General features: G+C 42.3%; 8 protein-coding genes and 1 long non-coding RNA gene across 14 annotated transcripts in view; 3 read left to right on the top strand and 6 right to left on the bottom strand.

Annotated features, from left to right (window-relative positions):
- Positions 1-99: 99 nt before the first annotated feature.
- LOC134459046 (uncharacterized) lies at positions 100-1,302 on the bottom strand. The gene is made up of 3 exons (XR_010036754.1): positions 1,138-1,302; positions 974-1,045; positions 100-891 (listed from the first exon to the last, which is right to left on the bottom strand). It is a non-coding gene; the product is annotated as an uncharacterized LOC134459046 (long non-coding RNA).
- A 127,336-nt stretch (positions 1,303-128,638) lies between these two features.
- rln1 (relaxin 1) lies at positions 128,639-131,744 on the bottom strand. Its single transcript, XM_063209751.1, has 4 exons — positions 131,709-131,744; positions 130,384-130,456; positions 129,962-130,135; positions 128,639-128,872 (listed from the first exon to the last, which is right to left on the bottom strand). Exons 1-4 carry the CDS (start codon positions 131,742-131,744, stop codon positions 128,649-128,651), a joined length of 507 nt encoding a protein of 168 aa, XP_063065821.1. The 3' UTR covers positions 128,639-128,648.
- Positions 131,745-150,218: 18,474 nt separating this feature from the next.
- scamp1 (secretory carrier membrane protein 1) lies at positions 150,219-174,274 on the top strand. Its single transcript, XM_063210778.1, has 9 exons — positions 150,219-150,403; positions 154,585-154,662; positions 156,839-156,958; positions 157,901-158,012; positions 158,695-158,823; positions 161,289-161,448; positions 163,004-163,105; positions 169,574-169,691; positions 170,896-174,274. Exons 1-9 carry the CDS (start codon positions 150,347-150,349, stop codon positions 171,034-171,036), a joined length of 1,017 nt encoding a protein of 338 aa, XP_063066848.1. The 5' UTR covers positions 150,219-150,346; the 3' UTR covers positions 171,037-174,274.
- A 499-nt stretch (positions 174,275-174,773) lies between these two features.
- zgc:113208 (uncharacterized protein LOC550591 homolog) lies at positions 174,774-177,251 on the bottom strand. Its single transcript, XM_063210782.1, has one exon. It carries the CDS (start codon positions 177,133-177,135, stop codon positions 176,362-176,364), a length of 774 nt encoding a protein of 257 aa, XP_063066852.1. The 5' UTR covers positions 177,136-177,251; the 3' UTR covers positions 174,774-176,361.
- Positions 177,252-177,358: 107 nt separating this feature from the next.
- Positions 177,359-186,577, top strand: tbca (tubulin cofactor a). Its single transcript, XM_063210783.1, has 4 exons — positions 177,359-177,553; positions 179,074-179,179; positions 180,036-180,122; positions 186,287-186,577. Exons 1-4 carry the CDS (start codon positions 177,375-177,377, stop codon positions 186,365-186,367), a joined length of 453 nt encoding a protein of 150 aa, XP_063066853.1. The 5' UTR covers positions 177,359-177,374; the 3' UTR covers positions 186,368-186,577.
- Positions 186,578-191,299: 4,722 nt separating this feature from the next.
- Positions 191,300-247,897, bottom strand: jak2a (Janus kinase 2a). 2 transcript variants are annotated; one of them, XM_063210760.1, is made up of 24 exons: positions 247,182-247,897; positions 232,458-232,754; positions 230,619-230,742; positions 227,858-227,975; positions 226,715-226,860; positions 218,367-218,724; positions 218,098-218,217; positions 216,472-216,629; positions 216,129-216,240; positions 215,443-215,629; positions 214,999-215,123; positions 214,621-214,755; positions 211,148-211,235; positions 208,963-209,090; positions 208,617-208,755; positions 203,657-203,808; positions 202,992-203,142; positions 202,075-202,208; positions 201,095-201,284; positions 199,799-199,923; positions 197,467-197,639; positions 194,655-194,772; positions 194,230-194,343; positions 191,300-192,976 (listed from the first exon to the last, which is right to left on the bottom strand). In XM_063210760.1, the coding sequence occupies exons 2-24, from the start codon at positions 232,747-232,749 to the stop codon at positions 192,887-192,889; spliced, it is 3,477 nt and encodes a 1,158-aa protein (XP_063066830.1). In that variant the 5' UTR covers positions 232,750-232,754; positions 247,182-247,897; the 3' UTR covers positions 191,300-192,886. The 2 variants fall into 2 exon arrangements, with proteins under 2 accessions (XP_063066830.1, XP_063066831.1); XM_063210761.1 differs by lacking the exons at positions 226,715-226,860; positions 227,858-227,975; positions 230,619-230,742; positions 232,458-232,754; positions 247,182-247,897 and adding an exon at positions 226,669-226,702.
- A 2,054-nt stretch (positions 247,898-249,951) lies between these two features.
- On the bottom strand, positions 249,952-270,303 carry dtwd2 (DTW domain containing 2). Of its 3 annotated transcripts, none has more exons than XM_063210779.1 (6): positions 269,559-270,301; positions 258,501-258,591; positions 258,055-258,149; positions 257,378-257,570; positions 255,605-255,733; positions 249,952-252,893 (listed from the first exon to the last, which is right to left on the bottom strand). In XM_063210779.1, exons 1-6 carry the CDS (start codon positions 269,720-269,722, stop codon positions 252,723-252,725), a joined length of 843 nt encoding a protein of 280 aa, XP_063066849.1. In that variant the 5' UTR covers positions 269,723-270,301; the 3' UTR covers positions 249,952-252,722. The 3 variants fall into 3 exon arrangements, with proteins under 3 accessions (XP_063066849.1, XP_063066851.1, XP_063066850.1); XM_063210780.1 differs by lacking the exon at positions 249,952-252,893 and adding an exon at positions 253,033-253,330 and having other exon boundaries at positions 269,559-270,302; XM_063210781.1 differs by lacking the exon at positions 255,605-255,733 and having other exon boundaries at positions 269,559-270,303.
- A 7,420-nt stretch (positions 270,304-277,723) lies between these two features.
- Positions 277,724-282,562, top strand: si:ch1073-398f15.1 (cardiomyopathy-associated protein 5). The gene is made up of 2 exons (XM_063210773.1): positions 277,724-277,955; positions 278,958-282,562. Exons 1-2 carry the CDS (start codon positions 277,861-277,863, stop codon positions 281,299-281,301), a joined length of 2,439 nt encoding a protein of 812 aa, XP_063066843.1. The 5' UTR covers positions 277,724-277,860; the 3' UTR covers positions 281,302-282,562.
- A 1,660-nt stretch (positions 282,563-284,222) lies between these two features.
- Positions 284,223-288,358, bottom strand: part of rilpl1 (Rab interacting lysosomal protein-like 1) — a 28,146-nt gene continuing 24,010 nt past the window's right edge. For 2 of the 3 annotated variants that reach the window (XM_063210774.1, XM_063210777.1), the window contains one exon: positions 284,223-286,988. In XM_063210774.1, the coding sequence (XP_063066844.1) occupies positions 286,862-286,988 (127 nt within the window). In that variant the 3' untranslated portion in view covers positions 284,223-286,861. The remainder of the gene's footprint in view (positions 286,989-288,358) is intronic. The other variant, XM_063210776.1, reaches the window with a different exon arrangement.

Here is a 288,358-nt window from a genome sequence, read left to right as displayed (position 1 = left end):
TGGGCTCAGTCCAATATAAAAAATAGAATGTGAACCTTTTACAGTATTTGTAGGCACGTCATCTCAATAGACAAAATTGTGCAAATGTGCTAGTTGCACGAGGGGCAGACCAAATAACAAAAATTGCACGGCAAAACAAAGTTAGTAAATCAAATTAAACAAAAAAAACAAACTGCCAAAGGGCAAAATTGGTAATGGCCACCACACACACACACACAAAGCCTGTTAGACACACGTCTTTGGTCTCCCCCTACAGCAAGTATAGGTTCCAAAAGGAGTCTGAGATTTAAGATACGTCTCCCAGTAATACTTCAGTGTTCATACCCTAATCATATACACAAGCTCCGTCTTGGCGGTTACTAAGTAGAAACTTACACGAGCCCCTTCGTCTCGGATGTTAGAGTGAAACTTACACAAACCCCTTCGTCTCGGACGTCAAAGTGAAAGGGTTGCACAGGATGAATCACTCACACAATAGGACAAAACAAAACAAAAGGTTGGGAAAAGAACAGTGATGCCCCCCTTCTCTAATGACACTGCATCAGTGTAGTCGAAGGCACCATCTCCTCCTATGTACATTTAACGAGAAAGTTACCATTAGGCACGGCATTTATAACTCGATTCAACAGGAGTTGTGTATTGTGGAAATGTGGGCGCTCCCACAGGTGCAACCACGACACCACAGCGCGATACCAAAGGCACCACGCCGCCAGTCCCGCCATCGCACCTGCGGAGCACCCCCACTCCCACCCCACACAACTCCCTACACAAGTCAAGTGCTAAGCGTCGAAACTCTTACAGAAAATGCCGGCATTACCTCTGGTTCTCTCGAAGCGGCATGCAAGCAGTCAACCACACAGGACACAAAGTGGAAGAACATCACCAGCGACACTGTGATAGAGTAACACTACATCAGTCACAACAGAGACTACGTTCGCACACACGAGAGAAGCGTACAGAACGCATCTTTTACCTTGAGTTTGCCCAGCTCAGCACACCATCCCAGAACAGCAGCCGACCCCACGCCAGCCGCCGATGGACAGGGCTATAATTAAGTTAAATGGTGTCAGTAACCAACAACTAAGTACATTACAATGCACCAAAAAGAGCAATAAACCAACCGAGAAGGACGCCTACCTTTCCTGTACGGTGGCTCAACCACAAACAGAGGGACAGAGAGAGCGGTGTGCCCACGCTACACTCGACAGCATCAAAAACACGGCGTCTTTGCTAACTAGCTACCACCGCAATGATTTATGCTACACACCTGAAGGAAAGGGGAGTGTCGTTACCCCGTCAGAATAAAAGTTCGGGATAACCACCGGTTAGGCCACACCAATTTAATTTGTTGGTTCTCGGATTCGCCGCTTGTATTTTGTATCAAAATGAAAAAAAAAAAAAAACAGTTTCAATACCCCAAAAAATGAAATCGCTTAAAAAAAACCCGAAGACTGCATGTTTTCATGAACGGAGAGGTGTCTCTTTAGTAGTTGGAGGTCATGTGACGTAGAGAACCAATAAAATCACTCCTTTCAACATGCCGATTACGACTAGCGAATCAGGAAACGCGTTACATTCAAATCAAATGGTTTTACAGACAAACATGCAATGGCAAGTTGAAGCCCCTGTGGGTTAGCAGCAGTAGCAGCGGTGAAACACAGTATGGCTCTTAGTGGAATTAGTGGAGTGGGATAGCAGTTTTAAAAAAGTAATACAACAACTATGGTCCCACTTGGAGGAAGCAACCCCCCGGGTTACCGGTAGCTTAATTTCTCCCCCTTCCTCGTTCACAGGCAGCCCGACGTTTCAGAATAGAATGTTCGACTTCGCTCAACTATCCGAGTTCACATGTGCCAGCGAGTTTTGTGTTCTCAACCAGGCGAGTTTTGCAACGGACGAGAGAGTTACTATCACGGTAGAAACAGCAAAATGACTTGGGGATATTTTAAACACGAGAGAGTCACAATCACGGGGGAAAGCTAAATGGCCACACAAAAACGCATTGCCACACAAAAACGCAGACGCAGCGCACTAGTGCTGTCGTGTCTGTTCGTAGCGCTTGCTAAGATACCACACTCATTATGCAGAGGGAGAGCGCTCAAAAACGGGCAAATAGACAAAACCCAATTCACCTCAGATTCCACTGTAAACATAGGCTAGGCTATTTGTGCCTAATTATTTTAAAAAGTATGACATTTTTAGCAGGGTTTGTTAAAAAAATCCATCCATCCATCCATCTATCTTCATATTGTAACTCTGTACTTGTGCCGTGTGCATAGCCTTATTGCAGAAAAGGCTGGTATGTTGATCTTACTAGTCAAACACATACTGCCTAAAAGGCTACTAATTTGGTCTTTTCTACCAGCCAAACTGCTTGTAGTCAGTTAGTTAGGTAGCCTACTGTCATGTCTTTTATAAAGAGCACATTTGGAAGATAGTCAGCACATGAAATGCTCCAGGTCTTTTAAAATATAGCAACAATAATATAATAATAATAATAATAATAATAATAATAATAATAATAATTATTATTATTATTATTATTATTATTATTATTTATTATTGTTGTTGTTGTTGTTGTTGCTATTATTATTGCTATTGTTATTATTTTAATTATTATTTTTTAAAGCTGAGTGCGTGTGTGTATGGGATGGTGAAAACATTTGGGTGCACATAAATTTTGTGCTGGTGCACCTAAAAAAATGTTTAGGCGCACCAGTGCAACCAACGCAAAAAGTTAGTCTGGAGCCCTGAAGTGCCAAGAAAAAGTCAAGAATCTGAATCAGATTGGACTGTTTGTTTTGTTAAAATTTAATTACTTTAACTTTTTCTGTTACTAGTAGTATTTTGTGCACATTCTGTACTCAAAGAAGAGTGAGATTACATTATTTTTGGTCTTTTATTTTATTGATTTTGGGACTTGTGTTTGTTGGTCACTGTTGTAAGTGGTCTAACATTCTAAAGTTGTACTTTTATAGGCTAGCTTGTAATTCCATTGATATGGTCACAATGCTGTATTTGCTGTCTTGTTCAATGAAGATTGCGGTTTCAGACTGTTGAATCATCTCAGTTTATTCAAACCAGATTAATATAATAATTGCCCTATGAGCTAATTTTGTGCCTGGTCTATTTGGCTGCCTTAATTCCCTTTTACACTGTCCTTCTCCATGTCCAGGTGTTTGCCTGTCTTGCACCTTCCTTTGGAGGTCCATGTGAGGCTGATATACAGGTGGTATAACATAACAGTCCCCTTATTACATCCGTGGCATTACCACACGACTAATTTTTTTTTTTTTTTTTTTTTCGCCCTCTCGCTTCAACTTTTTCCTGAAAAAATCCGAGAACCAACAAATTAAATTGGTGTGGCCTTACCTAAGGACAGATAGGTTTCAATATATTTTCACCGACGCCGGTAAAAAACGCTGCCGTTCCGCGACGCTTTACCGCCTTGGTGTGTAAGACCCGTTACTCCCACAGCTTTCCAACGTGTCTGTTCTGGTTTTATTCATGTTCATTGTTCCTTGACCGTTTGACCGCGCCAGGTTAAACGAAAGTGATTTGACGACATGGTCATCACGGTCACCAGTGCTCGTATCCAGCCATAGCCCAATTTGCGCGAAAGAGATTACTATATCGGCCAGGCACGCACGCAGCATTCACAATGAAGGATGGAAATTACTCCTTTGTTGTGGACAAGGCATTTGCGCATCTCAATTCGGAGGGAAAATGTTGCCTTCTGTATGCGCACAAGTCAAACACCAAAGTGGTCCAGCAGGTGGACCGCTTTAGGAAAAAAAACACATCTTGTTGTAGGAGCCCTACTTGGCGTAATGTAGATGACTGTCATGAAGTGTTAATTATATATTTATGTAGGCCTAGCACATTTTAAAAATGTAGGCCTATTATGCCAGACTAGTCATACATTTTCCCTCCTGTGACCATGCGAGCAGACGCGCAATGAGAACATGGCGTTTCCTACATTCGTATTTATTAGTTTTTTTCCCCCTCACCGACAACTTTGTACATGCATTGTAAAGTGCTGGGACTGATTGCTAGGTTACTTTTTTATTGTATTTTTTTATTGTATTATCCTTTTTGAAAGGAAGTTTGTCGACGTCAGTGAAGTCAGCGCAACATGGATTGGTTCAAAGTGTTCAAAGTTGCGGGAAATCGCGGTGATTGGTTAAAGTTGCGCTCTCGCGCAGAATAGAATTTGCGGGAATTCATTGAAGTTGCGAAAAACGACGCGATCGCAACATCGCGATTTCCTGGAGGGATTGGCTTGTTACAGCACGTGGATTAATGCTTCACATACGTTTTTGAAAACATAATACACTGTAAATGATGCATCTCGCTGTCTGTGCGATGTCAACTGGCCTGGGACAGTTTGGTGGTTTGGCAGTAGGCCTACAGAGAGAGCTAATGTGTCGTCTTCAAGATTAACTTTTATTATGAAAGCAACTGTCTTGAGCCAAACATGTAATGTAAACTGGCGTCTGCGCACCATCCAGTGAGAGAGATTATGTCGCTTAATTTTCAGTTTGTATTTGCGCTGAATTTGACGCTTGAACCAATTGGAAGGGGGGCCACCTCCAGATAGGGGTACTTTGACTGAATTGTCGGTGCGCTCGCTGTTCGGCAATTGACATTTTCACGTTGTCGCTGATGCAAACCTATTGGAAGGGGCCCCCCTCGAGCAAGGGGGTATTCCCTCGCAGCAGAGCCCTTCATACAGAAGACGGTGCCTTACTCAGTCCCACCAGGAAATCGCGGGCATTTTCTCAAAAAATCGCGGTCGGAATTGCCAGATGGTGCAAGAGGATTTCCAGAAAAGCGCGATAAAAGTTGCGCAGTTTCTTACTGTGTTGTTGCGATTTTGTTGCGGCATGAAGTGAAAGGTGCGATTTTTGTTGAGATTTTTAATGTGTTTCCCCACGCTTGAAAGTAAAGGACACTGCCACATTCCAGTCCTCTGGTGTTTTTATATTATTTCCATTTTTATATTATAATTTTGGTCCTTAAGCAAAGCAGGGAAGCGGTCAGCGCGAGTTTTTAACCAGAATGTCGTCGTGAAAAGTTCCATCTCGTTCATGCTGCCATTACCGTAATTTACGACACCCTTCATTAGCCTACAATGCTGTATGGCCGCTTGACTCTGTTTAAAATGTCATTACCGTTTCAAATTGTAAGCATAGTTCTACAATCTTCGTATCATGTCGATATCCATTCCTGACTTAAACAGTGGATACATAATTAACTATTATCACTTATAAGTAGGCGGGCGGAATTAGGCATGTCCACCTGGTTAATGTGAGTCGTCTGCTACACATACCTGCCTTTGTCGGCGTTTAATTTTCAAGCTTGTCAAAAGCAACACAAATAAAACTTTTGAAAGAAGGCATAGGTCTAGGTTTTTTTTGTTTTGTTCTCCCGCGCCGTCAGCCGGCTTTAAATTAACGTCTGATGATCATTCAATGTAACGAGGATGGAGTTCACAGATTTCCTGTTGTGAAGGGTGCTTGCTGAATAATGCTCAGAAATAATATTAATTTTGGTGCTCTTGTGAATATAAAAGACGACTGTTAGATAGATAGATTGTTAGGCTATAACACCACGTCGCCTGCAGAACGGAGGTCTCAGCTGTCAATCAATACAGTCAATCGCGCAAGGAAGAGAGAAGGAGAGACAGAAAGTAGTTTTCCAACTTAGTCCCACAGCTTTCCAACGTGTCTGCTCTGGTTTTATTCATGTTCAGTGTTCCTTGCCCGTTTGACCGCGCCAGGTTAAACGAAAGTGATTTGACACACGGTCACCACGGTCACCAAGTGCTCGTATCCAGCCATAGCCCAATTTGCGCGAAAGAGATTACTATATCGGCCAGGCACGCACGCAGCATTCACAATGAAGGATGGAAATTACTCCTTTGTTGTGGACAAGACATTTGCGCATCTCAATTTGGAGGGAAAATGTTGCCTTCTGTACGCGCACAAGTCAAACACCAAAGTGGTCCAGCAGGTGGACCGCTTTAGAAAAAAAAACACATCTTGTTGTAGGAGCCCTATACTTGGCGTAATGTAGATGACTGTCATGAAGTGTTAATTATATATCTATGTAGGCCTAGCACATTTTAAAAATGTAGGCCTATTGGTTATGCCAGACTAGGCATAGGCCTACATTTTCCCTCCTATGACCATGCGAGCAGACGCGCAATGAGAACATGGCGTTTCCTACATTCGTATTTATTAGTTTTTCCCCCCTCACCTACAACTTTGTACATGCATAGTAAAGTGCTGGGACTGATTGCTAGGTTACTTTTTTATTGTATTTTTTAAATTGTATTATCCTTTTTGAAAGGAAGTTTGGATTGGTTCAAAGTTGCGGGAAATCGCGGTGATTGGTTAAAGTTGCGCTCTCGCACAGAATTCGCGGGAATTCATTGAAGTTGCGAAAAACGCAGTGATCGCAACATCGCGAATTCCTGGAGGGACTGACTATTATGAAGCTATTTAAAATCGTCATTGCTGTTGGGTACATAACCTGTCGTCCTTGGGGGGCCCACCTACTGGGGGGCCCGAGGCAACTGCCTACATTGCTTACCTTAACGCAACGGGCCTGATCGGAAGTGCCCATCTGGTCTGTGGGCCCGTAACTGTTATCAGTTGGCTGGTGATCAAATACTTATTTTGCTCGATGAAATGGAAATAAATTAATATATATTCTAAGTTAATTTCTGGATTTTCTGTTTGATATTCTGTCTCTCCATATTAGAATACATATTATCATAACATTTATTGACTGATCATGTCTTTGTTAGTAGGCAAACCAACAAAATCAGCAAGGCATCAAATACTTATTGGACTCACTGTATGGTGTCTCTCTGTAATTTTCCTCAAAGGAGATGTGAAGAGAAATTAAGATCAAATCACTTTCATTTCAATGCCAATGTAAGCCATTCCGTGACGTGTATTATGGAAAACTAAATCCTATGGCGGCCTAGCTTATGCTTGTGAATGTTGTCTATGGATCTAGGCTACATTTCGATGCAGATGATGGAATGAGACTGAGAGTAGTGAGTTAGGTTTCAAACAGGTTCTTCTCAAAATTTGACCTTCAGAACTACCGGTAATTAATCTAGATTCTAGTTCAGAACAAGCTGGGACGCTTGTTATATGATACTTTGTATCAAACTACAAACTACAGATGTGTTTTTGTTTGTAATAAGATGTTTTTTTATAGAATTATATGTCCCTTTGAAAAGCTGTATACTGCACCAAACTAAGAAGCAGTGTTCCTCTTATGATGCTTGCTTTGGGAGATTATTTATCAAGAATCAGGATAAGAAAAGATGTGTTCAACCAGATTTAATTAATAAATATTAATAAATATGAGGACATTGAGGTACAGTCCTACGCAGTCACTGATGAGAAAAACAAGGCACTCAAGTCTACCTCAATGTCTATCTAAGTTCACCAGTGAGCTGGGGCAGACGTTTTGAAATAAAACTTCCCAAATGCTGTGGTTCTTAAAGGAGAAGTCCAGTTTTTTTAACATTAAGGCCATTTTCTGAGTGGTCTGCAATGTTTTAGAGTCCCCCTCACCGTTTATTTCATGTTTGCTGCAGTCTCTGTTATTTGGCTGATTTGGATTTGATCTCAACCAACTTTAGAATGGCCGTCTATGGGCACCTGCAACTCTGTTCTTAAAATCACCTTTAACATTTGTTTTCAAGAATATGCAACTCACCAAGTGTTCAGCAGTATTCACTGGTGTTCCTTAACAATTTTTGTAGCGAAATATGGCATCTGTCCTATTTCATGTGTGTTTTATGTAGCAATTTGTTAATTAAGTTTCACTTTCACTTTCTTTCACAAAATGGCAAATAAAACATGACAGAAGGCATATTTCACCTTGAAACTTGATAGGGACTGCTAGTGAACACCCCTAACCACTTTGTGAGCTGTAGACTTTCAAAAACAAATGTTTAAGGTGATTTTAAGAACAGAGTTGCAGGTGCTCATAGACGGCCATTCTAAAGCTGGTTGAGATCAAATCCAAATCAGCCAAATAACAGAGACTGCAGCAAACATGAAATAAACGGTGAGGGGGACTCTTAAACATTGCAGACCACTCAGAAAATGGCCTTAATGTTCAAAAAACTGGACTTCTCCTTTAACTTTTTTTCTCAACGCACTCCCTTTCCTGTGCCGAAGACAAGACGCGCACCCCCAACACAAACTTCAGCACATTTATATGTGTAACCGGGGTAACTATGACCCCGGTTGACCTTGGTTGACCTTGTAGCACGACCACGCCACCCCGAAGGGAAAATTGTAAATACCACCAACTGACCACTCTAGTTGGTTTCACCCCTGACACAGAATATGTACACTTAATAGCACACAGGTTCGTACAGTGAATAAAGGCAGCAGAGACAGAATGCTCAAGTTCAAATGGTTGGATATTTATTAATAGCATGGAGTAAAGAGTATACCGGAAGAGGAAGATGAGGCTGGAAGGCAATTTGATTAATGCAAAATATATATTTTTATTACAATTTATTTTTAACATCAATCATTGATATAAACAAGTGTGGTTACTCTCTACTACTTAAAATGACTATGTGTGTGCAATTCAGCTTAGGCTTACTGTGATGTTGAGGCCTATCAACAGGGTGGTCCGACCGCCAGAGAAAAGAGCCCAAGTTAACACCCGAGACCTGTGGTGAAAAATACTCACACTCGCATACACACACACGGTAAGTCGTATCCACACACACTGCAAACGAGGGTGCACTAAGCGCACGGTTAAAGGGTGAACACTACAAACAAGCCCACTAAGCATGCAGTGAACTAAAGACAGTCGGGCTGACAGGGAAAACCCAGAAAACCCCGCACTCCAGTGGACCTGGACCAGACCTGCGATAGGGCAACAACAGCGACCGTTAAAGACCTATCAGAGTGTTGGACAAGGCACATTACAGTTGGTTAAAAACAAAAAGAAAACACAAGTACTCATGAGCGCCACAAGCACACATACCCAAGGGTAAGCTATACAGTCCAAATCTGTTCCCAAGCGCCCCCACACACTAGAAACAGAAGCTACCAGAGCGTTACTCGACGGGGGATGTGCGCATCAGAAACAAAAGAAAACAAACAGAATGTGGACCAGTCATAACCTTAATAATAAACAAAAAGTGGCAAAACAGCAGCGGCACGAAGCGGCACGAGTCTTCCCTATAAAAACAAAGTCATGATTAGACCGAGGCTTCTTTAAGTTAAAATGGTTACTTGCTCTATGATCAGTCTTTATTACCTTGCCTCCGGAATACCAAAACTAAATCAGTTTCGTTCGGTCATCACACCAGGTCGCACCCTCCTGTTAAGGAAGGCCAACAATATTAAAATTAAAACAAGCGACAGAAATAAAAGTAGGCGCAGAGAGAGAGAGAGAGAGACTCAAAACACACCTGAACCCGAATGCTGCTCAGTCGTCAACACGATAGCCCGCAGCGCATACGCAAGGACCTCACCAGCCAGCCACAGATGCCTGCCGGCAACCCACGGCACAGTCAAAAGGAAACGTAGTGAAAGTCAGGCCATACACGACAGGAAAGCAAGCTGCTTTTAAGCAGTCACTGTAATTAAGGTAATTGGCTGAATGCAGGTGCGCTGCGCTGCGGAAATACCGTGCCGACTTCGTAGGCGGGGCACTCGGCTACACATGCACTAATTTTTTAAAAAGTGATTAATTACATTGATTCTTGCTTGAGACATTAATCAATACCTTAATGTCTTAAAATGGGGACCATAACATGTTATAATTTGGTCTTAATTTGACCTAACTATCCTGCCCTGCAAAGGCAAAGGGCAGTAACTCCACATTTGGGGGGAAATTTAGTTTTGACTGAAAATGGTCTTCATTACACCTCCTTTTAGGGATGCCACAAACCGCACTGAAAACCGAAACCGTACAATTCACACACATACCGAACCGAACCGTGCAATCCATCGCAAACCGCAATTCATGTACTGCCCAGAAAAATATGTAAAACAGAGATTCTAGGAGTATCTTATCCAGTCTCTCTGATTAAAACATTTGCGTATAAGACCAAATCAGAGGATGACACAATTAAAATCACACCATTTTTACATTATAAGCCTATACAAACCATATGTAGGATATTTAGTGATAAGTCCGATTCTATTAGCCAGTGCACCATTTATCATGAACTAAAAAAAAGAACCGTAGAGAACCGAAAACCGTGACCTTGACACCGCGATATGAACCAAACTGTGAATTTTGTGAACCGTACCACCCCTACCTCCTTTATCTTGTGACAAAGCATTATGGTCCTGATGGGTCCTGGTTTAGAGATATTGATATGTCAAATTCCCAGTAGCAAAACTATCATACCAAGGCTTTGAGAGTATTTTTCTCAGGTCCAATATTGGTGTAGTTACTGCACTTTGCCTTTGTAGGGCAGTATAATGTTTGTAACCATAATTTTGGCCACAACCTCAACACAAACAAAATTCTGCACACCCCCTAGAATCTCCAGCGCACCCCCAGGGGGTGCCCGCGGCCCCGCACCCCAGGTTAAGAACCACTGCTGTAGTAGGCTACATCTCTCTCATGGATAATAAGAGTAGTGCTGATGCGGACGTGCTAACAGCTGCAGTAACCATTTGTTTTTATGGCCTATAAGCATGCAAATCTCCACCACGGTGAGGTGTGGCCTGTTTTTCAGCAAAACTTCATTATTGTGTGATGTAGTTTTATTGTTGCCCTGTCTCCACAGTACATGTCACCAGCCCGTGCCGTTCAAAGTGCACTCAAACCTATCCAGAGAGAGAGAGAGAGAAGTTTCATGGTAAGTTTCTTAATCTTATCTTACATTTTTACATAGGCTCAAATATGGAGATTTTGGACAAAAATGGACATTTTATTTTGTACACTATGGGATATTGATCAAATGTGTATTGCTTAGACAGTATGTAAGCTGATCAGACCTGCGAGGAAAGAAAATGGGACATTGTCTTTCTATAGTGTTTTACAAAAAAAGTTATCTCTTAAAAAAATGAAATGGTGAAAGACCACCAAAACCAAGCTCTCTCCATTCAACATATTTAAATATACATATCAGTGTCACAGATCACTTACCTGGACGTAGACCATTTAATCACATAATAACATTTTGGGAAGACAAAATTATTTCCGTAGCCTTTTGTGATTGGGAGTAGGTCTGTTTTCCTGTTTTCATACCAAAAAGGTTGAGCCTTTTTCATTAGGAAAACAATACCTGCAATATATAGGCCTACTGTAGGCCGTATGAAATCACGGATCACGGACAGGATTTTAACTACTTTTGCAAAAACGGACAAGCCATTCAGCTCTAGAGATGTCAGGAGCATCTTGGTTAACATAATCACAGTGTACACTTTTTTGGTTTGCATTTTCTTCATGAAGAATACTGACTTGCATAACGTAAATCTGAATCATTTTAAAATTTGGCTAACATTTACATGCTGACCACTGCAACTTAGTTCAGTTGCTTCACTTTTGGAGTACTTTAGTGGAGAACAATTGTGAATAGAGGCACAATGATGGGAGTATGTAGCTGATGCATTAGCCCGGTTTTCTTTTTTGGCCGTACAAGTGCACCTTGGCAAAGTTGTTTTTTGTTGGCCAAAGCTTTTAATTGGCTCTGGTGGTGTTACGAACAATACAGGGGTGCATTTCTGAAAAGAGAAGTTTCTAACTACGGTGGCTACTTTATTGGTTGCAATGCAATTTCCCATTGGCAACTAAAAGTTGCTAACTGGCCAACAACTATGCTTTCGAGAAACGTACAACAGGTTGGATACAGTAACTCCATCCAATAGCACATCTGACTTGAGTGTTATGGTAGTATGCCACTATACGCTACCCTTTGGACCTGAGGTTGTTTGTTTCAAGTTGTTTTGACTTGCATGGTTCCAGTAACACATTTCTGTCAGTAAAAAAACAATACTTAATGTACTGTGAGCTTCTGCTCCTAATCAAGCTCTAGTCTCTAACTGCAAATGGCCTGTTGAACACTCAATGACGTCATAACAACATTGATAGGATATTACCGTGAGTCTTAAGTAACAGATTAATTCCTCCATTACATTTTGGTGATGATAACGTTAAAACAGACACTCTGCGTAATGGGTTACATCAAATGTAATACATTGTTATATCAAATAGATCAAATACTATATATGCATCGGAAATATACTGTAGGCCTATGTGTAAAATGTTAACTACAGCACTAGAAAAATATAGACATAAAAAGTAATACTTAAAATGTTTTTAATGCAACATGCAGAATAGATATTTGCCAAATCCTTCTGATTATTGGACATTTTCTATCACATATTGGATTCATATATTTTTTCCTGATTCTTGTTTTATCCCAGATATTGGACTGAAGCCCTTGCAGACAAAGAGGCAGAGAGGGCTTGTGAACAATGAGTGACAAGAAGAGCATTGGACCAGGGCAAGGGAGGCCAGGCGCATCAGATGCCACATGCAGCAGGTAACTCAAACTCAACAGGAAGTACGCACGAAGGATGTAGGCCTACTTGTCATCATTATTAATCTGTAGTGGTTCTACTGTACCAAATACGTTGGGTGTTCCAATCAGGGCTTGACATTAACTCTTTCGCTCGCCGGCCACTGTGTCTAGTGGTTTTCCTAAGTCACTAGCCATCCAGGTAATCCACCAGACACAGATTTGATTTCCTTTTTTTATCATGACGTTGTACATCTAACGTCAGAAGATGAGGTGCTTAAAGCAAGAAGATGAGTATGTGGGTTTCTACATGGAAATAAAACAAACAAATAGAAACTGAGTAACAGAGCTTTTTCTTGAACTTAAATACAAACAGTTGATACGAAAGGGGCAAAGTGCAGAATATACGCTATTCTGATATGTCACACCATAGAATATGCTAGGTTTTACCTGCCAAATTGGCTAGTGCCACTGAAATTGTTACTAGCCACAGCCAAGTTCTACCAGCATTTGGCCGGTTTGCAGGTGCCAGTGTCAAGCCCTGGTTCCAATCTGTGTTTCAATCTGTCTGTCAGCAAATTTCCATGTTAGGTCTAAAACACATTTTGTTCTCTGAAGCCTATTTTCCAATGTCCTATGCAGTGGTTTAAGTACACACAGAGAAATGGAAGGAGGGTTGGAGTGGGGGAGAACTAGGGCCCGGGCACGTATGACTTAAAGGGCCCCCCGAATAATTAGCGTCGCAGAATCGGCTCACCAGTGGGTCCCATACCCTCGTGGGCCCCTATTTTCAGAAATGTTCAAAAGAAAAACATGAGGGAGTGGGGCCCACCGGGAAATGCCCTCTCTGCCAGATGGCCAGTCCAGCCCTGAATGGAAGTACTTCTCTCTCAACTTGCACAGCAGAATCTTTTTTGCAGAACAATAATACTAGCTATAATACAATGTACACAGCGTAGAACAATAATACTAGCTATAATACAATGTACACAGAGTGGCTTAATTCAGGGGTGGGGAACCTTTTTCATTCGAGGGGCCACTTCAAATTCATCGGAGGGCCGTAAAAGTCCTCCAAGGGCCGTATTATGAACACAAAACCAGGATTTCCCCCTGCACTTTAGGCCTATATAGGGACTGTTTTAAAGGAAGCTGCCTCCAATATACTGTATATATTGAAGGCAGCTACCTTTAAAACAGTCCCAACCTTCTCTAGGACCCCTTAATATACCTTAGTTGTATAGCAAATGCAATTTAAGCGGGCTTGCGGAGCAAGGACCATGCAGAGCAAGGCCCTTGCAGAGCAAGGCCCGATTATAGTAATCTCTAAGTGCTGTTTCTTTTTTATTTATCGTTCTTGTGCAGGGGCAGCAAAAATAGAAAATGGATCTCCTCCTAGGCCTTTCGAGATAGAGACACCGTTCAAACACTAAAACGACCGGCTCGGCTTGGAGATCGCGTAAAGTTATAGGCTTCTCCGTGTCTCTTGTCGTTTTCCCGTTTTTGGCGATTTTGTGAAAGCCTGGGTCCCCATTGAAAACAGTGGTGGAACCTCCATGAACCAAAATGAACTAGAGATTAGAGTGTAGGAGGCTTTTTCGGTCATAAAACACCAACACTTTCACCTAGAAGTTTAGTTGACGCGTTGTTAGCGAGCTCTATGGGATGTCTCCAAATTGTCAAAGTTTCATCTCCCAACTCCCAATACTTTTTAAATGGCAGGTTTGTAAAAAAGAATCCCAGTCTTTCCAAAAGTGCATTTTTCAAGAGATCAGCGCATGTCCCACACGGAGGTCCATTTGTGCCTGAACCATTTAACCTATAAACTTCATTCAAAGACTGTTAGAGAGATCACAAGCATGACTCCGATCTGTGAAAAGGACACGTGCCAACTCCTTTTAGTTTTTTTACAACGATGTTGTAAAGACAAAAAACTCATTCTCATTCTCTCCCCTGTTTACAGCACAATACTAACTGTCTTTCAGTCAATCACAACAGGTGCAGCCAATGAAGGGTTCCATTTCAACTGTCACTGTCTCAAGATTCTATTCTTAACGAGCAGGTGCGAGCAACCATTCTAGAAGTCTATTGTTCAGCTCTTCAATGCAATGTGATATAGTCTTGCTGGACTGTACATAACAGGTAGCTGCTTGGCTTAATGAGAATGCATGCTGATGGATTACAGATATAGAGGTTGAGCGTTCGAACCCCACCCATGCCATGTTGATTTTCAAAATTATATCATATGCAGTGTTCCTTAGCCAAGTTAAAATACCATGTATGTCATTTATTATCAATGACAAATGTGCTGGATTACAGATATGGAGGTTGGGGGTTCGAACCCCAGTCGAAGCCATGTTGATTTTCAAAATTATATCATATGCAGCGTTCCTTGTGTAGTAAGGTGGACCTTTAGGGAATGACCCAAAATAATAATGATCAAGTTGGAATACCTGCAATTACACGACTACGCCACTAGGGGAATTCCGCCCCTAGAAATATTTGTGGACAAAGGCAAACACAGGTTCTGACAGACTGGGACAGAGACGTGGATTTCTTGTTGCAAAAATAAAATGATCTTTCTTTATTTATACAAAACACATTACATATCCACACCGCCAACATAAAATAAAAAAACAGACAAATAGTCTACAGATAGCCTAGACCTAAATGATGGTAGGGTCAGGCTAACAGGGCAGGCTGTCAGTTAAGGACAGAGCTATGTGTTGTTCACCACTCGTGCTCAGAAACAAATGGCCTATGTTTTAGCACACAACACGCACGGTACATACACACACATAGGCGTACTAGCTAAGTCAGTGATTCAATCAGTATGGCTACCCACGCTAAGCAAATGATTCAATCAGTATGGTTACCCACTACACAGGTGAGCATTCACGTCACACGTCTAAGCTACTAATAATACACTAGAGCTCTCTACTACTGGGACCTGCCCTGCGAGCATGAAGTAGGCTACAGAAACAAAATAAAGAGAGTATGGCGGGCGGACAAAATAAAACAAAAACAACAAACAGAATGCTAAAATCACTCTGGGCAAAACAGCGGCAAACAGTACCTATGACCCTCGATGGTACCCTCTGAGGAGTCAAACATTTACATAGATGGTTAGCAGTTGTCCACCATTAGGTAGCTATACATTGTCACAATTACCGTATTAGCCCGAATATAAGACGATCCTGATTATAAGACGACCCCCCATTTTCAGGCTCATGTTTTGGGGAAAAAAGTTTTTTGAAGACTTAATTTTGTTTCACATTTGAAACTTTTCTCAAAATGCAGTTTTTAATTTGTTGGAAAATCTGAGGCTTTTTACAAAGAACAAATTTCACAATATAATTTTCATGGAATTTCCATGATATAAGACCACAGATGGCTACTCATATCCTTTTCCTTTCTTTACTCACTTCACCTGTCAAGCGCCAATAGGCACCGTAACAGGCTACAGCCGTCTGGGCCCGCCTGTTTAAAGTGCAGATGCAACATAGCCTACATTCAGAGTCTGCGCCAGCCAGGCAGGCAACCACTCCAGTAGAGATAGGCAATGTATTGTGCAATGCACAGATTTTGCGAAATGCTTCGTTGACAGCAATATCTAACCAGCAGCCGTCTCGCCAAATCGCCGTTCATTTTATGCATCCAAAGTTTTCCGTTGGACTGTAGAAACCGAACGTGACCACAGGAGAGTTCACAGGGACTTGTACACCCTCATATAGGCATGCATACACAGGTAAGGCAGGCGCCCAGGCAGGCGGGCAGGCAGACAAGACACACAGTCACACCTGTAGGCTATACACAAACGCACGCACACATCTCTGCAGGTAGGCAGACGCATGGCCACATAGGTACACTCAAACACACGCACATCTGCAGGTAGGCAGACGCACGGTCACATAGGTACACTCAAACACACGCACATCTGCAGGTAGGCAGACGCACAGTCACACAGGTAGGCACAAACGTCCGCACATCTGCGGGTAGGCAGACGCACGGTCACAGACACACAACCACGTAGGCCTACCGCTCACATGGTCCCGATAGGCTTACTCAGTAGCTGTACTAAGATCAGCATGCACATACACACACATGCACACATACAATGCAACATGACACAAAAGGGTTGCATGGGCCAGTCCCTCGATTCCGGCAACTCTCTGCCGTCAAGCCCAGAAGACGTCAGTCCTCCTGTCGGTCGCCAAGGGGAGGACTGCCCCCTATTCCCTGACTGGTCTGCAGAAGGGGGCTGTGAAGGAGCAGAGACCCGCCGCCCGTGACAGTTCCTTGCCAGGTGACCCGGTTGCTGGCATCGCCAGCACACGCCCAAGTTTCTCGATCCTGGTTGGGGCCGCTGCATCAGATCCACCCACTGCGATAGGAGGTTAATCTGTTCCCCCTGTCGTCTTGCCATGTCCTTCAATTCCTGCCACTCTTGCCATTCTCCTTCCATGTCCACCGAGGCAGGCACCAATTTGCAGCTCGCAGGGGGAGACAGGACACGGTGGTTCTTCCCTCGCTGCTTCGAGTCCCGCACTTGCTCACCGCTGTTTTGCCCCTATGTGCCCTTCAATTTAATGACTTAATAAACAAAACTAAAGCAAAATAAAAACACGTCTCTGTATGCCAGCTATCTCTGCCGACTATAGGCCAAAATGTAGTGGGCGAGACTGTTACAGGAAGTAGTTCGACTACGCCACCTCCGGGGGTGGAGCCCCCGGAGGAAATGGATTAGGGGTAGTTACAGATACCCCGGACCAACACACAATGTACCCGAACAATAGATTACCAGGCAAACACAGGTTCGTGCACAATGGAGGCAGAGACAGTGGTGACAATTAATAATTCAAATCTTTATTATTCTTTTCAGTATAAAAATATATTTGTCACTCTTCACCGCAGCATGCTGAAAGGAGTGGTGGGCCCCCTGGCCCCCGACACCCCCCCGGGGTCGGGCCGACCAGGCGAACCTACCCCTGTCGACTCAGGGGAGCTATCGAGCGAAGAAGATATCCTTCTTGGGGAGCAGGTGGGCGATGCTGGCTTGGGTGTTCCTCGCCCAGCAGAGCCCCATGCACCCCAGGGTGGCCAGTGTTGGGAAAGTTCATTTTGTACGTGAACTAGTTCAAGTTCAAGTTCACAGCTCTCAGAATGAACTAGTTCGTTCATAGTTCATATTTTTTTCAAAATGAACTAGTTCATTCATAGTTCACAAAATAAATGAACTAGTTCATTTCAGTTCATCCCCCCGCCCCCCAAAATCAAAATTCATTGAAAAAGCCCATATAAATGCTTCACAGATAGCCATTATTTAATGGGTTAATTAGTGTTAACAATGACATTGCTGGATATAACGGTATTTTAGTTGTGCATTAGAGCAGCGGTTTATTATTAGTAGTAATAGAGAGTAGGCCTATAGTCCTTAACTTTGTTTTCTGCAGTGTTGGGAAAGTAAATTTTCTACTAGTTCATTGTTCAGTTCACAGCTCACCCCCCATGTTGAAAAAAGTGTAGGCCTAAAGCCTACATTAGGCCTAGTTTTAACAATGAGATTGTTAGATATTAGTCTACTGTATTTTAGTTTTGCATTAAGAGTGGTTTATCAGTAGGCCTAGTAGTCGTAGTCCTTTAGAGTGTTTGTTGTTTAGACACTGTGTGTGCTGAGCGATTTCACTTCTTTTCTGTTACTGTATGGACTGGACTTAAATCGGGTGTGTGGACTAACGTTTTCCTGCACTGTTGTTCTCTGTCTCATGTACAAAATTTGCCATCCTGCAACATGCCAGCAGGCAGCTTTCTCTTGTTGGTGCTGCGCGCAGCACATTTTAACTTAAATAGTGAAGCGAGAGCACTCCACACTTATTCGCCCAGAAGACAGTCGCTAGAGGCGTTAATCTAAAAAGTCACCGGAAATCAGAAAACTCGCACACTGCTGGCTGGTTGCTGGCCGCTCTGACTTTAAGTAGAGCGATGCCTGCTGTTTGCTTGGTCCCGCCTCTTTGCAGAGACTAAAGACAGTCGGAGAGAATGGTGTCTGACGCTGTCAGAGAGAATGCATACCATACGACATAATATTAGACTCTCTGACATTGTGTTCAGTAGCGGTTTCTGCAGGAATATTAGGCTAATGAAATCTGGTAACTACGGAATGAACGGAATGAAGAACTAATGAATGTTCAAGTTCACGCCCCAGATGAACGCGTTCATAGTTCGTTCATCATCTAGAAAATACTGTCCGTTCAGTTCACGTTAGCTCAAAATATGAACTCGTTCATGAACTTTCGTTCATTGAACGCGTTCGGGTACATCACTGACGGTGGCACCTCAGGAGGAAACGAAGGGCAGCGTCGGACTTCGCAGGCTTCCCCCAGCAGTTCGGCCGCTCAGCTACCCGGTCGTGGCACTAGCAGCAGCGAGGTGCCCCCACGCCGGACTTCCCGGTCTAACGCGGGACAACACTCTAATCCCCATCGGCTGCCTGGTGGGGCGACTCCAAACTTTTGATGGAATTTTGGATCTGGGAGTGGGGGGGAAGGCGTCCCTGCATCGTCGGGCCGACGATTCAACATGTGGGGGGTAGATTGTAGTGGAGCGCTGCTCCTTTAAGGGAAAGTCTGACGCTGCGGCACACGTCACCACGCCGCTCGTAGAGGCTTATGGGAAGTCTCTTCATAAACACTGCCAGTGGCTAGTATTCGGTAAGCCTGCAAAGTCCCCCTTTGCGCGTTTCATCGCCACCGGCGAATGCTGTGGTTGCTTCTCCCCTCGCCGTCGAGAGGAGTGCGGTGTCCAGTTCAGATCTAGGAGATGTGGACCATTTCTTGTCCTCGTGAGTATGTGGACCATTTCTTGTCGCTGTTTATGTGCTAGCCAGCAGCTAGTGGCTAACTTCGCGTCTGCTGTTCTATAGGTTGTGATTCCAACTTGGCGTCTCTTACTTGGCTAGAGTGATCTCTTGCTTCTCCACTGGCAAGGACTTCGGTGGACAATACCAACGGTTACCTTGCGCTTTTCCCGTCTCCTGCACGCCGGTATGTATTATAGTGGGTTAGCTTGTGCCTTTACCCAGCCCTGACTGTTTGTTTTCGTACCATGGTTGCTAACGACGGCCATTATTATGGTTTCAGCGTGTGGTCGCTACTGGCGCCTCGGCCGTGTACCTCTGTATTGGCACTCCGACTGTGAGAATTGCGCATCGGTGCACCCTCATCTCCGGGTAAGGTAACCTCTCGGCAGCAGAATCGTGTGATACAGGGTTTCCGTTAGGAAAAAAATCTGCCGGACAAAGTGGCCGGCCGAGTTTTCATCTTCCGGACATTTTAATAACATTAATATTTCACCGTTCCTAACTAGCTTTCACTTGCATGACCTGCACATGACCGTGCATGAACAACTAAACACCCCCACCAACTCTGTTATATGCCCTAATTCAGACAGACTCATTAGCTCTGCACGCTGAGACTGTCACTCCACGGCAATAGCTTTCGGCACCAACTCTTCAATGCGCTCATGATACACACAGACGCGCACCTCTCTCTCTCTCTCTCTCTCTCTCTCTCTCTCTCTCTCTCTCTCTCTCTCTCTCTCTCCATAGCCTACATAACAAACCAGCCTAAATAACAAACCGGTAGTGGGAAAACAACAATTACAAAGCGATAATTGTATTTCCCCAAACCGTGTAAGCGCACTGCGAACAAGTGAACAATGCAAGTAAACGGGAGTTAATTTAAATATAATGTCAGATCAGCTGGGGAACGGGGGGATCGAGCATCCGAAGCGCAAGCAAGCAGACGGCTCTGTGAAGCATCCCATTTGACGTGCTATTGCTGGAGCCATTCACAAGCCTACACAACACAACTTCTCATTCAAACCTTGATATTTTTCTCTCGAGATGATCGCCTAGGCTACCACACGCACACTCTCGGCAGAAAACAGCACCGAAAGCCATGAAATGCGCTTATGTCCAGGCATTGTCCCATCCGAATCCAAGCTACCATTATCCAACTGTTTTTTTTTTTTGCAATGAACGCCAGTATTCTCACAGCTACCCCGACCAGCAAACTAACAAACTACTACTGCTACGAACAAACTGGCTAAGAGCTGCTTATTGGGATCAATCTCGAGGAAGTCACAGTGAACTTGTGAAACACATGTTTACACAATGGCTGAGACGAAGGGAAATAGAAAGCTAACACAAATGAGCCGGGACCTGAATCTGCGATTATTATGGCAGCAGGCAGGCTAGATAGCTAGCGAGCTGCTAATAGACAAAGTTTGCCTTACCTGAACTGAGTTGTTGAGCGTGTCACTACCTTGTTTCTGAAAGTATTTCCATTTGGGGGCAGCAATAGTCCAACTGATGTGTTGAAAACAAGGCCAGCCATCTTATTTCATTACTGGATTATTACACGGTCACTGTTTGTTTATCACTCTTTTCATGAGAAGCGCTAGCTAGCTGTCAGCTGTCAAGAAGATCTGACGGTGAAATTCGGCTATTCTGATTGGTCGACAGGAATCACATTTTTCTTATTTTCAGCCATGATTGGTTTATCTACATGTCGAGGACGCAGCTGTGTGCGCCCAAGAAGAGAAAATAGATTTTAAATAGACGGGATACGTTGTTATAAATTTCAAACGGACACTTTGACCGGTGAGATTTTTTTTATCGGACATTCAAAAAGTTTACCGGCCAATGACCGGTAATTACCGGACAACGGAATCTCAGGTGTGATAGTGGGTGTCCTGCTAGCTTGGCTAACGCTCTCCTCCTCCCTCGCAGGTTGTATCCGTGTGGCCGTGGTCAGACACACCACGCGTTTAGGTGCACGAGCGGCGACTTTTAGCCCCGGTTGTGTGGTGCCTCTGGAAGCCGGGAACCCGTATCTCGGCTGCTGCTCCGGCCTCGGGAACTTTGGACATTCGTGTGTGCGTGTGCGTTGGCGCGCTCTAGTTCAGTGTGTGTGTGTGTGTGTGTGTGTGTGTGCGTGTGGTACGGCCACTATTAGTCCCTGGGCCAGAAGGCTAACAGGGCTGGACTAACTCTACTTCCCATCTTTTACTTTTGTTTGCTGTGCCCCTCTTCTAACCCTGTGTGCTGATTTTTGACTTAATCCTTTTGTTTATGGTTTTGCTTATGCAGTGTTTTGTTTTCTTTGCTTTATTTGGTTTGCTGTGAATTATTTAATTTCTTTTCTTTTATTAACCCTTTTGAGTTGGTACCAACCTGAACTGTCTAAGATAAGCCCCAGGGGCTACAGTGTCTGTGTCTGTGCAATCCATTTGAGCCATTACGGCTACCCCTAGTGACTACACTGTTTGTGGATCTGTGTGTGTTGTGGCAGAACACCCACCACACTGTAACTGGTTGTGAACAAGAAAGCAGGGGGTAAAGTGTTTATTGATCTGCGGGTGTTGTGGCAGAACACCCACCCCTGTAAGTGAGTGCATATTATTTTTATACACAGAGTGACAAATATATTTTTATAATGAAAAGAATAATAAAGATTTGAATTATTAATTGTCACCACTGTCTCTGCCTCCATTGTGCACGAACCTGTGTTTGCCTGGTAATCTATTGTGCGGGTACATTGAGTGTTGGTCCGGGGTATCTGTAACTACCCCTAATCCATTTCCTCCGGGGGCTCCACCCCCGGGGGTGGCGTAGTCGAACTACTTCCTGTAACGGTCTCGCCCACTACATTTTGGCCAACTTAAAATGCCATGTATGTCATTTAGTATGAATGGCAAATGTGCTGAATTACAGATATGGAGGTTGGGGGTTCGAACCCCAGTCGAAGCCATGTTAATTTTCAAAATTATATCATATGCAGTGTTCCTTGGCCAACTTAAAATGCCATGTATGTCATTTAGTATGAATGGCAAATGTGCTGAATTAGGGATATGGAGGTTGGGGGTTCGAACCCCAGTCGAAGCCATGTTGATTTTCAAAATTATCTCATATGCAGTGTTCCTTGGCCAACTTAAAATAATAATAATAATAATTCATTTTATTTAAAAGCGCCTTTCAAAAAACTCAAGGACACTGTACAGAGAGAGGCAAAATAAAACAAGACAGATAAACAGATTGTAAACAAAAAATAAATATATAGAAAATAAATGAAAAAAAATAAAAAAAATAAAAAATAAAACAAAATACAGTTAAAGAATCATAAAGAATAGGCTAATTGAAATAGATGAGTTTTAAGTCTTGATTTGAACAGGGGTAAAGACTCAATGTTGCGGATGTCAGGGGGAAGCGCATTCCACAGCTGAGGTGCAGAGCAACTGAAAGCTCTGTTCCCCATGGTGCTGAGACGGGCAGAAGGGACAGAGAGGAGAATGGAGGAAGAGGAACGGAGGGGGCGGGAGGGAATAGCAATATGAATAAGATTAGATAGATAAGGAGGGGCAAGATTAGTATGCATGGCAAATGTGCTGAATTACAGATATGGAGGTTGGGGGTTCGAACCCCAGTCGAAGCCATGTTGATTTTCAAAATTATATCATATGCAGTGTTCCTTAGCCAACTTCAAATATCATGTATTGTATGTCATTTAATATCAATGGCAAAGAGGCTGGATTACAGATATGGAGGTTGTGAGTTCGAATCCCGCTCGAAGCCATGTTGATTTTCAAAATTATATCATATGCAGTGTTCCTTAGCCAACTTAAAATACCATGTATGTCATTTAGTATATCCGCAAAACTTAGAGCTACAACACTTTCAAGATGGCTGAATCCAAGATGGCTGAATTGTTTGGCCCATAACTTCTGACTGGGTGGATGGAGTTTTTCCAAGATTTCTTTTAGCTTTGTTTTCTCAATAGTACTTTGTTTCATCTCTGCCCCAAAAGGCAAGCCCGCTTCCAGCATTTTCTGTGAGAATGCAATCTAGTTTCTAACATTATTTTACAAAATATGTCATAAGCTTATTTTATGTGAAGCTGCATAACATTAAAATATAACGGGGGCCGGATAAAACGACCTCAAGGGCCACAAATGGCCCTCGAGACAGAGGNTCCCCACCCCTGGCCTAATTGTATAGCTTACATAGTAATACCTTCAAAGGTATAATATGCTATCATAAAGGATATTTGCACCCTTTTATCAGGGAAAAAAGGCGTCTTGTTATTGGAGTTGTAAGTAGTTTTGTACCCATACCATCACAGCGTAGCCTACCTTAGAAGTGTACATTAGTAGCAGTTGTACCATGTTGAGTAGAATGAAACAGAGTTGATGAATCAAAATGCACAGGTGGACTTGCACTGCAAGCAATTCTTACACCCCTTTTGATAGCATAATACAATAGGCTATAGTATGTTTTGTAACGTAAAAGTAAGGTTTATAAAATCTTATGAAAGTGAAAGTCCACCTGGGAAACTCCAACTCCCACTGTCATTGTGCTGCAGCTCTCCACAGCACACAAATGCACACAACAAAATTGCATTTATGTCTCACCCATACAAGGGGGCTGCCCCCAATAGCGCCTCAAGGATGCAGTGTGGCGGGACGGTACCATGCTCAGGGTACCTCAGTCATGGAGGAGGATGGGGGAGGGCACTGGGTAATTACTCCCCCAACCAACCTGGGAGTTCAGTAGTCAGGAACAGGCAACCTTTCTGACGCCCTAACTGCTTACCTATGACCTGCCTGCCTGACTCACATTTTTTATATGACTCATTACAAAGTTTTCCATCATAAAATCATCGTCAATAAAACAATGTAATTATGTAGCGAAAACCCCTTTTCCATTTCTTGCTGATGACACGAGATGGAAGAGAACGGGCAGAAGATTTTATTTTATTTTATTTTATTTTATTTTGTTTTATTTCTGTTAACAACACATTTTGTTCATGCTTCACTAGCATGGGAAAACATGGAGGACGAACATGGGCGAAATGTGTTGTTCACTGAAATAAAGAGTTGTAAATCTGTAAATCTGTAAGTCTATAACTGTAAGTCCAGCAGTGAGTGATTCATCAACTCGGTTTATGAACTTCAAGTTCATCTTATGACCCCATAAGCACCTGGTCATGAGCATAGGAATGTTATCATTTTAGGTTTATTGAACTTTATTCAGAACAATTAACTTTGAAAATGTTACAATGACCAAAAATGAAAATGAACTCTAATTTTGAATGCGACCAAATGTTATCTGAAAGAGAATGCATTTCAACTCTTTTTTTGAATTTATTTTTTACTTTTTTTATTGAACAAGATGCTTCCAGAAAATATCTCACAAACATGCACCGTTTTCCTGTTTTTCCCCGCGTTTTAACTCGAGTTACATCAACACTGGTATTATTTTTTTTACTGTGAACGGTTCTAAAACACAGTAGACAAACATTCTTCTTGTCTGGCATAGGGGTTCATGGATTCATAATCCGTCCGTGTATAATGTAGGCCTATACCGGTATACTGTAGTGTAGCCTATGTTGTTCTGCATGTTCTGCATGGTGCAACAGAGTTGGTTTAAGGGCAGATTGTTCTGAGAATCGTTGCTTGCATTTCACATTATATGCCAGAGCTTTTCATTTCTTGTGCTCCACTTCAGTTGTAACCCTGGGACCTGTGCCGGTCATGGACCTCCCAAAAGCGGACCAGACTTTTCTAGCTTGCCCAGGAGGGCTCCATTACCAGGCTTTATTATATGGTTGTGACGTCATCGGTCGAATGCTCCATTCATTTCAACGGGGCTCCCCAACGTTCGCACGTCTGTTATTTTTCGATAACGGACGGGTTGGTCTATAACAGACGGCTGTCAATGGCAACAAGACTTTTCACTGCTAAAGCGACTTTTCAACAAGACTCTAATCAGCTGCTGTGATAGACAACACCTGTTGTCCTGGCTACCTGTTGCCTAGGTGTTCCACAACGGCACTGTTTTGTTTTACGCAGCAACAATCTTAACATTAAATAGGCCTAAAGAAATGTCCCCGCCATGTGTGAATCATTTAAGTATATCCATATAATAAGCGGGTTAACTTTCGGCGAGTCGGTCGCTTTGTGGAATAGCAGCACTTCAGAGAGAACAAGACCCCTCCGCTCCGCGTCGGGGTCTAAAGATTCTCTCTGTCGTGCTGCTATTCCACGGTAGCGACCTTCTCGCCGAACGTTAACCCTTACTTATTACGTTCCCTCGAAGATTGTCAAGGAATAGTGAAAGGCCTTCAATTAGCCTGTCAGAAGACCAAACGTAAGTATCACAAGTCACACACAAAAAATGTCAGCGTTAGTTCTGGCCTGCCCATGATAGTTCAGTGCTTGCTACTTCTGAATCACTTCAGATTAGATTAGATTAGATTAGATAGATTAGGTTAAATAAAACTTAATTGTCTGTTACACAACCGACCCTGACTTCAGTTGCTCTGGATCAGCTGCTAATCAACTCACTTCTGATTCGCAACTTCGCAATCTCACATCTGATTGGTCAGTTGCACGCCTTTTCAAATGTTCTCTTTTTGTTCCCAACTCTGGCTACTCGCTTCATCACAACCCACCACCTCCCCAGTTTCACCCTGTCGTGTAGCATGGCATAGGCTACTCTTTGTCACGTTGCTGCTCTGTCCATGTGGTTATTGTTTGCTCTTCTAATTGTAAATTTGTTGAGCATTCCCAATGCTCCTGCTGTCTCTCTGATCTGCTTGTCATGGTAGGCTACTCATGGAAAACCAGGGGACTCCTCTGAACAGAATCTAAATAAAATTCAAAATTTCCCAATAAAGAAATTGCATTCAGAATTTCATGTGTTGGGTTTTGTAACTTTAATGGACCTGACAAAAAAGCAGTTCTCTGACTAAGGCACTCCAAATTAAAATGTCTTTATTAATATGACAGGTCCTACATGGACATATTAAATGTTTTAATATGTCCATGTAGGACCTGTCATATTAATAAAGACATTTTAATTTGGAGTGCCTTAGTCAGAGAATTTATTCTCATTTTTTGATCCTGGAACTACTATACCTTGGACTAAAGAGCACCCAAACCCAAGAAGCCAACAAACTATCTGGATAAGAGCACGCCATACTCCACAAACTAAAAATGCAGTTCTGTCAAGACCACTTTAGTCAAGCTGCAACTTGTGATCTCACCACACTCACTGTCCTAACCACGGCTGTTGAAAGGTTTAGGCATCAGAAATATTGTGCTTCTGGGAAGGCAATGGGAATTGGGAATTGGGAGGGCAATGACTAAAATATGACTAAGACTAAAATAGATTTCCATCATTGTGACTAAGAAGACTAAGACTAAATTTTAAAAAGATGACGAAATTAACACTGGTGTTAAATAAAATAGAGAAAAAGAGAACCAGTGTGTGAAGAAGTTTTATTCTGTACAGTGTGACATGTTAAAAAGAGAAGCAGTGTGCGGAGAAGGTTTATTCTGTACAGTCAATGATATATGCTAAAAAGAGAAGCAGTGTGTGAAGAAGTTCTATTATGTACAGTGTTAAACTATAATGACTAAAAATTGACTAAAATTGTTTCCGTCATTTAGACTAAGACTAAATTGGGAAGGCAATGACTAAAATATGACTAAGACTAAAATTGATTTTCGTCATTGTGACTAAGACTATAAGACTAAATTTTAAAAAGCTGACAAAATGAACACTGCTTCTGGCCCTGCTGTGACTCCAATGGTAGGGCACTGCACTGCTACACTGGCAACCTGAGTTCACATCTGGCTTGGATCTTGAACCTTATCCTTCCCTATCGCGTTCCCTGCTTGTTTCCTTCTCTCACTGCCCTCTCGCCAATGAAGACACAAAAAGCCATAAAAAAATAACTTTAAAAATGGAAGAAATACTGTGCTTCTGTTATTCTTTTCTGATATCAAAATGCGTCCATACAACATTTTATAGTTTTTAAACATCTGAAACAGGTACAGCCGCCACCTGTACGTCATTGGAGAAGATCGGCAAACACCAGCAGGGTGAGGTCATTACATTCATTTTCCATATGCGATCCTAAAAGCTAGCATTCTGAAAGGTTAAAAGTAAAACATGACCAGAAAACAACTGCAGTCAGATATTCCTTTGTGATTTCACACAGACAATTTAATGAGGATATCTTTTTATTGGCCTACATACACATATTGTCACGGAGTGAGCCGTGATGCTTACACCAATCTTACACATAGGCCTACTCACATGTAGCCAGCCATGTGAAGTAGGCGAGGTCCATGATGCGCCGAAATTTTATTATTAATATAAAATATAAATTAAATATGAATTCATAAAATAAATAAATATAGGCTACACAGGCCTATATATAGGGCCCTCCTCTATGAATGTATAGGCCTAATGTGAAATAGTAAATATGTTGTAGTTTTCAGCCAACTCAGCCTATTCCCTTTGAATGGCTATGCTTTGGTATCATGCCTCTTTTATTATAAACAGCATCCTCCCAGTCAGTAAAGCCCTTTGTAAGGAAACTAAAGCTTGACCCTGAAGTTGCACAATAAGCTACATCCTCAGATGGCAAGTTGCTCAGAAACTTAGAAGAACAGTAAGCTAGCAAAACCTCTGTAAATACTTACCTTTATGTTCAGATTGTTACCTTTGTTCTACCTGGAAAAAGAAAACCGGATTGAGGAATTAAATCCAAAAACTTTATTTCCTTGTCTGTGAGTGCTTTTACTACTGGACTGCGCGTCGGGACAAACTTGCCACCATCCTCACTGGCGTTCGATATCATTCGCCATTACAGCTGTTTTCCTCCAAAGATACAGGGATAGCTATCTCTGTAGTGCAAACCACCTATTTTGGAGTAAACTTTTTTCTTCCTAGAGTCGCATCAAACGTTTTGTTTTTATTTAGTTGTTATAGTTCTTCACAAGCGCAGAGGACAAAAGTCAGTCAAAGAGAAAAAGTAGCCTATCCTCCACGCTCCTGAGCCATCTGGAGCCTCTTCAGGTGTGGATATTTTACTGCGATTGACTCTGACGAAGACGTGGCAACGTCGATAGTCTTGGCACTTGTCCAAATTAACAGGAAAATATCCACACCTGAAGATGTTCCGGTGACCTCCTCTGTCAGTGTTTATCACATGCTTTCCAATTTACAATCAATTACCTTTCACGGATTGTCTGGCGGCAAACGCCATACTCAATCACAAGTGCAATTCGAAAAGAATGTGCAAGGCAGCATGGGTACTCCCAGGCTATTTCACGGATATCCTGCTTTTACCTTTATGCAGCAGCTGATGCAGCAGCCGGCCTTCTTAAAATAATGACTCAAATGGCTTTTTAAGACACCATAGCCTACTTGTTACGCATGAGCTTTATGTAGGCTATACAATGGTTGGCTTTCTGTTAGCGGAGATCTCGCAAGCGCGGGCTTTCTGATAGCGGAGATCTCACCAAGCGCGTGCTTAATGGGCGCGTTCGTGGCGGCACATTACTGCTCAGGCTGCACACGCACACTTTGCCATTTCAATGCATTTTTCCAACCAGAAAGCATGGTAATTTTGCGTTGCGCAATGCTCTGTCACGAACGCGACCAAACACTTGCGATGTCGGCTGAGTTGCGTTCTCTCCCACGAGTCGCACCACTTGCGATATTAATCAATCTTGTTTACTCTCAAAAACAGATCACAAAGGCAAAACTAGAACACATAGCACATGGATGTTAACCACAGTTTGCAAAGGACGCTTCACAAAGGTTTATAGATGTTTTTGTGTGTTTCAGTTGGTCATATTTGCCGTTAAAATAATAAGTTTACTTCGGCATTCATTAAGTTACGTGTTGTTTCTTCACAACATTTCCATTCATTCCAAAGAGTTTACAGCTGCTGCCATAGAAACGGGCACACGCAACCAGGACCCCACGTCAAAATAAGAGCATGAAACTCTGCACCCCGACATACCAGCAAATTATACCAACAAACATTCAACTTAGCTTCTCTTTTCATCAGTTTTTTTTAAACTGGGGGCAGAACACTCCCCGTCTGGCATTACTGATGCCAATACTAAACTTAGCTTTTACACTAGGGAGTTTTTTTTTTTTTTTTTTTTTTTTTTTTTTTTAAACCAGTCACTCTAGAGCAGGGGTACTCAATTAAAAGTCCCCGAGAGCCAGTTTTTCAAAATTCCTCCCAATAAAGGGCCGGGCCGGGCCGACACGACCCCCCTCCCCAAAAAAATAAATAAATAAATAAATAAATAAATACATAAATAAATAAAATAGTCCTTTGTAAGCACAATACACACGCACTCACACCCACAGCAGATATTTAGTTTCTAGTGACAGGATGGGAGAACATTTCTCTCATAAAGGGCCTGCATTGTGGGGTGAGGTGCCTGCCTTGCTCTCATTGCCACCCACCATTCAGTATTTTTTTTAAATGACATAAGATTATCTGTTAGCCTATATTTGCAGACTACGTTCATAAAGATTTATTTCTTAGTGAGAAAACCAATAAGCCTGAAGACTTTTCAAACACATGTTGCTTATTATGACTTTGTTTATGCAGCTCTCACATGCATAATGAGAATCAGAAGCAATAATGGACCCAACAAAGAGGACACATAGATAGGAGAACACCAGGTTTTGTCAACAAGAAAATGGCACATTTGATGCCATGTTGATTAAATGCAAAAGCCAATAATAAATTGTCAAGTTGCTCATAACTTTGTTTGCAGTCTTATGAGGGTCTTTGCATTCCAAACGAACTATTTGGGGACTGTTTAAAAGTGTGAAAAGTTTATTAAGCAATTCGTTTTTAATAGGCTACCAATAGTTAGCTGCCAGCAGAGCTCAAACACAGTTTGCCTTCATTTGTGTTAGCAACTAGCTACAGCTACTGCTAAACCAATTCGAAGTCCTAACACACTGTTTGCAATCAAATATGGACCATTACTTTCAAAAACGATGCATAGAGAACTTTGTGAATAATTTATTTACAGGCTCTGATACAGTCCTTCCCTTGTAGTCTACCTCACAACCTCTAATGCCAGCGTCGTAGGTGCTTCTGTTCTGTCCGGAGCCTGCAGTGACTGACACAAAGAGGGAGAGACTGCCTGAGGGGGCGGGGCACGGCACGCTTCTTCATTGCGTCTGTGGCGCGATTTCAAAATAAGAGCCGACAGCGCGATCGGATCAACACATTTTTTTTTTTTTTTTTTTTTTATTTAAATTTTCACAATTATTCGAGAGCCAAAAATAGATGCCCCGCGAGCCACAAATGGCTCGCGAGCCGCTATTTGAGTATGGGGGCTCTAGGAGAAGGTGGTGTCAGAAATGGGCAGCAGGTAAATCTTCCACGTGCCTTGAGATGTCGTCCACCACTTTTCTGCTGCAAGCCGCTGTTCTGGCTGTATTGGAGTGGGTGGGCGTGAAGAGCGGGTGGTGAAAGGTGCCTGGGAGGGCCAGGTAGTAAGGCATGGCAGCGATGGACTGAGAAAAGTCTGCTGCTGCTGCTGCTGCTGCCGCTGCGTTATTATGGCAGCACTGTGGTAGGACAAGGCCACCGGTGACTCTACTGAGCCGCTGCGTTATTATGGTAGCACTGTAGGAGGACATGGCCACCGGTGACTCTACTGACTACCAAGGCAGGTAGCATATACAAAAATGGCCTGGTGAGGTGGCCACCAGGTTACCTGTAGATCTGGGAGGCTGACTCTAGGAAGATGGTGTCTGGGGGGTTGGTGTCTAGGAGGCTGGCTCTAGGAGGTTGGTGTCTGGGAGGCTGGTGTCTGGGAGGCTGGTGTCTGGGTGTCTGGGAGGCTGGTGTCTGGGTGTTTGGTGTCTGGGAGGCTGGTATCTGAGTGTCTGGGAGGCTGGTGTGTCTGGGAGGCTGGTGTCTGGGTGTTTGGTGTCTGGGAGGTTGCCCTGGGAGACTGGTGTCTGGGAGGCTGGTGTCGAGGCTGGTGTCTGGGTGGCTGCCCTGGGAGGCTGGTGTCTGGGAGGCTGGTGTCGAGGCTGGTGTCTGGGTGGCTGCCCTGGGAGGCTGGTGTCTGGGAGGCTGGTGTCTGGGAGGCTGGTGTCGAGGCTGGTGTCTGGGAGGTTGCCCTGGGAGGCTGGTGTCTGGGAGGCTGGTGTCGAGGCTGGTGTCTGGGAGGTTGCCCTGGGAGGCTGGTGTCTGGGAGGCTGGTGTCTGGGAGGCTGGTGTCTGGGAGGCTGGTGTCTGGTTGGCTGGTGTCAAAGCTGGTGTCTGGGAGGCTGGTGTCGAGGCTACTCTGGGAGGCTGGTGTCTGGGAGGCTGGTGTCGAGGCTGCTCTGGGAGGCTGGTGTCGAGGCTGCTCTGGGAGGCTGGTGTCGAGGCTGCTCTGGGAGGCTGTGATGTGTGAGCACAGTGTCCATACCTGTGCTCCCCGCCGTGGCTCAGTCTCTCTTTACAGCAGATGGTGTCGTGGCAAGGAATGAGGTGGGATGGACATCCATCCTGGAGAATGTGAGTTCGGAAGGTTGTCACTTCCAGGGGGGGGCTGGTTGGCCGTGCTTCTGCACCAGGTGGGGCTGAAGACGGAGGTGGTGTCTGAGAGGTCTCGGGATGCATGGCTGAGCAGTGTCTGTCACTCTCACACTCACCACATTTCAGTGCTGCTTGGCAGTCCTTGGCAAGGTGGTTGGGGGCACAGCATCTGTAACAGCGCTTGTGCTCTTTTAGAATGTCCTTCCGTTCATGCAGTGTTTTCATCCTGAATGACCTACAATTTTCTACTGAATGGCTTTTCTTGTGCACAGGGCAGTATTGAGCTGGGTCAGTGTCTGTAGCGCCTGTGATGTCTGTCTCACCGGTGGCGGACATGTCCGTCTTCTGCACAGATATGTACGTCTTCTCGCCTCTGCTGTTGTTCGACACAGTGAAATTTGGGTCATTGCGGGCCTTTGCCTCGCGTTCCATGAAGCCGACGAAGAATGAGAAGGGAGGAAAGGATCCTCTGTGCTGCTCTTTGAAGCGGGAGCCTGTGGTGAGCCACTTTTCCTGCAAGCTAGGAGGCAGCTTCTCTACAATGGGTTTTACCCCACGAGGCGTGTCGAGGTAAGCCAGCCCGGGAAGGTAGCCGTCATTCTTAGCTGCTAGCAGCTCCATAAGAAGGTCACTAAGCTCTCTCAGCTTCACATTGTCTCTGACTGACAGTCGGGGAAAGTTGTCTAGCCTTTCGAACAGTGCATTCTCCATCATTTCTGGTGTACCATAGCATTCTTGCAGTCTCTGCCAGGACAAACAGAGGGCAGCTCTGGGGTTAGTGACATGAACAGCACGAATCCTCTTCACATGTTCCGATGACTCTTTGCCCAGCCACTTCGCAAGGAGGTCTAACTCTTCACTGTATGTAAGCCCCAAGCCCTGTGTTGCATTGAAGAAAGATGACTGCCATGCTCTGAAATTCTCTGCTGAGTCGTCAAATTTAGTAAGGCCCGTGGTCACTAACTCTCTGCGCGCCAGGAACTTGGCAAAGTCGATCATGGGTGGAGAGTCATGGTGAACAGGAGGATGCTGATTGTGTGTGGCGATGGCAGTGTGACTGTGTGGCGGCTTTACCTCTACAGCTTCAGGTGCTGGCTGAAATGAAGGGCTGATCACTGTGTACTGTGTTTCGGGGTGATCTGGAAAAACAGGGGGCTGTGCGCTGATCTGTAGTTGATGTGTCGGTCGTCTGAATTCTCTAACTAGGGGTTTTTTCTCCACAGCTTCAGGTGCTTGCTGAAATGGAGGGCTGTTCATCAGGTACTGGGTTTCATGGTAATGCGGTGAGGCTGGAGACTGTAAGCTGATGAACTGTGGCTCGTGTGCTGGTGGTGTGAATACTCTGAGTGGGGGGTTTACCACAGCTCCAGGTACTGGCTGAAATGGAGAACTGTTCACCAGGTACTGGATTTCGTGGTGACGTGCTGAGGCTGGAGATTGTATGCTGGTGAACTGTGACTCGTGTAATGGTGGTCTGAAGTCTCTGAGTGGGGGCTTCACCTCTACAGCTCCAGGCACTGGCTGAAATGGAGGACTGTTCACCAGGTACCGGGTTTCGTGGTGATGAGGTGAGGCTGGACACTGTATGCTGAAGAAAGTTGGCTCCTGTGCTGGTGGTGTGAAGACTCTGACTGGGGGGTTTACCTCTACAGCTCCAGGTACTGACTGACATGGAGGACTGTTCGACGTGTGTTGCGTTTCATGGTGATGTGGTAAGGCAGAAGACTGTACGCTGACCTGTGACTGGTGTTCCACATACTCTTCAGTGCGCTGCTGGATCGCTTGTCGAGTAACCATACCAGTTAGGCTCTGTACATCTTCATTCTCTATGGCAACAGCTGCTTCCCACACCTCAGCTTCGACCCGCGCTGCCTCTGCATCCCTTTCATACTCCAATGCCTCCAAATCTGCTTCTAATGCTGCCCTTTGTAGATCCAGCTTGGCTCTCTCCTTTTTCAATTCAACCTGTCGCTTGGCGTAAGATGCCTTGGTGAGCGCTGCCTCGGCTGTGGCTCTAGCTTTGGCAGCCTCCATGACAGAAACTCTTGAAGAGGACGAGCGCCTCGAGCTGGCTCTTGAGTGGACCGATGGAGGTGGAGACGAGGGGCGTGACGACGGCATGCTGGAGTTCTAATATTATCCCTTGCTCCTTGCTAGTTGTCTTTTCACTGTTCTGTCCTGATCTGAGTGTTAGCAGTGGAGCGTACACAGACTTGACAGGCAGCTAAACTCGTCTTTCTTCCAAAATGTAGTATTTATTTGGTCGAAAACAACGTGTGAAAAGACATTGCTGCCTTAGAGAGGACATTAGTACTCCGGTACACCGTGTAATGAAGTTACCGGTATTATCTTCGGCATTCATTAAGTTACGTGTTGTTTCTTCACAACATTTCCATTCATTCCAAAGAGTTTACAGCTGCTGCCATAGAAACGGGCACACGCAACCAGGACCCCACGTCAAAATAAGAGCATGAAACTCTGCATTAAGCACCCCGACATACCAGCAAATTATACCAACAAACATTCAACTTAGCTTCTCTTTTCATCAGTTTTTTTAAACTGGGGGCAGAACAATAATAATAAAAAAAACCTCTCACGATAGGCGAGGTCCGGACCTTGCTAGCCTCAAATGTAACTACGGCCATGCTCACACACCCAGTCAGTCACGCAGACACATAGGCATCTATCTGCTAGTGTGAAAGAACAAAGCTTGACCATTAAAACACCTGCTGACTTACTGCAGTGAGCAGCACTTCATACAGTTTTCCATCTTGGTTTACCTGGTTCAAAAAATGAGAATGAATTATCTGACTAAGGCACTTGGTTGACCTGGTTTTAGCATTCCACACTTCACTGTTTGCTTTCATTATCATTTGTTAGAGTGTGCACTTAATCTTTGCATTTTGATCTTTGTTTTGCTTAGTTTATGTTCTGTATTTTTTTTCCAACTTTATTTTAGACACTGTAAATATTTTATAAAAGAAGAAAAAATAAAAAAGCGCTCTTTGAAAAAAAGTTAATTTCTCTTTGAGCACTCCACCGCCATCCACTCCTGCAATAGCCTACAGGTACAGTCCCAGGAAAAAGTTTGTACACCCTTTGAAATTTCTTACATTTCTGTCAAAATTGATCATAAAACATGGTCTGATCTTCCCGGAAATCTCAAGAAGGAACAATCAGAGTCTGCTTTAATTAATTCCACCCAAACATTTACATGTTATCATATTTGTATTGGTCATAAGGCCATAACATTCACAGGAGAGCAGGGCATAAGTAAGTACACCCTTGCATTAAGTAGGTTTTAACCCTCAGTTAGTTGCAATATCATCAACCAGATTTGTCCTGTAGTTGCAGATCAGATTAACAAAATGTTTGTATCTTGCCTCCCTCTTCTTTAGAGAACTGCCTCTCGTCAGCAAGGTTTGTGAGATGTCTGGAGTGCATAGCTTTCTTGACTTCATGCCATATAATATAAAAAGTTTTTTTGTCAGGGCTTTGACTGGGCTATTTCAGAATGTGTATTTCATTATTATGAAGCCATTCTAAAGTAGATTTGCTTCTGAAGTATGGGTTGTTGTCACATTTCAGGACCCATACTCTTGTGTGCTTCAACTGTGTGACAGACTTCCTCACGTTTTTTTCAGTAAAATATCACAATAAACTTCTGAGTTCATTGTTCCATTGATAATAGCAAACTGACAAGGGCCAGAGTTAGCAAGGTAGCCGCATATAATGGTGCTCCAGCCACCATACTCAGAAGAGGAGATGTAACAAAGAATAGCTAAAAATGGGATTCATTCTGCCAATCTAAAATTAATGGGGTTTCTGTCCAAAAAAAATATTGCTGCACCTTTGAGGTTTGCGAAAAAGCATTTGTATGCTTCATAGAATTACTGCAAAATATTCTGTAGACCAACGTTGAAACCAAAGTTGAATTGTTCAGGGGAACACACAATGTCATGTTTGGAGGAGAACTGGAGAACCACACCTTCACCAAAACATCATCTCCACCTTTGAGTATGGTGGTGGGAGCATCATTATATGTGACTACCTTGCTGCCTCAGGCCCTTTTCAGTTTGCTATCATCAGTGGAACAATGAACTCAGAAGTTTATCGAGATATTGTACAGAAAAAAAGTGAGGTAGTCTGTCACACAGTTGAAGCACACAAGAGGATGGGTGCTGAAATGTGACAACAACCCATACTTTAGAAGCAAATCGACTTTAGAATGGCTTCATAATAATGAAATACACATTCTGGAATAGCCCAGTCAAAACCCTGACAAAAACAATTGAGATTATATGGCATGAAGTCAAGAAAGCTATGCACTCCAGACATCCCACAAACCTTGCTGACGAGAGGCAGTTTTCTAAAGAAGAGGGAGACCAGATACATCCAGATTGTTTTGTTAATCTGATCTGCAACTACAGGAAACATCTGGTTGAGGTTATTGCGACTAACTTAGGGTTAAAACCTATTGAATGCAAGGGTGTACTTACTTATGCCTTGCTGTCCTGTGAATGTTTACATCTTATGGCCAATGAAAATATGAAAACTTGTAAATGTTTGGGTTGAATTAGTTAAAGCAGACTCTGGTTGTTCCTTCTTGCGATTTCCGGGAAGATCAGACCATGTTTTATGACCAATTTTGACAGAAAGGTAAGAAATTTCAAAGGGTGTACAAACTTTTTCCTGGGACTGTATATAGGCCTAGGCTACAATCTTAATTAAAATGTAGTCCTTCCAAATACATTGGTTGTTCCAACCAGTCAGTCAGCTAATTAATTGCTCTACTTTGCCTCAAACACAACTTAGTGCATCTCTGAAGTTTGGTTTCCTCTATCTGAGACAGAGGTTAAAGTAATGTATTCATATCTTGTGCTTGTGTACAGATCCCACTGTTATAACCCTGTGGGCTGTGCCTCTCATGGACCTCCCATAAAGGGACCAGACTCCACTTGCTCGTCCAATACGGCATCAAAAGGTTCATCAGAACCAAGCTGTGCCATCATATCATTGAAGAGTGATGACTCAAAAAAGTTAAATCCTGACCTGGCAGATGACCAAAGGTAAGTACCACATGAAGGCATGCTTTTTCTTCCTGATGTTCAAAAGGCATTTCACCACTTTGCACAGAGCTGTTATAACCTTATTGTCACCAAAATTGTAATAACCAAGTCTTACTGGGCGAATAGACCGGCTGCGACAAGATAGGTACGTTTTTATCAAACATTTGCAATTAATTGTCTCGGAAATGAATGAAAATACTATGTTAAAAGGTTTATAAAATCTTGAACACATTATTTTGTAGACATTTAATATAAAGCATTAATAAAACTTACAATAATAAACAATAGTACATTTTTTACTAAGTCTTTATAATGGTTTTGATAATTGCTAGCTTGGAACAAAATGGGACATCAGGACATCACCAGACTAAGAGAGCGGTTGGGTAAAGCCATAGGCTATTATTTAACTCAACGGGAGATGTAAGAGTTCCTTTCCAGAAAGGGTGCGGTATCGCTTGGTAATCACGATTACTTGCCACTGTGTGTATGGCCTACGTTGTGGTTCCATTTTGAGTGACGTTCACTACAACAATATTTAGTTCTTCACACGTCTTTCCTGTATTTTCTCCCTAGAAGTGTGACCAGCTGTGACACAGGATATTCATCAGCATACAGGTATGTTGTCAAAGAAAGCATTATCAAAATGTTAATTTTGAACCCCGTTAGTTTCCCTTAAAGATGGCGAAAAAAAAGTTAAGACAGAAAAAGATTTGGGTTGGTAGATCACCCAGGCTGGAATAAACGCTGGATCCCAAGGGCAACTTGTCTGTATATGCGTGTTAGCACATGCCACCACATTATCAATTGTATCCTTTTCCTTCTAAGTTCATTCTTATTATGTACAAACTATTTAGATGGATAACATACAGTTTTGGTAATGGTAGGCCTAAGTGATTAATTTTGCTAGAAAAATGGTTTGAGTTCATTCTGGCACTTACTACTTACTAATAGCCTAAATAGAAATCTAGGCTTACTGGTCCTTACAAAGGTTATATTGGTAATATAAATCCCTAATACATTTGCAAATATGTGCCTAACAAATGTTTAATTTTGCTTACATGCCTCACAAGTTACTTATACAGGCATTAACGTTGTATGTGTTAGTGCTTATAGATGTAACATTAAAATAAAGTGTTACCGAAACATTCATGTAGGTTTGTGATTTTTGTTTACAGTTGGTCATCTACCCGTAGTGTGCCATTGTGTGATGCTTGCCCAAAAGCTGCGGAGAAGAAATGTGTAACCTGTAGGGATTCCCTCTGTGCTAAGCACGTGGAGAAGCACTACAAAGAAATGCCCACACATCGACTAGAGAACGTTGATAACCAATTACCCAGTCACATGGGTCATGAGGACATTCAGGAGGTAAAAAAAGATTAAGTCTGCTGTTCAGTCTTGTCATCAGACTTCAGAGACTCTGGTGAAGAGTGTTCCTGGTGAAAATGAAGACACTAATGTGATATACCTAACATAAATAATAATGATTGGTTTGTCCCTACAGATCCCAAACAGGAATCTATCAAAACGTTCTGAAAACAGAGGTATTGCATGTTTTTTTTTAATTTGTGTCAACAGTAAACATATTTTTTTATAAACTGCAATATTATTGGCCTGAACAATGAAGCCAAAGCTGAATCTCCTAAGATACAGTACCCCAATACTGTAGCGGGGAAATACTGTAGAGGGGAAATACTCTTCCAGGAGTGCAGTTTTCTTGGGTTTAGTAGCCCTTTAATGCATGCCGTACCATCTTAGGCACGCTGTAATAGTCATTGAAAGGTTAATTACCATAGTACTACACTACTGTGATATAACGCAGGGCCTTTAGTAATACAATTCGGTCATTGCCGTTTTGGAAATCATCTGTCAAAGTTAACAACCCCGGGGCCCGCCCATTCCCCTGTCATCCACCGCTGTGTTACTCTGTGTTACGCTGTGGATTTTTATCAATGGACCTAGTAGCGGGGTTTGGACTGCATTTTGGTGATTTCAATTCAGAATCATCAAAATAGCAATAGACCTACCATCCATCTAAGATAGTTAAGTTCTCTATAAGGGAATTGGAAGAGTGGAAGAGTGCAGGGAGTGTAATATTGTACAAATTTGTATTTGTAGGTATGATTATGTGACTGCTATTGCACAGGTATCTGGTAAGGAGTGAAAGTCACAGCACCATGACAAAAAAAACACTTCCTAGATCCCCTGAAAAGATCCCTTTCATCTATTATGAATGTCATAAGTTAATTTACAAAAAATGGATCAAAAGCTTTATAAGTATGACTGGGTCTGACATTACTTGTTAAGTGCCCTATTTTACAATGGTGTGTAGACTAAAAACCATAGCGTATAAAGTCTTTTCCCTGATGAAACCTTCTCCTGTATGTCAAGGTGTTCCTCCACCGGGACCGATCGAGTTTGATTCAGTGCAACAGGACACCTTGTCATTAAAGTGGCCTGTTCCAAAGGGAGCTCCTGGTTCATTTAGGTTCAAGGTGCAATGGAAAGGAGCTCAGAAGGAGCGCACCCTTACCGTTGGGGGTGGTGGCCTGAGGCTGACAGACCTGACACCAGGAGAGAGGTACCATTTTATGGTGGCCACCGTCGATAAAGACGGTCGCAAGAGCGCATGGATAGATGCATATACACACCAGGGCTTGAAAACGAAATTATTTTTCAAACGTTCCGTTCCGAACGGTTCAGGCAAGTTTCAGTTTAACGTTTTCGTTCCTGCAATCGTTCCCCCACAAAAATATCGTTCCTGAACCGGTTCGGAACGAAAAATAACGTTCGTTCTTAACGTTCCTGCAGTGTTTAACGGCCATATTAAGTCTATTTTCGTGGACTTTATCTTAGAATAGACGTACTCATTATTTCCCTTTGATTTACACAGCTATTCTCAAAAATAATAACACACCCAAAAACACTCAGATGGGCTATCCATCCTGGCAGATTTAACCGGATGCCTATAATTCTTATCAAAAGTAGCCTATGCCAGCCCAGTAGCGGTGGGTGGATGTTGATTAGGGAGGCACAATACAGAATAGCCAGAGAGAGTTCCTAAAAAATCTCTGGAATAGCGCAGGTAAACGTCAGCATAATAAGAGGTGTCGATAGGCATGGATATCAGTTCTTGCCTAGCTCTATTTAATAGGCCATCGATGAGGTTTGCAGCAAGTGAAACGTGTAAGTAAAAGGGACACAGTTTGCTCCACAAAAAAATCCCAAACTGTTTTGAGATGTGCACGATGCAAGGGGTCACTAGTTCTAAAGAAGGGACAGGTTGCATAGTCTGAAACCTCGGATATGCTCTCAGATATCGGCAACCAACCATCCCAGTGCAAGTCCATCACCACAAAACCGGAGACCTTTTGTAGCCTAACAGACAAGCGTCACAAAATAGTAAGAGTTTCCACGTAGTCCATCCCATCAGCCCAGCCCTCTGCACGACAGAAGAGAATAATAACTTCTAAGTCTAGAGACAACAACAAATGCGCTGTCTTTCTCTAGTCCCTGCTTTTTGTCACACGCGACCTACTGTTCGTGATGACAGCCAGGAAATATTGCACAATACTGGGGAAACCATCGAAACATTGAGCGGGCCAGCTAACGTCAGCTGTCCATCTGCCACGAATGACTTTATCCCGCATTGACCACAACAACAGATAAATAAGACGTCCTTGATTACAGCACATAAAACACCAGCTCTCACCTCTCTTCTCTACAACCGACAGTGGGATACGCTGCGCACAACAAAAGCACTTCAGTAACTTTACAACATATTTGCCATAACCGCATTGAACATCGAGGCACTCGGCGGTGCCATAAGCAAAAAGCTAAACATGACTTACCCACCAGTTGCCTCTCGAGAGCACTCGAAGAACACACGCGAATTAGGTTCATCAAATCGCCTATCCAATTCCTTTGCAAATCATAGACTGTGGTCCTGTAGGAATCCCAACACCGATCTCAAGACATGTTCTATTTTGCTCTCCATGGTGTCAATATAAAACTCTGTAGACTGTCCGTGAATGAGACTGAAGAACAGCGCGGGTAAAGTGTCATTTCTCTTACAAAAACTTATTTGATATTGGTGGTCAACAACTTTAGGGCGGGTTTATTAGAGCCAACTTCCAATCACTACGAGAAAGCCAGGAGAACAGAGACAGTTTAGTTCTAGTTTCCTATCAAAATCTCTGAGGAGAAGCATATCCTAAAATTTACCCAGGAAGTTTCTCCATACAATGCGCAGTCGCACTCTGATTGGCCAATGCTCCTCAATATTTTATCAATCGGCGGCAAGAGCTCAGGTGAAGCAAAATGCTGTTTTTTGTTTGTTTGTTTTTTTTTTAATTATTATTAGAAAACAGACAAGTACAGTCAGAGACAAAATGCTGTTGCTGTATGCATGTTTCCCCTCATACAGTAGCCGAACTAAAAGACTGTCGCCATGGTTACTCCTCAAACAAAATCGTGCACTTGTATGAAATATAGAGAACGAAAAAAAAACCCCGTTATTAACCGGTTTGTGGATTTCAGAATAACGTTTTTGTTCCGGAACACTTGAAGACCATTTCGTTTTCGTTTCCGTTTCCGTTCCTTGTAAAATGCCATAAAATTTCGTTCGTTTTCGGTTTTCGTTTTCGTTCCTTGAACCGGTTCGGAGCCCTGACACACACACAGGTATGTAATGCATACATGAGATTTTCTTTCTTCTAAATCATTTAAACAGATCTGGGTTCAAGGTTCTAATGGATTGTTGTAAACCACCATAGCCTATACTCTGGCCTGGAGTGCTGCATAGGCTGTCTAAAAAGGCAAATTCTATCCTTAGAGATATGTCACAGCCAAGCCACAACCTGTTTGAACTGCTGCCATAGATACAGATCTATGAAAACCAAGGCAACTATAGACTGAAGAGTAGTTTTTATCCAGCGGCCATCACTGCACATAGGGCGGAATTCTCCCACCCGCTTAAGTAAAAAAAAGCGCGCAACGGCGCCTCCAAGCTTGCTCAAGCCAGTGAGTAAGCGGGGTTTACGCGCGATTTCATCACTTGCGCACTTTGGGTGGGGCCAGGCCAAAATCAGGGAGTTCCCCATGTTAATCAATCCTAAGCGGATTCTCCCGTCCACTTAAGCGTGTTTGCCTTTACGCGCATCAAAGGGCTGTAGTAAGGTCAAGCGCCACTATGAGGTAAAATGTAATATTGCATTTGATGCTCGCTTGGCTCGCATTTTGAACATGTTACACGGTATGCTTTGTTGATGTTCCTTACCGTCAGCGTGAGTCCAAATCGAAATTCATTCACAGTTCCACATAAACATCCTGCATTAATTGTGACAAAATATGACCAGCTGCCCAGCATGTTCTCATATCGGTGAATTTACAAACAAAAGTAGGGTAATTAATTAATCAGTATGAGGATCATCATGTTGTCTCCACGGACGGTAACCAAAACCAAAAACACCTCGTTGCACCATGCACAAGTGGGCTAAATTGACAAGGCACGTCAGACTAAAGACCGCTGTTCCAGTCGTCCCAACAACCACCCAAAGTATGCCTATTCAAACACAACCTTCACCATTTTTACTATGTTGTAGCCACGACGTTAAGTAAAGGGTTTTTATTGCAACTCCTCCACTTTTGTGATTTATTGGAACTCGTGCATATGTGCACGTAGCCTATTAAACTTTCTGAACTGATACCCGACATACATTTTAAATCACTTTTTGATTTCCGGAATTGTCCAGGCAACACGCCAAACTCAATTTTTAACAAAACGTTTAATCATGTTTATTATTTCAATCAACCTGTTGCGCACCAAAACGCTCAGCTGAGTTCCCGCCAAAGGGACACATCGCGTTTCCATCTCATTACCTCACCTCCAATACTTGCCTTGTGTGTGTGAAAAGGAGCGGAGGTTAGATTTTGAAACGCTTTTGCAAGAGGACTTTTGGCACGTGGTTTTAAATTCAAAGTTAAAGTTCAGTGTTGGATCTCAATGGACTGCCGAGGTTTTCACATGGTTGATCTGAAAATCCATGCTCCATAGTTTCTTTGTAGCCACAACTGATGAACTTGGCTGAGACTCATCCCCCCATTTAGCATATATCACGCCTATGTTGGGCTACGCGATACGCGCAAAATAAGACCGCGTAAAATATGCGCGCGTAAAACCGACTTAAGTGGAGACGGGCGGAATTCTCCCGTCTCCACTTAAGTCGGTTTTACGCGGTCTTATCTTGCGTGTATTCTCCCCTCTGGAACGTCGCCACACCCCTCGCGCTTAACTCAGAAAAACAGTGCGTAGCCCAACATAGGCGTGATATATGCTAAATGGGGGGATGAGTCTCCGCCAAGTTCATCAGTTGTGGCTACAAAGAAACTATGGAGCATGGATTTTCAGATCAACCATGTGAAAACCTCGGCAGTCCATTGAGATCCAATACTGAACTTTAACTTTGAATTTAAAACCACGTGCCAAAACTCCTCTTGCAAAAGACGAGCATGGCAAGGGGTACAAACCATAACAGGCTACAAGCCCAAGAACCATCTGATGGCAGTAGACAATGAGCTTGATATGGCTAATAATTTAAATGATTTTTATTGTAGGTTTGATGCACATGATTTTAAATTAGAGCAGCACTTGATTACCTCAGAGGTTAAAGGTATGGACTGTGCAAGTATGGACATCTCTGTTGAGGATGTCAAACTGTCTTTCAGACGATCAAACCCACGCAAAGCTACTGGGCCGGATGGTGTCAGTAACAGGACTTTGAAAATGTGTGCAGAGGAGCTGGCGCAGCCCTTTCAAAAACTTTTCCAGTGGTCCATAGACACTGGTGTGGTCCCCAGTCTGTGGAAACAATCACTGATAGTCCCAGTGCCTAAAAACAACAGACCTAAAGAACTCAATGACCTGCGCCCTGTCGCACTCACATCCACTGTTATGAAATGCTTCGAAAAAATCGTGCTAAACCAACTTCTCTCTGAAGTGTCACATTTACTAGACCCCTACCAGTTTGCTTACCGGGCCAAGAGGGGGGTGGAAGATGCTCTTCTTACCCTGACGAACAATGTGCTCGAGCATCTTGAACAGCCAAAGAGTCTGGTCAAAATTGTATACATTGATTTTAGCAGTGCTTTTAACACAATTCAACCTCATTTGATGGTGAGAAAGTTATTGGACTTAGGTGTCAACCCCAGACTGATATTATGGATTAATGATTTTTTAACTGAACGTAGCCAACAAGTAAGATTTAACTCTCACATCTCCTCACTGAAAACTATTAACACTGGAGCACCACAAGGTTGCGTTATTTCACCAATTTTATACACATTGTACACTAATGACTGCCAGACATCCTCCTCAGCTCACACCTTTTTTAAATATGCGGACGACACAGCACTGGTGGGCTTTTTACATCCAAACACTTTTTCTGTTGAATGTTTTGAAAGGGAGGTTGATGGTTTTATCAGGTGGTGCACAGACAATTTTTTACAAGTGAATGTTAAAAAGACAAAAGAAATGGTGATAGATTTTAGCAAAAAGCCAATGTCCATCTCCCCATCTAAGATCAACGGTGAACAGATAGAGAGGGTTGCATCATATAAGTACCTAGGGATTGAGATGGACGACAGAATGTCTTTTAATCAATGTGCACAAAACAAATGTAAGAAGTTGCAACAGAGAATGTTCTTTTTAAGGAAGCTCAAAGATTTTAAACTAGACCGCAGTATTCTTCAATTATTTTACCAATCACTTTTACAAAGTATTTTATCATTTGGACTTATCTGTGTCTATGGCAATATGTATGTGCAGGACCAAAAAAAATTGCAGCGCATCATCAAATCGGCCAGCAGAGTGATTGGTGTTGACCAGACATCTGCAGTTGAGTTGTACAATGAGCTTATTTTAAGAAAGATGGACCAAATTTTAACTGACCCTACACATCCCCTCTACCCAAAGTTTTTAAAGAGTACTAGGTTAAATGACAGACTCCTGCAAAGAACAATCAGGACAGTAAGATACCAAAAGTCATTTGTACCCACAGCGATCAGTCTATATAACAGCAAGCCCAAAGCAACTTCAGCACTTTAGTTCGCTCATCTGGCTTAATTTATTTAATGCATTTTATCTATTTTTACACAGCACTGGTTCTACTTCTATTGTTTTTACTTATTGTTATTGTTATTTCATTTTACATCAAATGCTCTTATCCCTTATTTATTTTAATGTGGTATGTCCAGCGTCTACTGTCTATGTGTTGTAGTATGTCCTGAGGAGATGTGAAATGTTGACCACTTGAGTTTCCCCCTGAGGGATAATAAAGTTTACCTTGACCTTGACCTTGACCTTGTTTCAAAATCCAACCTCCGCTCCTTTTCACAAACACAAGGCAAGTAATTGGAGGTGAGATAACGAGATGGAAACGCGATGTGTCCCTTTGGCGGGAACTCAGCTGAGCGTTTTGGTTCGCAACAGGTTGATTGAAATAATAAACATGATTAAACAAAAAGTGATCAAAAAGTGATTTAAAATGCTGATCATTCCCACAGTTAAACAAACACATAGTAGGCCTATTTGCTGACTTTTAAAAGTGTTTCTCCGCTTCTCTGTACAGTAACGTTAAAATAATTGGAAATATGTGGATCTCAGCTGTTCGTCAGCATATTACACTTAGACTACATGCATGCTGAAGAATGAACAAGGAAATCGGTCGTCATGAAAAAACGGAGACTTTATATTTTGTCGCAGACATGGACATCACTTGGACATGGGCATGCAATGCCAAGCCAGGACTTAAACGCGCAGCTGATGGGGTGTAATGATATATAGGCCTACCTTTTACGTTTAGCTGTAATGACATTCAGGAAATATTTTCTGCCTTACAAAAACAGATAGGACAACAAGTAGCCTACCTCAGTATGTGGTGGTTTTGTATGTCGGGCATCAGTTCAGAAAGTTTAATAGGTTACATGCACATATGCACGAGTTCACATTAAAACGCAAAAGTGGAGGAGTTGAAATAAAAAACCCTTTACTTAACGTCGTGGCTAGTAAAAATGGTGAAGGTTGTTTTTGAATAGGCATACTTTGGGTGTCTGTTAGGACGACTGGAACAGCGGTCTTTAGTCTGACGTGCCTTGTCAATTTAGCCTACTTGTGCATGGTGCAACTAGGTGTTTTTGGTTTTGGTTACCGTCTGTGGAGACAACATGATGATCCTCATACTGATTAATTAATTACCTGCTTTTGTTTGTAAGTTCACCGCTATGAGCTCTGGGCAGCTGGTCATATTTCGTCACAATTAATGTAGGACGTTTATGTGGAACTGTGAATGAATTTCGATTTGGACTCACGCGGACGGTAAGGAACATCAACAAAGCATACCGTGTAACATGTTCAAAATGCGAGCCAAGCGAGCATCAAATGCAATATTACATTTTACCTCATAGTGGCGCTTGACCTTACTACAGCCCTTTGATGCGCGTAAAGGCAAACACGAGAATCCGCTTAGGATTGATTAACATGGGGAACTCCCTGATTTTGACCTGGCCCCACCCAAAGTGCGCAAGTGATGAAATCGCGCGTAAGCCCCGTTTACTCACGGGCTTGAGTAAGCTCGGAGGCGCTGTTGCGCACTTTTTTTGACTTAAGCGGGTGGGAGAATTCCGCCCTTAATGCGCTACCAAAAATAGTTTACAAAAATAGGCCTATCTACTTAATAATATATTTTTAATTATTTTAAATTGTTTTAAATTATTTAACCGGTTAATGTTCACCAGCCGTGGGCGGTATACAGCCTGACCGGTGGTTACAAATCAATTTTTTCAAAGAGATTTCTCCACCACACCACCATGAATTCTCGAGAGACACTTGCTATGGGTAATCAGGGCACACTAGACACTCCAATCTGCCATCCTCCACTACCACTGCACAGGGCTGAGCTGATACCAACCAGTCTGCCCAGATGCCACATTCCATGGGCACTAAGCATCAGTAGGCACCCCGACAGTACCAGGCGCATGCAGTTGGGGTTTCCAGCTGCATGTGTAACACCCAGCTGCCGCTTACAACTGAGGGCCAGTGATTACAACCGCCCGCAGTCTCAATTAACAATCAATGCACCCCACCCGTGGGATGAAACCCCGTCGACGGGTTCCAATTAACAATCAATCAGCCCCGCGCCCGGGATGAGCACCATCCCCGGGTTGCAATTAACAATCAATGAGCCCCGCGCCCGGGTTGGTGCAACATCCAATCAGCATGCAGTTCTGTACTGCACAGGTGCAGCTTGTTATTGAAGCTGAAGTGTAAAAGTGTACATGCTGCCCAATATTCGCCATATTTTGGGCGTTTTTCCGTGGAACAAGTCGACGTATTTCTGCATAATGTTACAAAATCCTTGGAAAAGAATATGCAACACGGCTGAGGCGAGCGCTGAACCAACAGTATCCAGTGACGGGGACGAAACAGACGATGAATGGGAACCTGACAGCAACCAAACAGAGACAACGCTTTTGAATTCATCCCTGGAGGAAGACGAAGGCTCTTCGTAAGTACCATGGACAGCGCTTCTGTGTATTACTGAGTGTTTTTTTTAGTCAGACCGGGCCAAGAGCTCTTCGGTCAGGGTAACATGTTTTGAAAGTCTCTGTGCATTGTTTCCTATGACATAGATGAATACATACCCCCAGCAAAGAAGATGGGGGGCAGAGGGGTAGGCTTCCTGGACGTGGCAGAGGAAGAGGAAGAAAGGGTAGAGGCAGAGGTGCAGGCAGAGGGATAGGACGAGGAGTCGGACGACCGCCAGGAGGAAGGGGGAGAGACTTGCCGCAAACTGAGGATGGACGTGGATGGCAGGACACAGAGGTACAAGATATAATTCCACAACAACCAGTGTTTAGACCAACTCGTACTCCTGGTCCGCAAGTTATTACTGGGTGAAATTATTCCATATTGGATCTCTTTCGCCTATTCATCTCCGATGCAGTTTTACAAAAGGTCCTCAGTAACACAAACAAATTTGGGAGACGGAGGCATGCACATCTTTGGGAAGAACTGACCATGGCAGACATGTACAGCTATCTATCTCTGATCATTTACATGGGTCTTGTTCACACCCCAGACTACTGGAGAAGGGCAGAAATATATAGCTTTCTGTGGGCTGGGTCAACCATGTCTGGCCGTAAATTCAGACGAATCTCCACCAATATCCATCTGTCTGACCCTGATGATGACGTGCTGAATGCAGTTCGAAGAGTTTGACTGCCTTCAGAAGATTAAACCCCTGTACACTGATATCCGGCAAAGCTGCATTTCCAACTTCCAGCCAGGCCAGGCCATTGATGAACGAATGGTTGCCTCCCGTGCCAGGATAGGAATCCAGCAATACTGCAAAGATAAGCCATCAAAATGGGGGTTCAAATTGTTTGTGCTAGCAGACTCACAATCTGGGTACACCTGGGACTTCATTGTTTATGAGGGGGAAAACCAAGCAGGATCTGGAAAAGGGTTGAGCTTTGACGTAGTGATGGAGTTAGTGTCCTCTCCAGTTTTGGGGACTGGCTACAAGCTATTTGTGGACAATTTTTATACAAGCCCAATGCTGTTCCAGCAACTGCTGGATGAGAACAAGATATGGGCATGCGGTACCATTCGCAAACACAGAATCGGGTTCCCAAAAGACACAACAATGCAATTAACAATCCCCAACCAAAGGGGTACGATACGTTGGATACGGGAGGGAAGTCTGCTGTTCGTACAATGGAAAGACACTCGTCTAGTTCGGATGTGTTCCAGCATTCATCAAGCCCACAGCGAAGGCAGCACGATACAGCGCAGGGTGAAGACAGATGGCATATGGAATGTGGAAAAATTGCATTGGCAAATTGCATTTGACAAATTGCACAAGGCATTGTAGCCAAATAAAAAAGTAAAAAAAAATGTAACCTTGAGTGCCTCAGCATCTGTCATCCTGGACCAAGTTTGAGAGCCCCTACACTGATGAGCACCAAGGAAAAAAGGTGAAGACCCAGAAGCACTCCAATTACCTGCTTGTGCTTCATAAGAATGGCGTTGACTGGTCTGACAGTTTAATTGGTTATTACCAGGTTCTTCACAAGACGAGGAGGTGGTACAGATCTTTTTTTTTACCATTTTATTGACATTGCCATAGTGAACGCATTCATCCTCCACAAATACATGATGGAAAGCAGGGGTGGAAAGCCCTTATGTCAGAAAGCCTTCCGTGATAAACTAATTCTGGAGCTCCGGCGCGCTGGACATGGTGAAATTGTCCTCTCTCCTCCGTGAGCGCCACCACCACCAGCGCCACCACCTGATGCCTTGCATATGCCCACACTTCGGGGAAGATGGCACAGGAGGACGGCGACAGTGCGTGAATTGTAGACAGAAGACGCCACGTCTATGCACCACATGCAACGTTGCCCTGTGCATGGTACCCACGAGGAACTGCTACAAGTCCTGGCATATGAAAGGCCAGGCAAATAGGGCGGAATTCTCCCGTCTCCACTTAAGTCGGTTTTACGCGCGCATATTTTACGCGGTCTTATCTTACGCGTATTCTCCCCTCTGGAACCTCGCCACACCCCTCGCGCTTAACTCAGAAAAACAGCGCGTAGCCCAACATAGGCGTGATATATGCTAAATGGGGGGATGAGTCTCCGCCAAGTTCATCAGTTGTGGCTACAAAGAAACTATGGAGCATGGATTTTCAGATCAACCATGTGAAAACCTCGGCAGTCCATTGAGATCCAACACTGAACTTTAACTTTGAATTTAAAACCACGTGCCAAAAGTCCTCTTGCAAAAGCGTTTCAAAATCTAACCTCCGCTCCTTTTCACAAGCACAAGGCAAGTATTGAAGGTGAGATAATGAGATGGAAACGCGATGTGTCCCTTTGGCGGGAACTCAGCTGGGCGTTTTGGTGCGCAACAGGTTGATTGAAATAATAAACATGATTAAACGTTTTGGAGTTTGGCGTGTTGCCTGGACAATTCCGGAAATAAAAAAGTGATTTAAAATGCTGATCATTCCCACAGTTATACAAACACATAGTAGGCCTGTTTGCTGACTTTTAAAAGTGTTTCTCCGCTTCTCTGTACAGCAACGTGACATTAAAATAATTGGAAATATGTGGATCTCAGCTGTCCGTCAGCATATTACACTTAGGCTACATGCATGCTGAAGAATGAACAAGGAAATCGATCGTCATGAAAAAACGGAGACTTTATATTCTGACGCAGACATGGGAATTAATTGGACATGGGCATGCAATGCCAAACGCGCAGCTGATGGGGTGTAATACAGACCAGAAGCGAAATGCCAAAGACATGCTCTGATATGTAGGCCTACCTTTTTACGTTTAGCTGTAATGACATTCAGGAAATATTTTCTGCCTTACAAAAACAGATAGGACAACCTGTAGCCTACCTCAGTATGTAGTGGTTTTGTATGTCAGGCATCAGTTCAGAAAGTTTAATAGGTTACATGCGCATATGCACGAGTTCCAATAAATCACAAAAGTGGAGGTGTTGAAATAAAAATCCTTTACTTAACGTCGTGGCTACAACATAGTAAAAATGGTGACGGTTGTTTTTGAATAGGCATACTTTGGGTGGCTGTGAGGACGACTGGAACAGCGGTCTTTAGTCTGACGTGCCTTGTCAATTTAGCCTACTTGTGCATGGTGCAACCTGCAACGAGGTGTTTTTGGTTTTGGTTACCGTCCGTGGAGACAACATGATTATCCTCATACTGATTAATGAATTACTTGCTTTTGTTTGTAAGTTAACCCATATGAGAACATGCTCTCGGCAGCTGGTCATATTTTGTCACAATTAATGTAGGATGTTTATGTGGAACTGTGAATGAATTTCGATTTGGACTCACGCTGACGGTAAGGAACATCAACAAAGCATAGCCTACCGTGTAACATGTTCAAAATGCGAGCCAAGCGAGCATCAAATGCAATATTACATTTTACCTCATAGTGGCGCTTGACCTTACTACAGCCCTTTGATGCGCGTAAAGGCAAGCGCGCGTAAGTGCACGGGAGAATACGCTTAGGATTCATTTACATGCGAAACTCCCTGATTTTGGCCTGGCCCCACCCAAAGTGCGCAAGTGATGAAATCGCGCGTAAGCCCCGCTTACTCACTGGCTTGAGTAAGCTCGGAGGCGCTGTTGCGCACTTTTTTTGACTTAAGCGGGTGGGAGAATTCCGCCCTTAGGGAATAAGGTGAGTACATTGACCTCCATGAGGGGGGAGGGGGTGTAGTCTCTGGGCTGTAGTCATTTCTGATCGAAAAAGAAAAAAAACAAAAATCTCACGTGTCCACAGGGTGCCCCAGCGAAAAGCACATTGCCTGGGCTTGAAGAGCCACAACACCTCAAACAATAAGCACAATAGCTCCAGCTATGATGACCGCCACAGCCAGGACCGGGTATTTGAGGACCGTCAGCCCGAAATTGTGTGCTATAGATCGGCCTTGTGATGTGACTGGTCTCGGTAGGATGCGAGACATCCACATTTTTCCTGTTTTTATGTGTTTTCAGTGGATCCTTTGTGCTGGATTTTTAATAAGACTTGAGGCAAGGTTTTTTCGGGAGAACTGCTTTCACAGTGACATTTATTTGTATTAACATTCATTTTCTCCTTTTTTTTCAAGAAATGTTGTGTTTTATTCCAAGTAGATTTGTAACAAAACATAAGGGTGCTCTTTTGACTATATAGTGACAAACTCCAGAGTCGTAGCTTTCAAACAAGAGCACGGGTGTTAGTGTAGCACAAACAGGGATATGACTGCAACCCCTGGCGTAAAAGAAGCCAAAAATGTATAAAATGTGTGTGACGGTTAAGTGGTTAAATGCATTTATTTATTTGCTTCAGTCAACAAGCAATGCCCAATTTCGATACGAGATACCGTGAGAAATAAAATTCTATTCTATTCTATTCTATTCTATTCTATTCTATTCTATTCTATTCTTTCTTTTCTATTCTTTCTTTTCTATTCTATATATAAATAAACTAATATTTGCTGGTCTGACCAGAGTTTGTTTTGCACCCAAAGATCTCTATGATTGGTGATTAAAAATGTTGGATTTACATGAAAAGGTTCGAACTATTCATGTGTGAAAAGTCATGTACATTTCCGAGTCAGGATGAATATTTAGAAATTGATGGTGGTAGTTATTTTTTTATTTTTTATTTTTTTAGTAGCATGAATTAGTAGCATGATTTCTGGATAAAAACTAAAGAGTAGACACTTGACAATAAAGGAGTTTGCTGGAGTGAAAGGCATTTTTGGATGATTGGGATGACATTGTAAGACATGAAATTAGCAATACTGTATTTTAGGGATCACAGGTTGGCCACCAATTAACTTATTGTTTGTGTTAGTGACTTGTAAAGCACACAGAATGTCAAAACCATTATTTTCAGATGTATTGTTCATTAAAATTAGCCTAGTTAATTATTGTATTTACTTAGTATCAATAAATTGGTAAGTCTTAATACAGCTTTAAAATGTCCCATGGTCAAGGACCCTTATGCTTGCTAGTTAGGAGTAATTTGTCTTTTGTCCCTTGCTATGTATTACTTAGCTGAAATTGAGGCTTACTCTTATTAATCAAACACTCAAAAACTGCATGTGTATGGATAACCTTAAAGTTATTACTACTTTTTACTACATTTATACTAACCTTTGGAAAATGTGAACATCTGGCTCCCCCATGGACCCAAGTAACTCAGCTATACTCAGAAGGTAACTATATTAGCACAAGTGGCTAAAGAATATTTGTTCTCTTGTACAGAGGTCCCTACCCCTAAGAATGTGAAAGTGGAACAAAAGCAACAGGCAGCCGATGTGACGTGGACCACACCAGCTGGAGTGGGCCAGGACGTGACTTACCACCTTGAGATCTTCAGAAACGATCAACGTGTAGATATTACAGACATAAAGCTCTGTAGTTACACCATCAAAAATTTGCAACCTCCAGCACATTATAAGATCCAGGTCTCCACTGTATGGCGCAACAACCGTCAGAGCAAAGCTGTCTCTAAAACCTTCAGCGCAGGTATTGTTCACTTTTATTATTATTTTTTTTTTTTAGCATTGTTTAATCAGGGAATCAAATCACATTGAGATAAATATCTCTTTTGCAAGTATCCTTGGACAAGGTTAGACAATATAACTATTATCGTTGTTTTATACATCCCTCACAGACCAAGCCGATGGTTGTGAAAAATACTGTGTCACGACACATGTAAGGGGGCCTTGGCTGGATTCTGCCAGGATATAGGGGGCCTCAACGTGGTAAAGTTTGGGAACCCCTGAGATAGACTATTTGAAAGTCAAGTGTTCAGCTCCATTTAGCCTATGAATGGCAAATGGCATAAGATCTCACTCTCTTTGGATGCTTTGAAGAGATATGACCCACTGAAGTTTTAGTGTTACACATTTATGTTTTCATTTGTTCTGACCTCATGGCAGGTGTAGCGAAGGAGAGTTTCCCAGCCGTGACTTGAACCCAGACCTTCTGGGGTGGTAAAGTGGGGATCTGAGCCAGGGTCATTGGTGTGACAGTCAGAACACACCCACAACCCTAGTGATGGTCACTCCATACTAGATGTGATATTCAGAATTTTGCCGTGGCCCATCCTTTGGTACCACCAATGACAATCAATGGGTGCCACTGTCTTGGTCCGGTAACCGATTGTGGTGGCGTTACACTGCCTAAACATGATGGCGATCTGACTTGAGCCATTTCTTCTAATACAAATTGTCATTGAGGCATCCAGTGATCATATCGATGATCTAAAATGATATGAAAATCTTCATGACTGATGTCTTCCCTTCCCTCATGCAGAGATCCCACATCCACAGAATCTCCAGGTGAATTCAAAGCTACATAAAGCCTGTGTGAAGTGGACCAAGCCAGCTGGCCTGGATAATGTGGCTTACCTGCTTGAGATTTTCAAAGATGGGGAACTTGTCGATTCCTTACATAAAGAGTTCTGCAGTCACACTGTTAACTTGCGACCTCCAGCAGATTACAAAATCTGTGTTTCCACTGTTGTCAATGGAGGTCAAAGTAAACCAGTCTACAAAACCTTCAGAACAGGTAGGCCTATAAATTGTGTTAAATAGGCCTACATTTATAAATCTGTATAACGTGCACAGCATAGTCAGCAGTCTTTTTCAACATGTAGCTCAAACCGCCAGACACTTGCAAACACATGCATAATATTGCGTGTTGTTGTGAAACTCATACATTTGGCACCGTAGGCCTATGGCAGCCTCCAGAGCTGGTGTAGGAATGTGGGAATGTGTATGTCGTGTATGTATTTGAAAGCACTTTGAGTCAACTGTACAGTTGTGCAATTGTGCTATAGAAAAACATGTTGTTGTATTTGTTGTTTGATGTTGAAATTCACCTTTGGTGTTCCTGTCAGTGCTTTTTCTATAAGTGACCATCAGAATCTATGATTATTGTCAGATCAAGGAAGTTTATTTCTGAAACGCTGTCCATCTTATTACCACGCCCACTCACCCCTCCCATTTCGGTGTTTATCATGCTACCACAGGATTTCCGGTTTGCTAGTTCCTGTTAGGCTGCCCATATAGTGCTTCTGCCCAACTCATTGCTTGTCAGCTCCTGGACTGTCCTGAAGTAAGGGTAGAATGAGTTGCTGTAGCAGTGGTTTGAAAAAAAGTCAACATCATGATCCACTTTTTCATAGGTATTTAAAAGGACACTGTGTGAGATTTTTAGTTGTTTATTTCCAGAATTCATGCTGCCCATTCACTAATGTTACCTTTTTCATGAATACTTACCACCACCATCAAATTCATACAGTAAGTATTCATTATGACTGGAAAAATTGCACTTTTCATACATGAAAAGGGGGATCTTCTCCATGGTCCGCCATTTTGAATTTCCAAAAATAGCCATTTTTAGCTGCAAAAATGACTCTACTTGGACCATACTAGAAAATATTTGTTTATTACTTAGTAAACTTTCATGTAAAGATCAAATTTGGCAATAGGCAGCCCAGTTTCAATGAGCAGCATAGTTGCAGTACCTTTTTTGACCATTTCCTGCACAATGTCCCTTTAAATAAACATTCACACTGGAAAATGTAGACTTTGATTTAAATGGGCTATGTGGCTCTCTGGCTACATCAACAGAATGTGTAGGCCCATCAACTGCTACTTATCAATTATGACTCTTAGTCTAGAGAGAAGGGGCATGTGAATATTTATTTTACTATAGTGTGTCCCAGAATCTCCAACTACCATTCACAAGGACTCTATTGACTGGGCCTTCATCACCTATTTTTAGGATAGTCAAAATGTGCTTACTTGAGTGTCTGAGGTCCTGTTCCAAACAGCAGAGAAAGTACTACAACATTTGACAGATGCTGTCTAATCTGTATTATCCCATGACTGTTTAATGGCAACACATGACATGTTTGACTCGGATGCGCCGAAACATGAGTCACTTTGTGCACCAAAATAAAAAACCTCTAAAAAAGTTCTGTGCTCCCTGGGTATAGTCGCTGTGAAGTAGCCCAGTTTGTCTTAACATATGATATCCATCACAAAATGGTCAAAGTTGGAGGTACATTTCATATCATAACATCAACTGTCTCTAGTTATGCTGTTGCTTACCAAACTCTACCCCCATGCAGAGGTCCAGGCTCCACAGAATGTCCAGGTGAACACAAAACTACTTGCAGCCACTGTGAAGTGGACCAAACCAGCTGGAGTTGACAATGCGACTTACCTGATTGAGATCTACAAAGACAAGGAACTCCTCGACACCATTAATAAAGAGCAATGCAGTCACACTGTTAACTTTCTACCTCCAGCAAATTACAAGATCAATGTTTCCACTATATCAAACGGAGTTCAGAGCACACCAGTTTCCAAAACCTTTAAGACAGGTACAAACTGTGTTCGCTACATTCACAAGTCTACTTTGCATGCACAGACCAAAGCAGCATTTGTTGAATAAGTCCTTAGCTATTGTACATTCCTACATCCTTTTTGCAGTGTACATCCAATGCCCAGTATACCACACCTGCTCTCTCCCCCACTTTATAGAACACAGACAACCAGAGGTGAAAGAAGTGCGCACCATAATCAAATTCACAGCAGATCATGAGCTCCCCTATCCATTTTTACATAGGAGAGCACTCACTTTTTTTTGCAAAAGGATGTATTTTAAATGATGTTGAGTGAAGAGTAAATTGAAACGATTATCTAAGCTGTACACTGACTTTTCATTGTATCAATGTGAAGTTTCCCTACTGTTGTCCCATGAAAAGTAATACTTACAAATCTGGAGAAATGTGAGGGTTTACTCCTGTGGTACACTGTAGCTCAAGGAAGGTGCAAAAAGAGTTAGGAACTATGCATTTTGGAAGCACAACCCAGAGTAGATTTTGCAGCCCAAGATGTTTAGACCTATAATGACAACACATACAGCCATGTTTGACCTCAGAGGTGGGGGAAAGCAACAGCAGGAGTTGCATAACCCACCTGCAGACATATACAACATCAACTGTCTGTAGTTATGATCTTATTGCTAAATGCCAATTAAACTTTTCCCTCATGCAGAGATCCCACCTCCACAGAGTGTCCAGGTGACTACCAAACTACTTTCTGCCACTGTGAAGTGGACCAAACCAGCTATTCTGGACCATGCATCTTACCAGCTTGAGATCTTCAGAAACGAAGAACTCTTGGACACTATTGATACAGGCCTCTTGGAATACACTTTCTCTGAACTGCCATATCGATCAGACTACAAAATAAAGATCTGCACTGTAAACAATGGCTATGAAAGTGCACCAGTTTGCCAAACTTTTGGAACAGGTAATATATTGCTCACTACATTAAATCACTACAGTGGCCATAACATAGATTTCTGGTTGTTAAGTAGACCAAGCTATCCATTGTCTCCTCTTTGGTAATCTACACTTGAGTCAGACTTACATCTCGGTACGAGATTTGAAAGTTGATGATAGGCTAATCAGCAAATATACCAAGGCTTCCCATAGAATGTTGTTGCCGGTATCCAGAGCACAAACATTTGAGGAGAATTCTATAAAGGCCAAGAATGTACACTCAGTATAAACGCCTTATCCTGAACCAGGATGAGCATCATATTTGCAGGATATTGAACTGCATATAAACACGCTCACTGAAACAGTAGGATGAAATGCTCTGGTGGTCACATAGAAATGAATTTAATGGGCCCTGGACCACTCACCACTGAAAAACTGGAGAGAAAGAAGAAAAGAAAACTCTGGATTAGCTCAATTGTCATTTCCCTACACATACCAGGGTTTAACATTCTGGTTACATTGGCCATTCAGTGAGCAAAGGAGGGAGGGTGGTGAATTATGAGCCATTTCATAGGGGAAGATAAAACATCATGATCATGTTAGTGACTGGGTAAAATAAGGTCAAGTTTTGGCAAAGGACGCGCTCAACTTCTTGGAGAAAAACGAATGTAATTGGGTGCGCGATAAAAGATATCAACTTAAGGAAGAAAAATCGGCACTCACAAACTGCGTCTCATTATTTATTTATATTACCACCTTGTCCAAAAGCAAACGCGTTTCGGCAAGCTTGATAGACGAAACACGTTTGCTTTTGGACATGGTGGTAATATAAATATAAAATCAGGTCAAAACATTTCAAACGTCAGCAGCGTTCAGTCACCCCTCCCACCAGCAGTCAGTGCTCCAGACCGTCTATGCCAGTGGTTCTCAACTGGAACAGTCTTGGGACCCACAATTTTCCACTCTCATTCGGTCGCGACCAAATTTTTTTTAGCGTTCAAGTCAATTCAATGCAAATGTAACCAAGACTTGAATAACTGGTTGCGCGCTATCTATGACGACAGATGACACGGAGTTCACTAGCATATCAACATAAAAGTTGTAAATTGGTGCAGGAAAAGGTTTTTTTTTTTTTTTTTTTTGAATTATGTTATTTTTTTACACCAAGGCTCCGCGACCCACCCATGACCCCTCCGCGACCCACGTTTGGGTCCCGACCCACCAGTTGAGAAACACTGCTCTATGCGAAAGATGTGAATAGTAAGACAGGGCTATGTACTACAGGATATCATTAGATTGTCATTCAAGTAGTAGATGCAATTGATTTGCTGTTATGTATACTCTATCAATGTTTTCAGAGATTCCAGCCCCAGAGGGCCTGACTGTGAAGGTCAGTGATGATGCAGGCCGATCTGCTACCTTAACGTGGAAGATTTCTCCTAAGCTCAAGCAGACTCAACACAGCTTCCAGGTCTCATGCCAGAGTGCAATTCCTGGTGCTCCGTCTAACTCCCTCACCACCCCAACATGTGGCCTAACCATTGCAGGTCTGAAAACAGGAACTCTGTATAATGTAAAGGTCTACACAGTTCTTGAGAATGGAGAAAAGAGCCTGCCAGCTTCTGACATGATCAAAGCAGGTAAAAATGGATTTATCACAATTTCTACATACTTCTTTAATCATTCTTTGTAAAATTCTCAATGTTTACCCAGATTTGCCTCCACGCTATATAGGGTTTGCCACATCTGAGTATAAAATTCATTTGGCAACTCTATTTTTTTAATTAGTTTTAAAAAATCAGGCACCAAATAACTGTGTAAGCTGCAGCAACCGTCACTTAAGTTAAAAGCCCTGGCTCCTAGGCAACCATTGCTGCTCTGCCAAAGTTCAATGTACTGTTTTCCATACAACCCTGTGTACCGGCGCTGATGTCTACGGATGTCAGCTGACAATCCATGCTCTGCTGTGATGAAACTGACCATTAATTGTTTATAACACGTCTGTGCCAGTGTGCGGAGGTAACCAAAACTGTAGGACCCGATAGTGTCCTGCAGTGCTGAACGGAGACCCTTGCTGTGGCCCTCACATAGGCTACACTGTAGCCTAGTGGGTCAAAACCATTTCTATGTGGCCTGTGGCCTGTTCTACAGTGAGGAGAATAAGTATTTGATCCCTTGCTGATTTTGTTGGTTTGCCCACTAATAAAGACATGATCATTCTATAATATTAATGATAAAATGTATTCTAATATAGAGAGACAGAATATCAAAAAGAAAATCCAGAAAATGACTTTGAAGAATATATTTTAATTGATTTGTATTCCATTGAGGAAAATAAGTATTTGACCCCTCTAGTCAAAGAAGACAAAATGACTTGGTGGCAAAGCCATTGTTTTCTCATACAGAGGTCAGATGTTTCTTTCAGTTAATGACAATGTTTGTGGATATATTAGAAAGGATTTTTGTCCGCTTTTCTTTGCAGATCATCTCTAAATCACTTAAGTTGTATGACTGTACCTTGCCAAATGGGAGCTTCTGTTCCCTTCACAGGATTAGTATAGGGTTAATGTTTGGAAACTGTCTAGGTCACTTCATGACCTTAATATGCTTCTGCTTGAGCTACTCCTTCGTTGCTTGGGCTGTATGTTATGGATTATTATCATATTGGGAGGCCAATCCATGACCCACCTTCAGTCTAGTGGTGGTGGGAAAGAGGTTGGCATGCAGCATTGTACGTTTACATGTCTCCTTCCATCCATTTCTTGACGATGTGAAGTTGTCCTGTGTCTTGGCCAGACAAACAACCTCAAAACATAATGTTACCACTTTAATTTATGATGTTGGAGAAGGTGTTGTTCTTGGGATCATAGGCAGCATTTCTCTTCCTCCAAACACATTGAGTTGAGTTAATGCCAAACAGTTTGATTTTGGTGTCATCTGATTACAGCACCTCCCAATCATATCCTAATCCAGTTTGATGTTCATTGGCAAACCTCAGGTGAGCCTGAACAGGTTCCTTCTGAAGCCGGGGTACCATACATGCACTGCAAGATTTTAATCCGCTGTGGTATCAAGTGTTTCCAATAGTTTTCTTAGTGATTGAGGTCCCAGCTGCCTTGAGATGATTTCCTAGCTCCTCCCATACAGTTTTAAGGTGTTTTATCTCCTTTTTTCTGGTTATTAAATTCCCACTAGGTCAAATCTTGTATGGAACCAGAGACAGGCCTAAGATTGATGATTGATGATCATTTTGTATGTCCTAAAATTGGGAAGAAATCCACCAACAGTTTGCTCTTTAATATCCAGGAGCCCATTTCAGCCTTGTTGAGTTCTAAAATCTTGTCCCTGACATCCTTTGACAGCTTTTTGGTCTGTCCCATGTTGGCGAGTTTGGTTTGATTGATTGACTGATTCTATGGACTGATTCTGCAGATTCAATGTGTCTTTTGTGCAGGTTACTATTAACAGGTGTGTTCAATTCAGATAACAAGTTGATTGGAAGTGCCATTTGATCTGCGGGATCAGAACTGTTAATGGTTGGCAGGGGATCAAATACTTATTTCCCTCAATTAAATATAAATCAATTATTATATATTCTTTAGAGTTAATTTCTGGATTTTCTTTTTGATATTCTGTCTCTCCATATTAGAATACATATTATCATTAACATTAAAGACTGATCATGTCTTTATTAGTGGGCAAACCAACAAAATCAGCAAGGGATCAAATACTTATTCTCCTCACTGTATGTGGTTGACTGGATTACTAGAGGATACATGTATGGTGTACTGCCTAATTCAGACTTTCTTAGTTGGTTTCCCCCTTAATTTTCCTGCAAAGTTTGTGTAAATGCTTTGGGGTTCTATCTTGTTACTCAAAAGACAAACCAAGAGTCATGACCACAACGTGTCTGATTTCATGTGGAATGATCCTATAATTCCCTGCTCGGATTTGATCATTTCACAAGGATAACAAACTAAAAGCTGACATTTTAACTTACACATCTTCTCATCTACCTATATGGCTGACTAAATATATAGCCTACATTTACATAGCAGCACGTTCCTAAAAAGGATACCTTGGTGAAAGAAATGGCCGTGATGTAGCTATATTGTATATTGATGTATTGTATATTGATGTTGTGGGATTTTTCTTATGAATGTCAGACAGGCACTCTTTGTCCGGTGAATTTCTGCAGATATTTTATTACTGTTCCACATTGGAACAGGAGACGTCTTCTGCGAGGGACAACACTGTGTTCATGGTACCCCTAGCAGGAAAGGCCCACCAGCCTGTAGCATCGTTTAGTCTTTTATAGCCCTTGGCCCAACCAGCCCAGAGCCTTCTCATATGCTAATCAGCTCAATCACACCTCAGCTGATAGGCCCTCACACTCGAGCACAGTTTACCCAATACTTAACACAACTGGAACTATATATATATACAGTCACATACATATACCTCTATATTCCTGCATATACATGTACATATAAGAATCTACATAAGAATCATATAAGAATAAAAATTTAACCACAGTGTATCTGTGATGTATTGTGATGCGCTTTGTTCTCAGGCATCCTGAAGATTGTGCTGCTGGGTTCGTGTGGAGTTGGTAAAAGTGCATCAGGAAACACCATCCTGGGGAGCGACGTGTTTAAATCAGAGCTCAGTGGTATCCCTGTGACCTTGGAGTGTCAGAGGAAAGATGGAGAGGTGGATGGGAGAAACATCTGTGTCATTGACACTCCAGGCTTGTTTAATGCACAGTTCAGGGGTGACAATTCAGTTAAAAAGCAAATTTTACGGTCCATTCCTCAGTCACTTGTGGGGCCACACGTGTTTCTGTTGACTATCACAGACAAAGTGAAACTAGAAGAGCAGAAAATTGTACAGTCTATCCAGGAAATATTCGGCAAGGAATCAGTGATGTTCACAATCGTGCTTATCACTCATGGTGACAGTTTGGAGGAAAAAGGACAAAGTGTTGAAGCATTTCTTAGGAATAGCAATAAACATAGGGACATAGTAGCTCAGTGTGGTAAGAAATATCACGTGTTTAACAATGAGAACAGAGAGAATCGCTCTCAAGTCAAAGAGCTAATCAAGAAGATAGACAAGATGGTGGCAAAGAATCGAGACACTAAATGAAAACAACCTAGTTAGTCCAATTAGTGGTGATTGCATAAATGGCAATTCTCAAAATTCTACTCCCTTATGTCTCTCCCATTCAAAGAAAGACATAGACAAGACTGATATCGATAAGACAGACACTAAAGTGCAAGACAGGACCAATTAGGCTACATTCCAACAGGTAATAAGTCATTAAAAAAGATCTGAAGTAATTAATAACAACTGAAGCTTACAACATTTGAAACAAAATAGGCCTACATTAAAAAAAATAGCAGGAAGATAAGTGTAATGTATAATGATATTCACAAAGTATGCATACATTTCTGACAGAAAATAGTTCTTAGAATTTAGTTTATTGTATGCTTGCCCTCTCTCTCTCTCTCTCTCTCTCTCTCTCTCTCTCTCTCTCTCTCTCTCTCTCTCTCTCTCTCTCTCTCTCTCTCTCTCTCTTTCGATATGCTTATTTGCGGGTCATTGTATAAGAAGGGGTAGCCTACATTTCAGTTAAGGCAACATTTTTTTTTCTTCAATAAATAATCTAGATGTTTCCATGGTAGAAGTGTCCAAACACACATATTGCCAATATTAAATTACTTAAAAAATATGTTAATGATAATGAACATGTGCTTGTTTATTTTGCAAACCATAATGCAGACAAATGTTATTTCATCTTAAACATAAGCCTATAAAAATGCTACACGTTTGAAATACACTTGTTTGAAAGTGCTTAAATCCATTAACAAGCATTTTAAGACAAAGCCATACTCTGTCATAGTACATGTGTCATATAACAACTGTCACAGCTGATGAGTAACACAGTTGATGGACATTTTAGAGTATTGTACTCAGGTTTCACCACAAGACCTTACTCAATTCATATTTTAATAAGCTTTATCTGCATGCTTGTAAATATAATTTCTAAATCAGGTTCTTATAAATATGTTGACAACACAGTTGAAGCAAAGATTCTTTAATTCTAATGAACGTCTCTGGTTGAAGGACAATTAACCCTACATAGACCATACAAAAGTATTGATTAAAATATTGAAGAGGTGAACTCAAAACTTACCAAAAAGTCTTCATATTTCCATCTAAAGAGGAAAATGTCATTTTATGATGTTGGTCATGACTTAGGACCAAACCACTGCTGATTTCTGGAGGGGGTTTTAGTGGATAACACACTTGACTGTTTTCTGGGAAACACACTCAATTCCGAATGTAATGTTAATATGAAAAACGGGCTTTAAACACTTGTGTCATTTTAAAATAACTACTAAATATTTGTAAATATTTTATACAATTGCTTTTATATTTTAATATGAAGACTAAGTTTGACATGTACAAAATAGGACAGCATAAACATGTACAAACCCCAACTCCAGTGAAGTTGGGACGTTTGGTAAACAGTGAATAAAATCAAAATGCTGTCATTTTCAAAACATTCAATCTATTCATTAGATGGAGAATAGTGAAAAGACAACATATTAAGTGTTAAAACCGAGAAAAAATATTGTTTTGGGGGACATATGTACTAATTTCTAATTTGATAAATGCAACACGTCTCAAATAAGTTGGGACGGGGATCAGTGAAATTTAGTAAACATCCAAATAAGATAAAACGACAAAGAAGAACATTTCAAAATGAATTGTACTGACGGACAAATAAGTGTCCATCATCACAGAGAGGCTGAGTCACTCAGAATTAAAGATGCAAAGGAAATAATTACCATAGTGATTACATACATTTTTGAATTCCCTTTGATTTACCACGATTGAGTGTATATAAGACATATTTTTGTTATTAAAATCATTGTATAGGTTCATGACATCATGAAATATATATTGGCTGTAGTCTCACTCTAGCACTCCAGGAATTAGAGCTATTGAAAATTGACCATATTAAGAATGCTTAATGTGTGCAAATGATACAAGGGTGTAACATTCTCCTAAGCACCTGAGCTCACTTGAAATAGACCCAGAAGACATGGGAAACTGTCCTTTGCATACGGAAGTCAGTAGAAGTTGTAGAATTCCATTCTTTTTGACAATAATAGAGCATTGCACATTCTGTGCTACAGTGAAAATGGACCATGCAACTTGTGTTAGTGCTAACTTCAAAAGTCAGCATCCATGATGGCATGAGGGTGCAATAGTGCATTGGTAAAGATGTTCTCACTCATCTGTAGAGTTAAATACAGTGCTGAATGGTATAAATGGGTTTTAAACAGCATGAAAAGCCACTCATGCATTATATTTTGAAGGGAGATATTCGATTACTGCCACATAGTAGGGTCAAATTGCATTCTCTACTATGTTTTAACAGTTTGGCTCCCTCATAAGGACCAGCAGGTGATAAAATGGCAAGCTTTTGGTCAAGACACACTGTAAGCACTACAGAAAGGAAAACATTGCAAAACATGACAAGGAATACACCCACCATTTAAGCTGGTGAAATCATGTCCAAGATAGGAATTACCACTGTTTTTTTATACAAAATCATGTCATAGGTTAATGTATTTAACTGTTAAGTTTTGTCTTTTGTTTTGTTTTTAGTCTTCCTGGACATTTGCTGCCTTTTTATTGTCCCCATCCCAACTCTTTTGAGACGTGTTGCATTTATCAAATTAGAAATGAGTACATATCGCCAATCAACCATCACACTACTATTGAAGAAAGGTAAAGATCCACTTGAAGCCTCATCCTATAGACCTATCAGTCTGATTAACTGTGATGGTAAAATATTTTCTAAGGCCCTTGCATATCGCCTTGAGCGTATCCTTCCCTGTGTCATCTCAGATGACCAAACCGGCTTCATTCAAGACCGGCAGACTTATTTTAATCTGAGACGATTGTTCAATATAATCTACACTAAACCTAATACCTCATCTCCGGAAGCAGTCATATCACTCGATGCTAGGAATGCTTTTGACAGAATATCATTAGAATACCTTTTCTATACCCTGAAACAGTTTGGATTTGGTCCCCAATTCATAAGATTAATTAAACTTATATACACCAGCCCTATAGCCTCAGTTCGTACAAACTCTATGTCCTCTCAATATTTTCCCCTTCAGAGAGGGACCAAACAAGGGGACCCGCTCAGTCCATTACTTTTCGTTCTTGCAATAGAACCCCTATCTATTGCTTTACGCAACAGCTCAAGCATAGAAGGCATTACAAGAGGCGGCTTAATACATACTGTCTCATTATTTGCGGATGACTTATTATTATATGTAACTAACCCCATTTCTACCATACCAGAAGTTCTTAATGTCTTTGCGGATTTTGGTGATATATCAGGATACAAACTCAACCACGGAAAAAGTGAATATTTTCCTATCACGTCCAATGCCAGGACAATCCCCAATTTACCATTTAAACTTTCACTAGATTCAATCACATACTTAGGTGTAAAGGTCACCAAATCATACTTTGACCTATTTAAAAACAACTTCACTCCTTTGTTAGAACAATCTAAAAAAGATATTAAGCGGTGGTCAAACTTACCTTTATCCCTTATTGGGAGGGTAAATTCTGTTAAGATGAATATGGTGCCTAAATATCTTTATTTATTTCAAGCCATACCTATATTCATACCACAATCATTTTTCAGATCATTTAACCAGATGATTTCTTCCTTTATTTGGAATAATAAAGCTGCCCGCATCAGGAAATAATTCATGGAACGACCTAAAATGGAAGGTGGGCTCTCCCTCCCAAACCTCCGCTCATACTACTGGGCTGCAAATCTTAATGCTATCTCCCTATGGCTAAGGGATTGGGGTGATACTGCACCAGCGTGGCTCCTAATTGAAAGGTCAACAAGCAAACCATATTCACTTCCCGCCCTACTTTGTGCATCTTTGCCACATCTTGTGAAAAATATCAAAGGGAACATAGTTGTTACACAATCTCTACGTATTCTGAAACAATTTAAGACAAGCTTAGGTATTCAGCAGATCTCCATACATTCACCTATAATCAATAACCATCTTTTCCAGCCATCTCTACTGGATAAGGGCTTTCGAACTTGGTATGAAAGGGTATACATTGCATTGGTGACCTGTACATTGATAATACATTTGCCAGCTTTGAACAACTGTCTCAGAAATTTAATCTGAACAATACTCATTTCTTCCGCTACTTACAAATTAGGGATTTTGTACGCAAAAAAATCACAGTCTTTCCTGACAGTCCCCCTCTCTCATGCCTAGATTCTTTGTTGAAAGGTAATTTTCTTAATAAAGGTAGGGTTTCTATGTTTTATGCAAATATAATGTCTACATATAGTCCTTCTGTCTCACATATTCGAGAACAATGGGAAAACGATATGGGGGTCTCACTTTCTGATGAGGAATGGGAAATGGCCCTCACGAGGGTTCATTCTTCATCTATATGTTCCAGACATGCCTTGATACAGTTTAAAGTTTTACATCGATTGCATTTCTCTAAAGCTAAGATAGCAAGAATATTCCCTAATAAAAGCCCCATATGTGATAGATGTAAACAAACGACAGCAACATTGTACCATATGTTCTGGTCTTGTTCAAAACTTGATAATTTTTGGTCATCCTTATTTGATACCATGTCTCAAATATATGGTGTTGATATTCAGCCTTCTCCTTTAATTGCAATCCTTGGCATAATACCAGAATCTGACCAGGGTAGTTTCCCAGCCTACCTGCAGAGGGCGTTTGCCTTCTCCTCTTTGCTGGCTAGAAGGCTCATTCTTTTCAAGTGGAAAGACACAACTCCTCCAATACACAACCACTGGATAAGGGACATGATGCAGAGCCTTAAACTGGAAAAAATAAGAGGCACACTAAATGGCTCCCTCCAGTCGTTTCAGAAAACATGGGACCCTTTCATCAGATACGTGGACTCATTGCCCGGTCTGGACATTTGAAATAACAATCTTTCCTGTTTTATGTATGTACAATGAATGCACTTTTACTTGGTTTTTGTTTTTGTTTGTCTTTTGTTTCTGTTTTTGTGTCTTTGTTTCCAGTTTCTGTTGTATTAATGAGAAAATGTTAATAAATAAACAATTTAAAAAAAAAAAAAAGAAATGAGTACATATGTCCCCCAAAACAATATTTTTTCTCGGTTTTAACACTTAATATGTTGTCTTTTCACTATTCTCCATCTAATGAATAGATTGAATGTTTTAAAAATGATAGCATTTTGATTTTATTCACTTTTCACCAAATATCCCAACTTCACCGGAGTTGGGGTTTGTAAAAAACAACAACAATAACAACAACAACAACAACAACAAAACAACAGTAATATATTGAAAAATTATGTTGACTCTTTGTATTATACACAAGATAAATGTGGGCTGATGTACAAAAGATCATTGGTTGAAGTTAAAAGTTAGTGGAATTGACAAATAAAGCACATGGACTTGAAATACCCTTAATTATAGAATGTACATTTTCCAAACTAAAAAGCTTAAAAAATTTTTTTTTTTTAAATCAAAGCACATGGACTTGAAATTTACGCTAATTATAAAATAGCTCTTGTCAATTTTTCAAACTAAAAAAAAAAATTAATCCAAAGAGATGCTATGGGCGGGACTAGGGAAATTATGTTCTGGAAGAGCTTAGCAATAATAATGTAGAGGTTAACTGAATGATACAATAAAGAAGTTTGTTCATGGAAAAAAAAAAATTCAGAGTTTATAAAAACACGCTATGAATTTAGCTAGGACTTTTGATGCATAGACCTTGTGTGTGTGTGTGTGTGTGTGTGTGTGTGTGCGTGCGTGCGTGCGTGCGTGCGTGCGTGCGTGCGTGCGTGCGTGCGTGCGTGCGTGCGTGCGTGCGTGCGTGCGTGCGTGTGTGTGTTTTCCTCAGAGGAAATGCAATCTAGTTTTATGATCATACTTGAACTGTACTGTATTTCTTATCTGTCTGAACTTTCAAATGTAATTAAACACGTACACATTTTCAAGAATTAAAATATCAAATTATGCACTGAACTGCTTCCTTGTTTCTGTCAGTTGTGTTCCAATTCAAGTGAGAAGGACTTCAAATCACTTTAATTTCCATGCCAATAAGTCATTCCATGACGTGTGAAAAACAAAATCCTACGCCGACCTTATGCTTGTGAATGTTGCTATAGATGTGGGCTACATTTCGATGCAGATGATGGAATGAGACTGAGTAGACCAGTGGGTTAGGTTTCAAACAGGTTCTTCTGAAAATTGGACCTTCAGAACTAATTAATCTACATTCTAGTTCCTTCACTGCTGTGTCGGAGCAAGTTAGGGAGCTTGTTATAGGATACAGTGTATCAAACTACAAATGTGTTTTTGTTTGTAATACGATGCTTAGAATTATATGTCCCTTTGAAAAGCTGTATACTGCACCAAACTAAGAAGCAGTGTTCCTCTTATGATGCTTGCTTTGGGAGATTATTTATCAAGAATCAGGATAAGAAAAGATGTGTTCATCATCAAAATCATAACCGTAACATGTTACTTATGCAGGCGTATTAATAAATATGAGGACATTGAGGTACAGTCCTACGCAGTCACTGATGAGAAAACAAATGTCACTCAAGTCTAAAGTTCACCAGTGAGCTGGGGCTGAAAATGTAAAATAAATCTTCCCAAACGCCGTCGTACAAGACTATCATGGATACTTTTAAGAGCAGTCCTGATGCGGACGTGTTAACAGCTGCAATAACCATTTCTTTTAATGGCCTACAGCGTACAAATCTCCATCATGGTGGGGTGTGGCTGTTTTTGTCAGCGAACTACATCTTCATTAATGTGTGATGTAACTTAATTGTTGCCCTCTGTTCCTTTGATATGACCAGTCTGTGCAGTCCAAAGTGCACTCAAATCTATCAGAGGGAGCAGGAACGACGTTTCATGGTAAGTTTCTGCTTTCTCTTCTCTTAAATTTTACAAAAATGTATATTGACTATTGCTTAAATATAAGGTGATGAGACCTGCGAGGACATATTTCTATACAGTACTTTATTTTATTTTTTTTAAAAAAGAAAATCATTGTGTTCTCTCTAAAAAAAAATTAATAAAATGGGGGAAGACCACCAAAAGCGGTCCCTCTCTGGTGAACATATTTATGCATATCAATGTCACAGGGTTACTGTCATATACGTTTTGGGAAGTAGTTGGGAGGTCTATTTTCACACCGAAAATGTTGAGGATTTTTCAGTAGTAAAACAATAACTGCAATATGTATGTACTATAAAAATAAATATTAAGTTTGACCCGTGACTTTGCTCCAGATTTTGATTTTTGGAGTTTGACACCCCTGCATTAGTCGGTATTCTTTTTGTAGTGAAACACAATTGAGATTGATTGGAGGCATTAGGTGCCGACAGCCCGGAGTACAGGCCATGGCCGTAGAAGTGCGCCTTGGTAGAGTTTCTTTTTATTCATTCATTGGCATGATGATGTTACGACCTTTGATATCAGACCTTTTGTAAATATGTGGACTGTGAATAGGATCCCAAATGAATTTACATTCCCCAATCTTTCATGGCTATTCCTATTTGAAGATAGTTGTGTCATATACAGAAAGTTGAAGGATTTTCCTACTAAGTTTTTTTCCTAAATGTTTCTTTTTTTTGGTAATATTTTGTAATGTCAGTCACTTATTCATTTGGCTCTAGTCACACCACAGGCTTACATCCTGGACCTGTAAGGGTTAAGTCAACTCCACCCCATCCGGCAGGTAGTGATAGATAATGTGTCAAGCCTTGTGTTTGTTAGTAAATCTGAGGAAGACTGCAAGGTCGAAACGTCATCATGCCATTGAATGAATCAAAAGGAGAAATAATAACTTTAAGAGGAAAACATCCAAAGGAGTGTGCAGACTTTTTTTCAAAAGAAGTCACTTTTTTGTGAAGCACCAGGCATTGTGCGCAAAGGAAGCCACATGAGTTTTTTTGTAGGCCTGGGGTTTTGATTGGCTCTGGTGTTACCACTTACAATACACTTATAAAGCCACTGATCTTTGCCTCCATGGAAACTTATATCTAATCATGCTGATTGTTAATATTATAGGCTATAATTATGTATTTATATATATATATATATATATATATATATATATATATATATATATATATATATATATATATATATATATATATAAAGTTTTCTGATTACTCAGGGTGAATTAAATAAATGAAATAGATAACAGATAATAAGTCAAGAGTCCAGGAATCTACAGTCTCTGGTAATGGCTTAGAAAATCATGTCATATATCAGAGTTGTTAGTCTTCGTAGAAAATATTCACATAATTTAATCAGAGATGGCATTATACTGTAAATTTGCTGTTACCAGAATGGTAATGACCAAGTCATAATGCATTACTAAAGGCCCTGGGTTATTTCATAGTATTGTAGTACTGTGGGAGTTAACTTTTCAAAGTCTATTACAGTGTGTCACTGGAGGTACAGCATGCATTAAGGGGATATGTGTGGAGTTGAATGAATGAATGGAGTTTTCAATATCCACGTTCAATCTAAGCTTGAAAGCTCTTTAATGACTTGGTAAAGAAAAACATGGCCGGGCACCATCTTTTCAGTTTATTCAGTTAATTGCAAGTGCTAATTTCAGTTCATATCAGTTAACTGCAAAAATGATCATATATTACATTACATTATAATACATATGCTACTTAATTGAAGCTCTAACAGTTTGTTTTTACGCCCCTCAACCGAGTTGTATAACTCCTGTGGGTAGGTTTATAATTTCTTACACTGACAACCATTTCAGCTGAATCATTTGGGGATGCCTACAAACTGGTTTCTACAAAGGAAAACACAGGAAAGACAAATGCAATTTGGTGCTGAAAATTTAGCCTGGCTCTATGCTCCATTGGCCTCTATGGCAAGAAGATATTATTTGTGTGCAGACACAGCCTTCCTGTGCCTGCAGTGTACAGTAGTAGTCTACCGTACAAGCGTGAGCAAAATAAATTCAAACATGGCTACACGCCCACAGAATTGCAGGAAGAACTTATTTGAATGTATTTGAACTTGACCTTGTGAACTACAGTAGTGGTGGCACTCCCATCAAATAGTGCATGTCACTTTACTTTTATGGCTGGTAATGTGCCAACATATGCTATCCTTTGAGGTTGTTTGTTTCAAGTTGTTTTGACTTGCATGTCTCAGTAAGGAACAACAGATGTATGATACTGAGTATGCTCAAGCTTTAACTCAAATCAAATACTATATGCAGATATTTTCCAAATGCTACTGAATATTGACTGCTTTATCGCAACTGCTTTCATAACATTTTAAGGAAATCTTGGGTGTGTAGAGATAACTTTTTTCTTTCTTTTTGTTCTTTTTGTTTGATCCCAGGTGGACCAAAGCCCTTGCTGACGAAACAGCAGAAAGGGCTTCTGTGTAATGAGTTCCGCTAAGGAGAGGGACATTGGACCGGGGCAAGAGCTGGCAGTTGCAGCAGACAAACTCCTCAGGTAGGCTAACTCAAACTCACCAGAAAATAATGTGCAGCAATGGACATCCCAGCATACATAGCAGTCAGACATAACTTGTTTGAAATCTAACACAGTGAAAAACAAAGTTTCTCAAAGGGCCATGGGCTGCCACTGAGAGAAACCTAAAAGTTCCTCACACTCCCCTCTTACAGGTTCCCCGGAGAGGCTTTATATCTGGGGTTCTTGAGTTTGTTTCTCTGTGGAACTTTCAAAAGAACCTCAGGGCTTTCAAATCTCTTCGAGACTTGGTCTGAGAGCATAAAAATTTCCCAAACAGCATTTCCCAAATGGCCTCCCTTGGTCTGCTAATGATTTTTTGCTTCCCAACAAAGTGGGAGGAGTTCCCGTATTTGCGGGAACTCAGCCAGAACTTCCATTAAGGGCGTTCTTGACGGCGTCATTTCGACGAGGTTGAAAATTTGGCAGCGAGCATGCTCAGTGTGTCCGCGTGAAGCATCATGGTTAGAATTTGCCGTTCACGACGCAGTTGAAGGGAGTGACCTCTGCGCGGCAGTCGTGTCACATGGCGTTGAACCATCGCGGGAACAAAAGTTTTGTCAAGCAGCTACGCAGTAGCAGAAACCTACTGCGCTGGGCAGAAGACCTCCTCCATGATGTGAGGAATCTGCCGTGATTGGTGTTCATAGCTCATGTGATTCATGTGTGTGTAGTTGAACGTGCTTCATTTTCTACATGCTGAAATGCATTTCATGCTCAAATGCAGCATACTTAGAGTGGCATCATCGATATGTATGGTCGCACAACCCACTTACAACAGTAAAAAAGAGAAACAAACCACCCTGTCGTCACATGCTCCATCTTCGCCACGTTAGGAGTGTATGCCGTAGGTTACAAAACCAGTACTATTCTATGGGCCGCCTGCTTGACGGTTAGAGTAGTGGTTGCGCGCCTGACTTCCATTCGTGAGGTCCCCGGTTCGAAACTGCACCGAAACACAGGTCTTTAGTTGCTGATGGTTAATGTGGAAACAGACCCGTTGCGAGGGACTTATCTTGTCCTTTATGTATGAGAGTGCACGAAACAGAGTGGCCTTTGTGGTTGGCGCGCCATGGTAAAGCTACATATTGAACACCTGGGTTCAATCCTCGCAGGATGGGTTGGCGCTGTTAAGTAATTTTAAAACGGTCCTATCTGAATGACGACTTTGGTCCCAAAACACAAAATGAATAGCCTAAAGTGAGCACTAATTAACTGAATTATTACATGGAAGTGAAGCCAAATCATCACAAATTTAACTAAGAGTTGTACCATGATTCACCAAGTGGTAACCTGTGTCTCTACCTCAAGACCATCTGATTTCTCTTCGAGAGGCAGAGAGTCTCGGATTTCACAAGCATGTGCCGACATTGGTAAGCGCGTCATGGAATTAGTGCCATGATGATTTAATTCCATGAGAGGGCACCCTGGTACACCCGCTGTCAAAAAAGGTAGATCCACCACAGACCTATATGTCCACCTTCTTTGACGCTGTTGAAATCTCGTCGTCCTGATGTGTCCATCTTGATTGCGACGCAGTTATCCCCTCCTTTTTATGACCAAGCAAATCACGTTTTGATCAAATCTTTTGCTGCGTAGTTGCAAACGAGCCTATTGACTCTTGACCTGGGCCTCGTTTCCGAAACTTAACGCTACGTGCTACTTAAGTTCACACGTAACACCATCGTAGAGCTCACGGAACGTTTCCCAAAGCCAACGTAGCGAAGAACCATCGCAGGTTGACACGAGTGGTCTAGAGTAGTCTTAACGCGCTAAGATTGATCGTAGCGGCATGGCACAGTGGAGACACCCACAGGATATGAAGGGAAAAGAAGAAAACTGCGCAGAAGATTGCTGTTTTAAGACGCGAGAGGCATGGCACAGTGGAGACACCCATAGGAAAAGAGGAAACTTGCGCTTCAAGTTGATGTTTTAAGACGGGAGTGTAGCCTAAATATCATGGCAGCACAGTTGACACTGCAACGCAAATAAGAAGGTAACATTAATTGTGGATGTGTAGGCCTATAAAATAAAAGTAATGTGTTTGGAAATATTTTACAGGTAGTAAAATAGTTCGACTGTGTTTGATAAACCTGGGCATAATTAAACTGTGATCAATCATAATTTGTGTGGGTGCTTCATGAACAAGAACAAGGCAAAATGAATAAGGGGCTTCGGCAACCAGAGACAAGAGTGTTGATGTCGGAAGGCCACTTCCGAAACTGTATTTATTTTATATTTTTTGAAGAAAAATGGTCAGCGAGTTGTTGCACCCTCTTTCATTTTCAAGTAGCCTAAGAAAGGGAAGGCGACGCCGAAAATACATGATAGTTGTAGGCGAAGGGTAAGCTATGACAAAAATTAAAAAGGCAGCGATGGGGATTCGTGTAGATTTTTTGTTTTAATAACAGCAGACTGCCGTGCAAAAATGTCCTCACAGTTGTGTGTACGTCTTGAGCGCGCGGTACTTTGCGCACCGCTCACCACATGTACCAAGCTCCTCTCCCTATTCCGACTCTAGTAGGCTAAGCAATAACAAAAAGGCAGTGAGGGGATGTGTCAATTTTGATGGACATTGTTTTTCATAACAGCATGCTGACGTGCTCCCGACAGTTGTCAATTCTTGAACGCCTTGTAACTTTGCGCATCCCAATTTGGAACTCCAATAGGCCTAGGCCTACTTGTCTTCTTAAATATTAAGCTGCAGTAGCCAAGTGCACGCGCTTTATCTGGGTCTTAACGGCGTAGCTCATTATTACCGTCAGTTGGGAGTTTTGCATGATTTCATTGTGTGTGTGCATTTTATGTCATTTGCCAACAATAACTCCTGTCGATAGTTGCAAACTGCTACAAATGTAGTCCCACCCTTATAGAAAACAACTTTTGATACTGACACACGCCTTACATTTTGTAAATGGTTTAGCAGCAGATGACGGCACAGTTCACTCCGAGTACACTTCAGCACCACATATGTGGACAGCGATCCTTAAAGGGACACTGTGTGAGAGTTTTAGTTGTTTATTTCCAGAATTCATGCTGCCCATTCACTCATGTTACCTTTTTCATGAATACTTACCACCACCACCAAATTCTAAGTATTCATTATGACTGGAAAAAATGTATTTTTCATACATGAAAAGGCGGATCTTCTCCATGGTCGGCCATTTTGAATTTCCAAAAATAGTCAATTTTAGCTGCAAAAAATGACTACTTGGACCATACTAGAAAATATTTGTTTATTACTTAGTAAACTTTCATGTAAAAATTAAATTTGGCAATAGACAGCCCAGTTTTAATGAGCAGCCTAGTTGCAGTACCTTTTTTGACCATTTCCTGCACAGTGTCCCTTTAAGAGCGACGCTACGAATGATCTTAGAGGCTGTGCACGCGCGTTCATGTACGAGTGTCTTTGGGAAACAGTCGTAGGAAATCTAAGAACATTCGTAGGATCACTGGTTAACGACACACGTAAGGCTAAGAACCATCGTTATCGGGAAACGAGGCCCTGACTGGTAGCAACGCTGAAGCTGTTGCATCACTAGGAGGGCACGGCCTGGCTATTTTTAAGGGCCTATCCACTTTATTAAGTCTCGCCAATTTCAACTTTGTTTCATGCTCTCACATAGGCCTACTCTCACAGAATTTTCGGTCTGCTAGGTCCTGTTAAGATGCCCATAACCCTTCTGAATGATTTAGCACTAGCAACTGCTACCAAAAATAGTAATGATCCTGCCCTTGTAACCGTGGACAATATGGTGGATATATTATTTAAGGAACTTTTAATTGGTACACTGTAGTAGAACTATTTATTATTGTGTGTGTTCCACTAAAGATCTCATGGCTGTAACCCTGAGACCTGTTGCACTCATGGACATCCCAAGAAGGGTCCATCAAAAGGCTACTTTACAGTCCCTCGCTCATTCATGCCAAAAGGTTATTCAATTGACCTACCAGAAGACCAAAGGTAAGTCAACAACAAGATTGAATTGTAGAAGTCACTGCTAAAGCATCGATTCTGATGCCTCTTATCTGCCTGTAATTGTTTTTGCCATTCTAAACCTAGTAAACCACTTTGTCTCAGATCCACTAGTCTTGTAGGGTGACTTCAGGTAATTTGAACCATCAGGTAAATTGAGCCAATTAAGGTTTTGGGGTTCTAGCCCCTCTGGAAATGAGAGCCAATGACTACAAAGTATGGGAATTTGTTGCCACAACAGATCATGACATGTAACGGGAGATTTTATTGGATTTCGGTTAATATGGTGGGCGTGATACTTCTTCCAATGAAGGCTGCACCAGAAAGTTGCATGAAATTTAGCATGGCACGCTAAAGTTAGCCAAATTATTACAAGTATGATAACTGACATACACTAGTAGATATACACATAAAAACAAAGTATGTTTTCTGTCTTGATGGCATGCACCAGAATAATGTTTGTTAGTGTGGTATATTATCATCCTTTTTGGAAAAAAAAAGTATGTTTATGGTATACCATGATGGGATAGGATAGGATGAACACTGTCCAGAGACATGTAACTGTACATAATTGTGTTTTAGCATTAAAAGGATCAATGAATTATTGACTTTTTCTCTTTTTTTATAACCGGCTCAATTTACCAGATAAGGTGGCTCAATTTAGCTGAAGCGGCTCCTTCCAAAAAAGTAGCAACAGAAAGAGTTTCAAGACTTGTTGGGCCTAAACAATCATGTCTTATAATATAATTCCAACACAAAATGATGAAATATAGTAGCTATTAATTAGGCCTATATATACACTTTGAAAATGCATAGATGCTATTTTATTTTCCCAAGCGATTTACCAAAAAGCTGCTCAAATTTCCTGAAGTCACCCTATTGGTCTCGCCGTCTCAGATAGAGATTTTCAGCCAATATCAATGACACAAAAACATTATTATTTAGCCTCCTCAAATACAACCTTTCAAATGTAACCAAATAGACTACATGTATTTGGTGTGATCTGATTTTGTTTTGGTCTCGGCCTTTGATCTCTTTAGGTGGTTTAGGCGGTCTTGACTACAAGTCCATCACATAGGCCTATGTCTATTCCTAATTTCTGCCTTATGCAATAACAATCAATTAATCAACATAACTTACTGGTACTCAAGCCTAAATGAACAGATTTATTCTCACAAGATTTCCATTCATTTTCACAAACTTTATGTGACTAACTTTTGATATTGTTATGTGATAGGCCTACTGTATATAACTGCATTGTCCTCTTCACATGTATCTTTCCTCCATGCCTGGCTACCATGGTCTACCCAATCCCAGTAGTGGAAGTGGTGTCTCATCTTCGTCAGGCTCAAGGTACGTTATCAAAGAACAAAAATAGCCTACAATGTCATGTGGTCAAAAAACAGATGGGGAACAAGGAAATAATTATTGATTGAACATCTACACATTGGGTAATTACATTTTAATTTGGCTAATTTAAAGAAACTCACTCATATAGAAACTTTTTTGATGCATGTCTTGAAATTATATTGTGGCCTAATAATCAAGGAGTTTTTGCTGCTGTTTACAGTATGTCTGCAATGTGCTATAGCTGTTAACCCCTTCCTCTCCTTGAATTCTTGTTTATGCATCTGTAGCTCTCACAAACGTTCCACGAGAAAACAAAACTCTCCTGTACCCAGTTCGCCCAAAACTGAAGAGACTGATGGTCAGTCAGGAGTGCCCACTCACAGGTCAGTCAGGAGTGATGACTCAACAGACAAGCATAAAGGCACAAACAATTAGGCTATTATTTCATTTTATGTCTGGTTACCTGGGTTTGGACTGGAGTCATGTGGTCTGGTCATCACTACGATGAAAGAGAATGGTTTTGAGCATGGTTGGCCTAATGATGGCAATATTAGATACTGTATACTGTATAAGAAATGTGTCTCCATCAATTGTCAAAGATGTCAGCAATGTGTACAAAAATAATGTGACCAATCAGGTTCACATTTTAGAGGACTGTGTTTCATCAGTTAAAATAATATCATGTTTCCACACAATAGTTTTGATTTTGGGCTCCTCCACCTCTTCTTAAAGTGATACTGTCCCATTTTTGGAAATAGGCCTATTTTACACCTCCCCTTGAGTTATATAATAGGGTTTTACCTTTCTCCTGTACTTTCAACCGTTCTCTGGGTATGGCAGTGCTAGCAGTTAACATTGAGTCCTATGAGACCAGCTCGTGGCTAACTGGTCTCATAGGACTCAATGTTAACTGTTAGCTTGGAGGGGAAATGTGCACTGCCATAACTAGAAAACGGTTGGAAGTACAGGTGAACGGTAAAAGCCTATTGTTTAACTCAAGGGGAGGTGTAAAATAAGCTCATTTCAAAAAATGGGACAGTACATAGGCCTAATGACTGATTCTTCCATGCTTTTTTCTGCCTTTGCACATTCTACTGTTCGATACGCACAGGATAAATATTACCTATGGACCATTGGTCATTTGTAATTACCCTCGCACCTCTGTTCTTGTTTTGTGGCGCATTCGGATGAGATAAACTTCTGTAGCCTAATTTACTCAATTTACAGTCATTATGACCGGATTTGACGTAATTTAACAACTTCCTGGTTCGTGTCGTTGAGTTGTTAGAGTTCTTTATGGAGTTGTTTTTGCTCAATGTAAGCCTACATGGCATAGGCTACTAGGCCCACCACTTGCGTTTAATAAAACTTAACACAAAACTTAATAAAACTTTCACCAGTATCCTCCATTATTCACTCCAGGAAAAGTCAAGAGCAATGCACATGCACATGCACAGTCAATAACTAGTCTGGCTCTTGTTTTCTGTGGAGTGATTGCAGCGACAGGATCTTGTCGCCCAACGTTCCCCAGAAAACAGCCAATAAGCAAATAAGCGCCCCACATGAGGGAAAAAGGGGGAGGGCGCTCGTGACGATGACATAAACGTCTGCGCTAATGGCTCTGGTCTGCTATGTTGTTGAGTAATTGTCGGCGATTGGATGAGAGCATCATTTAAAAACCATAACTGAGTGCAAACTTCCCGCTTCCTGCAATCGCGTCAGATCAAACAACCTCCAGACCATGAATATGAAATGATATGGTAGTATTATGGGACGGTCCAGGCTAGGGAATGACGGCCATAGCATTCAAAAACCAGCCTTTCTTAAACCATCGATATTGCTTGTAACAGTGCTACGCAACACCCGCAAAACCTTCATGACTTTCATACACATTGCAACTTAGTACTGGAATAATTATTACCACTTTAAGACAATTGCGGCGAAAATAAATACATTTGTGTGCTGTTGTGGCTTGCCAGCAATTTTTAAAGGCATTCGAAATGCATTTGGGGAAATCTGTCGTAGCCCTCCATTTGGAGTGTGGTGTCGGAAAATCTCTGTTTGGAGAGGTAGAAAGCCCTTCCCCTTACCCCTACCCATCTGTCTTACCGTGAATTGGGACAACACTACCCTTACACGTGAAAGTGCAAAACAGATAAGGTAAGGGGAAAGGCGTAGGACTAAGGGGTGAAATGGGGTTAAGCCTTACTCACCAGACATAACAGCCCATTCATTTTCAAACCTCACTTGTTCTCTGATGCTTGGCTTTATTATGTCTGAAAGTTAAATTAATTTGTTAACGCTAATTACTGTATTATTTCTTGTTGTGCTTCACTACAGCTCCCACTGCTGTAACCCTGGCTCCTGTTGCTCTCATGGACCTCCCACAAGGGGACCAGACTCTGACTCTAATTACTCATCTGTAAGAAGTAATGCATCGGTGGCCTCACGCACATCCATTAGGAGTGGCAAGTCTTTATTCAGCCTGCCGGAAGAAGAAACGTAAGCACTAGTTGATCATCTTGGTTTAGGTGGTCTTGACTTCAAGTCTATCATAGACATATCTTAAAATCTTATGTCACTAGTTGGGTGGGTTCAGATTTCGTTTCTTTTTGTGTGTGCCAATGTCTGTAACAGTTCCTTGGACACTAAACACAAGGCAACATTGCAGGTGAAGCAGAATAGCAGTGTCTTCTGCACAGCTTACACTGCCACCGTGCTTGTGTTCCATCTGTGCCGTATCTGTAAAGTATTATATGATATGAAAGACCAGGATCTCCCTGTGACTAGTGTTTTAAACACGTTCCATTGTACACATAGTTTTACTAACTCTTAGGAGCATGGTTGGCAGGCTTGGTATGACTGGCAGTAGCAGCCTGTTCCCCTAGACACCACAACACCTGGAAGGTGGGATTGTCAGAGTCTGGTACCCATATTTGGGTCAAAATTGGCTTCATTCGGCTCTGATAAAGTTTATTGGTGATGTCATGGATGTTTGGTCCATTTGTATATGGTCAGAGCACACATACAACCCTAGTGATGGGTCATTGCCCATCTCACTGCCCTCCACAGACCTGTATACTTCACACATTCAGTGTCCCACAGTGAACCATGCCAATGGTCCTCTGAATCTCCTGACCATGTACAGTACATGTATTATTTTTATGTGTAGCTCTCATGGAAGTTCTGTGAGGAATCCTGACTTCCCTGCGCCCAGCTCGTCCAGATCCACAGGGAGTGGGGCTTTGCCCTCTCATGTGTCTCTGAAGAGTGATGACTCAATGAAACACAGACCACTTCAGTTTCCAGGACGACAAAGGTAAGCAGTTAAATAGAGGAACAAACAATGGGCACTATACATATCCAGATATCAGTATGGCAAACCCTTTCACGTACTGTGCAAATTACCAAATCAATGAGGTGGACTTAACATTTTTTCTTACCCCAAAACAAATTCCAAATTTTGACAGAGATACTCACTGTAGTGGTCACCATGAGTAAAAGGAGTAAAAGTACTCAATGGACTTGAAAGCACAGATCAGGGGAGACAAAGGCGGCAAACAATTCAACCTGAAGCGCTCTATCAGGCAGAGCGACCAACCGAAGCTCATGTTTAGAAAAATGTAAATATTCCATGCCACCAGCATATTTTTCGCTTAAAGGACCAGTTCAGTCAATTTCAATATGCAGTTGTAATGCTCACACTTGACTTATCAGTAGGCCTACCTGAGATTTTTTCTTCTTCTTCAGCCTTTTCCGAGATCCTGGTCATTGTAATGGGGGCAGCGCTTTGTTTACATTTCAAAAAAACATTTTTATTTATTCCCAAAAACATCCAAAAGGTTATACAACATCAGCAGACAACTAGCAAACAGCAGTACCTTTTGGGAAAATATTTGGAGTAGGCCTATGGTATTTTAAAAAAATATAAACAAACGCTGCCCCCATTAGAATAGCTCATATCTCTGAAAGGGCTGAGCCGAAAAAATGTGGCATCACCGGATACTGACAAGTCAAGGGTAGCGTGAGCAATACGGATCCATTGACTTTCACTAGCTTAGCAACATATTCCCTCTATTAACCTGTCTTAAAGCAAGACAACGCTTAATATGAAAAATAAGACACGTTACCACCTTTATAAACCCTGGCCAACGATTTTAACTGTATTAAGCCACAAAATAGTGGCATACCCCTTTAACCCTAAACCTAACCCTAACCTTAAATCGCTTGTTTGAAATGTTTGATTACCATGTGACGCACCACGTGAGTACCGAGAAGGCGTCAAACTAGTGGGTCCCATCTGATGGTGCCCTCAAATATCACTGTTACGCCCACAAATGCAGTCAACTGCCAAGGGAGGAAATAAAGCAATTTTTTGTTTCGATCCACACTTCATGACTCGATGTCCAGTTAGCTCACTGGAAGGACAGCTGCCTTCCCTGTTTCGAACGTACCAATAGTGTGGCCAGCATTACTTCACTGTTGTAGTTTCTGACTCTGCCAATCTCATGTGCCCATTACAACTGATTCACATTCATAAACACAGGATGAGATGGTGTCACTATCTATTGTGCCATTTGATGTTGAGTCACATGAGTTTCCTTGATGGTAAGTGGCGCGTGGGGGTTGTATTTTGGACACATCGTCAGTAGTGTTCCTTTTAAATCAGGGGGTGAGGGGGTGTCTAGTGCTTATCGACACTAGACACCCTCATCAAAGGTGGCCAGCTATGGGGTGATCAAGTCCGAGCTTGTGTCCCATGCCAAATTACAAGTCCAAGGGACTATATACAGCAGAGGTGTCCACTCCCCTGAGTCAGGCTTGGAACTGAACGCATACCTTGGTCCCTCACCTCCTGGGTGAGAGAAAGGGTGTTGGGTGTGTGACAAGTTAATGAGTGGGCCCAGATGTTTTTTGAGCCAAGCAGGGGTCCTTCCGCATTACCCACTGGCTGCTTCTTTTGGCTGCTTCAGACAAGGATTTAATTGTCTGTTGCAGTGACTGTCCTTGGATACCAAGGTCTTTTAAAAGCCTGATGGTAGAGGCGACCACAAAACCTCTGCATCCTACGTCCACTCGATACACTTGCACATTCCATCCTCGTTGTTGTGCATCTGCAGCTAGCTGTAGCTCTGTGTAGCACAGCTTCTTGCATACATAGGCTTCTTCTGTTGACCCCTCCTATGGGACTGTGAGCTCAATGATGTTGACAGTTTTGAGTCAGAGCTGTCTAATAGAGTTGTGTCAACCGGGGACCAGGAAGTTGCTGGTGATGTGATTCTCGTAGATTAAAATATTTTTAGACCACAACTTTCTGTTCTCTGGAGACTAACACAGAACCATTACATACCAAACGAAGATTAAGTACAAACGAATTACATTTTCCCCATACCACATTTTCTGTGTTCTACGGCCACCTCCTGGAACTAACTAACTACTTGGAGTTGGCTGTGGTGGATCCTTGCCAGGCCGTCACATAGCTGTTTCATGACGGTCTTCCCCATCTGTTTATCAGATAGTTCCGCGGTGTACTGCCTCCCCAGGCTTCTGATGGGTTGCTCGGCAAGAAGTGGCATCTTTTCCCCTCCGACAAGAAAGGTGGTAGTTCTATACATGTATTCTTTTTATGTGTAGATCTCATGGAAGTTCTGTGAGGAATCCTGACTCCCCTGCGCCCAGCTCGTCCAGATCCACAGGAAGTGGGGCTTCACCCTCTCATGTGTCTCTGAAGAGTGATGACTCAATGAAACACAGACCACTTCAGTTTCCAGGACGACAAAGGTAAGAAGTTAAATGGAAAAAACAAACAATATGAAAATGGGCACTACATCCAGATATCAATATGACAAATCCTTTCATACAAATTACTAAATCACTGAGGTGGACTTATTCAATATTATTAGTGAACGATGGTCCTCTGAATCTCCTGACCTTGTATCATTTTTATGTGTAGATCTCATGGAAGTTCTGTGAGGAATCCTGACTCCCCTGCGTCCAGCTTGTCCAGATCCACAGGGAGTGGGGCTTTGCCCACTGTACACAGACTAGTTCACTTAGCAGCAGACCAAGGGCAAGCTCCATTTGTTTTCTGTTGCACTCCATTGTGCTCTTTTACAAATGGGTGCATTAGTAAAATAATTAATTTTATTTTTTAACATTAAAGTGGGGTGGGGGGTGTTGGAAGGCCTATGATGAGGTCAAGGGGGCTTTGGCAGGCTTATTATCAAGAGTCATCCCAAAAGTTGGGAACCACTGATTTTGAAGATACTTCACACATGCAGGTATCCACCAGTATCCATAGGTTTGGATTATACGTAGATCCATGAATTCAAATTCAAACTCAATTATTTCTAAGTATATTTATGTACTCTGATTATAACAGTCTTACTTATCCCTTAGTTTACCTTTTTATCTTCTTTTACCAATTTATCTTCTAAAATGTTTCGCAACTAACTCATGTCACTGTTACCATCATGTTCTAATATGTATGATTCATATTTTCCTCCTTACGTGTACTTCATATATCTTTCCTCCATGTCTGGCTGCCATGGTCTACCCAACTCCAGTAGTGAAAGTGGTTACTCATCTTCCTCAGCCTCAAGGTACGTTATCAAAGAACAAAAATACAATTTCATATGGTCAAAAACAATTGGAAAGAGAAAAGGACTTTGTTTGTATTTTTTCTTAGGGACTCATCCACAGTTTAGAGAGGATGGCCCATTGGTCTATGTATAATATAGACAGTGAAGTCAAACAGGATAGACATATTCTGTATTTTTAATTGCACTACATTACATTTAGCTGACGCTTTTATCCAGAGCGACTTTCATTTACTCTTCCTCAGGGTATGGGGCACCTAAGTCTCCACCCCTTCCGGGCGGCTTGTGGGGCTGGGAATGCAAAAACTTTTGACTGGGCTGTAATGGACTGATCAAAGCTATTTTCCGATCCACCTCGCATTTCCCCGTCGATCACACATATGCTGTGCCTCAGAATTAATAACAACCAATGGTGTGCTTGTTGACTTCACTTGGCAAGCGATTTTTGAGTTGTGTGTGTGCAAAAATATGTAATTATTTGGACTACACAACAGACGTCGCATGTCCGACATGCAGCCACTTAAGCCACGGTGCAGCGGTAGGGTTGGCTGTGCCTCGGTTCACGTCAGATATGCGAGGCGCACGTGTAGTCTCTAACACAGTTTTGCACAACAGCTACATTAACGCTTCTTGCGTGTCAAAAATGAGTGGTCTTACGACGCAAATCCAAACCTTTCAAATTCACTGCCATCATATGTGAAATCCGGAGCACATGCCAAATGGGATGAGGATTTAGCTTGACTCGCTCCATTAACTCCCATTCAAAATGTTGAGAGCTCCAGCCCCACGGATCGGAAGTAGAAGGGCGTGACTTAGGTGCCCCATTGGTTACAGTCCCTGGAGCAGTGTGGGGTTAAGTGCCTTGCTTCAAAGGCACTTCAGCCATGGATGGAGGTGTAGGGAGAGGTCAGGTGGGATTCGAACCTCAACCGCCCGATTGAAAGACCAACTACCTAACCGACTGCATGTTTGCCAGAGATACGTACGTTTATGGAGACTCAGCCCCTGGGAGTATCTCTGGCAAACATGCTATAGTAATTAAAAATACAGTATACATCTAACCTGTTCGACTCCACTGTCTATATTAAAAATGAACCAATGGGCCACCCTGTCTAAACTGTGGATGAGTCCCTAGGAAAAAATAAACACGTAAACAAACAAAGCGATAGTCATTGGAGAAAGTCAGGTAAGACAGTATTAGTGTAGGACAGTATTAGTGTGTTGTTTTATATGAAGCAAAATCAGTAGCCTTCAGTACATGTGATTTTAAAATTCTTAAAAGCTGAAATAGGTACAGATAGAAAAGTAGATTAAGAAATCAGACAGACAGACAGACGGGCAGACAGGCAGATAACATGTTTATTTATTTATTTATAGCACACCATCTGCGTATAAACAGTGTGATGTCTGCTCAGGCCTAGCAGAGAAGAGATGTCTAACCTGTAGAGCTTCCTTCTGTGAGACTCATGTGGAGGACCACTACACCTCCCCAGAATATTCAAGACATCAGCTACAGGACCTTGGCAATTACAACTTCTGCCAAGAGCATGGAAGGAAACTTTTGTTCTACTGCAAGGATGATTATACATACATTTGTGCCCAGTGCGTATGTAAGGGTCACAAAGGACACGATTTCTATGATGAGGTAAAAAAAAAAAAAGAAAAAAAAGAAATTCAGTCTATATAATATTAATGATGATGATGATGTTGATGATGATGATGCTGTTTTCTCCCAGAATCCAAAAAGGATTTCATCAAAATCTTCTAAGAAAGAAGGTAGGCCAACAGCATCTTCATGCCTATTGTCTGTCAGTGCATTGTTATGGATATGGACATGATTAGTTTTCTAATCAGGATGAATGCAAGCTGCCATATACTATGCCAAAAATGGACATTGTAGAGACACAGTACTCTTATGTTCAATCACAGGCGGTCCAGGCAATTGCCCGGGCCGGCACCCATGAGGGCATGTGAAACGGCATTGTGAAACTCCGCCCCCGATGATATTTTGAAAATGCCCAATTAGCACCATTAATGTCATTACTATGCTATTACAAGGCTAGTCAATAACAACACAGTATTAACGTTTTTCGTTTGCATTTCCCCCCCCCCAATTTTGCGATCTGTTTTCGTGATGGCGGGGCCGCAGTAGGAGTGCCAGTCAGCACTACACTATTCAGTATATCATGTACATAATACATTAAACATAATGGAACAGTGTAGACTTGAATGGCACAATAAAGGACAATACCGTCTATATACAGTAAGATAAATGGATTGGATGGCATTCTTGCTTACAGTTTTGTGAAGGCTAGACACTAATATCTCAAGTTGTTCTCAGTGTCTCAAGGTGTTCCTCCACCCGGAGAGATCCAGTTTTCCTCAGTGCAGCCAAACTCTATATCATTATCCTGGTCTGCTCCAAAGGATGCAACTGGTCCATTTAGGTACAAGGTGAAATGGGAAGGAGGTCAGAAGGAGAGCACCTTCACAGTCACAGGTTTGGGTCTGAAGGTGGCGGAACTTACCCCAGGAGTAGTGTACCATTTCAGGGTGGCCACTGTGGACAAAAATGGCCAACTGAGCACATGGGTGGAGGCATCTACTCACACAGGTAGGGTATATATGTACTTCTATTTACCTGCTATTTATATGGAAAATAATAATGTATTTTAGAATCAATTTACAATTTTTCACAGGGATCTCTTGAAGAATTAAGTAATTCAGTTTAAGAGTCCCAGCCCCTACTGTAGTAGGTAGAATTGCATTCTAATTAAATGAATAGCTGCTATAGGTCAGTCAAAACAACAAGATAATTATGAAGTCTTTTGCGTGATTGAATGATTCAGATTCAGATTCAGAAACCTTTATTAATCCCATCAGTGAGCAATTAAGTTTGCAGTTCCAGTCTCCATCAATCAACAATAAATAGTATAAATAAATAAAAAAGGTTAGAAAAATATAGAAATACAAGACCTAAAGAAAATGAAAGACATGCACATCTAAAACACACATAGAGTCAAACACCTGTCAGTGCTGAACAGCGCTCAGTAAATATTAACAGCAGCCATTCAGGGTGTGCTTATGTTTGTGGACATTCGATGGTATTCAGAGTAGAGCAGAGTAGAGTAACTTTATTGATCCCTGGTATTTGTGATATTTGTGTCAAATTGAAGTGTAGGGCATGTATGCTTTAGTCAACTATACCAAAGGAGTGTGAAGACTCAATACCACCCACCATGTCCTCACCAAAAGACTATACATCCATAGCATTGCAGAGAGTTACTTCTGAGTTAGTGTGCTACTACCTTGCCCCTACCCGTTTTGTTTGTTTCCAGTTGCCCTGCAGCCCTGGGATTTGCAAATGTGCACAACTCCTGTCTTAATGGGGCTTGCAAGTGAATTTAAACTCACTTCTGCAATATTTTCACTGAAACAAAATATTGAAATATAGGTAATAATAAGGAATAATTCTGCTTTTCCCCAATATAGAGGTCCCTCCTCCACAGAATCTCCAGTTGTTTCAAAAATTACTAACAGCTAGTTTGAAGTGGACCAAGCCAGCTGGAATGGATCGTTTGACCTACCAGGTGGAGATATTCAGAGATGAGGAGTGTGTAGAAACCAAGCCTACAGATCACTGTAGTTACACGTTCACTGGTCTGCAATCTCCAGCAAAGTACACGGTCAATGTCTCTGCTGTCTCAAACAACAACTGTAAAAGCAAACCAATCTCCAAAACCTTCAGAGCAGGTAAACTATTGTTATGTATGAAGAGCTCTTTTCCAAAACGCTATATAAACCATTTTTGACTTTTTGCATTTTAATATTGGAATTGACTGTTAAGATGTCCTATCATCTATGTGTGCATTTTTGCCAGTCAAATATTTTGGGAACATACTTTAAAACCTCTATAAAAATGCATTTTGCAATGCATTTCAATGGAATGCCCAATACAAAAATGTCAATTTCCCAACATTCTATAAAATGGATATATCTCATTTTGGAAAAGAGCTCTTAATATATCTTCATTTAATATGAATTTCATGTTGAGATTGAATGAAGAATTATGTGACACTACTCATGCATAGTGGTAATTATAAAATACAAATAAAACGTTTATGATGGCAAAGTATTGTAAAATTGTCCAGAATCATGATACTGTACAACTGCCTTTAGGAGTGGTAATGACGTCATGACCATTAAGTACAAGATAATCTCATACTTTATGGTAATGATGCCCTTTCCACCCCTAAAGCCAGTTGTAGTCATTCAGTATTTCACGCTGGTTAAAATCCTTTGACACGAAACACCATTGTTTGGGAGGTGATTGCTGAGTGAACCAGGTTGCAGGTTCATGTGTTACATTACATTGCACATTACATTACATTGCATTTGGCAGACGCTTTATAACCAAAGCGTCTTACAAACAAGGACAAAATCATAGCCAACAGCACTAGCAGATACAGAGTACACAGGAAATATACAGAACAACAAGTGCAGATACAAAGAAGGGTTAGTTCGTTTTTTTGTGTGTTGTTGTTGTAAAGTAGAGTACACACACACACACACACACGTATGCACACACACACCCATACACCTCATGTCAAGAGTCTGGCTAGGGCAGCTAAAGCATTAGTCTAGTAGTCACGAAAGAGGGGAGTCTTTACTTGATTCTTGAAGGCTGCAAGAGATGCTCAGTCTTGCTGCTTCTGGGAGATCATTCCATCACTTGGGAACAACAACAGCGAACAGTCTTGACTGGGTGTACCTAGAACGGGACACACTGTGGGCTGAACTAGTTGTTGTGTAGAATATTGGGTCAACACAGGTCTGATTTTGTGCATGTTGGACATCTGGAATCAACAGGTCCGGGTGACTGAGTTGAGTTGGAGCATGACAGCTCCATCCTGAGATTGATGTTGTGACCGAGTGACTCTTTAGCTGGGATCACCAGGAGCTCAGTCTTGAACAAGTTCAGCTGTAGGTGGTGGTCCTTCATCCAAGTTGACCAGTCGGTTAGGCATGCAGAGATGCATGCCAAAACCGTGGTGTCCTCTGGGTGGAACATCTGGGTGTCATCAGCATAGCAGTGGTAGGAAAAACCATGTGTTTGAATGACACGTCCCAGGGAGGAGGTGTACATTGCAAACGCAAGGGGCCCCAGCACTGATCCTTGGGGTACGCCTGAAGAGAGGGTGTGAGTCGTAGTTTCCCTTGCCATGCCACATTGAAGGTGCGTCCAGAGAGGTAGGAGTTGAACCATGAGTGGACAACGCCTGTGATTCCCATGGTTATGAGTATCCTCAGTAGTATCTTGTGGTTGACTGTGTCAAATGCTGCAGACAGGTCTAGTAGGAAGAGGACCGAGGATAGTCCTTCGTGTCTGCCTTGGCCACGAGTGTGTTATTGAGTGAAAGTGAAACATACTCATTGTAAAGTGGCAGTATAGTCACTGTAATTGCAGTCCATTTATCATTTAGTATATTCTGTCATTCATTTCCTTCACAAAAACATGATCAGATCAGATTTTGTGTTACCATGATATTAAACTGCACTCTTCCCCAATATAGAAATCCCTTCTCCACAGAATCTCCTGGTGGATGCGAAACTATTAACAGCCAATTTGAAGTGGACCAAGCCAGTTGGAGTGGACCGTGTGACTTACCTGGTGGAGATATCCAGAGATGAGGGAACTGAACAATCCATTAATACGCATCAATGCAATTACACAATTGACCTGCAACCTCCAGCAGATTACGTGATCAGTGTTTCCACGGTATTGAGCAATGGCTCTCAAAGCGCACCAATCACTAAGTCCTTTAGGACAGGTAAAATATTCACTTCAGTTATACATCTGCAGTTCATACATGTATAGATACACTTCATACAGAAAATGTAGCACTTTATTTGACACCCCCTTCATAAGACTGACATTGTCATAACTATGACGCACTGTCACAGGTAGGGGGTGCACGTTTCCAGGCAACACCCCCGTTTGATACCAAATACCCCGAGGAACAAACTGTACACCACAGACACACCAGGACAACCAAATGAGTTCACAAGTTATATTTTATTAATTAAATAGCCTATATCTAAAAGTCTTTTGGAGGCCAGGAAGAGAGTCTAAAAGTTCAGTTACCACCTGCATGGGCCCACCGCACAGTTCTCAGTCCATGACTCGGTGTGGGGTAGACAGGCCAGCAGCAGCCCAAGGTCAGAGTGGCTGCATTCGGGTTTGAAGGCCGCAGCGACCAGGTGTGAGAAACTGAAACACTTATCTTGCCGGGGGCGGGCGTCCTTGTCCCCCTTCACATCCGTCGAGGCAGATCCACCTGATGCTCTAGTCACGGACCTTGTCCTGACAGCATGCCGTCCGCTTCTTCCGTAGACCACTGGGCCGCCTGGAGCCCAATCCATAGCATCGTCGTGTGTACCGTTCGTCTCATCACTCTGGTCCTGCTCGGATACCGGCTACAGGCATCCCCCTCCAACTGCTGCATCTCGGCTGGCCATCTCTCGTGGGCCCGCTCTCCCCCTCTCGCCGCAGCAATCTTCTCCCCAGCCGTGCTCTCTTGGTCTTCATGCAACCCTGTATAAATTACATTTCCCAACCCTAGTGCACTAATCACCCTCCCGCCAGACACCTGTAGTTAATTACAATTAATCAAGCAATCATTGGCAACCGTCCCTGGCAACTACTCAAGCCAGCCTCTTGCAGGGGGTGTTCACTCACGGAACTAGCTACTAGCCACAACTGGCTAACCCTAATCCAACCTAAGTGCAAAATGAATGGGTGTCAATGGAGTTTTCTACTATTATAATTTTTGTGATTTTTTATAATTTTTTGCCCTGAAATATTAATATCCAGTTCGAAGCTAGAAATAATAAGACCTCATTTGAGTAGCGTTTCGATTATTTTGCGCCACTAGATTATTATATACTGGGTCACAAAGCTCAATTTTTATGAGGCCAAACCCATAAACATTAGCGGGATGCTAGCGAGTACAGGTCGAAATCTTCTTCCCTGCTGTAAAACTACACACCTGAAAGATTTGTCAATACAGCCTATTGTTAAACACCAGCCATAGTGCTTACCAGGAATGTTTTGTTGATGAGATTTGTGACTGGAAATTGCAGTAGCAATGTATTTAGCATGTGGGCTCCCCTTTCCATTCCATACATTTTCCCACATGAAAGACTTACCAACGCTCGCCAACTAGTGGACACTCCATAGGAACTGCAGTATGCATGCAAAGCTAACTGGCTACAATGGGAACCAATCAGTGTGAATCTTCTCCCTGTGTTCTAAGTTCTCTGCCTCTTGTTTACATTTTTCTTCTTTTTTCCCCAAGTGTCCGACACTAAATGCCACCCCAAAGAAACAGTTGCCTGCATTTTGGTTCCCCCTCCAAATTAATAAAGTCACCCCTGTGACACGCACTACTTGTCATGGACATTAATGAATGTCATTGACTGCTGTCAATAATTGTCAGTAAATTATGTCACATTTTATTGTCAACCTGACATTGTTTGGGATGTCTTTATTATGACAACTTGATATTTGGGAAGGTGACAAAGGCTGCCCATGCCTGTGTCATGACCCTTTGACCACTAACTGCGAAGGGCCTACAATACAGTGTGTCATGACAATGTGACATTTACCAGCATGAACTGCAGGTGATGTTTGCTTTGGCCATGGCACAAAATCCTTCTTGATAATTAATGACAGCAGTCATTGACATCCATTAACCTTCATGGTCAGTGTTATGTCACAGTCATGACAATGTCATGTCAGTCATAGGAAGGGGTGTCAAGAAAAGTCTTACCAAAGGGTTGAAGCCTGACTATATTGCTCATTGAATTTCTCTTATAGAAATGGTGACATTGGTTTGTCATATTCATTATGTAAAGTGCATGGCCTCATCAACATAAAGTCATGGCACATTGCACAGTCCAACCTTCAGATCAGTGGTTCTCAATGTGGGCTCAATAGGAAGGGGTACTCAGTTGCAATTGAGGTACATTAGTCTGTCAGTCCTTTTGCTGTCGGTTCACTTTTTGTCTAAAAATGGTGTTATGTGTGAATGTACTTAAGTCCTTTTGGGAAACGCAGCCCCAAATGTTGACATCACTTTGCAGCAGATTATGTTTAACCCATTGATGCCTGATGTTGCGTTACGCAACATTGGCCCTGGCGCCTGGAGCTGCATTACGCAATATTCAGGCTCGTGAGATTTGAGACAACTTTATTAAAAATCTTTGTTTGTTTGTGATGAATGAACACATTCTAATGAAAGATGAGGGTCTTAGCGTTTAAATGCCTTCTTATTGCATGTTTTTATGTGCTTCAGAAGCTGAGATATTTAGGTTTTTATAGGCTGAGGGCAGCTTTTCTTAAAAAGGGCTCAGGCATTCAGCACTCTTTTTGCAGGTTAGGCGTCAATGGGTTAATGTATTTATTCTTTGCAGAGTTATTAAATAATATATTTTTACAATTTCCTCATGCAGAGGTCCCTCCACCAGAGAATCTCCAGGTGGAGTCGAAAATACTAACAGCCAGATGTGTTATTCACGTTAACAGCCAGTTGACGTGGATCAAACCAGCTACAGTGGACAGTGCGACTTACCTGTTGGAGATATTCAGAGATGGGGAATTTATAGACTCCATTAATACGCATCACTGCAATTACACCATGTCAGATCTGCAACTTTCAGAAGATTACAAAGTCAATGTGTCTACAGTATTGACAGATAATGACTGCCAAAGTGATCCAGTCAGTATTTCCTTTAGGACAGGTAAAATATTATTCAGTACATGTATTATAAGTCTGTATTTCATGCAGCATTCATACTGCATTTAACACAAAATTAGCTGAATACACTATTTTGCTATTGCATGAATTATATTATGAAAAGGATTGCAATCGTGCTGCCTGTTCACCATGTACAGTTTACTGAACAACATTGTTTGAATCCCTTTGGAGACATTTGAAGAACTATAAAAATCAAGTTTAGCTAATTAAAAGAAAATTTAAGTGGTGCTCTGTAGATTTTTTTCCCCGTAGAATTTTGTGTCAAAGAAACCCAGAGCACTGACTAATCAGATAACACCAAAATGTTTGTGTGCTGATTTATTGCTTTCTATTTAATGTCAGTCAATAAATCTACGTCTCCAAATTATATTCCATTGCAACCATTTGGATGCATGTATACATATTGGCTTTGTTGGTTTAGGAACATCAAAGAAAGCCATGATGATTAACTACTCCAGGACTATTCAGGATTAGAGAATAAGATAAGGCCACAACTATTTGTCTTGGATTAACTGCAAACTGTCCACGCAGTGCACCATAAAGGTAATTTACTGTGTAGTGGCACCAAGGAAGTGTTGCAAATGTAGAAATGGTTGCCATATAATCAACAAGCTCAACGTCCCAAAAACATGATCCTGATGATCATACAGTAGCACTACCATTACTGAACTCCCCTCTTCCCCATTGTAGAGATCCCTCCTCCACAGGATTTCCAGGTGGATATGAGATACATTGCAGCCGACTTGAGATGGGCCAAGCCAGCTGGAGTGGATAATGCAACTTACCGACTTGAAGTCTACAGAAATGAGGAACATGATCATGCCACTGACATAGAACAACCCAATTATACAATCACTGACCTGCGACCCCAAGAGATTATCAAGATCAAGGTCTCCACTCTTTTGAACAATGGCTATCAAAGCGAACCAGTCAGCCAAACATTTCAGATAGGTACATTTTTTGTTCAAACATTTCTGCTTGCCATGCTGAAATAAACTCAAGGTTTATACCATACAAACTGATATGAACTGATATGCTGCCGACGTTAGCTATGTCCATGTAGATTACCATTCATCCGGGTCATGATATGGTAAACTGTAAGCAGCTGGATTTCATTTTGGAATTGAAACACAGTTCCCATTTCCGGATCACTTTTTCTCTTTTTCTAGCCTGATGTTTTTGTACCCTTGATGAAATAAGTTCAGGAGTTTACAGCATAGGTCCTTTGACATTAAAGCAGTATTATTGTCCACAAATCTTTCATAGTCTCCATAAACTGTCATTAAGTCGTCCTTACAAATTGATGAAATACTCATTCATTACTTTTCGTTGCTGACAATATAAACAATATATTTTTTCAGTTGATAGAGAATAGCTTGATTTGTGTTAATTCTTACTTTTAGTAATTTTAACTTGATTATGCTATGTTTAAGTATACAATACAAATGGAATATTTGTAAGAAGTTTTTGTTTACCGGATTTTTTGTCATGATAACCATCTCAAACGTTCCAGAGATCCCAACCCCAAAGGATCTGACTGTGAAGGCCAATGATGTATCTGCCAGCTTAAGTTGGCAGGTGCCTCATAACCTTCAGCGGGTTCCACACGGCTTCCTGATCTCATACCAGAGCGCAGAGACTGAGCCTCTGCATCTCTCCACTGAGGCAGGCAGTGTAGACATCACAGGCCTGAAACCAGGCACTCATTACACTGTCATGGTCTACACTGTACTTGGAGATGACATAAAAAGCCAGCCAGCTATTGAGCTCATCAGAACAGGTAGAATGGCATTTGTCATTATTATTTCTTGAATTTGTTTGACTAAGGATAGTTTCACATATAGTCCCCTTCAAGTGAGCCAAACGCAGTCCTCTTTAAGTGGAACAAAACATTAAGCAATAGCAAAAGAACCTACTTCAAAATTCAACATCTCACGTTCCTCCTACCCAACTTGAAGCAAAGTAGGCAACAACTAATAGAAAAAAATGAAGACAGCACAGAGTGCTTTGTTTTCACAATGCACAGATTAGATCGACCTGTATCATGTGGTGTATCTGTGATGTACTGTACATTGTGCCTTGTTTCACAGGAAGTCTCTGTATTGTGCTGCTGGGGCCTTGTGGAGTTGGAAAAAGTGCAACGGGAAACACCATCCTGGGGAGAGACGTGTTTAAATCAGAGATGAGTCCTATCCCTGTGACTTTGGACTGTCAGAAGGAAGATGCAGAGATGGATGGGAGAAATGTCTGTGTCATTGACACTCCAGGCCTGTTTAATACAAATTTTAAGGGCGGTGACCATTTTTTGAAAAAGGAAATTTTAAGGTGTATCTCTGAGTCAGCTGTTGGTCCGCATGTGTTTTTGTTGAATATTACAGACACAGTCACAGTAGAAGATCAAAAACTGATGCGGTCTGTTCAAGACATCTTTGGCAAGGAATCAATTAGATACACTATGGTGCTGATCACACATGGAGATAATTTGGAGGAGAAGGGACAAAGTGTTGAGGCATTTCTTAAGAATAGCAGTAAACATAGAGACATAGTAGCTCTGTGTCAAAATAAATATCATGTGCTTAATAATGACAACAAAGACAATCGTGCTCAAATCACAGAGCTCGTGCAAAAAATAGACTCGATAGCGGCAAAGAATGGAGGTGCCTATATCAGGAAGGAAGATGATAGAAGACAATCCACCAAATCAAATAGCTCCAAGTAAAAGCAAAAACGCTAATTTTGTCTAGAAATGTTGCCTAGAAATGTCTAGATCAGAGGTTTTCAAAGTGGGGGTCAGGGACCCCTGGGGAGCAGTGAAGGGGTGCTAGAGGGTTGGAAAAAATCAAATAACAATTTAATAATTAATGCACACAGAAATAAACAAAAGTAATCTAAACAACATTTCCATTAGTTAAGAACTGCATTATAATAATCTATTGCATCTCTGAACATGTTATTTTATATATCCCAATGGGGCACTGACACACAGACAAATAGACTATGGTTGTGAAAGGGGGTGCACAGAAAAACATAGCGTGGTACAACCCATGTAAGGGGGGCCTTGGCTGGAATCTACCGGTATATGGGGGGCCTTGCTAAAGTTGGGGAACGCCTGGTCTAGATTACTATTGATTGTTTCAAAGATAATCAAAGTTAGATCTATGGAATACATCTATGATGAAATAACAGAAAAGGTTGAATCTTAACACGAGTGCCAGCACTATTTTCAGAAATGAATGTTGACATAGAATATCGGCATTCTAAAACATTTTTTGGCGTTTTTGTAGTCACAGCATATTACCATATGTAATAGGGCCACTGAAAAATGTTAGGCCTATGGCTCGTTTGAAAGTGCGATTTTAATCTCTTAACATATTTTTTTTACCATTTATGAGTCAACGTATGGGAGTAAAAAACATACCGGTAGCCTATTTTATCTGCCATGGCATTCAATGTGTTAAATGTTCATATGAATCACAATGTTACTTGATGTATTTGATGTGTACCTTTCCTGGCAAATTTACACAAACATGGCAAATAAAGGATACCCCCAACAAAAACAAAAAAAGCCCCAAACTAACAAACAAACAAGCAAAAACAAGTAACTAGAGCAGCTGGTTCACCAAAAGTGATTGATTAGTGTGAAGATGTGAAATGTGCAGATCACTGTTAGACTAACATTCTTGGTATGGATTGTATTTAGTTGAATATGCTCATGTATATTGCCTAACTTTCTTTATTTGTGTTGCCATTGTAACGGAGGCTAACTAGCAGAGTGTGGCGTGGAACGTTATTAAACCTTCCTCCCAAAGCTTCATACTATCGGTAGCACTGAGCTATTGGACTGGCCCTTTAGTTCAGCAGTATTGTACAATGCCCATACCCCTACCTGTTCCCATACCTGAACCAATGAGTTGACAAGAAGGTGGCGAGTTTGAGACCCTGAGGGGTTGGACTGTGCGGGAACTCCTCATTTTCACCATGGATTGTATTTAGTTGTACGTACATTACTTCATGTATTGTATATTTGCCTAACCTTCTTTATTTGTGTTGGCCTTACTTTCAGTCTCAACTTTTGAATGTATTTGCAGACATGTTTGTTGTTTTGAAATCCTAGTACAGTAATCTGTAATAATGTCCGTTCTATAGAACATTATTTCCCCTGTATTAGCCTATGTCGTGTAGGTACATATTGTCCCTTATTTCCGCCCCCCACTGTTGTAGGTCATATAGGCTACGTGTCGAGCCTTCTCATGCATTGTAGAGCCAATCTGGTTGTTTATGACCTCCAATAAAACCTATGGTTACACAAAAACAAATGCAATCTGTATGTCTAGATCATTTAACAACTTTTGTTCTACGCATCCATTTTTTACATTACATCCATCACATAAACTGCAATGTAGGACTGAGACTATTCTGTAGAGATATACCTGGTACTGTCCCTATACATTACCGAAATGTAAAGCGTTAAGTTTAATATATCAGCTTCTTTCAAAACATTTTGTGTCCAGAAAAGAGGCATGCAGTATTATGAGCTCGCTGAGCAGGGCCGGATTATGATGACCTGGGACCCCTAGGCTACACAGTAAAAAAAGAACTGTTGTTTTTACGGTAAATTGCCGGCAGCAGTGGTTGCCAAAGCCTACCTTTAAATAAATTACGGTATATTTCTTTTTTACATTTTACGGTGAAATTATGGCAACAGTAGTTGCCGAAGCCTACCGTTAAATAAATAACGGTATTATTATTTTTTACATTTTACGGTAAAATTATGGCAGCAGTGGTTGCCAAAACGTACCGTTAAATAAATTACGGTAAAAAATGATATGATATTTTTACGGTGAAGTAATGGTAGTAGTAGATATCAAAACTATACCTTTAAATTATGGTAAAAGTTTCCCCTCATGTACGGCAATAAAATGTGTTCACATTTTAAAACGCTGTGATTTTTGCAGTATTTTACCGTTTGAAAAAAGTATTGTACTGTTAAAAGGGAGGGGGGGTATGGGACTAAGTGAATGTGTGTGTGTGGGTATGACTGTGTGTGTCTGCGTGAGGGGGGCTAATAAGGTGAGTGAAGGTGTGTCTGTGTGTGTGTGTGTGGGGGGGGGGGGGGATTGGACGGATTATATTCAGGTGAGTCCAATTATAGAGTTACAATTAGACAACCGATTGGACTGATTATACTCAGGTGAGTCCAATTATAGAGCTGCAATCACAGACAACTGATTGGACTGATTCTACTCACTGTAGTCCGATAAACATCAACCTAATTAGATACCTAAATAAATGCCCAATTAACAGATTGTCTAGTGCTGGCAGGTGGACCAGTCTAGTATCATCAATGAAGGGTATGCAAATGCATTCCTTATTAAAAAAAGGCCTGAAAATAATAATAAGGAAAATGAAGGCCATAGCTATCAGGGCAAGCAAGCTAACAAACAAGCTAGTTAGCAAGCCATACAGCCACCCTTACAACATGACCTGCTAGCCGGGCCGGCCAGTCTGCCAGCTAGCTAGCTTGCAACCAGTGAGAAGTACAATGCAACAGTCCCGGTTTAAATACATGTTCAAGTGAACCATGTGACCATAGTGATGAGGCATTTGGCAGGTGCAGGCAGTAAGTTAATCATTGCATGACAGCCCTTAGCACTCAGGTGAGGTCAGGAATTGATTGACAGATTGATTTGGATGGGGTAGAATGACAGTTTCTAAGAGACTGAATCAAGGGTAGAGTTTTTCAAATTATGCTAGCCTATAGGTATATTTTACACATTAAATGAGGCTAAACTGTAGGCTGTTACCGGAGAAATATATAAGTTACAGTGAATTACTGCAAAATGTGCAAACTGTTGCCATTTGCAGTCCTTAACTGTTGCACAGTTTATTCAGTTGCCAGCTTCACTGTTGTCAAATCTACAACGTGGAGGCACCTGGAGCCAAGCAGACAGGCAGTAAGGTTTACTGTGTCAATTTGCCTCTCAATCGAAAACTGTGATGGCAAAGCCTCAAAGTCCAATAAGGGAAAAAATGATTACCGTGGAGAATTTTGCGCTGGATGAACTAGAACACATGCAGAGGGTTGTACTCTAAGTTAATACTCATTGATGGCTACTAATCAAATAGCGTGTTGACATCAGACTCTGCCTGTTACAACCAGCCTATCAGTGGTTTGACAAGTTACACCTGGAGAAAATGCAATCACAAGAGATCTATTGGACAAAAAGAGGAATCAAAAAGCCTAACACGACCAGAAAGAGCACCTACTTTTAGTAGTATACACAATGTGTAGAAAGGTAGCTAGGTTCGAACCTAACCCTGATGAAGACCTGGTGAGGTCGAAACATGTCGGCTTTTTAATGTAACCCCAGCCCAGTACCATTAAAGGCTTTTTAATGTAACTTCCCGTTTGGACACCTTATTTTGGAGTGCCTGGATGAACTCATCTCTCTACATGAACTGATCCCCGATATCCAAGAGCACCCAACAAACCCAAATGAACAGACTGAAGACCGCTTGAGCTTCCAGCCACCTGTGTGCCTTTAGAGTTCTTTGTCTCTTGGTTCACAATTTGGTTCACTTACGGAGGATTGAGTTTGGTTCACTTATAGGGGACTCAACAAAAATGGCTGCTCATGTTGCCAAAACATTCGACATTTGGGGAGACATGGTTTTCATAACTCTCTGGGGAGTTAAACATTAACTCTCTAGCTCTCTTAACTCAACACCTCCGATCCAGAGGAGTCAAATAACGCTGTGTAGTCTTGCTGCAACTCTTGATGTTTAGATTTTTGCTGAACACCAGTCTAACTCTGATCAATCTAACTCTGACAAATTTGCTTTGGACATATGACACCAGTGAAAAATAAAGTCATGTACCGTTTCTTGACTACTTCATCTTCACTTAATGGTATTTTCCAATATTTTCTTTTCAGTGAACAGTTCAGTATTTTCTACATATGACACCTGTCAAAAATAAAGTCATGTTGCGCTTTTTGACTTAATAGTAGCTTGCCGTATTTAGTACAGAGAGAAACTGTTTTACATTTTACTGTTGCAATTTGACATTTTTTTGCCGTAATTTCAACGGCCATTTTTTACAGTATACAGCAGAGCCGTATATAGAGAGAGTCTGGCCAACTCGAATCATGGACGCCATTTTCGCTCCCCACGGTGAGGATTCTACAGTGTAACCCTATGGGCAGCATACCGTCAAAATCGCTGGATTTAAAATACAAATAAGGCTTCATAGACCATCAAACTTGGGTTGTTTGAAGATCCCAACATATGAAAACAAACGTTAACAAGTTCGTTCGTATAGAAGGGGTTTGCTTAAAAGAGGGTTTTGTCAGCATAGTTTTGATGTGCTCAGCAGTGCATTCAAGCGTTACTTCCGTGTTGTTGTTGCCTAGGTAGAGCCAACGTCAAAGTCGATATTTAAGTAATGTACAGAAATAATATTCACAACGATGGTCAAGTTCATGTACAGGGACCCTGGTGATACTTGCGCCAAAGTTTCACGTTGTGTCGAGATTTAGTAGTTTAAAAATAACGATGTGCTCAGCAGTGCATAATCGCGATTGCAGACAGTAGAACTGTAGGATGAGTCTGGATGCTCGTAGGTTGAGTCTGGATATTCATAGTATGAGACTGGACGTGAGTTTAAATCGCAGGGGGAAAGGACCTTATTAGCGCGACAGAAATAATAACTTGGTGGGCAAAGTTATGTTTTCACAGTATAGCATACTTACAGGTGGCAATTAAGATTTCATTTAACATTAACATTTCAAGTTATGACAGAAACCTAACTTCATTCGTTTTCAAAGTGTGGACAGGAGTTTTTGAGAGCATGCCATCATCATGACTATTTCTTTCAAAAGTAATTGTTGACAAAAGTCGAAGGGGGAAAAATATGTTTACCTCATACAATACGGAGAAACCTGCTGCTTTCCGGTTATTAATTCTGACCTTTATATTCCATAAAGGGGAGTTTATATCCGTGTCCCAAATCTTCCGTTTCTGTCACGAGTTAGACGATGCTGTTTTTTTCTCCTGGCCCGGCCCTGCACTACAGCCATATGCACAACAGTTTGTCATAATAATAATGTAATAATATTATAGTGAAGCGTTATTCTTTATATCTGATAATGCTCATTAATGGGAGCGTGGGGAACGAAAATGGCGTCCATAAAATATGTGACCAGCTTAGATCCAATCAAAATAGCGGGATAGCTCGAACGTTCGAACCCATAGTTGGCCAGACTCTCTCTATATACGGCTCTGGGCTACAGGTGGCTGTGGGGCTCCCTAGAGGGCAAACTTTGCTACAAATTTAAATAGACAATGTCACAATTTTGAGTTAGGAATTAAGGATAACATGTCTACCAACTGTATTTAACATAAAAAATGAAATTTTCCATATTACATCTTTTCACAATTCCTGCTATTTTTCATTTTTGACCAATCAGGGGGCCACTGGTAGGTGGGGGGCCTAGGCTGCAGCCTGTGCGCTAATCCGGCCCTGAGGCTGAGATAGGACTATGTTTTTTCCATCTTCTCCAAGTTATTGATGTACATGCCTACTGAAATCTTTCTTTGGACAGCGGGCCAAGGCCTACAGACATGTTTTATTCTGGATGTAATAGGATGAAGAACAGCTTCTTCCCCAAAGCTTCTTCCCCCACTTATTGTACTTGTACCAGTTACAATGTAGATATGTATAAGGAAGAAATTAGTGCTGTGGTTAATGAAAAAAAATCAGTTCTAAGCTATTCAGTTAAGCTATCAAAACCTGAAAAATATATCAAAATCTGCTTGACTAGATTAGGCCTACTTTGTGTGTGTATCTATGGATCTGGTACAGCCGTATAGGTGCAGTCCACTTTAGCTATTGAAAAAAAAAACAGTTTGACCCCAGCAAGCTTCCGTAGTCACAAGGCAAAGCGCTCTGTCATATGCATGTTGCCAGTTTTTACCCACCTAGATTTTCAGTTTAGAACCTAGCGTCTTTAAGGTTTCTGAAACGTCAGTGTTGTGTTTACCCCCCGCGGATGTAATCTTACTAGCCACTTGGATTGATGGTGAGTGCATGTTCGTAAGAAAGATTTAAGATCTACCAGATTGGCTGGTGATGAAAAAAGTTAATTTATAGCCCTGCTGCCACTGAACACTTTGCTGTATTCAAGCCGAGCACAGCTCTAAGACCTATATCTTTGCAATGTACTGTAACAGAAACAAGATACTCCTTACACCTGGTACAACAGGAGCCAGTAGCCACCATGCTGCGATGGATCCTAGGTGGACGCGAAGCACAAGGTGTAGTGGAGGTAGGTTTTCTCACAAAACACTCTTTTCCCTCTTTTTATGTTTGACTTTGTCTATTGTCTTTGTTGCACAACTTGTTTTCAAACCCAATATACATACCGGTAACATATTGTCCATGCTTGATTTAGTATGTCATGATCTGTGGACTAATTTGGTACTTCCCTGTGTCTTGCAGAAGAGCTCTATTCAGTTCAGTGGGGAGGAACAGCCCCAGAACTGCTACACGGAACTGCAGGTCCTCAAAGGGCACTTTGACATCGTGAGATATCTGGTTCAAATAGATGATGTCAGGTGAGTGAAGTTATATTAATACTCCGTGGAATAATTGTGAATAATGACTCTCACCATGGTTTGCAGATGCCCGCAAACAATTTAGAAATGGCTTTGAAACCTTTTCCAGACTGAGACATGTCAAGTATTTTTTATTATGAACTGCTCATGAATGTTGATGGATCGCAGTGTGATGTCATGACTTTGATATGACAAACAGGTTCTATTAAAATTATCTCTTCATTTGAAAGGTCTGGTAGCAGCCAGACTTGGGCAGCTGTGAAATATAACTCGGTTGTCAAAAATAATATGATTATTAATGGAAATATGCTGGATATTCACATCACTTCTTCTCAGATTTGCATCCGCTGGAGACGATGACCTGGTGTTGGTCTGGAATGTGGAGGTGAGCTTTCAAAATGTAAAAAAAAGGCAAAAAAAAAAAAAAAATAGCACAATAAAAATGAATCCCCATACAAATAATTGGCATCACATCAGAGGTGTCCTCTGGGAAAACAAAGAACACCCAAGACTGTAGTCTAGTTAGGGTAAGGTTTCACGTTAAAGGATTGCCACCTAGTATAGTGAGTCTGTTGAAAATTACACGTTACCTTCTCTCTGATTTTGCATACGTGCATGCTCTCTCTCTCTCAATCCATCTATCTGTGTGTGTGTCTGTGCGTGTGTGTGTGTGTCTGTGCGTGTGTGTGTGTGTATGTGTGTGTGTGTGTGTGTGTGTCTGTGCGTGTGTGTGTGTGTATGTGTGTGTGTGTGTATGTATGTGCGCGCTCTTGCGTGTGTGTGTGTGTGTTGGTGTGTGTGTGTGTCTGTCTGTCTGTCTGTGTCTGTCTGTCTTGATGTGTGTGTGTGTATGTGTGTATCTCTTCTCTTGATGTGTGTATGTGTGTGTCTCTTATCTTGATGTGTGTATGTGTGTGTGCGTATACGTATGTGTGTATCTCTTCTCTTGATGTGTGTGTGTGTGCGTATACGTATGTGTGTATCTCTTCTCTTGATGTGTGTGTGTGCGTATACGTATGTGTGTATCTCTTCTCTTGATGTGTGTGTGTGTGTGTGTGTGTGTGTGTGTATCTCTTCTCTTGATGTGTGTATGTGTGCGTATACCGTATACGTATGTGTGTGTCTCTTATCTTGATGTGCTTGTGTCCTCCCTCTAGTCTGGAGAGCGTCTGCATGAGTTGCGTGGCCACACTCAGCAGATCACAGCCCTGGTGGTCTACACCATCACCCAGAAGAACCTGGTACACACCTTCCTCATCTCCGCCTCCTCCGACCGATCTGTCACCGTATCCTTTCACCATCACACGCACGCACCTTCACCTCCACCCACTGTAGTGATGGGGAAAATTGATTCATTAGTTACTATCAAACTAAATGAGCTTTTTTCATCAGCAACCAAATGGCTAGTCGGTGGATGTTAATGTCGCACTCACTAATGGGTCAAAATTGCTTGTAAGTCTGTCTTTTCTACCAGCCAAACAGAAATTTCACCAGCATTTGGCCGGTGTTCATTTTGAGCCCTGGTTACAATCCAGTGCCACGTTTTCCAAATGACCTTGTTTTATCTGTCCAGGGCAGCCAGGTGATTGGCTGGTTGAATGATCACCTGGTAGAATTGGACAGGTGAAAAAAAGTAATTTGGAAAATGTGGCACAAGATTGTAACTACTGAATCCATTTGCCCATCACTGACCAACTGTGATAAACTTAAAGGGACACTGTGTGAGATTTTTAGTTGTTTATTTCCAGAATCCATGCTGCCCATTCACTAATGTTACCTTTTTCATGAATATTGCACTTTTCATACATGAAAAGGGGGATCTTCTCCATGGTCCACCATTTTGAATTTCCAAAAATAGCCATTTTTAGCGGCAAAAAGGACTATACTTGGACCATACTAGAAAATATTTGTTTATTACTTAACAAACATTCGTGTAAATATCAAATTTGGCAATAGGGAGCCTAGTTTCAATGAGCAGCATAGTTGCAGTACCTTTTTTGACCATTTCCTGCACAGTGTCCCTTTAATGTTAATTGAGGCATTTATAGTACTGTATGTACATGTAAATGCCATAAGCTTGACAAGTGTATTACGTGTTTTAAAGGGACACTGTGTGAGATTTTTAGTTGTTTATTTCCAGAATTCATGCTGCCCATTCACTATTGTTACCTTTTTCATGAATACTTACCACCACCATCAAATTCTACATATTCATTATGACTGGAAAAATTGCACTTTTTGTACATGAAAAGGGGAATCTTCTCCATGGTCCGCCATTTTGAATTTCCAGAAATAGCCATTTTTATCTGCAAAAATGACTGTACTTGGACCATGCTAGAAAATATTTGTTTATTACTTAGTAAACTTTCATGTAAAGATCAAATTTGGCCATAGGCAGCCCAGTTTCAATGAGCAGCATAGTTGCAGTACCTTTTTTGACCATTTCCTGCACAGTGTACCTTTTATATGGGCCTGTAACAACTCTTTTGCCAAGACAACTGAATGTCACCCCCTGGTAGTACTTTCTAAAACCTCAAAGTAGGTCTCTCCGCTTGAACCTCATGTTCTTCTTAAAGGGACACTGTGCACTGTGTATTTTGTATTTATTATGACAGGACAGTGAAGAGAGAGGGAGGGAGGGGGACCCTCCCTTTCTCTTCACTGTCCTGTCATAATAAGAGAGAGGGAGGGTCCCCCTCCCTCTCTCTTCACGGTCCTGTCATAATATGGCGATATGGGATGGAGATATGGCAATATGGGATATGGAGAAATTTTGGAAAATGACCCAGGCCACCAGATTTGATCTTGGGACTAGAGCATGACACGGGAGTGGATTTTCACTCCCGTCCCATCCCGGTCCCAGAAAAAAAATCCCATCCCGTCCCGTCCCGGAGTGGAGTAAAAGAAACAAATCCCATCCCGTCCCGTCCTGAAAAGAATGTCTCCCAATCCTGCCCACTCCCACTCAAAATCAACCCCACTCCCGTTTCGTCAAAAACGAGGCTTTTTTGTTCGTTTTTTAAAGACAAAATACGCAGCATTCCCGCACCTGTTCATTTTTATTCCCGCTCCTGCCCGCTCCCATTCATCTTTATTCCCGCTCCTGCCCGTTCCCGTTCATTTTTAAAATTTTGACTCCCATCCCGCGGGAATCCCGCAGGACCCGCGGGACCCACGGGAATTCCTGAAAAATGTCATCCTCTACTTGGGACCATGGGCAACGCTTCCATACACAGTCAGGAAAAGGCTATTAGTAGTGTTGCGTCGAGCGGTGCCTTGGCACGGCTCGCTTGATTGACAGCTGTCTGCTCCGTTCCTCGCTGCGCTGAGGTGCGTGGTGCGGGAGCAGGTGAACCCCATCAAGGTGCTGATTGCCCGTAATGAGCGGGGTTTCTGAACAAAAGACATGCCGAGTTGGCGTTTGGCCAGTCGGCAAAAGAAGCAGCAAGGCAGTGGTTGCAGTAAGAATGCGCAAAGTTCACAAATATATCTTCACAGCACAAAGGGCAATGAGGACTTAAGAGGCTACCGGTAAGCTTCATGGACACTGGTTTATTTACAAATGCATCGCTGCGCTCGCAGCTTCTATCTGTCTCGTTACCTGTGGGGTTTATGAAATCACTGCTGTCGGCAGACGCTGTGGGAAACGGGTTTCAGGTTTCATGTTACAGACGTGCGTTATATTTTATGTTGCGTTACTTTAATTTGCTTCCTTTGTTATTGATGTGCAGGACAACGTGCAGTAGGCCTATGTAAAAAACAAATGGCCTTGGTTAAACGTAAACAGTTTTGATTCAGTCGAGTGCTTGGTTAGTAGCATCTCGACTTGACTGATAATTAATGGCCTGGAATGCCTAACTTTCTGGTCAAAATATACTTACCTTTTACAGTGGTTGAAATGTATTTAAAATGGTTGGAAAATACTTGCCTTTATACTCACCTTTGTCAACTAGCCTATGTGCCGTTCACCTGTTGGGAAAAATCATGCATTTATCTGTAGCCTACTGTGTAACAGTCTAAATAATGACTTAGACCGAAGCTCTTATTTAATTACTTTTATTTTGTGTTTTTGTTTGAAAGGTTTTTCACCTACTGTTGTAGGCTACTGTCTCCACTGTGAATCAAATAAAAAGCCAAGGAGTGGAATCCTGTGTTCGTTCAGTCATTCCATTTCAAGCGTGGAAACTCTTGTGCGCTGTTAGACTTGACAAGTAGGCTACACTGTGCCACAGCAGCCACACACAACTAACTTGAATTCGTTTCTAAAAGAATAATAATAATAATAATAATAATAATAATATCGCTCTCAAAGGTCAACTATGAGCTATTTCTGGCCAAAGGAAAGGGGACAGGAGTTATTGGACAAAGGCTAGTGACCATCTTGTATTAACCAAAGACTTCAGTTCGTACACTTTTACCACTGCACTTATGAGTAGGAGTATGTTTCTATCATGTTTGCACACTGAGGTTGGCTGGGTGTGTTTTCGTCTCATCCTGTCTACAGCTCCTCCACCAGGTGGGGCTGCTGTCCCATAGCATCTAGAGGGCCAGTTCTACCTGAGCCCCAGCTGAGCACAGGCCCTCACAAAGGGACCTCAATTTTGTCCTGACTGCTAGCAGCAGCCAGAATGGATGTTGGTGTAGGTCTCCCGGTCAATGAGGCTCTGGGAGAGGAGCTGGTCTGTGATGGGCATCACTTCTGTGGCCCTCTGGATGAGCTCCAGCTTTTTTTGTGATCATCATTTTTCATTTCATCAAGAACATTTGACAGTACAAACAGAGGTCAGCTTTCTGCTGATATACAAGTGACACAGTGTGCTGATAGTCGCGCCATATTAAAAAAAATAAAGTAAAATGCATTCCCCAAGAAGTAAGTTAGTTAAGTGAAACCCAAATTAAGACAGGCCTCCTCTTCTCCAGAAAGGCAGCTGCCATTAGGCCAGAGAGAGTAGATAAGAGAGAGGTTCCATTGGCCCATTGTTTCCGGGTTCTATTATTGCAAGGGGGAGGGGGAGGAAATCCTCCTTTAGGCAGACCTGAGTACTGTTCTATTCATTAGGCTCGGTCGCAACCACGCAGCAAAAAAATGATCAAAACTTGATTTGCTTGGTCTTAAAAAGGAGGGGATAACTGCGTCGCAACCAAGCTGGACACATCAGGACGACGAGATTTCAACAGCGGCAAAGAAGGTGGATCTATAGGTCTGTGGGTGGATCTACCTTTTTTGACAGCGGGTGTACCGGGGCGCCCTCTCGTGGAATTAAATCATCATGGCGCTAATTCCATGACGCGCTTACCAATGTCGGCACATGCTTGTGAAATCCGAGACTCTCTCTGCCTCTCAAAGAGAAATCAGATGGTCTTGAGGTAGAGACACAGGTTACCACTCGGTGAATCATGGTACAACTCTTAGTTAAATTTGTGATGATTTGGCTTCACTTCCATGTAATAATTCAGTTAATTAGTGCTCACTTTAGGCTATTCATTTTGTGTTTTGGGACCAAAGTCGTCATTCAGATAGGACCGTTTTAAAATTACTTAACAGCGCCAACCCATCCTGCGAGGATTGAACCCAGGTGTTCAATATGTAGCTTTACCATGGCGCGCCAACCACAAAGGCCACTCTGTTTCGTGCACTCTCATACATAAAGGACGAGATAAGTCGCTCGCAACGGGTCTGTTTCCACATTAACCATCAGCAACTAAAGACTTCCCGTGTTTCGGTGCAGTTTCGAACCGGCGACCTCACGAATGGAAGTCAGGCGCGCAACCACTACTCCAACCGTCGAGCAGGCGGCCCACAGAATAGTACTGTTTTTGTAACCTACGGCATATACTCCAAACGTGGCGAAGATGGAGCATGTGACGACAGGGTGGTTTGTTTCTCTTTTTTACTGTTGTAAGTGGGTTGTGCGACCATACATGTGGATTATACCACTCTGAGTATGCTGCATTTGAGCATGAAATGCATTTCAGCATGTAGAAAATGAAGCACGTTCAACTACACACACATGAATCACATGAGCTATGAACACCAATCACGGCAGATTCCTCACATCATGGAGGAGGTCTTCTGCCCAGCGCAGTAGGTTTTTGTTACTGCGTGGCTGCTTGACAAAACTTTTGTTCCCGCGATGGTTCAACGCCATGTGTCACGACTGCCAAGCAGAGGTCACTCCCTTCAACTGCGTCGTGAACGGCAATTCTAACCAGGATGCTTCACGCGGACACAGTGAGCATGCTCGCTGCCTAGCAAATTTTCAACCTCGTCAAAAATACGCCATCATGAACGCCCTTAATGCTAGGAGTATTATGACACGCCCCTTTAGGCAGACCTGAACCTGGTCATGTTAGGTACCCATAGCAACCTATTACGTTGGCATATCTCTCTCCCTCTATAGGGCCGTCATCCAATACATTCAGTTTCATGGAGACCCAATTCTGCCCCCCCCATCTCCCTGGGCCTGGGACAACTGACCCCTTTGTCCCCCTCTGTTGGCTCCCCTGACTGTAGTTACAATAAACTTTATTTTAGTGACTAAACTTAAAGCCTACTGTTGGTCACACTAAAGTCATAACTTATGACATCTGCTGGCGGAATGCTATTGTTGTACATATTGAGATGCGGCATCTGCAGAAATGATTGAGTAAGTCAATAGGCCTACGCCATCTAAAGCATGAACTCCGAAGACAAACTTATACCTCAGGATAAATCGTATAACTGTTGTAAGCGTATTCAAGGGTGCTGAATCCAAATCTGCTGCATACCAGGCTCAATAACATCCCATAATGCCCCAGACATGAAAAATCTAATCTGACTGCCAACAGACAAATCTCCTACCATCAGTTCAACATAGAGCAGGAAGCCTCATATTGGCAGGGTTGCTAGACATTAAAAAAATATATAATTATGGGGCTTTTACACTGTGCTCTTCTTTGGTGCTCTTCTTTGATGCTCCTCCTTAAATTGGAACACAACTGACAGAAACAAGGAAACAGATTTAATGTTTTTATTCTTGAAAATTTGTACATTTGAAAGTTCAGACAGAAAAGAGTACAGTACAGTTCAAGGGTGGTCATAAACTAGATTGCATTTCCTTTGAGAATATGCTTGCCTTTTATGCACACAGACTCAACAAACACACACACAGACACACGCACACACGCACACACACACACACACACACACAGACACACGCACACACGCACACACACACACACACACATATGTCTGCTAAAACACACCAATGGAAAGAGGCCAAATCTCAAGTAATTTGACCAAATGTACAATGAAAGTGATAATAATTGCACATTGCACAAGTAAGAGCAGAGTGTGAAGGTTCAATTAACTGGGTAAGAGCAGTTTTGCAATGCAGTATTCGCAATATTGCAATGCACACAACATTATAGGTAATGTTGACCTACCACCAAGCAGGACAAACCATATCCAACAGGATTAATTGTGGACACAAGAGGTGTGAAAGGGATGTTTAGGTGCTAACCTGGGGGTCGTTTCTCGACAGTGCCTTTGCTAACGACTTTAGCCATTTTGTTCGTTCTTAAGACCAACGTTGTAACCAAGGTCTTGAGTTGGTCTTAAGTTGTTCTTAAGTTGTTCTTAAGTTGTTCTTAAGTTGGTCTTGCGTCTAAAGACCAACTGAAGACCAACTTAAGACCAACTTAAGACCAACTCAAGAGCAACTTACGACCAACTCAAGACCAACTTAAGACGGTTAGCAAAGACAAGAATCGAGAAACGGACCCCTGAACAGGGGGTCGTTTCTCGACAGTGCCTTTGCTAACGACTTTAGCCATTTTGTTCGTTCTTAAGACCAACGTTGTAACCAAGGTCTTGAGTTGGTCTTAAGTTGTTCTTAAGTTGTTCTTAAGTTGTTCTTAAGTTGGTCTTGCGTCTAAAGACCAACTGAAGACCAACTTAAGACCAACTTAAGACCAACTCAAGAGCAACTTACGACCAACTCAAGACCAACTTAAGACGGTTAGCAAAGACAAGAATCGAGAAACGGACCCCTGGACTGTATCCAAAAGACATAAAAGCACAGCTGTCCAAATCATGGTAGAATTAAATGTGCACCTCAACTCTCCTGTTTCCACCAGAACGTTCCATCGAGAGCTCCACAGGGTCAATATACACGGCCGGTCACCCAAACATCAGGTTCAGAACCCCAGTATTCAATATGGCGTTTACCATGAATTAGTCATCCATATGGCAACGGTAACGGTAACTTTCCACTCTGGAACATATTCTCAAAAAATATTGTACTCAAAACATGCAAGGCCCATACAATAATAATAATTGCATATAATCCAACAAAAAAAATGTCGGATTCATTCGAAAGCATTCCCATAGTCCTTTAGTCACTCTGTCCAGCTACATAGGCCTACTCATAGGCCCTACTGCACTAATACCTCTGGTTGAGATAGACCAAAGGGCGGCCGAGATATGAGCTAACTTTCTGTTTTTCCTTGTCTTCATGCATTGTCAATGGGGAAATAAATGGGCCCATGTAATGACATAATAGAGGTACCCCTAGGAAAAATAAAAGCGCTCTTTTCTCGATCGAGCCTTTTGGCTATAAAGCAATAGGCAAAAAACAACAACAAAAAACTATAAGATTTAAATTATAAGAACCATTTTTATGACATAATACTTTTATAGAGTTCGCAAGTGGGTGATGTCACATTGTATGCAGTGGATTAGCATTTCAAACGCATCCGGTTTGTAAAGACAAATCCCTATTGCGAATAACATATCAAAATCACGCTGTACAAAAATATAAAACAGACATTAGGCTACCGACCGACATTTCTTCCCCATTAACAAAAGATACAGCACAGCCACATGGATAGCCCATGTTTATTAGACAAGAAATAAAAAATATAATATGATAACGCTTGGGAACCATCATGGCGGTAAATGCTAGCAAGAAAAACTACATGCGTCCGGGTGACTTGCAAACTCTATTAATACCTGTATAACTCAGGAATAATTCACAGTAGCACTGACATTGAATGACACAGAATTGACACAGCAACTTTTTAAATAGCAAAGTGAACGTGAAAGCCCAGCTGGGAAACTCCAACTCCCATTGTCATTGTGACACAACACTCCACAGCACACAAGTGTTCACTGCACATTGCACACAACAAAATTACATTTATGCCTCACCCGTGCAAGGGGGCAGCCCTCAATGGTGCCCCAAGGGAGCAGTGCAGCAGGACGGCACCATGCTCAGAGTACCTCAGTCATGGAGGAGGATGGGGGTGAGCACTGGTTAATTACTCCCCCAAACATCCTGGCGGGTCGGGAGTTGAACCAGCAACCTTTGAGCTACTAGTCTGACGCCTTAACCGCTTACCCATGACTGCTCAGTATACATTATACTTCTCTTCTTGTCTTAGCTTAGATTTTTTTCTGCACATTAAATGTTTCAATTGTTAACGGTTTCAGCTGCTATTTATATTCTTTATATCTTCTTTCTTGTTACAATGTTAGGCCTATTGGTACTGCTCTGCCCTTTAATGTGTGTCTTGTTAATGTCAGTGTATGTCTATGTCTTTGTGTGAGACAGAGAGACAGATAAGGCAGAGGAGTTTAGCCATACCTCCAGTGCCACGCTGTAATAGACATTGAAAAGTTAACAGTACTACAATAATATGACATAACACAGGGCCTATAGTAATGCACAACGACTTGGTCATTGCATTTCTAGTAACAGCAAAGTTTTAACGCCGTGTGTTAAAAGGTTAGAGTTTGGCACAATCACAATTTAGTGACTTCATTCTCTGATTCTCGATTCTTTGCCACCATCTTGTCTATCTTCTTGATTAGCTCTGTGACTTGACAGCGATTCTCCCTGTTCTCATTGTTAAACACGTGATATTTCTGACCACACAGAGCTACTATCTCTTTATGTTTACAGCTATCCATGAGCAATGCCTCAACACTTTGTCCCTTTTCCTCCAAACTGTCTCCATGAGTGATAAGCACGATTGTGGACATCACTGATTCTTTGCCAAATATGTCTTGGATACACTGTACGATTTGCTGCTCTTCTTCTTTCACTTTGTCTGTGATAGTCAACAGAAACACGTGTGGCCCCACAAGTGACTGAGGAATGGACCGTAAAATTTGCTTTTTAACTGAACTGTCAACCTTGAACTGTGTATTAAACAAGCCTGGAGTGTCAATGACACAGATGTTTCTCCCATCCACTTCTCCATCTTTCCTCTGACAGTCCGAAGTCACGGGATTACCACTGAGCTCTGATTTGAACACGTCCCTCCCCAGGATGGTGTTTCCTGATGCACTTTTTCCGACTCCACATGATCCCAGCAGCACAATCTTCAGGTTCCCTGAGAACAAAGCGCATCACAATCAGTGAGAGTGTATATAATCGATGATCACAATACATCACAGATGCAACATACAGTGTGTGGCAATTTCACCCTTTTACCAAAGTCTCCTGGTTAGGAACATGCTGCTACAGTATGCATATAGGCTGTACATTTAGTGAGCCACAAAGAGGATGTGCAGGTTAAAATGACAGCTTTTATTTATTTATTTTTTTAAATGAAAACTTTGTGAAACTGATAAATCAGACACATTGTTTGCCTTTTGAGTGACGAACCCCAAAACCGCATTTCCGTGAACTTGGTACCATTAAGGGAGAAACCAACTAAGAAAGTCTTAATTAGGTGGGTAATTGCATACATATCCTCTATTATTCCAGTCAATTTTGGTTACATAGAAATGGTTTTGACGAATTACACAAATAGCGTGGAATCCAACAACCAACAACATATAAATTGTGATATATTGAAATATTAACACCCTCTGAGGAGAACCGTCACATTATAGCCTACAGTAGGCCTAGTGGTGTGGATCGGCACTGCCCTCACGATCCGATTCGATCACGATTCGGGAGGTAGTAGATCCAATTTGATTCGATTCTATTAGATCCAATCCGATCCGATTCAATTCTACAATGCATTGCAATGCATTGCATTTCTACTGAACGCAAAGCAAATGTTTAATCAGCCATGATGAGGCAATACAAGAAGTCAGATACTGAGCAACAATTTATTGGCTGTTTTCTGTATCAGTCTTGCAATGTTTTGAAGTGCTTTTATTTGCTCCCGAAATATTCATGGAAGTAATTGAAACTTAAAAAAATTGCCGGATCGATTCTGGAACTTGCCGGATCGATTCTGGATCGTCCATGCCCCGCATCGATCATTGTTGACACCACTATTATACAGTATATAGGCACATGTATGTAACTAGACTGCATTCCTGGGCTTGCACATAAGGCTGGGCGATATGGAAAAAAACCGATATCACGATATGGATTATTTCATATCACAATAACGATATATATCACGATATAGCACAATTACATACGCTTTTAGTTATTCTCTTTATTCTATTTTTTCATGTCGCAAAACAACCTATCTTTAAAATTGATCTTTTTATTCTTATTTTTACAGTTACATTAACTTATAGTGTGTATTGTGACAACATCAAATGTAAATAAATGATATTCAATTGTATAAAATTGATAAAATTACTATCACGGTAAACGTTATAGGAGAAAGGTCACGGTATACACTTTTATATCACGATAACGATATATATCATCATATTGCCCAGCCCTACTTGCACATGATGTGAAGCCATGTGAAAAGAGTCATGGGATGGGTGAGATACCCGCAACCCTCAGATGTCCAGGTTCAACTAAACACACGTGAATTATAATGCATTTATTTTTTTATTATTATTTTATTATTATTATTATTATTATTATTATTATTTTTACCTTATGTTTTATCTTAATGTTTTAAATGTTCTTTGACTCTAATTTATTTCCTTCTTTCTTCCCTGTTTCCTTTCTTTTTGCATTTGTTAATTTTGTGAAGCACATTGAGTTGCACCTGTGTATGAAATGCGCTATACAAATAAACTTGCCTTGCCTTGCCTTGCCTATACAAACTACTTAAAACTTCGGGAATCTCTTTGACTCTGACCGTTGTAAATTTAACTTGGCAACTCTGAGGCCCACATTTGCATTTTCTGCAATATAGATGAGAACTAAAGATGAGTCATTACAAAGACACATACCGGTAGGTGGATTAAAAGTATGTAGAATTTGTGATAAATCCATTTTTATCTGCTTTGATGATGTCAGAAGCTGGCAGGCTCTTTTCTCCATTCTGGAGAACAGTGTAGACCTGTACATTATACAGAGTTCCCGGTTTTAGGCCCATGATGACTGTACCACATGACATAGTGGTGAGGGACATACACAGAGAACCAGGAACGGCACTCTGGCATGAGACCTGGAAGCTGTGTGGAGTCTGCTTCAGCTTGCGAGAAACCTTCCACGTTAAGGTAGCAGACTCATCACTGACCTTCACAGTCAGATCCTTTGGGGGTGGAATCCCTGAAAATATTAAGAGGGTTTTCATAACAGCAAATGCATTTCATCTTGCAGCATTAAGATTTGATAACACCTTTCAGGTAACTGCCCCAGAATGTTAAACCCTGGCTCTCACAGGGCTGCTACCCTGGCAACCCCGGTTAGATTCCGGCGTGGGTGATTTGTCAATCCTTCCCCATCTCTCTCTCCCTGATCGTTTCCTGTCTCTCTCAACTATCCTGTCACAAAATCATAAACGGCCAAAATAAACTCTGGCATAATGTGTAGGGAAATTAAAATTGAGCTCATCCAGAATCTTCTTAACCTTTTTGACGTTGAGATCCATTTTTTCCAGTACTGAGTAGTCAAATATTACCCATATCTTAATCTCTTCTATATTCCCGTACATTTTAGGTAGCCTATCCTAGTTTTTCAGTGTACTAGCAATCATTGACAGAACAAAAATAGTGGATCAAAAATAGGATAAAACTCTAAAACTTTACAACTAACACTAGCTCAAAAGCATAGCTTACCAAAGAGCTTAGTCAATGAATATCTTGGTCTATCTAACAAATAGAAAACTCGGACTAAAGCCTAGCTACATGATCACTACTACAATGATTTAATGTAGTGAGCAACATTTGTACCTGTTCCAAATGTTTGGCAGACTGGTGTGCTTTCGTAGCCATTGTTTAATACAGTGGAGATCTTTATTTTGTAGTCTGGTTGACATGCAGGCAGTTCAGACAGGGTGTAACCCAAGAGGCGTGTATTAATGGTATCTATTAGTTCTTCATTTCTGTAGATCTCAAGCCGGTAAGATGCATTGTCCAGGCCGGCTGGTTTGGTCCACTTCACATTGGCTGTAAGTTTCGTATTCACCTGGATATTCTGTGGAGGCGGGATATCTGTATGAGGGAAACGTTTATTTGGCATAAGATCATGTTACAGACAGTCTTCAGGAGCAGGCACCTGCTAACCGGCCAAATGCTGGTAAAACATGGCTGTGGCTAGTAACAATTCTAGTCTCATTAGCCACTTTGACTGATATAGCTTATTTTTGGTATGACAAATCTTAGTAGTTGCATCAATTGTTTGTATTAAAATGCAAGAATATTCTAAAGAAAAAACTGACAACAAAACAGAGGCCGTAGTAGAAAGGCTGAATGGCTAGTAGTGACTTGGGAAAACCACTAGCCACAGAGGCCAGTGAGTAAAAATGTTAACGTCAAGCCCTGGTCTGCAGGTGGGTCATGCAACTCCTGCTGTTGCTTCCCCCACCTCTGAGGTCAAGCATGGCTGTATAGATGGGTTGTCATTATAGGTCTAGACATCTGGGGTTGCAAAACCTACTCTGGGGTACGTTTCTCGAAAGAGTCGTTGTTGGCCAGTTAGTAACTTGGGTAGTTGCCAATGGGAAATTGCATTGCAACCAATAAAGTAGCTACCGTCGTTAGCAACTTCTCTTTTGAGAAATGCACCCCTGGGTTGTGTTTCCCACATGCATAGTTCCTAATCAGGGCAGACCCGGGACCAAACATCTGGTGGGGCATTTTCAGCCAAGACCGGTCTGCCAGGCATTGAGAGAGACAATGAAGTCATTGACAAACATTTTTAGTCATCTAATATGAGCACCGGGCAAATGCCCTGTATGCCATATGGCCAATCCAGCCATGTTCCTAACTCTGTTTGCACTTTACTTAGGCTGTGCAGTAGTGGTGCGGATCGGCGCTGCCCTCACGATCCGATTCGATCACGATTCGGGAGGTAGCGATTCGATTCGATTCTATGCGATCCGATCTGATCCGACTCAATTCTACAATGCATTGCAATGCATTACATTTCTACTGAAAGCAAAGCAAATGCTTAATCAGTCATGATGAGGCAATACAAGTAGTCAGATACTGAGCAACAATTTATTGGCTGTTTTCTGTATCAATCTGTCTCAGTCTGTATCAGTCTTGCAATGTTTTGAAGTGTTTTTATTTAATTTAACATTCATTTGCTCCCGAAATATCCATGGAAGTAATTGAAACTTAAAAAAATTGCCAGATCGATTCTGGAACTTGCCGGATCGATTCTGGATCGTCCATGCCCCACATCGATTCGGATCGCCAAATTGATCATTGTTGACACCCCTACTGTGCAGTGTTTCATAGGAGTACACCCCTCACATTTCTGCAAACTTGCAAGTAGGCCCTATGTCTTTTCATGGGACAACATTAAAGAAACCTAACCCTGACAGAATGAAAAGCAGTCAGAGTACAGCTTAGATAATTTTACTTTAGATTTTAGGCCTTTTTTGTTTGCAGGTACATATGAAAAAAAAATACATTTCATAAATATTTAGTATTTCAGTATTTCATAAATACTGTAGGTCAATAAAAGTCCATGTCCTACCTGTGCGAGTAAATGTCTCCACCCATGCGCTCTGTTGATCATTTTTGTCCACCGTTGCCACCCTGAAATGGTACATTTCTCCTGGGGTTAGTTCTCGCACCTCCAGACCCAAACCTGTGACTGTCAAGGTGCTCTCCTTCTGACCTCCTCTCCACGTCACCTTGAATCTGAGTGGATCAGGAGGAGCGTCCTTTGGAGAACTCCAGGATAATGTAACAGTGTCTGGCAGCACTGAGACGAGCTGAATCTGTCCAGGTGGAGGAACACCTTCAGGCACTAGAGAAGATGTCATATTTTTAAAAAGATGAACCGAGAGAGAGGAGAAGATAAAATAGCTTCAAGACATTATATTATCCTCAAAATGATGCATGGTTCCTTCTGTAGTCCAGTAGACGTCCATTTTCGAGCTAGCCCACGTCAGGGGGCGTGGTGTCATTTTGGGTCATGTGACTGCACGCACCATTAGTGAATGCAAAGTATAAACTCATTTGCAGCAGGTATAACAAAGCCTTAAATGTGACGAAATTGAAGATTTTTCAACCTCCCCGTCAATGTAATAATTAAAGGGGTATGCCACTATTTTGGGGCTTAATACAGTTAAAATAGTTGGCCATGGTTTATAAAGGTGGTAAAGTGTCTTATTTTTCATGTAAGCATGTCGCTAAGCTAGTGAAAGTCAATGGATCCGTGACACGGATCCATTGACTTTCACTAGCTTAGCGACATATTCCCTCTTTTAACTTGTCTTAAAGCAAGACAACGCTTAACATGAAAAATAAGACACTTAACCACCTTTATAAACCCCAGCCAACGATTTTAACTGTATTAAGCCCCAAAATAGTGGCATACCCCTTTAAATGATAACTTAATTAAATTGAAAACTAAATATTACATTGCCAATTATGTTGGCAGGAAATTATTACGTTGGCTGGGTTATTACATCTGAACTGTGTTTTTTTATTACCTTGGCAGGGCTATTGCTGCATTTGTCGGTGTTACGACACACAACTGTACAAACATTTATATAGGCTATTTATCCCTTACAGTGTATGCATTAGAGAGAAACATGCAGTAGGCCTACCTTTGTTTTTAGAACGTTTTGATGAAATTCTCGCAGGTTTCTGTATATGAATAGAATGAATAAAGATTATAGAATATAATCAGTCATTATTATTCATTACCATAAATCATTATTGTCATTAACAGTGGCAATAGAGCCTCTTTGAAATATTCATACAAATAGTACAAACCTTAAATATATATATATATATCTGTCAGTCAGCAAAGAACAGCAACAGCAGTACATATGCTATACATTATATGCTTTATGTGTAACAAAAGGGCTAAATGGATTAAAAAAGTCGAGGCCTTCATCTCTTTTTCTTACAGTACCTCCTCCGTGACATCATGTTGTCTGTGACTCTCAAGCAAGCACTGGATACATATATGAGTACAATCGTCATTGCAGTAGAACAACATTTTCTTTTGATGCTGTTGGCAGAAGGTGTAATGACCAAGATCTTGTAGCTGATGTCTTGCATAGTCTGGAGTACTGTAGTGTTCCTCAACATGGCTTGCACAGAAGGAATCTCCACAAGTCACACATCTCTTCTCAGCTAAATCTGAGCAGACATCACACAGTGACAACTCCGATAGCACACTGCAAAGAAATAAATACAGTTATGTTAGTTATGTCTGCCCGTCTGCTCATCTGTCTCTCTGCTTTTCGATCTACACCCATATCTGTACGGTATGTATGTTTAAGCAGTGGTGTAGTATACTTTTTTATGGTGGGTATACTGTATATTTGAGCATTTATTGAAGTGGGTATACTGTATATATTTGTGTTATTCAAAATAATGGATCAATCCATTTTAAGTGGGAACACTGAAATCCCTGAAATGTTCTACGTAGACACCACTGTGTTTAAGTAGTAAAACACACCCTTGAAACCCTTTTTGGAGCTGAACACATGTTTTGTTAAAAACGAAAGTTTGGGAGAAGCGTATTGAAATTTGGCATGCCTAATTACCACCTGCATTCTGTTCTCCGCTCAACGGTCAATCGTCTGAATTCAGTGCGAAAGATACAGTGAGGAGAATAAGTATTTGATCCCTTGCTGATTTTGTTGGTTTGCCCACTAATAAAGACATGATCAGTCTTGAATGTTAATGATAAAATGTATTATAATATGGAGAGACAGAATATCAAAAAGAAAATCCAGAAATTAATTCTAAAGAATATATATTAATTGATTTATATTTCATTGAGGGAAATAAGTATTTGATCCCCTGCCAACCATTAAGAGTTCTGATCCTGCAGATCAAATGGCACTTCCAATCAACTTGTTATCTGAAATTAGCACACCTGTTAATAGTAACCTGCACAAAAGACACATTGAATTTGCAGAATCAGTCCATAGTATCAGTCAATCAATCAAACTAAACTCGCCATCATGGGAAAGACCAAAAATCTGTCAAAGGATGTCAGGGACAAGATTTTAGAACTCAACAAGGCTGAAATGGGCACCTGGATATTAAGGAGCAAACTGTTTGTGCATGTCTTCCAAATTTTAGGACATACAAAATGATGATCAATCATCAATCTTAGGCCTGTCTGTGGTTTCATACAAGATTTGACCTTGTGGGGATTCAATAACCAGAAAAACAGAGATACAGCACCCTAAAAGCAGGCAGGCTGCTGGGACCTCAGTCACTAAGAAAACTATTGGAAACACTTAATACCACTCCGGATTAAAATCCTGCAGTGCATGTATGGTACCCCTGCTTCAGAAGGAACCTGTTCAGGCTCACCTGAGGTTTGCCAATGAACATCAAACTGGATTAGGATATGATTGGGAGGTGCTGGAATCAGATGACACCAAACATTAAAACAACTCGATGCGTTTTGAGGAAGATAAATGCTGCCTATGATCCCAAGAACAACACCTTCTCCAACATCATACATGAAAGTGGTAACATTATATTTTGAGGTTGTTTGTCTGGCCAAGACACAGGACAACTTCACATCGTCAAAAAATGGAAGGAGGGAGACATGTAAACGTACAATGCTGCATGCCAACCTCTTTCCCACCACCACTAGACTGAAGGTGGGTCATGGATTGGCCTCCTAATATGATAATAATCCATAACATGTAGCTCAAGCAGAAGCACATTAAGGTCATGAAGTGGCCTAGACAGTTTCCAAACATTAACCCTACAATAATCCTGTGGAGGGAACAGAAGCTCCCATTTGCCAAGATACAGTCATACAACTTAAATGATTTAGAGATAATCTGCAAAGAAAAGTGGACAGAAATCCCTTCTAATACATCCACAAACATTGTCATTAACTGAAAGAAACATGTGACCTCTGTACAAGAAAACCAGGGCTTTGCCACCAAGTATTTTGTCTTCTTTGACTAGAGGGGTCAAATACTTATTTTCCTCAATGGAATACAAATCAATTAAAATATATTCTTCAAAGTTATTTTCTGGATTTTCTTTTTTTATTCTGTCTCTCCATATTAGAATACATTTTATCATTAATATTATAGACTGATCATGTCTTTATTCGTGGACAAACCAACAAAATCAGCAAGGGATTAAATACTTATTCTCCTCACTGTAGGCACGTCTATTTAACCAGCTGCCTCTCATTCTCTGCTCTGCCGTCGGTGGAATGTCAGCACACTAAAATTTGGAACACCATACAGCATTTATTCTCCGCTCACCTGTCTCCAGTCATAAATTGTCTTTCTCGCTCACACCCACCACCTCCCCTTTCGCCTCCCTTACTCTGCTGTTCTATAGATTCGTCAAGCGTTTTGTCCCTTCCTCTCAGTTCACCTCACTCCATTGCTCTCTAACCATCATCCACCAGGTGGTGTCCGCTCGGAGCTCGCACATATCTGTGGGCGTAGATACTGCCCGAGCTCTCAGTGGCACCCGTACTCCCTAGCTCGAGAATATTTACTGCATAGCCATTTCTCCACCGTGGCAGTACTTCAGCACCATGGCCAGCGACCTTGCCCAATACACCATGTAATCTCTGAACTTCTTGAGTAGGCCTACAGTGGTTCGCGCGGACCCCGTGATACACTTTGATGATAGGTGCACCATGTGGACAGCCGCTCTCCTGCGAGAGCGGCATGATCACGAGAAGTCCGAACGAAGATGCATGCATACATGCTTAATCCAAATTTAAGAGTGTGAACTAATGAAATATGCATTGGCAAGGCATTGGGGCAAAACTGCAACGCTTTTCACACATGGAAATTCTTTATAAGGAATTGCGACCCCAAATTTCACTCTTTGTACAACTTTTTTTATGCATACAAGCCGAAATGAGGCCCCAGGGGGGGAAATCAGTTATTAAATGAGGCACATAGTGTGTAGTCTGTGTATAATTATTTGCTATTTTTTTCCAATTGGTTTTAATCAGGCAAAATTGTATGTTTTGTTTGATAACATACCTTAAACCTGTAGACGAGTATCCACTTTCACTACTGGAGTTAGGCAGGGCAGCCATACATGGAGGACAGATGCATGTAGAAAAAATAGAACACATCACATAACATTAATAGCCTAACAATACTGATAGTTGCAAATAAAATGTGTGAAAAGCAAGGGAAATCTGATGGAATATTTAACAGGGATGATTAAGATTATCAGATTTTACACATTTATTGTGCAAAGCAGACATACATTAAAGGACAAGACCTCTTTTGCAATCAGCACTCATTTGTAAAATACAGTTTTCCATCACTTGTTGGAGCGCTCCCGAAGATGATGGATTTGGTGATATCGTGATATCCATGAAGCGCCATTCATCTGGGCAAGTAAATGCAGGCCATAATAAACACGATGGCAGCACTGTCACGGATTGAAACTCACAAAACATTGTTTTCTAATCTCCACATATAGTCCGGATGTTTCAAACCAAAAACATTTACTACACATTGTTAGTGATAAACCGAATTATAGTAAATAGTGAAAAATAACATCTTGCCCAGAAGATGGATATCGCCCAATATCACCAAATCCAATATCTTTGGAAGCGTTCAAAATGACGCAAAACTGTTGTCCTTTAAGATAGCCTTGTTTTACATTCAACCATACATTCATGGTCACATTATAATCACATTATAACTGATGAAGTGTCCTATGTGAGGAGACACAATGCCTTCAAAGTCCAAAAAGAAGTCCATGTGATGTCTATTACTTAACTCTTTTGAGTAGGTCTGTTCTTTTGGTCCTTACACTGCACTGTGTAATATACTTAGTAATTTATTTCCAGAATTCATGCTGCCCATTAACAAATGTAACCTTTTTCATGAATACTTACCACAATCATCAAATTCTCTTCATTATGACTATGAAAATATCACCTTTCATACCTGAAAAGGGGATGTTCTCCAGAAATAGACATGTTTAGCTGCACACTTTACTGTACTAATATTAGTTCATTATCTAGTAAGTATGCATGAAAAGATTAAATTTGGCAGTGGCAGCACAGTAGCAGCATAGTTGCAATACCTACTCTGGCCACCATCCTACACAGTGCCCCTTTAATCTATCTACTCCTTACCCTGCAAATTTAATTGGCGTTTCAGCACTCTTCAAGGAAATGTGAGTGGGCAAAGCACTACTCCCCGTGGACCTGGAGAAGCTGGGTGCAAGGGGTTCTTGTTTCCTCCTGGAATACCGATGAGAGCTACGGATACAAGGGTTACAGGAGAGGGAGCATCAGTGAAACACAAGACATGTACAGATATTGAACTTTCATTTTCTACCACTGCTAGTGCATACATAAGATATAGCCTACTATAGTGCAGTGGTTCCTAAACTGGGGGCCAGGACCTCTAGGCCAGGGGGACACAGGGGGGTCGCAGACAGAACAGATTTTTCATAAACACAGGAGGAAAACGTAGGTCGATAGTTAACATAAATTAGTATACACGCTTACAAGACCATAACATATTTTAGGACTTTTACAAGTATAAAATTGGAATTTAGCAATATTAACATAGTTGCTGTAATCTAATGCAGCCATTTCAAAACACCATGCTTCTAGATTGTGGTTGCGCTGCCTGGAAAAAGCTTCCGCTCAATTATCCAACTAAGGACTGCGCTGCGGGAGGTGATTTGATTTCACCTGATGGTGGCGTATCTTAATGCTTACCCATGATCCTCTGCAAAGTCATCTGACTTTTCACCACCCTTCAAGGACGCATCAGTGGGCAAAGCACTTGTCCCCGGTCCAAGACGCTGCTCCTGAGGGAAACTCATTGTTCAGGATCCCTTTCCCCTCTTAGTCTACTGTACAGGGTCAAAAGAACAAAATTGAAGAATAATATAGCATAGGCCTATAGGCTATGGCCTAGTTAGTATATATAATACCGTATAGTGTATATGAGGAGGTGTGTCCAAACTTTTGCCCTATACTGTACTGTATACGTGTATATGTATATATATAGCCTTTTTTTTCAATTACCCTTTAAAGGAGAAAACTTGTTTCATATATCATATCCTTGGTTTCACATAATATCATTGTGTTCTGCTCCCCCTATAAGTTGTGTGTCATAGTTTGTGCCTGCAAAAAATTGCCCAGCAAGTCATTTCATCACCGAATATCTTCGCCGGAGCTCCGAATGACATACAACTAACATGGGTGAGCAGAACATGATGTTATAATGTGAAATCAAGGGCCCAATGTAAAAAAAATGTCTTCTCCTTTAAATGTCTGTTTATTTCTAGTCTCTTATTTCTAGTTCTTTGTTGTTCCTTGGGCTCACAAGAGATATCTATCTCAAAGTGAATTTGTCTCCTTGGTTAATCAAAGGTAGACTAATAAAATTTATAGTATCAATTTAATGCAAGTCATAGTTTGATCATATGGAGCAACAGCCTCTTGATTGACCTACTGTACCTACAGTATCACATCATATCACCCCGTGTTATCAGAAGATAATTATCTTCCATTGCAAGATCCATCTAATCTTACATTAATATGACTGTTATTATTATATGACATGCTGATATTAGTCAACATAGTTAATAAAATAGGCAAGCCAATCCTCATCAAGACCCCTTTTAAAATTCTGCTGAGGTGCATTTTTGTATCGCTAGGCATTCATCTATTATAATAGAGTATACTCTATTAGTTTTAGACTGTTGTTCTTCACTAGATCACTCTCTCAGGCAACTTTTCTAAATTTAGTGTCACCCAGTGAAAAAGGTTTTCAACAAATCAAAATGCTAACTCTAGACTTGGCTTGCCCATCACCAGTGGCTTGCCCATTTTTTTCTTTCCAAAATTGGCTATTCATGTGTTATGGATAGCCCTCACAAACATGTAAATAATACAGGGAAAGTTGATTATAAAGTATACAGCTAGCTTTAGACTAATGAAAAAGGTATGAAAACCAATCAGAAAAGATTATGAAAATAACCTTGTCTACCCAAAACGTAATGTTTACATGGTCTATTTCTATGGTTACCTGTGCAATGATACGCCAATATTCCCTGGTTTAAAATACATGCTGATTCGCACAATTACACAGTATATATACGGTTTAAAAGAGTATTACTGTTTAAGCAGAAACTTACTTTGAAATGCCTTTCTCTCTCCCTCTCTCTGGATAGCTCTGAGTACACTTTGGACTGTACAGGATTGTGATATCATAATGTTTAGAACAGAGATGGACTGGCATCTGGCACAGCGTGCATTTCCCGGTGGGTCCGCACTCTTGTGGGCCCCTGTTTTTTTTTTTTTTAACATCTCTGAAGATAGGGGCCCACAAGGGTGCGGGGCCCACTGGTGAGTCAGTTCTGCATCGCTAATTATGGGGGGCCCCTTTAATCCAAAAGTGTCCGGGCCCTATTTCTCCCCCAGTCCAGCCCTGTTTATCAATAGAGAGCAACAATAAAACTGAGGGCTATATTGCCACACAAAAGCATAGTGCAATAACTACGCCAACATTGAAACTGAGAAAAAAACCTTTCAAAACCCTATTAGGTTGGATATTGTAGTTACTGCAAAAAGTCGTGTATCTAAAACAGGACACATTTGGACTTTGAAGACAATATTCAATCTAAACTCAATTTTGACAAAATTTGTAGTTACTGCACTCTGCCTTTGTTGGGCAGTGTAGTTCACTGGAGAAAATATTGTGCCACTCGTACAGGGCTACACCATGCGCACCAAATTATTTTATGGCTGTTCACACATTACTATCTTCAATGGTTTTAACATTTGATTGATGTATGTGTATTTTGCTATTGCTTGTTAAGAGATAGGCCTAACACCCTGGGTGGCAGGGGAGTGTTAAATTTAAGTAGATACAGCAGAAGTACTACAGCAGAAGCCTCCACAAAGTACAAACCCCAACTCCGATGAAGTTGGGACGTTTGGTAAACAGTGAATAAAATCAAAATGCTATCATTTTCAAAACATTCAATCTATTCATTAGATGGAGAATAGTGAAAAGACAACATATTAAGTGTTAAAACCGAGAAAAAATATTGTTTTGGGGGACATAATGTACTCATTTCTAATTTGATAAATCCAACACGTCTCAAAAGAGTTGGGACGGGGACAATAAATGGCAGCAAATGTCGAGGAAGACTAAAAACAAAACAAAAGACAACAGTTAACAGTTAAATACATTAACCGATGAGATGATTTTATATAAAAAACAGTGTTAATTCCTATCTTGGAAATTATTTCACCAGCTTAAATGGTGGGTGTATTCCTTGTCATGTTTTGCAATGTTTTCCTTTCTGTAGTGCTTACAGTGTGACAGGTCTTGACCAAAAACCCACCATTTTATCACCTGCTGGTCCTTATGATGGAGCCAAACTGTTAAAACATAGTAGAGAATGCAATTTGACCTTACTATGTGGCAGTAATCGAAGATCTCCCTTCAAAATACAATGCATGAGTGGCTTTTCATGCTGCTTAAAACCCATTTATACCATTCAGCACTGTATTTAACTCTACAGATGAGTGAGAACATCTTAACCAATGCACTACTGCACCCGCACGCCATCATGGAGGCTGACTTTTGAAGCTAGCACTAACACAAGTTGGATGGTCCATTTTCACTGTACCACAGGATGTGCAATGCTCTATTATTGTCAAAAAGAATAGACTTCTACAACTTCTGCTGACTTCTGTAAGCAAAGGACAGTTTCCCATGTCTTCTGGGTCTATTTCAAGTGAGCTCAGGTGCTTAGGAGAATGTTACACCCCTGTCTCATTTTCATGCATTAAGCATTCTTAATATGGTCAATTTTCAATAGCTCTAATTCCTGGAGTGCTAGAGTGAGACTACAGCCAATATATATTTCATGATGTCATGAACCTATACAATGATTTCATTAACAAAAATATGTCTTATATACACTCAATCGTGGTAAATCAAAGGGAATTCAAAAATGTATGTAATAACTATGGTAATTATTCCCTTTGCATCTTTAATTCTGAGTGACTCAGCCTCTCTGTGATGATCTTATACAAACCCCAACTCCGATGAAGTTGGGACGTTTGGTAAACAGTGAATAAAATCAAAATGCTATCATTTTCAAAACATTCAATCTATTCATTAGATGGAGAATAGTGAAAAGACAACATATTTAAAACCGAGAAAAAATATTGTTTTGGGGGACATATGTACTCATTTCTAATTTGATAAATCCAACACGTCTCAAAAGAGTTGGGACGGGGATCAGTGAAATTTAGTAAACATCCAAAAAAGATAAAACAACAAAGAAGAACATTTCAAAATGAATTGTACTGACGGACAATATAGGTGTCCAGGTATAAGATCATCAAAGAGAGGCTGAGTCACTCAGAATTAAAGATGCAAAGGGAATAATTACCATAGTTATTACATACATTTTTGAATTCCCTTTGATTTACCACGATTGAGTGTATATAAGACACATTTTTGTTAATGAAATCATTGTATAGGTTCATGACATCATGAAATATATATTGGCTGTAGTCTCACTCTAATTCCTGGAGTGCTAGAGCTATTGAAAATTGACCATATTAAGAATGCTTAATGCATGAAAATGATACAGGGGTTTAACATTCTCCTAAGCACCTGAGCTCACTTGAAATAGACCCGGAAGACATGGGAAACTGTCCTTTGCTCACAGACGTCAGCAGAAGTTGTAGAAGTCCATTCTTTTTGACAATAATAGAGCATTGCACATCCTGTGCTACAGTGAAAATGGACCATCCAACTTGTGTTAGTGCTAGCTTCAAAAGTCAGCCTCCATGATGGCATGCGGATGCAGTAGTGCATTGGTTAAGATGTTCTCACTCATCTGTAGAGTTAACTACAGTGCTGAATGGTATAAATGGGTTTTAAACAGCATGAAAAGCCACTCATGCATTATATTTTGAAGGGAGATCTTTGATTACTGCCACATAGTAAGGTCAAATTGCATTCTCTACTATGTTTTAACAGTTTAACTCCATCATAAGGACCAGCAGGTGATAAAATGGCGGACTTTTGGTCAAGGCCTGTCACGCTGTAAGCACTCCAGAAAGGAAAGCATTGCAAAACATGACAAGGAATACACCCATCACTTCAGCTGGTGAAAATCATGTCCAAGATGGGAATTAACACTGTTTTTATATAAAATCATCTCATCGGTTAATGTATTTAACTGTTAAGTGTTGTCTTTTGTTTTGTTTTTAGTCTTCCTCGACATTTGCTGCCATTTATTGTCCCCGTCCCAACTCTTTTGAGACGTGTTGGATTTATCAAATTAGAAATGAGTACATATGTCCCCCAAAACAATATTTTTTCTCGGTTTTAACACTTAATATGTTGTCTATTCACTATTCTCCATCTAATGAATAGATTGAATGTTTTGAAAATGATAGCATTTTGATTTTATGCACTGTTTACCAAACGTCCCAACTTCATCGGAGTTGGGGTTTGTAGATCTGAAACGTCGGCCAATGGCAGGTGTGCCAAGGTAGACGAAAAAGAAATAAAGGAGCCAATCAGGATTGCCGTGCACATCTTATCATTGATGTGACGGAGAGAGACGACTGTTTCCTTCAGACAATGGCTACTCGCATTACCTTAAACTGTGTTACTGGATCTACCACATGTTCATTCTTTACTTTGTGTGTTCAGTCTATTTTTCAAGATTCAAGATGAGGTACAGCAGAAAACAAAGGCTATATATTTACAAAAGTGACGCCAAAATATTGTAGTTAGGTTTCTAGTTTCTTTAGCCTAATTAGTTTAAATTGTAAGTCTGTGGTTCTGATCATCTACCAAGCATTAACATGAAAACACAAATCTGTATCCTTATGTGCAAGTCATTTAATGTAATCATCTTCATATGACACAGAGAAAAAAAAAGAACAAACGAGCCTCGTGTCTGAGCTCAGTAAGGGCACACATGCAAATACAGTCGACGAGAGACGAGAGGAAAGCAGCTTCATGTCCAGTTATATTGAAGAAATCACGTTCCCCTCCTGGTCTTCATGTTGTTCTTACACATTTTTAAAGTGATACTGTCCCATTTTTGGAAATAGGCACATATTACACCTCCCCTTGAGTTAAATAATTGAGTTGTACCTTTCTCTTGTACTTTCAACCGTTCTCTGAGAATGGCAGTGCAAATTTTACCTCCATGCTAGCAGTTAACATTGAGTCCTATGAGACCAGCTGGCGGCTAACTGATCTCATATGACTCAATGTTAACTGCTAGCTTGGAGGTAAAATTTGCACTTCTGTACTCAGAGAACGGCAGGAGCAGGAGAAAGGTAAAACTCAATTATTGAACTAAAGGGGAGGTGTAATATGAGCTTATTTCCAAAAATGGGACAGTATCACTCATAAGCTAAACTCCACATCCTGGGCTCTGACTTTTTATTATTACGAATCAGCAGAAGCGTCCGATGTCATTTTTGGTGCAGCCTTCATTGCAGCAGATGCCAGCCAGGCCGTGAGCGAACGTCCTCTTCCTCCTCTCGAAGTGGAGCTTGGAGATGTAAGAGTCCAGATCAAGACCCGCTGAAGACAGATCCACCTCCGGCTCACCGCTCGAACCAGCTGCCGGCCTGTCACGGGACTCAACATCAGATCGCTTCTGGTCATCATGCGTCTCTATATGCAAGGGAAATAAAAACACAGTTTAAAGAGCAATGTCTTATTTGTGCTTTACTGCTTTTTGTTTGGTCTGTTGGCATGCTTGGCTGGATGAGCATGCTTATATTCCGGTCTCACATTTAGACTGGTTCTCACATCAGGCTATGCTTATATGGCATATTTTTCAGTAATGGCATACAATGGCAAAATAATAAAACAAACACTGAATTAAAAGCAAATAGTTGGTTGAAGGGAACAAAGGCATTTTTATGAGGAAACGATTTGTAACCATTATAATTTTCATAATGTGTATCAGAAACAAAGGGAAACAAAGCGTCCATAAAAGGAACACTTCATCTTAGTCTGGCACAGTAACGTATAAAAAGCATCTTATTACAAACAAAAACACGTCTTTATTTTGTAGTTTGATACAAAGTATCCTATAACAAGCATTCTAGCTTGTTATGACAGTGCAGTAGTGAGGGAACTAGAATTAAGATGAATTAGTTGTGAATGTCAAAAGTTGAAAAGAACCTGTTTGAAACCTAACCCACTAGTCTACTCTCAGTTTTATCCCATCATCTGCATCAAAATGTACATCCATAGACAACATTCACCTTGTCTACAAGCATAAGGTCAGCATAGGATTTAAAGTCACTGCATGGAAATGAAGTGATTTGATCTTCATTTCCCTTCACATCTCCTTTGATGAAAATTACAGAAACACATGATGTGTGACTCATTTATATATTAGCCACACATTACATTTAACAAAAACATGAATGTTCCCTCACACAACACAACACTTGACAATGCAGACCCTTTTACGTAAGGTGGCTAAATGCAATAATAACCACAAAAATGCTCAGATATTATTTTTAGCAGATGTGGAACTATACTTTCCTGCCACTGGTATGGTAAATTATAGCTTTGGAGTGCATGCATGCTATTTCATGAACATTGTGATAGCAGTCACCGATGGCGATGCATTTTTACGCACCATTTTACGCATTTGGCCACTTTGGCAAATAGTGGCGGGAAACCACTCCGTGGATAAGCAGAATAAACAACAGCAATAAAAACAGTTCTTCCGCATAGCCTACTTACCCCTGTTTCTGTTTAGAAGCAGATCAAGGTCCAAGACCCTCTTCCAGCGGGACCCGCCACACGTAAAGATGACGGCTCGGATGAACTCCCTTCCACATAACCTCACACCATAGTCTTTGGAGAGCACCCCCTTGTTGGAGCTATCAGCACTCACCACAACAGCCACAAACACAACTAGAAGGATGATAGGGAGATGCGCAGTCATGTTCCCGTTGCATATTTTCATATTGCGAAGGAAAGTGAAGAGGTTTCCGCGTCGGTGTCACTTTTGCCGCGAAGTGGAATTTCGTTTGCACTTTGCAGGTGCTTTGGCGCGGAATGAAGTCTGGTGTCTTTTTAAATCGCTAGTTTCGTGTCCTCGTGCTCACTAGTTCACGTCACTCTGTTTTCATCCACCCCCGCTCATCAGGTGATTAACTGACCGAAACGGTGTAATATTGACGTAGGAATAGTGTCGTATTGAACACATCTATTCTCGAGTCGTTCTTTAATGTTCTGTGATTGCAGCAGCATTTGCAAGAAAAAAGGGGAAAACCTTTTGGACTTTTTACATGTTTTGGCATGGCAAGGAGAGGTTTGAAGCCTGTTGCAAATACTTCTAACAACAAAACCACAGATGTAATTGATTTCACATTTAAACCTGTTTGTTTCTCAGCAAAGAAATGGTTCCATTTAAATCTTAAATTACATAATTCCACTCTTGGTCTCTAATATTTTTAAAATTTTAATTTGCACCCAAAGCTGTAGGCTGAGATAATTTTGGAGCGGACATCATAATTATCATGAGCACTTAAGTGTCTGATTGTATGATACACTCTTCACTATGGTTATTTAAATGTAAAAAAATAAATGATAATAAATCTCCTGTGCATTACTCTTTCTACTGTGTGTGTGTGTGTGTGTGTGTGTGTGTGTGTGTGTGTGTGTGTGTGTGTGTGTGTGTGTGTGTGTGTGTGTGTGTGTGTGTGTGTGTGTGTGATATTTTGTATAGGATGCGTAATGTAATGTTTGGGTGTGTGTATAGTGATACCTGATGAACAGCCAGCAATGTTTCCTTTTATGGTCACAGTGTCTTTGAACAGGAAACTGACCCCCCCTCCTCAGTGACATGCATTAAGCGTAATCACCGTGGTGGTGTTGACAATATATAACATCTTGCCATTAAGAAGGTCACTGCTCCACCTTGGGCCACAAGTGACTCAGCCTGGCGTGCTGCTATGGCTGCCACTGCACCAACTCAATCCACTGGCCGCCTTCCAGAACTTTCCGCGCTTCGCTTGGCGTCACAAATGATAGCTGTTCACACTCACACGACTTGTGCCGTCCGCTTGACTACTATTACACAGGTCAGAGGATGTGCATGTGCATCTGAGGAGAACACATTATATGCATGCTCAGGGCCACGGGCCCCCTTTCTCCCTGGGCCTGGCACAACTGACCCTTTTGTCCCCCCCCCTGTCGGCTTCCATGTGCGTGGCTGATCAATATACTATGCATTGCATCACATGTTGTATACTATGCATTGCATCACATGTCAGTATACTATGCATTGCATCACATGTCCGTCACTAGCTGTTGACAGCTGCAGTTATTGTCCTCTGCGATAATTGCAATGATTCAGAGAGGATGTATATGGTTGCTAGCCTGGTTCTCGCGCAGACCCTTGGTGCTTCGTGCATCTTCGTTACACTTCGTGATATCCATCTGCGTGAGAACCAGGTTACCCTTGAGCAAGGCACCTACCCCACACTGCTACAGGGACTGTAACCAATACCCTGTACATTTCTGTAAGTCGCTTTGGATAAAAGCGCCAGCAAAGTACTGTATAATGTAATGAAAATAGTATGCATTACAAGGTAATGTAATGTGATGTAATGTAAAGAATGCCTCTTTCCATTGGGGTATTTTCTATGTCCACTGACATTTACACTTTGTGTCCATACAACCAACCTGATCAAGTTGAAGTTAAGTCAATATCCAATCCATCTCCATTTCTTTTTTCTTGTTCAACAGTAGCCTACTGTTATACTGAACTCATCGGTATCAACACACCAGCACATGGATTTCCCTCAATAGCACAAATAAATGGGTAACATTTATAGGACGCATTGTTAAGCATGAGTAACCTTAGGTACTATCAGGGCTGGCCTGGTAATCTGGCATACGGGGCTTTTTCCTGGTGGGCCGACAGTCCTCAGGGGCCGATGCTGTTGTTTCGTTGTTGTTTAAAGGGACACTGTGTGAGATTTTCAGTTGTTTATTTCCAGAATTCATGCTACCCATTCACTAATGTGACCTTTTTCACGAATACTTACACCACCATAAAATTCTAAGTATTCATTATGACTGAAAAAATTACACTTTTCTTACATGAAAAGGGGGATCTTCTCCATGGTCCGCCATTTTGAATTTCCAGAAATAGCCATTTTTAGTTGCAAAAATGACTGTACTTGGACCATACTAGAAAATATTAGTTTATAACTTTGGAAACTTTCATGAAAAGTTCAAATTTGGCAATAGGCAGCCCATTTTCAATTCGCAGCATAGTTGCAGTACCCTTTTTGACCATTTCCTACACAGTGTCCCTTTAATAGGTAATAGACTACTACGCCAATCATTCTATTGCAGAAGACATTGGGGCTGTGTCAAGGGATGGTCTGTGCCAAAACCGGCTGTTTTTGGGTCTCAGTTCAATGTTGTTAAATCAAGAGTTGTAGTTTAAAAACTCCCGCACACTGATCATTTCGCTGTTCTTTCTTTAATAAACGACGTTTCGGTACTAGACCTTCATCAGGCATTAATTAAACGTCGTTTATTACAGAAAGAACAGCGAAATGGTCAGTGTGCGGGAGTTTTTTTAAACTATTGCTGAGTGACCCATGGTGCCATCTCCGATGCACCTGCCAGCTGAGGTGTGCGAAAAAAGCCGAAGTTTAAATCAAGAGTTGGAAATCCAGTCAGCATGCTCCTCAAGTGATGTCACTAGCATCCTGAATTTGATGTTTGTAGTTTGATGAAGCGTATCATCATGAAGAGTAGGCGTCAGGCGGCGGGTCAGAAGGTCAGATTTATCGCACTTAGTGATCGATGAGCGGCCAAGGCTTGACCAAAGAAAAATCCATGTTGTTAATTACTTAATTTAAAGTGTCAAGTACGATCAAAGATCAATTTTACTATTGCAGGTTAACTTCAAAAGTGGAGGTGAGAGAGACTGTTGCTTAATTATTGTAACAGTTCTTAACTGGGTGCTGAATCCCACATCAAACAAATGAATGAAGCGAAGAACAGCACTCTTCAGATTTTGTCCTAAATCCGAAGAGTTTTGCAGGTTAAGACAGCTTATTTTTCGCCAGACTATGACCAAATTTGAAACAAACACTGATTGCCTAATAGTGCACAACATGTGACAAAACAATAGCATGATTAAACTTCTATACCAGTGTACAAACAACGTCACTCCAATAATTCAGGAGCAAACCAAAATCAAAGATAAAAAAAAGACTTTGAGCAAGACATGCAACCCTGCCCAATGTTACCCTCACATGGGGCTTAAGCCAGAGGTGAAAATCCATGAGAGGGGCAGAGGGTGGATGACTATGACGTAGCGATGAGTGGACGAATGTGGTTGGAGACAAAGTGCACTTGATGACTTATGAAAAAGAAACGGAATGCAGGAATAATGGAACTAAATTGCCTCACTTAAGAAGAAAAAAATATCTACCTCAAGAGCTAAAGGAGGGTTAAAACGAAAAGTGAATGAATGAATGAAGCGCAAACATGCATTGAGTACCACTCTGTTGTTGGATCTCAAGTGGTTCACTTCACTTCAGTCTTGTTCAGGCGTATGGCGTATTAATTACGCACTGAAACATAGTGCCTGAAGTGCAAAAGTGCACTATCTGAGACACTGCATGTGTCTGATTTCTTCTTATTAACAGTCGGCTTTAACATTTAACCTCTGAACCCTATTATTATTTGCTGGGCTTCTATTGTTAGCAGGGTTGGACTGGGGGAGAAAAAGGGCCCGGGTACTTTTGACTTAAAGGGCCCCCCCTCATAATTAGCGGTGCATAGCTGACTCACCGGTGGGCCCCGCACACTCTTGGGTCCCTATTTTCAGAAATGTTTTTTTAAAAAAAATGCCCGCTATGCCAGATGGTAATGGTGGGGTGGCGTCCGTGCCAATGCCTTATCCTGAGCGAATTGCTCGGTGCGTAATTCCAAGAGCAGTAAAATGAAAAGGAAGAAAGGAGTCGCACACTGGAGCTGAATGCAAAATCAAAAACTGTATTAAACAAAGCCGAAAAAAGTAAATAAAACCGACAGACAAGGGACAAACATTTCGGGTCTAGCCCATCATCAGTGTTCCCATTTCACGCTATAATAAATGATATAAGTCTGCAACACTGTTAATGCTCCCAGTGATTTATTTGCAAATAAATCACTGGGAGCATTAACAGTGTTGCGGACTTCTATCATTTATTTCAGTTACTCTTTTTTGTCCAGCACCTGTACCACTGATGTGCGCGCATTCTCCACCTTCCCATTTCACGCTATGTCAGATGGCCAGTCCAGCTCTGATGGTTAGTCAACCTTCCACCTCCATTAGCATGTCTGTACTGCATCCGCTCCCCTCCTGAATGTCATCTCTTTCACTGTGGAACAGGAAATGACACGTAAATCCCACCAAAATAAAAACAGACCCTGACAGGTTAAGGCAAGGCAAGGCAAGGCATATTTATTTATTCATTTGTATTGCACATTAAATACAAAGAGGCAATTCAATGTGCTTCAGTTCGCAGCAATGAAAACAATGAGATAAAAAATGTTAAAAACAAGACACAATTAATATTAAAATAATAAATGAATATTAAAACATTTTAGAATATTAAAAAAAACATTGAAAACAGTAAAATCAAAGAAGAATTTAAATCAGTAAGTATAAAAAAACATTAAGACATTAAGACCAAGGGTAAATATTACAAATTCAAGGATTGACATTAAAAGGCATCTGTAAACAACTTTGTTTTAAGACTAAGGATTTAAAACTATCGATGGAGGGTGCATTTTTATGTATTCTGGAAGCTGGTTCCACAGTCTTGCGGGCCGGCATAGCAGTTGAAGGCGGCCTCTCCATTCCTAGTTTTCACCCTTTACTTGGAATTACCAGTATGTTCTTGTCAATTGATCTCAGTGACCTGGCTGGTGCAAATAGCTGAAACATGTCAAGTAGGTCGCTAGGACCCATTAAGTGACACACACACACACACACACACACACACACACACACACACACACACACACACACACACACACACACACACACACACACACACACACACACACACACACACACAGGTTTTTGTCCAGAGCCAGTCCCTTGTGTACTCGTCTCCCCCACCCAGTGCTGTCCCCACATGGTCTTTTACCAACAACAACATCCATCTCCATAACCTGGAGACTAACATCGTTTTAGCAATACTTTTTTGCAGGGCAGGTTTGGGGGAGAAATAGGGCCACGGCACTTTTGGCTTAAAGGGGCCCCTCATAATTAGCGGCGCGGAACTGACTCACCGGTGGTCAATTTTGTCTTTTTTTTTTTTTTTTTTTTACATTTCTGAAAATAGGGGCCCACGAGGGTGTGGGGCCCACCGGGAAGCGCCCACTATGCCAGATGGCCGGTCCAGCCCTGACAACAGTCGTCTCTATAACCTTGAGACTAACATCCTGTTAGCAATACTTTTCTGTTAGGAGCAGCAGAAACCAGAACCTGCTTCTACCTCCTTCCTGATATGCCGTTATTGGGCGATTAAGACTAGTAAAGTGTCGCCATGACGAACACCATTCAGTAAAAACAGTCACAGTAATGGCTGCAGCCAGCAGGCTCTCGCCACTCGCCCACGCTCAAGGTCAAAGGTCAAAGTGCCTGAGTAGGCTCTCTCTCGGAGGTGGTGGATCTGGGAGGATGTTGGTCTGATAAGCATCAGGCCATGGTGCAGTGGCCATTTGGCATACAGGGCATTTGCCCGGTGGACTGTGGATGGTTTTGGCCTGCCTGGCCCTCCCCTCAGTGACATCTGTCCTCAAGTCACTATTCTCTAGTCAGACAGTCAGATTTAATAGCGCAGAGCCTATGTTATAACTAACTGTCACCAAAAGTGTAATAGCTATGTCTTAATCTGTTACTTAAGGCTCTCTGTAGTGTCATAGCAATGTTGTTATGATGTAGTTGAGTATTTTCAGTAAATAGTGAATAGGCCCGACGGCGACCCCATCTGCACTATTACACTAAGAGGCTTCATACATCATTTTGGCTTCATGGTCAAAATACCTCATATGGTCACAATAGCTCATATAGGACGATTATGGTAAAAATAACTCCTATTTAGACGATTAAAATGTTGTCACAGGCAGAGGTGCATCTCGCCACCAGGCAAGACAGGCAGCCGCTTGGGGCACCCAAGTCCCTACTAGATAGTGAAACACAGCCCACACTTTACCACAGCAGTGGCGATTTTGGTACAAATGTTCATTATTTTTGCATTTTTGCATGGGGCCCCATCTGACCCCTAGAATCGCCTCTGGTCACAGGCTTCATTGTCTCTCCCAATGCCTGATGGACTTGCCTGGTTTACACCAGACCTAATCACAAGTGTAGAGAGGGTGTCAGACTTCCGTTTCCTGGGAGTTCACATCAGCGAGGACCTGACCTGGGGTGTCAACACCACTGGGCTTGTGAAGAAGGCACAGCAAAGACTTTATTTCCTAAGAATACTTAGGAAAAACAACATCTGTCAGAAGCTGCTTGTGTCCTTCTACCGCTGCTCAGTGGAGAGCATATTGACATATTGTCTTTGTGTGTGGTTCCCAGGCTGCACTGTGGCACAGAGGAAAGAGCTCCAGGGGGTCATAAAGGCTGCAGAGAACATTATTGGCTGCCCTCTTCCATCTTTGGAGGGCCTACACAGCACCCGCTGCCTAAAAAAGGCCAAGTGCATTCTGAGAGACACATCCCACCCAGGTCACAGTCTTTTTGAATTGCTGCCATCGGGCAGGAGATTCAGGTCCATTAAGACAAGGACAAACAGACTGAAAAACAGTTTCTATGCAGCGGCCATCACAGAACTGAATTTTGCATCAAAAGCATAGTTTTTATATACATACCATTCTTTTTATTCCATTTTTTTATTTCATTTTTATTCTTATTTTTTATTTATTTTTGCTTCAACAAGGAATGCACAATTTCGTTGTGCTTGTCACAATGACAAATAAAAGATATTGTATTGTATTGTATTGTATTAGGTCTGGGGAGTTGCCTATTGTAAATTCCGTAGGGGGCAGAATACTTGGCTATTATGACACACTGCCCTGCTCTCTGATTGGGCAGAGAAACTGTTAAGGTCGGAATGCTTGGCCATTATGACACAGGGCCCATGATCTTGGACGTTATGAGTCATCCTCGCCAGACTTTCTTTCAAATGGAAACGATTGTGTAGAACTAAAGGCAGTATGGGAGTTCCCAGGCTCACAGGGACCAGTCTTGGCTGAAAATGCCCGTCCTGATTTTCGTCCCCAGTGCAGCCCTGCATGAGGCGGTAGGCTATAGCATCATTCCCATCAGCCGTAATTTAGACAAGCACAAAACGACTTATGAGGTGCAGTGTAGTTGCAGTTGAGCGCCTCCGTCGATATATTGGTGGTAACTAATGATGTCAACACACCACAGTTACTTTTCAGAAGCGAATCAGAGGGAGAGGGCTGTCTTGTGTTGTGGTATGCTGTTGTGTTGAGGTGTTGAGGTGTTGTGTTGTGTTGTGTTGTGTTGTGCTGTGCTGTGCTGTGCTGTGCTGTGCTGTGCTGTGCTGTGCTGTGCTGTGCTGTGCTGTGTTGTGTTGTGTTGTGTTGTGTTGTGTTGTGTTGTGTTGTGTTGTGTTGTGTTGTGTTGTGCTGTGCTGTGCTGTGCTGTGCTGTGCTGTGCTGTGCTGTGCTGTGCTGTGTTGTGTTGTGCTGTGGTATGCTGTTGTGCTGTGCTGTGCTGTGCTGTGCTGTGCTGTGCTGTGCTGTGCTGTGCTGTGCTGTGCTGTGCTGTGCTGTGTTGTGTTGTGTTGTGTTGTGTTGTGTTGTGTTGTGTTGTGAGGTTTGCTGTGTTGACTGGGGTTGTCTTGTGCTGTGCTGTGTTGTGTTGTGTTGTGTTGTGTTGAGATGTGTTGTGTTGTGTTGTGTTGTGTTGTGTTGCATGTGGAATTAAATAGAGATACCATGGCATTTGCAAAAACACAATAGAAACGTCATTGTTACCTCTAAGAACAAAACCTGGAAAGGGATACAAAAATGAATGGATGGTAAAATGTATTTTTTTAATTTAACAGGGCATATCTTAGTGCCACCTGACTGCTAAGGAACATACTGTACCCCTCCACTTTATTAACCCAAATAAAATCAAGAGATGGATGTTCCCCTACTTGCACCAAAGATGGTCTAATGGCGAAAAGAATAGTGACTTTCTTTAAAATCCATTTATTGTAATTGAAGTGTAATGCTTCAGCGATGTGGATTACTTGCATTTCAAATGTCATTCTAGTGAAACTTCCCGCAGGTGCAAATTGGTAAGTGTGTTATAAAGCACCAAAGCAATCCAAGGGAGGGCTTACAGAGAACAGAAAATGCAATTGCACGGTATTGCTACAAAAGATAAAGACAACATCAACCAAAGGGGCAAAATCTGTTCAAATGAAAATCACATCCAATTTAAAACGAAAAACATAAGCATGACAGCAAGTGGCAGACATGCATTGCATTACAATGTATTACACTTAGCTGACACTTTTATCCAAAGAGACTCACAGATAGAGATATACAAGTAGTTACAGGGTATTGGTTCCAGTCCCTGAAACAGTGTGGGTTTAGGTGCCTTGTTCAAGGGCACTTTAGCCATGGATGGAGGAAGAGAGTAGAGGGTGGGATTTGAACCTGCCACCCTGTGATCTACAGTCCAACCCCCTAACCATTACACCACAGCTCTGAAAGGTTACATGTTCAAGCCTCCAGTGTCTGAGAGTGTCTCCCAAAACAATAAGGCATGAATGCATGATTTAAAAAAAAACGTCTCTATTTTTGTGACAGGCAGTTGGAGAGTGACAGGAAGCAAGTTGGGAGAGAGAGAGACGGGGAAGTCTGTGCAAATGACCTGGGTCGGAATCGAACCGGGTCGCCGGTGCAGCAGTTCAGTGCCGAGCTGATTGAGCCGTGGCTCGGCCGAATGCATGATTTCTATGCTTATATTAACCACAGGGGAGTATGCCAAGGACATGGTTACTACCACGTCAAGGTCAACATAACCTGTATTACTACTTAACCATGGTCTTGGCATATTCCCCAAGAATAAGGCATGGTTGTATGATTTCCATTCTTATTATTAGACACAGGTGTACTGGGGTGGATATAGCCCTTTTAGGGCGAAATATTAACATGGGGACCGTTTTTGTGCTCTTACCACGACTGGTGTGACAGCTGGGACCCACTCTGAAGTACAGATTTGGTTGGGGACCTAGGCTAGGTTTGCCTAATGGAGAGTCCACCTCCACACAGTCTACTTTGCGAGCCTTCAAAACTGTGACAAAGAACACGAACTGGCAACATAGCGACATCTTGTGGTGGAAAAGGGAAAGAACATGCACAAAAGGCCCACATCCTCATAAATTAATATGTAGTCAAGTCAAGTCAAGTCAAGTCAAGTTTATTGTCAATTTCTTTACATGCACTGGTCATACAAAGAATTTGAAATTGCGTTTCTTGCTCTCCCATGCAGACATAGACTAATCTAGGTAAGGACATAGACAGTATAGACATAGACAGTACTCATACATGGACATAGACAGTATGGACGTAGACATTGCTCATACAGACATTTAAAGTGCAAGACTGGACAACAGAAGACTTGTAGAGAACATACATTAAGAGGAGGTATTTTGTTGTTCTTTTTTCTAAAAGTCCTTTATAGCGTTCTGACATAGTAATAGTAGCATTTGAAGAAATAAATAATTAAAAAAAGGTTTTTATTTTTTTATTATGTAGTGACTATGTTGTCTGCCCAGGGTCTATTCAATGTTGTATTCTCAACTAGAATTTGTGATAGCATTTGAAAGCACCCTGCATAGGCACAGGACACATCTGTCAACCTGTGTGACACCCAGGACTGTCTAGCTCCCCCCTTGAGTCATCACTGTGTCTTAAAAAATTATTGAGCCAGGGTCAGGGTCATCTCTATATAGGAAAATAAATTAAACCCCCATATATAATTATTGGCTAATTAAATTATGTAGATTGAACATTTCTCCATGCAATTGCGTCTCAAGACATTCTTGTTTTTTTTATTGTTCTTCCAAAAATTAGTCAATGAAAGTCAAACAAATAGCATCACAGTCTGAACAGCGGGCTTTTGAAATCTGGAAAATAATTTTCAATAATTTTCAAATCTGTGTAGGGGTGTGAGACAAGACGCATATACACACGTGAGTGAGTTGTTAGCAAACCAGTTCATGGGTGCGTGACCTCGGAGGCAGTCTGCTGACGAGCATCAACGAGGATAAGCAACTGCAGGGGTTGCAAGGTCCGACTGCAGTCGCATTCATCCCGCGATAGTTTGACACCATGTGACATGTCACCTGGTCAGCGCAACATGATTGAAAATTGGTAAGTTGGACAGGAAATCTAACCATCATGCAACATGTTAAGCCAGAATGCATTGCTGTCTGCATGCACATGTAGCCGTTGCGGTATCTCGTACGCACCTAGTTTCTGATGCGCACGAGGAAGTTCCTGGTGGTCAAGAGAAAGTTGGTGTTGGTGCGCAGGAGAAAGTTTTTAGTGGCCACAAGAACCCCTCAGGTTTTCTTTACTCTCACATGCCATTTTAAGGGCTTTGTAGAAACCATTGACAACAGTATATCCATTTTAAGCAGCTCTCTCTGGTGTTAAGAATCAAAACTACACTCTGAGAAGTAGGCCTACTCTGTAAGGAACTGTGTCAGGAACACATTTTGTTCCAATTGTCAGAAGTGTCATATGTGTGTAAGTTAGGGTGATAATATTGTAGCGCCGAGCGGTAGCCACTTCAAAAAGGATGTCGGAGGCAGCAGATACAATGTAGTGTTGTCTTTAATCCCTGCCCTTTTACAGTGTAAAACGGGCAAAAGGAGGTGTCCCCCAGGAAAACAACAAACACTCTACCTAAATAATAAATAAACTCGCACTCACACTCGTACACGTCTACACTCAAATTAGTGCCCCTTATCAATACCCATCCTATCTAATTCCTTAATTATTCCCGCCCGGACACCTCCCCCCAATCAAAACCCACCCCAAAAACTGATTGGCACACACACAATTCTAGAAGACACACGAGGGAGTGGGGAACAACATTCACGCGCACAGATAGACACACATTCACCATTCACACATACAGATAGACAGAGAGGGAATCCTATGGGGAAACACACACACACAGTCCACTCAAGGGGCTCGGCGCTACAATATTGTAATAATGGCAGTCATGGGTAAGCGGTTAGGGCGTCAGACTTGTACCTGGGTCATTCCATGTCAATTCACACGCCTTCCCCACATGACCCTCTCCGATTTACCCGATATCTCACACTTTTGATGCCAATTGAAAGAATACCAAGTATTAGCACCCTACGTCCAACGGTTGCGGAGATGAAGCCCTCCAAAGTTGGGGTGCCATGCCCACTTTTCAAGCATGTGAATTGCATATAAAATTTACAAGCAGATTTTGACACCCCTGGTTTTAGTTTGAAGGAAGATACAGACCTAAAAATCACCATGGCCCCTCAATATGAACCTGTCTACCAGATGATGTACTTACAAATAGCATGCCCTGATTATTTTTGGCTATATTAAAGTGTAACTTGCAGGTTAAACACCACTAAAACTCATTTTAAGAACCTCAATACATACATTTAGATGTGATATATGTCAAAATATCGAATTATTGCATAAACAACATTTTCAGAAAACTTTGTCAAAAATAACGGCGGCTTCTTTTAAACAAACATTTAGAATCCGACGTAGATAGAGGGAGTCGCCGCGTTCTACAGACATACTAAGCACTGCAGAGAATAGGCCAGATTATAATATTGTAACACCTTTCCAGACCTATAGGCTAAATTTCAACAAGTTAAATGGCCTTAAACAGTGGCAGTATCCACCAGATACCGTCTGAACCATTTTATTATTTAAAATAATAATATTTTTTTGTAGGTTTCCTCCATGTCAATGCGCTGCAGCAGCGCCATGAGGGTGTACCAGACCGTTATTAGGCTACCGTATTTCTTCGATTTGTAACCGGGCTCCTAATAGTAGCCGGCCTCGTTTTGTAACCGGGTGTTGTGAAAAATCGGAAAAATAGACACCGGCCCCGTATAGTAGCCGGTCTGGTTTAGTAACCGGTGCGTTTTAAATTACTCATTTTGCACAACGTGTTAAAGTTAGAAAAAAATCGGAACGTGTGTAGGCGATGCCTACTTTAATAGCCTAAATTGTAACATTTAAATGCCTCCTCTCCAAGCGGCACAATCGAAACTTAAGGTGCTTGCAAATTTGCCTGGTAGCCTATCCAACAAGACAAGCCATGTGACATTAAACATAGCCGTCGTCTTGCGGAGAGTTGGACGAGTTGGCGTGTGTGTATGAGAGAGAGAGAGAGAGAGAGAGAGAGAGAGAGAGAGAGAGAGAGAGAGAGAGAGAGACGTGCTTCCCGAAAGCGCTTTGCAGAAAGGGAAAGGTGATGTCTCCAAATATTAGGCCTACACAAAATACCTCTTAGTAAAGTAGACATAAGTGAAGTATTTTGCTTAATAGCAAAGCCGACTCGATTGGTTCATATTGCTCAGAATAGACCTCATACCGAAGTCCACGTTTTAATGGAGTTGCATGCGCGAGGTTGCAACTGTTGCGACTGTGCTAGATCACGCCGAACAGGTGCTTATACTGGAGGCTCTTGCGCAAACAGTTAAGTCAGTGCATACCCGCCAATGATGAAGCAGGTTTCTTTATTAGTTTTAAGAAAACAGCCTTCCCGGCGCACAGGGTGCAGACATTTTAAAAAGCTGGTGCCATCTCTGACTGGCCAAGATGAAATCGTCTGCACGCTTCGAGATTATAGCCTACATCGCATATGAGATGATTATGAGATGACATTGCATGTCCCACCACTATCACGAGACATTGTCTTTAGACGTTGACGGGCAGCGGGAGACATGCATCCACATTGCCCCGGTGAAGGAGAATGGTCATTTTTGCGCACAGCATCAAACAGAATTGCATCAAACTGCTGTTGCATCAAACTGCTCTGACATTCGTGAGCCGCGAAAGATGCGTATCTATTTGAAATTAAATAATCACAGGAGACTATGAGTCTTGCCTGTCCAAATAACAGAAACGCTGGCAGTTTGGATTGATATAACTTTGCGCCAAATATTAGCCTTCACGGCCATGAATGATGTTCCCTCATGTGTGCCAAATTGGGTCGTAGCAATGTTTTAACTATATGCAGTAGGCCTACCCTACACTCACGAGAGATGACCAGGATTTGAAACAGGTTTGATTCTTGCGGCGATTGCTGATAGCCAGCTGGTCCAGCGGTGGATTGCGTGTCGTAACCATAGGCCTACACAAAACCAGGCGAGACTCGCTCTTGCAGACAACATTGCTCTGCGAGAAAGATCATCCCTTTCTTCCTGGCGATTCATCTCCTTTGTCATCGTCCCTCTTTTCCTGTTAGTAATTTGGACCTGGCATGTTTATCCCCGTAATTTGTAAAACCGGCACTCAAACGTGCGCGCAGCACTTTACAAAGACGCAGGTATCCTCTCTATCAAAGGAACGCTTTCTCCGCGTGTGGTGTGCTAGATTTTCCGTATCCTCATGGATTGGCAAGACCTGTTGGGAGACTTCAATTCAATTCAATTTACTCCCGATTTTGTAGAGATATTATGCTATTCATCAAAATGTCAGGACCACATCAACGTTAGTTTGGCAAATGTAGCCTAACGTTGGCATGCTGATGCAAGGTCGACGGTGAAACAATGACGCAGGAAAATAATAATCGATCTACTTCCCCAATAGCCTACTGAAAATGCCCAGCATAAGCATGTCCAACGTGTTTTACACATTCAAATAGGCCTACTCCCACTAAAGACATCTCCCAAACTCAACGACCAGTGCTGCCAGTGCACATTTCGCCCCTAGCACCACACACGTGGACAGCTCGCAATGCAAAAATAGGTAGGCTATATAGGTAATATTTGTGCTGCCATTTTTGTTTCAGTTTTGTAACGAGGATTATAGCAGCTGAAGACTTGATTTCTTCTAGCCTACGGGAATGTTTTTTTAGTTTGGTATAATTACGGACAATGCAAATAACTGTTTTTTGTGACATGCGGACATTTTTGGAGGGAATATAATCGAAAGTCCCGCCGCCTGGTTTATTGTTTTGTGACGTGCATGTGGATGAGCTTTATTGAAGTTTCATGTAATAGGCCTACTGAGCAGTGAACTGAAATTGAAAATAGACTATATGCCATTTTTACAACATGGCATTTTTCTCGGGTGCTATGAGTTATTGTTTTGCACCGAGTAGGAAACGTTTGACGCAATGCCACTCACAGTGAGTGACCATATTATTTCTCATCATTGTCGGCAAAGGGTAGGGCCTTCAACCATAGCCTATTATATAGTTTGGTCTTTTTGTAGCCTGTAAGCCAACCCCCTCGTGAAACTGTAACGCGCTTCACATAGGAGTAGTGCCGCGGTTTCAGCACCATGGACAGAGGGTGCATAGGCGGCGGGCATGTCGTTACTCCCCGGCAAATGCCGTTTTTGGGAAAAATATTAAAGTAGTCTTTTTTAAAACACAATGCACAAACACAGTAATAGACCATTTTCAATAGCCCACATACAATATAACTGCCCACTTTTCCCAGCCTCTCTACTAGAACCAAAATGGTTGGTAAGCCTACATCCACAAGCGAGAGCTGAGCCAGAACTTTAGTTGGACTCCCTCTATCTACGTCATAGAGGCTCTGCCAGTGAGGAGCCCAATACTTCAGAAGTAGCTGTAAAATGATACATTTTCATAAAAATATTGCAGTTTGGCTTTGTTATAGACTGTGAATTTCACATTTATGTTTCAAAACACCTCTCCTGACAACATCCAGTTTATATTTAGTTATACATTTAACCTAAACGTTACCCTTTAAGCCTTAAAAATGAATTTGTGAAAACCGTGAGGAAGTGTCTTGCCATTTTGGGGTTCCAGATCTTGGAAACTATGTATGTTTTGGGAGTTATAATTGATTTTCCATCATATTTGGGAACTGTACAGTGTATTCCAAAAAAATTAGGGCGCTCAGACTTTTAATGATGGAATAGGAGGGACTCAAAAACAGCTTTTGGACAAAATGACCTTACGGTACCCTCTACTTCAGGCCTCAAATTAACCATGTGGGCACTTGATGACTGGAACGCCCTTTTAACCCCATGTACAGTAGCACTGTATCAAACATTCAAGCTTGGAAAAACTTTGTTTTTCAAAGTTCTTCATATTAATCTTGGCCTTCAAAGTACATGTTTTTGTCTATGTCTTATCACAGTGTCTGTTTTGTCTGCTGCCATCTGCTGGTCAAAGAACGTAACAACAGCGCAATGTAAGAAAACAAAAGGGGCTGAAAAATCTTGCCCATAATTTACCAATAAAGTAGCCTAGAAATCTAGACGCCCCTAGGGGTTAAGCTCGCTAGGCTACCAATAAAGCACTTTAATTCTACAGTATATTGAAAATTAATTATGATTTTAACAAGCTCTATGCAGAATGCTCAATCATGATTACATTTCTACCAGGACACACCCACCCCAATGTCTGGTAGAAATGTAGTGCAGGGTTGAGGCCATCTTGGGACTGGCATCATGATTGAGTATTAAGCAGTCACACTTAGGAAATTATTTAAACTAGAAATATTCATCATGCTTGTTAAAATCATAATTAATATATAGGGTGAACTAAGGTAATTTGGGACATCAGCCAAAGTGGGACAAATAAGGTTTTGGGTTGTTTTCTTTCTAAATATTAGCAGCCAATCACAAAATGGGATGTAATATTGTTACTGCAACTGTCATGTATAAGGAACAATAATTGTATTTGGTGTTAAGTATCATAAAAGAAATGAGCAAAGGTTTGAAGTGACAGTGGATCCAACACTTGTCAGTTTAGCTAGCTGACATGTCGATTATGCTATCAGATCATAAGGATATTATGGCTGAATTAGTGATTATATGGTACAAAATATGATTGAAATATATGTTGTTTTACTAAAGGTTTAACTCAATATCAAAACATTTACACATTTGTCTTTACTTTATTAAGGAGACATACTTTTAGTAAGTATAGTGGAGTGAGCTAATTTGGGACAATATTTTAAGCTAAAATGGGACAGTTTTCTCATAGCAACAGAATGGGCTTCTGTTAGCTGTTAGCATAACATATTAGCACGCCATAGGCCTGTATTGTAATATGCATCCCACATGCTAATGGCCATGGCCACAGTCACACATGCCATACTCCTTCAATATTCTCTTGAAATGAAAATGTTTCAGGGATGTTATATCATTTTTTAAATAGTTAAGATCCTAGTCTACTGTTAACAAGAGAAAAACGATATTATTCTTCAGTTTGTGCAAAAATAATGATAATCAAACAGACTGTCCCATTTTACATTAAAGGGTGTCCCAAATTGCCATAGCATTTTCTCACAACGAAGTTGGTGTCTCACTGTCTTTAAATGTTAATATATTATAAAATATCATACTTCAAAAACTAATTCCTACATGGAAATGTACCCAAGACCCATATGAAGACATACAATTACTAAATGTTGGTGTATTTTAAACTTAAAGTGGGTTTTTTTTGCGATCTACCAAAAGTGTCCCAATTTACCATAGTTCACCCTAGCAATATAGGGTAGAATGCCCTAAAGTGGGACGATGCCTAATGTGGGACACCTTAAGGTTTAAGGGGTGTAGCTTTGCCCCAAGTTGGTAAATATTTACAAAACTATAACCAAATAAAAGCCCTATCATCCTGTTATCATAATATCATGATTTAGTAAATGTATAGTAATACTCCAGGGAGGGGTTACAATTAAGAAGAAGGACCCTGGGTGAAGTCCGTCAAATGGCAAATTACATAGCATTTGGCCAAATTTGTCTTTAAGGTATAAATCAATTCCAATCAAAACAACATTGTCAATTTTTTGATAAATATGTTGGGTAGGTATATGTTCATCAGAAAATAATGTGTGGTGTATATAAAATAATGTCATATTTTATTTTTAAACCATATTATTAGTGTCCCACTTTAGGATAGGTGCGTCCTAAAGTGGGACACAAGATTTTCCTAATGTGGGACAGTTGTAAAAGTAGTAATTTAATAAGTCAAACAATTACTATTAAGTCAAACACCATGTCCACATAAGAAAATGGATATTTACATCTATATCAAAGGTGTATTTCAGTCTTTCTGGCCTAATCTACTGGAGCACAGCTATCAACACAACATTTGGGTCCAAAAACCGGAAGTCCTTTCCTCAAATAGAGCTGCCATGTTGAAGTGACCAATTATGTGCAATGGGTTCAAACAGTCTCAGTCATATTTACCAATAAAAGAAAGTAAAATTAATTCATAAAACATGCTCTAAATGTGTAGCTGATATGTCTTAAAGAGTGGCAGATCTCATTTTGAATTAATATTTTACACAAACATGTTTTAGATACCTTTTAATATACACTGTCCCACATTAGGAAACCGATTGTCCCACTTTAGGGATAACCATGGTTTTTGACCATCTTACATTAATATCCAAATTATTCAAATTAGAAACACTTAACATGTTTTTAAAGGTTTTATTTGATTAGAGCACAACTATAGGATGAAAGGGGTGTAATTTGTTTGTATTGAAATGTTGTCATTAAATTTTAATAAACCACCAAAGTTGAAGTGACAAAAATTGTCCCACATTAGGGCATTCTACCCTACTGTATAATTACATTGCTTTATTGGTCAATTATGGCCAAGATTTCCCAGCCCCTTTTGTCTTCTTACATTACGCTGTTGTTACTTTTTTAGACCAGCTGATGGCAGCAGACAAAACAGACACTGTGATAAGATATAGAGAAAAATGTATACCTTGAAGGCCAAGATTAATATGAAGAACTTGAATGTTTGATACAGGGCTACTGTACATGGGGTTAAAAGGGCGTTCCAGTCATCAAGTGCCCACATGGTTAATTTGAGGCCTGAAGTAGAGGGTACCGTAAGGTCATTTTGTCTCAAAGCTGTTTTTGAGTCCCTCCTATTTTATCTTTTAAAGTCTGAGCGCCCTAATTTTTTTGGAATACACTGTACAGTTCCCAAATATGATGGAAAATCAATTATAACTCCCAAAGCATACATAGTGTCCAAGTTCTGGAACCCCAAAATGGCAAGACTCTTCATCACGCTTTTCACAAATTCAGTTTTAAGGCTTAATATAGCCAAAAATAATCAAGGCATACCATTTGTAAGTACATCATCTGGTAGACGGGGTCATATTGAGGGGCCATGGTGATTTTTAGGCCTGTACCTTCCTTGAAACTAAAACCAGAGGTGTCAAAATCTGCTTGTAAATTTTGTATGCAATTCACAGGCTAGAAAAGTGGGCATGGCACCCCAACTTTGGAGGGCTTCATCTCTGCAACCGTTGGACGTAGGGTGCTAATACTTGGTATTCTTTCAATTGACATCAAAAGGTACCTGTATGTGAGATATCGGGTAAATTGGAGACGGTCATGTGGGGAGATTCTAGGGAATCATGTGAATTGACATGGAATAACCCACCTCAAACATTACCGGTTCGACTCCCGACCCGCAAGGTTGGTGGTGGGGCGGGGATTAACCAGTGCTCTCCCCCATCCTCCTCCATGACTGAAGTACCCTGAGCATGATGCCGTAGCGCCGCACTGCTCCCTTGGGGCGCTGTTGAGGGCTGCCCCCTTGCACGGGTGAGGCATAAACGCAATTTCGTTGTGTGCAGTGTTCACTTGAGTGCTGTGTCACAATGATAATGGGAGTTGGAGTTTCCCAATTGGGCTTTAAAGATTAAAGGTAATGAGGGATACATGAAAAACTGTATTGTGTGATATTCAAGTCACATTCCTGGTTTGTGATCTGTTGCTTTCCTGTCCTGGCAGTTGGGCAGGGTGGAGGATAGGCGTTGAGCAGGGTCGGGGAACCTTTTCCCTTCAAAGGGCCACTTCAAATGCTATAAAGCCCTCCAAGGGCCGTACTATGAACACAAACATCAGACCCCACCTTAACTACGTCCCCTGAAATACCACTTGTATTGCACATGTAATTTCTAAGACTGCTTTACAAAACATATTTCACATTTCATGTGAAAGTGCATAACATTGAAATTATATCAGGGGCCGGATAAGACAGCTTCAGGGCCCTCGAGACAAAGTTTCCCCACCCATGGCATAGAGGGACAAACAACACTCTTCAAACAGGCCTCACATGAAAACATCAAGCAATAGATTACACACACACACACACACACACACACACACACACACACACACACACACACACACACACACACACACACACACACACACACACACACACACACACACACACTTCAATAAATGGTACAATCATGACCTACCGGAAAACCCAAAACAGGCCTAGGCCTACCACAAAATAAATAAATAAATATTTGTAATTATAAAATTTAATTTATATTGTATTAGTAATTATATTTAATTTCAGTTTATTATAATGAAACAAATACATATAAATAACAACTAAACCAAATAACAACTGAAACAAATAAATAAGCCTAGTGTGATTAGGCCCTCTAGCCCACAGTAAATTAATAGACCTACCCCCAGTGGTTCAAGCAAGGCAGTGTTTTGAAAAAGGATATTTTCAGCGTGAGCTTCGACAGATGATGTTGTCTAAAGGAAAACTATTGCAAGTATTAACAGATATGTTTAAGTAGTGCGTTTCATTGTATCCACGAGTCGATACACATGAACTGTTTATGGTCGCACAATTTCTAGTAGTCGTAGCCTAGGATGAAAAAGCTTGCAGATGATTCGATGAGGTGTATGATCCAAGCCAAACATCACTTCCGATCCTGCCATTTTGCAGAGAAGCCGAGAGAAACCTGAAGCTTACCACCAGTTTTGGTGTAAGGTGAACGAGAAGGCTGTGTGCTGTCAGCCGAAAGGCTAGCTCGAAAACTTAACTCAGTAGTTAACGTTTAGGTGAGGATGTCGGATTTTGACAGCAACCCATTTGCGGACCCCGACTTCAGCAACCCCTTTCAGGTGAGTTTCGGAAATTCTGGCCACGGTGGATGGGCTGCCTCCCTCTGTAACGTTAGCTATCGTAGGCTACGGTTGTTAGCCGACTAGCGGGTCTGATTGGAGTCAGCTGCGTTTGTCAAAGTACGTCAATGACAACTAGTTGGTGCCAGGACAGTTTTGGTCTTGGTTTATGTCAAATTCATTTTCCAATGTCAGGCTGGCCTGAGCTAGGTTGCTCTTGACGCCATGACTTCATTTCCAGGGGACCGTCGCTACGCATCGTTTGGAATGTTAACAAGCAGCTGGCTGTCAGACATCTAAACATCTGATAGTTGTCAGATAGCTAACCTTGCCCTGCTTTGTTATTCGATGTTAGTCCTTCACGGCTTCTTTTGACTATCTCTTATGCAAATAGTACGTTTATAGCCACTGTGAAATGAACCATTTTTGGAAACGATATGACAGGAAAGCTGTCTTAATGCGATAGCCTCAAACAGGACAAGTTGTGCAAGTGATGCAAATGTCATGGAATCGAGACAATAGGCTATTCTCAAAGCCGTGTCCATGTTAGAAATGTTGTGGATTGTTTTTGATGGGCCGAATGTATTAATGTCTTTCATTATAATACAAACAGGCACTGGTTTATTCTGGTGGTAATTCGACTAGCCAGTGGTCCGCTTAGCCCCGCAATGTAAACGGGTTTCCGGTGTCGCTGGCTGCTGCTGCTGGTGAAATCGGTTCCGTTATTTTAGCAACAATCATGCTTCCGGCAATTGCGGAAACTTATGGGATTATTTGAAGAATAAAAGTGCAATGTCCATTAAAAGGAGAGTGAGCCTTAACACAAATATGCATCGCTTCTTTGCCAAGAAACCTAGCCTCGTGTTGTTGTAACTATATTAACTTGTTGGCATCAGAGTCCAAGCTTCCCTGAGTCGCTGCACAGAACAGCATTATTCTGGTTTGTGTCTGTGTGCTTTGTTAGTCTTTGATAGTCTATCAGATTTTGTCTCAGCCATTTGCAAAACTGCAAGCGAAATGTTCACACACATTCTGCACGTGGTGGAAAGGTGTAAAAAAGATGCTCAATGCATCAAAAATGTATTAAGGCTGGCTGCATGAATTGAAGACACCTGCAAACCTCACTCGAGCTGTGGTACACTGTGGTACCCTGGACGATTTTAGGGGTGGAACGGAAGCAATCTTGACAAGTGTCTCGTGTGACTCACCATCTTTTGCACTCCACACCATCGACATTCTCTTCAATACGCAAGATGTCATGAAGAAATCAATAACTTGTCATTTGTACTGTAGCCCCATCTAGTGAGAAATGAAGTATCAAAGTGGCACCTCGCCTTCAAGCATCAGTGTGGATAGTGTAGTGTGTTTACATATGTTGACTTGTATGATCTATAATCTACCCATCCCATTGAGGGGATGAATTATGTATAGTCATGAGGAAAATCTGATCATTTTAGACGAATCCAACAGCATCTCCTCATGTATAGTGTCCTATGAAGAATACAGCATTTCACAAATCAGGTTTTTATTACTTGCTGTTGTGAAGAAAAGTGGTGTTCGACTGACATCTAATCAGGGTGTAGTGTATGGTTTGGACTCTGGGAGACTCAACAGGTTTGAACATTATTAGTCATTTTCAGATCAGTGACCGCTCCTTTCCGGGTGATGGCTGGTTCTTCATTACATTACATTTAGCTGACGCTTGTATACAAAGCTACAGTTACAGGGTATTGGTTACAGGCCCTGGAGCAGTGTGGGGTTAGGTGCCTTGCTCAAGGGCACCTCAACCATGGAGTGTGGTAGGGAGTAGACACTAGGAGTGCGTTGCAATATGCGACCTTGCCTCCTCCACTTGCTTCTCGTCATGATGACATCACTGACAACAGCATTATATTTCAATATCTTGCAAAAGCTCAATTGTAGAGTCCCTTTTCTCATTTGCAATTGGGATGGTGAATGAAAAACAGTCCCTCAAAAGTTGTTGTGGCTAGGCTGACAGCTGGGAAACTTTATCGTTTTCTCCACGGAGGAGGGGCCAGGAGGCGGGACGAGGAGACAAGTGCAAGTGGAGGAGGCAAGGTCGCATATTAAAACGCACTCTAGGTGGGATTCGAACCTGAAACCCTCTGATCTAGACCATCCCCTTAACCACTAGTTTACGGCCGGCTCCCCTATCATCCTGTTAAGTTTTCTCACTCTGTCAATATCAACCCCAAATACATCAGGCATTTTCACCAAGTAAGGCCTAATTGAACATAATTTGTCCATTTTCAGAAATGACTGCCTCAGAGTATAGTTTTCCTTCCCTCGCTACTTAATCTGGAGGTGATTCCTGATTACATTACATTGTTATTAATGTAATGTAATGTAATAATAATGTAATTCCTGGTCCCAGTGTAGGCTACAGTTGTTACGCTACATTTGTCAATAATAGCAGGCAGCACTAATGACAGCTGACTAACAAGAGTAACTTACTGCTATTAACTGTAACCCGACAGTTCAGGCACATCAGATTGTCTGTCCGTGGCTGTGGGTCAAAGACGTGCAAAATGGCATTGTCATTCAGTGTAACGGATGCCTTCTGCTGACTGTAACTGTAAAAAGCATGACTCTTATTGTTACAAGGAATTCATGAAAGCCTCGGCTGTCATCCATTCACTTGAAACAAGTTAAAAATCATGTTTTTTTGCAATTACAGTCGGCGGAAGGTGTCTGTAACACTGAATGACAAAGACGTCTTTGACCCCTATATCTAGTTGACCAGATACAGTGAAACATGTTGTCCTGCTGCTCCTTGATCTGATTGATATGATGTCATTGGGAGGCCTTGACCATATCAAATCAACTGCACGTGGCTACTGTTAGTGAGTGAGGCATTCTGGGTTTGAAAGTGATCATAGACCAGTGTTTCTCAAACTTTTTCAGACCGAGGACCACTTTGTCTCCCCAAACCTGTTCAGGGAACATCTGTAAACTGAATTGATAGTTGACGGGTGCCGATTTGACACTGCTGATGCAGATCACTTACAATTTATTCACATTTATTTATTGTGGTGAAAATAAGACTTCAGCCATGTTAAGCTTTGTAATTATATGTCACAAATATAGCCTACAGTGTCTGGAAAAGTAGAAATCCCCTCGCGGACCACCTGAGCTCCGAAGGCGGACCACACTTTGAGAATCACTGTCATAGACGGATAAGAAACGGTGTCAGACATTCCTGACAGTTCCAAGGGTATGTGTCACATGACCTTAAAAAAAAACAAGAATTCTGCTGCCGCAAGAGGCTGGTGAGGAATATCTGACAGCCGGGTGTAAATTGGTTTCTCACAGTTGCATCAAACAGGCTCATGCATGACTCGCGCATACTGATGTGACGTCCTGACGTCCTGACGTCCTGATTGGTTTAAGGCTCATTGCTCTGCTCAGGTCTGTTGTCCAACTTAACGTTAACTCCCACCACTGCAGAGGTCTCGGTGCATCACACACACACACACACACACACACACACACACACACACACACACACACACACACACACACACACACACACACACACACACACCGTAGCACATGACTGATGTTTTATCTGTGATGAAGAATGCACAAGCAGAACGTCAGCTGTGTCGTTGGATGAAGTAAGATTAGATTTGGGTTCAGTTTCATGGCTTTGTATTTTGTAAAAGTTGCCCCTGCATGAATGTAATCTAGGGTGTTCTTGTGAATAGGCAACCATAAGTCAAACTTTCCTGTTAAAGCAGGTTTTTTGACTGTGTTGTGGATTTTGTAGGGGTTTGTATGAAGAACCAAATGGGTTTACATGACTTAAAAATGTATCTTCAATTAACTCCACCAAAGGCACTGGGGCCACCCTACTGTGCTATCAGCCTCCCGCAACATAAGCAGCGGGGCGTACATCAGCACTGTGGGGGTGTTGACAGGGAGCGAGGCGGTGACCAATTAGAGAGAGAGAGAGAGAGAGAGAGAGAGAGAGAGAGAGAGAGCAGGAGAGAGAGACGCACAGAGCGGCAGAGAGAGAAATAGAGAAAGAGAGAGAGAAGAGAGAGAGAGACGAAGAGGAGAGAGAGAGAGAGAGAGAGAGAGAGTCCAGTTATGTAAAAACAAACTAATTGCCTGCATTGCTTTCATACATGGCTCTTCATCATCGTTCCCCTCTACAGGATCCCTCGGTGACACAAGTAACGCGAAATGCTCCTCCCGGCCTGGAAGAGTATAACCCATTTACAGAAGCCAAGCCGGTGAGCCTACACCACATCACATTTGTCTATAGTCGAATGCTTAAATGTTCTGTCGTGTGTTTGACTGCTTTGACTGCTTGTTCTGTTGTTGTTTGGCTGCTCTGCTTGTGTTTGTTGTGTTTGTGCATGTGTTGAATGCTTGTGTTGTGTTTAGGGATGCAAATTATCGATTAATTCATTAATCATTAGTTGATAGCCTTATCGATCGACTTACGATTAATTGATAAGCGGCATTTCCCCCCGAAATCTCAATGTTTCTCAGGAAAAAAAATTACTAAATCTAAAAATCTTAATTAAAAATTGAGATAAAATGCCACATTTAAATTAATTCTATTTTAATTCTTTAATCCAAAGGTGATTTAAATATTCCCACTATTCATACCCCTCTTCACACACACTCTTCACATGCCCATTGCACCTGGGTCTCTTGTCAGTTGAATTGTCGATTAATTGCGATTATTTTTTTTAAAATCGATTAATGCATTGATCGATTAAAGTTGATTAATCGATTAATCATTTGCATCCCTAGTTGTGTTGTTTATATTTAATGATTGTGTAGTGTGATTGTGTTGTTTGATTGTGGGGTGAATGCTTGTGCTGTGTCTTTGCTTGTGCTGTCAACTGGCCGCTTGCTGAATGTGTGGGTTGTGTCGGTGTTGAATGTTTGTGCTGTTTGCCTGTTGAATGGTGTGGTGTTTATGTGCATGCTTTTGTCTCGTTTGTTTTTTTTTAATTGATTTTGCTCCGATTGTGTGTTTTATCGCATTTATTTAAACGCTGAATGTTTGTATTGTTTGTTGTGACTACGCGCCTTTGTGTGCAGTGTGTTGAATGCTTGTCTTGTCTTGTGTGTGTGTGTGTGTGTGTGTGTGTGTGTGTGTGTGTGTGTGTGTGTGTGTGCGTGCGTGTGTGTGTGTGTGTGTGTGTTTTGACTGCTTTTGTTGTGTTTGAGTATATTGACTGCTAGTCTCCCCAGACAGCCTCCCTTTTTGGGTGTTGGACAATAAAATGTGAATCAAATCTTAATTTAATCTAATCTCACACAATCGATGTCTCAGACTTTAGTTAAGTGGACTAAACTGGTTTTGTGCGGCTGGCAGGTGTTTTCTGTGGTTTGAGAAAAGGGACTTTTGTTTACCAAAGGGACTATGTTTACCAATCATGTGGCTATACTGTATACATAGTTTTTTATCACCCAGTGAGCAGACAGAACATCTTCTGATTGGCTGAGCAAGAATAGAATACTTGTTTGGAATGCTGACAATATTTAAGTGAAAACCCTGTAGAAATCATGCGGATGACACCCTCATCATTCCAAACGAAGATTCTATGCGCGACTAAGTTTTATGCTTGCGACGGAGGCGCATTTAAATTGGCCGCTGGATTCTGGTGCAGTTGGCTTGGCAGTTGGCACACCTCCGTGGCCGCTATCCCGTAGCCTTCTTAAGACAGTTTAACGTATGTAGGCCTATTTTTAAATGGCTATTCATACATGGAAGATGAAAGAAAGCAGTTATGATCCTACATGGAGGAATTAAAGTTGAGTTGAACTAGAGTTTAAAAACCTTTTTGTGTACTAGTAGTAGTTGTAGGCAAAGCAATGTCTCCCATGCTACATTATGGAGGAAGGATGATGATGTGAAAGATGAGTTTAGCAGCCTTGTGTGTGGTCGTTGTAGAGACTCCAAAGAAGACGCGCACTGTGTCGAAACGTCAGTCATTATGTTTGCACCACAATAAAATTACTAAAAAGTATCTGAGTGCTCCAGTCATCCCTGGCCTAGTCTTTCTGAAGTGGACCAGTTTACTCTCCATTATCTACCGTCCTGGACCCCGTTTCTTGACAATGTCGTTGCTAACCAGTTAGCAACTTTATAAGTTGCCCATGGGAAATTGCATTGCAACCAAGTAAGTTGCTAACTCAGTTAGCAACGTTGCTGTCGAGAAATGCACCCCTGGACTGGAAGCACCAAGAAGGTTAGAGAGCGCAAGTGACTTCCCTTTTCCTTGAGTTTAACAGCCTTGTTGTGTTGTGTGTGTGTGTGTGTGTGTGTGTGTGTGTGTGTGTGTGTGTGTGTGTGTGTGTGTGTGTGTGTGTGTGTGTGTGTGTGTGTGTGTGTGTGTGTGTGTGTGTGTGTGTGTGTGTGTGTGTGTGTGGGTGGTTGTTGTGTTGTAGGGTCCACCGGGTGCTCTGAACAAAGCAGTGTCCCCCACCACCCCCAACACGCAGCCCGCCATCATGAAGCCCACCGAGGAACCCCCCACCTACTCCCAAGCCCAGCAGCAGCAGACACAGGTACGTACACACACACACACACACACACACACACACACACACACACACACACACACACACACACACACACACACACACACACACACACACACACACACACACACACGCACACGCACGCACGCACACACGCACACACACACACACACACACACAGACACAGGTACACACATACACACAGAGACACACACGCACACACACGCAGACACACACACACAGGTACACAGTATGATATGATATGAGATATGATATTATATTGTATTCTAGGAGCAGGTGCGTGCCCAGGCTATATTACATTATATTATTGTATAGTATACTGTAGTATATTATATTATATTATATTATACTATACTATATTATATTATATTATGATATTAACATATTATATTATTATGGTATATTCTAGGAGCCCAGGCTATATTGTATTGTATTATATATTAATATTAGTATTATGTTGTATTGTGTTGTATTCTAATGTATTGTATTGTACTGTATTGTATTGTATGTTATACTGTAGGAGCAGGTGTGTGCCCAGGCTATAATATATTATATATTATGTAATTTATGTCCTATAGGAGCAGGTGCGTGCCCAGGCTATATTGTATTATAATATATTACATATTATATTATTATATTATATTATATATTATGTTATCTTATATCCTATAGGAGCAGGTGCGTGCCCAGGCTATATTGTATTATAATATATTACATATTATCTTATTATATTATATTATATATTATGTTATCTTATATCCTATAGGAGCAGGTGCGTGCCAAGGCTATATTGTATTATAATATATTACATATTATATTATTATATTATATATTATGTAATTTATGTCCTATAGGAGCAGGTGCGTGCCCAGGCTATATTGTATTATAATATATTACATATTATATTATTATATTATATTATATATTATGTTATCTTATATCCTATAGGAGCAGGTGCGTGCCCAGGCTGACCTGCTAAGGAGGCAGGAGGAGCTGGAGAGGAAGGCAGCCGAGCTGGACAGGAGGGAGAGGGAGATGCAGTCCCTTAGCGCCTCCGGAGGTACTGTACGCCACGCACACACACACACACACACACGCACACACGCACACACGCACACAGACACACACACAGACAGACAGACAGACACAGACAGTATGCTTACATATCCAAGAAATGCAGACCCTTTTTTTATTTTTTTATTTTTATTTTTTTGCAACTGTTGAGCCAGCAGGCTGTGGTGTCATGGCCGCCATGCGTGGAGTTTTCCCTGGGTACATTAAGACAAGTACACAAAGACAAGTATGACAACACAATAAAGTAATCAACATAAGTACAAATGACAAAAAAATTAGATAATAGAATAATTCTTGTTTAATTTATTTTCATTTTAAGAGGTGGAAGGCGCCCAGGAGAACAGTCTTTATGGTTTGGGGTTGGTAGAAAAAACTAAGGAGCTGTTGTAGAATCTTAACTCATTCAGAAAAATAGATAGAAGAGGCTTGATTTTGCTGTATTTACATTTGTGTATTTAGCTAGTCATTGTAACAAGTACAACAAAATTGAAAATTCCTTGTTGAATGCATCTACAATTAAACTCTAGGATGTGTCAGCTCTCACAGTAAAGGACATTATATTCTATTATGTTCTATTCTATTCTGTTCTGTTGTGTTCTAACTAAACATCTCCAGCCTCAGACAATGTTCTAATAGTAATTTCCTTCCTTTCCCCTCTCTACTCCCAGGAAGGAAAAACAATTGGCCGCCCCTCCCCGAGAAGTTTCCCGTGGGCCCGTGCTTCTACCACGACATCACCGTGGACATTCCAGTGGAGTTCCAGAAGACCGTCAAGATCATGTACTACTTATGGATGTGTGAGTCTCAGACGCACGCGCACACACACACACACACACACACACACACACACACACACACACACACACACACACACACACACACACACACACACACACACACACACACACACACACACACACACACACACACACACACACGCGCACACGCACACGCACACACACACACTTGGATTCAACAAGCACAAAGCATTACATTATTACATTACATTACATTACATTTAGCAGACGCTTTTGGGCATTCAAGCAAGTACAGAGTGAGGGGTCAGTACAGAGCACAGCAGTATATGAGTAATGCAGAACAGATAGAGGGGCAGACCAATCAAATTAAGTATAATGCAGGTTAGTTAGGGCCCATAATTAGAGGTGAGTAGAGTTACCGGTCCTAATGTTAGAGAGACTGGATTATACTCTTATGCCGTGCACAGACCAGGGGTGAATTTCTCGAAACCAAAGTTGCTTACTACATTAGCTACTTCGTTGCTTTCAATGCATTTTCCCATTGGCAACTACCGAAGTTGCTAACAGGCTAACAACTTCCCTTTTGAGAAACTCACCCCAGGAGCGAACGGAGCGAACGAAGCGACGGAAGTCATTATTTCTCTATGGAGGGCACGCGACCTGCGCTACCAAAGCGAATTCGCCAGGAGCGAAGCTTCTTGAGCGACCAGAGCAAATATTGACGATTAAACTCAATCTAATCGTAGGCGAATTCGCTCTGACGCTGTTCGGCGAAAACCAATCGGAACGTTCATATCTCCGAATGTCCCAGGCTGTCAAACCAGAGACGTTATGTGATTAGCTGAATGTAACATGTCAACGCTGCGTCTGGAGCGAGTACAGCGAATTCAAGGCGAAACTTCTTCTGCTACCCACGCTACCAGGCAGCGTAGTTCGCTCTTGTTCTGGACACGGCATTAGAATCCCTGGTTATGCAGGGAGGGGAAGCTCTCTCAAAGCAATCCATACAGGACAACACTAGGACAAACACTGCCAGACAACATGATGTCAAAAGGATGATTGCAGACACACACACATACACGCACAGACACACACAACAGGCATGGGGCGAACGAACCATATGCATCATCCGGGTGGAAATAAGATCCCTCCTCATCCCCGCGGGGCTCTTTCAGATGGCCTCATGAATTATAGATGGAGTCAGATGTCGCCTTCAGTGTTTGCTGCCGTTGTCGCTGTAGCCAAGAGCACGAAGAGCACGCACGTAAACACGGGACCATGGAGGGGGGAGTGGGGGGTGGGTGCCCGGGGCTCAGTGGCAGCCCGCCCCTCAGGCCCCCCTCTGGGGGGGAGAGAAGAAACCACTCGCCCGCCCCCCATGTGAGAAAAGTGGGACATCCATCCAGCACCATATAGAAGAGATGGCTTCTCTAGTCTAGGAATGATGCCACTTGGCATACTTAAAGTTAGCCATGAAGCAGTGGCCTTATTTGTCAGTGTGTGCATGATGCCAATGTACAGCATTTCAGTTTCACTTACATATCCACGAAATGCAGTCCCTTAGTGCCTAGAATATCCCCAATATCTTTTTATTTATCATTGTGCAAACTTGAGGATCCCTTGTTCATTGAAGCAATAAATAATTAAAATATAAGGAGGCCCACACAGACTTTTCATGCCTCTACAATCAGTTATTATATAAGTGCTACTATACCATTTGAATGCATCTACAATTAATAAAGATGACTTTTAATGTCAGTATATAGAAGTGATGGCTTCTCTAGTCTAGGAATGATGCCACTTGGCATACTTAAAGTTAGCCATGAAGCAGTGGCCTTATTTGTCAGTGTGTGTGTAGTGTACCAATGTACAGCATTTCTGTAATTGTGAACCAGTATGGTACCAATGTACAGTATTTCTGTAATTGTGGACCAGTATGGTACCAATGTACAGCATTTCTGTGAGGATTCTCATTTATTCTGGTCATCATAGGCAACAGAGTTCAGTAGGCATGGCAACTGGACTTCTGTGCAGGTTGAAAATGCCTGCCCATGTGCTAGACTTTGTCAGTTCCAATTCTGATGTGGGAATCAGAAGTATTTATGTCGGTAGAGGACTTGTTTGGCTATCTCCTTTGTTACATGGTCAGGAAGGGCTTATGCGCAGATGTGATTTGGCCTGAGAGACATTAACGATGTCCAGCAACTTGTAGAAATATCAGAACACAGTGGATTGTTGTTCTAAACACTGTCTCCTAAGTACAAAGCAGCATTGATGTGAATGACTTGATTGAATACATTGATTTCCAACCCTTTTTTATTGTGCGTCCTCTTCCTCCTCCTCTCATCCTCTTCCTTCTCCTCCTCCACTCCTGTCCTCCTCTCATCCTCTTCCTTCTCCTCCTCCGCTTCCTCTTCCTCCTCCGCTTCCTCGTCGTCCTCCTCCTCCTCCTCTTCCTCCTCTTCTTCCTCCTCTTCCTCCTCCTCCTCTTCCTCCTACTGCAGTCCACACAGGAACTCTGTTTGCCAACATCTTTGGCTGCCTGTCCTGGTTCATCGTGGACACTGCGCGGGGGGTGGATTTTGGTCTGGCCATGCTCTGGTTCCTGCTCTTCACGCCCTGCTCCTTCGTCTGCTGGTATAGACCTCTCTATGGAGCCTTCAGGTGAGGGGACACCGCACAACAGGGGTTATTCCAACAACATGCTTTTTATTCATTTTGTATTTTATTTACTTTTTACTTTACTTACACCTACCACCCAACTTAAAGCATAGACCACGAACAAGTGCTCTCCGGTCATTTAAAGCCTGGGCCATCTTTTTCAGTTGTCCCCATGTATGCACAACAGGAGATTATTCCAAGAACATGCTTTTTATTAACTCAACACAGAGTTCCCTGTGTACAACCACTGTCCAGGTGCTGGTGATGTGCAGTCAGAGTAGTCTAAGTACAGGGAGGAAAAATCACCGTACACAGCACGGCACACTGGTCTTCTCTGCTGTTTTACTGGTCTTCGTTTCACTGTTGCTTCACTCATTGTTCACCAAACAAACTATCAGCAAAGAAGACCAGTGACAGATGCTTTTAAAAAAAATAATAATTTTGTATTGTATTTATTTTACATTTTATTTATTCTATTTAAAAAAAAACTGTCTGTACCTGATGGATAACACCTTAGCTCAGTGTGCAGCTAGCTCTCCGTAACCTGTTTGCTGATTAGTAGTTGGATGGCTTGTAGTGATCCCTAGAAGCACGCCATGCAAATCCACAAACTGAAGCGCCAGAACAGTCTCTGCTGAGCTCATGGCATTTCATGGCCTACATTTTATTTAATGACTAGGCCTTTATTAACACTGTTTTGGAGTAGACGTTGTAACTGAATTTGTATTATTATTATTTTTTAAGTTATAGTGCCTTTCTAAATAAAAAAAATCTAAGTGCTGTTCTAGTGTTCAAGGAGAATGAAGTCAGCATGCAGTTGTGTTGCTCTCTCTGGACTTCTCAGTACCTGGGCTAAAAGGGGCATGGCTTTCTTAACATAGTGTCCAAGTATCATTCTGAAAGTTATGCAGACAGCTTGCAACAGAGCAGTAACCAGGATCTCTGGAAAGGCATTGCAAAACAAATGGTGCGTCTTTGTGTACGTCAAGGGTAGTGTGAGCTAACCAGCTAGATGTCGAAATGGCTGGAAGTCTCCTTTAAGCTGTTGTTTGCCGAACGCCCACGGCATTAATGTGTTTGTTCTGAAACGACACCTCCCTCCTCTTATTACCCAAGCAGAGGAGGCAAAGCTTCCAGGAGGAGCTGTTAATGTTAGCGTATGTGCAACATAATTTGCCAACATGTGAATGTATCGTTGCCAAATTTTGCAGTATGGATTTTCACTCTCGTCCCATCCGGGTCCCAGAAAAAAAATCCCATCCCGGGCTGGAGTAAAAGAAAAGAGTCCCATCCTGTCCCATCTTGTAAGAATGTCTCCAAATCCTGCCCACTCCCACTCAAAATCATTCATTTTCGTCATTTTTATTCCCGCTCCTGCCAGCTCCCATTCATCTTTACTCCCGCCCGATCCCGTTCATCTTTAACATATTGACTCCCATCCCGCGGGAATCCTGCGGGACCCACGGGACCCACAGGAATTCCCGAAAAATGTCATCCTCTAGTCATAAACAATGTATTGACCCTAATGCTTGTGTGTTGTTTTTCTCCCTCTGCTCAGGAGTGACAGCTCGTTCCGCTTCTTCGTCTTCTTCTTCGTCTACATCTGCCAGTTTGGAGTTCACGTGCTGCAGGCCATTGGCATCACTGGCTGGGGGGCTAGGTAGGAGACACGCACACACGCCCACGCGCATGCACGCACGCACGCGCGCACACACACGCACGCGCACACACACACACACACACACACACACACACACACACAGGCACACACACACACACACACACACACACACACACACATTTAGAGGCACAGCTGTTGATTTTGTAAATAAATGGTATTCACAATACTGTACTTCTAGCATATGGGTGGCATGCAAACACCAAGGCGAGCGCCAGTGTGCTTTTGTGACTATCCCCATTTTTACCTGTGGACGCCTCAATTAGGTCCACATGAATAACAAGCCAAAACTGGCCTTAAGAAAGTAGCTTCTGTCCTGTGATGCCTATTACAGACACGTGGCACCACAAGAATGCTAGTGTTGAGACTTGGCAGGACCCGTGTAGTCAGGCCGTGGCCTTCTAGTGACAACACTTTCAGCATAGCTTCTAGTCAGGCCAGGAGCAATACAAATGTCATTTCTGAGCTCCGGAAAAATTGGGAACTCCTCCCACTTTGTTGGGAAGCATAAAACAAGTAGCAAACCAAAGGAGGCGGGTCAACCATGCATTTTAGGAAATGTTAATTGTTATGCTCTTGGTCAGACCAAGTCTCGAAGAGATTTGAACGTTGATAATAATCAGGCTAGTACCCATCAGAGGTGTGACCAAGTCACTAATGTGCAAGTCACAAGTAAGTCTCGAGTCTTTCCACTCAAGTCCGAGTCAAGTCACAAGTCAAGACACATCTGACCAAGTCAAGTCCAAGTCCAAGTCGTACCCCAGCCAAGTCAAGTCCAAGTCCAAGTCTCATTTTTTTTCAAGTCCTTAACAAGTCACAAAGGGATTTTCTATTTGCAATCACAATTTCGATCATACATTCATTAGTATAATAATGAGACCTGAGTTAAATGATGACAATTACTAAAACAGTTGCTGAGAAATCAGTCTAAACCAAACTACTGCTTGTGCTGTGTATGTAAAATGACATTTAATTTCATATTCTTTTCACATAAAAATACATTTCATGTGAATTTGTACTTAAACAAAGGAGCAACCATATGCCAAATATTTACTGTCCAGTGGGCAAATAGTCCTGTTTGCAAGAATGTGTGCGTATGTGTGTGTTTCCGTTCCATCATCTGATGGCATAAACCTATTCCACTACTCCACCCTGGTCTTGGTGGTGGGCCGGTCATATCTAGTCAAGGTTGTAAGTTATACAGACTCCAGCATCATAACGCTAAGTACAGGACTATGGTTAACATTTTCACTAGGAGCACAGGCAGGGCCGCTGACAGCTTTGGCTGGAAGGTTTTGTCAAGACATTAGGGGGGCATATTACACTTCCGACCTGAAAACGCGGATTCACACTTTCAGCGTACTATGTTTGAATTTACCCACAAAGGCCAAGGGTGAAAGTAGTAGCCTATTCATGTCTTACAGGTGCTACCCCCGCCCCCACCCCCTCTCTTTACTGTAGTGTAACACTCGACTAATGTAAACATTTTGGTTTGGCTTTAAAAGACGCCATTTTCCCTAAGGTACCATATTAAGCTCACCATTCTCATCAAGATATGACATACAGCAGGGGTAATCAATTTCTTTAAAAAAAAAAAATTGAGCCCAGTGTGTGCGTGCGTGCGTGCGTGCGTGTGTGTGTGTGTGTGTGTGTGCGTATGGGGGGTGGGGCTACACATGTGAGACAGGATGATGAGTTAACAGCAAAGCTCAGCAGGCAGCCCTGTCTCAGCTGGTCCATGATGTTCACTTCATCCCATTATCTGTGAACCAAAAAGCTGAGCATTGACAGTGTCATAACTGTGAACCCACCAATGAACACATGCATGGTGCAGCACTAGGCTATTCTGCTGTAGGCTACGTGCCAACAGTATTTAGCCTATTAGACACTTGTCCATATGGGCTAAGAAATGAGGACAAAGTAGGCCTAGTTAGTTGGATTAAATTCCTGGTAAAGTAATGATGAATTTCCTGAATTCCCCCCTGGGCACCAATAAAGTTACTCTACTACTCTACTCTACTCTACTATTGTTGAAGCTGATATCGACATTGTCGCTTTCCCCATCACCAACCATTTTTACTGCGTCACAGTCCAAGTTAACTAGAACTTTGTTTGCACAGTCATTAATCCACGTCTTGTTAATTATAGTAGGCTACTAGACTATTCGCCAGCACGCTGTCAAATAAACATGGCGTTAGCGTTGCAGAATGTCAGTTATGTCAACGAGGCAACCTTGTTCTGCGCTTCTACAGTGTAGGAAGAAGGAAGGTGTGTAATGCCCTATCCAACATTTCGCTTTCATTTTTCCCGAACGAATATGCGCCTCGCGCCATGCTCTTGTCTCCGTGTTCTCCCCAATCGCCCTCTCCTCCCCCACAAAGGCACTTGTATGCTGTTCGTGCCTCTTCAAAAAGATTAAGTTCACTGTCCAGGTCATAGATTGTAGCCAAACAAAGTTCTGCTTCTATGTTTCCTAATTTTTGTTAATTTGGTGACAGGGTTACATCCCAGTTCTCCAGTGCTGGCGTCGTGTAGCTCTAACGTGTCATTTCCAAGCAGCGGTAATTGCGACTCCACACACTCCCCCAAAATACCAAACAAAGCATGTAGTTCGAACTGTGAGAAACATAAGATAAAGCGGTGTCGACACCACGACAAGGTTCGCGCGCGCAAGGATTGGGCTGGGAGCAGCACGCGAGAGAGAACATGCTTTTTATCCACGGGAGCCGACCCATGCCCATGTCTTGCGCTGCTCAGCAGTACTGCCGTGCAATACTAGAACGCAGTAACTCAAAATGGTCGAAAAAAAAATTATATCGGAAATCGGTTCTAAACTACCTCATTTGTCTTGTGTCCAAAAATGGTGGTCCAACACCGTCCCGTTTTGGAGAAAACTCATTTTGAAAGTGCAAAAATGACCCAAAAAAGGTTAAACAAAAACGCAGTAAATCGGCGAGTTACTGCTGCACGTTCCAATGGGACTGGTTTGGGAGTAGACAGTAATACAAGCTAAGAACGCAGTAACTCCTGCAGTAACTCCATTTTGTGGCAGTAATACCAGCCAAGAACGCAGTAACTCTGTTTTTTGTGGCAAAAAGACACATAAATGTTGTTTTTTTGGGGGTTTTTTTGTGTGCATTAAATTTCTATCCTAAACAAGCATTACCAGGAAGTGTCACCACCAATTTACCGACAACACAGTTGCCGCGCCATATGGAAAACTTTGAAGCCTTTTTTCTCAGTTTGCCGTTTTCAGAGTTACTGCGTTCTAAGATTGTAGGGCAGCAGTAGCTTGCAACCTCTACCTCGCATTACATTTAAATTTCACGATAGGCTGCATTAAAGATTGCGTTTGAACTGATGTGGCTGACATGGTAGTGTGTCAAGGCTGAGTTTTAAAACTTTCAAGGAACACGTATGGCATTATCTTACCATTTGACACATGGGACACTGCTACTCTGGTTTCAGCTGGCTGAGGCGGTATTCCAGGAATCAAAGATAGCCCTGATGTCCTTAGAAATGTTTCGATTCAAGTCATCGAACAACAAGCAGTGAGGTTCGGGGCGCATAGCTTGTTTATAGCCCTCAAGCGCAAGCTTCGCGGGAAGCATTGTTGCTTGCGCTTAGTTTCTTCAAAGTTTTTCCAATAGCCATGAAGTATTCCTCATCTCGCGCCTTGATCAATTATTTGACAATTTTGGTCGTTTGTCTTGTCTCTTTGCAAGACTGTCATGAATAGGCTATAGGCTAAAATATTTCCCTTTCCATTCCCCCAGCATCTAAAGTAGGCAACCGGTGGAGCTCTTTTGATGGATGCAAGACCAAGTGTTCTCTGCTCGTCTATTTTCGATTGCATGCTGGAAGACTAAGACATGTATAAACGTGTCTTTTGTATTGATTCTAATACTCAACCGATGGTGGCTGGTCAATGCAAATAATGTTACCGAGAGGTTACTCTTTCTAGACTGAGAAGCGCGAGCTTAACATGCATTTTCAGCGCGTGGAGTTGTGGTCGTGAAATAGCCCTGGGATATCAAGCCATAGTCTACGGACACATCCTGGGTTGGGGGAAACTTAAAAGCAGGCCATATTCGTAACGTTTACCTCGCCACATATCCATCATAACGTGGTTTTGTCCGCGATGGTGGAAATTATTCGCAAGGCTGCACTTCACTTTGGACTGACTCGCAAGCATAGTGTGTGGGAGCGGAACATAGCCTACTGTAACAGCCTTCGGGGGCTGAAGGCAAGCGCATTCATAAAAGAGAGGGAAAGCAAAACGGATAGGCGTACTCTTTTATAAAACAACAATATAGCCTATTAAGTCCTGTGGTTCGGTTATGTCAGCAGTGTGTGTTTTTTTTATTTCAACTGCTTAAATATCCTATGTTCAACAATCAATGTCCATCACCATTTAGCTAAATATTTAGACAGCTTGGTTCTCACTGAATTTCTGTCGTAAGCAAGGGGCGAGAGAGCGAGAGCTTCACGTGTGTAGCCTACAGACGCGTGTTGCACATCACGCCCCACCACACACACTTCCTACAACACTGATAGAAAATAGCCTATTTGTTGATCACACTGCAAACTTCCATAGTCTACCCTGTTAAGAATGCAAAAGGAGTTGGGGCAGAGAGGGAGATAAATTAACTTCCGCGATGGTTTAAAATGTAGGCTGTGTTTGTTCTGGAGACTCGCAAATGGTGTTTCACTGTTGCCGCTGGTCGCTGCGTCCGGGCCAGCCGCGTCCGGCCGCATCTGGCCGCCGCCAATGGCATAGCACCGCTTAGGACAATGACGTGATTCAAACAAAGAATGTGGGCGGGCTGTTACATTCTGAAAACAAGGGTTGGACTTGGACTTTTTTTTTAGACCCAACATGGCAAGTCACGCCAAGTCATTGAAAGTTACAACTGTCAAGTCCAAGTCGAGTCCCGAGTCAAAGGCGTGCAAGTCGAGTCGAGTCGCAAGTCCTTTCTGATCTTGAAATTTCAAGTCGCAAGTCTTCACACCGCTGACTCGAGTCAGACTCGAGTCCAAGTCACTGGACTCGAGTCCACATGTCTGGTACCCATGCACCCATGTGTAGAAAGCAAGGCGCCAACCAACCAAATCTCACACCAGCTGGATGAATAGTCCGAGATTTTGGTGTGGACCTGGCACACAGGACAATCTTTTGCATTTGTATATGGACAAAATGTCTTACTCTACACTGCTCTTGAGCATGACACGGGAGTGGATTTTCACTCCTGTCCCATCCCGGTCCCAGAAAGAAAATTCCATCCCGTCCCATCACGGACTGGAGTAAAAGAAACAAATCCCATCCCGTCCACTCCTGAAAAGAATGTTTCCCAATCCTTTCCACTCCCACTCAAAATCAATCCCACTCCTGTTTCGTCAAAAAACGAGGCTTTTTTAAATGAAAAAATCATAATCTATTTTTGGCATTCCCGCCCCCGTTCATTTTTAATCCTGCTCCTGCCCGCTCCCATTCGTCTTTATTCCCGCTCCTGCCCGCTCCTGTTCGTCTTTAAAATTTTGACTCCCATCCAGCGGGAATCCCACGGGACCCACAGGAATTCCTGAAAAATGCCATCCTCTACACTGCACAATACAGCACTGGCCTACAGAGGCAAAGTGTAGTAACTACACATTTAGTCAAAAAAATTGGGTTTAGTAGAGTGAAAATCTCTGCTAAGTATTCTATGTTATCCAGGCTTCACCCTCCTAGCGACACCTTAAGCGTTGCTTATTGTCAGCCCACGAGCAATGTAAACACTGTTTATGATCTCCGGAAAAACCCGGGTACTCCACCCGCTTTTGCAGGAAGCAATCAACTTTCAGCAGCTCCAACAGCCTTGGGTAGAGGCGTGTTCAAGGCAGTGACATGGTTTAAGCAGAGATGTTCTATTGGGACTAAGCAAATGTTTGGTTTAAACTTCGGCACAGCCTTTTCTGTCCTCCAGTAGCAAACCGAGGGAGGCGGGTCAATCATGCAATTTGGGAAACGTTAATGGTTATGCTTGAGGTCAGACCAAGTCTCGGAGAAATTAGAAAGTCGCTGATAATCAGACTATTTTATGCTTCTATGTTGTAGTGGCTGGATGTCCGTTAATTATGCTATGTTCCTATGCTAAGTATGCTATGTTTCTGTGTTAAGTACGCTATGTTTCTATGCTAAGTATGCTATGTTTCTGTGTTAAGTACGCTATGTTTCTATGCTAAGCTTGCTATGTTTCTATGCTAACTATGCTATGTTTCTATGCTAAGTATGCTATTTTTCTATGCTAAGTATACTATTTTTCTATGCTAAGTATGCTATGTTTCTATGCTAAGTATGTTATGATTCTATTCTAAGTATGCTATTTCTATGCTAAGCATGCTATGTTTCTATGCTAAGTATGCTATGTCTCTATGCTAAGTATGCTATGTTTCTGTGCTGTGGTGTAGTGGCTGGATCTCGGCCCTGACTGGCCTGAATAAGAGCATTCCTGTGGGCATCATCATGATCCTCATCGCAGCCCTCTTCACCGCCTCCGCTGTCATCTCCCTCATCATGTTCAAGAAGGTAAGGAACCTCTCCTTTTCTTTCCTTTCTCTTTTCTTTTCTTTTCTTTTCTTTTGGCGAGTTCTTTTTGTTTTTCTCTTCGTGCATGAACAATGTAAGATCTGTCAACACACGTAAGCTGCTGAAATGCAGATTTGTTTTATTTGTTCCGTTACTTATTAACTCTTATTTATTTAATTTTCTTTTTTCATTTGTCTCCGTTTATGTTAACACTGTTTATTGAAAGAACAAAAAAAACAAAAAAACAAAACAGCTGCAAGTTGAAACTAAGGTGCCCAGAAGGAAAGTATGTTGTTGTCAAAATAACTTGCAATTAAGTAATAATAAAAAAAGAAGGTAAGGAACAAGCGTGGGGACTAGGGTTGGCAACTGTCAATGACAAAAATATGGGACGCATTTACACGGGGGTCTGCCCTAGCTTCTTCTGTGAGGCGGGGGAGACACAAGTGTCTGCTACTGTAATGCAAGAGGAAAGGGGACTCGGCTCAACAGGCACTCTTTGTCACTTCACAGGCATGACCTGGTCTGCCCTTACTGGCTTGTAGAACACCATTTATTTACCAAGGAGGAGTGTGCTGTTGTCTTACCAGAAACACAGAGTCCTTTTATTTGAGTAAAAAACCCTGAGCAAATTCACAGCCCATGAAGGAAGTCCGCTTGCTGCAGGCTAGACAAATACCAGGATGAGCTGGTTTAGAAAAGCCTCAAACAGACGGCTGTAGTAGGTTGTGGTATTTTCACAGCAAGGGCAGTGCTACTTATTGCACTCAATGTAATATCTTTTAAGGCAGCTGATACATTTGCCCCCCTCTCTCTTAATCTGATAAAATTCAGCTAAGGAAGTTTAGAAGAGTTCCCATCTTTTTGTAGTTTGATTTGAATAAGTGACAGCTCCGCAGAGAAAGCAAAGCAGAGTAGAGTAGAATAAAGAAGGCAGGAAAGAAGGAAATGAATATGTCTCACAGCAAATATGTAATGTAATACTGTACATATTGCACAGGCCTTGTGGGTGCAGGTGCAGGTGCAGGTGCAGGTGCATGGCCTGTATGCCCATTAGATGTGTTGCACAAATGCAACGCTGTGCACGACCTTGCGTGTAACCTCTGTGTGTGCGTGTGTGTGTGTGTGTGTGTGTGTGTGCGTGCGTGCGTGTGTGTGCGTGTGTGTGCGTGTGTGTGTGTGTGTGCGTGTATGTGTCTTGCAGGTGCACGGCCTGTACCGCACCACCGGGGCGAGTTTCGAGAAGGCGCAGCAGGAGTTTGCGACGGGGGTGATGGCCAACAAGACCGTCCAGACGGCCGCCGCCAACGCCGCGTCCGGGGCCGCCCGCGCATCCTTCCAGTGAAACCAGCTGGCCGACCTGCCGGTCAGCCGGACGTCCAGCTGCCTGCCCATCTGAGTAGTGTGTCCCCTCTCTCTCTCTACTACAATCTCCTCCTCTCCTCCCCTCTCCTCTCCACGCTCCGATCCTAGTCCTCCTCCTCATCTTCCAAATGATTGTACCCATCAAAGGCCGGCACCTTTTCAGACCCATGTTCACGCCCATCAACTCAGCAGCGAATAAGAGTACGCGAGTAAGAGTACCCAAGCCTTCCGTACCGTGCGCCTTCAGTAGGCTACTACATATCAAGGCAGGACCTCTCTCTCTGCCCTGCCCTGCTCCTTTTCACACACGCTCAGCCACCTTACCCAGGCCTTATCCTCTCCTCTCCTCACCTCTCCTCTCCTCAACCCTGTAAAATGTATGTGTGCGTGAAGTGAATGCATGCGTAAATGCACTGAAGCAAGAAATCGACAGAACCTTTCTTTTGGCTTTCTGTATGACTGAGTTGGTCCTCTCCTTTCTCTGCCTTCTCTTCCCAGACCCCCTCCACATCCTCCGCACCCCCTCAAGTCAATGAATGAAGTGATGTCTGTTTCCACAGACAGACAGCAACACACTATACAGTGCAGGGGCCTATACTACAAAGCTGGTTCAGGAGTAAACCAGGTTAAGTTGAGAGGTAAATCATCTAATAGAAGAGCCTGGAGTCCTCCAGATGATTTGCCTCTTAACTTATCCCGGTTTACTCCTGAACCAGCTTTGTAGTATAGACCCCACGAGCTCAAACAGAATGTTTGTTATCATCGGTTATGATGAAGGTTGTGAAACCTTTTTGAAGGTTACTTACATTTTACACCTACCCCCCCAACCCACCCCCCTCCACCAAAAAAACCTGAAGTGTATTATTTTATTGCAATGTCCCTTCACCCTTCACCTTACCCCCCCAGCCCCGCTTGTCCGATTCCTGGAATGAGAACACTTGAGAAAGAAAATCACATCAAGAGAACAAGAAATATGATTCATCCCGTAAAAATCACACTCCCTGTTGTCAGGGATATACGTAACGTACACTCCACACTTGCATGACCGATAACGATGGACGTCAGCCTTCAAGTTCTTGCATTTGAGGAGTTTAGCCTAAAACGTAAAGCGTAAAACTTAAAGATTAAAGATGAAACACTTTAAGGTTGCTTTTGATTCCTATCTGCAGGCCATGCCGTTCTTTTCCACTGTAACGAGTCGAAAGAAACGAAAAGATGTTTTAGTTGTTTGCCATTGAACTGCTTTTCTCTTGTAGGGCAAGACTCAGTATTGATGAACAAAATGTTTGTGGCATACGTGTATGTGTGCGTGTGCGTGTGCGTGCGTGCGTGCGCTCATTGCTGAGTCGAGAGATGTTATAACCGTGTTGGGTTGGTCCTCACTCACTAATGGGTAGAAAATGAGACTTTGTGCTTTCCCTCATTTTCAAAACACATTATTATTGTTCTTCAACCAGATTGTGTTCTTTCTTCCTTTGTCTTTTTTTTCTTTCGTTCTTTTTTTTACCAGCCAGAGCTGATAGTTTAGTTGTTTTCCTATCTCTGCATTTTATTTTATTTTTTAAGTGAAATTTCAAAGGCATCAGTTTTCATCCTAGCTGACCAGTCAGGTTGTACGTATCTCAAGTCACTTCCATCTCATTAGAAGAGCTGTTGGAGGGTGATTGAAAAGAAGAACAACTGCTTCTGGTTCTTTCCTCAGAGCTAGGCGTCTTTACTAAGAGCTGTGCGCTTGTGTTGGCCATTTGATGAGTGGTGGTCATCGTTCAATCCAGGGATCTAAATTAACACCAGCCAACCGAACAAATGCTGGTGACATGCTTCAGTTTGGCTGGTAGAAAAGACCAACTTACTTACCACTTTGACCCCTTAGTTGAGTGTGTGTTTGGCTTGTAAAATTAACATCTAAAAACGATTTTGACGGGAAAAGTTAATTTAGAGCCCTGGTCCTATCCCCTTCCTCTTAGGCACTCTGTTGCAATCTTAGAGGAGTCAGACTCCAGACTGCTAAAGCACTGCTGCCGAAAGACGCTGACATTTCACCTCTTCATCATCATCATCATCATCACACAGAATCTTTTCCTCTTATTGTCTCCGACTAGCTCTGACTATAATTATTATAGTTTGTGCGTGCGTGTGTGTATGTGTGCGTGTGTCTCTTTGCATCTGGTGTGAGTGCAGAGATGAGCTGTGTGTGTGTGTGTGTGTGTGTGTGTGTGTGTGTGTGTGTGTGTGTGTGTGTGTGTGTGTGTGTGTGTGTGTGTGTGTGTGTGTGTGTGTGTGTGTGTGTGTGTGTGTGTGTGTGTGTGTGCGTGTTGATCTACAGTGAGTTCTTTTATAAATAAATTTCCACCAATTGCACCTGTATATGTTTCTACTGTTTTTTCTTTGTTGATTTTGTTTTTTGAAACTGCTTTTTTTCCTTCCTTCCTTTCTTCCTTCCTTTGCTAAGAATCACCAGAAAATCAAGACAACTGGCTGATGCCATGATGATGATCCTGTTTAACTGTGTTGCGATGCAATGAGTCGTTGCACATTAGCTTGTGCATTTTAATCAGTGGATACAAAGTAATGGTTATGTGGTTGAAACACTGAGAAGACGCTGAGGTGTAACCAGTGATGGGCAACCCGGATCCAGCAGCCAGAAATCCACTGCCACATGTTCCAAAAGACTTCCAAGGGGTGTTTCTCAAAGTGAAGTGTTCTTGCCTTGCTAAGTGCGAGTAACGCCCATGTTTTGCACGAGTATCCAATTATCAATTACTCTTAGAACTAGTTATTGGATACTTCTTAGTGAAATCTGTAAAAAAAAGGGGGTGTTAGCAAGGCTAGAACACTTCACTTGGAGAAATGCCCTTGGTTTTCTCTGTCCAATAAGGGCATCTGGGCAGGTAAAACCTGGTCATTTGGAATATGTGGAACTGGATTTCTGGCTTCTGAATGCAGGTGGCCCATCACTGGGGCTAACTTTCAGCTGGTCCTGTAATATTTCATGACTGTGGAGTCTGAAGTTATTTAAAATACATAAAAAAAGAAAAACCAACAAAAAAACAAATAAGGAATGTTTGTATATTTTGTAAAATTGTTGGCTGATTACCTGTCGTCCTGATCTGAGCTGTACTGTATAAGATGCACTCTTGTCTCATTCAGTTGCATGTTAAGTAGTTTGAGTTTTGTATATTTATTGTATTAACACAAAATAAAACTTAAAGTACACATCTTTGTGATGTCTCTCTTGGCAATGTTACAAGTATGTTGTTACTTGTCTGTTGCGTTGTCTAAATAGTTGTACAAAACAAAATACAAAAATATACAATACAATATAACGCTGTATCTTCAAGTAGCAATTGAGCTTCATCACCTCTAGTAGACTACTGTTGGGACTTGCTCAGTTGTTTTGCACTAAATTAAGCCAATGGTTGTAAATTGTGGAGGTAATGTGGGCAGCATTTGGACAGCCATGATCTAGTGGTTAGGGATTTTTTCTTTCAATCTGGGGGTTGTAGATCCAGATCCCACCTCATATCCATCCATGGCTGAAGTGCCCTTAAAGGGACACGGTGCAGGAAATGGTCAAAAAAGGTACTGCAACTATGCTGCTCATTGAAACTGGGCTGCCTATTGCCAAATTTGATCTTTACATGAAAGTTTACTAAGTAATAAACACATATTTTCTAGTATGGTCCAAGAACAGACATTTTTGCAGCTAAAAATGGCTATTTTTGGAAATTCAAAATGGCGGATCATGGAGAAGATCTCCCTTTTCATGTATGAAAAGTGAAATTTTTCCAGTCATAACTAATGAATATTTAGAATTTGATGCTGGTGGTAAGTATTCATGAAAAAGGTAACATTAGTGAATGGGCAGCATGAATTCTGGAAATAAACAACTAAAAATCTCACACAGTGTCCCTTTAAGCAAGGCACCTAATCCCACATTATTCCAGGGACCAACATGAAAAATAATAGCTGATGATTTTTATCCAAAACAACTTGGTTAAGTCAAGTAAGTGTAATTAAGTTGAAATGTTAACCCCACACTTATTCTTCGATGTGTGTTTTACCATACCAAATATCCCAGTTCTAGATCATAGCCTTAATTAAAATATGGTTGTTATGAATTGGACAACCAGGCCACAATTGTGTGTTCTTTAACATTAGGCTAATTAACATTTAATTGGTTATAATAATTGACATTTTGTATGCTGCTTGGAATGATTTGATTCTTTTCATTCTCATATAGTAGTAGGCCTATATTTAGTAATCAAATAATCTTATTATGACTACATAATAGTAGTCAATAATACATTGTTATTGGACACACTGAAACAGAGAGTAAAATCACCTGTGGTGTAACAGTGCACAGTTCTGTTCTCCCAAGAACAACATTTTTGTAGTCGCAAATTGTATTTTATTATAAACAGATAAACTTAAGGAGGAGAAAATAGAAACCATAAAATGTGTGTACAGTAATCCTGATACATGTGCCCCTGTAGCACAGAGGTTCCCAGAAGGGTACTGCACTGCAGGAGGGATTCCCAGATTGACGCTCCCAACTCAGGACGCTCCCATTTCATCTCGCTCCCACTAGCCAGACTATCGGTACCACCGCCATATGACGGAGCCAGTTATCTTGTTGATGTTAGTTTTTTGTTTCTAACCCTAACCTTAACCCTAAACCTAACCCTAAACCTAACCCTAAACCTAACCCTAACCCTAAATTGCTTGTATGTGGCAGTATATGATAATACGTGAAATATAATCGGGTGGGACCGCACGTCCGGGAGTGATGGAAACACCTGGGACCGCACGTCCGGGAGCGATCTCAGTTGGGAGTCTCCATCCGCTTACCGCAGGAGGATAGAAGGCATAAGAGACTGTATAAAACCTTGAAAATGCTTTCATGATATAACCAAACCATTTTTGGAAATAGGCACCTGCACCTCCCCTTTAGCCAACCAAACTGAATTGAATCAAATCAAGGGAAGGTGCAAAATCAGCTCACCAAGACATTCTGAAATAAATACAAAATATTCTCAAGTCTGACGGGAGTGGCAGCATTGTGTCCCAACTCCCAAGGCAACATACAAGGCAGCTGAGTGAGCAATAGCCCGCTCCATAGTTTAAAAAAAACATTACTTAACATTACAATACATAATAACAACAGCTTAATGCATGAACTCTCCACCCTCTCACGTTTGGACCTCTCCCATTCCCTGAAAACCCCACTTTGCCCACATCAAATGATAAAAGCCACCGTTTGGACCAGGCCAATATTCCAGGAATTTCTTGTTTTCCTCAATCATTACTTCGGCTTGACTCTCTTCGCCCCCTCTTTGTAGTCCTCTGGGGTGAGTCTGTAGCCCCAATGCTGCAGCGTCTGCCTCACCACGGGGGACACGGTGGGGTTGTCGTACCCGCACCCCGACCTCACTACCTTGGTGATGAGGTTGTTCCTCCAGCGGCCCCTCACCCCTGCACACTTCGCCCATCGGCTGATCTGCCGCTCGTCGTCCTTTGTGCGACGACCCTGGTAGAACCTGCAGTACCACTGGAACCAGCCGTATGGGTCCTGGGTCACAATCCACCCACTGGTCTCCCACATCTCCAGGCTACCTCCACACTTCACCTTGTACGTGTTCACAGCCTCCCTGTAGGTTGGCGAGGCCACCTGTGTCTTGATGTTTAATCCTTCAAGCCAGTCCTCTGGAAGCTCATTCCAAACATCTTTATAGTTCTGTTTTGTTACGCTGGAGTAGATTGGCCGGAAGTATGTGCCACCGAAACTGCCTGCTTGCAGCACCTCCTTTGGAGTCATGTTGGGCCTGAAGTCTGGACAGTCCTTAAACACCAACTGCCCTTTATCATTTTTCTTCACTTCAGATGTGGTCTTCGATTTGCTTTCCTCCGTTGACGAATGAGCTCGTTTCTTTGTGGTTTTCCCCGCTTCTTCTTTAATTTTCTCTTTCTCTGGGCGTGTGGAAAGCTTCGCTTTTTTGGCTTTGCTGTTCGCAGCTCCCTCCTCGTGCCCAGACTTTGTGCGTTCACTGCCATGCTTTCTCTTTAAAGTTTTATCCATTTTGAAGAAGTAAATGTCCTAAAACGCTCTTTTAAATCAGCTTGTCCACTTCAAAATATGCAATCCACGTCCGAGACGGTAGTCCTCCACATGCAATCCGATTGTTGAGTAACCAGCAAGGCGGCACTTTGTTTGATAACATCAGACTGTTTGGTAACAAGCCGTGAAGCCAGCAGCGACACATGAATCAAGCTTCCGAGTTTCAGAGTACGTCATTTCCTCTGAAAGACAATTCGCATATGCGCAGTCTGAAGATCCGTTTGCTAGGCTTGCACAGAAATTCATCTCACAGATATCACCTGTGCTTGGACTTCATTCATTTACACGCATTTGTTGTCAGGAGGGTTAAGAAAAACGTCTTTATCATGGCTGACCCAAGAATACGTCAAATCAAAATCAAGACAGGAGTCGTGAAGAGGTAAGAACCTGCTTTTGTCTACAGTAACTGGCTAAGCTAACGCCCCAGAAAGAAGGATGACATGCACATGATCATTTCCATAACATGTTCTTTTGCAACCATCAATGTTGTCAGCGTTGTCAACTTTCACAAATTCACGCTGTCATCTAACGCTGTAGTTTGACAACACATTATACTTGTTTGTATCGTTAATAACAGTAACAGGCCTTTATCATTGCGGGTTTAGGCTACCCTGACTCATCTCGCTAGGCCAGCCTGATGTTTTATTTAGCAAAACAATGAATTGCAGTTTTGGGGCGGTGCATTTATTGCGCAGCCCTGGAAAACTCCCAGCTATTGCGCGCTCGATTTGTAATCTTGTATAGCAAATGAGGCCATTAAATTGACGTTCTTTCTAGGGCGATGGTGGCTAAAGAAAAGGAAAACATAGCACGCACGTTCCTTATTCGGAATGTGGGTTATCTCAAAAGTGGTTGTTAAACACCGCATCATATTTTTCCTCACCAAGTTGGTATTGTATATTAAATTTAAAAGTTTAAAATGAGGCGATGAGGTGGTAGGAGTTTGTATGACAGACTTAGTTGTTTTCCATCCACAGCTTGCAAGCTCAAAACACTCAAAAGAACCTACCGCAAACTTGATACAACTAGTGCAGAGTCAGCTGATTGAAACACAAGTACACATGTCTACTGGTTACTCAGATAGGTTACCTTGGTTGGAAGGAAACTGTACTTCTTTTTTTGAATGAGGTCATTAAATTGGCGTTCTTTCTAGGGCGATGGTGGCTAAAGAAAAGGAAAACCTAGCACGCACGTTCCTTTTTCGGAATGTGGGTTATTAATCTCAAAAGTGGTTGCGAAGAACAACCGTGTTTTTAACGCCACATCATATCTTTTCTCACCAAGTTGGTATTGTATATTACATTGAGTTTAAATGAGGTGATGAAGTGGAAGGAGCTTGTATGACAGACTTAGTTGTTTTCCATCCACAGCTCAACTCACACGCATTTAACTAATATTGGAGTAAAAACATTAAATTACATCACACAGCATTTAGCAGACACTTTTGACCAAAGCGACTTACAAGGATGACATTCAAGCAAGTAGGCTACAGAGTGTGGGGTCAGTAGGCTACAGTAGGCCTACAGAGTACAGCAGTATAATGTAGAACAGACAGATAGAGTAAACGTAATGGAGGACCTATGACATATAGAGCAGCGTGTTTAATCAGTAGTGCATTTGACCACCATAACCCTGCACCCCAATCGTACTAAACCACCCTGTCTTATCAATCCTCCTCGGTACACTTTGCTTTGCATTAGCAGGTGTAGTCCCAGCAGGTGCACATGCAGGGCCGCTGACAGCTTTCACTGGGGCCGGGACAAAGTCATTTGAAAGGGCCTCCCAGCTCAATAGATACAATGCAACGAGGACCCAATTTTGGACCCCCTCTCTCCCTGGGCCCTGGAGAACTGCCCCCTTTGGTTAAGTTTAATGTATTGACTTCTCTGGTGTTGACAGGCTGGCCAAAGAGGAAGTGTTGTACATAAAGGAGGCCAAGCAACAGGAGGAGAAGATTGAGCGCTTGAAGGCAGAAGCAGGAGATGAATACGTCATCAAGAAACAGGTATGACGCCTGGAGCCCCCTGGTGGAGCAGAGCTACACACACTACCATCTGGTAGTGCTGCCATTAACATACTCTTCTCGAGAAAATAAACGGAGCGTTTATTGCTTAAATATCAACGGCAGCTCGCATTGATGAGTCACAGGACGGATTATAGACTATATTGACTCTTTAGAGATGAACAGAAAACGTTTTTGAGGAATTTGTTGATGGTGAGTTGCAATAAATGCACCCTTTATTTTCGGACTAGAGAAGAGCATGTTAACAGCAGTGCTACCAGACGGTAGTTTGTGTACACACACACGCACCGTCGGTGAGAACCAGGCTACGACGCCTGTGTCTTCTAATATAACACTTCTTTAAAAACAGGTATGACACCTGTGTCTTCTAATATAACACCTCTACATGTACGACACCTGTGTCTTCTAATATAACACTTCTTTTGTCTTCAATTTGTAGTAGATTTCTTTTGTTGTTGACTTTGGTAGTTCACTTCTGTAGTTGACTTCTCTGCACAACTTAAGCTTAATTTGTTGTGAGATTTGATGTCATTTAGCAATGTTTTGTCATGTACTTGGTGCTTTGTGCTTTCCCAAAAAATAGATGATTTATATAGATAATATGTATGAATTGGGTGTGAAAAGAAGGGGAAAAGATGGGGTTTGAAGAATGTGTTATTATTAGGTAATATATGACATGTCGTTTGATACAAGTCATTGGTGGTGTTGAGCGAGCTTATCCTGACGTGTGTGTGTGTGTGTGTGTGTGTGTGTGTGTGTGTGTGTGTGTGTGTGTGTGTGCGCGCGCCTGCATCTGTGTGCGTGCATGTGTGTGTGTGTCCTCTGCTCTGCTCCTCAGGTGGAGGTGCTGCAGGAGTCGCGTATGATGATTCCAGACTGCCGTCGTCGTCTCAACGTGGCGCACGCCGACCTGATGCAGATCCTGGTGAGGCCACACAGCTCAACTATTTACACACACACACACACACACAGGGTTCGTACGGTCATGAAAAACCTGGAAAAGTTATGGAATTTGAAAATTCAAATTTCCAGGCCTGGAAAAGTTATGGAAAACGTATTTTTGGTCAAAAGTTTTGGAAAAGTCATGGAAATCCATCCAGTGTTTCATCAATTATCTTCATGAAGTTGATGCCACGGCGTAATAAAATCTAAATGTCCGAGTTCTCGTGGAAATGTTGTCTAGTGCAGGCTGCGTCTGCCTAACCATGTGTTGCCAAATTGAGTGGGTTTCAAATAACGCATGTTGTAATGGCTCCAGGCGGGTTTCAAGCGTTTTTGGCGCTAGAAATCAGTCACACCTGGCAACCCGCCTCGTAACGCGCCGCGCGAGCTAGATGTAGTGTGTGCGTGGTGGTGAGAGGTGATCATAGCTCTAATCCTAGAAAAGAAATGTGGTTCTGTACGATATTACAGCATGTCGCGAAGTGTTACTTCAACAATGCGCGGCTTAACTTTCTGAAAAGATGATCAACAATGGCTGGAGAGGACGAAAGTTGTGATGTGTCCGTCCGATATGGGCGAAGCAGCGGCACTTGTTAGCCACCTGAAGGGCAAGATACAGCAGGCGGTTACCTCCTCAGCTACTAACAGGTTAGCAGTTAAACGCGTTTTAAAATATTTAGCGGTTCCACTGAAACGTAGCTAATGCCAAAAGGAAACAATCCTAAGACCTGTTTGGTCTTGGTTTAATTTGCCAGATAGGGCACCAAGCGAACCTTTATGCTTTCGGTAAGCCCCGAGATTTTGATATTGATAAGCAATGCACATGCTGCCTGCGAGTGAACTTGTCCAGTGTGCTGAAAGATTACATGAAATCCGTACAGTAGTCTATGTGCAGCTGACCGCGAGCCAAACGATTAGGCTACCAATGTCTGCATGACGCGCCTGTTTTGAAATACGGTATAAACGGCAGCGTGACTAGAGTTTGAAAAAGTCATCTGTGGCTTTGTTTTCAAATCGGTCAGATCGTTGTAACACAAATAGGCGAGTGCATTTATGACTTAACCCCAAAAAAATTCTAACAAAAGGTTTCTCAGTGGTTTACAGTACTATCAGATGTACTTAACAACATACTAAAAATCTGCCAAAATCTGACTTCAGGAAAGGCCTCATTTTCAAGATGGCCGCCGCCGGGCCCTGAAATTGACTCAGGCTTTAAAATTGCATTAAAATGACCAGGCATAGTGGTGTTTGATGCATGTTTCAACCTTGTAATGTTGTAATTAGACTATGTCCTTGATATATATATGGTTATTAGTGCAGTTTGCTGTTAAAAAATCAATTTACAACTGTATGGTACTGTAATATTAGACAAATTTGGCCTAGCGGTTAGGCTTAATAGTGCTAACCTCTTCTTTGTGTGCATTTTAGTTTTTTTTTCCAATTATGATTATGTTTTACATTAATATACATGTTTTGCATGTGCATGTTTTAAAATGTATTTGTTTATTTTATTTTGACAGTAATGATCAATGGTAAAAAGCAAGGAATCCATACGAAGGATTCAAAATTTCACTTTTCACTGCCTCCCGTGTAGACAAGACATGACAAACATTAAAAGTGCATGATATTATAACATCTATGTGCACAGGCACAACCAAAAATACATCTTAACTTATCTTAACCTATCTTAACCTAAGTACACAGCCACAACACACAAAATACCAAAACATTACAGTAACTATAAATAAATGAATCAAATTACACATATGCGTACGGTAGTCAGATCAGGTATTAGTACCAGTAAAAAACAAGAGATTGTGAGCACAAGACAGTTTATTATGTATTTGTTTAGCACAACAGGTATACATAGTACAGTTGTATGTGGGAAAAGTCTTTTCTGGGGGGTCTGAGAGCAATTGTTCTTCTGAAAGATGCAAATTTTTCCGGCAGCCTGTTGGGTGCAGAGAAGAACTCAGCATCCTAAAGCCTGGCTCAAACTACACGACTATCGCGCCGATTCTCGGCTGAAAACCCCTCTTACGACAATCGCTGGAACGTTACTCCCCAGGACCATCGCAAGCGATTGTCGGGGAAGATTTCCTCGTCGTGAGCGACGTTCTGAGATAGAACTTTGGCAGCTCAAAGAGTCGCCGATCGCAAGTCGTAGAAATCAAACAGTGTTTGATATTTGCGACTGGAAATAGAACGTCGGGCATTGTCTCGGTGGCTGCGAGCAGCGACAAGATTGACAGTTGCGATTCTCTTCTAGTGTGCGGTGCACCCCGACGCCAACATCGGACACACAATCGCTAGTCGTGTAGTTTGAGCCTGGCTTTACAGTCTGTTTGAGACTATGGTGGTGCCAGAAGAGAAGCTTGTTGAGTGGCTTGCATCACTATTGTGATTACTTTGTGGGTGGTGTATCCAAACCCATTCAATATGGTTGTGACGAAGGGGAGTAGAGTTGCCCAGCCGAGAATCGAAACTGGACCCTCTGGGGTAATAAACTGGGGCCCTGACCACTACACCAAAGAGCCAGGCTCGTTGGTGTGACAGTCAGAACACACCCACAACTCTAGTGATGGTAACTCCATCACACTGCCTTCCCCTTCAGGAAGCGCACTCGTGCACTTCACACACTTCATGGTGTCCCTCACGCAACTGCCCGTCATAATTCCCCCATCCAGTGTGCCCCATCATCAGTGCTTCACCCATCACTGGGGTCCCTCACCACGGGGTTACCAATCCTGGGTGTCCCTCACTTGGAATTACGGCTCACACACAATGCGTACGCTTCTGATGGCATCACACCATCCCACTTCTGACACCATTTGTAGCGAAGGGGAGTAGAGTTGCCCAGCCTAGAACCAAACCCAGACCTTCTGGGCTTGTAAACGGGGGGCCTGACCGCTACACCAAAGAGCCAATCTCGTTGGTGTGACAGTCAGAACACACCCACAACCCTAGTGATGGTCACTCCATCACAATAGTAGCCAAGCATTAGTAGCCAAGTGGGATCAAGTACAGTTTCCTAAATGGGCGAGAATTCCCTTTTAACTCCATTCATTCTCCTTGTCTCCTAAAGGGGCATAGTACAGGTACACAAATGTGGTCTTAGAAATGTGGTGATGATGGTAAAGCACTTGCCTCGATTGTTCAGGAAGTTGAGACACTTCTTGACATGCAGTGTTGGTCCAGAATAGGTCATCATTGATGTCCAAACCGAGCCAGGCCATGCCCTGCTGATGACGCAACACCTTCAGCCTTGCTTCTAGTCAGGCCAAGTGCAATACAAATATAATTTCTGAGCTCCGGAAAAAACGGCACTCCTCCCACTTTGTTGGGAAGCATGCAACCATTAGCAAACCAAGGGGGTGGGTCGACCATGCCGTTTGGGAAATGTTGATTGTTATGCTCTTGGTCAGACCAAGTCTTGAAGAGATTTGAAAGTCAATGATAATCAGGCCAAACCCACATCTCATCTTTGTGCTGCTCAAATGGTCTGCCTCTTTCCTGTAGTGTGCCTTGTCCCTCTTGATCGTCTGTGAACTTAACAAGAGTGGAGTGGTACTGTAGGTTGACGTCCAGTCATTTATTAGCAGGGTGAAAAGCAGAAGGCTGAGCATGATTGTGCAAGCTGTGACTCATTCTTGACAAGGTGGTGCTCCTGCCCTGCCTGTATCCCAGGGCAAGCAAGGGGCATGGACCAGGTGGGAGTACTGCATTCAAAGGGTAATTTATTGGTTGGACATCTTGCAAGGCCACTCCACTTGCGCCGTTTGGATAGCTACAGCAGCTCCTTTTACTTTGTGATCTCGGGCTCCATCAACTCTAAAACCTGCCGGGCCTTCTCTTGCTTGTATCCAAGTCCTACAGACTTAACTGGAAGATGAAGCAGATTCTTGCCAAATAGTTATACATGCCTTGGTAGCATCATAGCTTGAGTGCCTTTCACTGGGAGAATGACATAACTAGCAATTCAAGGTACTTCATAATGATGGCCACAGGTCACATTCATTTCAGCAGGATGGGGAATTCTCGGGCATCATGTTTAGCCAGCTACTATGATTTAGCCTGTTACTATGATGCTGCCCAATATTTCAAGATCAAGTCAATCTGGTCAAACTGCTCATATCTGTGCTATTTCAGCGCTGCCCAAATTTTGGAAACTCAATGCACTTTGCTTGACACACACCATTAAGAATATGGCTCACACTTCAGCTTGGCCAGAGTCGCGATGGAAGTCATGGATGAATTTCCTGTTTAATGTTTATTATATTTGAATGCAAAAAATAACACATTTTGTTCCAAATTCAAATTCTTCAGCACGACTGAAGAGTCCAGAGTTTAATATTATTGGGATCAGTATGATGTGGATAATTCTAAGTTAATTCCCAAAATATTATTTTAATTTACTTGGTCAAAACGAACATGAACCACCACTTTTCCTGGTCATTTCAAGGTCTTTATAAGGTCATCGGGCCTACATACAGTATAAATAAATATATATAATAAATAAATAAAATGTAAAAACATACATATATTTAAAGTAAAGTGAAAATAATCACAAACAAAGGGGATAGCAGTACTTAGCTTACATACAGTATGCCAGAGCAGATTTGGCTAATATCACAGTAGGCTGCCATCAATCAAAACAAAATCAAAATGCATTTATAACCATTCATAATATCAGGGAAATATTCCAGTAACATTACATGGTGAAAAAAAAACATATCAAACACCTCTATTCCTGGTCATTTCAATGTTATTTTATGTCCACATTCATCTCTTGTCTATCCATACAGGAAGCAGTGAAAAGTTAAATTTTGAATCCTTCGTATGGATTCCTTGCTTTTTACCATTGATCATCACTGACAAAATAAAATAAATAAATACATTTTAAAACATGCCCATGCAACACATGTATATTAATGTAAAACATAATCATAATTGGGAAAAAAAAACTAAAATGCACACAAGGAAGAGGTTAGCAGTATTTGGCCTAACCGCTAGGCCAAATTTGTGTAATATTACAATACCATACAGTTGTAAATTGATATTTTAACAGCAAACTGCACTAATAACCATTTATATATCACGAACATAGTCTAATGACAACATTACAAGGTTGAAACATGCATCAAACACCACTATTCCTGGTCATTTCAATGCAATTTTAAGGCCAGAGTCAATTTAAGGGCCCGGCGGCGGCCATCTTGAAAATGAGGCCTTTCCTGAAGTCAGATTTTGGCAGATTTTTAGTATGTTGTTAAGTACATCTGATAGTACTGTAAACCACTGAGAAACCTTTTGTTAGAATTTTTTTGGGGTTAGGTGTATTTTTCTCATAAATGCACTCGCCTAAAAATGAAACTCACCCAAGCATCTCCTTGAGTGGGCGTCAGACTAGAACTATGCCACGAACAGTGCAGTCTCTCTTTTTTTTTTGCTCCAGCAACGACCACAACATTATCATTCTTACAGGAGCTTTGGACTGTTGTGCTTAGGCAGGTGTAGTAGGCAGGCCTATGATTTCTTACTTGGGCAGGATGAGCATTTATCCATCTCCATAGAGAGCATGTTGATACAAATGTGTCTTCATGATGATTTCACGACCTAATTTGCTATAGGCTGGCCTAGGCCTATTCATTTTCATTTCTGACTGTACATTAGACAAGCGAATTATATAACAATGGTGAATAATAGCAGAATTAATGTAATACAACATGAAGTATAATGGTTGCTTATAGCTTGTAGTAAAAGATAACCTATAGTATGAATATGTTTATTTTTTACATATTTGTAATATAGGCTATGTAATATATATAATATAATATGCCATAGTCTATAGTATAAATATATACAGTAATTACATATTTATAATATAGGCTACGTAATATAGCTTGTAATATAGCCTAATACGCCCCCACCCCCCGCGCGCGATTGGTCATTGGTTTTTCGGTCCTGGAAATTCAGAAAAAGGTTTTGGAAAAGTCATGGAAAAAAATTGGTGAAAAAGTGTATGAACCCTGCACACACACACACACACACACACACACACACACACACACACACACACACACACACACACGCAGGGCTCACACTCTTACACACTCTTAAGACCAATTTACCATTTCCCTCCCACAGGAAAACGAAGCAGATCTCGCAGAAACGGAAGAATACAAAGAAGCTCAGACCATGCTGGACTCTGTGAAGATGGAAGCATGATTCTCCCACTACAGCCACCTTAAAATGTCCCACTTTGAAGCTTGTGTTGATCCCGAGACTAATCTTAATTTGTAATAAGTATCTTATCAGCTATATTTACAATTTATTTTATACATTTTGCACATCAAAATGTTTAGCATTTTGTTGTGATCTTTCTGCCTACTGTGTTCACCTTGACCAATGTTCTAAATAAAATCTTTTGTTTTTGTATAGTTGGCTTTTGCTTGTCTTGATGTCTTTCTGTCCCCTTGAGATTGCTGCTTAACACCTGGGCCGAATTAACGCACAGGCTAGATATGGCTGCAGCCTGGGGCCCCACCTACCAGGGGGCCCCACAGGCTAGGCATGGCTGCAGCCTAGGGCCCCCACAGGCTAGGCATGGCTGCAGGCCAGGGCCCCCCACCTGCCAGGGGGCCTTGATTGGCAAAAAACGTGAAAAATTGCAGAATTGTGACAAGATGCAATATTGAAAATTAATCTGTTGTGTTGAGTACCGTTGGTAGAGATGTTATCCTTAGTTTCTAGCTCATAATTATGACACTGTCTATTGCAAATCTGTTGCAAAATTTGGCTTCCAGGCGGTCCCACAGCAACCTCTCAGCGAGGGGCCCCAGGCCATCATAGGCCTACTCTGGCCCTGCTGAACAACCTCTTTCCAATCTTGTGTTATTTCACTCTGTTGAGTATGGTGGTTACACAGTGTTTAAATATCTAATTTAGAATAGCATGGCAAATCTGAGATTAATCACATTATTACATTAATAAATATCCAAAAGTAAATGTAATGTCCAGGGCCGGATTAATGCACAGGCTAGACATGGCTGCAGCCTAGGGCCCCTACCTACCAGGGGCCCCCTGATTGGTCAAAATGTATCTCTCATGTTGAGTAGCGTTGGTGGACATGTTATCCTTAATTCCTAGCACGTCATTATGACTGTCTATGCAAATTTGTTGTGAAATTTGCTTTCTGGGGGCCCCACAGCAGCCTGTAGCCTAGGGGCCCCAGGCCATCTTAATCAGGCCCTGGTAATGTCACCATATGAGATGTAGCCATTTGTATCCTGGCTGTTGTTTTTTCTCTCTCCTCTTTCAGAATGACTCACTTAGGTCTCCTACTGGAAGCTTAGAGTATAACATGTAGGCCATTTACGACCAGTGAGGCCGTCTTAACCGTTGGGTCTGTTGTAAAGGTGACCCCCTTCAATATAGGCTTTAAGTGCGTTACAATATGCGACCTTGCCTCCTTCACTTGTGCTTGTCTCCTCGTCCCGCCTCCTGGCCCCTCCTCCATGGAGAAAACGATAAAGTTTCCCAGCTGTCAGCCTAGCCACAACAACTTTTGAGGGACTGTTTTTCATTCACCATCCCAAATGAGAAAAAGACTCTACAATTGAGCTTTTGTAAGATATTGAAATATGATGCGGTTTTCAGTGATGTCATCATGACATATTACTTCCTGGTACGAGGAGACAAGCACAAATGTAGGAGGCAAGGTCGCATATTGTAACGCACTCATAGGCTTTAAGTGCAAGTGGAAATCCTGGTTTGTGTTCATAGTACGGCCCTTAGGGGACTTTGGGGAAATTCGAATGAAAAAAGTTCCCCACCCCTGACATAAAAGAGCTTGGATGTCATATGGTGCAGTCATGATGAGAATGATGAAATATTGGTCAAAGACAAATGTGACGCATGCAAGAAGCAGTGTGTCAGCTCATCAGTCATGAGCTTACATCTGCATGCATGTGATGAAAAGATAATATGTGGCTGTGGCGTGTTAGACTACCACAGTAACGTATGTACATGGGAAATCCCAAGCTGCTTTGCACTGCTCACTCGTTCCGATCTGAAAGACAGCAAGGAGTCTGTCCACAGCAAGGGTACCAGATCATGGTCCCTGTCTCTCCAATCAGAGAGCAGGGAGGCGTGGAAAGGTGATGACTGCAGTTTATTTGAATAGATACAACTGACACGATTGACTATGGGCAAAGTATGCCAAATGATACACATTCGCAACGCCCAATAAACAACCGTTGTATCACCCCCCCCCCTACGGGATTTGCAGTAGACAGGTCACCAGACCTTATCTCACTTGTGATTAAGTCTGGTGGTAACCAGGCAATGTAGAACAGGCCTTGGTGAATGACAAGTTTTCATTTTAGCAGCTTTGACAGGATGTGGTGTTCAGCATCTTAGCAGCTTTGATGCATTTCGTACTGAAGGTGTATAAGTAGTGGACACACATTTCAGTAAAACAAAACAACCATTTAAGACTTGTTACGGTGGATTGTGTTGAGACTAGCGTCAACCTGTTTGGAATTATTAGATATTCATATGATTACCCTATAATTCCACCAATATTTCTACAGGGCTTTGTTGATCAACTGAACACCATATGTGACGGAGGTCATCTTGCACCTGTTCACCCCCCTCGGGGATCGAACGTGCGACCTCGTCAACTACAACGGTTCGGATTGGGAGACACAGTACGATACCGCTGGGCCAAGAGACTAGTCTCTCGGCCCAACGGCACGAGACTGTATGAAGCTATCGGAGGGAGGTTTACCAACGTTCCACGCCAACTCTGTGCTAGTTAGCCTCCGTTACACTCTCCCCCTTAAACCTCACTCCCATCCCGGGTCATACGGCACCACTGTGACGGAGGTCATCTTGCACCTGTTCACCCCCCTCGGGGATCGAACGCACGACCTCGTCAACTACACGGTTCGGCAATGGGAGACACAGTACGATACCGCTGGGCCAAGAGACTAGTCTCTCGGCCCAACGGCACGAGACTGTATGAGGCTATCGGAGGGAGGTTTTACCAACGTTCCACGCCAACTCTGTGCTAGTTAGCCTCCGTTACACATATGTGTTTACAAGTAGGTTATCATTCAATTTCTCCAAAAAAGGAAAAGAAAAAGCCATTCGGCTGACCCGGGTTCGATTCCCCGCCCGGGTCCTTTGTCAACCCCTCCCAGTCTATCTCCCCATTCGCTTCCTGTCCACCTCTCACACTGTCCTACCATTAATAAAGTTGTAAAAGACCAAAAAATAATAATCTTAAATCCGAAAAAAAGAAAGAAAAAAGGATAGCACACTCCTTTGGCTTTTTTCTTTTTCTTCTACGTCATTGGCATGATGACGTTTGATCTTTCTGGAAAAAAAAATCCAAAGGAGTGTGCAAACCTTTTTCAAAGAAGTCCAACAGGTGGACAAAAGATGCGTCCGTCTGTGCACTGCCACCTTGGCGACACAGGACCGAATGATCATTTGGAGAAAGCGTTTCAGATGGACAGACCGACAGCCGGACATACCCTCTTATAGAGATGCAAGAACGCATCTAAAAACACAATTGTTTTTGTTCGGCACCAAGCACAGCTAAAAGTGTATCATTCAGTTCCTAACACATCACTGACACTGATCACATGATATAATTATCCAGGCAGCAATTTAATGAAGCAATATAGAAGCAGCCCAATGTCGTCCATCTCCATTTGGTCTTGTGTTGATGACATTTCCACCTGCTCATAGGACAACATTATATGCCTCAAAATAACATAACATACATAATTATAGACCATAGTCAAAATATGACGCTTCATTCAATGAAAAATATCTCTCTTTTTTTTTGCAAATAAAAAAATATATCGTTTGCTCAGTCCTAAGTCATATATCATATCAAAGTCCTTATGTCCTCATATCTTTGTCTCTCTCTTGTTGTCCATTCGCTCGTCTGTGTGAGTCCAAGAGAAGGTTTTTGCTGATCAGAGTGAGAGCCAATCAGCAGTTCAGCTGTGACAGAGGAAGACACACACCAGCACACCGTGGGTGCACTCCAATATGCAGACTGCCGTCCTCCACTTGTGCTTGTGGCCTCGCATTTTGCTGACGCCCACGTAGAAAACAAAGTTTCCCCACTGTCAGCCTAGCCAAAACAATTTTCGGGGGATTCATTTTCATTCACCGTCCCAATTACAAATTAGGAAATGACATTAGAATCGTGCTTTTGCAAGATGTTGAATTCATTTTCTGTCATCGTCGGTGACGTCATCATGACGTCACAAGCAGGCAAGTGAGGATGGAAGTCCGCATTTTGGAATCCACCCCATGTCTTCTCTCCAATATCCTAACTCCCGCCCTCCACCTGCACTGTACTTGTGGCATCTTGCTTCGCCCTGCTTCCACGGACAAAACAAACACTTTTTGCTGGTGTCAGACTGGGACTACAGGTATTCCCCATTCAACTTCCCGATTGCAAATTATGAGGATGACATTTGAACTGAGATTTGCAAGATATTGAAATAAACTTCTGTCCTCAATAGGCTCGTTCGTGACGACGCAGTAAGATTTTTGCTAGGCAGTGGGCATGCGCACTTTGCCAGTTTGATGCATTGTGGTTAGACAATTCTAACCAGAATGCATCAAACTGGCAAAGTGCGCATGCCCACTGCCTAGCAAAAATCGTATTGCTTCGTCACGAACGAGCCTATTGAAATAAACTACTGTCGTCAATGGCGTCTTGTGATGTCATCACAAGGCCACACAAGCCCAAGACAGGAGGGGAGGTAAGGTATCGTAAAGAACTCTGAGGGTGCAATCCAAACTGCTTCCTCCCATCCTGTTGCCTCGCTGCCGTTGCCATTGCCCCGCCGCCGTGGACAAAGCGATGGCTGCGTTCGTGATGGTGCATTGCTGTTTTTGCTGTGCGGCGCGCATGCACACTTTGCCGTTTCAATGCATTGTGGTTAGAATTAGCATGTGTGCTACACAGCAAAGCTGCAAAGCAAAACCAGCAATGCGCCATCACAAATGCGTCCATTGGAGTTTACCATAATGGGCTCGGTCGTGACGATGCAGTAAGAGTTTTGCTAGGCAGCGGGTATGCGCACTTTGCCAGTTTGATGCATTCTGGTTAGAATTTTCTAACCACAATGCATCAAACTGGCAAAGTGCGCATGCCCACTGCCTAGCAAAAATCTTACTGCGTCGTCACGAACGAGCCTACTAATACTCCCGTGGTTGGGCAGAGGGCAAGTTTACAGAGGAGAGCTACACAAAGGGTGAATTCCAATACGTGGAACTCCCGTCCTCGGTCTGTACTTGTGTCCTCGCGTTTCGCTGACGCCCCCGCCTCCGTGGAGAAAACAATAGAGTTTCCCTGCTGTCAGCCAAGCCACAACTAACTTTTGGGGGACTATTCGTCAACTCACCATAATGTTTACAAATTGAGCTTTTGCGAGATATTGAAGAAATACAATTGATTCTGTCGTCGTGATGTCGTCAAAAGGCCACAATAAGGAGGAAAGTGAGCAAGGGAGGACGGGAGTCCGCATATTAGAGAGAACACAACCTCTCAGCATAGATATGCATAAGAACACCAGACACAGTCTCAAATGTACAAACATACGTATACACATAATATAAACACTAAGAAATGTGTGTGTGTGTGTGTGTCTCCTCTTGTCCACTCTGCAGAGTTTAAAAAAAATATATTCTTCTCTTCAGTATTTCGGCACAGCTTTTTTGGCGTTCACAGTCAGATAGAAAAAGAAAATAAAAAGTGACTTTTCTTTTATCCAGGCTCCACTTCATGATAGAGTGTGTGTGTGTGTGTGTGTGTGTGTGTGTGTGTGTGTGTGTGTGTGTGTGTGTGTGTGTGTGTGTGTGTGTGTGTGTGTGATTATTATCATTTTTCTTTGTTGTCATTAATATGGAGGGGTCCTTTCCTGGCACATAAAAGGCCTTATATCTTGAGGTCGATGATTACATAGTATATCGCATTACTGTATTTGAAATGGGGCACATTACACCTGGTGAGCAAACAAACACTTTAAAAAAATAACCCCTCGCTCTCTCTCGTGGCACTTTTCACCACAGCAACTGGTATTCAACTCTTGAGGAAGAATACAAGGCACATTATAACAGGCTGGGTGATGGCAGACACAAACAGAGAGACAGGCAGCCAGATAGCCAGACAAGCGGGCTGAAGAAAACAGAGAAACAATGCACAACACTGAGGTCTCTTTCTGTTCCGATGCAATGGATATACACTGCACTGCATCGCATCGCATCTGATTGCATTTCACTGCATTGCACTGCATTGTGCTGTGCTCCCTGCCTTCTTCATTTATTTCACCTGCACTGAAGTCTTTCCGTTTAAACCAAAACCCCATTCCTTACGGGAGCCTACAGGTCTGATTGAGGAACGGGCCTTTTCCGTTTGGTGCAGCTGATGCAATGACAATCCAATTGAGACAGTCCCAACAATCCGAGACAACATGGACGCTGCCTTCTTTACAGCAGTGCCCCACAGCCAAGACCGAGCCGCTCAGTTCTCCTCCTCCTCATATGCTGTGCACTGCTCAGGCCTCCCCTCCTCCTCCTCATATGCTGTGCACTGCTCAGGCCGCCTCCTCCTCCTCCTCCTCCTCTTCTCCTCAGATGCGGTCCACCGCTGAGGCCTCCTCCTCTCCTCTTCTCCTCCTCATACGCTGCTCAGTCCTCCTCGTCCTCTCCTCCTCAAATGCCGTCCACCGCCTGGCTGAGGTCCTTGAAGGAGGGGCGTTGGGACGGGTCGTTCCTCCAGCACTGGCCCATCAGATCCTGGATCTGCAAAGGAGCAGAAGGGAGGGGGAGAAAACTCAGTGAAGACAAGAGTAGCACTCGACTTATTTTCTCCTAAAAGGAGGGAGTCCAAGGCACTCTTCTCATCCAAAAATGACACATGTTGGTGTCTTCCCTGATCAGGCTTTTAAAATCAATAATAGCCATGTTTGAGTAAAGGGTTTTTTAAAAATATACTTTTTGGACACAAAGAGTGCCTTGGACTCCCTTCTTTTTAGAAGGCAATGTTTTTCCTCAGCACTTGAGAGTTCTTCACTTCAGTCTACTTTTTTTGTTTGGTCAATATTTTATTCATTTATTTTTAATGTCGGGAAATGTTACTACGTACATAGTATACATGGTCCATTAGGACAATTGTACTTCTAAAAGGTAGTTAAAATGTACCATCTCAATTCATCAATATGTTAAGACCCAAAGCGACCAGAGCATTAATGTATTTGTCCGTAGGGCTCATAAGGAATGCCACACATTCCCGCATCCATGAGACCTCTGGAAGTTGATTTTTGGCATCTAATTCAATGGCGATACATGTATTAATGCTCTTTTGATCCTGTTTGAATTGTGTCAGGGGCTTCACATATGTAGTTTCTGATATTTTAATATAATCTTTCGGGAACTCCATCTATTCTCAACCGTAAGACTCCAAAGGTCTCCTAACCACAGGTCTCCTATAGGGGCGTTCACCTGACATCATGTGGATCCAGGAAATCAATGCAGGGGCATGAAGTATCTTCCTCTACCAGACAATTCTTTGATAGGGCCAAACAGAGCCAATTGGTTACCAGTGAAGTGGAGTAGTTTGGCCAGAGCCAGCGCCATGTAACGAGCTAAATCAATCCAGAGCCAGCAGCATGTAACAAGCTAAACCAATCCAATCAGTCCCATCGCATGACATGAGTGGACAAACTACAGCAGAGGGACGCTAGCTTTTTCGGTGACTTGTGTTCTTTGGCCACTTTTGGCCTGAATGCAATGTACCGTTTGAACATTGACATGTAATGCAAAAAAGTTTATTTTGTTTCAGACATGTAAAAGTTTTTCATCTTTTACTTGACATGTTTCGACGGTGAAACTTCCGAATACAGAAGTCTCATTGCAAAAACATGTCAGGTAAAAGATAAAAAACTTTTACATGTCTGAAACAAAAGAAACTTGAAGATTTGATAAGAGATCATGAACTTTTGGGCCTGAATGCACCCGGTTAGAACATTGCCATGTCATGCAGTTGAGCTCCTCACCTCTAGGGGGCAGCCTAGTGGTGCGGGCAGCCTGTATCCCTTCTTCAGCAGCTCGATGAGGTGGTAGACGATCATCTGGCCCTGCTTATCACTGCCCATCTGCTCCATGAACACCTGCGGACCAGACCAACGCAGCACAGCGCATCAGCAGGAGGAAGGAAGGAAGGATTTCATTTTCAAAAATACTTTAAAAATAATAATAAAAAATAATTCATGTCTGGATTACCGGTACGTTTCATCAGAAGCTATATAACTGCAACTGTAATATCATACTACGGTACTAGTGTTGTAATTACATCTGTAACACTTCTACTAGTGTTGTAATCACATCTGTAACAGCACTTCTAGTGTTGTAATTACATCTGTAACAGTACGTCTACTTCTCCTTTATACAACTCTGCCTATGTCAAATTAAAGTCACTTACAGCAGGAGGGCTGCAGTTCTTGTCGCTGTAGGTGAAGAGCTCATACAGCACGACTCCAAAGCTCCACACGTCAGAGGCCACCGAGAACTTGCTCTCAGTCAGGGACTCGGGAGCATACCTGCAACACAAACCACACAACACAAGACGTCACTCAGTATACCTACAACACAACACAACAGTTACTCAGTCAGAGAATCCGGAGTTCATTTGTTTCAGCGATTGCAGCTTTTAGCTAATTGCAACTTTTCAACAGTATTCTACCTGCATTTATAGCTCAGCATGGGCATTCACTGCATCATTGGCACATTCTCCATAATAAACAAAACAGAAAAGGCTGATCCGCAGGGGTGTATCCAGCTTTTAAAAAGTGGGGGGGTTCTGAGATCAAATATAGCCCCAAATCCCCCCCACGCCCCGCGCACAAATTTCAGCATGCCTAGTTCCATATACTCTATTTGTACAGAAACAAATTGCAAGTATACCCATACTTATATGTATATGCATCACAGTATCTTGTTGTATGTATCGCACATAAGATTCAACAACCCAAACTCTCTGGAACGCAATCAGTATCCATGACTATAAAATTCTCAGCTGGGCTTTCCTTGCACCAAGCTTTGATCCATTAAGTAAACTCTCTCTCTCTCTCTCTCTCTCTCTCTCTCTCTCTCTCTCTCTCGCTCTCGCTCTCGCTCTCTCTCTCTCTCTCTCTCTCGCTCTCTCTCTCTCACACACACACTCACACACACACACTGGAAATTGGAAATTAACTTGTCAACCCAAGAGTCAAATCTGCCCATAAAATCAATCAACCCCTCAACAAGCCGATTCATATTTATCTGTTTCATCCATTCGAATGCTTTAGTGAATTTTACCATATGCCTACTGGTTTGCTATACAGATACTTAAATACTAGGCCTAGTGATGGTTGTTGTAAACTGTGGTATTAAATTAAGGCTATAATACGCATGCAGGCAACACAGTGTCAACTTGCAACTTGGCTGAAAAATATGAACCTCTCTGCACTAGCAGTTTGAAAATTATTATTGATAAAAGAGCAGATGCACTGCTACAGTAGCCTATTTTTAATATGGAAATGATACACAGCACACCGGGAAAATGTCTCATCAATAAACAAAATTGTAGGCAAAACATGATTGCGAGAATACAGCATGACCAGCCTTGGTCAGTTTGCAAGCTCCAGGCTTGCCTGAATAATGTGTGCGGAGATCAGTTTGTCACTCACTCAACTCTAGAACTAGTCTCATGGCTGGGCAGACAGGCGTGGTGTCTCCTCTCCACGATATGTATAAGAGCTCACATCGCAAGTAGGCTACTATTCGCAAACAGGCTCTGAGTCTGAGCTGAGCACAATCTCAAATTCAACCGCTAAAACACACACGTAGGCCTACAGATGACACTCCATTAAATATGTAGCATAGCAGCACACTCCACAGCACAAGAAGCTTGCAACCAAACTGCGTTGCCTCGAATACGTGGACGTAAACATAACAAAAATAGTTACGCAACTCAGACACTAGCAACAAATGAGCAACAACAAAATGAATGAAGGTTGTTTCCTTTAAATTTACCACAGTCATACAGACAACCTCTTATCATATTCACCAGAAGTTTACATGAGCTGAAACTGCCTCTTGCATGATGTTGAAAAGTAAAGTTTGTTAGCAATCAGACGGTGAACCCAGATTAATGTAATGCTGCTCATAGAAAGCCATAATAGATAGCTTGCGGTAAGCTAAAGATGAAATGACATCATACGCAAGTAGCTCACCGGTAGTCTAAAAGTAGGCTATGTTTTTTGCTCGGCGCGCGGGCATGATTGAGGAGGGGAAAAGATCCTACCTGAGTTCTAGCTTCTATCCATCCTTTTCTTGGCGTCTCATTCGGCGAGAGTACAAACTATTGCACTTTAAAGACATTAAATTAAAGTTCGGGCTATTTTCTGCCATCACCAATGTCATGCATGTTGGTAGGCTATATTCTGCTGGGAGCTGTCTTTCTTTGCTAGTCGCTTGTGAATGATCCCTTGCTGACTAGACTAGCAACTTGCGAGCTATAATTCTGATCGATTGTATAATTTTTTTTCTCACAGTGAGTGGGGGAGGGGTGCCAACAAAATATTTGTAACTCGGTGCAACTGAACAGCTCGTCACTCATCGAAGCAGATAGAATTTTCATGACCCGCTATCAGACTGCCTTCTTTTTTCAAATAGAGGGGGGGATGTATGTGACAGGTCAATTTGCGTCTATTAACGGCTGAAAATGCTTCCCTCATCATGACAGGCAATGAACTTTTGCTAATATAAAACAGTCTGTTATTAAATCCTTTCAGTGATACTTCATTGAGGGCGTCTGCGTGCAGCATAGACCTTGGGTCTGCAGCAGCACCATGAAAACCTGTGACCACGCACTCTGTCAGCACTGCCTCCAGCACGCTCTGCAGGCTGATCAAACAGCTGTAGTTATATTCGCGCAACTAGAGTAAAATAGAGTGATGCAACGAAAGCAAACATTTTTCATTTCCCTACTTTGACAGGCGAACATATAATATTTCATTTCAAATGGCTATTTTAGTGATGTTTAGTTTCACAAAAGTGAGGGGGATGGAATGGCCTTCCACTGAAAGTGGGGGGGATGCAACGTACTCATCCCCCCCGTCGGATACACCCCTGCTGCTCCGCCATTGTGCTCAGCTATAATCTGGCACATTTACATGTGTATGTTCATTAATGTGCAATGTCCTGAAAAGTAACGTAACGTAAAGTAAAGTAAAGTAGAATAAAGTACTGACCAGAATATGGGGCTCTCCCCTGGCTCCTTGACAGTGTAGTATTCTTTATCCTGAGGCAGCACCTTGGTGAGGCCGAAGTCTCCGATCTTCACCCGGACCTCGCTCTCCACCAGGATGTTGCGCGTGGCCAGGTCTCGATGGATGTAGCGCCTCGTAGCCAGGTAGTCCATTCCCTGCAGATTACATTACATTAAATTACATTTAACTTACAAGGAGGACAAGCAGGCAAGTACAGAGAGTGAGGGGTCAGTACAGAGCACAGCAGTATACAAGTAATGTAGAACAGACAGAGAGCAGAAGAATAGTGGAGGACCTATGAAATGTAGTGCAGGTTAGTACCCATGATTAGAAGAGAAGAGTTAAGTAGAGTAGAGGACAGAAGAGTAGTGTATAGTAGATAAGAGTAGAGTAGAGTAGAGTAGAGGACAGAAGAGTAGTGTATAGTACAGTACAGTAGAGTAGTTTATAGTAGAGTAGAGCACAGTAGAGTATAATAGAGTAGAGTAGAGCCCATGAAATGTGGTGCAGGTTAGTACCCATGATTAGAGGTGAGTAGAGTTAGTTATATTATGCAGAGAAACTCTCTCAGGAGAGATGAGTCTTCACTGTGGATGGGGAGTACATGAGAGATGTTGTAATGACCAGTCCTTGTTATCACTACAAGGATAGTTGCAGCAATGGCCTAGTCTAGTGGTTAAGGACATGGAGTTTAGATCAGAGGGTTGCAAGATCGAATCCCACCCTTACCACTCCCACCACACTCCATGGCTGACGTACCCTTGAGCAAGGCACCTAACCCCATACTGCTCCAGGGACTGTAATGTCGCATTGGATAAAAAGTTGTGAAGCATGTTGTACCTTGTAGATCTGGGAGAGAAGGGTAGTAATATTCTAATAACAAGATAATAATACTATGATAATAATTGTTAAATGTGTGTATAGTGCTGTGCAGTACCTTGCAGATCTGGGAAGAGTAGTAATATTCTAATCATAATACCATCATTATAGTTGTCTGATTATAATAATTATTCTACTAATAAGATAATAATAGCTGTGTGTAGTGCAGTACCTTGCAGATCTGATAGAGGGGGGTAGTGATATTCTAATAATAAGATAATGATAATATCTTATTATATGGTGTGACGTCATCGGTCGAATGCTCCATTCATTTCAACGGGGCTCCCCAACGTTCGCACGTCTGTTATGTAAGGGTTAACGTTCGGCGAGAAGGTCGCTACCGTGGAATAGCAGCACGACAGAGAGAATCTTTAGACCCCGACGCGGAGCGCTGCTATTCCACAAAGCGACCGACTCGCCGAAAGTTAACCCGCTTATTATATGGATATACTTAAATGTTTCACACATGGCGGGGACATTTCTTTAGGCCTATTTAATGTGAAGTCTATTATAGTTTTTAATGTCAAAAGATTGTTGCTGCGCAAAACAAAAGTGCCGTTGTGGAACACCGCTAACAGCTAGGTAGCCAGGACAACAGGTGTTGTCTATCACAACAGCAGATTAGAGTCTTGTTGAAAAGTCGCTTTAGCAGTGAAAAGTCTTGTTGCCATTGACAGCGGTCTGTTATAGACCAACCCGTCCGTTATCGAAAAATAACAGACGTGCGAACGTTGGGGAGCCCCGTTGAAATGAATGGAGCATTCGACCGATGACGTCACAACCATATAATAATTTTCGATAACGGACGGGTTGGTCTATAACAGACCGCTGTCAATGGCAACAAGACTTTTCACTGCTAAAGCGACTTTTCAACAAGACTCTAATCAGCTGCTGTGATAGACAACACCTGTTGTCCTGGCTACCTAGCTGTTGCCTAGCGGTGTTCCACAACGTTTTGTTTTGCGCAGCAACAATCTTTTGACATTAAAAACTATAATAGACTTAACATTAAATAGGCCTAAAGAAATGTCCCCGCCATGTGTGAATCATTTAAGTATATCCATATACAGACCTGCAAACTCGTCAAAGAAAAAAAGGTGACAGTGTACAGCGGGGGTTCTATTTCTATTCACGTGAATGACCTAATTTGCCGGGAAAAAGGTGACTGTCACCAAAAGGTGACGAGTTTGCAGGTATGCATATAATAAGCGGGTTAACTTTCGGCTCCGCGTCGGGGTCTAAAGATTCTCTCTGTCGTGCTGCTATTCCACGGTAGCGACCTTCTCGCCGAACGTTAACCCTTACATAATAACATGACAATAGTTGTGCAGTGTGCAGTACCTTGCAGATCGGGTAGAGGGGGGTAGTGATATTCTAATAATAAGATAATGATAATATCATAATAACATGATACTAGTTGTGCAGTGTGCAGTACCTTGCAGATCTGTGAGGAGTACAGCAGCAGCTTCTTGTGGTCGAAGTGCTCCTTGTTCTTCATGAGGTAATCCCTCAGGCTGCCGTAAGGCAAGTACTCCATCACCAGGCGCAGGTTACGCCGACCTACACACACACACACGCACGCGCACGCGCACACACACACACACACACACACACACACACACACACACACACACACACACACACACACACACACACACACACACACACGCACACACACACACACGCGCGCGCACGCGCACGCGCACACACACACACGCAGGCGCACACACACACACACGTGCACACACACACGTGCACACACACACGTGCACACACACACGTGCACACACACACGTGCACACACACACGTGCACACACACACACACACACACACACACACACACACACACACACACACACACACACACACACACACGCACACACACGCACGCGCACACACACGCGCGCACACACACACACACACACACACACACACGTGCACACACACACGTGCACACACACGCACACAGATGCACGCGCACACATACACGCACGCACACACGGATGTTTGTCAAAACAACACAGTTCAGTGCCTACCTGAACATTTACAGTCATAACAATGTTTACCCCTGCCCTGTCACACCTTTGACTCTTCCTCCCCAGAGTGCAAGCAGTCGATGCAACAAGACTACCTGGTATTCATCACATCCTCTGAGGTCAATCAAGTCAGATTTTCTTATGGTTGGTTTAAGGTTGTGATGGCGAAAACATCACATCCCAAGTGTAGAGACATGTTAATTAAGCCAAAATGAACCCTGTCTGTAGTGATATGATTATTTACATTATCGCAAACGTAACTATTCCAGGACAACATAGCTGTGCAACTGTAAACATAAATAAAGACAGAAATCAGAAGTAATGTACGCAACAGCTTTCGTTCTCACACACACCCATAGCACATATTGCGTTGTTTTTATTGTGAAATACAAATAAAGAGGAACTTGGCATTATCCTTGTCAGCAGTTTTGGTTTTTACTGAAAACACCCTCATGCAACAACACAGACATGGGAAGGACTGAGGTGACTACAGAGTGCATTTGGAAACAGAAGCCTAATCACTTTCAAGATGACCAACATAGTCATAGTCCCCTGTAGACTTGCTCCTTAACAGTCAATGGTCAATATTATGTTTTACTGAGATAGCTAAATATAAAATACAATATATAACAGAATATTATACCTGCTTTTCTCCATTTAATGTGCCCCCCTCTGTCCTAGGTGAAAGACTGACCTGCGCTGTAGCAGACGCCCTTGTACTTGACAATGTTCTCGTGCTGCAGGGACTTGAGGATCTCGATCTCGCGCTCGAAGTCCCTCATGTGCTCGGCGCTGCTGTGCTGTAGCTTCTTCACGGCCACCACCTCCCCCGTGTTATCCTGCAGCGGGTCGTAACGACACTTCTCCACGCTGCCAAAGTTGCCCTGGTGGAGGTGACCAGACATTACATAATATTATAAACCAGTCATTACATCGCATTATACTTATAAATGGGGCAGTGGTTGCTCAGGTGGTAGAGGAGCCTGTTCGGCAACCAAAGAGTTGCAGGTTCGAGCCCCGCTCTGCCTCTCGGCACTTCTCCAAGCTGCCAAAGGTGCCCTGGTGGAGGTGACCAGACATTACATCGGTTTATAAAGCGGCTAGCGGCTACCACCTCCCCTGTGTTGTGCACAAGATGACCAGTCGTTACATCACATCACATTACATTGCATTACACTCACTCAAATCAGCTTAAGGCGGACCTCCGGGACATTTGAAGTCCCATTGCTAAAGGTAGTCAAATAAGGACAGTAGCCAAATATTGGTGCAAATCGGCGCTCCCTGTGCGAAGATTGCACTGTTTGCGCTGCCTGTCATGCCAATTAAGTAATGTCTAAGTAGAATTGAAATTAAATTAAATGAATATCATCTAGTTCTAATCAAACTGAATCCAATCCAATCTAAGTGGGAGTGATAAAACCATTTTGTGAGAGGTGAGAGGTGGTTGTCAGAGGTGGCACCTGGCCGTGCCCTGGCTGAAACGGTAGGGCACAGCACTGCTACGTCGGTGACCCGGGTTCGATTCCGGCCCGGGTCCTTTACCGAACCTTCCCCATCTCTATCTCTCTCTCTCCCACTTTCTTCCTGTCTCTCTCGACTGTCCTTTCACAAAAATAAAGGCCCAAAAAGCCCCCAAAAAATATAAAAAAGAAAAAAAAGAAAGAGGGTTGGCACCTTTCCAAGCTGCTGCAGGAAGATGAGGTGTCTCTCCTCGAACTGGGCCGGCTCCTGGCTCTCGAAGGTGCCGGGGAAACCCAGGCCGCGACTCCGGGCCGGAACCATGTCACTCTCCATCAGAAGCTCATAGTCTACAGGGGACACAGAGGGAAAGAGAAGATTTGATAATATATCGTAGTTCACAGAGACACAGAGAAACAGTTTGCACATTTTCTCATTTGAACCCCGGACATTTGGTGCCGTACGGCTGTTGAGGTGTAGAGGGTTACTGATGGGTTACTGACCTGGTGTTGAGGTGTAGAGGGTTACTGACCTGGTGTTGAGGTGTAATGGGTTACTGACCTGGTGTGAAGAGGCTGTTGAGGTGTAATGGGTTACTGACCTGGTGTTGAGGTGTAATGGGTTACTGACCTGGTGTGAAGAGGCTGTTGAGGTGTAATGGGTTACTGACCTGGTGTTGAGGTGTAGAGGGTTACTGACCTGGTGTTGAGGTGTAGAGGGTTACTGACCTGGTGTTGAGGTGTAATGGGTTACTGACCTGGTGTGAAGAGGCTGTTGAGGTGTAATGGGTTACTGACCTGGTGTTGAGGTGTAGAGGGTTACTGATGGGTTACTGACCTGGTGTTGAGGTGTAGAGGGTTACTGACCTGGTGTTGAGGTGTAATGGGTCTAATGGGTTACTGACCTGGTGTTGGAGTCTAATGGGTTACTGACCTGGTGTGAAGAGGCTGTTGAGGTCTAGAGGGTTACTAATGGGCTACTGACCTGTTGTTGAGGTGTAGTGGGTTACTGACCTGGGGTGAAGAGGCTGTTGAGGTGTAATGGGTTACTGACCTGGTGTTGGAATCTAATGGGTTACTGACCTGGCGTGAAGAGGCTGTTGAGGTCTAGAGGGTTACTAATGGGTTACTGACCTGGGGTGAAGAGGCTGTTGAGGTCCCGGATGACGGCTCTGAAGGCGGGCCGGTGCAGCGGCTCATAGTCCATGCAGCTGTTGATGAGGTTGGCCAACTCCGTCCACTTGGGGGCCGGCAGCTGGTGGCGGTCTTCATAGAAGAGATTTTTCTAAAATAAAATAATAAATCAAGAGTGTTCAATTCAAGAGTTTCAGTCGAGCATTGTGAAATTCTGTCAGACAGTTCAGACACTAATGAATCCCAAAAGCATCTTTACAAAAAAAATAAAAAAAATAAAAATAAAATAAAAAAGAAAGGAACACATAAATAAACAAAAAGCTGGGTTGCATGTTGCCTAATGTGTGTCACCTTGACTATGTAAATGGTGCTGAGGGGGGTGTCGCACCCCCCCCACTGTAGATCATTGTTGTCATACTGCGCTATATATAAATACATGTTGCGTTGTATTGTGTTGTGTTGTACTGTATTGCCTGATGTGTGTCACCTTGACTATTTCCATGGTGCTGAGTGGTGGACCCCCCCCCCGCAGATCTCCCAGAGCGTGGTTCCGTAGCTCCACACACACACACACACACACACACACACACACACACACACACACACACACACACACACACACACACACACACACACACACACACACACACACACACTTGTGTCACCTTGACTATGTCCATGGTGCTGAGCGGTCTCTCTCCCCCGCTGCAGATCTCCCAGAGCGTGGTTCCGTAGCTCCACTTGTCCGTGGCCAGGCTCAGGTTACGCACGCTCTCGATGCACTCCGGAGGAACCCACGGAATCCTCTCCAGCAACACTGGAATCAGAACACACGCACACGCACAGACACATACATACACAAATAGGGGTTATCCATGTATGTGACAAGCCATTCGTATAACTTTAAGGCAAAGCAATACTGTTTTCTGAAGCACTGATTAACTTTATCACCTCAAATTAGAGACTTTGATTTTTTATATTTTTTTATTTTTAAAAAAATCACAGTTCTTAGTTTCGGCAGGGCCTACTTGTGGCCTTTTTTGCTTGTGGCTTGTGACACATGCACAGACACATACAGACATACTGTATAAGCTGTGCTAGGGTTCCCACTAGAGCAGGGGTGGGCAATTATTTTGGCCCAAGGGCCGCATTGGGTTTAGAAAGTTGACCAAAGGGCCGGATGTAGTAGGCAACTTGCCCGTGCCAATAATAAAAAATGGTGTACGCCAACATAATTAACCATTGTCAGTTATACCATTCCTACTGATTGTATCTAGATGTAGACTTAGTAATCTTAGGTTTCCAAGACCCTTGTTTTAGGTAGCCAATATAAGAATGAATGACCATATGAATATGCATTTTTTTTCTTGGAAAGTCTCTGAGGGCCGCATGAAATGGCTGAGCGGGCCGCATGTGGCCCCCGGGCCTGAGTTTGCCCACGTCTGCCCTAGAGCAACGTGTCACTATTTCCCAATGTCAAGTGTTCTAGCCCTGGTAGTGCATGAAATGATTGGATACTCTTTGGTGAACTACGCTGAGTATCCAATCACTAATCTAGGTGTTTCACGCACTACACAGGCTTGACCCAGAACACTTGACATTGGGAAGTGGTGATGTATCCCTTGGAAAGGTGACGGAAGGCAATTGCTACGCCATAACAACCTTAATTGGCTCATAATTGGCTCCTAATTGGCTCATCAGCTCTGCCAATCAGCAAGTGCATATTGAACGCTTTGACCTGTTCCAAACTCCTGCCATGTAGGTAATGGCATTGCACTTCACCATGCCTCCAGTATTGACCATAGAAGAAGGAAGTGACTCTGCTCATAGCCATACCATACTACGCTCTTATGACGTCAGTAAGCCATCTTCTCTAAAGCATCTTTGATATACAGACTAGGGATGCAAACGATTAATCGTTTAATCGACTTTAATCGATCAATGCATTAATCGATTAAAAAACATTCATCGCAATTAATCGCCAATTCAACTGACAAGAGACCCAGGTGAAATGGGCATGAGAAGAGTGTGCATGAAAAGGGGTGTGAATAATGGGAATATTTAAATCACCCTTGGATTAAAGAATTTAAATGGAATTCATTTAACACATTGACTACCAGCGGTGTTTTCAGAATCATGTCGTAGACTCCCAGCGTTCTAAACCATTTTTAGGTGTTTTTTGTAGTCATAGCATATTATGTGATAGGGCCACCGAAACATGCTATGGCTCATTTGAAAGGTGAGCCTTTCACCTCTTAGTGCGTGAAAACCGCATGTCTCTACGTGCTTTTATTGCCAAGCTATCGTGAGTTAAACCAAGGCCGGTATCTGCCCAAATCACCATGGAATGGAGATATCGAGGCTTTTGTCAATCATGCGCCGTTTCAGAATCTGGCGCTTCTTCTTCTTGTTATGAAATGAATCTTGCGCTTTTTCACGGAGACCAATATATACTAGACACATCTCTCCTGCTCTGCCACATCCCCCTCCAAATGTATCAACCAACCAAGTGCATTTTCGCCGGAAGTACGTTTCAGTTCCTTGTGTACAGTCTGTTCCTGCACAACTAATCTTTGCAGACACCACACGAAACGGGTCGTAGTCACACCACCACACGCAGTAGGCAAAATATATTCAAAAACACGTCACTAAAGGCATCTAGTCCAACGTCAACAACAAAATCCGTTAATCGGATGCATTAATGTCTCCGATCCTGTGGGGAAACAGCAGTGCTGTGCGATGCATGCGTGCTACTGTTTACATAGCAATGCTAGCTTCACCGACAGTAGCAGCGAGCTGATCCTGTTCACTACGGCGTCAATTTCATCATGGGGGTAATAAAAGAACAAAATGAAGAATCCAACTTATCTGGTTGCCAATCAAATCCGAGGTAAGGGTAATAATCCAATCACAGTTCACAATGAGTAGGGCAGTAGGATCTGGCCAAGGTTTGCATTATTCCCCAGGTGTGTTCAGTCGAAGTGAAAGTGTTGTACTAATTATTTTGTGAAGCATATTACAAAGCGCCATAGAGTAGACGCTGACTGTAGCCTACTGTAGCACTAAGGAAACAACATACAAGCACGATCCTTGTGTTTATAAAGATGACAGCATCGCAGACACTTGTGTAGGCTACACAGAGAGGGGAAAGGGCGCAACAGTGACGTAACCGACGCAGACCAACAGTTCCATACAGTAGGCTACAGTTATGAAAAATATTGTTGGGTTGGCGCCGATCCAGGAATTGTGATTAAAATGTCCAGATTATGACACAAACTTTTGACTGTCATCTATGTCTGTTCTACTTATCACAGAGCTCCCAAAATCACAGACAATAAGCATTTAAGTGTCTAGTTATGAAATATGCAATAAAAACTCAAAAACGGGTTTTCCAGTTTTGGGAGCCAACGCATGGGAAGTAAAAACGGGTTTTCCAGTGGTTTGGGAGTCAATGTGTTAAATGTAGCATTTTATCTCAGTTTTTTATGTACTGTACATTTTTAGATTTAGTAGTTTTTTGTCGAGAAACATGGAGATTTCAACAGAAAAACGCTGGCTATCCCTTGCGCATGGTCATTGGTCAGTGGGTGCGATTGATACAATTTCTGTACTCCGCAAAATCCGGAAACTCTGCGAAAATGTGCCGAAAGAGGATATCCGGTTGTCAGTGTTCAGTTTGTGGCCAAATTAACTGCAGCTGTTGGTCAGCAGTAATTGCTAGGGGTAATTAAGGACAGCTGACAAACATTCACGCTGTCCTATGACCTGTTCCACACTCCGACCCTCGCGGAAGTGGCATTGCATGCATCCCTGATGCTTCCAATACTGACCGTATTCCGTACTCCCCTGGCCATCATTTCGTACTACGCTGTTATGACGTCAGTAAGCCCTCCTGTCTCTACTCTTGGTGTATCCCTTGGAAAGGTGACGAAAGGCAATTACTACCCCGTAACAACCTTAATTGGCTGAGGCTCCTAATTGGCTAATCAGCTCCACCAATCAGCAAGTGCACCTGAAGGCTGTTGAGCAGCATTGAGCTAAATGGAGAGTGGAGATGCCAGAGTAGGGAGCAAAGAAACTCAACACAGAAGAACAATCTCTAGGGAGGAAATGCATTGGCCACGGTGTAGTACGGGGGCGTTGCCTGAGGACACGAGTGGATGGAAAATTAACTCCCTTGCGCATGGTCTTTGGTCAGTGGGTGCGATGGATACAATTTCCGTACTCCGCAAAATCCGGAAACTCAGCGAAAATGTGCTGAAAGAGGATATCCAGTTGTCAGTGTTCAGCTGACAAACATTCACCGTGTCCTATGACCTGTTCCACACTCCGACCCTCCCGGAAGTGGCATTGCATGCTTCCCTGATGCTTCCAATACTGAGCGTAGAAGAAGAATAACATTTCTGTACTCCCCTGGCCATCATTTCGTACTACGCTGTTATGACATCAGTAAGCCCTCCTGTCTCTACACTTGGTGTATCCCTTGGAAAGGTGACGAAAGGCAATTACTACCCCGTAACGACCTTAATTGGCTGAGGCTCCTAATTGGCTAATCAGCTCCACCAATCAGCAAGTGCACCTGAAGGCTGTTGAGCAGCACTGAGCTAAATGGAGAGTGGAGATGCCAGAGTAGGGAGAGTTTGTTCACTTAGTTTGTTTTGATTAGAGGGAGGTAGATATTCCTGTTCACACTCCAGATCCAGAGGTGACGGTAATACACCAACAAAGCTGGTTTGCCAACCGTCATTAAAACACAAGAAGAAGAAGAAGAAGAAGAAGAAGGAGAAGGAGAAGAAGAAGAAGAAGAAGAAGAAGAAGAAGAAGAAGAAGAAGAAGAAGAAGAAGAAGAAGAAGAAGAAGAAGAAGAAGAAGAAGAAGAAGAAGAAGAAGAAGAAGAAAGCCAGCAGAGTAAGGAGCTCTGCACTGCTGCTGGAGAAAGACATTTTTACTTTGTGTTTTTATTTGTCTGACCAGCAGAAATGCTAAAGAGTGGTGGATCGTGAAACGCTTTAGTACTACAGTATACCATTATGACAACGCACGGGGCATTTAGTAATACATTACGACTTGGTCATTGCCATTCTGGTAACCTTATTTATAACAGGGGTAGTGTTTTAAAGGGGTATGCCACTATTTTGGGGCTTAATACAGTTAAAATCGTTGGCCAGGGTTTATAAAAGTGGTCAAGTGTCTTATTTTTCATGTTAAGCGTTCTCTTGCTTTAAGACAAGTTAAAAGAGGGAGTATGTCGCTAAGCCTCAAAATAGTGGCATACCCCTTTAAGGCAGTGATTCTCAAACCTTTTCAGACCGGGGACCACTTTGTCCCCCTAAACATGTTCAGGGACCACCTGTCAACTGAATTGACAGTTGACAGGTGCTAATTCGACACTGTTAATTTTGATGCAGATCACTTGCAGGGGCCTTTTTATTCACATTTACAAGCCTGTCTCATTGTGGTAAAAATATGACTTCAGACATGTTTGGCTTTGTAATAATGTTACAAATCCTTCTACTAGCTTGTCGTGGAAAAGTAGAAACTCCCCTGCGGACCACCTCTGCTCTGTCACGGACCACACTTTAAGAATCACTGCTTTAAGGGGTTTTAATTGAGTGAGTGTCTCACCGTCTTTGGGCAGCACGGTGATGCTGATGCCGGGGTCGCTCAGCTTGATGAAGGGAGGGTTCCCAGCCTTCCTGTCCTCCTCTCTGATCAGCAGCACGTTCTTACCACACACGTTACCGTGGACAAGGCCCTTCCCCTCCTGAAATGGCAACAGAAACGTGTTAAGCAACATCTCTCTCCAGGCAGTGTGTGTGTGTGCATGCAGGTGCAACATGTCTCACCAGGTTGTGTGTGTGTGTGTGTGTGTGTGTGTGTGTGTGTGTGTGTGTGTGTGTGTGTGTGTGTGTGTGTGTGTGTGTGTGTGTGTGTGTGTGTGTGTGTGTGTGTGTGTGTGTGTGTGCCTCACCAGGTAGTGCATGGCCCAGGCTAGTTGCTTGGAGACCTCCAGTTTCCAGGCGATGTTGATGGTGTTGCGGTTCTTCTTCAGGTACATGTCCAGAGACCCAAACTTCACAAACTCCTGAACCATGATGTCTGAGGAACACAAGACAGAGGAGCACATTTACACCAAACTCCTGAACCATGATGTCTGAGGAACACAAGACAGAGGAGCACATTATAAACTCCTGAACCATAATGTCTGAGGAACACAAGACAGAGGAGCACATTTACACCAAACTCCTGAACCATGATGTCTGAGGAACACCAATGGGCAGAGGAGCACATTTACACCACATAAGAATATAGACATGGAGAGATACAGAGCATTTGATTTCATAAACAGCTGTTCAAAACCAGATCCATTACCAGTGGACGTGGGTGTCCATATAGCAGGGGATCCCAACCTTTTTCAACTTGGGGCCCACTCGAAATTGTCAAAAATGTTCGGGGCCCACCTCTGACCCAACTAAGAATAAAACTCAAATAAATCAACAGTAGCAGACACCAAAATATGATTATTGTTTTTTGAAAATGATTTCAAGGCCCACTTGGAATACCTTCAGGGCCCACCAGTGGGCCCCGGCCCATAAGTTGGGAACCACTGCCATATAGGATACACTCACTTTCATAAACAAATACAGCTGCCAAAAGATGCAAGTATGAGTATACTACAGTAAGTGTACAGCCCTTTATTTTCACTGCATAGCCTGTCGACCAGACAAGCACTCTGTGTGTGTGTGTGTGTGTGGTGTGTGTGGTGTGTGGTGTGTGGTGTGTGTGGTGTGTGGTGTGTGGTGTGTGGGGTGTGGTGTGTGTGGTGTGTGTGGTGTGTGGTGTGTGTGTGTGTGTGTGTGTGTGTGTGTGTGTGTGTGTGTTAATGCGTGTATGTGTGTATGAATTTTAAAGAGCTATGTTTAGGGTAATATCACCAAATTGAAGTGGAAAAAAAGTAGGTGGATAAGGACGTTATGCAGGTTTACCATTTTGGGAGTTTTTACCAATTGTAAGAATTCTCAAAAAACAAACAAACAATTGCATCATAGCCTTTTTTAAAATACATTTTTCCACACAAATTCTATAGTATTTATCAGTGTTTATCTGTATATTCATACTAGGATTAACCAATATTAAGTCTAAGACAACATAACCAATATCTTTTAAATAATGTTAAAAAAAACATGTTTGCATAATAGCATTACCCCCACTGTATAGAAAGAGTTACTTCTGTATGTACCGTGTGTACGCATTGTCTACATAAATATGCATGTAGGCACTTATTAAATATTAGTCTTCATGTCAGTGACCATGTTGTACTGCATGGCTGGTCAACCAGACAAATGTGGAAGTCAGTGGGCCCTTCTCAAAACCTAGGACAGTGTCCTTCCAAGTGTATCAGCCTAATTAGTCACACCCAGTGATTGGAGAGAGTATCCAATCACTGGGTGTGACTAATTAGGCTGATACACTTGGAAGGACACTGTCCTAGGTTTTGAGAAGGGCCCAGTGAGATGTCTTCATGCAAATCAGTGTGTACATATGCAGAACTAACAGGAGCAGCGTTGCCAGATTGGGCGGTTATCCGCCAAATTGGATAGCTTGGCATGGCCGTCTGAGGATAAAAATGGAGTGCGTTACAATATGCGGCCTTGTGTACAATATCCTCCACTTGTGCTTGTCTCCTAGTACCAGGAAGTAATATGTCATGATGACATCACTGACAACAGCATTATATTTTAATATCTTGCAAAAGCTCAATTGTAAAGTCTTTTTCTCATTTGCAATTGGGATGGTGAATGAAAAACAGTCCCTCAAAAGTTGTTGTGGCTAGGCTGACAGCTGGGAAACTTTATCATTTTCTCCACGGAGGAGGGGCCAGGAGGCGGGACGAGGAGACAAGCACAAGTGGAGGAGGCAAGGTCGTATATTGTAATGCACTCATGGTCAAAAACGGCCATTGGGCGGGTTTTCCTGCAGTTTTATGGCCATAGAAATCATTGGGCGGTTTTTAGGGCCTCCAGGTGATTCTTGAGCACCATTTGGGCTGGAAATGGTCGGACAAATCTGGCAACGTTGCACAGAAGTACAGTATTATGTATGGAAGTATGGAAGTATGCACACATGTATGCAAATCAATGTCAGCACAAACTCACTCTCGTCTGTGCAGACGCAGACGCCGTAGTTGAGCAGCAAGTGCTTATGGGATAGCTGGCTCATCATACTGGCCGCCTCGAAAAACGACTACGGAGACAAAACGGCATCAAATTAGGGCAGGGACAATCACATTACAATTACAATACAAATACAATACAATACCAATATGATACAAGATGTATTTATATAGCACAGTATCACAACTATGAAGTATAGCGCTTTCAAAATGCACATTCACACATATAGCACATACACATTATTCACATTCCGACATTCACACACCAGCTCTGGAGGTTGACATTTGCGGCAAATTGTCCGGGGTTCACGTGAGAAAGTACACACGCACGCACACACACAAACACAAAAGTCCTAAAAAAGATACTCTGGAAGCAATCGTAACATAGCCTAATTTCATAACATCAACACCTAGTTTACTAGCGGAGAGAGACTGTGTGTAGTTCTACTTATTTACAATCACATAATGCTAAACACTGTACATTGTAGGGATGCAAATTATCGATTAATTCATTAATCATTAGTTGATAGCCTTATCGATCGACTTACGATTAATTGATAAGCGGCGTTTTCCCCCCGAAATCTCAATGTTTCTCAAAAAAACTACTAAATCTAAAAAAAATGTATTAAAAATTGAGATAAAATACCACATTTAAATGAATTCTTTAATCCAAAGGTGATTTAAATATTCCCACTATTCACACCCCTCTTCACACACACTCTTCACAAGACCATTTCGCCTATGTCTCTTGTCAGTTGAATTGTCGATTAATTGCGATTAATGTTTTTTAATCGATTAACGCATTGATCGATTTAAGTCGATTAATCGATTTATCGTTTGCATCCCTAGTACATGGGCGTGAAGATTTGTCCCACTGAGTAGCAAACACTTATTATGGTGTCAAGATCCTTTTTCATCTGCTATTAATAGCCTGTAAGTTTCATCTTGTGTTCATGTTTCCCATCTCTCACTTTCAATTTCCTAGCAACACACAATAAGACAATGCATGTCTGTAACTTTGGTTTTGCATTTTGAAACTTTGCTTGGTCACTGTGCATCATGCATCACTATATTCAGGGCTCTAAATTAACACACGCCAACACGCCAAACAGGGGTGAAAATTCATTTTGGCTAGTAGAAAAAAATACCTACCCGCCAATTTGGCTAGTAGTTCCCGAGTACAGTAAATTATGAACGGTAAACCGCTGCTCTGACCAACGTTAGACGGCGAGATTTCCTACATTACCCATGGACACTAGCGTCACGACGTAGCCTCCCACAGTGGGCTTTCCAGTGCAGCGAGCGGCAACTCCATGCTGTTGCGCGCGCCAGGATTGAAAACATTCTGTCAGCTAAGCTGCGCTCACACTATTCTGACAGGCAGCTCTCCTCTTATGCTCTCGTCGCTTTCGCTACAACCGTTTTAACGTCACTACTGCTATATGAACATTGCTGTAACAGGCTGCATTTTTGAAGCAGCGAGGTCCTGGCCGTTTCAATAACAGGAGTTACGCAGATTATGCATAGAGCTACTTCTGCTCTGTAGACTGTGTTTTGTGCGAGTGATGAGAATGTGGCGGGGGTTAGCGCAAGGTTCTGTGCGTTGGTGAATGTAGTAGTAATTGTAACCGTAATAATAGTGACCTTAAAAAATGAGTGGCTGTGGAACGAAATCGCGACAAGGGCAGAGGAGGAGAGCTGACTGTCAGAGTAGTGTGACCGTAGCTGTCAGTTCAGTTGTCTTCTGAAATGTTCCGAGTCCTGGCGCAACTAAGTTGGAAAGCCCACGCCATCGGAAAGAAAAAAAAAACAACCAACGACGAAGCTGTCGAAGTAACAACGGAAGCGAATATTCCCGAGATATTATTTAGGCCTACTTTTAGTTAAACTAGGCTTCTTGTCATTTTGTTGCGCATGGTAGAGAAGAGCTCCTCCTCTCTCCTCTCATCTCTTCTCCTTCCTTGGGGTGTGCGTAGGCCTATGTGAGGTTTTGTAGTGTTAAGCTGTGTGCTTGGTTACTGTATGTTAAAGGTCTGTTATGTGCAGAGGTGGAAGAAGTACTGAAGTTGTGTACTTAAGTAAAAGTAGAAGTACCCTGCGAAAAAATTACTCAAGTGAAAGTAAAAGTTGTTTCCCAAAAACGTACTTAAGTAAAAGTCCCAAGTACTAACTTTTAAATGTACTTTTCAGTACAAAAGTAAAAGTAGGCCTACTCACGCAATGGCTGTCTTTCTCCATGTCTACCTACTTGATCCAATAGGAAAAAGTGTCTGCAACGGTTTTCGGTTCTATTTGAACATGACTATGGTGTCCTGTTAATGTTTTTAAAAGTATATTTTCTGTCTGGGTGTCAATTTGGAAGAGGGGCTTGGTCCCGCCTCCCTGCCCGCAGCTGAGGCTACTGAAATATCCACGAAACACAACAGGAAAACCTAGGATAAATGTAACTAGTAACAAAGTCTTCTCCTAGAAATGTAAGGAGTAGAAAGTACAAGTAATTGTCAAAAAATGTAATTGAGTCTGCATTTTTATTTTTACTCAAGTAAGTACAAATTCCAGAAAAAACTACTTAAGTACAGTAACGAAGTAAAAATACTTAGTTACGTTCCACCTCTGGTTATGTGAGTGGCTTGTGTGATGTGATTCAGCTGTTTTCAGAGGAATTGAACAAAAACTAATCAAATTGATTATGCCTAAGTAATGAAAGTAAAAAATAAAGCAGAAGTTAAAAAATAATGAAAAAAATATATAGCCTATAATATGCTTATTATGTAGGCATATAGTAGCTTATGCAGGCCTATGGTGTATCTGTGTGTAGAAATAGTTGAACAAAATGACCACAACTAGCCTAAAGCATAGTTTATTTTGGCGAGATAAAAAAAAATGGCTTGTTGAACTTCTGTTTGGCTGGTAAGAAAAAATGTCCACTAGCCAAATTGGCTGGTGGTGGAAAAAGTTAATTTAGAGCCCTGACTATATTACATGTGCATCTTGATCTAATCTTTCTCTTCCATGCTGGGCTTGCTACCTCTAGGCTATGGAGATGGGGCAGCTCAGGATATGGAGATGGGGCACCTCAGGCTATGGAGATGGGGCACCTCAGGCTATGGAGATGGGGCACCTCAGGCTATGGAGATGGGGCACCTCAGGCTATGGAGATGGGGCAGCTCTGAGTACATGGCTGATGCATATGCATTTTAGTGCCCTTACACTCTGTTTATCTCCATCTCTGTCTGTAACTCTCTCTCTCTCTCTCTCTCTCTCTCTCTCTCTCTAGTTCTCTCTCTCTCTCTCTCACCTCTGAGTAGTTGTGTGAGCGATGTGTCTTCTCCAGTATCTTCATGATGACCTCCATCTCTCTCTCTCTCTCTCTCTCTCTCTCTCTCTCTATCTCTATCTCTCTCTACCCCCCCTCACCTCTGAGTAGTTGCGATGTATCTTCCCCCCCTCTCTCACCTCTGAGTAGTTGCGATGTGTCTTCTCCAGTATTTTCATGATGACTTCCATCTCGTGCACCTCTCCGTAGTCTCCGAGCTCCTTGCGCGTGCCGCGGAATATCTTGGTGAACGTTCCTTGGCCCAGGCTCTCGTTCTAGAATGAGAAAGACATGTTAACCTTTAAACATTTACTGTCACAACAGTGTGACTGGAATGTTCGGACAGTGGAAGTTCTGTAGAATTGTGAGTGCCATATAAAACAATTTGGAATTTTAGAATATGGCATTGTTATAGAATACATTCTATACACGAAAATATTCTCAAGTCCAAAAGTGGGTCCCCGGAGAAAAAGTTTGGGATATAATGCGTTGTAGGATGAAGAAAGCGTTAGACTCACAATTTCCAGGTCCTCCTTGCGTATCTTGTGGAAGACCATTTGGCTGATGCTGTGCTTGGCGAGCGAGGGCGAGAGAGGCATGGCCAGCCCCTGGTTACTCCTGCACACCAGCAGGTTGGTTTTGTCTGGAGATGAAGGAGGGAAATCACATCAGTTGAAAGACACTGAGAAACATTGACTTTGTCTTGTTGTTTTCCGAACTGTTGTTGGGTTGGTACTGAAAGATCATCGCTGAAGACTAGAAATGAGCTTGATTTTCAAACAAGACATGTAATGGATGCTTAATTAACTTATTCACAGTAAACATAATTTGTATGTGGTAATTTTCAGGGAAGCTGGGCAGTGACTCGCTCATCTTCAGTATAGGCAGGTCATCAGATGGAAACCATGCAATCGTCATCTGACTCTATTAAAGAAAGCCCTTTGGCCAGGTAGATTAGGTACCTTGGCTCCTGGGCGGGCAGCACTTGTTGAGCTGGAATATGAGTCCGTCTGAGCGCAGCGCCTCCTTCTGGTAGTGGTGGAGTAGCTCCCGCAGGCTCCCGAAGCTCCGCTTGGCTCCGCTCAGGTTGAACTCGCCCGACGCCAGCCGCACGATCTGGCAGTGCTTATACTCCACCATGCCCTCGTACTGGGAGCACGCACGCACACACAGGCATACACACGCACGTGCACACACAAAGTGCACACACCGTGCACACACATAAAATGCACACAACACGCGCGCACACACACACACACACACACACACACACACACACACACACACACACACACACACACACACACACACACACACACAAGATGCACACAACACACACACACACCGAAAAATACTTTCATAAAAGAGATAATAGATGGCATTCTTTATGCATGTTTACTTAAGCAATAAGCCGCGCTTAGAATCGTTGTTTGGAAGGGTGTGTGTTTACATCCGATTTACAACGGCTATCAGTCAATCAAAATCAAGATCCAGATCGCAGTGTTAGATCTAACCATTAACCTTCAGTAGTCTACACCTCCAGGCATAAAGCATTGACACACACGTGCACGCGCACACGCACACGCACGCGCGCGCCCTGGGGGGTTATTGAGCCCCCGTTGAGAAACACTAGGCTGAGATGACCCACCCCCACAATGAAGGAGAGGAAGAACTTGTTGTAGTCCTTGGGGCTGCAGCGCAGGATGTACAGGCCCTTATGGTTACCACAGCGACGCAGTCTGTTGATGGCACAGTCCATTCTAACAAACAAGAGAGAGGGGGACATTTATTATGTATATTATATATATATATATACACACACACACAGCATATTTATATAAGGATATATCCTTAAGGATCCTTATATTTATATAAGGAAGGAAAAGATTTAGCAACAACCAGACAAAGGAGGCAAGTTAATTGGTATGAAACTCGTATAACAATTCTTAGCATAATAATAACCATTACTGTAATAACCAAATTGTACTCACGAGATAGGCCCATGGCAATAGCTCTGAATGGCCTCCAGTAGCCTAGGGGGCGCCACCTCTTTACACAGGTAGTGGCTGGCGTCCGTCACCAACCTGTAGTAGCCGTCTATGAGCGACACGAACGACAAGGCCTCTTCTAGCGACTTAAACTCCAGCTCCTGAAAGTCAAGGATGCACATACACACACACGCACAAAACACACACATAACTTAAAGGCCTTAGCACAGCACAGTTCAGAAAGCTAAGGGATGTATCTGACTAGCACAGAATAGAACAGAATAGAATAGAATAGAATAGAGTAGAATAGAATAGAATATTTTAGAATATGCAAGCAGGAAATTTGTCCTTGTTCTCACTATTTAAAAACATAAATGGACATTCATGCCATTGCTCAGAACAATAGCACTGGACCACAGTAGACTACATGTGAGATGGGAAAGCAAAGAAAGTGGATCTACCAAGGAGCGACACTCAATACAACGCCCCATTGCAACACTCTGCCCCATGATTTTCGTAGCCTCGCAAGCCATCCTACATACTTCCGCCAAAGGATTGGCTCCACTATTAAGTCTGGCCGTCCTTCTCTGTGGAGTGCCTGGAGCAGTAGAATTTTGACCGCAACGCAACCCCCCCCCCCCCCCCCCCCAGAAAACAGCCAATAATCGAATACGCCCCCCACGTGGGGGCAAAAGGGGGAGGGCACTCGTGACAATGACGTACACATCTGCGCCAGAGCCATTGGTCTGCGCTATGTTGTTGTTGAGTAACTACCAGCGATTGGGTGAGAGGTGTCCAATAATTTCAAACCATAACTGAGTGCAAACTTCCTGCTTCCTACAATCGCTTCAGAGCAAACAAATGCCAGACCATAAATACGAAATTAAATGGTAGTATTATGGGATGGTCAGGACCAGGCTATGATTTTCGGCCGCGGCCGCCATTCTGGAATGAATATCGGACAAATTACATTAGAATGCATTGGGAATGTGTACAGGATTTCTACATAATACGGTAAAACTACATCGATATAACTATCTGAAACTTTCAGTTATGAATGCTTATACCATCTCATGTGTTTTTTTCAACACAATCAGTGCAGAACATGAATATCTATAAGGCTAAAGTTGCCAAAGTAGCTAGCCATATTGTGCTAACGTTAGCATTAGATCCGCGGTCTTTCCTATGGCCAAAGAAAGTTGCTATGGCTACTGGTCATAACACAGTGGCGTACGTGATTCCAGAATGGCGGATTTGACTCAAAACTGCCTCAAAACGCCCTCTATTGACTGTTTCCCATAAAATACATGAGTGTCGCTTCTTGTGAGATCCACTTTCTTTGGGGAAAAGAAGCAGCTAGCTAAGGGGAGTCATGAATACATTCACACAGATGAAATCTGAAAGTTAAGTCTGAAACACCAAGCTCCCGTTTATTTCTTATTTTAATGTGACGTTTCGGGCAGCATGCGATTCATGCGATTTTGCTAGTCCTGCACCCAATCTTCTTGAGTGTGCGTGTTTTTCTTTTTTTTACATTCACACAGATGTCAAACAGATGAAAAACTTAACTTAATACAACAAAGGATATATATATTTTTTAAAAATGCTAATTTGACATAAATTTCCTACCAGAGTCTGGTTGTCCTGGCGGTTTATGGTTACAATACAGCTTTCATTTGAGCCGTCTTTGCTGGCTTGCTTGACACTGATGTCTATGACACCAGGGAAATCACAGTACGTCTGAAATTCCTGAAAAGACAGAAACAAAATAAGGATTATGAGATATTCCCTGGGAATAAACACACACACACACACACACACACACACACACACACACACACACACACACGCCGCCTTAACTATAAACGTGACCTCCAAAGTGTCCCAAGATAACCTACTTCCTCGTCGTCCTTGTCCTCCTGCGTCGTTGTCGTCGTCGCCGCGTCCTCCTTGCCGTTGGCGTTAGCGTCGTCACTCGTCGATGCCGCCCGGTGCCACCGGATGCCGTGATTGGAGGAGACGAGGATGGTGACGTGGCCGGCGGCGTGCTGCCGCACGTGGAAGCGCTCGGCGAAGGCGGCCGGCTGCAGACTCTCCAGGTTCACCAGGTACTTGAGCTTCAGCTCCCGCGACGCCGCCTTGCACTCGCTAAACTGCTGGATGAAGCGCTTGAAGCGGTAGCGGATGCGTTTGCGCGTCACAAAGTGGTAGTCCTGGATGTGGGCACGCATGTCCTTAGGCAGAAAGGACTTGTAACTGTTGGGGCGGATAAGGAATAAGGAATTAGTTTAGGGATGGGATATCGGTATCGGTGTATCGGTATCGGGTTCAGATATCAACATATATCAACAAGATCGGATCGGAATTTTCCCAAAATATCTGAATTTTCCTGATACAGACATTGAGTCAGGTGCAATGTTAATTTGAAATCATAACACTTGCATATTAGTTTTCAGGATGGGATTGTTACTTTTTGCTTATTAATTGGTTTCCTGTTCTTCTGACTCCCTTTTCTGACCAAATAGTCTGCTTAGGCCTACCACAAGTTGAAACCCATGCATATACGTATGTGATTTTGGTATTGGATCGGAGTAGTATGGGTATCGGCAGATATCCAAATTTAGATATCGGGATCGGATCGGAAGTGAAAAAATGTGTATCGGTGCATCCCTAAATTAGTTATTAGACTATATAGTCGTATCTGCTACATTCACATACTACATTAACTGGGTACGGAGTGGTAGTCCTGGATGCGCACCACGCATGTCCTTGGACAGGGAGGACTTGTAACTGTTGGGGCGGATAAAGAATAAGGAATTGGTTATTAGACTAAACTTATATTATCGTATCGGTTACATCAGTGTTTCTCAAAGTGGGACGGAAGCCCCCCTAGGGGGGCGCAGAGGTATTGGAGGGGTATTGGATGGGAGGTATTGGAGGGGGTGAAGTCAAAAGGTTATTCTTTTTTAATACTTTTCTGCTTTGCCATTAAGTCAACACATTCACTTTACAATCACAATACATTCATTAATTTATTCACTAATATTTAGAGAACATCATTGGTCATACACGTGTATATTAGGCTCTAATAAACTTTACGAAGGCCTATTTATTTGTATTTTCGTAACCATTTTGCTCAAGGGGGGCGCAGACAGACACCCTTCCTCTGAAGGGGGGAATGGCACGAAAAGTTTGAGAAACACTGTGTTACCGTAACGGTAACACTTTATTTTAGGGATACATCTATTAGCACTAATACATACAATATTAATGCCTGTGTAAGTAACTTGTAAGGCATGTACTAAGCAAAATAAGACAGTTGTTAGACATTTATTCGTAAATGTCTTGTTCATGCACAATAAGGGATTTATTACCAATATAACCTTAGTAAGGACCTAGTAGACCTAGATTTCTATTTATGAGTAAGCAGTAAGGGCCAGAATACAATGTGTATAAGCTCCTAGTACACTGTGTGAACAAACCCTGAACAGTGTGAAAACAGATGTGGAATAAGGGTCCCTATTCTAAAGTGAAGCATTGCTCAGCCCAGATGGCTTGGGCCCCGCACTCCCTAGAGCCCCCACCCTACCCAGCGCCCCATGCCCCCCGCCAGCAAATGTAAGAATTCTTTTGTTTAGCATTAGTCTAATTAGATGTGTAGAATTTACTTATTCCTCTCAGTGTTGTATTAAGTGATAGGAAGCATTATATAGCAAGGATTAGACGTACACTTCTCAGCGACGGTGGGGTGGTGAGATGTCATTTTGCAGTGCAGTGCATGATGGGTACGCCCTTAGTCAGAAATGCAATGCATGGCCAATGCAGCAATGATAATATTTCTGTTGTTACGTACATGGCGAATTGTTTGGATAGCAACTAAATTGCATGAGCGAGGGGAGGAGCTAAGGACGTAGCTAGGCTCAGAGCTGGGTCTGTTGGCCTAGATTGCGTACCCATCATGCACTGCACTTCTTGAAGCTAATGTTCTCAAACATTAACTTAATTATCACAAAAGAATAGTTTAGTTTCGCTTAAAAACTATTATTCCAATGTTCTGCATTTATTTATTTATTTTTACAATTAAAACGCAGTGTTACATAAAACAACTGCATCTCACCAACCCACCGCCATTGACAAGTGTATGTTCAATCCTTGTTATATAAAGGCTCCTGTTACCTTACCTACATTGGTTTGAACAAGAGAAAACTGGATGACTCAGCTGACTACATATTAATTACCTGATATACCCTTACACTTTGCTGATCAGGGGGGGGGGCTAAGTAGTGCGGGCCTGGGTGGGGTGGGGGCCCTAGGTAATGAGGGGGACTTTGGTAGTGCGGGGGCCCTAAGCCATCTGGGCTGAGCAATGCATCACTTTAGAATAGGGACCCTTATTCCGCATCTGTTTTCACACTGTTCAGGGTTTGTTCACACAGTGTGTCGGGAGCTTATACACATTGTATTCTGCCATTTATTACTTACTAATAAATAGAAATACAGGCTTACTGGTCCTTACTAAGGTTATATTAGTAATAAATCCCTAATTGGGCATGAACAAGACATTTGTGAATACATGCTTAACAACTGTCTTATTTTGCTTAGTACGTGCCTTACAAGTTACTTACACAGGCATTAATATTGTATATATTAGTGCTAATAGATGTATCCCTAAAATAAAGTGTTACCACATTAACATACAAACCCCAACACCGATGAAGTTGGGACGTTTGGTAAACAGTGAATAAAATCAAAATGCTATCATTTTCAAAACATTCAATCTATTCATTAGATGGAGAATAGTGAAAAGACAACATATTAAGTGTTAAAACCGAGAAAAAATATTGTTTTGGGGGACATATGTACTCATTTCTAATTTGATAAATCCAACACGTTTCAAAAGAGTTGGGACGGGGATCAGTGAAATTTAGTAAACATCCAAATAAGATAAAACAACAAAGAAGAACATTTCAAAATTAATTATACTGACGGACAATATACGTGTCGAGGTATAAGATCATCACAGAGAGGCTGAGTCACTCAGAATTAAAGATGCAAAGGGAATAATTACCATAGTTATTACATACATTTTTGAATTCCCTTTGATTTACCACGATTGAGTGTATATAAGACATATTTTTGTTAATAAAATCATTGTATAGGTTCATGACATCATGAAATATATATTGGCTGTAGTCTCACTCTAATTCCTGGAGTGCTAGAGCTATTGAAAATTGACCATATTAAGAATGCTTAATGCGTGCAAATGATACAGGGGTGTAACATTCTCCTAAGCACCTGAGCTCACTTGAAATAGACCCAGAAGACATGGGAAACTGTCCTTTGCTTACAGAAGTCAGCAGAAGTTGTAGAAGTCCATTCTTTTTGACAATAATAGAGCATGGCACATCCTGTGCTACAGTGAAAATGGACCATCCAACTTGTGTTAGTGCTAGCTTCAAAAGTCAGCCTCCATGATGGCATGCGGGTGCAGTAGTGCATTGGTTAAGATGTTCTCACTCATCTGTAGAGTTAAATACAGTGCTGAATGGTATAAATGGGTTTTAAACAGCATGAAAAGCCACTCATGCATTATATTTTGAAGGGAGATCTTCGATTACTGCCACATAGTAAGGTCAAATTGCATTCTCTACTATGTTTTAACAGTATGGCTCCATCATAAGGACCAGCAGGTGATAAAATGGTGGGTTTTTGATCAAGACCTGTCACACTGTAAGCACTACAGAAAGGAAAACATTGCAAAACATGACAAGGAATACACCCACCATTTAGCTGGTGAAATCATGTCCAAGATAGGAATTAACACTGTTTTTTGTATAAAATCATCTCATCGGTTAATGTATTTAACTGTTAAGTGTTGTCTTTTGTTTTGTTTTTAGTCTTCCTCGACATTTGCTGCCATTTATTGTCCCCGTCCCAACTCTTTTGAAACGTGTTGGATTTATCAAATTAGAAATGAGTACATATGTCCCCCAAAACAATATTTTTTCTCGGTTTTAACACTTAATATGTTGTCTTTTCACTATTCTCCATCTAATGAATAGATTGAATGTTTTGAAAATGATAGCATTTTGATTTTATTCACTGTTTACCAAACGTCCCAACTTCATCGGAGTTGGGGTTTGTACTACATTAACTGGGTACAGAGGGGTTGTCTGGATGCGCACCACGCATGTCCTTGGGCAGGGAGGAGTTGTAACTGTTGGGACAGGGGATAAGGAATTAGTTACACCAGGGCTGGGAAATCTATTAGGGATGCACCGATACCGATACTCGTACTCGTCAAACACTTGCCGATACCAGCTACGAGTACTACTATTACTCAAAACAATGCAAAATATCGTCATGTTCTTTGGACTTGAAAGCAGATTGAAAAAAAGAGCCACTTCATACATTTAATAACTTTTAAATCTACATGGAAATGGACAATAAAAATATCACAGGTGGGAAAAAACAAGGCCATGCATTTATTTTCATTGTATTTTGGTGGTAAAAGGTATCGGTATCGGTACTCGGTATAGGCAAGTACACACATTAATGTACTCGTACTTGTATCGGTTTTCAAAAAAGTGGTATCGGTGCATCCCTAGAATCTATGTCTCTCGAGGGCCGTTTACACACCATGGGTCTTTCAAGGTCTTTCATGGTCATTTAAGGTCTTTCATGGGTCTTTCAAGGTATTACATAAAATCATGGTTTGTGTTCATAGTATGGCCTTTGGAGGACTTCATAAAATTTGGAGTGGCCCTCGAATGAAAGAGCCCTTTCCCACCCCTGAGTGACACTATGAAATGGGAAATGAAGGAATTGGATACGTAATTGTAGGGTGGAAGTTCAGGCGTGTTTACAAATACAGAACATTGATATGCATTTATCCGTAACCGTTAAATATTAGCAAGTAAGATGGGGACAGCGATGGGGAGCAGGGTGTCAAGCAGCACTGATGATGACATTTTTATCGTTGGTGCACTCTAAAATGTCTCGAACTTGAAATAAACACACATACACAGTAGTAGGAGCCGCTTATTCTCCTGCCTTCCATGCACATACCATGGGTGTTTCAAGGTCTTTCAAGGTCATTTAAGGATTTTCATGGGTCTTTCAATGCATTACTGTGTTGTTGACAATGCACATACCATGGGTCTTTCAAGGTCTTTCAAGGTCATTTAAGGTCTTTCATGGGTCCTTCAAGGCATTGCTGTGTTGTTGACAATCACTGTTGGGAAAGTTACTCAAAAACTGTAATGCACTACTTATTACATGTTACTGTCATTTAAAAGTAATGCCTTACATTACAACATTACTTTTTTTTTTAAAGTAAGGCATTACACTACTTTTGCATTACTTTTAGTTACTTCAGCCAAAATGACTGGAAATAATGATTTGGCAATCTACAGTGCAAATCTATGAGGTGGCATGACTTTCACCTGCCATCCACAAGTCGTTTTGGAAGCCTGCAGACTGAAAACCAACATTTTCAGGAATTGCGTCTTACCCACATACAGTGCCTAAGAAAAATAAAAGTTTGTTTCCGGTTGGTTGTCAGGTTTGGTCATCGTCCGGTCTGATTTTTTTCATTTTTTTTCAATTTTTTTTTCAATTTCTTTTTTTTTTATGTCCGACCCCCCAACCCCCCACATGCGCCGGATTTTGTCATAAACGTTGTTGAACAATGCCAAGGACGATAGTGGAGTTGAGACTTGATAAGTACAGCTGAAGCTACAATGAAATATAAGCATTAATGAGCCAAGAGGCCTATAAATATTTTATTTCAAATTGATTTATTTCAATTTTAGTGATGTTTAGTTGAACAAAAGTGAGGGGGGTGCAACGTACTCTTCCCCCCCGTCGGATAGCCTACCCTGCCGTGTCCCTGTCTCGTGCGAATGGGATGCATCCCCTCCTTTCCTGACTAATTTGGTGGTGCTATGGCACCTCTTCAAATTGTCAAATTGTTTGTAGGCTACTGTTTTTCGACGTGGAAAGCAGTTTGGGTTTCAAGTACAGTGTGCATTTAACTTAAATGTTCATGGCGTCCTTATTTTCAATGGAGTCAAAGTAGTGGGCATATACCCATCTTGAAAACGAGCAAACTGGATCGGTCATCCTTTGTCAGCCTGCCATTTCGAGACACGAAGCGTGAAAGAGGAAGCAATGTTCTGCGTGAAACTTTAAAATCTCTGCGCGGACGTAGGCTATCATAGGCAATAGCTGATCTCACGGTGATCCGTGAACATTGTATAAAGAAAACAAAATACCCACACAAAATTTAGGTGAAAAAAATGCATTGTAATGTGCAAGTTACTTGCATTGTAACGAGGACATAATACCGATTTTTTCCCCCTGTAATCAGTTACATTACTGCGTTACTCAAAAAGGTAATGCATTACAGTAATTAGTTACTTTTGTAACGAGTTACTCCCAACACTGTTGACAATGACGTATATAGTACAGCAACCTGTAGCCTAGGGGCCCCTGGCCATCTTAATCCGGCCCTGTGGGGTCACACAGCAACCTGTAGCCTAGGGGCCCCTGGCCATCTTAATCCGGGTCGCATACTAACTATGCGCCAATGGAGACTGCCCAGACAATGACCTCGCAATGACCTTGCGTGGGGCAATCAAGGTCATGCAGCAGTACCAAATTAGTGACTGAATTTTTCCCTCTTTCCAAAAGATCAGTGTATTTTGGGCTGCGGTGCAGGGGTTCCAGTCCATTTCCAGACTACTTTACGTATGTACATCACACCCTGAAAGTATTTCCTCCGAGAGTATAATCTGGCTTAGGCCAGACTACAACAGGGATTATTAGGGTTCACTTGGAGTCCTTCTGGAGTTCACTTGGCTATGGTTGTTCTTATGTATATGTGTCTATGTACTGTATTTTAATTTTGTTTTACCTGTCCAGGGACTGCAGATGGAAATTAGTTACATAATTGTAGCTATAATCTGGCACAAGCCATCTTTTTACCTCTGTAAACAATGTCTTTTGTGCATGGTCCCTGCTGAACTAAACAAAATAAACTAAACTAAACTTGGCCTTCTAACACTTCCAAAGAGGTGGAAAAGAGGTAATGGACATAAACACCAAATGATTTTAAAAAAGCAGAAAACTATACAGAACACAGAGTGCAGTATAGAGATTTCAATGGTGACCGTGGCTTTATACATGCAGGTTGCAAAAACCAGGAAGTCCAGGGGCCTATGTTAAGAAGCTGGTTCAGGAGTAAACCAGGTTACGGTAAGAGGTAATTCATCTAATAGAAGAGCCAACATGTTCTTCCCTGACCATGAGTTTGTTTACCAGTACACTCTGCGAACCGACTCGGACCTGGGATATGACGTGTTTAGACATGGTTATGTCACATTTTGTTTAGACTTCAAGCCAGAAACTGTACATTGTTAATTGTGTTGTTCCGTCATCAGTACCTGTTAGATGCATGATGTTCAATATGTCTAACAGTTAAATAAATAATTAAAGTTTCTTTTGTTTTGACGAAACACGTCAGGTAAATGATAAAACGTTAACGGACATAAACAGCAAAGGATAAAAACGTCGGTCTGGCAAAATGTTACTTCAAAATAAAACAGGGACCAGAGTGTACACCATTTTCTTCCATTTTGCCACTCTGTTCCGTCATCACTGCCCTGCAAAACAAGAACGCAGTAACTCGAAAATGGTCAAAATTGAGTTTAGATCGGAAATGGGCATTAAACTACCTCATTTGTCTTGTGTCAAAAAACTGTGGTCCAACATTGTCCCGTTTTAAAGAAAAATCATGTTGAAAGTGCAAAAATTATGTTACGTTGTACAAAACAAAAACGCAGGAAGTCGGTGAGTAACTGCTGCTCTTTTCAATGGGAATGGTTTGGGAATAGACAGTAATACTAGCCAAGAACGCAGTAACTCCTGCAGTAACTCCATTTTGTGGCAGTAATACCAGCCAAGAACGCAGTAACTCAGTTTTTTGTGGCAAAAAGACTCATAAATGTTGTTTTTTTTCGGGGGGGTTTTGTGTGCATTTAATTTCTATCCCAAAAAAAGTATTACAAGGAAGTGTCACCACCACTTCACAGACAACGCAGTTGTCAGGCCATATAGGAAACTTTGAAGCCTTTTTTCTCAGTTTGCCAAAATCTGAGTTACTGCGTTCTTGTTTTGTAGGGCAGATCAGTACAGTACCTGTTGTCGTTGTAGATGTCGACGGGAGACTGTCCCTTCTCCTTACCTGTTGTCGTTATAGATGTCAACGGGAGACTGTCCCTTCTCCTTGGCGAGTCGCATCATGTCCAGCACGGCCATCCCCAAACACTCCTCCTGGGCCTCGTGGCTCACCGGCACGCTCAGCCAGCCGTTCAGGAAATCACTCCTCCACTGGGGAACACGGAAAATAGTATCATATTAATAACATAAAGTACACCACAAGTAAACCACATAAAGTAAGGTAGTGGTGTGCACATTCAAGATGCAGGTGCAGGACACAAAAGTCAGACAGTATGTACAGATGAAGTTGAATGTCCGCACACTTTTTCTTTTCTATTTCTTTCCACCAAGTGAATGTTTTCGAGCTACACTCAACAGCGTTAAGCTTGAAAACCGTCACTAGTGTCACTAAGCGCTGTTCAGTGTAGCTCGAAAACGGTCACGGTCACTAAACCCTGTTTAGTGTAGCTCGAAAACGTTCACTTGGTGAAAAGAAATAAAAAAGCAAAACGGGAGCAAGTGTGCGGACATTCAACTTTATATTAATATTGCATACAGGACTGAGATTGTCCAACATCACATTGTGTGTGAGATGTAATACTTGCACATGTGCGTTATTGGTTCTACATCATAGCACATATGACATTATAGCACGTATGACTGCTTGGTGCAACAAGGTAATCAAAAACAATTGCCCACTTATTTGACTGCTGTAGGCTGGCAGGCAAAAAAGTTAAGTAGACAAGCACATTTGCTAGCTTTACTTCTAAATCTCTGACATAATCTGCTCTATTTCAACTCTCTTATGTGATCTAAAGCCTTTGGGAATAATTTTAAGGAGGTTTTCTTTTTTTCAAATCAATATATTTTTTAAGGATTTTCAGTTTTGGACTGTTTATACATAATATTTTGGAGTATTTATAGATACTATTTTGGTAATATCTAGGACAAGATAATCTACTTATGAACCACAAATAGCAAACCAAAAAAGTATTCACATTTGCAGAGTTTACTTGTGAGTGTGACGCTTCGTTCTATTGACCTTCTTCAAGAATGGTTGAATTGTTTGAAGAAGGTCAACAGACCGAAACATTGCAAGTAAACTCTGCAACTCTGCTACAGTGCGCGGGAGCTTTCTTGTCCACATAGAGTCTGACAGACAACTCACCTGAGCGAACAGGTACGCCATGACTGTGTCGTCTAAGACGGGCGTCTCGGAGCCTTTGGTAACGCCGTATCGATGGGCACTTCCAGGGCCGCTACTGTGCCAACCAGGAAAATAAAACCTGCAACACAGAGGGGCACAGTACAGTGTTCATAAAGGCAGTTCATACAGATCCATAAAAACAAAACCTGCACCAGAGGAAAGCAACACAAAGGGACACAGTGTTCACAGACACACGCGCACACACACAGACACACACTACACAGTTTTTATCCAACAGGCATTACTTCATTAGATACAGATTCTACCAAAGTATAGCTTGACACCTACAGTACAGTATGAATGTGGAAGTGTATGGCTGTGTTATGTGTGGGCGTGTGTGTGAAATTTCAGAGTTGTATGTACTTGGCTATTTGTATTTGAGTAGCGGTGTGTGTGTGTGTGGTGGGTGTGAAGTGGGTGGACAGCAACACATGTTGCTATGGTCACCACTGGACACCAACACCAGTGGCTATCTGGTGTTTCCCTCTTCAAACTCCTCTATTCATTGAGTTGCACTGGCTACCGCTCTCTACTCGGGTCAAGCACAAGGCCTTGACCCTTGCCTAAAAAAACATCTCAGGAATGGTATGGTAAAGTCAGTGGTACTGGAAATGCAGTGGGACTTCAGATATTCAACATAAATATATTTGTAAATTAGAAGTGCACTCAGAGAGTGCAGACCTCTGCCAAGGAAGCTGTTTGATAGAACATTTGACTATGTTACACCCACCCTAAAGTCTTTCTGCCTTTTTTGTGGAGTTAGAAACTGGAATGTCAAAATTTGGCCTATCCCACAATGGTGAAGAATCTTTTTTTAAACTCCTGGATCCGGATCGTGATCTGGATCGTCACCAGAATTTAATAATTTGTTCCTTTTGTCATGTCCAACAACTCCACACAATTCACGAAAATCCATTCATACATTTTTTAATTATCCTGCAGATGGACAGACAGACAGACAGACAGACAGACAGACAGACAGACAGACAGACAGACAAACGCAACCGAAAACAAAACCTCCTTGGTAATAATCGTCTTACATAAGATTAGTCTGTAAACGATCATAACATAGCCACATAGCCTCATAACATCCGAATCACCTACTGGCGCAGGAAAACTGTAATTCAACTAAACCGAAAGGATTTATAGAATATTTGATAATTGTTTGTCAATTCTGTCCTACAAAGTAGTCTAAGCATGTTTCTATGAACCCATTGGCCCTTCCAATCACTTCCCCATGTTGGAATGATATGGAAAGGAGGTCTCGTTTGCTTTTGTGAATAGTCAAATGCCAGTTACTAATCGCTATTGCACACCCTCCTATTGCACCTCCTCCCTGAACTCTAACCATCTAACTCTACACACAGTGGGGTGCAAGCGACTCTCATCCTGCATGATCTCCGCTAAAGCTAGATTTATGCTTCGGACACAGAGCCTCTGCGTCCGTCCGTCTTCTGTCTGTGCGAGTCCACGCCCCCCTCGCAGAGCCTCTGCACCCGTCGTCGAGTGCCTCGGAAAAAATCTAACTATCCGTCGGACGGACGCGGAGGGCGCAGACAAAAATGCGCTATGATTGGTCGTCTCGCTACTTCCTTGTTCTGTTGTTGTGGCAGCGCAATGCCAGTAGTTTGCGAGAGCAGAGCTGTATTCTGTTAAAAACTATATTAATGCCTTGTGTGTAAATGTGTGCAAATACACGAAGCTACAAGCTAAGTAACAAACAATGCATCAGTTGAACACTTGTGGCACAATGCCTGCGGTTTTACTACCGTAGCTTCCTCCACCGAATGTAAACACACGTCGGCAGAATCAACTGTCTTTACATGCTTGTATTTTCTGCTCGTGAAAACAGACTGGGTATGTCAAATAATGATACCAGTGCTAGTAAAAGGGAAGTCACTTGCGCTCGAACCTTCTTGGTGCGTCCAGCTGTGTGCGTCTTCTTCACAGTCAAACCATACTGACATGTCAGTATGGTTTGACTCTGAAGAAGACGCACACAGCGTCGAAACGTCAGTCATTATGTTTTCACCACAATAAAATACTAAAAAGTATCTGAGTGCTCCAGTCATCCCTTGCCTAGTCTTTCCAAAGTGGACCAGTTTACTCTACAATGATACCAGTGCATTGCCTTTGCAATTTGTGTGAAAATACCTAACCGGGATAGAAAGCAACATGGCTTAATAATGACCGCAGTGCTTAAAATGTACTAGGCCCTAGTGAAAGTAATCACGCAATATCAAATGTGGCTCGCAACGAGACCTCGGACCTCGCAGAACTCGCAGATGCATGAATACAATGTTGGTTCATGGCCACTCCCACGCGACTTTTGACGAGCGCAGTTGCAGAAGTCTAATCTGACCTTTAGAGAGCATCCCGGGACCGAGAACAGCTACCATATGCCAAAAATGCTTTACTGTGTACATCAAGCACTTAGAGGGCGAACTAACGAGATGGTTATTGACCGTATAAATGAAAGACTTAAGTGAGGTGGTCAAGCACTGGCTATTGGCCACTTTCTTATCTTTCTTTCTTTTTTCCCTGTCTTCTTTGCTTTTTTGGCGTGATCAATACATGTAAGATTTTGATTTTATTTTTACTTTCATTTTCTCCAGACAACTTCTCGATGAAACGAGAAGAGATCAGAAGAAAACTATGCTTTGTGAACAAACTTGCAATAAAAAAAGCAAAAGTCTTTAGGCCATTAAGGCGAGTCTGCTACCTTATCCTGAAGAGAAGCTTCTCGGAGGCGGAGTCGTCCATCTTGAAGACGTGATTGGGGGGGAACCACAGCCTGTCCCGCTCCCTCATCAGGCCAAACAGGTTGCAGTACATGGGGTTCACACCTGAGGAGAGACAGTAGACATTACATTAGGGGGGGGGGCACATGAACATCACATACCTACATATAGAGTTGTACAAAGTAGAAACACTCCTACTGATGCAATTACCTCACCAATACACAACGTTACATAGTTCATTATACACCAGTTACTCCACTATACCAAATGCGGTAGTTACGCCTCTGCCACTGTTTTTACTGCATTCAGACAGCAGAGGACAGAGACAATGGAGACAAGACACTAGTGGGAGAGAGATGGGAGATGGGGACGCCTTGGGAAGTGACCAAGGCAGGATTTGAACCGGGGTTCCCCCGAGCAATTGCAAGATAAAAGTGAAAAAGTCTGCTGCAACAAAAAAATTTTTTGCTCCCACTTTATTTTTTTACATAACGTTTCAGGGTTTTTATACCCAAAACGTTACATAAAAAATATAAAAAAGTGGGAGCAAAAAAAAATCCCAAATGAAGCTGACTTTTTCACTTTTATCATGATTCCATTTGCAAACAACTCTGCCAGGCTCTTGGAATATCCTTCGTCAGGACAGCTGCAATAAAATATTAATATGACAGTGATTGTAGAGCAGATATGAAACACTAAAAGAAAAACATAATGCTTAAGTCCATTTAAGGCAACACTGTGCAACATATTTCAAAGTTAATGAATCATCTTCCTTTGGTTGGTAAGCAGCTGGTAAAATGATTCATTGCTGAATAAATGTGTGAAAGTTCTTTGTCTGCCGAGTTAGAATTTCCAGAAATATGCAATTTTAGCTGCAAAACTTACCGTCCTTTGGTCATACTAGTAAATATTATTTATTAATATTCATGAAATGATCAAATTTGGCAATAAGCGGCACAGTTTCAATGAGCAGCAATAGCTACGCTGGCCACAATCTTACACGCTGCACCTTTAAGGCAACACTGTGCAACATTTTTCAAAGTAAATGAATCATCTTCCTTAAAGTTGGTAAGCAGCTGGTAAAATGACTCATTGCTGGACAGATGTGTGAATGTTCTTTCTCTGGCGAGTTAGTGTGTTGGGGAAAAACCCACACATGCAAACAGGTCTGTGCCAGGTCAGGGGTGGATTTCTCGAAACCAAAGTTGCTTACTACATTAGCTACTTTGTTGTTTTCAATGCATTTTCCCATTGGCAACTACCGAAGTTGCTAACAGGCTAACAACGTCTCTTTTGAGAAATGCACCCCAGAGCTGAGAAGTCTTGTCTAGAGTAAGAAACATTCAACAGTGAAGACAGAAGAAAACCAACCAAAATGTTGCACATCGTCGCTCAAAAGCAGCAGTGCAAACGCACACACACGCACGCACGGACACAGCTTTAGCCAGACAAAGTCATCTGAAAGGTCCCCCCCCCCCACTCAATACATGCAATGTATGGGGAGCCCCCCCCCCATCAGCTTAAGAGTACGCACAGACACACACACACACACACACACACAGACATAGACACACACAGACACATACACACGCACACAGACGCGCGCACACACAGACGCGCACACACACAGACGCGCACACAGACACGCACACACACGCACAGACACGCACAGACACGCACAGACACGCACAGACACGTACAGACGCGCACACACACGCACAGACGCGCACACACACACAGACGCGCACACACACACACAGACGCGCGCACACACACACAAAGACACACAGACACAATCTACATGTAGGTATGCCACGCACCACACTCCTTGGCGGCGCTGATGCAGATCTCCTCGGCGACGTGTTGCCCGGCGGGGAAGGTGATGGCGACGTTCTCGCAGCCCGTGCGCTCCTGGTGGTACAGGTGCACGCGCAGGGCCGGCAGGGCTGGCAGCGCCGTCGCCGTCGCTGTGGTGCCGCTACTGATGCTGACGCTGCTGCTGGTGCTGATGCTGCGCTGCTTAGCCGCCGGCACGTCGCCGTTCTGGTGAGGAGGAAGAGTAGGCATCTCCATGGCAGCAGTCAAGGCGACACAGCCCATGGGTAAACACATTCAACCTGGAGGAGGGGAGGGGGAGGGGGAGGGAGGTAACAGAAAGCACAAATCAACAAATAAGTTACTGTAATCATTACTTTACATTATTAAATTACATTACACTTAGCATTCGTTACAGTCCCTGGAAAAATGTGGAGTTAGGTGCCTTGCTCAAGGCTTTGATATAGATTTCTTAGATGTTTACCTGGAGGAGGGGAGGGGGAGGGAGGCGGAGGGGGTGGGAGGTAACAGAAAGTCAACAAATGAGTTACTAATAATCAATACATTACATTATTACATTAAACTTAGCCGACGCTTTCTATCCAAAGTCTATCCGACTTTTTATTGATTATTATTTACATTGCAGTGTTTCCCATACATTGAGGAAACTATGGCGGCCCGCCATAGTTTAAATTTGGCCGCCATAGTTTAAGAAAATGTAAAAAAAAAAAAAAAAAAAAAAAATTTTTTTTTTTTTTAAAAAAAAAAAAAAAAAAAAAAACGATATCCGTTTTTGTTAAAAACTATTTGAATTACGATTTTGAATTTCCTTCGCATTTTCCTCCTGGAGTAAATACATCCTATAGACTCTGTATTGGTTAGATAAGTAGGAAGTGACCGTAAGGGTATTACAGTTGATTCATGTGTGCACACGTGTAACATCGGGTGAGTAAACATGTGCGCAACGATGCGTTATGACACGCCGTATGCGAGGATCTTCGTCCAAATCGCTAGTCGCCAGCATCATCGCTAACTGCGTTTACATCGCGTGCCGCGTGTAAGGGAAATGTTAGTTGTTGACATGTATGGAATTCACTTCAATTTGTGCTGTTTCTTGCTTCAGTTGTGGACAAAACGATTGGCCAAACTCACAATAAGAAAGCCTTTGCTGTGCTACTGTCCCAGAGAGCTGAAAAAAAAAACCTTCATAGAAGAAGTCACACTTAACAGGGGTGTTAACCAATCCAATGAGTTCTCTCATTGCTCTCTCTCTCTCTCTCTCTCTCTCTCTCTCTCTCTCTCTCTCTCTCTCTCTCTCTCTCTCATAGTAGCCTACTATTTACCCATAACAAATCCTCAATTTCTCACCCCTTTTTAATTTCTACCCTATACCACTCAACCCATCATAATGCTTCATCATATTTTAGAAATAGGGCCTATGTGCCTTTTATACCAAATGTTTATCATTTTGAAATTGTTTCAGTTGTTTATGACTTGTGTATGACTGAAATTATCTCTGCATATCAGTGCTGCATTGCTTTGTAAAGATAGGCTATTCAACACACTTTAAAAACACACTGAAAAGATACGGCCATAGTAGCCTACTGAAAACATTTTGTTCATAATAATGGTGATTAATAAATGGTGGTCTTAATTTTCATACTGACATCCTTGAATTTGACTTGGTAGATCACGGCAGACCATCAACTTCAAAAGTAGATCTTGGTTAAAAAAAGGTTGGGCAACCCCTGCTATAGAGAGAAAACCACAAGTGCTTGAAACACAGGGATCAAAAGCCTAGTCAAGTTGTTGTAGTTTACTTGGGTTTGGGAGCAATATTAAAAAAAAACCTTCAGAGAAGGGACAGTTGGGATGAGTTACTAACACTCCCTAGGCTTTGTTTTACAGTTGTAATGAGTTTGGTGACAGACCTTCATTGACACAGCAGAGGAGACATCGGGCTGCATATAGAAATTAATGTGTAATGAATGTGAATATAGACATAAATGTGTAATATGTTGTTCAGCACTTTTAATGGGAGGAATTTGGAAAAAACACTGGCCCTGTGACCAGCACCCCCTCATGTAGAATGTGTACGCCTACAGATATTGTGTGGGGGAAAAAGGCATAGCCTACCCTCTAAGACCCTTTTTGGTCTATGCGTTAACAAATTTCACAGTGCTCTTAAATTCTTATCTCTGCTCCTATTTTGTTTTTATTATTGTTTCCCAGACCCCTGCATGAGGGACGAATGAAAACTGTGTTGTAAACAGAAATTATTCACTGAAATTATTCACTGTACTGCATTTTTTGACAATGACAATGTACTACTATTATACAAGTCATGGGTAAAATCTTATGTAGCCTTATTTCTCAAAATATAAATGGCTGAAATATAGGCCCAGGCCTACAGTTTCTCCATGCGCCAATGTCATACTGTAGTCATTGTTTTGCCGTTTTGCATTTACGCTGCAAGAATTACCTAAACCCCCCCCCCACCCCCCCCCCCCCCCCCCCCCCCCCCCCCCCCCCCCAAAAAAAAAGGCTCGTGTGAGAAGACACCCCCCCCCCCCCCCCCCCCCCCCCCCCCCCCCCCCCCGACAAAATAAACCCCGGCTGCCCCCATAGTTTCCAAAATTTCTGTGGGAAACACTGCATTGCTGGTCTGTAATATTGTACATAAAAGCCCTCCCTTATGGTGCCCAACTTATATCTGTGCTGCTGTGCCATATTTCTTTACAAACACGTTCCTCTCCAAGCCATACAGCTGTATTGTGCTGTGCCAGAATTAGTAACTGCACGGCAGTCTTCTGTTTTGTTTTGAAGCACTTTGTCCAACTTACTTACAGTAAGTTTTTTTTTAATGGCAGTCCAGTCTGTGCCAGATTTTGTATCTGCACAAGTCTTTGTTTTGAGTGGCTCCGACTTCCTTTAACTCTCCACTGCTCTGCTCTGCTCTGCTCTACTTCCTCCATGCACGCTCCTCTCCTCTCCTCTCCTCTCCTCTCCTCTCCTCTCCTCTACTTCCTCCATGCACGCTCCTTCTCCTCTCCTCTCCTCTGCTCTACTTTCTCCATGCACGCTCCCTCTCCTCTCCTCTCCTCTCCTCTCCTCTCCTCTCCTCTCCTCTCCTCTCCTCTCCTCTCCTCTACTTCATCCATGCACGCTCCCTGGCCTCTTCCACATGAGGCGCTACAGCAGTGTTTCTCAACGGGGGCTCTACAGCCCCCCAGGGGGCGTTGGGCAGCCATCAGGGGGGCGTTGAGAAGACAGATACAGCTGAGAGGGGACAGTGCTTAGTTGCCATTGGGGGGCATTAGTCCATTTCATTTTTGAACACTAAGGAGGGAGGGCGTTGGCTGGCTTATGATGAGGTAAAGGGGTCATTGGCAGGTTTATGATGAGGTCAAGGGGGCGTTTGTTCAAAAAAGGTTTGGGAACCACGGCGCAACAGAGAGACAGCCATTAGGCCAGCACTGAGGAAATGTCTTCAAGACCCCCCCCAAAAACAAATAGACGGTGGGGTTGCTTGAGCAACATACCTCATTTGACTTCTACAACACAACACGCTGCAAGTGAGGACGGAGGATTCAGTCACACACACATATCCTGCAGAAACGTTGTACGCAGCCAGTGCACAGCCACACACATGTGCAGAGCACAGGATTGTTTTGACAAAAAAATAGAGGCCGGGGTTGCTTGAGCAACATACCTCATTTGACTTTTACAGCACAACACCCTGGATGATTCACACACGTCCTGCAGAAAAGTTGTACGCAGCGCACAGCCACACACATGTGCAGGATTGTTTTGACAAAAACATGTTGTGTTGTGTGCACCAATAAGCTTAGCGCACTCTGTGTCCCGTCCCCACTGATGGACATTTTCTAATTTCAGAGCGAGTGAGCGGGCAGCGTATCATCTAGGCAGGCGGGCGGGCAGCGTATCATCTAGGCAGGCGGGCGGGCAGCAGTGTTGCCAGATTGGGCGGGTGCCCGCGCAATTGGCCTACTTAGGATGAGCATCTGCGGGTAAAAATCGGAAAAATTGGCCATTTGACGTTTTTTTCAGCCGTTTTGGCCCCATAGAAGTCAATGTAATTTGTTGAATTTGGGCGGAATTTAGCGCAATTTCGGCAGTTTTTGAGAAGCTTTTGGGCGGAATTTGGTCAGACACATCTGGCAACACTGGCGGGCAGCGTATCATCTAGGCAGGCGAGCGGGCAGCGTATCTAGGCAGGCGAGCCTATCTGGCACCCGCGGGGCGGCCGGGGACGCTGTTATCACCATCACCAGAACACTCGCTAAACGCCTGCACAGGGCTCTGCAAAGATATCTCTGGTGGCAACTGAAAACACTAAACAACACACTGACACACTGACACACACACAATACACACTGTACACAGCATCACAAAGAAAAGGCGCTAATACACACACAAACACACACACTTACACTTTCGCCGCCAAGCCACATTTTCACAAATATCCCTTCTGCCAAATTAGGCTTTTTACAGTTTCATTAACCATCCAATGGTCAATTAAATATAATACTCAAATAAATATTACAGCTAATGACAATGTTTGAGCCCACAGGCATCATACAAACACAAAAAGCCTTCACACTGAGAAAACCTCACTCATTCAGAAGGCATACACCCTGAATCACAGTATCTCAGCAATGACTCCAACACCAAAGAAGTAGAAACGCAGGCTAGCTTTGGGGGAAATGACTCGTTTGCAATTCATTTGATGCTATTTTTGCCAGACAGTTTTTCACACTATAATCAATCAGACAGTCTGTGATATTCAAAGAGGCTATGGCGCTGGAAAACAACATACTGCAAGAACTCCTAATGTGACGCTGTATTACACAGAAGGAAATACAGCAAGAGAAAGGTGGACGAATTCTTCTTGGTCTCTGTCACCCCAATCCATTTCTTTGTGTGCTTTCCATGTTTAACCGGATCACGCCGCACTCTCGATTAAAAGGTGCCAAACATAAACAAAAACTGTAAAATTGAAAGGAAAATGTCTGCACACTTACATTTTTAATAATAGGCCAAGCTTTCAGTCTACAGACCTTCCTCATGGCTTCCTTTGTGTGCTTTCCAAAAACTGCTGTACATTGTCAGGTTGGTTAAACCGGTGGTTTTCAAAGTGGGGGTCGCGAGAGGGTGCTGGGGGGGGGCACAGCAAGTTAGAAGGGAAAGTATAGCGAAGCAAAATAACTAATAAGGTGTACAGTAGTAGACTATGGTTGTGAAAGGAACTGCAGTGCACAGAAAAAATAGAGCGACATGACCCATGTTAAGGGGGGCCTTGGCCGGTGTATGGAGGGCCATGATGTCATGGTTAAAGGGACACTGTGTGAGATTTTTTTGTTGTTTATTTCCAGAATTCATGCTGTCCATTCACTAATGTTACCTTTTTCACTAATACTTACCACCAGCATCAAATTCTAAGTATTCATTATGACTGGAAAAATTGCACTTTTCATACAGGAAAAGGGGGATCTTCTCCATGGTCCGCCATTTTGAATTTCCAAAAATAGCCATTTTTAGCTGCAAAAATGACTGTACTTGGACCATACTAGAACATATTTGTTTATTACTTAGTAAACTTTCATGTAAAGATCAAATTTGGCAATAGGCAGCCAAGTTTCAATGAGCAGCATAGTTGCAGTACCTTTTTTTACCATTTCCTGCACAGTGTCCCTTTAAGTTTTGGGAACCCCTGGGTTAAACTCTATGCCAGTGAGGAACAAAAATGATTTGCAGAAAATATTCAGCACACACATACAATCCTAACAGCACAGTCCTATGTTCTTCTGAAGAGCTGTTTTGATGACATGCTGCAGGCTTCCTTGTTGACATGGGTCCTCTACCACAGAAGTGGCCTACAACTACAAGGGCTCTCGCGCAACACAATATCTGTGTAGTACTCCTACCAAGCAACTAAGGCTGGGTATTGCCAACCACCTCGCAATACGATACACATCCGGATACAGGGGTCACTCACGATACGTATCGCGATACATGTGCATCCCAATACGGTGATCCGAATCACAATATTTTAGTCCTACATCTTTTTTATTTATTTATTTTGTTTTCTGTTTTTTTAGAAAACATTTTTAAGAAAACAGACAAATGTATGTCCAAATATTACTTGTTTTTATAGAGCAACAGCTAAACTTACACTGTAGTGAACGTAAAACACGGCCTTCACAAAACTGTAGGCCTTCTGTTCATGATGTGATACAAATCACGAATGCCAGTTTTTGTGAAGTACTGAAAAGTCCATTTATTTTATCAAATAAAATATTGATACTGACTGCTGTAATATGATATGTGTATCGCGAAGAGGCCCGTGGCGATGTATCCATATTTTGAACACACCCCTACAAGCGAGATCTCCCGTCACCTGGACTCGCCTTATGTGGATTCATTTGTGACTTCTCCTCAGCGTGGGCAAGCTAATAGTCATAGTCATAGTGATAGTTTACAGAGGCTAAGCTTTGACGTGATTGACGTGGTCAAGTTTTCTCATCCTGGGATAAGGTACAATGTCTATGTCAACAAATGTTTACACCATGCACCAGCCCAATGCTTTTTCACAGGGTGACAGTGGCTTCAGGCCAGCAGGTAGAAGAGTTGCCGCCGGGCAACCAAATGGGTGGTAGAAGATTCTAGAGCTCTAGAATATTTGATGGCAGGTCGGTCCTATTAAGAAGGTAGAAAATGTGCGCACATCAGTGGTACAGGTGCTGGACAAAATAAAGTAACTGAAGTAAATGATAGAAGTCTGCAACACTGTTAACAGTGTTGCAGACTTCTATCATTTAGGTCGGTCCTCTTCCCACTTCTCGCTGGGTCGAAAGGTACAGTACTTGAGCAAACAAGCATCCATCCTGCTATCGGGGCAAAGAGGTTGGATATATAATAAAGAGGAATCGAAACATGCCCACTCAATGCAAAAGTGTGTGCTCAAAATTTGGTCTCCTAAGGGGGCGTCGTCCCTCCTTCTTCTCTTTTCGTGGTGTTTGCACAAGACGTGCGCTACCACCATCTACAGCACTAAGGGAACTCCATTTCTTCTCTACCTCAAGACTCTGAAGGTCTCCTAATTGAAGGTCTCCTAAAGGGGCGTTCACCCCACGTAAGGTGGATACCGGAAAAGAACCCGCCTGCCTTATCTCACTCTCATATACGATTCTCTGGTCGGGGTGCTCAATGGTGCATTTTGCATGGCAGCTTTCGAAACTGGTGTGTGAATGTAGCTGAGACACGATTGTGTGAAACAGTGATCGATATTGCAATTATCCTGATGTGGGACTCCTCACAGTACTCATTAGGGTTGTAACGATATTGTATCGAACCGAGAAATCGTGATACACAGAGTCACAATACTGTATCGTGATACAAGGAGGCAATATCGTGATACATCCTTTCAAAGTTTTGTCCAGAAAACTATCACATGATATGAATTATACAACAGTTAGATCCGGTCGAATTATTTAACAATTTCTGATTGGACAAGAGGCGTTCTACACGTCACTAGGAGTGAGGGTATCCTCCAACACTCTATGAATGACTCTTCACATCTAATAATCACTCCGCGACCAAAGATACAAAGTAACCGTTACACCAACATTCCATTCCATCATTCCACAAAATACATACATAAACAAGCGAGAAGTAATCGAGGAAGTAGACAGGTAGCCTGGAGAAGAAAAAAAGAATAGCTATGGACGAGTTTATCATTAATTTCGATCTGAAGTATGAATCAGATGAGGAGGAGAGGGAGGAAAGGGCAAACATGGAGGTTACGCCGAACATCGCAACAAGAGCTGTCAAATTAACCCAGCAAGAATTGGACTCCATAGAAAAGAGCCGACACGAAGGGAATACCGTTAAACAAACTTCGTGGGCAGTGAAGTGCTTTACAAGTTGGCTGCAAGAGCGCAAGTATACAGCGGATCTCAAAACAATATCAGGCCATATGAATTAGGCCATATGCTTAGAGAATTTTATGGTTCGATAAGAACAGTGAAAGGGGAAATGTATGGCATTAGCAGCTATGCTGGGCTGCGGGCAGGGCTCAATCGCCATCTCAACGAGCCTCCCCTTAGCCGCAATATTAATATAATGCTGGACACTGAGTTCGCAGCGGCTAATAATGTGTTCAAAGGTGTCCTCAAACAAATCAGGAGAGCTGGAAGAGACAAAACGACACATCACCCACCCATCTCAAATGAAGACCTTCTCATACTGAAAACCAGCACAGCCCTGCAGCCAAGCAACCCTAAAAGTTTATTACAGAAGGTGTGGTTTGATATCCAGCTACATTTCGGGCGAAGAGGCTGCGAGGGCAATAGGCAGCTGAAACCTGACTCATTTACGCTGGCAAGAGACGAAAATGGCTGCCAGTACTAGGCCTACACCATGACGTTTAATGAAGAAACGAAAAATCACAAAAATCCGATGGAGAGGACCAGAGAGAACAACAGAGGAGCAATGTATGAGGAGCCCGGTAATCCCCTCTGCCCAGTGGCCTCCCTCACGAAATACCTGCAGAAGATCCCGGCAGATGGGAAAGCGCTTTACCTTCATCCTAGGCGGCATGTATCTCCCACAGACGATGTTTGGTACACCACTGTCCCAGTTGGGATAAATCAACTGAGCCAGATGCTCCCACGTTTGAGTTTGGATGCCGGGACGAAGGTGCGCTACACCAACCACAGCTTAAGAGCCACGGCCATCCAGAAGCTGTCAGACGCAGGACTCGCGGCAAGGGAGATCATGGCAGTGAGTGGGCATAGGTAAGCGCAACATCATCCAGATTAGGCACCCATTACACAACTATTTATTAATTAATTTTGTTTGTTTGTTTAATGTCTTGCTATGGCATATGTTTTTTCTTGTAGGTCAGAGAGCTCTCTTGTGAGCTATTGGCGCCCCTCTATGGAGAGCAGGAAGCGGTGGAGCCATGTACTTGGAGACCATCACCAAACTGGAGACCATCAGCAAATAACGTCAGCAAAATTAGATCAGCAGCAGCAATCCACCTGTTTCACCCGACCACCTGTTTCAGACTGCCAGCCAGGGCCCTTTCTCAGCGGCTGCACAATTGCAGGGAACGTTCAGATCAACGTCTACAAATAGGCAGGCAGCGCCGTGGTGCGCGTTGCGCAGCAACCAAAGACAATAACTGGAACTATTTTTCGGAGCGGAGGAACAAGCAAATACACAATCAAATAAAATAATGAATATAATTTAACATCACTGTCAATGAACTAATTGTGTTGGCAAAGGAGCTATTGTATAAAAGCAATATAACACTCCTGGTCGTGAGGTTGTTCTGGGACACCCTCACGGGTGTAATTACCTACGGCACTCAGCCTGCGGCTTCGTGCCTGCGGCGAATCACACCCGTGAGGGTGTCCCAGAACAACCTCACTCCCACTCGTGTCATATTGCTTAAGTGATTGATTGTGCTTCCAAGCTTAAAATCATCATCATTATTATATCTCAACTTTTTGAAATCATTAGTAGCCTCTTATAACCTATTCTACCTACAATCTACCATAGTTTTATTCATAATTTTATTTTAGAACATTGGCTAATGTGAAATCGTGGGTGTATCGAACTGTAGGTAAGAAATCGTTATTCAAACCGAATCGTGAGTTGAGTGTATCGTTACAGCCCTAGTACTCATCATACCATGAATCCTGTTCCAGCGGACTCTTTATGTAAAAATATATATGTTTGGGTGTTTTATTAGTTTGTTTATGATGGGACACTAGTGAGAGATTGGACAGGAAACGAGTGGGGAGATAGAGATGGGGAAGGTTCGGCAAATGCCCCAGGCCGGAATCGAACCCAGGTCGCCGGTGTAGTAAGGTAGTGCCCAACCAGTAGAGCCACGGTGGGGCCAAAACATTTTTCAGTGGACTCTGGGGAAGATGCGCATCTATCTGCGCCACACCAACTTGCATTTTTTTTTAACATTTGCCTGACAGGGTGCACCAGGTTATCCTTTCCAGAAGAACTGTTCCGTTGTTTTTAAGTTACCTTTCGGGTTGCATTTGGGCATTGATTTATTCGATGTAATTATTTGTATAATCTCACTGCATCTGTTCAGCCTCAAATGAGGTCTCTGTGCACTACAAACAATACCATGGGGGCGGCGGTCTGTCCCCATGCCAACACATTTGGGTCAAAGACGTCCAACATGACACTGTCCTTCAGTGCTAACAGATGCTTTTGCTTACTGTAACTGTGAAAAACATGAAATTTCAAAACAATTTTTTGAAAAGTATCCCTTGCACTGAAGGACATGTTGGACGTCTTTGACCCATTTGCGTGGACTATGGAGTTTGTAGGGGTAAGCTCGAGCTGCAGCAGTGGAATAAGTGAAAGCAAAGTGAAAGCCCACCTGGGAAACTCCAACTCCCATTGTCATTGTGACACAGCACTCCACAGCACACAAGTGTTCACTGCACACTGCACACAACGAAATTGCATTTATGCCTCACCCGTGCAATGGCGCCCCAAGGGAGCAGTGTGGCAGGACGGTACCATGCTCAGAGTACCTCAGTCATGGAGGAAGATGAGGGAGATCACTGGTTAATTACTCCCCCTACCAACCTGGTAGGTCGGGAGTCGAACCAGCAACCTTAGGGCTACAAGTCTGACGCCCTAGCCGCTTACCCATGACTGCCCTTAAGCCTAGAGGTGTTCCTTCGCACTGTCCACCACTTAGGGCTCGAACCTGCTACCTTCTATAATGCGCTTCAGTATGGGCATGGGAGGCATAGCACGATACCGCTGAGCTGAAGGACCAGTCCGATAAGCTCTGCGCTACTGATACTGTATGAGGCTTCGGGAGGGAGGTTTACTAATGTTCCACGCCACACTCTGCTAGTTGGCCTCTGTTACACTGGCTTGGCTGTACCACACACTCAACCTAGTTTCATTTGCTCTGAGGGTCTGGAATGGTCAAATTCAAGAAATTATGAAACTGAAAGTACGTGTGACGCATGGTGACGCATGGTCAGGCTAGAATGGGCCTACTTTCCTTCCTTGCATGTTTTAGGTTATTGTGTTCTTGGCTCATCTACACTGTACAATATTACAGCCAGGTAAACATAATTTACAAGTTAACTTACAAACTTAAGGCAGCAGGGCAAATTACCTTTTTACGTTGAAATGGCTTGCAATGTTTAACTGTGTGCAAATCTACGGTAGTTAATTACAAGAGATATGAACATAAACACAATATCAAACCACCAGCATTGCAGATTTCACTTCTGCCAATCCTCATAGGGGGCATTTAAAGCAATGGTCACAATCCAAAACAGTTCATTAAGCATTAGAAGACACTAAAGGGCTTGAAGCACTCAGGAGACTGTGTAAACAATGTTACTCAGATGCTCATCTGTACCGGGTGAGGTGCAAGTCCAAATTAAGCTGCTTTTTTTTTAAAGTTTATTAAGCATGTTAGTATGTCTTTGCTTGTTGCATATCTAAGATTTGCACACTGCTTCTCATCTCAAATACTTACTTTATTTAAAAAAGTAAAGGGCTGGAGGGCTGTGGCGTTCAAGTGGTAAAACTGGTGGTGGTTTGAAGGTGCTCTTTGGCCGAGACGTAGAAAATATCAAAAAAAGGCAGGACGCCAAGGCACTCTTCTTAGATAAAACCGCTTTATTAACAAGGCTAGTTCGTGTTTGAACTTAAATAATTAAAAATACTGCCACTGCCAACAAAAAGGAAGGCCCTGTAGCGAGCCGAAACATGTTGGCAGTGGCAGTATTTTTAATTATTTAAGTTCAAACATGAACTAGCCTTGTTAATAAAGCGGTTTTATCTAAGAAGAGTGCCTTGGCGCCCTGCCTTTTTTCCCTTAATTTATTTAATTCCCTCAAAGACCTTCTTCAGTCCTTGCCCTTGGCCTTCTTGACACCTGCTGAAGTTGGATGTGCAATGTACGCCCTTCACTAGACCAGGACCACATTAAAGGGGTATGCCACTATTTTGGGGCTTATTACAGTTAAAATCGTTGGCTGGGGTTTATAAAGGTGATAAAGTGTCTTATTTGTCTGTCTTGCTTTAAGACAAGTTAAAAGAGGGAATATGTCGCTAAGCTAGCGAAAGTCAATGTATCCGTGTAGCCTTGTAGCATGCTACGTGGATACATTGACTTTCACTAGCTTAGCGACATATTCCCTCTTTTAACTTGTCTTAAAGCAAGACAACGCTTAACATGAAAAATAAGACACTTTACCACCTTTATAAACCCTGCCCAACGATTTTAAAGCGATCCTATGCAACTTTGACATAAACACATAGATATAAACAACTTTATAGCGGCCTCTAGTGGTTCTGCCGAAAATGTGCATTGAACTAAATTAGACAGACATTGGCTTCGAGATTATGTGCGAATTAAATTTCGTCGTCTTCTGTAATTAACCAGATTCCCTTCCTTGCATTCAGTTCTCTCCACTTCTAAGGGGCTTTATCATATGTGAGATTCCCCCCCTTGCTTATGAGTGCTGCTTCGTAATTCACTCCACACAACTGCAATCATGTTTGCACTTCCCTCAGATGGATATTATTTGATCCACTTGTTCTCGGCAGATATCCCCGTCTTTATTTCACATTTCCAGTAACTATATAGTACCTGTAGCCTACATTAGAAGAACGAGGAAACAAACGGCTATTTTGTTGTCATAATGATTTCGAAGTCGAGGTGACAAGACGCGGTTTTATCTCCTGTGGTGTTGAAAGTGAAAGTGGACATCCATATGCCGACTAGAGATCACGTTTCGTCTCCTCTTGATCGGCAACAACATATATTTTTAGCCTCGCTCGACTGATTGTGTCCTTTGGCATCAAATAAAATGTGCGACATCAGATTTCAACTCGTATACAATTGTGTATCTTTGTAAACTAAACGAGGTGGCGTGGGTTTTGAGAATGCTAATGCATACATCCCAGTGTAGTGAATTAATGATAAAATCCCCATCTTTTGGCGTTCGGCTATCTCCGGTTTGAAGCCCTTTTCCAATGTACACACAAGCTATTTATTTGGCTGTCCAAACCTTTCATCTCAATTATCTCGTGATTTATTTGCAGTCCCATTCGTTGTTTTCACTGCATGCCAGCGTGATATTTTACTATCAGCTAGCCAGTAGCCAGTAGCCAGCTTTCAGCAAGCTGCTGCCTTATGTAGACCTCCTTGGCTGCTGCTTAGCAAACGAAGGAATAGGTCTCGCTCCGCTCATACAGCATAGAAATCTAGACGCCCCTAGCGGCCACAAATTGCACAACAACAAAAGGCGCGGCGCCGCCAGGCAAAACTGCAAGTGCTGTTTCGGAGCAGGAGCACTAGGCGGTGATGGAAATATTGCCATTTTCCCCATCACGGGTCAGTCAAGCAAAATCTTGAGTACCAAGCCATGTCATGACTATGAAAAAGTTGCATAGTGTCTCTTTAACTGTAATAAGCCCCAAAATAGAGGCATACCACTTTAAGACACTGTGGTGGTGCCCCTTTATGAACAATATGTCTAAAGTTTGTGTCAAGTACAGTAGTAGTGACCCCTAAGTGGCTGTGAATGGTTGGTGCCCCTGCCCTGAGCACTGTGCCACTGGCCCTTATGGATAATCCGACCCTGCAACTACAACTGCACTGTCTTCTTGGGTTGCCAATTTCATGCTTCGTGGGCTATTTCAACGGTCAGCTGTAACTAGTGTGGAACCTGGAGATTGGGGAATTTCCACCCTGTACAACCTGAGCCAGCAAAACAGCTTCAGTACTTCTGCTGTGCTGTGTGTAGGAGGTGGGGTACACAATGAGTTTGTCAGCAACTAATGCAGAATGCAATAGCACTTATAAGAACCATACAGGGCCACACTACTTAAGTTAGAAGTACTGTATATTGGACGACTGCAAGTCACTTTTGGGCTTGAGGTCAACTATCAATCTTTAATTTTCATAAAACTAAAATGTCAACCCAAGTTGATGGTACAGTAAATGCAATCACTGATTTGCGGCCAGGTTTTCTGACTGTAAACAGTGCAATAGACACATCAAGAAGGCAAATGAACATTTCTGTGTTGACATCAGATCACGATAGCAGGTGTGGTTTCCGTCCTGGCCTGTTAGGGTGCACTGACTCACATCTCACATTCAGTGGAAGTTTTAGAACGCAGTGGGCAGTAGCCTGCATAATAGTTGGGGCATATCTTCATCATTTTCTACACGCAAATGAGGGAGAAAAGCTTCGCATAAACCTAGGCATGCCACTCACCCAGTCCGTGTCCAAAGTTGTCAATGGCAAAGAGACATTGAGGTTCCGATTAAATTTAGTACCAACATTGACAACACTGACTTTTGGCAAAGTTTGATGTAGATGCAGTAGTTATTTGACCAGATAGTCTGAAAACTAGTTCTACACCTCTAGCTGTTGCATGATCCTTGCTTTGCACCAGAAGCACTGCCCTTTAACGTTTGAGGCAGCAGAATAGCAAAGGTAAATACAGTATACAGTTACACAGTTTTTATACTAACAAACCAACCATATAGTATATTGCACAACATACACAAAGCCCCAAAAAATGAGACAACTAGCAATTAACGGCGGTTTTCATTGGTGAGTGACAGGAGCCATGATCTATGCCTCGCCTGTGGCGTTGTGGCAAGATAAGTTAGCAAAGTGACTTACTTCTACTGCCTCTTGGATCCTTGGGCGTGAACTCCAGTGACACGTAAATCCGATAATAGGGAACGATATCACATTAACAGTGGATTATTCGTAATGTTTCCAACATCCTGCATCCTTTAGTGCATGCCACATGAGTCGTAATAACCGTGTTGTTATTATTTAACACATTATTCAGCCCGTTAGCTACAGCGACTTAGCTAGCTGTCCAATTAGCTAACGCGAATGACGCAAAATAACTTACATGATCCGTTTAGCTGTCTAAATAACTAGTTCTACTCGTGTACTTGTGGAATAGTTGTCCATCGATTGCTGAAACGACTGACTAAAATTACCTCCCTGAGGTATGTCTGTAGTTTAGCGTTGATCCGTTAACTAACATGACAAACATGTCAACTAACGTCCATCCGTGCTGTTCAGAAAGTGTCATCTGTCTCTCTGCAAAACAATCGTTAGCTGGCCTCACAAGGAGGAAGAAAACAACTGGCTAGCGAGCAGCAGCACACATTACTGTCACGTGCGACCACAGGCCTCAAAGACGGATGACATTTGTGGAGTGACAACTGTTGTAACCTAGTCAATAAACCTCGCCAACTTTCGCTTGTGGCTGCCGTGGATTTCCAAGCTAACTAGGTAGCATGTCTAAAGACAGAAGCGCAACATGGGCTAGGATCTAGTTATTGCTAACGTTAGCTACGTAATTTAGCCCACAGGCAGGTGAACACAGCGGAGATGTAAGGGGGCGGGGACTTCGGCAAAAGAAGTTTTAACCCTGACAGCTCAAATGGTGAAGCAGTTGATGAACGCTCAACATTATGAATTCATATGGAAACAGATCCCATTAAATCTATTGAATCACACATCCACCACCCCCAAGACCTAATAAATGTGACCAAACCCCTTAAAAAATAAAAAATAAAAACAGGACCCTGGAGTGCATTCCATGGTTAATTGCCTATCACTGGAAATATTGAACAATAGTTCAGTTCTATGTAGCCTATGTCACATGGCCAGGACTGTTTACTTCCTGCAGAGCGTCTCTCTCTCTCTCTGTGCTTCCTGTTTCTCACAGAGGCCCCATCAAAGGCAAAAGTCACATTTGACCATTCTCTTATCGGCCTAACATTGCCACAAAAATGTCACAAATATGAAATGTTTAAGCCTACATTATGCATGAATTTGTTATCAATTACTTAATGAAAAGTAAGAAAGTTCATACTTTTCAGTTTTACAATATTTTGGTCAGCAGCACCCTAAAAAGAAGAAAAATCTATTTGAGTGAAGCCTGCTCCAACTTTTCTGAACTCAATTACTGCAATGATGGTCACAGCATATCTAGTATGTGTTAATTGGATATTAATAGCTGAAATTTACTTTCAAAGTTGCCAAGAAAGCCCCTGATGTGCGCTAAACCAGAGACTTTTTTTCTATGACAGAGGTGGGCAAACTCAGGCCCGGGGGCCACACACGGCCCACACACTCTGAGCAGTTTTATCTGGCCTGCGAGTCACAAGAATGGCAACTTTTAAATATAAAATGATACTGTCACCCAACAATCTTACAGTAAAATGGTTACACAAGACAGGAGTCTAGCAGACTTGAGATGAACCAAGTCCATACGTAGCAGGGTGCATCTAAATACATTTCATTACAATGTGAAAGAAATACAGTAGTCAGTCAATAGTGTACTCACTGCTTTTTTTTGTCTAGACATGAGTTCAGCAGTTCAACTGGTAGGTGCCCTTTTTGTCGTGTTTTCCTTTTACCTTTTTTTCCACCAAAGAAAGATTGACCCTTTAATGAACACAGACAGGGCAGATTTTCACAAGACAAAAGTTTTGTCGCCTATCGAACATAATGTGAAAATGAGCAGATAAGTCACTTCAAAACACTTCAAATACGCAGATCGGGTGTCATACTTAATCACTGATTCACTCACACCTCTCCAGAAAATCAACTTTGGCCTTAGGTGTATGTTTAGGGTCATTGTAATCATGGAAAGCAACACAATGAAAATCAATGGAGTTCAATAAGAGATGGTGACATATTTGCTATTTGTAGAGCAATACATTTTTAACTTCATGATGTAATCAATGATAAAAGCCCTCACACACCAGCAGCATGCATGCAGCTCCACATAAGAGCTGTATCCCTCCCATGTTTGACTTTAGGCATGTATTTTTTTTCCAAATTCTTCACCTTTAACACCAAAGAAGTCTCTCCTACTGTCCTGTCTCAAAAAAGCCAGCCAAGAGTATGCCAGGCCTAATTCTGACAAAAATGAAGGCTAATGGGACTCATACTCTGAAGTCAAGATCCCAAGATCAACCATTTTAGAACTGAGAGCATCAAAACTATATGGTGTTGGAGATGAAGAATATGAAAAAAGAGAAATGGTGCATAAAGTGAAACATGGTACGGATACTGCTGTTATGAGGAGCTGCATGCATGCTGCAGTTGTTTGAGGGCTTTTATCGTTGATTAAATCATGAAGTTAAACATGTATTGCTCTACGAATAGCAAATATGTCACCATCTTTCATTGAACTCCATTGATTTTCATTGTGTTGCTTTCCATGATTACAATGACCCTAAACATACACCTAAGGCCAAAGTTGATTTTCTGGAGAGGTGAGAGTGATTCTGTGATTAAGTATGACACCCGATCTGTGTTTTGAAGTGACTTATCTGCTCATTTTCACATTATGTTCGATAGGCGACAAAGCTTTTGTCTTGTGAAAATCTGCCCTGTCTGTGTTCAATAAAGGGTCATTCTCTCTTTGGTGCATGAAATTTATTTTTGTACATACATTTTCATTCGGGAGGGTTATAGCTTTCATATGAGTGACTTCTGAAGCCAAGTGATTAATTGAATGTCAGGTTATTAGCTGTTATTCCAAACAGATGGATAGGCGACAACTCTTTTGGAGACGGGTGTATGTTACAGATCCTGACTGGAAGCTGGTCATTTTATCATCTGGTTACTATGATGGAGCCACACTGTTGGAACATAGTAGAGAAATACAATGCATGGGTGACTGTTTAGGCTGAGGAAAAACCCAGATATATCATTCAGCATTCATTCATTCCACATGAGTAAGAAGACCTTAACCAAGGCACTACTGCACCCCCATGCCATCATACAGTACATGACATCTTTCCAACTGACCATTGAATTGAGTTGAATGATTCATCTGTGATGCCTGGAGGGGGCAAATCAGAGGGCAGTTTGTGTGTCATCTGAGTCCATTTTTTGAATAAGCGCCCACTTGACATCATTATAAGCCTGCCACCGCCTCACAGCATTTTATTGCCCTCTCCCAACTTTTGAGTTTTGTTGCGTGGCTCAAATTTCAAATGAGCACACCATCGCCCTCAAAACAAATGGTTTGTATTGTGATGGGTTGACTTTGCACAATTCACCATCTTATAATTTAATATTTTGAAAATTTCAGTATTTGTTTTTTATTCACAAAATGCCAAGTGTCCCCCCCCCCCCAACAATGGTTGTAGGTCAGTGAATTCACTAAAAATATCTTTGGTTGATGGGTAATAAAAAATCTCTTTAATACTTACATGTACAATGGTGCTTGGTTTTTCAGAACAGCAACACAGTGACAGAATGGCAACCTCTAATCCTAAGAACAACATAGTTATAATACAAGGCTAAATTGGTTGTTATCATGGCCAATATAGTACATAGCACTAGAGATGCACCGGATCCAAGATCCGGTTCCGGATCCGGCAGGATAATAGGGTTTTTCACAGGATCCGGATCCGGTTCCAGGATCCAGGATCCGGTAGCCGAGGCTTTTCAGTCAAAATAGTTTGAGACAACGTGATAAAAAGGGCCCACGTGTGTGAGTAGGCTATGTGTTTCAACCCTTTCGTAGGATCCGGTATCCGATTCCGGATCCGGCAGGATCTTAAGCAGTGGATCCGGTATCCGGCAGGATCCTAAAAATCAGGATCCGGTGCATCTCTACATAGCACTACAGCCCCTCTCTTCTTTTGATTCCTAAAGTACAAGAATATGTGCCTGAGTGTAATGATGTGCCTATTTATTGCCAATTTATTTCCCACCTGTTTTAGTTTCGCTGCGTATTACAGTAATTAATATTCCTCTAAAGCACACCCTACTGCTGTGGTACAAATAGATAATTACACATTTGTACTATCTTCGTGTCAACCAGCTATTTTTGAGAGGTGCAGGCCATATCGCAAACCATTATTGCTCAAATTTGTCATTCATGACGAAAACATTACAAAAATTAAAATACCCTTTTAAAAACATTAGTGTCATATGAAGGAAAAAAAACACAATAGGTTCTGAAATAACACTAATGATAAATAAATAAAAAATAAAACAACATAATTATGTCCTTCAATATTTCTGGACCTAAACATGCATTTGAAGCTCTGTGAATGAACTGGAGGTACTAGGTGTCTTTTCCTATTCCCTGAGTGCATCTTAATATGCGAGCTTGCCTCCTCCACTTGCCTCCTCCACTTGCTTCTCGTCATGATGACATCACTGACAACAGCATTATATTTCAATATCTTGCAAAAGCTCTTTTTCTCATTTGCAATTGGGATGGTGAATGAAAAACAGTCCCTCAAAAGTTGTTGTGGCTAGGCTGACAGCTGGGAAACTGTATCGTTTTCTCCACGGAGGAGGGGCCAGGAGGCGGGACGAGGAGACAAGCGCAAGTGGAGGAGGCAAGGTCGCATATTAAGACGCACTCCCTGTGTCTACTTTATTACTACTTCCCTGTTGCTCTTAGTACAGTATTACATTCTTTAAAACTCTCGGAATTCATGTAGAAGTGATTTCTCACAAATCTTAAGGAGTTGAAAAGCAAATGTTTTCAAGCTGAATGGTCTGCACAGCAGCTCTACATCGACACATTTGAATAGAATTCCATTCCTTATATCTCCGTCACTCACAATGATGACAGAACATCAGTTCTTTTCGCAGATCTCCAAGGTGTAGAATTCTGCAGATCCAAATTTAGTCGCATAAATAGAGGTATAGTAAATCCAGTATTGTTGTCTGTATTCCTAATGTTCCTTGGTTTATTTTAACAGTGCAATCAGACTAACGTTTCGACATGCGTCTTCATTCGAGTCCTCTGGAGGACTCTCATGTCGAAATGTTAGTCTGACTGCACTGTTAAAATAAACTGCAGAAAAAAAGACATCCGTGTGGTGTGGCACTAGATTCTTTTTCCTTTCCATTTATGATCTAGTCCTGCGCTGGATTCCACTTGATTGTTATTTCAGAAGCGCAGACTGCGTATTTCCTTTGTATTCCAATGTCCCATCGCTCCACTCTTCACAACTGTTTTTTTTTTTTTTATATATACACCTCAGCTGGCAGGTGCGTCGGAGATGGCCCAAGGGTCACTCAGCACACAGATGTTTACCGGATGAAGGTCTAGGATCGAAACGTTGTATATTAAAGAAAACAACGAAGTGTGCAGGTGAGAAAGCGTTTCTTCAAATTGTCTGCTGAGTGTTCCCATCGCTCCAGAATAGTATTTGCTCAGATGTTCTGGTTGGTGATGAGCTTCTGTATCCTCTTGATCTTGCGCTTGTTTTTGGGTAGCGGCTTGTCGTAGAGGCCGGACTTCAGGAGGTGCTCCTTGCTGTGGTGGACCTGGGCACCATGCTGCAGCTGGAAGGAGCAGAGGGCCTGAAGAGGCTTCAGGAGAACCTGGAGGAGGACCAGGAGGAGGAGGAGGAGGAGGAGGAGGAGGACACAATAACATTATTAAGACCTAAAGGTGCTGCAGCAGGAGAGGCTTCAGGAGAACCTGGAGGAGGACCAGGAGGAGGAGGACCAGGAGGAGGAGGAGGAGGACACAATAACATTATTAAGACCTAAAGGTGCTGCCGCTGGAAGGAGCAGAGGGCCTGGAGGAGGAGGAGGACACAATAACATTATTAAGACCTAAAGGTGCTGCAGCTGGAGAGGCTTCAGGAGAACCTGGAGGAGGACCAGGAGGAGGACACAATAACATTATTAAGACCTAAAGGTGCTGCAGCTGCAGAGGGTTCAGGAGGACCAGGAGGAGGACACAATAACATTATTAAGACCTAAAGGTGCTGCTGCTGGAAGGAGCAGAGGGCCTGAAGAGGCTTCAGGAGAACCTGGGGGAGGAGGAGGACACACACAGACAATTGCTACGTTTACATGATGACAGTTTTAATTCCGAATTAATAATCCAGGATTACATTGTTACGTCGAATTTACTTTGATCTTTCATTCTATTCCGAATAAAGTTGTGTTTACATGACGTTTTCAAAGCGGAATTCAGCTTTATTCAGAATTCAAGTGAGTTAATTCATGTAAACATAGCAAATGAGTGCATTTATATGCAGTTCAGTGTACTGAATATGCAGGCTGACCACATGGTTTTGCATATGCATCACACGCTAGCTAGTGCATTCTGCATTCTCAAACGCAACGGCAAAGCACTTTCATGGACTTTGGTCACGTGATGAGTTTTGCGCAGTTTTCACAACGTGTCAGGGATTTTGTTTTGACACACGCGATAGTCGGTTCAAATCAGCATGTCATCTTAAAGACCTTCCTCTTTCGAGAGTATCTACTAGGCTAATGCTTGAGCTGGCCTAGCCCCAGGGCAGACTCTTGACATGATGTTTAGTTTAGTGTGTGTGTGTGTGTGTGTGTGTGTGTGTGTGTGTGTGTGTGTGTGTGTGTGTGTGTGTGTGTGTGTGTGTGTGTGTGTGTGTGTGTGTGTGTGTGTGTGTGTGTGTGTGTGTGTGTGTGTGTGTGTGTGTACTCGTTATTTACTCTTTATTTACTCTCTCTATATATATATTTTTTTTTTAACTAACCCCTCTTTGCAACTGCACTTGTTGTTCTGTATATTTCCTGTGCACTTTGTATTTGCTTGTGATGTTGGCTTGATTATGTCCTCTTTTGAAAGTCGCTTTGGTTATAAAGCGTCTGCCAAATGCAATGTAACGCAATGTAATCTTTACGCACTGTCATGATGCCATTGCAGGCTTATCCCGATTATGATCAAATTTGGGATAAGGTGTACAGAGTGTTATATCCCAGTCAACAGGTGTGTTATACAGAGAGCTATATCCCAGTCTACATTCTTGGCCATTATAGTATTCTCTTCAAATGTGTGTAGCCTGAAAGGAAATGTGTTTTATTCATATATTCAACTCTTCAACTCAGAGAGTTGGACTTGTAAGCACACACTGCAGTTCAAACCGCATATCAGAGATTCTTTAGTCCTTCCAAAAAGATAGAGCTATGCCACTCGTCTCTACGGGGCCTGAAGTGAAACAGTTCATATCTCATATGCAAAAATGTAACCTTGAGCCATAATGCAGATGTTTACCTCACTAAGCAATGAATGAATAAGAAAAATGCTGTGGCCCGGCCTAGGACAATAACCATGGACTTGCTCTTTTTGACCATGGAAATAAAATGCAGCTGATAATGGTATGTGGATATGACCACTGCATGGTGTATGGTGTTGCCAAATCCCTAATTGGATAAGACGACTGGCAGTTGAAGGTTGCTTTATGCTCTGCAAAGCGACGTGCTGTAATCTTCATGTAGTTGCAACATGCTGACAGCAGGTGGCTCTAGAGCTTTACATCAAAAACACTTACTGGTAACTACCAATACAAAGTGTATGGTAAAGAGACAGTACACATTGCTTATTTCTGATTATGAACTATCTTCAAAAATAACTGCTGGATTATTTATTAAACTATCTATCCATCATATCCATTTTGTTAAATGACACAGTGAAACCAGTTGAGTTTTTGTCCCATTTTAGGATCCATCTGAAGGCCCAAAACACATTGAGCTGAAAAAGGATATGTGACCTAAGGATCATTGGGTTTTTTTCCATTTGGAAGCAGTTGGGCTGCCGTGGCCTAGTGGTTAGGGAGGTGGACTTAAGATGAGAGGGTTGCAGGTTTGAATCCCACCCTGACCAGTCCTCCCTACACCTCTATCCATTCCTGAAGTGCCCTTGAGCAAGGCACCTAACCCCACATTGCTCCAAGGACTGTAACCAATACCCTGTACCTAAATATCTGTAAGTCGCTTTATATAAACAGCGTCAGCTAAGTGTAATATATACTGTATAGTACAATAGGCAGATACACAACATAGTATACATAAAAAAATAAAAATAGGCAGGAAAAGAAAAAGAAGGGAGAAAAAAACAAGCAATAATGCCTAAGCATTTACAAACATACCCTCTGTCGTGACGGTCTTAAAAAGCAGCCATACCAATGCTTCCACATGATTGATATTGTGAGAATCATTGTGAGAATCATTATAATACAGTTTTTATAGCGTGCTTTTATAGCACAAAGTCCTGAGTCACAAAATAGTTTACTAATGTAATGTACAGTAATGTGTCTCACCTCTTGTATGGCGGGGTTCTTCTCCATGATGGACAGAGTAATGGCTGCACACTCCAGTGTTGACAGGCACATGTTAGTGGGCTGGGTGCGGATCACGTACTGACTGGAGAGGGTGGTGTTCAACTGGACCTAGTGCAGAATAAAACATCACATCATCATATACTGACTGGACAGAGTGCTGTTCAACTGTACCTAGTGCAGAATAAAGAAAACATTTTTTCAACAATGACTAAAGGTAAGAGAAAGTCGCGACATGCGTTGACTTTCTTTTTATAATTACACAGACGTGTTACGCGTCTGTATAACAATATAAAGAAAGTCAATGCATGGGTCGACCTTCTCTTACTTTTTACAATATTTTGGTCAGCACACTAAAAAGAAGAAAATCTGTTTGGGTGAATAATAATAATAATAATAATACTTTCGTTTTATATAGCGCCTTTCAAAACACCCAAGGACGCTTCACAGAGTGTTGTGTTGGAAAGTGTGAGTGTGTGTGCGTCAGTGTGTGAGCGTGTGTGTGAATGCATGTAAGTGAAAGTGCTTGTGGAACTAGTAGCCATAAGCCTCCAGGAAGAGATGTGTCTTAAGGTGTTGCTTAAACATGGCCAGTGAAGGGGCATTCTGGATGTGGTCAGGCAGATTGTTCCAAAGAATGGGAGCAGCAACATGGAAGGCTCTGTCACTGGTGGCCTTGAGCCTGGTACGAGGAAGCTTGCTCCCACCTTTATGAACTTTTTTTTAACCTAATGACTAATAAATGTTTTGTATATATGATCCATAAGAATATTAAGGTGACAACACAATGGTTAAGAAACAATGAAAAAATGTATTGTGCTCTACTGGCGGATTTGTTTTAAAAGCACTGCTAATTCACACAGGCAGATGGCACTGGTTAGAAAGTATTTGAGAATAGCTTGTCATTTTGTCAAAGGTGTAGCATAGAGCCTATTCCTGTAGCGAAGTTCCATAGAACACTATTCTCTAGTAATAACTACTAACGTCCAATAGTTACTAATAACCGCTAACGTCCTTCTAACCCTAAATAACTTTCCCTTGCTGCCCCCTGTGTGGTATCCGAATTTAACATGTAGCCCAATATGTTCAACCCTTTTCTTCCATTGACTGAAGGAGGCAGCATGGGCGGACTGGACACATATTTCCTTGTCCAGCATGTGTATGCCACTCCAATGTGACCTCTCCTATTTCAAAAGGAGCGAGTAGTTAACAGTTCCTCAGCCAACGGAAACTTTAAAAATATCTTGTATTGAGTTTCGCAGAGCAGCGTAGCATAGCATCTCAGGGTTGCCAGATGAGACTGATGATTTCCAGCCCAAAAAAATGCTCAACCCGCCCAATTTGAACTAAATTCTTTTGATTCCTATGGCCATAAATTTGCCCAAAAAACCTGCCCAAATTTAATTTTTTAACCAATTTTACTAGCAGACGGCCATCCTAAACAGCAAAAATGAGCGGGAAACTGCCCTATCTGGCAGCACTGCTTAGCATACCTGCTTGAAAATGTGGAAAAGAGAGTTCCTGAGGAACATATCGTCATATTTCGAAGACGTGTGGCCTATACTAAGAAACTGGATCAGGAAAACCAGGCTAAGAAAATGAGGACTCCAGGCTCTTCAATTAGATGATTCACCTCTTAATTTAACCTTACTCCTGAACCAGCTTCTTAGTTTACCCCTTAGCACTGCACAGCATAGCATATTGAGTTTCGCAGGGCAGCAGAGCAGCATAGCGTAGCATAGCATGATAGCATACCTGCTTGGGAATGTGGAAAAGAGAGTTCCTGAGGAACATGTCCTTGGCCTGGCTCCACGTGCCGTCGATGATGATGACGTTGTGTTCCTCCCCGCTGAGCTCCTCGCTCATGTCCTCCAGGTTCCGGGCCTCAGCTCCAGGGTACAGCAGCAGGGTCTTGCTGCTATGGCACACCGCCGCCAGCTCCGCATTCCTATACGCAAACATTATATTATATTAAATAAAATGAGTGGAGTGCATTGGCACTGGCCTTATGATTCGATTCGATTACAATTTGTGAGGTAATGATTCGATTCAGGTTTTTGGGGCAGCCATGGCTCAATAGTTAGAGTGCTGGCCTTAAGATCATAGGGTTGTAGGTTTGAATCCCATCCTAACCAGCACCTTCTTCCATGGCTGAAAAGCAAGACACCTAAACCCACATTGCTCCAGGGACTGTAACCAATACCCTATACCTAAATCGCTTTAAGTAGCTTTGGATAAAAAACCGTCAACTAAGTGTAATGTAATGTAATGTAATGCAACATAACATTAATCATTCAACAAAAAAAATATTATATTATAATGTGGAATATGGTTTTTGAGTGCGTTTTGCACTGAGGAATGTCTGGTGACCAAAAACGTTTTGCACTTGTGGGTTGGCCTTATACCAATTTATTTACACATTTAATGAATACCTTTCTTTATTGAACCTCCGTCCGACGAAGACTTTGCATTTCCCGGGTGGCAAGCAGGCGGCTAGGAGCGGAACTGTGCGAAGCACCCGGCTTTCCTGAAACACACCAGGAAATCACACAATCGCACCTCTACAGTATCTATAAGCCTAAAGTTAGACGTTAAAATCTGTGTCTTCTATGACAAGTCCTGTCAGTAAAACAAAAGGTCTGCAACACTGTTCGATGCTCCCAAACTAAGTATAATGGCATTATGTTATTAATTATTAATTATTATTATTATTATCATTTTTTTTTAATTATTATTATTATTTATTATTTATTATTATATGCTATTATTATTAGTTATTATTATTATTAATGCCATAATGGCCAAACTTTAAAGGCCATTAACAGCCACCTTGTCATAATAAAGGCATAACAAAAAATAAAGAAAGAATCTCCCTTACCTCAGCTGGATGTTGGACGATGTACAGACCTGTGGAGACCTCCAGAGGATGAGCAGGGAGGAAGGGGCAGAGGCAGACCTTCACTGGTCGGCTGCAGAGGAGGGATAGGACAAAAGAACGACGCACACAAATGTCAGTGGCAGATTGTGCTGAATAGCACTGAGGTTTCCTTTGTTTCAGTCATGTGCACCAAGGTCGCACAAGAAATCAGGGCTATACTACGGGCTCTAGTGTATTGTCTGTGAAGCATATTCATTGCAATACATTAATTACTTATTAATTAATTATTAATTTATGGGCATTAGCAAGAGTTGCACCATCTGACATCTGAGCCCCCAAAAAACATAATAGACCCATATAGTATTGTCAATCATTCAGTGACTCAGATTGAAATCTTTTTAAACTGGACCTTGACTTGGTCTCAGACTCAGACTAAGGATTGTGTTGACTACAGCCCTGCAAGGAATGTCTACATCCATCACATGATATCATAACAACTTCAGAGGTTTCACCTGAGTGAATGTACATGTATGTTTTTATGGTGAGACGAAAGATAAATTTCATGCTTGCGTGACAAATTAAGTATATTCTATTCTATTCTATTGTGACTGGCATGTATCTAATTCACATTTATCTTCATTCATTAATTAATTTCATCTGGGCCACACAGTTTCAATAAAGTTGAGGCTTGTTTGACACATAACACACTGATATTTCAACACACATCACATTATATTAACTGAAGTGGACCCCTCTTACAAGATTGCCAGTTCTTTAAGATATCAGCAAATCCAGTGGGGGTGCTTAAGCCTCAAGATACTGCCAAGTTGCTAACAACAACTAAACTCGTTGGATGACTTAAATTAATGAGAATATTCGCAGACACCTGTAATGTTCTTGTTGTGTCTATTGACATATAAGTGTCTAAATAAACAAAGAATAACGGGGCGATCACTGATCTCAATCTAACTGATTTATTCACTGGTAAAATACACCGGGCCGCCAGGGGCGCACTCAATATGTAAGGCAGGCACATACATTGCATTGACATGGTGGGGGCACAACGTAAACATGCATATGTTACATCCCCCTTCTTTTAAAGCAAGAACTTGGTTATATCAACACAACAGGTCAATCCTTACATTCAACAAACAATCAGCAAATATCGAATTAATGTACAGTGTACCATTTCAATTCACAGCTATACTTCTATTGCCAAATACATTAATAACTTTTAAAGCATTACATTTACCATACCATGTCAAGTCAATCACCTGTTAAAATAAGTCATCAAATCAATCACATAGAATATATTATGCAGTCACATCAATCACACAAAATTAGATATTAAATAATCATGTTGTCTGTCAGTCCATTTCAAAATGCATCAGTAGCTGTAAGAAAAACATTGTTATTGCATAAACACATCTGCAATATAATCAACCATCTTACCATATATCCTGTCAAATCACATCCAACAATACAGTGTATACAATCATGACAATAAAATCTTTTCATTTTCTTCTCTTTCTTTTTTTTTTTACATTGTGATTCATCTTTTCTTTTCTGTCTTTTTTTGTGTGAATCATCTTTTCATTTTTTTTTTTTTTTTTTTGAAGTCTGTTTTCTTTTTTTTTTTAAAGTGTTATCAGACTTATCTTTTGTGAATTGTATTTTTTTCTTTTTTCTTTTCATGTTCACAGGCTTAAAACAGTTTTCACAGGTCCATTCTTGCTGTTGGTCTCACGACGCGTCCTGATCTCGTGCTGGAAAGTGGTGTGCGTGTAGTATCAGTGTCTGGTTGTGAATGTTCAGGTTCAGTGTCTGTAGGGTCAAACCTGTGTTGCGGTTGAATCTCCTCCTCGCTGGTGCTGTCCTCGGCCGTGGGAAGAAGGTGACGCCGGTTGCGTCGGAGATGCTGTCCTTCACTGGTGACGATGTTGTACGACCGTGGTGTGTCGGCTGGCTGGATGACAGCAGCAGGTTTCCACCTGCCGTCTGGAAGCTGGTGACGGATGGTGGCACCGGCAGGAAGCGTAGGCAGTGCTTTGGCGTTCCTGTCGTAGTAGTGCTTCTGTCGCCGTTGACACAGCTCTCTCCTGGTGCGGACTGTGTCGCGGCAGGCGAGCTCTGGCTGCAGCTGTTTCGCGGTGGAGGGCAGGACTGAGCGCAGGCGCCGGCTCATCAGCAGCTGCGCTGGTGACTTCAGTCCATCCACTGGAGTGTTGCGGTACTCCAGTAAGCTGAGGTAAGGGTCTGACTTCTGTGCATGCGCTTTGTCCATGAGGGCTTTGACTGTTTGCACAGTCTTCTCGGCCAGCCCGTTGCTCTGTGGGTACAGGGGGCTGCTGGTGATGTGCTCAAAGTCCCATGCATGACTGAAGGCCTTGAAGTCCTGAGCGCTGTAGCACGGCCCATTGTCACTGACAACGGTCTGGGGTATGCCGAATCTGGCGAATGTGGCTTTCAGCTTCTTGATGACTGCTGAGGCTGTGAGGCTGGTGATCTTTTCAACCTCAAAGTATCGGCTGTAGTAGTCCACTGTGACGATGTACTCACTGTTGTTCCAGGTGAAGAGGTCTGTGGCTACTACCTGCCAGGGCCGCTCTGGGATGGGATGCGCGATCATGGGCTCTTTGGTGACGGAGTTCCGGCGCTCGAGGCAGATGAGGCAGTTTCCGACCATAGTGTCGATGGCTTTCAGCATGCCTGGCCAGAACAGTACATCTCGTGCCCGCTGTTTACTTTTCTCCATGCCCAAGTGTCCTGAGTGTATCAGTGTCAACATTTCAGTTCTGAGTGAGTGTGGCACAATGATTTTCTCACCTTTCAGCAGGATGCCGTCAGCCTCTGAGATTTCGTCGCGGTGGTTCCAGTACTCCATGATCTCAGGTGAGCACTTTTTCCTTGCTTCAGGCCACCCGGAGTGAATGACCTGTCTCAGTAGCGAGAGCTGCTTGTCTTGGGCTGAGGCCATCCTAATTTGTGCCATTTTCCGGTCGCTCACGGGGGCGTTCCGGACAACTGTGTGGATGTGATTGTCCATTCCCTCACACAGAGACTGTTCATCACATGCAATTGACTTCCTGGAAAGTGTGTCGGCAACAGGGATTTGTTTTCCAGGCTTGTGTATGATGTTGATGTCATACCTTTGTAGTTGCAGGATCATGCGCTGCAGTCGTGGTGGTGCTGCTGACAGTGGCTTGCGCATAATTGACTCGAGTGGCTTGTGGTCTGACTCGACTGTCACCTGACGTCCGTACAGGTACTGGTGGAATTTCCTGCATCCGAAGAGTACTGCATACAGCTCCTTCTCGATCTGCGCGTAGTTTTGCTCGGTCTCGTTGAGCGCTTTCGATGCATACGCCACTGGCCTCTCGTCCTGCAGCAGCACGGCACCTAGTCCGCTTTTCGATGCGTCGACTTGTAGCTTCACCTCTTTCGTGTGGTCGTAGTAGGTGAGTACTGGTCCAGGCTCTCTTGTCAGCGTGTCCTTCACGCGCTGGAATGCTGCGTCGAGGTTGGAGTCCCACACGAACTCGTTGCCTTCCTTCAGCAGCTGTCGGAGCGGTTCTGTCGTTTCAGACAGTTTGGGAGCGAAGCGGGAGAGGTAGGTGACCATGCCCAATATGGTCTCGAGCTCTGCCTTGTTGTTCGGCGGTGGTGGCATCTCGTCGATGGCTTTAATCTTGCTGGGGTCGGGTTTGATCCCGTCTCGCGTCAGCTTGTGCCCGAAGTAGCTCACCTCTGGAACGCAGATGATGCTCTTCTCCCGGTTCAGCTTTATCCCCCTCTCTCTCGTCCTCTCGAGCAGTGCGCGCAGGTTGGCGTCGTGTTCCTCTCTCGTGCGTCCGTACACCAAGATGTCATCGACGATCGCTGCGACGCCTGGGAGCCCCTCATACGCCTCGTCCACTCTCCGCTGGAACTCGTCTTGCGCTGAGATGATGCCGAAGGGAAGCCTGATGAATCGGTATCTCCCGAAGACGGTGTTGAAGGTGGTCAGCATCGACGACTCGTGGCTGAGCTTAATTGCCCAGTATCCGGATCTGGCGTCCAGCACACTGAAGAAGTTGGCTCCAGCCAGTCGTGGTGTGATGTCGTCCAGCGTTGGAAGAGGGTAATGGGGTCGCTGTATGGCTTTATTCAGAGGTCGGGGGTCTAAGCACACTCTCAGCTTTCCTGTTTTGGGCTTTTCAACTACGACTAATGCATTTACCCACTCGGTAGGTTCAGTCACTTTTTGTATCACCCCCAGCCTCTCCATCTCGTGTAGCTCCTCTTTCAGACGGGCTCGCAGTGCATACGGGATGCGGCGGGGTGGACACACCACTGGTGTGACATCTGGCTTCAGGCGTAGGGTACACTCACCGGGGAACAGTCCGATGCCGTCGAACACGTCCGCGAACTCCTCCGTGATGCTGGTGTGGGGCTGCGCGGTGGCCATGTGTACCAACTTGACCATGTTGAGATCGAGGCAGGCCCGCATTCCGAGAACAGGTGGTGAGTTCTTTGCGTGGACGATGTCAAAGCCTAGCGTGACTGCCTTGTCCTTGTACCTGCAGGTGAGTCTGCACGAACCCTCGATGTCCAGCCGCTGTCCGCCGTACCCGGAGATGGTGCTGTCTGGTGGGCTCAGTCGTGTGTTGCCAAACACTTTGTGGAAAGTCTCTGCTGGGATGATGTTGGCCTGTGCACCCGTGTCGATCTTAAACTTCAGCTTTTTCCTCTGCTTTCCCAGCTCTACCTCTGCGAACGCTTGTTCTCTCGTCGTGTCGGGGTGGATTTTGGTGATGGTGTGGATGTACAGCTCATCCGATGACTCATCGTCGGTCTCGTTGACGCAGTGGACTTTCTTTTGATGGTACCTGGGCTTTTGTCGCTGCGGTTGGGATGCTGATGATCAGCATACTTTAGCGAAGTGGTTCGGCTTCTTGCACTTGTTGCACACCCTTCCTTTCGCCGGACACTCTCCCATACGTCCATGGTCCCCTCCACACGCACCGCACACTTTCGTCGCACCTGCTGTCCTCTCGCCGTCCGTCGTTCGTCCCTGCCGTTGTCGATCTGGCTTGTAGGCGTACGCGGGCTTTCTGCTAACTGCATGGGCGGAATGGCTGGCTGCGCTAGTGCTAGCAGTGTGGCTATCATCCATTGAACGTAGCTGTTGGCGGGATAGCTCGTGCGTTCTGGCTGTGTCGATAGCTTTCTCTAACGTAAGCTCAGAACCGTGGCATAACAGTTGTTCACGCACCTTATGGGAGTTGGTGCCAAACACAATCCTGTCCCGGATCATGTCGTCCTCATCACGAAAGTTACAGTCTTTAATCATCAGTCTCAAGTCCGTAATAAACTGGTCAATGCCTTCCCCTTCCCCTTGCACTCGCTGATGGAACTGGTAGCGCGCGAAGATGGGGTTAGCTTTTGGCTTTACGTACGTGTCAAATTTGTCGTAGTAAGTCTTGAGTTTTTTCCTCTGGTCCGCTGTAAGTGTCCAGGTGCTGTAGACATCCCTGCCTTTCTCTCCGATCCACAGTAGTAGGTAGCTGCACTTTTCCTCCTCAGTTTTCTCACGTAGCGGTCCGCTAAACATTAGCTCGACATGTTGGCGGAACTTTTTCCAAGCCTGAGGTAAATTCGTGGATTCCCAATCCATTCGAGGCATAGGAACGTTGAAGTGGTCCATTTTCGTCGACAGAAAATAAAACACTAACTATTCTGACACCATGTAATGTTCTTGTTGTGTCTATTGACATATAAGTGTCCAAATAAACAAACAGTAAACGGAACGATCACTGATCTCAATCTAACTGATTTATTCACTGGTAAAATACACCGGGCCGCCAGGGGCGCACTCAATATGTAAGGCACATACATTGCATTGACGTGGTGGGGGCACAACGTAAACATGCATATGTTACAACCACAGACCTGTATTAACCTAGACTGGCAATGGGCGGTTCTAGCCAGTGGCAGCTTTTCGGATTGACTGGGCGCAGCCATCTTTGCCTTTTTCGCGCCCTGTGGACGCCTCCCACAGACGTAGCCCCGCCTAGTGGAGACTATCGCAGCTGTGACCCATAGGAATGCATACGATTTCAAACAGTGATTACAACGTTATCAAAGTGGGTTTCAATCATTTTTTGTAAGTCGTAACGTCTAAATTCTCACTCCACTAATGAAATAACCCTCACTACCTCCAAACGTTTTATTAGAGAGCCTGAAGCTGAGCGGTCTTGCCAGATCGGGCGGTTTCCCGCCCAATCGGGGCCGTTGAGGAAGGCGGTCTGTGGGTAAAAAATGGACGAAAATAATCAGTATTATCTGGCAACCCTGAAGCCGACTGTTTTCGTTGCCGCTTATGCAGGTTTGTGGATATTTGTGGCACTGAATCGGCCATGCTTACGTATGTAAAGCTTATTTTATGTACTTAACTCAGATGTAATGACAACTGTGTATATAGGTATGTATATTTCTTAAATAAGCCGTACGTTTTCAGTGAAGCTACCGGTAACTGTGCTATTATTAATACCCCCCCACCCCAGGACGCTGAAGGTAACCTAGCAACAACACGGCACAGCACATTGCAGCTGTGAAAATAAGGAGCCACTTGAGAGCGAGACTTTTCTAGAACATTAATTTATACTAGAGCTATTGTTCTAAAGACGTTACACATGGCCTGACCCAACTTAACTAGTGAACCAGTGTTGCAAAAAAAATAGTTTTTTTAAAAACCCCATCGGTGCATGACGTCATTACGTAATTACGGGAGTCTCCACCAAGATGGCAGACTACGATTCTGAGGCTCTGAGAAATCCGAAAATTTCGAGGGGCATTGCCAGTCTAGGTTAATACAGGTCTGTGGTTACAACACCTTCATATGTAAGTCCACTGAGATTGATTGAACCCAGACATTCACAGAGTCATCTGTGTCTGATGTAACTCAAACAACTACTAGCCTATACAGACTCAAGTATGGCTGACACCACCTTTCTTATAGTAGAGAGGTTAAGTGAGTTTTGACTTCAAGTCATGATGCAAAGGTCCCCTTTGGCATGGAAGTACCTTGGGGTCATACAAATAAATGTATCCTAAGACACAAGTGAGATCACTCTTTTTTTCGGAAATAAACACGTTTTTTCAAAATGGCCGCCAATGCATCGAAAAATTCTCTATAGAGTCTATAACTTTACTTCTGTTACCGCTACGATGACAAACTTGGTGTCAAAGTATACATTTTTGGGGTCAAGGAATCCAATAAAATATGTATCAAGTAAAGAAAAACAACAGTTTATCCATAAAATGATAATTGGAGGTAAAATATGTGTTTTTTTATTTAAACATTTGTGACAAAAGCATATTGCGTTCATACGTTAGTTAAATACATATCAAATAAGTGTTCAATTAGTGTATTGTAGAGAGTAGGACAACAACAACTATGTTCACTGTTTGAGGTATGCATGTCATTCCCACAATAGTGATTAAAACTCATAGTTTACTGTCAAAATGGCTGCCAATGCATCGAAAACTCCCTGTAGATTCTATAACTTTGCTTCTGTTATCGCTATGATGACAAACTTGGTCTCAAAGTATACATTTTTGGGGTCAAGGAAATAAAATATGTCTCAGGTAAAGAAAAAGAACAGTGTAAAATCGAGGTAAATAAGGACATTTCACACAAAGTAAATGATCATGTAGCCTACTTTGTCATCAGAGTGACTTTACTTATCTCTTCCTCCAAAAACTTGTTAGTGAAAGGGGCCCTATTATGCTTTTCCATGTCCACTACCCATTTACTGGGTTACACAGCATCTGTTGTATGCAAAAGCTTGATGAAAGAAAAAGAAAGAAAAAAAACATGAAGAGCCTGACTGCCCAGTAAAAACACGGCGCATGACTGATGAGTCCACCAAACAAGACTTCACCCACATCATCATCATCATCATCACCATCATGTGAACCACCTTCTGTGGTGAGGTGGGCAACAAAAAGGAACTGAGGAGGGCTGCCACCTTTGCCTTGGATAGAAAAGTAAAAGAATGGTGTTCTGGCTGCACTTCAGGCAGTTAAGGGTGTCTTCACAACTGGTGGTATTGACAACATTGACCATAACCCTTCATCAACGACAGCAACATCAGCCCTCCATGGAACATGCATCAGCATTCAACAGCAATTTTCCTCAGACAGCCAACATCCTAGATCCAGCTAAAATGGGGAATGGGGATGTGATATCCTTGCCACTTCACTACACAAGCAAGGATCTAGATGTGTCTCTGCCACCCGATGAGGTTTTATATGTTCCTGCCTTGAATACCAACAGTCATGATCCTCATCCAGCCTCCTGTCCTCTCATCAATGTAATTGAAGAAGGTTACCAGTGGTAGGAGAGAGTCAGAAACATTCTTTTGAAAGAGAACCTTATAGCTGGAGAATGGATCTCATGGGCTGCACATTATGCCAGCCTTACGGAGGCTACTTCATGCCCTCCATCTCAGTCATACATGTTGCCACTGTTCACAGTCATATACCAGCCCCACAATTGCTTGGCATGCAATGAAAGTCCTTAGAGTGATGGTTCGGAGAAGATTCACCCTAATGCCATTTGAACCGTGACAGCCATCTAGTAGTCCACCCGAAGTGTTTTCTGCCTTAGGCTTACATCAACAGAGTTACCGGGTTATTCGATGTTTATTCCGGATAGCTTGTCACAAGCGCACATGGATCCCGGACATTATCTCCAAACCTACCCCACAAAAATCACATCACGACACCAAACTTCTACAGTAGTACAATATGGTCTGTGCCCACAAAACGAAGCATTTGGAAATTTGTAAATAGTCCAGAAATGTATTATTATCAACACAAGCCGAACAGCTTTTCTGCTGCTAAAACTGCGCCAGCGTTACTTGCGTCATCTGAGACTAGCCCGTAAAAGTCATCAACGAAGCTCATAATAATGCACAATGAAAAGCGAAATCAGCATCAGTATTGATAATGAAAATCCTTGTCTAATTGATAGTAGGTAACATTTGAAATATATTTTAACGTTACTTTAATCCCTCTTCTTCCACAAAAGAAAAGACTGATCACATGTCACCAAGCAGTGATGCACTCCATCAGCACCTCCTGATAGTAGCTTTTCAGGTAAAGCAATTTTGCATAGGGACATTATATAACTGTGCCTTACAATATTGGAGGGCCTTTGTGTCATGTATCATGTTTCTCTTTAGAGTGGACATGTATGGGGCAATGGACTTGCCAAACACCATGCAGCAGTATCACCGTCTCTTTGGGGATGGCAGCAAGATTTCGCAGATGCTCCACCAACACCTGTCTACACTACAGCTGCCACTATTTCTAAGGACTTGCCAGAACTTGCCAGAACATTAGCAAGTGTAAAACTAATTGTAAAGCATCTTGCAATTGCTTCATGCAGAAGCTGCCTTGCATGTCTCTCTGTGGATGCCATGGTTCATGTTCCCATAGTGCTGTAATGTCTAAATAGAAAGTGTTAGTAATGCATTTACACTGAGCTATGAGTTTTAATCACTCTTGTAGGTATGACATGCCTACTTCAATCTGTGAACATAGTTGTTGTTGTCCTACTATTCTCTACAATACACTAATTGGACACTTATTTCATATGTACTTAATTATTAGTAATGTATGAACGCAATATGCTTTTGTCACACATTTTTTAAATGTAAAATATTGCATATTTTACCTCCAATTATCCTTTTATGGGTAAACTGTTGTATTTCTTTACCTGTTACATATTTTATTGAATTCCTTGACCCCAAAAATGTATACTTTGAAACCAAGTTTGTCATCATAGTGATAACAAGCAAAGTTATAGACTCTATAGGGAATTTCCGATGCATTGGCGGCCATTTTGACGCTAAACTATGAGTTTTAATCACTATTGTGGGAATGACATGCATACCTCAAACTGTGAACATAGTTGTTGTTGTCCTACTCTCTACAATACACTAATTGAACACTTATTTGATATGTATTTAACTAACGTATGAACGCAATATGCTTTTGTCACACATTTTTTAATTAAAAAAATCACATATTTTACCTCCAATTATCATTTTATGGGTAAACTGTTGTTTTTCTTTACTTGAGACATATTTTATTGAATTCCTTGGCCCCAAAAATGTATACTTTGACACCAAGTTTGTCATCATAGCGGTAACAGAAGCAAAGTTATAGACTCTATAGGGAATTTTCGATGCATTGGCAGCCATTTTGACGCTAAGCTATGAGTTTTAATCACTATTGTGGGTATAACATGCATACCTCAAACTGTGAACATAGTTGTTGTTGTCCTCCTCTCTACAATACAGCAATTGAACACTTATTTGATATGTATTTAATTATTAATAATGTATGAACGCAATATGCTTTTGTCACACATTTGTTAAATAAAAAAATGCATATTTTACCTCCAATTATCATTGTATGGGTAGACTGTTGTTTTTCTTTACTTGAGACATGTTTTATTGGATTCCTTGACCCCAAAAATGTATACTTTGACACCAAGTTTGTCATCATAGCGGTAACAGAAGCAAAGTTATAGACTCTATAGAGAATTTTTCGATGCATTGGCGGCCATTTTGAAAAAACGTGTTTATTTCCGAAAAAAAGAGTGATCTCACTTGTGTCTTAGGATAAATTTGTTTGTATGACCCTAAGGTACTTCCATGCCAAAGGGGACCTTTGCATCATGACTTGAAGTCAAAGGCCCTTTTTTTTGTCTTAACCTCTCTACTATTATGCCGTTATGTTGCAAAGATAATCCTCTCGACGCTATGGGATAATACAAGCTGAATTTCTGGGTTAGCCTACTTTTGCTTTGTCCTTATGGTTAGTTATATCCAGACTGCGTGCTGTCATTGGTTTTAGCTAGCCTATATATCATTTCAAGAAGTCAGCATGTCTCTTTAAAACGTCAGTAGTACAGAAATCAACAAAGCCATTCAAAGCCAGCCAGTGTGCTGCTGTCCTTATATTTAAAGGTTCATACAAAAATAAGCCGTTATTGTTACTCACCAGCAACGTTGACAAGTGGGTCGTCTTTCACATATCTCTATTGGCAGCTCCAGTAGGTCTCTGGATATATCTTCCTCCTCCTGCTCCACTGGTACACTCTCGCAATTAGGACTCGGGTCCGATTCAATGGTTAAATCAGAGACACCATGCAACAATGTGTCCATTTCACAACCTGTGTCTGATGTCTTCAAAAAGATATCATCATGTGTGCCCAGTGTTGTGTTGTTAGCTTGTAGCAAGCAGCATGGTGCGTTTACAGATTACTCTCAATGGACTTCCGGTTTCTCATTCCCATCCTCTACGCCTAGATGGCAGTAGTGGGTAAATGTTGTTGTGAGGTCTCTGAGCATGGTGTTGATGGAGTCTGCAGCCAAGAATTTTATAATTTATCATCAGTAGAGTTAGAGCAGGCGTCACCAACGTTGTGCCCGTGGTCACCAGGTAGCCCTCCAGGAGCTTCAGAGGTGCCCACCAAGGATGTTAAACAGTGACGACTACAAGATTTTAGTAATTTAGTATGTTTTTCTTAATTTAAATATGAGATTATTTCTCTCTAACCTATAATCAAATTATCATTCAATCATATTTTGATTTGGGAATGATGTCAAGAGTATAAAACTAGAAGTAGCATCACCAGACGAAGACAATGGCTGCAAGAACAGAAGAAAGGTAGGCCTAAAACTCAAAAGTAAAACTAAAAAGTTATTTAACTCAGGGAGGTGTAAAATGAGCTTATTTCCTGAAATGGTAGGCCTACAGTACTGCTTACTCAGGCCCAGCTCACAGCAGGCTGGTGATGAGGGCAAAGTTGGTAGGCTGGCAGCGTTGTCTCGGAACAAAGTATTAAAGTAACAAAGTATATAACATGTTTCAATATAAGTTAGAGTACATATAGTCAGGGTCATTTTTCCAAAAAGTTGACACCTGAAGGCAAATCATGTTAATTTTCGGCATACAACTGATTTAGGGGTATTCAAGGGTGCTGAATCCAAATCTGCCGTATGCCGGATGCAAAAATGTACCGAAATGCCTCAAACGGGCAAAATCCAATATGGCCGCCGCCACCGTGTTAAAATCCTGCAATCACTTTTCTTTTGGACTAAATAAGGGATGAATTTGAAAATAGCACTTATTTTTATGTTTTCAGACATGGGGAAAGCCATTATGTCATCAGATTTAAGCTCAGATTGGAAGAAAATGCTTATGTCATTGGCTGGCAGTCATTTTAAAATCAGAGAGTCTCATATTGTCAGCGATTTTTAACATTTTTACTAATCTTTCAAGATCCACAGAAAAAATGCTCTTTGTCTCTGTGAACACAAATACTACAGAAAACAGCACTGAACTGTCTACTTTCACCTGAAAAAAGAAGTTTGTATCTACCTTTTTCCATTCTTTAGTTATGGGCAGTAGAACATGGGATGACACCACAAAAAAGCACTGATTTTTGACCCCAAAATACTGCACTTCTCACTGCCCATATTTTTGATTTAAGGACGTATTGTCTTTGATAGTGTTCATGTTTGATATATAACATTTCAGGGGGTTTGAAGGGTGCTTAATGCCTTTAATTCCCATAGTACATCAAAATGAAGGAATCCAATATGGCCGCCGTCACCAGTCTACAGTGTATGTTTCTTTGATTACACAAGGTAAACTCCTAAATATGTAGCATTAGGTTTTCATACAGGGAGAATTCATTTCTATGCTCAGATTTAAGATAAAATATCAACGGAAATTATTTCAGTGTGGTCTGAATTCATGACTGCAACAGGAACCACAAAAAAACTATATTTTTTGACCCCAAAATACTGCACTTGTCCTAACCCACATTTTTGCTTTAAGGACAAAGTGTCTTTGATGGTGTTCATGTTTGATATGCAGCAATATTCAGGGGGTTTGAAGGGTGCTTAATTCCAATATTCAAATATGCTGTGTAGTAGGCTCAAAAACCTCTTTAATAGGCCTACCTCAAAATGAATTTATCGAATATGGACGCCATCACCAGACAAGGTGGACTCTTAATTACATTGTAGCTATAGGTTGTCATACATGGAGAATTAATCTCCATACTCAGATGTAAGATTAGCATCAAAGGACATGATTTCAGTATAGGTTGAAGTCATGTTTACAAGTGACAGTTGACTTTCATGTCAATAAGCTGTTCATTATATATTTGAAAGGTGGAAAGGTGAAACGTGGATCAAAACAGTTTATGTTATTGTGAGGAATTAACTTGATATATGATAACTCATTCCCAACCATTAACTTAGGCCTATCAACCTCCTCCTCTCCAGTGATTTGGCAGGACACACAATATCATGCACTGCATGGCACTTTTGCTGCAAATGCAACAAAAGCAAAGTAAAACATGACGTTTTGCAATGATCAGTCCTATCTAATTCAGATGTCACATGGTTACATAAAATGCCCCACATTATCAAATCTCTATTTTGAGTCAGGCCCACATACCCCTTCCTATCCTCCTGCCAGTCACCGAAGTGGGATGGGTGGTATTGGACAGGGCTTTAGTCCCACTGCTCCTGTATCTGCCACTTATACATGGGTTCTCATTGTTTATCAACACAATGTTATGAGGAGGGGCAAGACAATGGCAGCCATTTTTTTTGACAGACAGCGGTTTCCAACAATCAGAGGCTGAGTTGTGCGTGGCTAGGTTCGCAGTCAGGTTATAAACAAAATTTAGAACCCATGTATTCTCAAGGCACACAAAGACATCACAACTTGTGCTTGCCTCATCCAAAACTGCATCTGCAGGAAGTGGCATGGAGTACATGGAGTCAAGCAGTTGCTGCAATTCAGCAACTCCAGGAGGGGTGATTAGGAATAGGTTAACTTAGTATACCAAGTAAACAATTTTGGTTAGAGTAGAGGAGGGTGACTGTATGTGCATATACCTTTGTCCAACAATAAAGCAATCACTAACCACTTCACCAGAGGGCTAGGATCATTAGTGGTACAGTCAGAGCCTGTCACAAAGAAAGTATGACTTTTAATGTATGCTGATGACATTACCTTAGTGGCACATATCGCTGACACAGACACCCCCGACACAAGACATCAACAGCCAAGGACAGTAGAGCAAGTGGTAGTTTTTAGGTACCTAGGCAAAGAATGTAGCCTGGTCCTGACCATCCCTACTACCATTTCCCTACTACCATTGATCTGACGCGATTGCAGGAAGCGGGAAGGAAATGGTCGGATAATCAGGATAAGTTGTTGAACAAACATGTCTGACGTCTATCTTTGGCGATGTAGGACCGTTTAACAGACATGTCTGACAGAATATCCTACCGTAGGATAAAATTACAATGTAGGACCGTTTGTCAGAACACCGGCCACCCTTTCCCAAAAAGGGCTTAGGAAAAAATGGGTTAATTAGCAGTCCATTTTTGAATATTGTGTTCATGTGCTGTGAGAAAGACAGGGAGGTGCCCATTTCTGTGCCTAGGCACCTTAAAACTACCACTTGCTCTTCTGCCTGCCCTTGGCTCTCTCTCTCCAGCTGAGCACCGTTATTGATACACTGCAGATGTACATTCCAGTATATTTTAACTAGGCCAATTTAAAGTAGAGGTGCTTAACTCGAATCTTTGAGGCGTCCGGATTGATTGGATCATTCCAAGGAGGGTACCCGGATTAGACGGATCAATCGGATCACACGGATCACTTATTTAAAATAAATAAAAATAATGTATTTTTTAAAACGTTTCTGCCGTTAAGTAGCTATGCGCCTCGCCTTTGTTGTTCCATTTATCAATTCACGTTGATAAATCAAAGAGTAAGACAGTTTGATCAACAAAACTCACTTTATGAATGTAACAGTTCCTAAACTCATGCTGCGATCCGACCCACCTGGGTCTCCTCACTAAACATGCAACCACAACTCGAACAGCCTTTGGCAGCAGTGAAACGGCATGTTCCTGATTTTGCAATAAATAATGTGTGTGTTTGTATTTAAGACTAAAAGTCAAACATTTGGGAGCAGAAGTCTAGTTGAGCAGGGACAGTCAGGAGGCGAGCAGCAGATGACCACTCGCTTCCGCTGCCGAGTTGCCTTGCGACTCACACACTCCTGGCAAAAACGAAACTTAAGCGATTGATCCGATCCGTAGGGGATTCGCTGCTACCAACAACTCAGTCAGGATTCGTCTCACCGAGTCGCCGAGGGCGCCGCTGCTGAGTGACTCGGACGAGGGGAGTGCACGGCAGCAGTGTGGCTTTAAAGACTGTAGCCTACGCCGTAACGCAGTGAGTGATCGAGTCACGTCTGTAGACTATACTTTCCCTAAGAGTAGCCTACAGACTGAGATGTTAAAGCGTTGGCAGAGCACTATTAACATTAAAATGTAGACCTCAACAGAGTCAGAAGCACACGCATAGGGAGCGGGGATTCGCGACTCAAACACTCTATTGGCCACAACATGGCTGGATGGATCAAACAGGCTCGATGAATGACGAGGCGGGAGTTGGTTCAGTTTTACTCAGTGAGTGTTCGTGACTGAACAGCATACTAGGGAGATTAGAGAATGGCTGTTGTAGTCAACTAAAGAGGATATATTCCGGTTTCACAATTTCTCGCGCTGTAACTGCCATTTTGTTGACATATTAATGAAATGCCGTCTGACCCGCCTTTGGCGGATCAATGCACGACAGCCATCCGGTCTGTTCGGGTGAGGTCTTTACCCGGCTCTCCAACCGGATCCTCCGGGTTTTTTATCATCTCTAGTTTAAAGTCTATACTTGCACAATTCTACCAACAGAAGAGAACAGACAGAATCTCTTTTCCTCCTGCTCCCCTGTTCAGCAGGGCTGGATCTCCACATGACTGCATGCTAAGCCCCCCATCTAAAGCCTATCCATCCATGACCGCAGTATGGCCAGCAAAAGGGACTGAAGGTGGCAGCCTGGTGTACAGAGACAGAGACAAATTCCTCTAGCTCTGAATGCAAAGAAAACCAAAGAGTTCATTGCTGCCTTCACAAGGCACACCTACTGTAAAGTGAGAACAGACCTAGCCCTCTCTAAATCTCCCGCTGCCTCAACAGAGGTAAGACATTATCTTGGACATTATCCTGGTTCTGACTTCTTGGGTCTCTACAGATGTATCATTGGCACTACAGATGTATCATCAAAGTAAGGACCAAAGACTAAAACCACATTTCACACACGTGGACTGTCTGACTGTTCATTACAATCTCTTGTTCCACTGATCTCCTTCCATCCTCCGGTTGTTGTGCAATAATTGATACAGTGCAATGTGTTGAGCTGAATTCTTGCCGTACTACAGAACAAAGGCCAGCCTAGTAATTAATGGTACAATTGTCACAAAGTGGCCATCTCAGCTGAAATATGTACATTAAATAAGACAATCTATGCAATAACTTTGGATGACTGATGTGCAATACCAGCCTGAGTATGTCATACATACACACACACACACACACACACACACACACACACACACACACACACACACACACACACACACACACACACACACACACACACACACACACACACACACACACACACACACAATGCCACTCCCTTATCTGTTCACTCTATTCTATTCTATTCTATTCTATTCTATTCTATTCTATTCTATTCTATTCTATTCTATTCTATTCTATTCTATATTCTTCACATCAGTCTGCCTCTAGATCCTCCTTTATAGGCCTAGATATACAGTCATCTGAGCACAGCAGTTAAACCAGCAAACATAAAGTAATTCCCATTGTACAAAGGATAATATTAAAAAAATATTTGATTTAGGGACATTCAGACTCTTGTGTGCATTTATTGTTTATGGGTGAAGAGGTGTGGAAACATTGTTAGGTGGTTTGAGGTGGAAACATTTTTCATGGTATAATGCATTAAAAGTGTAATTGAAATAGGGAGAGATTTAAATACAAATGGTCAATTTATGGAAATGTTGCAAACATGAATTCAGTCTACACTGAAATAATTTCCTTTGATATCTATCTTAAATCTGAGTATGGAAATGAATTCTCCTTGTATGAAAACCTAATGCTACATAATGTACTTAAGAGTTTACCTTGTTTAATCAAAGAAATGTACACTGTAGACTGGTGACGGCGGCCATATTGGATTCCTTCATTTTGATGTACTATGGGAATTAAAGGCATTAAGCACCCTTCAAACCCCCTGAAAATGTTGTATATCAAACATGAACACTATCAAAGACAATACGTCCTTAAATAAAAAATATGGGCAGTGAGAAGTGCAGTATTTTGGGGTCAAAAATCAGTGCTTTTTGTGGTGTCATCCCATGTTCTACTGCCCATAACTAGAGAATGGAAAAAGGTAGATACAAACTTCTTTTTTCAGGTGAAAGTAGACAGTTCAGTGCTGTTTTCTGTAGTATTTGTGTTCACAGAGACAAAGAGCATTTTTTCTGTGGATCTTTAAAGATTAGTAAAAATGTTAAAAATCGCTGACAATATGAGGCTCTCTGCTTTTAAAATGGCTGCCAGCCAATGACATAAGCATTTTCCTCCAATCTGAGCTTAAATCTGATGACATAATGGCTTTCCCCATGTCTGAAAACATAAAAATAAGTGCTATTTTCAAATTCATCCCTTATTTAGTCCAAAAGAAATGTGATTGCAGGATTTTAACACGATGGCGGCAGCCATATTGGATTTTGCCCGTTTGAGGCATTTCGGTACATTTTTGCGTCCGGCATACGGCAGATTTGGATTCAGCACCCTTGAATACCCCTAAATCAGTTGTATGCCGAAAATTAACATGATTTGCCTTCAGGACCTTAAATAAGCACCTTTTCAGAAATCCTGCCTAGACTAATACTTTTCTCAGTTGAAGAATACTTCAAGAAGTTTATTTGCAAAATGTATGCTGCCCATTCACAAATTTGATCCTATGACTGGTAGTTCAAAACCGATTTACGAGATCCATGGATGGAAACTGTCCATTTTCAAGCCATAATAAAGACTCAAAATGTTGATGGTGATATTATATAGGCCTATTCATAATTCAAATATAATTTTTGTGAATGGGCAGCACATTCTGGAAACTAACTACCGGTAGGCCTACTAAATGATTCACACAATCTACCTTTAAGTTACACTACTTGTTGACAAACAATTGAGAGTGAACATTTAGTATTGTAAACATGTCTGCATACCACCTCCAGCTCTACCAATTAATCTCATTATTTTAATGTGTTTGTCTGGAAACCTGTGTTTGCATGATTAGTTACACATTTTTGACAGGTACATGAGCTCAGGTCTGAAGTGTCATCATCAGTTGAGTTGGAGACAGGCATTGACAGGTGAATCTGTTTTTCAGTTTCTGTTTGGAGGGAAGAGGACAGTTTTTATAATGTCAGATCAGCCTGCCTGCGGTGCCGTGACATCAGTTATAGACAGATCAGATAGTATGTCTGGAGTGGCTCTGATATCTATTTACTGGTTGTCATCAACAACTGAGGGCAGGCTGGCCAGCCGTCTCGCTATTTAGGGATTATGCTGAGGCAAGAGAGTGGTCCTACTCCAGAGGCGGACTTACCATTAGGCAAACCTAGGCAACTGCCTAGGGCCCCCGTGACCAAATCTGCACTCCATAAGGGGCCCCAAACTGTCACACCAGTCGCAATAAACACACAAAAAAGTAGGCCTGATCTTAATTTGGCACGTATGTAAAGTCGTCAAAGATTTATGAGACAAAACACTAAAACAGGAGCATCGCTCCTTCCATGCCAATTGGTGACATGTAGGGGTGTAAATCACAGCCTCCATGACGATACGATTAAATATCGATATCTTATTATTCGATGCGATACAATTCGGTTATTTTCGATACTTAAGAATGCCCCACGATATGATACAATACCATTCGATTCAACTTTTTTCCAATTACTTTTCCACTTCTATTATGTTATGGAGCTAGGGCATTTGGCAGGGGCCAGTGATTAGATTCTTTTCGATACTTAAGAATGCCCCACGATACGATGCGATTCGATTCAATCGTCAGATTATATCGATACATTTCGATTATTATTTACACCCCTAGTGACATGTTTAAAAACTGTCTTTTGGGGGCCCCATGTTTATATTTTGCCTAGGGCCCCAAAGAGGCTAGATCCGCCCCTGTCCTCCTCACACCACTGAGGTCGTGTTCAAACATTGCCACTGGGAGTAGTCAAAAACATCAGGTCAGTATCATAAGAGCTGAGGAAAAATTCAATTTGGAAATAATAATTGGGACGTCTGTGGACGCTTCTGGGCACAGAAGAGGAATGGCTGCAGATGTCCAGATGGCTACGCTGGAGAACGAGGCGACGGGGGACAGTGACCTGCCACTGAGTGACGAAGTAGAGGAACTGAGCAAAAGGTCTACCGCTAAAAATATAGCCTACACACCCTAACCTAACCTACACAAAAAACAACCGCACAGAACCCATGGCAAACTGGTGAAAATGATGATTGTGATGATGATGAGGAGGATGATTATGATTACTTTTTAAAATTCTGAAGGTTATGACACAGAAACATTTGTAACATTGATTGTAAAAAAAAGTAAAATATTAATTAAAAAAATATTATTGCATTATTGGTCTGCCAAATGAACTGCCACAAAGTGAAAACAAATATTTTGAGCTCTGACTTACTTTAGTATTATTCAGTATGAAAATGCAATGCCCTGACTTCTGTGCGTTGACAACACACTGTGACAGACTGCATGCTGCTTAACCTCTTTGCTCAGATCATTTGCTATAACTTTACTGTCACCAAAATTACGATGACCAAGTCCTAATCTTAAGACTTACTTACTGAGTCATAGCAATGTTATGATGTAGCTGAGCTGAGCGTTTCAGCAATGACTGAACAGGCCCACCGGCAGGCGCAAAGAGGCTATTGTTTGAACTGTGGTTTAAAATGGAGGCAATGCATTAATCTATAACAAAAAAAGACTACACGATTGTATGTTTTACTGGGTGAGGCTTTAGTACCTTATTTGAACTCAGCATGAGATGCCATTGATGTAGGCTAAGGCATAATGTATTCCATTGGGGGGTGGGGGTGTTCCTTTACTGCATATCCATTACCTGCTGCCTGTGGTGTTGTGCAACCTGTCTCCTCCAAGAAGGTTGCACGAGGTTGGTATGATTTATTTCCTGTGCAGGAAGTGAGCCCACTTCTTACAGAGACTGTAGGCTAGGGGATTTTATAATTATTGTTGTTATTTCAGTGTTGCATTTGTTATTTGTTTTAACACAGAGAACGGTTTCACTTTAATAAAATAAAACCATTTGCATATTGACTGATTGATTCACACTCATGACGATTTTTGTCTCTGATGATACTGACTGACCCCCCTCTCCTCTCTCCCCAGTTTAAGGGAAGCGGTCCAGGACGAGAACGTTCAGCCCAAACTCCAGTGCCTGATGATGGACCCCGCCTTCTCCATGGTAACGGTCCAGAGTGAGGACAGCAACATCAGCTGGGAGACCTCGTTTAATCCCGCAGCCTCCTCTGCTGCTTGGATGCAGCCGGCGGACAGATACGGTAGCGCCAGACACGCCGGCAACATCATCTTCATCATGGACGATGTTCACACCGTTAGGAAGAAGAGGACGAAGCGAAAGGCGAAAGAAAAAGCAGCACAGCCTCCTCCACCACCAGAGTTGTCTCCAGAGGAGATGGATGAGAGCGTCAACAGGCCCGCCATGGTGGAGGTGGCCACTCCTAACGTCAAAGATGAACAGCACACACAACAGGGAGTAGCAAATGAAACAGATTCATCAGAACAGAAAGAGCGGCGCTTGTTTCGTCTTATTTCTGAAAGTACAGAAATACTGAACATTGTGGTGCCACCCAAAGTTGTCACTGTGGATGAGGAGGAGAGCAAAACACTGGAAGACCATCTTGCCTACATGGAAGATACACCAATTCTTCATCCGTCAGACGTTGAACAATGTCCTGATGATCTGTACACTTCCGAGCCAGCAACAGAACCAGGTGCTGCCACACATAAGAGCCAAAAAGGGGAACCGCAAGAAGACGTCCCACCTGTGTCACCTTTCCAGCCACCTCCTACCAACGGCCCAACTCAGGACTACTGCAATGTATTCACGTATGACAGACAGTCTACCGAGGCTGCTGATAAGAAAGAGGAAGAGGAAGATGAAGGGGCTAAACCAGATGAGGAGGTCTCTCAGGATGCTGCTGAACAAGCGGCTCCTGAGCAGAGCGTAAAAGAGGCCGAGGAGGAGACAGCCAACGATGATCCAGACTACCCTGTACTCTCTGGAGAATTCTGTAGCGATCTCCTAGACGACGTGTTCTACGGTGGCACGGAGGAAGGCGAGCATCCTGAACCGGAGATGGAAATGCAAAAGGTTAGGACCGAATCCACCAGGTCTTCATCACGAAAGGCAAGCGGCAGTGTCCTATTTGAGGAAGAAGACGACGTGCTGACACCTATCTACCTTCCTGAGGGCCCACCGAAGATCATCGACCAGATTCTGCTGGAGGAGCCCAAAGCCATGGCGTTCCTCTACACAGACCTCTACGAAGAGGCCGTGGGAACCAGGACAAAGGACGACGACGCGCTCAGCCAGACCTCGGAGAAGTCCTTCCACAGCCAACAGTCAGACCGGGAGGACAAGGGATACCTCGAAAAGTTTTTGCTCACCGTTGACGGCCCTCCAATGCCTCAGGCTGAGGAGAAATCTGACTCTGAGGCCATCCCGATCCCCAGTAGCGCTCCCATGAAGGAGGACGGGAGGCTGTGGCCTGAAGATGTGGTGGAGCTGGCGGAGCTCGGCCCACCACCTGAGGAGGAGGAGGAGGAGCACGCTACGGCTCACGCAGAAGAAGAGGAAGTGACAGACTTCTTCCGGGACAGCAACACATCCTCCCCCTTTGAGATGGTGGAGAAGGCAGATGTAGAAGAACTAGAAGAGAGCAGCACGGTGGAAAACAACAGGGTGCGACAAGTCACATTTAAAGAAGTTACGGCGGAATCTGAACAGGCAGAAGAGGAAGCATCAACACACGATGATGTCGAACAACATCTCGATGCAACTGTACTAGCAGAGCTTGAGGAACTCCATGGTAAAGAAAAACCTGTTTCAGATGATAAAGTGCTTAGTAGTGGTAATAAGGGAATGGTAGGTCAGCAGAATACAGCTGAAACACCAGTAGCATCATCTACTGAACCTAAATCCACCGACAATAAGCCTATACGACCCTTTCTGGAACTAAGCACACTGGAACCTGTTGGGGCTGCAGAGGGCATGATGGCAGAGAGTATGGTCGTCATAGAGAAAGGGGAAGAGGAGGAAAAAGAGGAGGAGAAGGAAGGGGAGGAGGTGAAGGAAGGGGAGGAGAAGAAAGGGGAGGAGAAGAAAGAGGAGAAGAAAGGGGAGGAGGAGGTGAAGGAAGGGGAGGGGGTGAGGAAAGGGGAAGAGGAGGTGAAGACTGGAGACTTGCAGACAGAAAGCTGCAAAGAGGAAGGCATTCTGCCAGTGGCTGAGGGGGATGAGGATGTGGTCCTACCCCCAGACAATGTCACTGATGTAGCCCCAGCCAATGTGGCAGCAGACATTGTCCAGGATGTGCCTTCAGACAGTGTCCCTGTTCTACCCACAGCCAATGATGTACCCGACAATCCCTCAGACATTGTCCCCAATGCATCCCCTGACAATGCCCCAGCAGTATCACCTGAGAATTGAATGGTCTCTCTGTCTTGTATCACTTTACTTATTAATTGCCTGCCACATACGATCTTGGGGGAGATCGCCTTTTTTTAAAGAAAAAAATAAGCAATAGAAATATCAGATTAGATGAGGGTGTACCCCAAGACAATGTCCCTGATGCACCCCCTGACAGTGTTGCCGATGTGGCCCCAGACCTTGTTGCCGATGTGGCCCCAGACCTTGTTACCGAAGTGCCTTCAGGCAGTGTGCACCTCTCGTCAGCCTCACTGATTTACCCCCAGACAGAATCATCGATGTACCCTCAGCCAGGGTGCGATTTGTAGGGTTTGGATGGGGAGGATTGTCCCCCCCTCTGGTTTTGATACCTCCACTTTTCTTACAGGATTTTAATATTTGCAGTATTTAACTCCATTGATAATGCTTAAAATCTGAAACTTATCCCCCCTTCTGGGTCTTCAACAAATCGCACCCTGCCCTCAGCTAATGTCACCGATAACCCCTCAGACATTGCCCCTAATCATTTTACTTCTTATTTCAATTATTTTAGATCCCAGTTTTGTTTCATTCAATATACAGTATACATTCACAATGCATTGCTCTGCTTCTTTACAAGGCTCCAGACACAGGCCTACTGCTACTGTACATAAAGTATGCGTTAACACATGTAGGCCTACTGGTGTACATATGTTATGGTATCCGTTAACACAGGCACGCGCACACACACACAGACACACACACGTCTCATATGTCTATATGTCTAGTAACAGGAGTAAGGAAATGGGAGAGAGACATGTCGAATGCCAGAGGTGGATTCCTAGTAGAGTGGATTCCTGTAGTCTGCGAGTATGGAGCTTGGTACTGAGAGGGACTTATTGTGGGGGAATAGGCCTACAATAAGCAAAATTACAAAAGTGCAATAATGGTGTCTTACAGTAACATAGCCCTTGCAATGCTGTTTGTCAAAGGTAAACCCTCTACAATCTGTCCATGACTGTAATTTTAAATCCAGACAAAACACTCCCCACGGCCACCAGGGGTCTCCAGCGCCCAGATACCATCTTCAATATTCAAACTGTACAGTATACACACATGCGGTATTCATTAATTCAAACCTAGATGTCTATCAAGCAATAATATGTTTGCATATTACATTCCCTGGCAATTATGAAGTAAATGACATTCTGTATTATAGATATATATTTGTTCCTTTTCCCTCTGTTTAAGATGTGGGATTATAGGCCTATATCTACTTCATACATCAAGATATCCACATCTTCTACTACAGGGATGGGCAACTTTTATGGTAAGGAGGGCCACATTTTTTTCATCGGCACCATCAAAGGGCCACCACGGATCGGACTGCAATTCGCAGAGTTCGAGTTGCAGTTGGTTGCTGACTGACCATATTGTTTGGAAGGAATAGAATACTCTATACTCAATACTCCATTATAATTACAACAGATTGATTCAGTAGTCATTTAAAAAAATATATGATCATTTTTTACTTTATTAGGCCTACTGTTTTATCTATGGGCCTCATTGAGTGAGGAGGCGGGCCGCATTTGGCCCTGGGCCTCCAGTTGCCCATCCCTGTTCTACTAGATACAGTTAGCCCCTGGGACTTCGATTCCGATCTGAGGTCATTTGCTGAGCCTCTCTCCCTTCTAATCTCCTGTCTCTCTACAACTGTCCTGTCCTAATGAAGGCATACAAAAGCCCCCCCAAAAATATATTTAAACACTCAAAACCCAAAGAGATACAAAGGTGACACAAAGTTAAATATTTCGGTAACTTTAATTTCTGTTGGGAGTACTGTAACCACTTCACAAGCACAGTGAGATCCATTTGTTGGCATGTCAAGTTTAAATATGATGAGTTGTTATTCAATTTATTCAGAAAGATACACAAACTGCTATTGTTTCTCTCACTGTGACAAACCACAGTGGCCAATTAAAGGTGGACTGTGTAGGATGGTGGCCAGAGTAGGTACTGCAACTATGCTGCTCATTGAAACTGTGCTGCCTACTGCGAAAATCCTTTTTTTTTTTTTTTTTTAAATAAGCAATTAACTAATTTTACTAGTATGACCAAAGTACGGTACGTTTTGCAGCTAAAAATGTCTATTTCTGGACATTCAAAATGGCAGACATGGAGAAGAAGTCTGATGAAAAGTGCAATATTCCCAGTCATAATGAATCTAGAATTTGATGATGGTGGTAAATATTGAGAAAAAAAAGGTAACATTTGTGAATGGGCAGCATGAATTCTGGAAATAAACTACTAAAAATATGAATTTTGGAAATAAACTACTGAAATTATTACACAGTGCACCTTTAAAGTCAGAGTCCCTTACTGTGCTCAAGATAGCGTGTTGGATGAATGGTCTGTTACACGTCAAAGTCTTGTTGGCATGTGAGGTCTGAACTTGAGCATGCTTTGTGTTTCTGTTGAGCTGCATTTGATAGTTTTCTTTCCTTTACAATGTGTCCAAATAAAAGAGCATTGTTGTTTTAAAATGTGTACAGTATTTGCCTCCCTTAAACAACCATGTTGATCGTTATGGGGCTGATGCTATTAGTGATGGAAAATGAATTTCATAGCTCACAGAGTCAATGTCAAAACAACAAGTGTCAAAAGTATTTTAAATTAAAAACAAAAATAAAACATCAAATATCCCTCTCCAATTCCCTTTGATGTCCGTGTTGACATGGTGTTTATTAGAAGCTGCCGATCACAATCTAAGTAAGCAGTATTATGCAGACACAGAGCAACACCAGCGGTACGTTACGATGCCATAAGCGGAGTCCTAGAGTGCATTCCAATATGCACACTCCCGTCCTCCACTTGTGCTTGTGGCCTCACCCTGCCTCCTGGCCCCTCCTCCGTGGAGAAAACACTAAAGTTTCCCAGCTCCCTGTCAGCCTAACCACAACAATTTTTGGGGGACTGTTTTTCATTTACCATCCCAATTGCAAATGAGAAAATGACATTAGAATTGTGATTTTGCAAGATATTGAATTAATTTTCTGTCGTCAGTGACATCATCATGAGGTCACAAGCAGGCAAGTGAGCAAGGGAGGACGGAAGTCCGCAGATTGGAATCCACCCCTAATGTTCATCATGATGTCCCGCTACAGTGCAGTGGCCACTACGTGCTGATAGAGTTCTGCCCTACAAAGACAAAGTGCAGTAACTACATATTTTATCAAAATTTAGTTTAGACTGAAAATGGTCAGACCTCAACCTAATCTTGTGACAAAGCCTAATGTTCCAAACTTGCCCAATTGCCCACTGAGATATTGATATGTCAAATTTGCAGTAACTGATCCTAATATCAATACTTTGAAGGTATTTGTTCTCAGTGTCAGTGTGGGCGTAGTTACTGCACTTTGCCTTTGCAGGGCACCACACATCATCTCATCCCCTCCACATACAAAATTTCAAGTTTTCTCACCGAGCAAAGAGTTAAAGGCTGCCTACGCAGTTTTCCAGGTGCCTGCCTAAAAATCTACAGTCATAAAAATACATTTTTCATTTCCTCTCCACGCTTTGAATATTTCTGAACGTATTGAACGTATGCTGAGATGACCAAAGTCAGACTTCATCATGGCTGGTGAGCAATCCTGCCTGTCTCGATTCACAGGACGTTGGTGGTTTGTAGGGACATTTATCCAGTCAGCGGGCGAGGTGGGGATAGTCTTTGTTCAGCATTAATGACTCATGTATTATTTAAGCATTGGCTGACTTGTGAAGATGATTAATCAACTTGAAAACATTGCCCAGTTGGCCTTTACACACAGGAAACTCCAAATGCTCCTCTATTAAATATTAATATTATTCACTTTCAGTATATGCATCCACTGCATTGTGCACAGATCACAAAAAGATCCTTTAAAAAAACAAAAAGCTTCTTCCTTACGTGGTGATCCTCTTATAAAAAGCGTCTTCCCTACATAGTAAGTCATCTCTTGAGAGGAGAGACCATCGTCCATCGTCCATAGGCCATCTCTCCAGTGCCATCGTCCATAGGCCATCTCTCCAGTGCCATCGTCCATAGGCCATCTCTCCAGTGCCATCGTCCATAGGCCATCTCTCCAGTGCCATTGTGTGTCACCATCCTCCCCTCACCGTCTCCAAAGGCACAGCTGACTGGTCCATGTATATTCATGTGTTTGTAAGTTATTCCCTTATCCACGTCCCAAACAGCTCTCTGCAGATGCACATTTTCAGATGCATCCAAACCTGCTGATCCCTATCTACCTACCTAACTCACAAATCTAAAAAAAAAGCTCATTTTCATCTTTAAAAAATAAAAATAAAAAATACTCGTCAGTCACACATAATGCAGCTCATGTAATACCTCCTGTGTGTTGGGCGTTTCTTTCCCACACCCATGTGCCAAAATAGAACTAACAGTCTCATCTCATTCCATTTTCTTTGTTCTTTTTGTAAATCTGTGTGACTCATTCCGGCTTGTTCTAGAACATACCTTCTGATGTTTATGTTCTAGATTCTAGAACATACCTCCTGATGTTTATGTTCTAGAACATCCCTCCTGATGTTTATGTTCTAGAACATCCCTCCTGATGTTTTTTGTTATAGAACATACCTCCTGATGTGTATGTTCTAGAACATCCCTCCTGTATGCTTAGCAGCATTCAGACATGTGCATGCCGCAAAGCAAAGCTCACACTCACTAGTCCATGTGGCATTATCCACTCAAACACAAGCAAGCACCCTCAAGCCAACACCCGAGGCACACACTCACCAGCTAAAGTAAGTTATTCTGGTTCTGGATGTGTTTAGGTTACTACGTATATAGGCCAAAGCAGTGAGTGAGGTGGTCTGCATGTGTGGGGCTTACAGTGGCGGGTGTCTGGGAAGAGAACATAAACATACAGTGCAGTGCTTATTGGTGGGGACATAAACATCGATAGATGTCTATGGGTGTGGAAATCCCTCTGCACTGCTGCCCCCAAGAGCCTACGTCAGGAACAGGCAGGAAGTGGACTCTACTAATCCCTCAGCACTGGGGCCCCTGGTGGCCATGGGGAGTGTCTGCAAGAGGCTGATGAGGCTGTTGAAGAGGCTCCTGACTGGGAGTTAGTTATTGGAGTCGACTGTCTGGCCGCCCTGCGTGTACGTATGTGGGAGATGGTGATGGGAGGGACTCTGGGTAATGAGTTAGTGGAGTCTCTCCCTTCCTGGTGTGTAATATGGGGTGTAGGCACGAGGCTGTGGGAGGGTGAGGTGCTGAAGGCATCTGAGGTGAATGTTATCGGGTGGAGTGAGTTGTTCCTGGTGACTGTATGGAGAATAAGCATGTGAGGTGAACATTATCGGGTGGAGTGAGTTGCTCCTGGTGGTTGTATGGAGAATAAGCATGTGAGGTGAACGTTATCGGGTGGAGTGAGTTGTTCCCGGTGGTTGTATGGAGAATAGGCATCTGATGTGAATGTTATCGGGTGGAGTGAGTTCTTCCTGGTGGCTGTATGAGTCATGGCCATGTAGGCAGGAGGGTGAGGTGTTGAAGGCATCTGAAGTGAAGGGCTAGACTAGAGGGAACGTTATGATGTTAGTCCTGTATGTGCTGCAGAGCCTCCTGGGCCTGCTCTGTGTACGGCTCCGCCCCTCCGCTCCAAGGACCGCCCACTTCCTGTCCGGGCCGCTGGCCGCTGCGGCGCTTAGAGAAGAGACTAAACCTAAGCACAGAGAAGAGAGAGAGAGAGGGGGAGAGAGAGGGAGAAAGAAAGAAAGATATGGAGAGAGAGAGAGAGAGAGAGAGAGAGAGAGAGAGAGAGAGAGAGAGAGAGAGAGAGAGGGAGAAAGAAAGAAAGATATGGAGAGAGAGAGAGAGAGAGAGAGAGAGAGAGAGAGAGAGAGAGAGAGAGAGAGAGAGAGAGAGAGAGAGAGAGAGAGAGAGAGACGAGAAGAGGAAGCGAGAGAGAGAAAGACAGAGGAGAAGGGGAACCAGCAGAAGGAAAGAGGGAAAGATGTGGAGACACAGAGAGAGAGAAAGAGAAAGAGAAAGGAAATTACATTAATAGAGTGTAAAACATTCACATGTACTGTCCATACACTATATTGCCAAAAGTATTCACTAACCTGCCCTGACTCACACATGAGCTTAAGTTCCAACTCATTCCTAACCCATAGAGTTCAATACAGTATGATGTTGGTCCATTACAGCCTCAACTCTTCTTGGAAGGCTGTCCACAAGACTCATTTTTTAAAACTTGTTTTTATTGAAAGTGTGTAAAAACATATTCAGGAAAAGTTACATTGTTTCTTTCCTTTTTTTTTTTTTTTTTAAGCACACAACTGATAATCCCACCCACCACCCTCAACCCACCCTGACTGGACCTAAATAGTAAACAAAGTACAGATGTTATATAAGGGGAAAAAAGACAATAGAAATCCCAATGTTAAATCACAAGTATAGGTTCATACAACAAATAAAAATGAAAAAATAAAAATAAAAATAAAACTCAGATCAAGTCTTAAGCCATGTATGGCTACAGCTTACATTGCATGGAGTTGGCTACTCCAGTATAGTTTATATATTATATTTCCAAAAGTGCATCGATGAGGTTAGTGAATACTTTTGGCAATATAGTGTAGTGATGAGATAATGAGAGAATGAGGTATTAGACTCTCTAGCTCTTCATACTAGGGCTGTAACGATATTGGATCGAACCGAGAAATCACGATACTCAGAGTCACTGTATCGTGATGTAAGGACGCAGTATCGTGATACACCCTTTCGACGTTCTGTTATCCTTCAGTCTAGAAGACAACCATATGATACGATGTGACAGTGCTTCCAAACCTCAAATGAGATACTCAAAGTAACGTCCCTGTGCACAACCACTGTCTAGGCTGGTGATGTGCAGTAAGAGTAATCCATTAAATGAAGGATGAATCACCGCACACTGGTATCTTTGCTGGTAGTTTATTTGGTGAAGTGCTTCAAATGAGATACATTTCAGAAATCATGGGATGTATCAAACTGTATGTCAAAAATCGTGATACGAACCAAATCGTGAGTTGAGCGTGTCATTACAGCCCTAGT

This window comes from Engraulis encrasicolus, chromosome 11 (assembly GCF_034702125.1).
Source record: "Engraulis encrasicolus isolate BLACKSEA-1 chromosome 11, IST_EnEncr_1.0, whole genome shotgun sequence".
In the NCBI taxonomy this organism is placed as follows: domain Eukaryota; kingdom Metazoa; phylum Chordata; class Actinopteri; order Clupeiformes; family Engraulidae; genus Engraulis; species Engraulis encrasicolus.
Note: the sequence above shows the minus strand (reverse complement) of the source record. Positions and strands in the feature narration are given on the sequence as shown.

Bases quoted from the DNA above. Each gene is read 5' to 3' on its own strand.
- rln1 (XM_063209751.1), bottom strand. From the start codon at position 131,744: ATGTACAGGGTATTGGTTACAGTCCCTGTAGCAGTG. The intron at 130,457-131,708 runs TGGGGTAGGTGC...CTGCAATCACAG, and splicing joins TTACAGTCCCTGTAGCAGTG to AACATTAAAGAACGACTCGA. The intron at 128,873-129,961 runs GTAAGTAGGCTA...CCTTGCATATAG, and splicing joins GCTTCTAAACAGAAACAGGG to AGACGCATGATGACCAGAAG.
- scamp1 (XM_063210778.1), top strand. From the start codon at position 150,347: ATGTCGGATTTTGACAGCAACCCATTTGCGGACCCCGACTTCAGCAAC. The intron at 154,663-156,838 runs GTGAGCCTACAC...GTTGTGTTGTAG, and splicing joins CATTTACAGAAGCCAAGCCG to GGTCCACCGGGTGCTCTGAA. The intron at 156,959-157,900 runs GTACGTACACAC...TATATCCTATAG, and splicing joins CCCAGCAGCAGCAGACACAG to GAGCAGGTGCGTGCCCAGGC.
- zgc:113208 (XM_063210782.1), bottom strand. From the start codon at position 177,135: ATGGATAAAACTTTAAAGAGAAAGCATGGCAGTGAACGCACAAAGTCT.
- tbca (XM_063210783.1), top strand. From the start codon at position 177,375: ATGCGCAGTCTGAAGATCCGTTTGCTAGGCTTGCACAGAAATTCATCT. The intron at 179,180-180,035 runs GTATGACGCCTG...TCTGCTCCTCAG, and splicing joins AATACGTCATCAAGAAACAG to GTGGAGGTGCTGCAGGAGTC. The intron at 180,123-186,286 runs GTGAGGCCACAC...TCCCTCCCACAG, and splicing joins CCGACCTGATGCAGATCCTG to GAAAACGAAGCAGATCTCGC.
- jak2a (XM_063210760.1), bottom strand. From the start codon at position 232,749: ATGTGTTTACCCATGGGCTGTGTCGCCTTGACTGCTGCCATGGAGATG. The intron at 199,924-201,094 runs GTCAGTCTTTCA...GTGTGTGTGTAG, and splicing joins GGGCGTCTGCTACAGCGCAG to GTCGGCGTAACCTGCGCCTG. The intron at 194,773-197,466 runs GTCAGTACTTTA...TTTGTGTTGCAG, and splicing joins GGGGAGAGCCCCATATTCTG to GTATGCTCCCGAGTCCCTGA.
- dtwd2 (XM_063210779.1), bottom strand. From the start codon at position 269,722: ATGGACACATTGTTGCATGGTGTCTCTGATTTAACCATTGAATCGGAC. The intron at 258,592-269,558 runs GTGAGTAACAAT...CCTCCTCTGCAG, and splicing joins CCCACTTGTCAACGTTGCTG to CCGACCAGTGAAGGTCTGCC. The intron at 252,894-255,604 runs GTGAGACACATT...GTCCTCCTCCAG, and splicing joins AGAACCCCGCCATACAAGAG to GTTCTCCTGAAGCCTCTTCA.
- si:ch1073-398f15.1 (XM_063210773.1), top strand. From the start codon at position 277,861: ATGGCTGCAGATGTCCAGATGGCTACGCTGGAGAACGAGGCGACGGGG. The intron at 277,956-278,957 runs GTCTACCGCTAA...CTCTCTCCCCAG, and splicing joins GTAGAGGAACTGAGCAAAAG to TTTAAGGGAAGCGGTCCAGG.